This window comes from Choloepus didactylus, chromosome 5 (assembly GCF_015220235.1).
Source record: "Choloepus didactylus isolate mChoDid1 chromosome 5, mChoDid1.pri, whole genome shotgun sequence".
Lineage (NCBI taxonomy): Eukaryota > Metazoa > Chordata > Mammalia > Pilosa > Megalonychidae > Choloepus > Choloepus didactylus.
Window position 1 is genome coordinate 108723783 of NC_051311.1, and position 288358 is coordinate 109012140.

The 288358-nt window shown below is 36.1% G+C and overlaps 4 protein-coding genes, 1 long non-coding RNA gene and 1 pseudogene across 15 annotated transcripts; 3 read left to right on the forward strand and 3 right to left on the reverse strand.

Annotated features, from left to right (window-relative positions):
• The first annotated feature begins 27858 nt into the window (after positions 1 to 27858).
• AKAP9 (A-kinase anchoring protein 9) lies at positions 27859 to 196691 on the forward strand. 11 transcript variants are annotated; one of them, XM_037836629.1, is made up of 51 exons: positions 27859 to 28095; positions 55323 to 55580; positions 61238 to 61282; positions 66913 to 66966; positions 67332 to 67502; positions 68187 to 68342; positions 69169 to 69366; positions 73264 to 75651; positions 79966 to 80179; positions 82102 to 82181; positions 93636 to 93774; positions 94493 to 94578; positions 102099 to 102213; positions 102678 to 102876; positions 106406 to 106502; positions 107489 to 107581; positions 125087 to 125443; positions 126708 to 126932; positions 128016 to 128156; positions 128648 to 128751; positions 131331 to 131536; positions 137170 to 137402; positions 153408 to 153570; positions 154326 to 154538; positions 155460 to 155498; positions 156942 to 157174; positions 158103 to 158222; positions 160113 to 160289; positions 160912 to 161016; positions 165764 to 165916; positions 167141 to 167320; positions 167957 to 169033; positions 169900 to 170040; positions 170550 to 171038; positions 171442 to 171505; positions 171598 to 171719; positions 172193 to 172384; positions 172649 to 172837; positions 176064 to 176208; positions 176961 to 177180; positions 178008 to 178158; positions 179811 to 180476; positions 180707 to 180915; positions 181231 to 181336; positions 186628 to 186810; positions 187793 to 187993; positions 190525 to 190757; positions 192591 to 192676; positions 193880 to 194024; positions 194603 to 194742; positions 196142 to 196691. In XM_037836629.1, exons 1-51 carry the CDS (start codon positions 28048 to 28050, stop codon positions 196177 to 196179), a joined length of 11787 nt encoding a protein of 3928 aa, XP_037692557.1. In that variant the 5' UTR covers positions 27859 to 28047; the 3' UTR covers positions 196180 to 196691. The 11 variants fall into 11 exon arrangements, with proteins under 11 accessions (XP_037692557.1, XP_037692559.1, XP_037692560.1 ...); XM_037836631.1 differs by having other exon boundaries at positions 193901 to 194024; XM_037836632.1 differs by lacking the exon at positions 155460 to 155498.
• Positions 196692 to 197029: 338 nt separating this feature from the next.
• On the reverse strand, positions 197030 to 235385 carry LOC119534366 (lanosterol 14-alpha demethylase). Its single transcript, XM_037836643.1, has 10 exons — positions 234867 to 235385; positions 233033 to 233131; positions 225728 to 225904; positions 224407 to 224533; positions 223420 to 223594; positions 217266 to 217385; positions 216680 to 216875; positions 203552 to 203647; positions 202827 to 202995; positions 197030 to 199481 (listed from the first exon to the last, which is right to left on the reverse strand). Exons 1-10 carry the CDS (start codon positions 235038 to 235040, stop codon positions 199303 to 199305), a joined length of 1512 nt encoding a protein of 503 aa, XP_037692571.1. The 5' UTR covers positions 235041 to 235385; the 3' UTR covers positions 197030 to 199302.
• Positions 217677 to 218604, reverse strand: LOC119534368 (annotated as a pseudogene).
• Positions 228272 to 230499, forward strand: LOC119534367 (translocon-associated protein subunit gamma-like). Its single transcript, XM_037836644.1, has one exon. The coding sequence runs from the start codon at positions 228276 to 228278 to the stop codon at positions 228831 to 228833; it is 558 nt and encodes a 185-aa protein (XP_037692572.1). The 5' UTR covers positions 228272 to 228275; the 3' UTR covers positions 228834 to 230499.
• LOC119534369 lies at positions 235254 to 236838 on the forward strand. The gene is made up of 3 exons (XR_005217017.1): positions 235254 to 235455; positions 236010 to 236064; positions 236680 to 236838. It is a non-coding gene; the product is annotated as an uncharacterized LOC119534369 (long non-coding RNA).
• Positions 236839 to 239108: 2270 nt separating this feature from the next.
• Positions 239109 to 270096, reverse strand: LRRD1 (leucine rich repeats and death domain containing 1). Its single transcript, XM_037836642.1, has 5 exons — positions 268159 to 270096; positions 264444 to 264642; positions 249770 to 249931; positions 239935 to 240052; positions 239109 to 239274 (listed from the first exon to the last, which is right to left on the reverse strand). The coding sequence occupies exons 1-5, from the start codon at positions 270094 to 270096 to the stop codon at positions 239109 to 239111; spliced, it is 2583 nt and encodes an 860-aa protein (XP_037692570.1).
• Between the last annotated feature and the right edge of the window lie 18262 nt (positions 270097 to 288358).

Consider the following 288358-nt stretch of genomic DNA (forward strand, 5'->3'; position numbering starts at 1 on the left):
ATCAAGCCCCTTTTATTAGGAAAAGACTTCTCAACAATTCTCAACCATTTTTTTGTCGTCCAAAATTCACTGAGACATGCTGAACCAAAACTCAATGCCACTATGTGGATTTTTCTGATCACATTTCAGGGATTAAACCAAATAGTTCAGTGGGAAACCTCATTATTGAAATGCTCTGATTAGAAGGTAGAGAAAAAGCTGGCAAAACACTTCTTTACAGTAGCTCTTTAAAAATTAACCTAACTATTTAACTCTGACATGTTTCACAACAAAGTAAGTCAAAAAGCATGACTACAACATAGGCTATGCATCACGTGATAACGAAGTAGCACTGCTCTTTAGAAAGAACAGGCAAGAAATCTACTTAAATGATTTAATGCTTATATTTAACACTAATATTAAAACCTGTATCCTGATTCACCATCGTCATCATCATAATCACCATTTCTAGCATCATCATCATCTAATATGTGATCCTAGAGCATTAAGTAGTGTTAAGCTTAAATGTGGATTCTCTGTCCTATTGTCTTTTCAGCATTCTGATTTCATTCTGCAGCTATTTGATGCTGACCATCTTTAACATGTTCTGGAACTTTATACACCATAATTGTGTTTCCCAAGGAAAGTAACATTTCACACAATTCAAGAGTATAAAGAGAAATGATTTTATACCTCTTCAGATAAACAAGTTTCCTAGTACAAATGTAGGGTCAACCTCTGGAGTCCTGAAATAATACATCTTACATGTTCCCCAAATGCTGCTACCACAATGATGGACTAACTGGCAATATTCTGGACTGCTTTACTGCAAAGGCTGGTTCCATTATTTCTTTTTCTTAATTAAAAATTTTTTTATTAGAGAGGTTGTAGGTTTACAGAACAATCATGCATAAAATACAGGATTCCCATAACCCACCCCACCACCAACACCCTGCACCAGTGTGGAACATTTGTTAGAATTGTTGATAGCACTTTTTTATAATTGTACTATCTTTTTAACAGTAGTTACATTTGTTATAATTGGTGAAAGATTACTAAAATAGTATTATTAACTATCGTCCATAGTCCACACGAGGTTTATTTTTTCCCATATACTTTCTTCTTATTAACATCCTGCACTAGTGTTGTACATTTGTTATAATTATGAAAATACAGTCTTATACTTTATTAACTATAGTCATTTGTCTTATTTATGGGTTCACTCTGTCATACAGTCCTGTGCTCTACCCTTCAATTTTTATTCTAGTAACATATGTCCTGAAGCTTTCTCCTCCAACCACACTCACACAAATAGTTCAGTGCTGCTAACTACATTCACAATAATGCACTACCATCACCACCATCCATTTCCAAACCTTTACCATCAGCCTAAATAGAAAATGTGTACAAGTTAAGCATCAACTCCCCATTCCCTAATCCAAATCCATCTCCTGGTAACCTATATTCTAGACTCTAACTGCGTAAATTTGGCGGTTATAATTAATATGTAACAGTGAACTCATGTAATATTTGTCCTTTTGTGAATGGCTTATTTCACTCAACATAAAGTCCTCAAGGTTCATCCATGTTGTTGCATGCATCAGGATTTCATTCCTTTTTACAGCTGAATAACATTCCATCATATGTGTATACCACATTTTGTTTATCCATTCATTGGCTGATGGATGCTTGCGTTCTTTCCATCTTTTGGCAACTGTGAATAATGTTGCTATGAACATCAGTGTGCAAATATCATTGATTTTCTTCTGTTGAACCACCCTTGCATACACAGAATAAAACCCACTTTATCATGTATAATTCTTTTAATATGCTGTTGGATTCAATTTGCAAGTATTTGTTGAGGATTTTTGCATCTATATTCGTTAGAGAGATTGGTCTGTAATTTTCCTTTCGTGATATATCTTTGTCTGGCTTTGGTATTAGGCTTCTTAGAATAAGTTATGTCGCGTTTCCTCCTCTTCAATTTTTTTCAAAGAGTTTGATCAGGATTGGTATTAATTCTTCTTGGAATGATTCATAGAATTCACCTGTGAAGCCATCTAGTCCTGAACTTTTCTTTGTTGGGAGGTTTTTGATGACTGATTCAGTCTCTATTTGTGATTGGTCTGATGAGGTCTTCTATTTTTTCTAGAGTCAGTGTAGGTTGTTGGTGTGTTTCTAGGAATTTGTCTATTTCATCTGAGTTATCTAATTTGTTTTTGGGAGGAACATCACTCCAGAGAGGGCCAGGGTCCAGGACCCATGAAGGGGGTATAGACCAGTTCCATAGTGCCCTGGGAGTAGACAAAGAAGGATGCCAAGTCCCTTTGATGGTCTGTGCTTTACTGGCCTGCCCAGCAGATGGTGCTCTTCAGCAAACTATTCCCCACAGTCCTAAGGAGGTACTGTGCCTTTAAGTCTCCACCGAATAGGGACAGGGTTGAAGCAGAGGTTGCAGGCTTCTTTTGACATGGTTGGTTGAGACAATAACTGCTCTTAAAGCTGAGATCCAGCAATCCAAATTCACTAATCAAAAGCTGCAATTGGTGCTCATCTATTCCCCTCCTCCCCACCATTCTGGGGGTAGAGCCACTCTTCAGCAAACTATTCCCTGCAGCCCTAAAAGGCACTGGGGTCTTTAAGTCATTCTCATTTCCACCCGTCTGGGACAGGGTTAAAACTGAGGCTGCCAACTGCTTTTGTCTAGAGTAACCTGAGACAATAGCTGCCCTCAAGGCCAGGACCCAGCATTCTGAGTTCACTAATCAAAAACCATGATCAGTACTCATCTGTGCCCTCCCCCCATTCTTAGGGAAGATGACTTTTATGTACCTTTCTGACTGCAGCAGCCAGTCAGGGACTGGGTCCAGAGGCATCCTGCCATGAGAGTGGGACATGGGCACCAGTCATTGCTGCCATGGAGAGTGCTACTCAAGTTCTTCACCGCAGTTTATCAGTCTCTTCTTTCTGCTCTTCTCTGGATGCTATACAGTGTTCTTCTGGCCTATGGAGCCCCAGAACTGCTGTTTCAGACAGTTCCTGGCTGTTTACTAGCTGCCCTGGAGGACAGTCTGAATCCCAGAACTCCCTACTCTGCCATCTTTCCCGGGAGTCTCACCTCCATGATTTCTTAAAGCAGAAAAATGGTTTTAAAAAATGAAGGGCTAGAATGAATGACCAAAATGAAATGTTTCCAAATCATTTCCCCCTTTTTCTGTGTCTCTATGATGCTGTCTCAGCTAAGCACAAGATCTAGACTAGATTAGTATCCCCCTGACATTACTCACCTGCAGTTTCTATGGTTTTCTTCATCCTTATTTTAGTCTCAAAAAAGTAATTGAACTCATCATAAACAGGTCATTTACGACCCAACAACCAATATCTGCACAATAAATCATTCATGTAGTTTAATTGAACTCAGTTAAAATATACAGAAAAAAACTGGGTGAAATGTTTTTCAGACTGTATTTAAGTATTTTTGAAGCAAACGTTAACCAAAGGAAGAAATTACCCAGACATCTAATTATGTTTCCTTCACTTTGTTTCATTTGTCTTACAATAACCCCAGAAATTAGGAATTAGTATCCTTGCTTTACAGATGAGGAAATTGTGACTCAGAAGAGTTAAATAACTTGTCTGCAGTTATACAGATTGTGGCAGAGCTGGGCTTGCACCCAGATCTATCAATTCCAAATCCTGTGCTTGCTTACTTGTCAGTGAAAACAGAGACACTTCACAGATACTCGCTTCACAGATACTCGCTTCACAGATACTCGTCTCCAGAGAATAAAGCCAGAGTACATTAATTTGAATCATAATATGGAGAGTATTGAAGTTAGGGATAGAGAATGCTATTTTATCAATGAGGATGGGATGCGGAAAGGAGCATGCAGGGTGTTGCAATGGTATTGGTAATATTCAAATTCTTAAGTGGTGGGCTCACTGGTGCTTATTATATCAACATACCCTATCCCTTATGTATATATTACATTTTTTCATTATGTATTAGAATATTATGTAATTTAAATATTTAAAGAGAAAAAGAAAATTTTAAAGAAATGAGTTGTTGTAGGAGGTTGTGAAATCTTTGTCTAAGTGTCTGAAAAAATAACCAATATTCTTCTCCCCTGGGTACCTCAAAATAGTCTATGAGTGGGCTCCATGCTGCCATAGTACACACAGAAGCCCTGACCCTCCACTTAACTATTGTCACTGTTTTCTTTGCTATTTCTGTGTCAGAGCTCAAATGGCTCCAGTGAGGATTAGAGAAAATCTACCCCTAAAATAAGATTAGAACAAAATCCCAAGAGGATTAGTTCTTCCAGGAAGGTCACTTCAATTTAAGTGGACAGTTTCAAATTTGGATTTCAGCATTTGGGTAACTCATTTAAGCCAACAGTTACCTTTCCTTGAGAGTAAGATGCTAGGTTGGATTTTTGAAAGATGAACCATTATAATACAGTTATATTATAGTGCAAAAATGTCCAGTTTCTCATAGTTTCTCTGTTGGTATGTGTTCTATCAAAGTTACCCTAATGAGGGCAGGCTAATCAACAATTATTTTTCGGTCCTCTCCCTTTCTCACAGACGTCTGATGGGCTGCCTCTGTTGGAGTTTGGTTTTATTTATTTACTTTTATTATAAAAAAAACAACACTGTGTCATAAAAAAACAACATCCAGTTTCACTTTTCAGACATACCTGTTGTCTTTTACCATTTCTGTGTAGTTCCTTTTTTTTTTACCTCCACAATGCTAAATAATAGTTCTACATTACTATTCTTATGTTACATTAATTTCTTAATTTTTAATTTTTACTTTTATCAAAAATGTACTTACATAAAGTAAAACAGTACTACAAAGCTTATAACGAAGCATAGCAGCCATTGAGAGTCCTGTCCCTCTCAAGCTCTCATGCCCACTCCCTAGAGACTCCTTTTCATCTCTTTTATCTTTTTCTTTGGCTATTTACATTCATATTTCTAAATAGGATGCTTATACTGCTATTTTTATTCCATTTTAAAAGTTTATGTATCAACTTCTTCCTATTAAAAATTTGGATTTGGCTCCTATATACTACTTCTTCACATTTCTTTTCTACTCAACCTCACAATTTTTGATCAGAACAATATTCATTTTTAAACTATTACTTTATAAATATCATTCATACCTGTGCAATGGTTATGTTTTCCTTCTTACGACTTTTTTGTTTTAATTATTATATTGTTTGTTTGGTGGTCTATTTGCCTATTACTAATTTTTTCACAAACTTTCCAACAGGACTACGGAAATTCTCTCATTCTGAACAAATATATGCGGTGGGGTAGCAGTTTTGTTTTTTTCTTGGAGACATCCCTCCTGGAGTTTGGATCTTCCTGCTGCAGTCTGGACTAATTGCTCTCTGGTCCTGCTGCAGACGACAGCCTAGAATTCTCCCTATTTACCATCCTGGGTATTCCCTGTGACTCTCCCCTCTCTTCTGTCCCTTGTTTCCTGGAACCCGGCTTCCTTTTTCTTGGGTTCTTCCTCATGTTAGTGGAGTCTATTGCCTAATAGCTTCCTAAGAAAGAGTTCATGGGAGCAATATTTTTCAAATATTACAAAACTGCAGTGTCTTTAATTTACCATTTGGCTGGATATAGACTCCAGGAAGGCTGGAAATAATTTTCCTTAGATGACATTGGTCTCTTGTTATCCAGCTTCCATGCCCATATCTAGGGGATGACCATTCCAGGTAGAGAGAACACTATGTGCACAGGCCCAGGGACAACAGTGCATCTGGCTTGTTTGAGGAACAGTTAGGAAGCCACCATGGATGGACTAAAGTGAACAAGATGAAAGGTGGAAGGCAATGAGGTCAGAGTGGTAAGAAGGAGCCAGATCATGTAAGGACTCGGCTTTTACTCTACAAGTGATATGAAGCTATTTGAGTAGAAATGTGATGCAATTGGACTAAGATTCTTAGTAAAGAATCTCCTGATGAAGGGAGGAAGAGCACTTGGGAGGGTATTGCAATAATCCAGGTGAGAGATAATGATGGCTTGGACCAGAATGGTGACAGGAGAGATATGAGAAATGGTCAAATTCTGAACATATTTAAAAGGTAGATCTGATAGTATTTGCTGACTTTCTGGATGTGAAATGTGAGAGAAAGAGGAGTCAAGGATGACTCCAAGGTTTTTGGCCTGCAAAAATAGAAGGAAGGGAGAACCCAAGATGGTGGCTAGGTAAGACAGGGCAAAAAACACCTCCATGACAAATACTAGATAAAAACCAGAAAGTGACCCAGAACACCAGTTCCAGTGATGCGCAGCTGGACAAGGTCTGCTAAATCCACAGGGACCGTGCATTTGGTGAAACTGGGAGTCTGCTTTCTGAAATGAGTGAGTGAGCTGGCTGAAAGTCCGGCGGCCACACCAGGGTGTGGGGAAGCCATAGGTTGGCATTTGGAGATGGACTAGTTCTTTTCAACAACAACAACAAAAAAAAACCTGAGACCAACTGCGGATACAATGGTGAGAACTGCACAGTGAAGCACGGCAGGAGCGGGCTGTCCCAACACCTTGGTGTCTGGCGTGGAGGACAGCCCCTCCCACACCTGCTGCTGATTGTCTCGGGGCCAGGGGGGGCAGAGGGGAGCCAAAAGGAGAAAGAAACCACGCCCCTTGCAATCATCTCCCTGGTGGGCTGGGGACGCTCCTGCCTAGGGCCGGACCCATAGCCCAGAGCCGCACCAAGAATCCCAGTGTGACAGGGACTGTTTCCTGCAGCACAGCGCACACGCCACAATATCAGCCATGGACAGTGACCTTTAGGGCACCCACAGCTAACTGTCCTGGAGCTGGGAAGGCAGAGCTGTGCGGAGAGGGGGAAATTAACGTGCCCCATTCAACCATCTTTACAGTAGTCTGGGAATGCCCCTGCATGACGTGGCAGCCCAGGGATTCCCTGGAGGGCCGGTGTGCACTTGTGATGTGGCACAGCCTTCCCTCGGCAGGGGTCCTGGAAGAGCACGGCTGAAGAAGGGGGACCTGCTGGGAAATCCCAGGGACCCTACGCCAGTGCCAGGGACTTGTGGGTCAGCAGCAGAGATGATCTGTGGCAGGACTGAGGTGAAGGCTTGGACTCTTGCAAATACCTTAAATCTCCAGGAACACCTAGGAAGTTTGATTATTAAAGCTGCCCTGCCTCCCTAACCTCTCAGACACACACCCCACATTCAGGGCAGACAGCACCAACAGCACACCCAAACTTGGTGCACCAATTGAACCCCCACAAGAATCAGATCCCCACACACCACAAAGACAAAGTTGGGGAGAACTGACTTGAGGGGAATAGGTAACTCACGGACGCCATCTGCTGGTTCATTAGAGAAAGTATATGCCACCAAGCTGTAGATCTGACAAATTAGAGATTAGTATTTTATACACCCAGAAAGAACCCTATCAAGTAAAGCAAATGCCAAGAGCCCCAAAACAATAGAAAATCTTAAAGCATATGATAAAACCAGATGATATGGAGAACCCAAACCCAAACACCCAAACCAAAAGATCAGAAAAGACACAGTACTTGGTGCAATTAATCAAAGAACTAAAGTCAAACAATGAGAGCATGGCACAGGATATAAAGGACATGAAGAAGAGCATGGCACAGGATACAAAGGATATAAAGAAGACCCTAGAAGAGCATAAAGAAGAAATTGCAAGAGTAAATTAAAAAATAGAAGATCTTATGGAAATAAAAGAAACTGTTGACCAAATTAAAAAGACACTGGATACTCATAATACAAGATTAGAAGAAGTTGAACAATGACTTGGCATCCTTGAGGACCACAGAATGGAAAATGAAAGAACAAAAGAAAGAATGGGGAAAAAAATCAAAAAAATCAAAATGGATCTCAGGGATATAATAGATAAAATAAAATGTCCAAATTTAAGACTCATTGGTGTCTCAGAAGGGGAAGAAAAGGGTAAAGGTCTAGAAAGAGTATTCAAAGAAATTGTAGGGGAAAACTTCCCAAACCTTCTACACAATATAAATACACAAAGCATAAATGCCCAGCGAACTCCAAATAGAATAAATCCAAGTCAACCCACTCCAAGGCATATTCTGATCAGACGTCAAATACTGAAGAGGAGGAGCAAGTTCTGAAAGCAAGAGAAAAGCAATCCACCACATACAAAGGAAACAACATAAGACTAAGTTGTGACTACTCAGTGGCCACCATGGAGGCTAGAAGGCAGTGGCATGACATATTTAAAATTCTGAGAGAGAAAAATTTCCAATCAAGAATACTTTATCCAGCAAAACTCTCCTTCAAATTTGAGGAAGAGCTTAAATTTTTCACAGACAAACAAATGCTGAGAGATTTTGCTAATAAAAGACCTGCCCTACTTCAGATACTAAAGGGAGCCCTACCAACAGAGAAACAAAGAAATGAGAGAGAGATATAGAGAAATTTAACAGACATGTATAGAACATTACATTCCGAATCACTAGGACACACATTCTTCTCTAGTGATCATGGATCTTTCTCCAGAATAGACCATAGTCTGGGACATAAAACAAGCCTCAATAAATTAAAAAAAATTGAATTTATTCAAAGCACATTCTCTGATCACAATGGAATACAAATAGAAGTCAATAACCATCAGAGACTTAGAAAATTCACAAACACCTGGAGGTTAAAAATGAGGGGGAGATGAAAACATTCCCGGATAATCAAAAGCTGAGGGACTTCATCACCAGTAGATCAATCCTATAAGAAATGCTAAAGGGAATTGAGCAGGCTGAAAGGAAGGGACACTGAACAATTGACTGAAACCACATGAAGAAATAAAGATGTCCAGTAAAGACCACATGACAAATACAATACCAATACTACTGTCTTTTGATTTGTAACTCCACTATTTATTTCCTACAGGATCTGAAATACATAAACTGTAATGATAAATCAGTGGTTTTGGACTCAATGTAAAATATGTAATTTTTGACAAGAACTACATAAAGGTGGGGAAATGGAGGACTAAAGGAACATAGTTTATGTGTCCTATTGTAGTTAAGTTTGTGTCAAAGAAAAACAAGATTGTTACAGACTTAAAAGGTTAAATTTAAGCCCCATGGTAAACACAAAGAACGTATCAGAGAATATGACCACAGAGATGAAAAGTGGAGTATGGGTTACAAGAAGTGGGGGAAGGGGCAATGGGGAGTGAAGAAATGAGTGTAGGGTTTCTGTCTGGGGTGAAGGGAAATTTCTAGTAATGGATGGTGGGACAGTGATAACATTGCAACATTCTAAATGTGATTAATCCCACCAATGGAATGCTAGGGAGGGGTTGGAATGGGAAGATTTAGGCTGTATATATGTTGCCAGAAGTGGGAAAAAAAAAAAAAGTCTAAATAGATAATGACAATTAAATGCCAAGGATGATCCTGGATGGGATCTAAGGATGGAGGAGAGGAGTCTCAAAGGGACACAGTTGGGACATAAAAAAAAAAAAAGGAAATATAGAATGTAAGCTTTGTATCAATGTTGAATTTCTTGAACTTCTTAGCTGCGCTTAATGGAAATGCATAAAAGAATGTTCCTGTTCATGGGAAATGTACATGTAAATTATGCTGTTTGTTCAAGGATGTGTGCAGCCTGCTCTCATATGTTCAGAAGACAGAGCAATAGATGATGGATGATAGATAGGGAGGGAGGGAGGGAGGGAAAGAAAGAAATGGTGGTGTGACAGGATGTTAAAGTCGGTGGATCGGGTTATCGGGGGAGGGGGGTCAGGGTATGCTGGAGTTCTGTGTATAGGGTTTGTATTGTTTTTGCAACTGTTCCTGTAAGTGTGAATTTATTTCAAAATAAAATTTAAAAAAAAATGGAATAAAGGAGTTGCCCTTAACTGAAGTGGGGAAGCCTGTGGGAGGAAAAGGTTTTGGGGGAAGTAAATATCAATAGCTCAATTTTGTTCAAATTGAATTTGAGACACAAAGTAGAGATATCAAATAAACAGGCTGGAGAGAAGTCCAAGCTAAGAAATAAATTCTAGAATTTTCAGTATAGCAAAGATCTTTAAAGTCATGCAACTAGATGAGATAACCTAGAGAGTGGAAGTAAATAGAAAAGAGAAGTCCCAAGGACTGAGCACCAACAGTTAGAGACTGAAGAGATGAAAAGGTATCCATAAAAAAAGATGGAGAAGGGGGCTGAGCTGGAGGGAAGCTTAGATTCGTAGCCTTTCAAATACATCTTGACACCTTTAAACACCGGCTGGCAACAGAGTTCTAGCAAAATATATGTCTTTGTTGCTCTCTTGCTTCTCTTTCTGAAATATTCTCCTGCCTATGTCTTCTCTTTCCTGACCTTCAACTCTCATCTGGTGGATGTCCAGAGACTATCCTTCACAACCCCAACCGTCTCCTCTAAGCTCACAATTTCAATCTTTCTCACCCTCCTCTTCTTCAATAATAATAATACTGCCTTGCGGGTAGCTGTTCTTATAAAGAGTGATCTGATTTAAAATGAATCTCTGATTGATGGAATTGAAGGAGAGATATTTTTTGGGCTTCAGCGTCTTTTCCTATTACTTTTTTTTTCTAGAATAGTTGTAGTTAAGTGCTAAAGTCACTCAGACCTTGATTTGAGTCCCAACTCTGTCACTCAGTGTCCCTGTGATAATGGAAAAATTGCTTTGACTTTCTAAGCTTTCATTTGTTTACTTGTACAATGGAGTTAATAATATTTATTTCACATGGTTGTGGTGAGGATTAAATGAAATAATATAAAAATATAAATGAATGCTATCTCCCATCCTTTCTCCCTTCTCCTTATCCAGTTTGAGCTGAAGGAAGCAGTATGAAATTAACCTTGCTACAGTACACTATACCCCCACCATCCATCTCTAGTTTCCATATCTCTACAAGAGGACTTCTGCAAGGAGTTGTAGCTTAGAGAAAGATCATGAGTTGGCCCAGCGCATTGTGGATATTCCTAAACTCCAATTGGAAAACATCCTTTAGGAACAATACTCTATCTTTGATGAATGAGGATCTTCATTATGATCACTTAGTTTCCTGGGTGTAGATGAAGATGGTACGAGACCTCTTGTTTACATCATGTTTCCCCATGATGTTTTGCAACACTTAATCTCTTGAATGAATGTTAAACTTGACTTCTTTTCCTTTACCTCTTTCTCATAAAGATGAAGAATATATATTTAGTTACATGACTTGCTTAATATGCTGAGCAACAGGCATATTAAGATTTCAAAATCAAATGAAGTAGTTTTCTCTTACTTTAGTTCCTTTTCAATAAATCGTTGATATATTTAATCCCTATATATTTTCTTTCTTTTTCAAACCATTCAAAACATTCTAATTAGTTCAATGTCTGTGGCTACTGCAACTTTCTAGTTACTTCAACCCATTATCTAGCTTATTTTCTCATGGGGAGTCATTACCATCTTCTACACCTCGGGAATAATTGAAAACATAAAACTTTTTCAATATCAAGAAATTTAAATACATTTTATGCTTTCTGTTGATCATTATTGCATCATTTTGCTGCATTCTTGAATGTTTAAGTAAGCTAGATAATTAAGGCTAGACCACTAAATACATCTTTATTTAAGATGTGTAAGATTTATATAAGAAATTTTTTAAAATTCAGTAAAGGAATAGTTCTTTATACCTGTCTTTTCCATTTCCCTACCCTGCAGAAAATGAGTAGCAAATCGTGAATGCTATTTCTATTTTCTGAGAATGAAGGAGCATAGGATAATAGCAAAGCTTCAAGATATGACCAAGAGTTAAATATTCAGTGAAAATATTTTTATGGGCATTTCTTAAATGCTTTAGGCAACTGGGGATGGGGGTATTGAGGTAGACTCTTATTTCCATGACTTTAAATTTTTCTCAAAAAGTGCCTGAATCTTACCTTATTTGGAAGAAAGTTTAATGTTTTGAAACCACTTTACCACCAACTAATTTTAATCAATGTTTTTGCAATTGTGCTATACTATCTTTTACAGAGATGAAATTGCAAAACTGAAAATACTCTAGTTATTTTTACAAAGTTTCCCTATCGATATTGTGCATCATCTTTTTAATTCTTTGAAGCTCTGTAATTATCTTCTTAACAAATTATAACTGATCATTGTTCTAGTATCTTAGGCAATGCTTTATCACCATTTAAATATTAGATAAGAACAGATTATGGAATATGTCAAGGCACAGAATTGCTGTGTGTCTACACATACTATAATTACTAACCATAGTGTCTTCCTTCAGTTCTAAGTAAAACTGAGTCTCAATTTTTATAAGTAAATCCAGCATGTGAATTTACAGTTATAAGTATGCCCCAAATAAGGGTCAGAAATTGTCAATATCCTTTTCATGTATTTGTTAGCAGAAAAAAGTCCTACTTTAAATCCAGTAACATTGTGATGCACTATCCAGTGGTGGCAGAGTATACATAGCAATGGCTAAGGGCACTGAACTCTGCAGTCTGACACATTTGGAATCAAACCCTGGCTCTGCCTTTTATCAGTCCCTCAACCTTGGGAAAGTTACTTGTACGCTCCGCAGCTCAGTCTCCTCATACTAAAGTGGAGATATACATTCCTCAGAGTCGTTAGAATTACATTGAGTTAAAGTGCACAAAGCATTAGTACATGACTAATAGATCTTAGGAAGCACTCATCAAATATTATATTTATGGTGGGCAATTTGAACTTTTTCAGCCTGTATAATTTTAGCAACTCCAGTTTTTGTTCTCTTTTAGTGATCAAATTTCTAAAACAAAAGTTATATAACATCTCATTCTTTATTCGTATTTGTTCTCTTGTTTATTTTATAAACCAATACTTAAGTTTTATAAGCCTATATTCTAGCTTATTGTTACTAATATTTAATAAATAACAAGGTAAATTTTCTTGATATACCTGTTTTCTCTAAGGGCCAATGAGAGAGAAAACATTTTGGACCTCCATAGAATCCCATTTGATTGAGATGTGGAATTTCACATAATGTGAAATCATTACATCATTAATCTCATCCAAAACTCCAGATAAAGTGTATTCTTCATTTCCTTGATTAACACAACTATGGTAGCTGAAACAAATAGGGATTTATTTTTGACAAAAAAAAAAAAACTGGAGGTGGGCAATTACTGCAGTGGTTCAATGGCTTTAAAATATTAAGCAAATATCTGTGCAATTCTTTTGGTCTTTCTGCCTAAACACAGATGACTGTGATAGCTCCAGGAACCATGTCTGGAAAGAAGTGGGGGGTGACTGAAGGGAAACGCAAGCTATCGCTGTTCCTTATGTTCTCTTTTTTAAAAAATTATGATATATTTTTCATATAGTAAAATGAACAGATCTTAAATATACTGATCAATGAGTGTTTACAAATGTACACACTAATGAAATTATCACATAAATTAACATTTAGAATATTTCCAACACCTAGTTCACTTGTACTTCTTTCCAGCAAATTCCCTCCCCCACCTGAGGCAACCATAGTTCTAATTTCTATCACCATATTTTAGTTTTGAATTTCAGAAAATTTTGAATTTCATACAAAATGAAATCACGCAATATGTACTCTTGTCTGGATTTTTCTCACACAACATAATATTTTCAAGATTCCCCTGTGTTACATATGTTATTAGATCAGACAATTTTATTGCTAATTTGGATTCCAGTGTCCATTCCCTTTTTACCAGAATGCCAAAAGTTTTCCCAGAAGCTTCACTAGTAAATGTCTATTTGCTTCTTGTGGGTCATAGCTAGTCACATAACCACTTTTTTTTTATTCTGCACTTCAAACGTGCAAGGAAGACTAGGAAAGTGTTTGTCTCTCTAGCTTCTATAATGGAAGGCTACAAAGGAGAATCAGGTTGGAATGGTTTTTGAGTAGCCAAATGACAGCACCCCCCAAAATGAATTTCAAGGTTTTAATTTTTATGACAAAACTTAGGTTCTATTCTTTTTATTTTAAAATGCTGTATATTCCATTTATATATTACTATTTGAACTGCACACCTACACATTTCAAGGTAAATGTAAGTTTAATTGGAAAGAAGTCAGTGAAGATTTTAAAGGGGGGAAATTATGAAGGAATAATTTAAGAAAATAATATTAAATTACAACAGAGAAATTGAAAAAAAGAAGAGCATAAATATAAAATGATAAAGTATGACATTGGAATATTAAAATATATTCTCTGAAATTGCCCTATCTAATATGGTAGCAACTAGCCACATGTGGCTGTTTCAATAAAATTAATTAAAATGAAATAAAATAAAAAATTCAGTCCTTCAATTGCACTGGCTACATTTGAAGTATGCAATACTTACATGTGTCTCCCGTTCTATGTTAAACAGCACAGATACAGAACATTTCTTCCATCATCATAGAAAGTTCTATCAGACAGCTCTAGAAGGGGAAAAAGAACAAATAAAGATAATTTTCCATAATTAGAATACAGCTTTAATTGATTTGGGGAACCATCAGAGAGTGGTGTTAGTTTTACTACAGAAAGATTTAGCAAATATTTAAGCGAATATTAAAGCAAGAGTGGAAGAGAGAAAAAGATAAGTAAAATATTCACTCATTCTTTCAATAAATGTGTATTGACTGCCTACCATGTGCCAGACATTTGGGATTTCACAATGAACAAAATGAGCAAAGTCATTGTTTTCAGGGAGCTTCTGGCATGGGATGGGGAGATATAAATTAAACAAATGATGTCAGGTTGTGACCAGTGCTATGAATAAAATAAAGCCAGGCAAGGAACGGGGAAGAACATTTTTATAGGGTCTTCAGGAAAGGCCTTCTCTGAAAAGATGGTAATTTTGAAGACTCCTTAGGGGATTATAAAGGGACTAATTTGCTACCTGTGGCAAGAACATTCCAAGCAGTGGGAATAGCATGTGCAGACACCTGAGGCAGGCATATGCTTGGCTATTTTTGAGGATGACCATAGTAAGTGAGGGAGAAAGGGTTTATGAGGTCAGTTACCAGATCTAGTAGGCCCATACAGATTTTGGGTTTTACTCTAAATGATACAGAATGCAATTAAAGGCTTTTGAGCAGAGGATAACATGATGTGACTTATATTTTACAAGGATCAGTCTGACTGCTGTGTTAGAATATACTATGGAGAAGCAAGGGTAGAAGCAGAGAAGCCAGCTAAGACTTTAGCAAAAGTCAGCATAGGAGATGATAGTGGCTTGGACCACAGTGGTAGTTGGAACAAGTGGGAGAGTTATAGATATATTTGATCACAGTTTGCCATTGGATGAACTGTGGGTTATGAAAAAAAGAGAATAGACAAGAGTGACACCAAGATTATTGGCCTGGGGAACTCATAAAGTAGAATTATCATTTATTAGAATAGGAAAGACTATTGGAAGAACAGGTTTTGGGGAAAAAACACAAAAGTCTGGTTTGGGACATATTTTAATATTTATTACACATTCAGTTAGAGTTGTCTAATAAGCAATTGGTTATGTGAATTTGGAATTCAAGAGAGAGGTCCAAGCTGGAAATATAAGTAGACAGCATATAGGTAGTATTTTAAGCAGTGGTACCAGATGACATCATTTAAGTGGTTAACAGAGATAGAGAATAGATTTGTGAGCTGATCTTGGGTACTGCAACATTTAGAGGTCAGGAAAATCAGAAGGAACCAGTGCTGGATTTGGCAACATGTTGGCCACTGGTGACCTTGATAAGAGCATTTTGGGTAGAGTGGAGAAGATGAAAGCCTTCTTTGAGTAAGTTGGACAGAGAATAGAGGAAATGGAGACAGTGAGTATAGGCAACTATTTTGAGAAGTTTTACTGCACAAGGGAGCACAGAAATGGTTTGGTATCTAGACCGCCACATGGAATAAGAGAGGGTTTTTGTTTTGTTTTAAGATAAGAGGCATTAGTTCACTCACATCCTGATGGGAATAATCCAGCAAAGGGGAAAGTGTAGGTGAGAGAGAGAAAAATTGTTGAAACAGTGTACTACAGAAGAAAGAAGGGATGGGATCCAATGGAGAGTTGGCCTTAAATAGGAGCAGTGTGATCATCTTTTGTTACAGCAGAGGAAGACCTCCTAGAGTAAGTAGAATGTGCATAATACATACAAGTAGACATGGTGGTGGGATCAGATGGAGATTTTTTTTCTGATTCTGTCGATTTTCCAAGTAGATAAGTATGAAGGTCATCATCTAAGAATGAGAAGAGATTAAAAGGTATTGGAAATTTGGAACTGACTCATTAGTAAGATTTCCAGGTAGCTCTCAGAGCAAACTTGAGGTTGGTGCTTATGAATTTTAAGTGGGACTGGCTGCCATAGTTGAGTGTTTTGTTTTCAGCCATGTTCATCCACTGGGGTGAGTTTTATTCAAGTGACGGAAAGGAGAGAGGCAAGAGCAATGAAGTAAGGATTTATGCAAGAGAGAATATAATGATGGTCCATAAATCTAAGCTGTGTAAAGAATGAAGTGAGGACATGGTGGGGGCAAGAAGATAATGGGTTAACTGTCATCCTGTAAAGAATTATTGGGAGTTGGGGTCCCCAGGAAAATCATCTTGAAAAAATAGGAAGGGACATCAGAGACTGAGATACTGTAATTTAGGATTATCAAGGGGGTGCAGATATTAGTAACATTGAGGTCTACAATGCAACAATAGGAAAGGAAAGCTGAAGTAGGATGGAGGACAATATTTTTGAAAGATAGGAGGTCTAGTAATGGGAAGTCAGAGTAATAGAAGGATTATCTATAAGGGTACTGAGATTACCTAGAATTAAGACAGGAAGTTTAGTAGAGAGAGTCCAAAATCTTCAATGAATGAGGGACCAGTACGGAGGGATGGCAGGAGCTTCAAAACGTTCTTAGTCTTAAACATGGTAAAGAGCAAGAGTACTCTTACCCCACCTCTGGGCCCAGTAGTACAAAGGGTTTGGGGGAGAAACAGCCTCCACTTAAGAGGACTGCAGGGAAAGTAGTGTGCTAGAGTAGAGATGAGTTTCAGCAAATCAAGAAGGTGAAGGTAAAGCTCAGAGAAAAGTTTGCAGATATGGGATTTTGAGACTATGATTCTAAAGTGCACATTAGAAAGGTTTTACTTGAGATATGAAAGAGAAATAAGGAAAAAAGCAAAAGATAGAGGTTTTATTACAGAAAATATAAAAGATTCTCTTAAGTTTTAGTTTTGTTAAAAAAAAATGAAAGTGGATACTTGAAAGGTATTAGAGAATTCAGTTGTTTGTTCTGCTCGAGTCTTCTAGATTGCTGCATTAAATCTCCTGCATAGCTTGTATTGTGCAGATATAATTTACATAAATCATCAAACACGAAACATTTGAGATTAAAGAGAATAGATCAAAATTGTATACAGCCTCTGTGGATTTATAGTTTTCTCTACTTTCTCATCTCTAGTTCTTAGTGACTTCAGTGATTGCTTCAATAATTTAGATTTAAATACATGGGACAAAAATTATCACAAGAAATTTAATAAAATCCAATTCATATTTTTCATTAACTGAACAAGTAATAGGGAGAAAAGCAATCATGAAAAGTACAGCAATAGTGATAATAGAGAGCATGTTCAAGTTTCCAATTTTATGTCTTCATACTTAAGCTGTTTTTTTAAAAAAAAAATGAGCCCTTGGTCACTCTATGCAAGATTGAATTTCATTGATATGCAAATCCATATTCCTTAGTGTATAAGTATGCAAAGCTAATCAGATGTGCATATCAGAGACAAGGACAAATTTTGTAATTGTTACTTATATATATATATAAATCAATATATAAAGTGCAACATGTTTTTAAAAATACATGCATACACATGAGTTGTATATTTATGTGCCTAGTTTTCTGAAAGTTGTTCAAACCATGAATATTCTTATAAATAAAAGGAAAATAAAATATTGGCTGGCAACACAATCAACCAAAAACTTTACAGCTAATGAATATCATACTAGAGAAAATACTATTGTATGTAAGGGCAGGGAATTGGAAATTTTGAGCTCTTCTAACAGAATAAATGCCTTTTGAACTATAAAATTTATTCTATAAACACTACCTTTATTATTATTATTTTATGTTGGTATGTTTTACATATCCATCTTGCCATTAAAATTAACATTACTTCCAGTACCTAGACCATGTTCAAATATCCTGGATTGTCTCCAAAATGTAGATTTTCAGTTGTTTGTTTGAAACAATCCAAATGATGTTCATAAACCTCAATTGATCAGATATCCTATGTCTCTTTTATTCTAGGATTGTTCCCTTTACCCCTTCATTTAGAGAAATCAGTCATATAGAATTAGTCAAATAGAATATCTCACATTCTGGTATTTGAATGATTCCTTTCTTCTGGTGTCTCTTAACTTATTCTTCTACCTTTTGGATTTTCTATAAACTAGTGTTAGATTTAGAGGCTTAATTAGATTCAGGTTCATATTTTAAGGCAAGAATACTACACTGGTGGTGGTACTGTAATTCTTATTGTATCACATCATGAGGCACATAATGTCTGGTTGTCCCACTTTCAGTGGTGATAAGTTGGATCAGTGGGTTCAGATGGTGTAGCCTGATCCTTTCATTATAAAGTTCCCCATTGGTCTTTCAACTGATGGTTTTAGCATCCATTGATAAATGTTGTCCAGATCCATTATGTATTTGTAGTTTGCAAATGGTTATTTTCTAATTCTATCATTCCTTCTACATTTATGTTTCCTTAGTGCAGTTATGTAATCCACCTTGGTACACAGTAGGGATCATTTCAAGTTTTTTTGGGGGGGAGGGAGGGTTGGGAATTGTTTTTTTCCCCATTTTGATTTAATTTTGTTTTTAATTTATGTAAGACATTGCATATAGGTACATTCAGAGAAGTCGTTTTACATCTCTGTCCCTTCTATCCCTCCCTTTACAAGTAACTACTTTTTTAAAGTGTTTGATTTATGTTTCCATTGTTTCTGAAAATATAAGCAAATGCATACATATATACACATGCATATACTCATACTTGTTACATGAAAGCGGGCCCACTACAAGCATTGTTCTATGCCTTGTTTATTTTATTTAATAATACATTCTGGAGAGTTTGCCATATCAGGATATAGAGATTGTTTCCATTCTTTTTCACAGTTGTAAAGTGCTCCATGTGTAGATCTACCATAGTTTATTCAACCAGTCCTCTATTGATGGACATCTGGTTTGTTTGCAGTCTTTTGCCAGTATACAGCTCTGCAATGAATAGCCTTGTTTGTATAACACTTTGTATTTTTGCTAGTATATCTTTGGGGTGGATTTCTAGAAATGGGATTACTGGATCAAAGAGCAAAGACAAACATAATCTTGCTAGTTTTTGCCAATTTCCCTTGACAGGATTGTGCAATTTTGCATTCCTACCAGCAATATCTAAGAGTAGCTGTTTCCCCCACAGCCTTGCCAATAGAGTGTGTTGTAAAATTTTTGGATTTTTGCCAATCTGATATGCATAAAATGATTTCTGAGTGTAGTTTAAATTTGAATTTGTCTTATTATGAGCTAGGTCTAGTATTTTTTCGTATGTTAAAGTACTATTTACAGTTCTCCCTCTGTGAATATCTTTTGCTTGTTTTTCGAAACTTAATTATTATTTAAAGATGTGCTTCCCTTATTAAGAATTAGCTTAAATATACATTTTCCCTAATAAAAATTCTATAACAAAACTATAACTAAAATGGTGAAAAGGAAATTATAATTTTATGTCTGGGTTGGTACGTATTTGGTAGATGATTGCTCATAGAATAGAAGCCTTGTTACCTAGGCTGCTTGTTCAATGTGCAGAATTCTCGGTCTCCTCAGAGACCTGCTCATCTGGGAATTTACATTTCTAATAAGCACTCCAGGGAATTCATATATTTACATTACAGTTTTTTTTCATATATTTGCATTACAGTTTGCAAACCACTGCAGAAGGCATGAAATCAAGAAATCAACAAATATAATCCAGATATTAACAAAATGTCTAGATTTTTGTTGTTTGTGTTTTGCTACTATAGAAATGTTTAAAGATAAACGCTAGACTCATTCTTGTAAAGAATTATCAACAAACTTTACAACTCTGAATCATAAATCTGTCTTTAGGCTTTGAGATTCTGTATTCTAAACAAGGAATTTAGAGATATTTTCTTTCAAAAAGTCATAGTATATCATAGCTCAGTTTATTTGTCAGCATAGTGTCAGATTTAATTCCTTCTAACACATTAGCCCTTTCAGCCTTCAGGGTAGCTTTTAGTAAATCATTGCTGCAGAGTTCTACATGGTACTCTAATCATTAGATTAGAAAGAGATGTTTGTGATGATGATTGTTGACTGATAAAATTTCGTTAATGAAGTTTTATAGACTACTATTACTACTACTACTACACACACACAGGCATATATAAACACATTTAGAATGACCTTACATATCTTCACAGTGGCGAGTTTTATTCCTAGATTCTTGGGTGAAGGATGGAAGAATAGAAAACAATATCAAAATACATATTAATCCTGAGGATATAGAAAGAGTTCAAATGTTTTGTATTATTTTCCTCATTTTTAACAGCATATAGTTTACTTAAGATTGATTTGTTAGGCTCCTTAAAGATGCAAAGAAAAGTCATGCCAATGTCGTTTTTGGCAACAGAGGTTTTTTGCAAGAACATAGTGTGGGATGTAAGGTGGCCTAGGACCTTATCTTCGGAGTCATAGTGTTATTCCAGGCAGTTCCAAGACCGGGAAGGATAGCCGGTCCCATGGAAAACTGGAACCATGCCTGAGCTCTAGTGAACTGAGATGTCATAATTCACAAGGCATCTTAGTTCCCGAGGATAATGTGTTTAAGTACATATATCACCATTAAAAAATGGAGTGCCACAATTGGTTAGAATTTTATGGCACACTAAGTCACAGGAAGTCACATTCTATAAAATGTGGTACATATACCACTGTTTCCTCCTATTTTCCAGCTTTATCAGTGGTCCAAACATTTGTAGCCCAGGAAAAATGATTAGTTTCACTCAAAATCAGCCGAAGTCATAGCACTCTGGGCAGTTTCCTTAAGAAATAACTTGTAAGTAGAGTGTATACTTAGTTTTACAGACTCTTGTTTGAAACATAAGAGACAATGAAATATTAATTACTTGAAATTTCCTTTCATATTTAAACTGAATGCACCTTGATAAAAACCTTTTGGAACTTCATTTAGTTCATATTCAGTAACTGCTTAGCAGTATGAAAAACCTTGGATATCTAGAATTAGTATATATCCTATTATGCAGTAATCAGTTGCAGGCTTATAATTTCATTCTATGATAATATTAACACCTTAAGTTTCTTTAACCCTTCATTAAATTATAAGCTACTTCAAACGAGTACTAGTTTCATAAGTTATGAATTCTCTTTTGGAATCTTGACGCTAACAAATTTGTCATAAGTTTTATTTAACACATTCTATAAGTGTATATTTATTCTTTTAAAACTCTAGGACTGATTTTTTTTTTTTTTTTTTTTTTGAGAATCAGTTTAGCAAAATGGAGTAAGACTTGAATTAGGAGGTCTGGGTTCTAGTCTATCTAGGACTTTTCTAGCCAACCATGGAAACTTGGGCAAATCATGTAACCTTTCAGTCCTCCAGTTTCTTTGTCTACAAAAAGGAGGAAGTACTATGTTTCCTCCTATTTTCTTCATTTATATACCTTTCACCTATATTAATTAGTAAAAATAATCATTTTTGGTTTTGGCACTTAATGTCTTCTTTTTTCTTCAGCTTAACCCTAATTACCACAGGCACCAGCCACATTTGCAAAATAAGCTCAATTGTGTATCCCATAAATATTTGTCTCATAAAGACTATGACATTGTGTATGGATTTCTGACATTGTATAAAATGTGACTGAGCAATGGGTGCATAGGAAGCCCAGCAAGCCCCATCTGACTAAAGTGGGGATTTGGTGAGGCGGGAGGTGGAGTTAGGGCTACATAAATGGGACAAATTATGGTCTGCCTTGAATGAAGCTATAAGAATTTGAAGTTCATCTTATGGGTAGTAGGAAGTCATTTTACAACGGAATGATTTAGTGAAAGTTGTGTCTTAGAAAGCTAATCTGACAGTTATGAGGACAGAAATGCCATGGGAAGGAGTAAAGCAGACATACCATCTTGGAGTCTTGAAATTTTCCAAATATGAGATAATGAGGATCTGGTCTACCATGGTGGTAATGGGAAAGGAAAAGCTGGGAAGGGATCAAGAGACTCTGGGAAAGAAAACAGTAAATGACTTAGTTGCTGATAAGATATGGAGAGTAAGGTAGAGAGACATCAAAACTGACTCCAAGATTTCAAGTTTAGGAGACTAGAAGATGGTCATGATCCGAAATAGAGAAATTTGGAAGTGGTGTCACTTGAAGGGAAGTCCTTGAACACAGTTTTGGGCAGATTGTGTTGCAAGTGATGGTGGGAAATGTTCAGTGGAAATGGTAGCTGGCTATGTCTTGTACAAGGAAAGCCCTGAAGGTAGACAAGATGGTGAAACAACTAAGTAGAATATTATTCTATTTGAGTTTGCAGAAAAATCATAGATGAAAGCTTTCTCTGGGTGATTTTGGTCTCTGAATCATTTTATTAACATGGGACCATTTAATGGGATCCTCCATGCTATTAATCAAGACTTAGAAAAATTGAAGGAGGTAATAAGCAAAATCCTTGGAATTTCAGTTCACAATAAATACTTTTGAAAACTAAGGAAAATGGATGCCTGTTTGTAAGAAGTCATTGATGAGACATTTGAAGGAACTTAACTCTGTACGAGGTAACATTTTAAATGATTTTGTAACAAGATTCAGCATTCACCAGTGGGTGGAATGCCTTAAAGAACTGGATTAAAATTCAGAAAGCCTATGTACAGTTCAGAGATTCATAACAAGAACATGACTGAGTTTCATATTGATAATTTACTCAGATGAAAACAACTCCAGCAAGTCAAAACCTAAAGAAGAGGGAAAACTGGTATTGTAAGGGGAAGATATTTCTGTATTTAAATGAAGCATGAGGTTTATAAGTCAATTGTGTAGAAGTGCCATTAAAATAAGTGAGACACATAAAGCATGTAGGAAACAAGATATTTGTGTTATGGTGATACAAGTAGTCAAGATATTTAATGACAACCACTTGGTTTGAGTTATATAGAATTTGGCAAAGATCTAGAGTATGGCAACAAAAATGATCATATATATTTTAAATAGACCATATAAGTAAGGGTCAAAGAAAAATTATTTAATCCAAAGAGAAAAGCTAAAGACAAACTGTAATGTCTCTCCTCCTGAATTTAGGATGTATATATTGTCCCAGAGAATTTGGAACAGAAGAACCATCTTCTGTCTCTATTAAAGAGTCTAAGGAATTTCCTCAATTGCTGCAGCAGCTTTAGTGAGGTCAAGGTCTAGTGATAAATATTGGCAACTAAAACGAATGACTGACAGTCTGTACCAGACCAGTTTGTGAAAATTGGGAAAAGCTTCTCAAATGTGATTTAACAATAGTATTGGCACTAACTGTTGTTTTCTGATCGTAATAGGTACTCTGCATACACTAGTTTGCTTCCTTGCAAATAAGGAACTAGCATTATTTAAATGGAAAATATAAAAAGTACCTTTAGAATCTTGAATTTAATTCCTCTGGGAAAATAAGTGTAATGCAGTGTTCTCACTATTGAGAAGGCAAGTCAATACTAAAGGAAGTGTAGTTTAATTAAATTATGATTTTTACAGATATTATAATCGGAGCATCCCTAAAATGTAACTCCAGTCGGGGATGGCAAATAGATTCCATTTCCTGTTTCATTTCAGGTCCACTGGAAGTGATTGCCAGAGGGCCTTTTATTGAAAAGAATACTGAGGCAGTGTCTGCACTCAATAGGAAACAGTGTAATGATTGATTTGCGATGACTTCCATGGAGGTCTCCAATGGCTCTCACCTTTATTTCTCAGGCCTCGCTTTGCTATTGGTTTTCCTCTTATCTAGCTATCCAGTGTTCTTGGTCTCCTTTGCTGATTTCTCTCACCTTCCCTCCCTCTTGGAGTTGGAGTGCTCCAAGACTCATTGTATCACTTCTCTATCTAAACTTGCTCCCCAGAGCAAGACTGTCCAATACAAAAATAATGTAAGCCACAAATGTGCCATATATGTGATTTAAAATTTTCTACTTGTCACATTAAAAAAGTAAAAATAAACTGTGAAATTAATATGTATTTTATTTAACCCAGTATACCCAAAGTGTTATCATTTCAACATGTAATCAATTTAAACACATTAATGATACATTTTAAGCTCTTGTTAAAAAAATACTAAGCCTTTGAATTCCAGTGTGTATTAAATTCACAGCATATCTCAATTCAGACTAGCCGCATCTCCTGTGCTCAATATTCACGTGTGGATAATGGCTGCTGTATTGGTTAGTGTGGCCCTAGATGATCTCATCCAATACCTTAACTTCATCATCTATATGCTGACTACTTTCAAATTCTAACTTGGACCTCTTTCCTAAACTCCTGACTCAGATATTTAAGTGTCAATTTGACATCACTTCTAAGATGCCTAACATATATCTCTAATTTATCATCTCTAAAACTGAACTCTTCATCTCCTGCAAATATGCTCTTCCCCATTTGTTACTGGCAACTCTATCACTTCAGTTGCCGAGGCCAAAAATGTTGGAGTCAATTTTGATTCCTCCCTTTGTCTTAAACTTCACATTCAATATTTAACTCCTGTGGTGCAATTAGTTCTATGTTCAAAAGATATCCAGAATCTGATCACATCTTATCACCTCCATCATCACTACCATAGTCTAAATTTCCATCAACTCTTGTATGGATTGATACAACAGCATCCAAACTGATCCCTCCCCCCCAGTCTATCCTCCTCACAGCAACCAGATGGCCTTTAGTAACATAAGCCAGATTATGTCACTCCTTTATTGAAAATTGTCTAATGGCCCCCATTCTGATACAGAGTAAAAGCCAAAGTCCTTACAATGATCTTCAGAACCAAATAGGACCTGACCCCTGTTACTTCTCTGACCTGATCTCCTTACTCACTCCACTCTAGCCACCTTCACCTCCTGCTGTTCCTTTAACACACCAGACCTGCTATAGAGTCAAGGCCTTTGGACTTGCTATACCGTCACTTATCCAGTGGCTCACTCTCTTATCTCTCTCAAGTCTTTGCTTAAATATCATCTTCTCAGATGAATGACATGAATGAATGAATGAATGACAACAATGAATGAGTACCATAGGAGGAGTCAGAGCACTAGTGCCATGTATTTACCCTTCTAATGGAGGTCAACATGAATGACAGTCAACATTTATTGAGCACCCAATATATATAAAACAGATTTGTGTTTGACTTGTCTGCTATTAGTGAAGGGAAACATTTAAATAATCTTGTTGCTTTAGATGCTCTTCAATACTTTCAGCACATACAGGCACAAATAGCTGACTTCCTTAGTCACTGAGAAAACACTATCCATTAATGAACAGGAATATCTTGTCAGATAGCCTGGAACTTCCTTCTCTTAGGCAATCAGAATCTATAACCATAATCCGTCAAGCCAAGCAGTATTTAATTCACTGCACTATTAGAACACTTGGTTCTAGTCCTAGCTCTACTCTTAGCTTGATGGATGACTGTTCCAGTTTGCTAATGTTGCAGAATGCAAAACACCAGAGATGGACAGGCTTTTATAAAACGGGGGTTTATTTCGCTACAGTTACAGTCTTAAGGCCACAAAACGTTCAAGATACCACATCAGCAATTGGGTACCTTCACTGGAGGATGGCCAATGGCGTCCAGAAAACCTCTGCTAGCTGGGAAGACAGCCAGCGTCTGCTCCAAAGCTCCGGCCTCAAAACGGCTTTCTCCCAGGACGTTCCTCTCTAGCAAGCTTGCTCCTCTTCAAAACATCACTCCCAGCTGCACTCAGTTCCCTCTCGAGTCAGCTCATTTATATGGCTCCACCGATCAAGGCCCACCCGAATGGGCGGGGCCATGCCTCCATGGGAACATCTCATCAGAATCATCACCCACAGCTGGGTAGGGCACACTCCAAGCAAATCTAACCAACACCAAAATGCCTGCCCCACAAGACCACAAAGATAATGGCATTTGGGGGACACAATACATTCAAACGGGCACAATGACTGAGCAAGTCCCTTCTCCTTTTATTATCTCAATTCTTTTATTCTTACAATAAAATGTCTAATCTCACTCAGTTCCCAATTCAGATTAAGATAACAGAACAATATGTAATTGGGTGTTACAAACTAGAACAAATATGTACACATTGTGGATCTTGAAATAAAACTTTTTAAAAAATCTAAGCATTTCTAAATCAAGTCTATTTAAATCTAGTCTTCAGTTAGTGGCAGACTTAAGGTCTTTAGTCTCTCCCTTTTTCTTTTTTTTACCCCCCAATTTTCACTTAAAACCACTTCTACAATTGAATTCTTGGCCTATTTTAGTTCACACCTACCAATTTTTCAGTCCAACCTAGCTCATAACAATGAAGAAACATGATCAACAAAGTAATCAACTTGAGACCTTAAAATGTGTAGTTCACCCTAGGAATAGATTTGAAGATAAGAGACTGGAGAGAAAAAAGGAAGCATTGAGGGAACAGATGTGGGGAGAAAAAGAAAGAGTGTAATGCTCAGTTTATAAACGCGGCACAATTCAATCCAACAGGTGTTTATTGGGTGCAAAGCACTGTCATTTTTGTAGTGCAAAGACAAGGAAGACAGTCTCTGTCTCCAAGGAGCCAAAAGTATGAGATTTACTAAGAAGTACACAAAGTATTCAAATATCATCAGAATACATAAAAGAAATACAATGAGAAATAAAACTGACATTAATTGTGCTCATTTTAATGTGCCAGGGGAAGTCACATAAATTAATTCATTTAATCCTAGTAATCCTTCCAAAAATTCCAGATGCACAAACTGGAGCTCTGGGAGGATGGGTAACTTGTTGCAGGTCATTGAAACTAGAAAGTTAGTGCAGACTGGCTTTGTCCCCACCCCAGGCTTCTGAAGCTCATGCCCGTTTCAGAACACCATGGCTAAGGGGAAACTCTAAGGGGAGAGTAGGGTTGGGGGGCATAGAAGAATAAGCTATGACTGGAAACATCCCCATTGCGGTGGAGGGAATAACAGAAATAAGAAAAGCTATTTAGAGGTGGCATCTCAGGTAGGCCTTGAAGGATGATTAGGAGACTGGGAGGGTACCAGTGTGGGAAGAGGGAGGGGCTTTCAGGCTAAGGAAGTACCGTAATTAATGAGAGCAACTGACTGCTCTTCCAACCCCTTGAGTCGAGGAGTCAATGCAGGTTGAAAAAGTGACGGCCCCCGACCCCCCACCTTTTCCCTTTGGACTTTTCAGTGTTCTCTAAGTTCACCATCGGGCATCTATTATTTTTGTAATTTGAAAAACTCAATATTTTAAAAGCGACCACAGAGTCCCTAGAACGGTGAGTGGGGAATCAGGCCGGATGCCCCCTGCCCATCCGCTCTCTCCTCCCCCAGGCCGGCCGCCACCTGGGAGCTGTTCGTCCTCAAGGAAGGACAAGAACGGGTCAGGGCTGGAGGGGCGCTCTCTCCCTCTGGTTCCTGGACTCGGGTGGGGGTCGCCCCCGCGGTCCCGCGCGGGGTGGGGCGGGGCTACGGGCGCACCTGCCTGGCCCGGCGGGACTCGCGGCGACTGCGCGGACAGACGTCCGCACCGCCCCCCGCCCCAACCCGCGTCCCGCCGTGTGTTTACGTGGAGACGAAGATGGCGGCGGCGGTGACGGCGCTACCCGTGCGGCCGAGGGCAACCCGCCTGTGAGCGCGGAGACTTGTTCGACTGCGGACGTGGGGAGTGCCGGGCTCAGCCCTGCTCCTTGGGCCCCGGAGCTTGCTTATCCCTCCTTCTGAACCGACCTCTCCCTTCTATCCCCGATCCCTCCCTGTCTTCCCCCACCCTTCCCCGCAGAGACCATGGAGGACGAGGAGAGACAGAAGAAGCTGGAGGCCGGCAAAGCGAAGGTAGGAAAGCCGGCGGCAGCCGGGCCCGCGGTGGGAGGCGGCGGCTGGGAAGGGTAGGAGGGGGCCTGGGAAACGGAGATCGCAGCAGCCCGAGTGCGCTGCCTGGGAGAGAGGTGCTGCAGGGGCTTTATTTCCCTTTCGCCACCCTCTTCAATAGTAAGAAAGCTTCGTGGTACTACCTAACAAATGATACTTCCGTGATGATTGGATCTGATGGCTCCTTTCTCGTGATTGTCCAAATGAAACCCTTCTTTTACTCTATTGCTGTTATAAGCTGGTATTTACTGCTCCTAAATCTCCAACCTTTCACTTTTCTTTCTTTCTTTTTTTTTAAGGGAGTTCTCTGGGTGGTGCAGGCATTGTGTTTTCCACGTTGGGGATTTGGAGCTTTTCTTTATTCGGTAGGGGATTTGTGCCCTAATCATCAGCTTGACTTCCTTAGGTGGCACGCTGGCACTCTTGGGTGTGGGTGATTGGCCTGTGACAGCTGCCACAGCAGTGAATTGAGTGTGCCACAAGTGCCAGCTGTGAAGTTCGCTTTAGGGACGTTTTTTAAGCGTGCTTTGTATATTTGTGTTTGGAGGTCTTTGTCATGGCATGCGCTTTTGTATTGTGTGGAATGTTGATGCAGTCGGTGATTGGAATTCTGGGGACGACAGGTTCCCTATTCTAAGCGACATCTATAGAATTCCTGCTGAAAATACTTCAACGGTTTATTGTATATGTGCGTATATGTGTGTGTATCTGGTGAATCCTGATTTTATGCGTGTGTGTGTATGAGAAAGCTTGTAAAGTGCACAATACAAAATTATACACAGGTATCCCTCATTTGAGGGCTTTATGAAAAATTTGACAGACAAAATATAAATTAAGTAGCATGTTTCTTTTAAAAAGTTAATATTTGAGCATATTTCTTGGCCTCAGAGGCTTTCTACAGTGAAGTTACCTTTTATAGGTTATATTCTAATTTCCTTATCCGAGGTAATTGTTAACAATCCTACTTGAATCACAATTAAATTATAGCTGTTTTTCCTTTCTCCCTGCTCTCCTCCGGTATAAACAGACAAAGGAAACTGGGTCAATAATTTGGTAATCAACAAAAGGCCGTATTGCAGAGATGCAGTAGTAGATGCTCAGCGCAAGACTGTTAAATGAATAATATGTTAATTAGCTTCATAATCCATAAGATCCCACTATCAAAAGTCAAGGCTAAAGTGTGTATATGTACCCAGGTAAATTATTACTTTAGAATATATAAATGGGGGGAAGGGAAATGAGAGTATCTGCAGAATCCCTAAGTTATTTACATTTTGTGCAACCCTGAGGGTCTGAAGCAAGCTCTGTGCAGCCAAGGAAATAGACGTAAAGTGTGCAGTCCCTTCCAAAAGCATTGAAATTCTAATTAGACTGATTATGTCTTGTTTGTCTATTACCTCAGATTTTTAACTGCCTGCCCCAGAAGTATCGTTCCTAAATGTATGTGAAGCAGTCCTGCAGAGTATAGTTTGGACGTAACATCTCATAGTAGCTAGGGGATTTATTTAAATTGCTTGCCACAGTAATTGAAATGGCAGAATAGAATTCTAGTTTCTTTGTGTGAATGTGGGTTGTTGTTGGTTTTTGTTTTGTTTTGTTTTTGTCTTTTAAAATTCTATCTATTGGCATAAAAAAAATCTTTTTCTTTTAATTTTTTTATTGTAGAAGATTATCTTCTAGAGTTGAGTCCAGTATTTCCATTGAGAAATAGATATGTGAGGTTTATAAGGCAAGGTATATCTGCTGCAGAATTAGCTATGTAATATGAAAACACTGGAAACAACCTTCAAAGACAACATTAGGAGAATCATCTTCTCAGATATTTAAAGGGAATGGCATATTATGCAGCCATTAAAATGTTGGAGACTGATAGGAACATGGAAAATAGAGTGAAAACAGCATCATAAAAATAGTGCATATATTATTATCTGTGCTTGCAAGTTAGGACTGAAATACTTTGTATTATAAATGTGAAGTCATTCAGCAAGCCTATGTTGAATTCCTATTTTTTTATACCAAGAGCTGGAAATATAGAGGTGTTGACCTAGTCCCTGCTTTCAGTTTAATGGGAGAGACAGATACTGGATAATAAGAACAATGAGAGAAGAGGTGTAGTAGGATTTTGGGTGATCTTTTTACATTTGTTAAAATGTGTTAAATGCTGCTGCATCATCTTTAAGAATATTTTACAAAGAAAGCTGTTAATATTACACTACTAACGCAGCCCAGCATAATACCTATCAAATAGTAGGTACTCAATAAATAAATATTTGCTTTATGAATGAATGAGCAGAATGACTAATGAGTCGTACATGTTAGCATGGTTGTAATTTAATGACAGTATTCCAAAGTTCTCTTAATCAGAAGTCAGTTTTCTAACAGCTCTCACTTTATGTAGTCTTGGAACTGTAACTTGTGCTGCTTGTATTATATAAAGTTAGATATTTAAAGATCTCTTTTTTGTTTTTTGTTGTTCTTTTCCCTCCTTCCTTGCTATCATTTATCATTGCTAAGGACATGCTCGCCTTGCCTTGCTTCCCTTCTTCTGTCTCTTTCCCTAATTTGTTGTTTTAGATTTGCTGTAATTAGAGAGCACAGATAACTGAGTTTGATGGGATGGTTTGTAAAAAGTCAAGGGCTGTTAGAGCCTGATGCGTGAGCTTTATTTTTTTTTATTTATTTTTTCACTATTTGGAGGTTTGTTGGTTTACTATTCTCACCTATGTCCTGGGTTCTCAGCTATGTCCTGAGTATTGATGTTGCAAGAAGCCTGACCCATGGAGAACTGAGACATTACTGCATTATTAAGTAAATATTTTCAGAGCTTGGCTGACCCATTTACAACGTGCTGACCAGGACAGCAGTGCGTAGACTGTCCTTGTATTGAACCAAACTGTTCCAGCTCCACTTTAAATGACTTAATTTTTCCAAGTAAAATTATTTACAACACTATTTAAAGAAAGTATTGTAACATTAGTGAACAAAATTAGAGGATAGTTGTGTATTTAGCATAAAACTTTTACTCCTGTAGATTTATATCAGACATACTTTTTTTTAGAGGATAGTTGTGTATTTAGTATAAAACTTTTACTCCTATAAATATATATTAGACATACTTTTTTTTTAAGTTCTATTTAATCTGTAGCAGAATCCAGTAAAACCAAAACTTGAGACGAAGTGTTTAGCATTTTATAAATTGGCATTATTTGTCAAATAATTATTAAGAGTAATAAAAAAATTTTGCCTGTTGTATTCAGAAGCTTGATAATTATATAATTTTTGTTTGTTTAATGAGTGTTTTCAGTTTGAAGAGAATTGACTGTTGTGAACAAAAAAGGACATTGCTACATGAAAGCTGTATATTAGGTTAGTTATTCAGTTACTGGTTCCATTTGATAGAAAGTTAGTAATGATGTAAAATTGTTCTTTGCGTATTTCAGACACACTGCTCCACCATTAAGAAAGTTGCTCACCCTTCCTGTTTCTTTTAAACTTTCTGTTTTTTTTTAAAATACTCTTATATGTGATGTAAATTAAACTTAGTTTTCAGAGTGGATGCAGCAGTTTGATACCTTGATCAACATTTATTACATTGGTTCGTTGCCTGTGGTTTTAAAACTGTAATCCATGACCTTCAGGCTTTGCTGGAAAAAACATGGTTCTTAGAATGTGGGCGTTAAGAGAGAGAATATGGAGAAAAGAATGAGCAGGACAGGCTTCTTGAAGTGTATATTAAACAAAGGTCTCTGAGGAGAATCTAGGAAATTCCAGAGACAGGGGCAGAGAAATGAATGGGATAAAAGGCCCTATGATTCAATGAAGGGAGACTTAGCAAGGAGGTTTCTGGTGTCCTGTAAGAGAAACTGAATGTTGAATGATAGCACGTGGAAAAGAGAATATGAGAAAGATAGGATACATCTAAATATTCTGAGTATGACCAAGATAGGGGCAGAAAATTTGTTTTCAAGCAAAACAAGCACGTATTTTTATAAAAAGTTTTGTAGTAAGAATTAAACTGTGACTGGAAAATTTTTATCTTTCTTGAGCTACTGATTGTTGAAATTAAGTAAATTTCAATAGAAAGGTGTAATCACATTTCTAATGTAGAAGTTAGAAAAAGTAATCATGTAATAGCAATACTAATATTTATTTCCCAACAAGGTTCCACTAAAATTAAAAATCGAGCATCTTATTCAGTTGGTTAGAACCCCTTAAAAATTTAAATTTGGAAACACTACAGCATTTTTGAAATTTTACTTATTTAGGTTGTTTTGCATCTGATTTTTGGGTGACTTTATAATACTGCATTAGCTTCAGACTTTGGAGAAATTTATTTGCTTATTTGTTCAACCAGCATTTTTGAATGCCTACAGATATGCAGCTATGGACTTTTACTTAGCAAGCTTTTTTTTTTTTTCCCCATTTTTTAAATTGAGATGTATTTACATACCATACAATCATCCAAAGTGTACAATCAGTTGTTTACGGTACCATCATATAGTCGTGCATTCATTACCACAATCAGTGTTTGAACATTTTTATTACTCCAAAACAATAAAAATAAGAATAAAAATTTAAGTGAAATAGAGCACCCAAAACATCCTATTCCCCCATCCCCCCCATTAGTCATTTAATTTTTGTACCCATTTTCTATTCATCTGTCCATCCACTGGATAGAGGGAATGTGAGCCTCAAGGTTTTCACAATCACGTGGTCACACTGTGTAAGCTATATAGATATGCACTCATCTCAAGATTTAAGGCTACTGGGTTGCAGTTCAACAGTTTCAGCTATTTCCTTCTAGCTATTCCAATACAGTAAAAACTAAAAAGAGATGTCTATATACCGCATAATAGTTACCTCCAGAATAACCTCTCGACTCCATTTGAAGTCTCTCAGCCACTGAAACTTTGTTTCATTTCTCTTCCCCCTTTTGGTCAAGAAGTGTTTCTCAATCCCTCGATGCCAGATCCATGCTCATCCCTGGGAATTGTATCCCACATTGCCAGGGAAATTTACACCCCTGGGAGTCATGTTGCATGTAGTGGGGAAGGCAGTGAGTTTACCTGCTGAGTTGGCTTAGAGAGAGATGCCACATCTGAGCAGCAAAAGAGGTTCTCTTGGGGAGACTCTTAGGCACAATTATAAGTAGGCTTAGCCTCTCCTTTGCAATAACAGGCTTCATAAGGGCAAGCCTAAAGATCAAGGACTCAGACATCTAAATTGGTAGTCCTCAATGGCAAGCATTTATTTAAATTTTCATAAATTCTATGCTTTATTCTTGAATAATCCTGTCACAGTATGTGGATCTCACAGGTGTTTTGAAGGATAAATGAAGTAATGATTGAGAACCTTTCTTAATTCTTTTGGTGCTAGATATAAAGAAGCTATGATTATTTTTTGAGTACTAGAAGAGATTTTTCCCCCTTTAGTTAACTTTCAGCAAAGTCAGTTAGTTGATTTCAACTTCTGCTGTTGATGTGATACATTGTTAACCTCTTCATGATTTAGTAGTCTTCTGACTCTCAAAAGATGACCATGAAAAATTTTGCTTTTTAATTAACGTCCTAATACTCAGTCTAGGGCTGTATTTCTCAAGGTGTGGTTTGTGAAACCCTGGGGAGGGGGTTGCTTATTAAAAATACACATTTCTGGGTCCCACTCACTTCTGAGTCAGACTTTTCTTAATGAGCCCCCTAGGTGATTCTTCCCTAAAGTTTAAGAATTACTGCTATATGGTGGTGAGAGGACTTAATGTTTAATACTTCTTTTTAGCAACTATTTCCAATTTATTATTGCTAAGTGCTTAGAAAATTATTTCTGTCATTAATCCACTGTGGCCTTGTTTTGTTTTTGTTTTGTTTTTTAGGTAGGTCCCCTTTTTACAGCCTCGTATATATGTCTAAATGTATATATACATATATGCACATACGCGCACACACACACAGAAAGAGATCTCCAGTGGGATTATATTCCACCTTGATTTTATGAAGCCCTGTAGGTTCTGCCAAAATTTAAACTCTTGCTTCCTTTGAGTAATAGGTTCTTGGTAAGTTGATTAGAGCATGATGCTAAAGTTTGATTTTGTGTGGGCCAGTGAGTCATTCCATTCCATGGCCAGCTGTTTTACAAGTGCATGTTGTTGGTCAGAAGGGGCACCTGTTGAGTTTTTGGCTTGGTCATTGCCAATCCATTTCCAGTGTGGGAAGAAATAGCTCAGTACTGAAGAATCCTGTAATTTTATATATAAACACAGTAGATCTATACAGATACTTAACCAGTGTAAGATATTTTTGGTGTGGTCATACTGATTCCCCTTTTACTTTTAACATTTTGGTGATAGTAGTCCCCAGTATAAAACTTAGGATCCTTAATGCCAGTATAGTATAGGTATGCTGCAAGGTTTATAAAGCTTTGGTTAATTTACACATGGATTTAGCACTGTTCAAAATTTAGCATTATTACAGAAGTAGCTTTGCCTAAGTTATTTATTTAAATTTATAGATTCTTTCATGCTGTGTCAAATTCCTTTGTCCCCTTTATTTGTGAACTGTGTAGTGTTTGTTCTCAGTTGCCATCAGGGTTCTGATTCCTATTGTGGTCTTCTGTTCACTGAGATTTTTGTGTGGTATAGAAGTTTCTTTGAAAGTCTTAGGTTTTTGGTTTTTTTTTTTCCTTTTAAGAGATCATTTCTTTAAGCCCCAAAACTATTATTTTGACTATTCAGAACTACACTAAACTTCACTATACAAAATCCTAGTCTCTGAAGATTTGAATTTCCAAATTGTATTGATTGAATTAGTTCTCTGATTAACAGATCTCTGAAAAACTAAAGGAGTATAAAATCTAGGATCTCTGCCTTCTATTCTATTTCCAAACACACTATAAAATTCCTTCTTTACTAAGGATCACTCATTGTGGGCTCTATAATTAGGGCATATTTATTCCTCAGGGGTCTTGCTTTTACTCAAGATGATATTACCTTAGTCACTGTTTACTGAGGGAAGATAGAGACAGGGACCAATTACAAGTAAAATTTTAGTTCTCTATATTTATCAAGAATGAAATTTAATCTGTGGAAGTGTGTGTGGGGAGATTGGCTGGGGGTAGGGAGGGGCATGGGGCAGTGATCTAAGTTTCATCCCATCAATTATATTCTATTGACTGTATATGTGTATGTTGATTTCTGTAGTCAAATAAATTAGTAGATGTGTAGAGAATGTGTAAAGACTGCTTTAGCAAATATCTCCTGAAAGTTTATATATAAAATAATGATTTTTGGCTGAAAGTTAAAGGAACCCTACTTCTATTCATAGATAACTTGAAATATTTAGAAAATACTTTTGATGTAAATATTTTATATTTAATTTGCACGAATTCTTTTCATAATGAATACACAAGTATGAACATTTCTACCCTTGAACAGTAGGACTCTCACTTTTCCATTTGAAACACCCAATAGCAATTTTTATGTAGAGTTTGAGAAAAAGAGACGATAACTTGGGATTTTTTTAGTTGAGAAAATATGTATTTAAAAATAATCCTAAGGATGAAATAAGATATAATTTTAATAGTTCTGGGGGTTTACACCTTATGACAAGAGTCCATGTAGTTATTTTTCTCTTTTCTATCTCATGTACCATCATATTTTCTAGGCATGACAGTTTGTACCTATTCAGAAAGCATCTTGGTTGAAAACAAAAATTTTAACTTCTTTGATATTTATTTTCCTTCATTCATATACATAAACAAATGCCATTCATTTTTTAAATTCAAAATTTGTCTCATCCTTAGCCTTTATCTTGCTAGTCAAGTACCCAACAAAATCAAGCCTAGGTCACCTCACCTTCTATCTGGTTTCCCTGCCTTTAATTTTTTTCCAGTTCATCCTATACATTGTTACCAGTTTGATCTTAAAATGTCCCTTTCATTTTGTTACTTCTTTACTCAATATTTACTTTTCAGTCTTTCATATCAAATCCTAGATTTATTCATTCATTTAGCATTTATTTGAGTCTTTACTATACTCGAGTCAGTGGGAATTCAGAGATAAAGTCACAGACCTGCCCTGATGCTTTCACATTCTAATAGGATAGAAAGTCAACTACAATATTCTGAAGTTCAGGAAACCATTTATTTACTCATTTGGTAAATATAATTTAAAATTTGTTAAATTCTGGTAGGCCGACACATAAACAGATAATTATAAATACAGGATGGGTAATGTAATTCTGGATCTGTGAAAAGCGCAGAGTTGGAATATCTGATTTGGTCTTGGCTCTCAGGAAAGGCTTCTTGGATGGATAAACACTGAGTAAAGCCTTAAAGGACAGGGAGGAACTGGCTAGGTGAGAAGGGAGTGAGAGGTGAATGGAAGCATCTGGGAGAATGAGACAAGATGAACAGAGAACAGAGGTGTGAAGAAGTTTGACTTGTTTGGGGGCAAGGAGTAGAAGAGCTTGGTTTTATTGGAGTATAAAGCTGTTAGTAAGGTATCACAAGAGATTAGGCTGGAGAAGTAGGCCTGGACTGGATCTTTAAGACCCTTGAATCTGATATTAATGACGTTTTTATCCTATATGCTGTGGGGATTTATTGATGAGTTTTTAAGATGGGGAGTAATATGGTTATATAGATTTGCCTTTTAATTTTAGATAGGTCGTTTTGGCAGTGGTGTGGAGGATAGGTTGAGGAGATAAAACCATCTAGGAGTCTGTTGAAGTAATTTAAGTGAGAGACAGTGGAAGTAAGAACAGAAGTGGAGATAAATATTTTGAAGGCAATATTAGCAGAACTTGGCAATTGGTTGGAGCTGGAGGGTAAAGGAGAAAGACCATAGAAGGTTGGTATTGCTGCTAACCAAGATAAGAAAAATACAGGAAAAGGAACAGTTTTAGTTCTTGACCTTAGATGAGATTATGAAATCAGTTGTGGATATATTATATTAAAAGTTCTTTATGAGACATCTAAGTGGAATGTCCAATGGATAGTAGGAAATTTGTGTGTAAAGCTTGGAGGGGAGGTTTAAATGGAGATCATTTTTGAAGTCTTTGGTAAAACCTCCATTTAGAGGGCAGCAGCAGCTTATGAAAATGATACCTATTCTGAATTGGGAGGTTGTTTCGGAAGTGGTATCAGAGGATATAAATCTTAGTGAATTTTGAAGCATTAATAGGATTTAGGAATTACATATTAAGAAGTCTGATGGAAGAAAATATTATGTGACACAGAGGAGTCAGCATTTCAAAGGTGTGGAGGCATGAGAGAGCAAGACACATTAGGGGAACTATGGTAGATTAATATGGCTAGAGGATAGGAATGATGAGAAATGTGGTCTGGGTAAGGGAGGTTGCCAGTGGAAGAAAGAAGATGGATTTGATAATAGTAGTTAAGATTTTTTGAGCACTTGCTAGTGCTAGGCATTATGCTAAGGGTTTTACATTCATTAGCTCATTTAATCTTTATAACTCTTCTAAGAGCATAGATACTGTTGGTATCCCTATTTTATAAGTGGGAAGCCAGAGAGGTTAAATAATTTGCACAGTTACATAGTGGCAGAGCAGAGATTCAAACCCAATTTGTCTGACACAAGAGCTTGTGTTCTTAACTTCAACCTACACTGGCTCTTATCTCTGTGATCAATGTTTAGTAGGTAGGATTGAGAGGCCTTGGTAATTGGTTGTAAAGGGTAATAAGAAAGATGACTCCCAGTTTTCTCACTTGAGTAACTAAGGTGAAGCAGGTTTTAGTCTCTGAGATAGAGTACATGGACAGATATGGATTATAGGAGGATTTGAGGGATATGGATCTCTGAGATAGGAAGTATGGGCAGATGGGAGGGTATTTGAGTAAGATCAAAATGAATTTTGTTTTGGATATGTGGAGTTAGGGGTACATACAGGATATCCAAGAGGAATGATCCAGTGTAAAATTGAATGAATCTGGAGCTTAATGCAGAAGCCCATACTAGAGATAAGTGTTTGGGAGTTAGGAGCATTAAGATGATAACTGATATGCTAGGATGGGGAGCTCACTCAGGAAGAAGGCTGAGAGGAGATGCAGACTGAGAATTGAATGGAAGCACCCATCCTTAAAGAGTAGGTATAGGAAAAGCATTTGCAAAGGAGACTCAGACACAGACACAGACTATTTAGAAAGTCTGTGAAACTCAGGGAAGACAGAGTTTCAAGAATGGAGGAGTGGCCAGTTGTCAAATGTTGAGATGTTAAGTGTGATACTACTTGAAAAGTGACCATCAGCTTTAGCACCAGTTGGTCAGAGTAGGTATAATGGAAAGGGAAGTGTGGAATCCACATTGCTCTGGGATGAGGAATGAATGGGAGTCAGGAGAAAGAGGGGTAAATGCCAACTCCTTTTTCAAGGAGTATAATTTTAGTAGTTATGAACTTAAATTAGACCAGGCTGCCTGAATCAAATCTTGATGCTACCATTTATTAGCTTCTGTGATGTTAGGTGAGGTAGTTAACCTCTCTGTGCCTCCATTCTCCTCCTATAAAATGAGAATAATAACATTCCCTGTGTTCAGATTGTTATGAGGATTCATTAGAACATCATCAGGCTATGAAAAGTGTTCCAGAAGGGTTAGCCATCATCATCATTGTTGTCATTCTGGATCATGAAAGATAAAAATTTAATCAACAGAGGATTAATTAAGCAGAAAATTAGATTTGAAAAGTTATCTGGGACCAGATGATGAGGAGCCCATATATATCACTTAAAGTAATATGGATTTTATCCCAAAAGTAGCAGGAAACCGTTAAACAATGTGTGTTTGGCATGTTTAACCTTCAAGAGGTTATGCATCTCTCAAAAAATATATCCCATATTGAGGTTGGTATACTGCCACCAGGTGGTGTTATATGCTATTGATCTTCAGATGAAGCATTAAAACCACCATGTTTCTTTTTTTTTTTTTTGAATGTAAAATATTGACTGGATTAAAATCGCTCTTGTTACAAAAAAAGTGAAGGAGAGAAAAGAGAGGGTTGTTGTAAAGATACAGAGACTTAAAAAAAAGTCACAGAAGTGTGGTTGGTCCTCATAAGAAACTGAAAAGCCATTAGGAACCAGTGCCATTCTCTCCATCAGCTCTTCTCATGTTCATAATATCTGATTCTTCTTTCTTGCAGACCATTTTCCTCTATCCACATATCTATTTGCATCTGACCCAGATTGATGGGATTAGTCCCCAAATATTTTCTGTCCGATGGCGTTGCTTCCCATTATATATATATATTTTTAAAAAAAAGAAAGGGTAAAGAAAAATTATTTAAATAGTGGGAACAAATTCATTCATGAACTAAGTATCTGTCCCAGTGGATCCTACACTTTGTTCTACATTAGAAGCATCTTGAAAACTTGAAAAATTTTCAGTCTGTCATATCACATATCAAAATCAGAATATCTGAGGGATGGAGTCAGCCATCAGTATTTTTTGAAGATCTTCAATGTGCAGCAAAGTTTGGGAAACACTGACATAGCCACTTTGCTTGGCTCTGCAACATAGAGTAATTATAACATACCTCTTAAAAGCCAGATAATTTATTTGGTTTGCAACTGAAGAAGTACTAACACTTTAATGCCAGGAGGAAAACTGGTTGTATTGAACACAGAGAAAAGTATTTCAGCTTGCATCATAACTGGTCAGATGATCATGTAAAGTGTATTGTAGAGGTAATTTTAGGGGTATTTCAAGAGTAGTATAGATATATGTGATTTTTGCATCATGTACTGATTTTAGAATCTGTCCTCTATAGATGATACATTTCCTCTTTTATCTTTGGGAACAACTTTCTTACCTCTTTGCTCCCTAATTACAAGAGAAGAATCTAATCTTCTTACCTTTTCTTTCTTACCAAACTAGGATGGGAAGAGAGACATGGATGTCACATGAATGATGGTTAGTAGCTGGGAGTACTGGCCAGTTCCCTCAAAAAAGAAGCTCTATAAACCCTGGCAATCCTTACATTAAATATGTTTTACCTACAAAATAATATCTACAAAATGTTTATTAAAATTAATAATAAAAAGAACATATCTATACCCATCAACCAGCTTAAGAAACAGACAAGTATGAATATATTTGAAACCTTTACCCATCTCATCCCACCACTTCACCACCCAAAGTAATTGTAATTCTGAATTTTGTTTATCATTACCTTGCTTTTCTATATCATAGATATAGGTATAAATAAACAATGTTTCCCTGTTTTTTGAACTTTGTGGAATGGAATCATACTGTATGTAGTCTTCAGTGATTTGGTTTTTGCTCAATATTATGTAGAGCATGTTCATTCCTGCATAGTATTCAATTATATGAGTATTCAGTATCCATTTTCACAGCTATGAGTATTTGGTTTGTTTCCAGTTTTTTTTTTTGTAATTACAAATACTGCTGCTGTGTTCATTTTTGTCCATCTTCTGGTGCACATGTGCAAGGATTTCTGCATGTACAGCATGTGCCAAGGCCTGAGAGGTGTCCAGAGACCATGATCACTTGTTCCCTTAATGACTGACTGTGTTGGGGAATGGGTTAGGAAGAGGCAGGGAAGCCAAAAGCAAACTGATAATTTGTGTGCTTATTATATGCCTGTTTTCCTCGCATACATGGTCTCTGGCTGTTATCTCTTGGAGCTTATATTAGTCATGGTTCTCTAGGGAAACAGAATCAACAGGAGATAATCTGTAAATATGAGATTATAAAAATGTCTTACACAGTTGTGGGGATGCACAAATCCAAATTCTGTAGGGCAGGCTGTGAGCTGGCACTCCAATGAGGGTGTTCAGTGAACTCCCCAGGAGAGGCTGGCTGGCTAAAGAAGAAGTGAAAGTTCTCTCTCTTCTACCTTAAAGTCTTAAGCTGATTGGATTATATCCAACTGATTGAATTCTCTCATTGTGGAAGATATCCCTTTCATTGATGTAATCAGCCACAGATGCAATCAATTGACTTATGATTTAATAAGCCAGCCTTCTGGTTTGTTAACCAGCCATGAAATATCCTTGCAGTAATGGTTAGGCCAGTGCTTGCTTGACCAGACACCTGGGCGCCATCACCTGGCCAAGTTGACACATGAACGCAACCATCACAGTACACCCCTTGTCAACTTGGCAGTATACACATCACCTTAAACCATACTTAATCTCTAAATAGAACACAGTAACAGACACATGTTTTACCTGACAAAACTCAGCTGTCCTGCATACAACTGGAAATGCACTAAATCTCTCCAGAATAGGGTGCAAGCCCTTGAGTAACATTCACTCTAAAGTTGATATCCTGTAACTTGAATACTATGAAATGAACACTACAGCTAGTGTCATATGATAAGAGAATAAGATAGAGAAGAAAACGGTATTTGCTTTATGTACAAATACAAACATATTCATAACAAAATGAACTATTCATGCCATCGCAGTCCTCTTTTCTATAACTGGTCATGTGGTTGTAGTTCATATTTATCACTACCTTCTTCCATTATTCATTCAGTGTTCCCTTAACTCTTCAGCTGGCCATGGTTCCTTGCTTGGTGAGGTGACACAAACCTTCATTCCTGAAGTTTCTTGGCCATTGGTAGCCCTGCCTGGATTGAGTTGTTGCAGTTTTCCATTGACTTTAATCACAGGGCATGGTAGTACTAAGGGACACCCTAGGGAATCTCCTGTATTCCGGGAAAACTCTTCTTTACTTCCATTGTGTAGTTGTAGTCCTATTTCCCCTTGATAGTCAGGATCAGTCACCCCAGCCAGTACAGTAATCCCCTTCCTTGCCTGTTGATTCAGAGGCATGAGAAACCCAATATGGCCAGGTGGGCAGTCTTAACTTACAGTTCAGTGGAATTATTCTTGTGTCTCCTGGTGGGAGCACTCCTCCTTTTGGAACTAAGACTTGTAGACCAGCAGAGCTTAGGGTTGCAGGGACAGGAAGCAAAAATTTTCCTAGTGATAATCACTAGGGGTGATAATGAATGGTGCCACTCCCATTTCCACCCCTTGATTCCTGAACCTGGGAATTCTGGCTGTGGGAAAAACAGCACCATGGAATAGATGCTGATTCAGAGCATACACAGCCTCCTGGAGAACACTGCCCCAGCCCTGCAAGGTATTGCCACCTAGTTGGTGCCATAACTGAGTCTTCAAAAGGCCATTGCACCATTTTATCAACTCAGCTGCCTCTTGATGATGGGGAACATGGTAAGACCAGAGAATTCCATGGGCATGTGTCCATTCCCGCTCTACATTTGCTGTGAAATGGGTTCCTTGATCAGAAGCAATGCTGTGTGAAATACCATAACGGTGGATGAAGCATTCCGTAAGTCCATGGATGGTAGTTTTGGCAGGAGCACTGCGTGCAGGGAAGGCAAACCCGTATCTGGAGTATGTGGCTCTTCTAGTTAGAACAAATCACTGCTCCTTCCATGATGGAAGTGGTCCGATGTAACCAACCTGCCACCAGCTAACAGTCTGATCACCTCAGGGAATGGTGCCATATCGGGACTGAGCATGGGTCTATGCTGCTGACAGATTGGACACTCAGCAGTGGCTGTGGCGACATCAGCCTTGGTGAGTGGAAGTCCATGTTGCTGTGCCTATGCATAACCTCCGTCCTTACCACCGTGGCCACTTTGTTCATGAGCCCATTGGGCAATGACAGGAGTGACTGGGGAAAGAGGCTGACTGGTATCCACAGAACGGGTCATCTTATCCATTTGATAATTAAAATCTTTCTCTGCTGAAGTCACGCTCTGGTGAGCATTCATATGGGACACAAATATCTTCATGCTTTTTTGCCCACTCAGAAGGTCTATCCTCATACCTCTTCCCCAGACTTTTTTTGTCACCAATTTTCCAATCATGTTCCTTCCAAGTCACTGACCATCCAGCCAAACCATTAGCAACGGCCTGTGAATCAGTATACAATTGCACCTCTGGCCAGTTCTCCTTCCAAGCAAAATGAACAACCAGGTGCCCTGCTTGAAGTTCTGCCCACTGGGAGTATTTCCCCTCACCACTGTCCTTCAGGGACATCCCAGAAAGGGGCTGCAGTGTTAACAGCTGTCCACTTTTGGGTGGTACCTCCATATCATGCAGAATCATCTGTAAACCAGGCTCGAGTTTTTTCTTCCTCAGTCAGCTGATTGTAAGGAACTATCCAAGATGCCATAGCTCTGAGCTGGGAAAGAAAAGGTAATGGGGCAGTAGTGGGGGCTGTGGGCCTTTGTGCCACTTGCTCATGTAACTTGCTTGTGCCTTCAGGACCCACTCAAGCCCTATCTCGTATATACCATTTCCATTTTATGATGGAGTGCTAGTGTGCATGCCCAACTTTATTGCTTCATAGGTTGGACAACACCCAATTTATGATAGGTAACTCAGGTCTCATGGTAACTTGGTGGCCCATGGTTAAGTGTTCTGTCTGTACTTAGGAGAGTAGTTATCTGCAGAGGACAGTAAAGTTTTACTCCAAAATCCTAAGGGCCTGCATTGTGATTCTCCTGTAAGAGCCTGCTAAAGCCTCCAAACAGCATCTCTATTTGCCACTGACACTTCCAGCACCATTGGATCAGCTGGATCATATGGTCCAAGTGCCAGAGCAGCTTGCACGGCAGCCTGGACCTTATCTTGTTCTAGTACCCACTCAAAACTAGAAGCTTTTCTGGTCACTTGGTAAATGGGCCAGAGTAGCACACCCAAATGAGGAATATGTTGTCTCCAAAATTCAAAGAAGCCAACTAGCTGTTGTGCCTCTTTTTTTGGTCACAGGAGAGGCCAGATGCAACAGCTTATTTGTGCCGGTTGAATGTATAATGTCCCCCAAATGCCATTATCTTTGATGCAGTCTTGTGTGGGCAGACATATTAGTGTTGATTAGATTGTAATTCTTTGAGTGTTTCTGTGGAGATGTGCCCCACCCAGCTGTGAGTGATGACTCTGGGTGGTTTTTGTCACCAATTTTCCAATTGGTGTTGGAGGTGTTACCCACCCTTTCAGGGTGGGTCTAAATTGAATCACTGGAGCCATATCAATGAGCTGACAAACAGAGGGAACTCAGTGCAGCTGAGAGTGACATTATGAAGAGGAGCTACAGCCAAGAGGGACACTTTGAAGAAAGCACAGGAGCTGCAGATGAGAGACAGTTTGAAGATGGCCGTTGAAAGCAGACTCTTGCTCTGGAGAAGATAAGAGAGGACAAATGCCCCAAGTGCAACTAAGAGTGACATTTTTGGGGAACTGCAGCCTAGAGAGGAACGTCCTGGGAGAAAGCCGTTTTGAACCCAGAACTTTGGAGCAGACGTCAGCCACATGCTTTCCCAGCTAACAGAGGTTTTCTGGACACCATTGGCCATCCTCCAGTGAAGGTAGCTGATTGCTGATGTGTTACCTTGGACACTTTATGGCCTTAAGACTGTAACTATGTAACCAAATAAACTCCCTTTTATAAAAGCCAATCCGTCTCTGCTGTTTTGCATTCCGGCAGCATTAGCAAACTAGAACATTATCCTTCAGCTTAGAAGGGATATCTTGACATTCCCCACACCACTGGACATCCAGAAATTATACTTAGGTGGTAGGTCCTTGTATTTTTGTTGGATTTATCTCCCATCCTCTGACATGCAAATGCCTTACCAATAAGTCTAGAGTTGTTGCTACTTCTTTCTCACTAGGTCTAATCAACATGATGTCTTGTGGGAGGGAGAAATGATCAGTGTCCGTGTGGACAAGATTATGACATAGGGCTGGAGAGTTGATATACCCCTGAGGTAGGACAGTGAAAAAAGCATTTGCCAACTCAGTAGCTGCAAACCATAGTATGTGTTGATTTGCTCAAGCAATGATACCACATCTGGGACAGCAACTGCAACCTGAGTCACTACCTGGTTAAGTTTACAATAATCCTCCCCTGTCTGGAGAGATTAATCCTCTTTCACCAGATGGAACATAATGTCCTGAGGTAATTGGCTTGAAGGATACTTCTAATTCTTTTCATGATCCACCCCCACCACCACTCTTTTCTTCCAGGCCTGTGGCTAGACTAAAGTCCCAACAGACCCCAACAGGTACATAGTGTGACCCATGAGGAAGTATGCTATACTCCAAAAGAACTGCATGAATTTTTCAATTTATGTAGACAGAAATCAGGGGAATGTATGTGGGAATGGATATTGAGCATGTGGGATAATGTTGGAAGGAAAATAAAGTTGGATCAGCCTGAATTTATTGATGTCGGCCCACTAAGCAGAGATTGTGCATTCAGTGTTGTAGCTTTAGGGGTTAGAAAAGGCTTTAACAGTTTGGGTGGTTGGCTGAAACATGGATCAAAAGGTGGACAACATTACCTGCAGTTGAAATGCTAGAACTGCCCTGGTATAATGTAGAGGAAGGGATCCAAAGGCTTAGAGAGATTGGAATGTTAGAGTGGATTTTTCATGGAAGGCCTGCTCATATACCCCACTCCTGGTACCAAGCTGTATTAGTCAGGATTCTCTAGGGAAACAGAATCAACAGGAGATATCCGTAAATATGAGATTTTGTAAATGTGTCTCACCCAACTTTGGGGATGCATGAATCCAAATTCCATAGGGCAGGCAGCAAGCTGGCAGCACCGAGGAAGAGCTTCGATGAAATCCCCAAGAAAGACTGGCTAACTGAAGAAGAAAATTTCCGTAGGGTAGACTGCAAGCTGGCTCTCCGATGAGGGTCTTCAGTGAATTCCCCAGGAGAGGCTGGCTGGCTGAAGAAGTGAAAGTTCTCTCTCTTCTCCCTTGAAAGTCTTCAACTGATTGGATTAAATCCCACTGATTGGATTCTCTTACTGCAGAAGATACTCCTTTGTTAATGTAATCAGCCACACATGCAGTCAGTTGACTGATGATTTAATAAACCAATCTTATGTACATTTAAGGCGTTAGTATGGGAACTCCTCTTGTCCTGATTTCTTTAAAGAAGACTCTCTAAAAGAGGTATGGTTGAAGAGTTTTCTAGCTATGAAGGAAATAACTTGGCATATGTCAGAGTCAGAATTCATAAATTCAACAAATATTTATTGACCTCTTATAAGATGTGCAGCCCTATGCTAAAGACAGGGCAAGTAGTGATAAATAAAACAGATACAAGGCCTACTCCCATGAATTGTAATCCAGAAAGGAAAAACAAATTAAAGAAATACAGATAAACACAGGAAGATATTATTTCAAGTGATAGAATGTGCTTTGAAGAAAAAGTACAGGTACTTGGAGAGTCTATAACAGAAAGACTTAATTTTGATGGGGATGGGGGAAGAAGTTAGGAAATGCCTTATGTAGAAAAGTACGTGGAAACTGGGATCTGAAAACAGATAAGAGTTAACTAGACTGAGAGACCAGAATGTGAAAATGCACTGAGGCAGCAAAGAGCTTGAGCAATGTGTGAGGGAAAGTGTACTATAAGATAAAGAGGGAGAGACAGCATGATCAGGAAGGTCTTATAGATTGTGATATGACATTTTGTTTTATCCTTTGTGTGGTGGGTAGCCATTGAAGGTTTAAAAATAGATGATGTATGTTCCATGTATGAAGAGAAATTACAAGGGGATGCAAAATTTGTGATTTAGGAATATAGGAGCAGTTTTGGACAGAAAGTTAGAATAAAATATTTGAGTTTGATTTCTACAGAAGTTTACAAAAGGTGAACTTCTGAGAAATTGGGACTCTGACTATTTGATAAGAAATGAACTATACATATTTTGTGTTGTGGCTGTACTTGGTGGAAAAACCTAAATTAGAAAGTTATGGGAGAACCTAAGATGGCGGCTAGGTGAGACAGGGCAAAAAAACACCTCTGTGAAAAATACTAGATAAAAGCCAGAAAGTGACTCAGAACACCAGTTCCCAGCAATGCACCAGCCGGACAAGGTCTGCTAAATCCACAGGGACTGTGCACTTGGTGAAACCAGGAGTCTGCATTCTGAAACGAGTGAGTGAGCTGGCTGAAAGTCTGGCAGCTGCGCTATGGTGTGGGGAAACCGTGGTTGGCATTTGGAGATGGACTAGTTCCTTTAGAAAAAAGCAAACAAACCGGGGAGCGGCTGCAGTTAATACGGTGAGAACCGCACAGTGAAGCAAAGCAGGAGTGGACTGTGCCAACGTCTCGGCATCTGGCATGGAGGATAGCCTGCTGCTGATTGTCTCAGGGCCAGGGGGACAGAGGGGAGCCAAAAGGAGAAAGATACCGTGCCCCTTGCAGCCATCTCCCCAGCGGGCTGGGGATGCTCCTGCCTGGGCCCGACCCACAGCCCAGAGCTGCGCCGAGAAACCCAATGTGACGGGGAGTTTTTCCCGCAGTACCACGCACATGCCACAGTATCGGCCCAGCCGTGGACAGTGAGTGGCCTTTGGTGCACCCGCAGCTGGTTGTCCCGGAGCTGGGAAGGCGGAGCTGTGTGAGGAGGCGAAGATTAACACACCCCATTCAGCTATCTTTGCAGCAGGCTGGGAGCTCCCCTGCACGACCTGGCAGCCCAGGGCTTCCCTGGAGGGCCGGCGTGCACTTGTGGCGTGGCATGGCCTTCCCTCGGCAGAGGTCCTGGAAGAGCATGGCTGAGAGGGGAGACCAGCTCAGAAATCCCAGGGACCCTACGCAAATGCCGGGGACTGTGGCAAGACTGAAATGAAGGCTTAGACTCTTGCAACAGCTGGGAACACCTGGGAGGTTTGATTATTAAAGCTCCCCTGCCTCCCTAACCACCCCACATACAGGGTGGATAGCACCAACAACACACCCAAACTTAGTGCGCCAACTGAATCCCACAAGAATCAGACCCCCACACACCACAAAGACAAAGTTGGGGAGAACTGACTTGAGGGGAATAGGAGACTCGTGGATGCCATCTGCTGGTTAGTTAGAGAACGTGTACGCCACCAAGCTGTAGATCTGACAAATTAGAGATTGGTATTTTTTATGTCCGGAAAGAACCCTATCAAGTAAAGCAAATGCCAAGAGGCCAAAAACGACAGAAAGTTATGAGGTTAAGTAGCCCCAACCAAACCATCTGGAGTTACTTTTGCTCAAGGTATCTTTTCCATATCTTGTTTTCTGTTAAATGCTGTAGGAAATACAAATTTAAAAAGTTGATTTACCTAAGCAGAGACGAAGTAAAACCAAAAATAAGGGAAAATGAAAAGTTAGTCTCTTCAAAAAGAATTAAAATCCTTGAATCCTTAGAAAGGATTATTTTATCATTTTTCCAAAAATCTATTAGCATTAAATGGCCACTTAAAACCTCTAGTTGTACTTTTGCTTTAAAATTATTTTTAAAAATTAGGGTTGGAATCCACCACATTGCCTTTTATTCATTCATCCTATTTTTACTACCTGTGTGCCAAACACTGTGCTGGGTGGTTGCTATCCAGTGGTGGGCAATGTGTTCACAGCCCTTGCCCTTATCAGGCAATACTAAATCGCGCGTACCTATCTGGTGAGGGAAGTCTAAACTTTTCATATACTTTGTAGCAGGAGGGGGCAAACTTTTTCCCTCAAGGGCCAGAGAGTTGATATTTTAGGTTTTGCCAGCCATATAGTCTCCATTGTTACATGAAAGCAGCCATTGGCAATACATAAAAGAAAGGGCATAGCAGCATTCTAATAAAACTTTATTTATGGACTCTGAAATTTTAATTTCATATAATTTTCACATGTAACAAAACATTAAATTTTTTTTAACCATTTAAAAATATAAAAATCAGTTTCAGTTGGTGGCCATACAAAACATGTGACAGGCCAGATTTGGCCTATGGGCCATAGTTTGTTGTCTACTGCTTTATAGCGATGAAGTGTGATGAAGTACTTACTATGTAAGAGAAAAGCAGAATGCTATAAGAACACAGCAGAAGTTCCTTTGAGGTAATGAAAAAGTTGGGGTAATGTATTTTGGAGATGGTAGAACAATATTGTAAAGTAATTAATACAACTGAATTGAACACTTGAAAGTTGTTTAAATGGGAAATGTTGAGTTGTATACACCTAAATAAAATTAAAAGTAAAAAAAAAAAATCCTTTTTATTGGAGTAGGAAGGCTGTGGGCTGGGGGTCCGCAGATGGTTCCAAGATCAGTGCTTCACAAATTTTAATGTGTGCATGAATTACGTGGGGATCCTTCTAAAATGCTGACTTTTGATTCTCTGTGCCTGAGGCTGGGGCCTGAAATTCTGCATTTCTCTCAAGCTGCCACGTGATGTAGTTCTGCTTGTCTAAGGATGACACTTGGAATACCAAGGTCCTAGGGGAAATGAGTGAGAGCTCTCCTCTTCCCCCCTCATCCTTGCTAGCTCCAACTCATCCTTAGTTCCTGGCTTAAATGTCATTTCCTTAGAGAAGCCTTTCCTGATTCCCCCGTCTAGGTGAGACACCTTTTTGTTGTGGCAGTTGGCAATTTTCCTCTAATGACAAAGCACTGGTAGTTGTAAGAGATGGGAAGCTTTAATGAATCTGAGAGGACCTTTTTCCCTCCCTTTTTTTTTTTTGAAGATAGCCAGTGACTCCTAATGCAGTTATTTTAGGCCTAACCTTTTCTTATGAAACTAAACAGATTCCAACTAATAGTTGATTTTGAAGTGACATTGTGAGAGCTTGGCATTTTTTAGTATAGCTCTTAAGGTCATTTTATTGAGAATGATTATTAATAAAGTTAGAAATCTTGAGTTTAACCAATACATTTTCAGTCATTTATTTTTAGCCATTCATTCATATTCTGGTCAGGTTAAGACATTTGCTTGAGATCTGAATTCTGAAAGACAAATGTATATGGACAGAATATCTTTGCAGTAAGTCCTGCAACTATTTCTGTGCCTACATATCTTAACATTTTATAATTGGCTTCCAAATGACAAACACAGATGGCTGTAGTCTGAATTTTCAGCATGTTTTTGAATAAATGTTTTCCCAGTGCATCAGTTCAATATCACATGATTAGCTAATTGAGTAGAGTTTCTGATTTTTTCTTATCTGCTTAGCTTGCCATTTTTCAGATTTGGAATAAAAATACCTTAGATGGGAATAAGAAATTGGATTTGTGATATGATCTTGTTCCCTTTCTCACATTTTTACAAAACAGAACTCTTAACTAAAAAGCTGTTATGGATGGGAATTATTTTTCTGCTAAGTAAATTAAAAATTTTTTTCTTCTGTAGACAAGGGAGATTATGGTGGGAGGGATTATTTTGTGTTGTAATTCATTTAAAAAGCAACTATAAAAGTGTCCATTTTAATTCTGAAACTGTGGAACCTTTTTTGAGTAGAATTAGATATGCTTATTTTATCATCATAGTTTTCAGGTTCTGAGAACAGTGCTTAAAATTATTGCTTAGTGGTGACTCTTTTCTACAAAAGACAAATTATCTTTTTTCTCTCAACAATATTTATTGAACACTATTCTTGTCTTTGAATATATAGCAGTAACCAAAACAAAAATCCTTACCCTCACAGAACTTATCTTTGGTTAATTGCTCTGGAAAAAAAAAAAAATCTGACTTCTTATAATCATTAACGTAGGCCCAAAACAAGTTTTGATAATTTTATGTCTTTAGAAGTATGTTTTCTTCTAGACACTATAATAGAATCATTCCACTTTTTTTTTCATTTCTGTTATCCTTTTCATGTGGGTTTGTTTTAATAATGGATACTTTTGGCTCAGACAAAGTTTTTTTTTTTAATCAGACTTTTCATAATGCAAAGTATTATTTTTCTCCTTTATTATGTATTTGCATACATGAATAAATGTTATGTATAAATTATATATATATAAAATCTAACAGAGTTGGTATTTTAAACAAAATCATCATCTTTTTCCTCATATCCTCTGCTGTCTGAATAGTTCTGACACAGACAACATGGAATTTCAAGCAGTTTCAGAAATTCAGTATAAATATCAGGAATGTCATTAAATTTTTTTTTTTACGGCTTTGCATTATTTTTTCTGGGGGTTCTTTTTAAATGATGTGGACTTTTGATTCTTTTTACAGATAATATTTTTAATACTGTTCCAGTTCGGTTTTTTTGAAGGATGAATTTGGTATCTGCCAAGTAGTTTAAATGCATTCCAGCAGCTTAATAATGTACAAATAGAGACAACTGGTCTCGCACCTGTTCCTTAAGCAGACATGAGGTGGACTAACTGACTAGTTGCTAAATAACTGGGGAAAAATGTAAATGTGGTATATTTTTGCATTCTGCAAGGTCATATGATTAGAAATTTCTGATTTATAAACTAAGCATGTCTAATTAAGTAAATAGTGCTTAGCTAGAAATTTTTCTTTGTCTACTTCAACAGACAAAATAATGCTTTATGTTACCAATCATGCTTTATGTTATTCTATAAATTCTGGTATTTGTCACATATTTTGTAGTCAATAACATTAACACCATTAACAAGATTGCTTTAATACTTTGTTTAAAAAGAAGGTTACAGTCCATCTTTATAATTGGTCTAATAAATAGGTGCAGTAATAATAGGTAGTGTATTTCCCCTTTATAAAACACAACAGAGTTTACACCTGTTTTTATTTATTTGTTTCTCTCCTTTCAAAATGATTAAAAAGCTCAATTTAAATTTAGGAAATTAGTGGTTAGTAGCTGCTTCATGTAACAATTAGAACATTTGTTATATAAGGGGAAAATTTCGAATGAGCGCAAAGAAAAACCCCTGTAATCTCAAGTCGAGAGATATACCAGAGTTTTGGTTTTACTCTTCCAGGGTTTATCTATGCCTTTATGTACAATGTTATTATAATTCAAGCTAGATATGATTGCTGAAAGCTATGAGCCTGAGGCCTGCCTTCTCTTTGTTAAAAAGACTTGCGTGTAATGTTCCTTTCATTGAAAGTAGACTGTACTTCAACGCTATTTTATACTGTCTACTATGTCATGAACATCTTTATTATCAACCATAGTTTGTGTTTTAGTTTCCTAGCTGCTAAAACAAGTACCATGCAGTGGGTTGGCTTAACAACAAGAATTTATTGGGTCATGGTTTCAGAAGCTAGAAAGCTTGCTTCCTCCCAGGGTCAATATCTTCTGGCTGGCCGTCAGTCTTTGGGGCTCCTTGGCTTTTCTGTCATGTGACAGTGTCATCTTCTCCTTTCTCTTTTGGGCTCCATTGTCTTCCAGCTTCTTGCTTCTCCACTGGCTTCTGTCTCCATCTGACTTTCACTCTGCTTATAAAGGACAACAGTAATCCAGATTAAAGCCCACCCTGATTCAGTTGGGCCACACTTTAACTGAAGTAATGTCTTGAAGAGACCTTATTTACAGTAGGTCCACACCCACAGAATATGGACTAAAAGCAAGAACGTGTCCAGACAAGGGTACACAGTTCAGTCCACCACAGTTTGTATCAGTATTCTTTATGTCGATTTACCATGGCTAACCCAGTGTTACTCAAAGTGTGTTAAATCTCTAATTTTAGGTGGTGATGAGATATTTTAGGTGGTATATTGACCCAGTGTTAATAACATTGGACAATATGTAAGAAAGTTATTACTTTTTCAGTTTTCTTTTAGTTCATCTGTTTATGACAGGCCAAACGTCTGTTTGATGCTGCTGTATACTTAACATCCCCTTAGCATGTGCCCATTTTTCTCATAGCCTTAAGAAATGATATCTAATTAAAATTTAATAAGAACATTTTATTTTCATTGTATTTATTTTTGTTTACCTTTTAAAAAAGGAACTGCAAGTGATACTGGCTTTTAATTTATACCAGAGATAGAAAGCTTCCTTTAAAAACAAATTTAAATAACGAAAGTACACGGGTTAAAACATGTTAAGTAAATGACAAATTATGGGTGGTGCTAGGTTGTGCAGAAATCTTGATGACAATATGCAAAAGATCAAGGATTTCGAAGCATTGTTCTTTGAGATTTTAATTGTTTCCATTTTTTTCCCATTGTAAACAGGGCTGCAGTGAATGTTTGAATAGCTAGATCTTTTTACTTAGCTTAAATATGTTTACTACAAATTAGTAGAAGTCCCAGAAATTCCATAAAGCCAATGCTTTTAGAGCTTTTTGTTATATATATTTTCACATAATCTCGAATCCAGAGATTACATTCTTTACCAAATAGAATTAGAGTGCCAGTTTTTCCTTTTCTATCCAACTCTGGGCTAATTTTATATTCTTCAGAAATGACATTTTCAGTTCTTACCTTTCAATATTTGAATAGCACTCACTGAGAAATACTTAGTTTCTTTGTAATTCAATATTATATTAAAGACTGCAACAGTTGTCTTTTATTTTGTAGTCATTTTTAAAAATGTTTACCTTTTTATTGTGAAATACTTTCAAATTCACAGGACAGTTGCAAAAATAATACAAACCCCGTACAGAAAATTCCAACATACCCCATCTCTCCAGATACCCAGATCCACCAATTATAATATTTTGCTGTATCCTTCTGTCTATCCATCAGTCTGTCTGTCTCTCTGTATTTATCAATCCATTTTCAGAACACTTGAGTATAGGTTATATTCATCATGCTCCTTGAACACTTAATACTGTGTTGTACATTTCCTAAGAACAAGGATATTCACTTATGTTTCCACCTTAAGTGCAGTTATCATGTTCAAGAAATTTAGCATTGGCATGAAGCTTACAGTCTATATTTCATTATTTTATATGTACCAATAAAGCCCTTTTGAGCCTTCTGTCCTCCCCTGTTAGATCCTGTCCAGGCAGTTGCCTTTAATTGCCATTGACTCTTTAGTTGTTCTTCGTCCCCTTACCTCCTCTCCCTTCCAGCTCTGGTCATTTTTCTTCATTCTTTCTACCTTCTGCCTTTCAGACAGGATGATTTCAATTGTCTCATCTTCAAGATCACTGATTCATTCTTCTGCCAGCTCCAGTCTGCTCTTGAACCACTCCAGGGAATTTTAAATTTCTGTTACTCTGGTCTTCATGTCTGGTTCCTTTTCTTAATTTCCATCTCTCTTTTGATATTCCCTTTATGTTTATCATTTTCTTGATTTTCTTTAGTTCTTTGTGTTTTCTTTTAGCTCTTTGGGCATATTTAGGACCATTTTTAAAAAACTTTTGTCTGGTGTGTCCCACATCTGGTCCTCCTCACCTATGATTTCTACTGCTATAATTTTCTACTTTGCCTGGCTGCTTACTTCCTGTTTCTTTGTATGTTTTGTAATGTTTTGTTGAAACCTAGATATTTTGATATTTTATTATTTTGATATTTATTTATTCCGGTGTTACCGCTGGAATTTAGACTCTGAGGCATCTGTTCCTTAACCCTGTATTCAGCTAGTGTTAAGATGGAGCTTTCTGTGAATGTCAGGAGCTAACAAACAAACAAACAAACAAACAAACAAAAAACACACCTCCCCCAGTCTTTGTAGATTGACATGTTTAAGTGCTTTCCTTCAGAGCTTAGCCGTACAATGAGTTTAGAGAATAGCTTCAGACCAGAGTATAGGGGCCTCCCTGATAACTTCAATGCATGCGTCTTTTCTTGGGCATGCACGTGTAACCCCAGGAATATCCCCATTTACACAGATACAAGTGTCCCTTCTTCCCTAGGAAAGTTTTCCTAATGGACTTGGTTATTGCACTGTATATCCTACAGCTGGCAGTCCTTTGCCCCAGGCAGCACAGCATGCCTGCCCTCCCATAGCATTCTGTAGAAATGCTCAGGTTAACTGCCTTCTACACAAAAGGCAAGTTCTAAGATGGCGTGTCTCTTAGGTCACCACCAGACAGATTGGGCCAGACATACATGCTCCCAGTATGCGCATGGTGGTTACTCTGTTTCCTTTGGAACTGGGACACAGATCCTTGTTGAAAGTGTGGGCTGGCTCTGCAGCAAGCTGATGAGGGGTGAGAAAAGGGCCACCCAGGGCACTGAAATATCTGCCACTTTTAAGTAACCTTTTTCTTCATTTGGCACTCACTCTAGAGCGTTACTGCAGTCTTTCTACTGTTTTCAAGAGCTTTGAGGAAAATGTTTCTGTCAATTCTTGCCATTGTTCAACAGTCTTCTTTGGGGGGACCAAGCCGTGAAAGCATCTTACTCCACCATCTTGATCTGAGAAAATGTCATTTTAATAAAGTGATAGCTTGATTCCAAAATTGCTCTTTTCTTAGTAGCAATAAAGAAAAATCTTTGATGATAATGACAATTTCTTTTTTTTGGTAGCTTGCCCAGTTTCGACAAAGGAAAGCTCAATCTGATGGGCAGAATCCTTCCAAGAAGCAGAAAAAAAAGAGAAAAACCTCAGGCAGTAAACAGGATGTGTCAGCATATCATGCTTTGAATATGGATCAATCAAAGAGTGATGAGATGTACATAAATAGTTCTCAGGGGGAAGGATCAGCTATGACTCCTGAATCCACAGTAACAAGAACTTTACACAGTGGAGAAATAATCAAACATGACCATGTCTTCTCTGTTGAAGTGAGTATTCATCCAGATTTGTTAAATATCATTGTTCTAAAGGGAAAGTTATAATGACAACACTCGGTACCCTCTACAATTTGATCGTTGTTTTTTTTCCTTGTACTTTTATTTTGAAATAACTTCAAACATACAAGGCAATTACAAAACCTAATATAAAACCCATAAAGAGAACTTCAACATACTTCCCACCCAGATACCCAACTTTTAACATTTTGCCACGTTTGCCATATCATTGTCTATCTACTTACTTACCTATGCATCATTCCAGCTAGCCAGCCATTTCTCTGTTTATCTATTTCTAAACATTTGAGAGTAGATTGTATACATTAGGCTCCTTGAATACTTAGTAATTCCATGTGTATTTCCTGAGAACAAGGATATTCACTTATCTAACAACCTTAAGTACAGCTATCAAGTTCCATAATTTTAACATTGATGTGAAAGTTACAGACTATATTCCATTTTTTTCATATGTCCTGATGATGTCGTTTTGTGCATTTTGCTCCTCCATTATTTGATCCATTCTAGGATCACGTATTGCATGTAATTATCATTCTCTCTTTAGTTGCTCTTTTTTAAAAAAATTGTGGAAACATATATAAAACATAAACTTTCCCATCTCAGCCACTCCTGAGCACACCGTTCAGTGAGATTAATCACATTCACAATGTTGTGCTACCCTCACTTCCATTACCAGAACTTTCTCTTCACCTCAAACAAAAACCCTGCACCCTTTATGCATTAACTCCTCATTTCCTCTCCCCACTGCCCCTGGTAATCTCAGCTCTACCTTCTGTCTTTATGAATTTGCATATTCTGTGTACTTCACATATGTGGAATCATATAATATCTATGCCTTCATGCCTGGCGTATTTCACTCAACATAACTCAAGATTCTTCCATGTTGTAGCATGTATCAGAACTTCATTCCTCTTTATGGCTGAATAATATTACATTTTATGAATATTCCACATTTTGTTTATCCATTTGTCTGTTGATGGACATTTGGGTTGCTGCCTTCTCTTGGCTGTTGTGAATAATGCTGCTATGAATATCTGTCTATAATGCTGCTATGATGTCCCTGATTTCAGTTATTTTAGTTATATACCAAGAAATGGAATTGCTAGGTCATGTAGTAATTCTATGTTCAACTTTCTGAGGAACCACCAAACTGTTTTCCACAGTGGCTGCTCCATTTTTCAATGCTGCCAACAATGTATAAGAGTTTCGATTTCTCTACATCCTCACCAGTACTTATTTTTCTGTTTTGTTTTTTGTTTTTTGTTTTTGATAATAGCTGTCCTAGTGGGTATGAAGTGGTATCTCATTGTGGTTTTGATTTACATTTCCCTAATGACCAGTGTTGTTGGACATCTTTTCATGTGCAAGTTGGCCATTTTTGTATCTTCTTTGGAGAAATGTCTTTTCAGTTTCTTTTCCTAGTTTTTAACTGGGTCATTCATCTTTTTTTGTTGCATTGTAGAAGTTCTTTTTATATTTTGGATATTAAACCCTTATGAGATATTTGGTTAGCAATTATTTTCTCCCATGTTGTGGGTTGTCTTTTTAGTATCTTGATAGTGTCCTTTGATAGACAAAAGTTTAAGATTTTGATGAAGTCCATTTCATCTGTTTTTTCTTTTGTGTTTGTGTTTTTGGTGTCTTATCTAAGAAATCACTACCAAATTCAAAGTGACGGAAGTTTCCTCCTATGTTTTTTTTCCTGAGAGGTTTATGATTTTAGTTATTATGTTTAGGTCCTTGATCCATTTAGAGTTAATTTTTGTATATGGTGTGAGGTAGGGTCTAACTTTGTTCTTTTCTTCTACATCTATGGCCAGTTGATTTTTAACAAGGTACATTATGGAGGAAAATGGCCTCTTTAACAAATGGTGCTGGGAAAACTGGATATCCACTTGCAGAAATATTATTTCATTTATGATATATTCTCTCTGAATTAGTGATATTCAGTAAATATAAATATCAAAATTGAACAACCATGCTCTTATTCTGGGACATGTATGACCAAACTAAATTCACTTATCTTTTAAAATGTACACCATTGTTCATATTTAGTATTTTCGATACCTAATCCCTTCGAATAGATGCCTCACCCTTCTATTTTTAAGTGAGCCATATTAGTGACTTTATCTTCTTGGATGTTGTTACATTTAAATTCTTTGAGGTCTTTTATCATGGATTATACAGCCAGCAACAATCTCTGAATTTTAAGGACTAGAGAATCAGAGTAATATAATGAAAATTAGTAGGCACATGATATTTGCTGGTTTTATTATGAAGTAATAATAGTCACTTCACATTTGGGAGCTGTTAAATACCTTGCTAAAAGTGCTAATTGATTCAGGCTAATTATTTGGCCATAGTTTTAGTTCCATCTTTCTGATGTAGGCATAGCCATGGAGCAGTTAAGTTGGATCTTTAGCTAAGTTTACCTAATATTCTAAAAGGGAATAATAATGATAACTGTGAGAGAAAAATGTTGACTTTTTGATATAAAAATTCTGCAGTTGCTCTTGTTTTTCATTGCATAGGCTAAGTTGTTTTTTACCAGGCCTCCCTCTGAGCCCTATTGTTTCTTTTATTTTCCTTCTCTGATGCCTTTTCTCATACTTTTATCATAATTACTCTGCTTGTTTGCCTACCTTCTATTTTTTTCCCCATTTTTATGCCATTTTAAAGTCAACTGTCAAATATTTGTCAACATCGTCTGTTTAAAAGTTCTTTTTCAAGCTGCATCACCATGGTCCAGACATGATCTTCTATCCTTTTCCAGTCTTAGGGCTTAGCTACTACTCTTTCTGGAAGACTTTTAGTGAAGCAGGTGTAAATATCCCAATCTAAGCTCTCTCTCTTTTTTTAACTACTCATTTTGGTAACATAAACAAGTCAAAATTTCCTGTTTTAACTACTTTCAAGTGTATAATTCAGTGATATTAATTAAAGTTGTGCTACCACCACTACCATCCATTATCAAAACTTTTTAAACACGTAATTAGTTATCTCTTTCAAGGTTCTTAGAGTCAAAAGAATAGTTTAGAGGTAGTTGGAGCCTCATAGTATGGCAGTACAGAACCTTATGCTAATTATTATTTTGGAGATAACTAAAGAGTTTACATCATTCTAATGCCAGATTTCTCAGCCTCAGCACTGTCGACATTTTGGACAGGATAATTCTTTACTGTGGGAGACTTTTCTATGAATTATAGGCTGTTTAGTTGCATCCCTGACTTCTACTCTTAAGATGCCAGTAGCACCAACTCCCTTCACCCCCAACTTGAGCAATCAAAAATTTCTCAAGGCATTGCCAAATGTCCCCTGAAGCTCAAAATCGCCCCTGGTTGGGAAATACTTGTCTAATATTAAAAAGCATTCTTTACCGTAAGAATCTGATTAATTTCTAAGCTAAACTAACTCACATTTATCAGAGACCTTTAGGTATATTCAGATATGTTTTGCGTTTTTGTTTTTCCCCCAAATAGGAATAGGAGTTGAGGAGAGAGGGATCCCAGTGTTCTTGGCTACACCAGTCTTGAGTGGAGTTTCTCCCTCCGTGATCCAAGACAGGGAGGGGGGGAGTGGTCTTGGTTCAAAAAACTGAATCTTCATAGATATTCTTGAAAATATGTTTCTTCATTTGCCATATGACCTTAGGACCATTCTCAGAGGCTTTCAGTGGTTGTTATTTTCACCAGTTTCACTGGAGAGCAGGTCTGCAGAGCATCTCACACAGTCATGCCAGAAATTGATTTCTTTGGATTATATTTTCCTGCTTCTTTCCATTTGGTGATTTTTGTTTAGATAACAGATGGTATTGAGTGCTGGAGTTTATTTTATTCCTTTAAAGAGTGTTGAATTTTGTTCTGTCTGTTAGTTAAGTTACCAAAGGATCAATTTGATTCTTTTGAGGCTGGGTTTTAAGCTTCATTAGGGTGGGTACAGAGCAGCATTTATTCTGGGGCTAATTTAGCCCCACTACTAAGGTTTGAGACTCTACCCAATACCCTGTGTGTTTTGAAGCTTTTGCACTTTGTGTTATGGTAAAACAGACTATTCACAGTTAGCTTGGTAGGAGCCTGGGAACTGGTCTTCTGCTCTCCATTGGTTCTTCTTTTGGCCTCAGAGAATCTCACCCCATGAGTAGGCAGATCAGTGCCCAGCCAGAGACTTAGAGGACCACTTTGCTGATGTATGGTAACCTCTCTGGTCAAGCTCTGTTCTCTATAGTACTCTTTCCTATACATTCTAGCTTCCTTGGCCTTCTGAACTCAAATCTCTGTTCCTTCAGTCTAACAATTCTGCCAAATGTTAATTCAGTTTCTCCTCCCTGGGCTTTAGCCTAGCAAACGCCTCTGGGCTGTAAGCTGGGGTAATTGTAGAAGTCATCTCATTTGTTCCCGCTCTTTTAGGGTTCACAGTTTTGTGCTGCCTGTTGAATAGTGTCTGAAAACCATTGTTGTATACTTTGTTATGTTTTCCATTTCTTTATTGTAGTTGAACAATTTTAACAGTTAATCCAACATGAATGGAAGTAGAAGTTGCCAGGACTGTGGCTTTTTAATTTTTTAAGACTTTTCAGTATTTTGGCTTGCTTTGTTTAGTTTGAAGATATATTCATTATCTTTTTCTTCATCACAAATAAATATTTGGGTTCTTCACTAAGTTACAGCTTTTTAAGGTAAGGACTGTCTTGTTCACTGTTGTATCCTCAGTATCACAGTTTCTAGTAGGCACTTAATCAGTAGTTGTTTAAATGGAATGAATTAATGTACACGGACGGGGCGTGTCATGAATATATTTTAGTTTTACGAGGGCTTCATAAGTTAGGAACCATTGTTATAGATTTTTAGTGTGGAGCAACCTTATTTCTGTTCCTGGCATCAGTTAATCCTTTATGGAAGAGGTGGATTTAGAACTTGGTCTTGAATGATGGATAAGATTTCCATTTCCAAAGGTGTAGAAGAAAGAAGGCAATGACAGGAAATATTTGTTGAACGAAAGGGTGAACCTCTCTGGGTCTCACTTTCTTCCTCTGTAAATTGAGATTGTTAGACAGAGTGAAAGGTGAAAAGAGCACTTTTGGAGTCAAAACGTCTGCATTTGGTCCTTGACTTATTCCTTATTGCCGAGGCAAGCTTGGAAAAGCTACTCATTTCATACCTAACTCCCAGGGATTTGAGGGTGAAATGAGACTGTCTTTGAAAGTGCTTTGTCAAGTGCAAAGGTGGTATTATTTTTTTCTTCAAGTTATTACTTTTCCAGCATTAAGATTTGATGATTTTCCCTTTTGAAGGAGGTGAGCCGTTCCGACAGTAACATTTTAGAACTTCCTTTTATTAAAAAGAGGAACAAGGATTCGAAGAATGGTGTCTTAATTGGTGCTTCAGGCTTACAAATGCTAAGTTTAGTGTATATAAGACCCTGTGTGAAAATACCTCTTGATACTTTTATATTTAGAAAAATGTCTATTGATAAATTTTAGATGTGCAGTTTAGCTGTTGATATTATAACTAAGTGAAATTGTTAAAGACTTGAATTATTTTTATTAGTTTTTTAGTGATAATTTAAGGGAGTTTTCCTATATGTTGGAGGGGGGAAAAAGTCATAATTATAATTGGATTTCACTTTTGTTTTAGCCGGAAAGTGAAATTTCAACCACAGCAGATGATTATAGTTCAGAGGTAAGAATAAACGATATTATACTTTTAAATTTAATAGATTAATTCAATAATTTATACTATTATTGAAATTGTTATTGATAATTGGTACTTTGTTTCTTGTAACTCACGTGCTTCTGCATTTTTGTAAATAATTTTAAAAACATACTACATGATTCAATGTAATAAAATATAATTTAAATGACTGTAAAATCTGAAGATTGTGCTTTACTGATGTATTTTTTTCAAATTGTTAGCTAAGGTATTAAATGTGTTAGAATAGGTTAGTCCTTAATTAGAGACCTTTGAGAAAGTCTTTGATACTGGGTTTCCAGGATTCATGACTGTTACAAGAATCTATATTTAATAAAGTAAAAATTACATAATTAACAGTTTTTATTTTGAGTAATGCTTTAACAATGGCTTGAATTCTAGTTAGTCATATTAATTTTGTTGTTGAAGTTAATGCTTCAATATGATTTTATTTTAGGTGATAAAAGCTAGCATAGGCATTGGCCACTTTTAGGAAATACCTTCTTTATGTGTTGTTAATAAATATATGTCATTTTGTTAGGTTTGTGTTATTCTTTTCGATGTGATTGTCATTTCTTTGGTCCAGAATTTGAGACCATGAAAAACTATTCCTTGCTCTGAATGGTTCAGCAACTCAGGGTAGTCCATAAGTCTCAATTTATTGTAGATTTCCAATAGCAAAAAAAAAAAAAAGTCAACTTCATGTTCTTAAAGAACATATTGCTGTTATGGATTGCTAGTGAGAGTAAAAAACTTTGGACACTTCAAAAATTTAATGTGTTTAAAAGCGGAAAATATACTCATTAGTCAGTCTGGTTGGGACAATTATTAACCAACATTAAACAAATAAATCAGTGCTGGATTTAGACTACATAACGTTGCCTTAACAGAAAGTAGCTTGATTAAAAATCACTGTTTGCAGTTCAGAGGATTGCCCCTGTGACTTTAAATTTAGAACTCACATCTGAAAGCATTGTGTTTTTCTTTCTGTTATGCTGTAATTCTTATAACTTGTCTTTCTTAATTGACAGATTCAGATGCTTTGGTACGTGAATTACCTATTTTGAATTACTTTTGGAGCCCCTTCAAGCCCCACAAAGTTTATTTTTTTCTTTTTTTCACACCAAAATGAATTTTCTTATATGCCAGGTGGCTAAAGGTCAGAACATCCCATACATGACCGTGAAATTTAGCTAAAATTTATATAGCTATTTTCTCACATCGGGATAACAGACCAAAATTTAATTTTATTTATGCAGCTTTAAAAAGCTGAAAACATCTAAAAGTGATGATACTCAGATTCTCTTTATGAAAATGTAAATTAATAGTATTGGGAATTATTGTTATATTAAGACATTCATTGCTTAAATTTTTTAAGATTAAAAAATTGTTGGAATCTGGAAGGTACAGAAAAATGTATTGAAACTATGGTAATACCCAGTAAGTATTACATGTTTCAAAATAAGTTACAAATGTATTTAAATATAAGTTTAAATAACTAAACACAAGTATATATATTTATATTATATATAAATAAAAATTATGTATAAATAGTACTTAAATATAAGTATTATTTAAATATAAAGCTTTGAACAATGTTTATCATACTTGTTGACCATGGCCCACAGTAAGGAATACATTTACATATTTATGTGCATGTAATTATACACACACAAATACATATGGTTACATATATATGTATAATTATGTATATATATCTGTGTGTGTGTGTGTGTGTGTGTGTGTGTGTGTGTATATATATATATATATATATATATATATATATCTGTGTGTGGATCAGATAAAAATCTCAGGAAACACATCTTTTAGGACATATATTCTGATACTGTTTTTTGCTTTTGTAATATTTATGTTGGACCAGGATCCACTATGTCTATGGGAAACATAGTGGAATACTGATAGGCTGTGAAATACTTGATGATGCCTCATCAAGATTGTTGAAATGAATATTGGTTGGATTCCTGATGTTCTGGGCTAGCTTTAGGGCTTTAGCCAGTCCGTTTAATGATGTTAGACTGGCTTGACCAAACCAGAATTACTGAGGACTTCTAGGCCATATATATCCTTTCAGGAAGCAGAAGAATCATCAGCAGACCCAATTTATAGTCTAAAAAGTAAATCTCATACTATAATACTTTTTCATATTTGAATTTTAAGGAATTGATTATTTTTCAGTGGCACCAAAAAACACATGCAAAAACCAACATGAGACTCTTTTCTGGGCAACACATACATTATAACTTCACTCCAAATGCCAGATTTACAAAGGATAAAAATCTTGGCTGCCTTAGTTTTTATTTGAGTATCCTAAAATTTCAACATCATGTTTCAAAATCATGTAATTATAATCATAGAGCAAATAATTGTCTCATATTTTACCAAAACATCACTCTCATTTTCCTGGTATGTAGAAGGAATAAGGAGATGAAGTAAAAAGAACAGGGGCTTTGGAACCAGAAAGTCCTATGTTCAAATTTCAACTTAATTGCCTCTGAACTATATGAACTTGGACACATCACTTAAACTCTGAAACAGTTTCCTTACCTGTAAATGGGGATGATAATATTTACCTCACACGGCAGTCGTGAGAATTACTTGAGAATATTTAATATAGTCTTTGGCATGTAATAGACATTCAGCAAAGATTGATTCCTATACTGCTCTTCAATAGAAATATTCTTTTTTCCACATGATGTTTATATAAAACTAAGTGGGTGACAAGAATTCTTTTGACAGATTAAGATTCTGAATAAATGCTTAAGTAGAGCTTAGTTTGGATGTTATATGTATGTAATTATGGTGTGCGTGTAATGTTCATGACTGCTGTGGCTAGTACAGTCATTTGGCTGGAGCATGAATTCAGTCCTAGAATGAATTAGTCAAATAATTTTTTCCATAATCCACCTCAGATCTTTTCTATGTAAATATATATCCAAGTATATACACTAGAGAAATAAGACTAAATAAAATACACCCTTCTTAAGAATTAGTATAAATTATACACAGTCTTTTCTGAGCTTGGTGAAGGAATACAACATTTCATGTCCAGAATGCCACATTTACATGAATTATTTTTCTTGACACCTTTTGATCAGGGGTATTTGGAGAAAGTTGGGAATGCAACATGCAGTGTTGAGACTTAGGACAGGTAAATAAATATGTTTTGCTAAGTATAGAAAGATGAAATGATTGTAGGGCATGTACTTTTCTTTATACTGATTATGGATTTCATCTGATTGTTCAGTACTTACCCAAGTACCTTGTATTTTACTTTTTTACTGAAGCATACATTACTATTTCTGAATGTATGTACTTCCAAAATAAGTGTAATAAGAATAAATAAATTAAAGGGTGAGTTATTTTTTTGTGATTTTAAACTGATGTCTACTGAAGGAAAGAGACTTGTGTGAAGTCCGTTTTTTATACTTATGCAGTGAAAATTATTTTTCATCTGATTCTTGCTGAATAGCAGTGTTGTTATGATATACTTACCTCTACAGCACTATTTAAATGTACTTTTTTTCTACTTTCCCAGATCTTTCCTTATCTATACAGATTGAGTCAATCTGTGAATTCAGAAAGAATATATTAACACAGCCTAAAGATTAAATAATTTTGACAAATGCCCTAGTAAATTAGGACAAAAGGACAATAAATAAGGGAAGTTGAACTCTTTTCAGTTGAAAGTTTCTATTAATCTAAACTTCCTATTTCAAACTATTTACTTTCATATTAAAGTTCACTAATTACATGTTAGAAGGCTAGTGTTAGAAGAAGAGAGAAGTTCTGTACCCTTTTACTGCTAATACACTAATTGCCTACTTTAAAATATTAAATAATTTGTTGCTAACTATTAATGATCCTAATATTCTGTTGAGTGTTCCTATTATAAGTTTGGACTATAGTTGGTTTTAGTTTAGTTCAGTCTGGTGAATACTCTTTTATTACATATATATATGATATAAATTCTTAAAATTTATTAATATTGACAGTTTTCACATTTTTTGTAACATATAACTAAGTTTTGAAAAATGATTACATAGTATTTTTTTCCCCATGGTTTAACTTATGGTTCAGTTTGTTCTATAGGTCACATAGTATTTTAAGAAACAAATACATATGAGTTGTTCAAGTATAATTTTTCTTATGAAATCTCTTAATTGAATTAGAAAAAATTTAAGCTGAATTTTGGTTTCACAGTGTATTAAATATAAATAATTATTATAAGCAGGGAATTAATTTACATAATACTGACACCATCACTTTGAAGGAGTGTCGGTTGGTATTTGAGTGTATTCACAGAGATTTTTGAAGATAAATGAATATATTCATAAAGATATTTATAATCCATTTTATTATATTCATCTGAAGTAAAAGTTTTTGTAGAAACTTATCAAATTGCTTCATTTCAGAACCAAGAAAAGCTATTTGAAATTGAGATGTTTTTAATTTGAAGCTATTGCATATGATTTGATATATATAACCTTAATAGACTTAGTACTGCTACTTTCTGAAACTTTTCATAAATTGCAATGTTGTATTACCATAAAGAAGGTATTTTATTTTTAATTTTAGTTTTGTTTTCAGAAATTATCTTTAGGATAAAGACAAAGGAATCAAACTGATGTAAAAATTCTTGATTAGGACCTGCACTTTTTTTTCTTTTTCTTTTGCCTTTTTTTTAATTGAAATGCAATTTCCAACATAAAATTAACCATTGTAAAGTGAACAATTCAGTGGCATGTCGGACATTCACAAGGACCATCACTTTTCAAAGTTTATGGCCCATATCAATCTGATCCTAGTTCTGAGATAGATTATCTGTGTAATACAACAGTAAAAACTTCATTATCTTGGATTCTTTTAACATGTAATTGTGAACAACTAATATGTAGGCAGGCAAGAAGTTCATTTTTGCAGTTTTAAGGGGGATCTGGGAGTTGTTCAATGGGTTAATTCATCTCCCACTAGGTCAACCCTGGAGATGCATTCTGTCCTCCTCCTTCCTCCCACCAGAATGGCTATGATAGAGACAGGCAGTAATATATTATGGAAAACCTTCACATCACTCAGGGTTAGCATGACTATCTTAGTTCTACCCCCAGAGCAGTATTCTTGGAGTAGCATCCCTCACATCTTCATCCTCTCCTATCTCATGACCTGCTTACCAACCTTAAAGGAATTTGTACCAATATACTGTTTTACTTGGAAATGAATAGAGCTTAACCAAACAACAATTATTTAAATGATTTTAAGGAAGCTTTCGTAGAAGAAGATCTAGTAATTTGCAGTTTACAGTTATCCTTCTGAAGACAAAAAAAGCCAAGCTTAGTTTGAACTTGAATCCACTTAAATGAAAAACGTTGTATGGTATCTTTTGCATTAATATGCATTCACATGTTTGAGGAATGACTGGCATTATAAATTATCATAATGTTTTCTAGATGCTTCAATTAAATTTAATCACCTCTCTGTTTTTGTCAATGAACTCTTTTCCCTAAACATAAAAGATACATAAATACAGTTAGTAGAAATATAATGTTACTTTAAATAAAATTCTATCCAAAATCATAATATATCAGAAAATTGTTTTTGTACAGGTAAATGGTTGCAGTTTTGTGGTGAGAACAGAAAAGCCTACAAATTTGTTAAGGGTACAGTATTTAAAACTACTCATAATACTAATGTTTTATACTGTTTAAAACCATGTGGCTTACTAACAAAGCTTTTTCCTGCATGTACTTCTTTCTATGTGTGATTTCTAAATGCTTTTAGTATTTAACAAAACAAAGTTGCTCACTTTTTGTTGTAAGACTCAATTATAACAGAATGTGCAGCTATCCTGTTTATGCTTTTGGGGTAAATTCACATTAACAACAAAATGGGTTGCCATAACATTAAACTCCCAGGTGACGAATGATGTTTTAAAGTGGATCTTGATATGGAAAGCAATATTCAAATCCCTTTCCCTGAGGAATGTTGCTAGTATTGAATTATTAAAAATCTTGGATTGATTTAGGAAGAAGAATTTGGTGTTGATAGTTCTTATTCTGGGCATGGAGCACCGTATACTCCAACCCACCTAGAGTTAATGGAAAATGAATTGGCTGGGAAACAGCACGAGATTGAGGAGCTAAGCAGAGAACTAGAGGAAATGAGGGCCACCTATGGGACCGAAGGACTGCAGCAGGTATGCTTACAAAACCCAACTTTAAAAAAAAACGAAACAAAAATCAGAAATTTGAACAACCCGTTTAAAGCTAGGATTTCATTAACAAGGCTAATATAATATGGATTCCTTATTTAACTGAATGAGATACCTCAGCTAAAGTCACTTCAGTAGTATAGATGTTTTTGTGATTAGCCTGAGAGAAAATTACAGAGCAAATCATATCAAAATATTATGACTTAAACCCGTTTGGAATGTCAGTTAGTCCTTGTAAGTAACCTCTTGTGGTTAGGTGACATCTGTTGTCCTTGGCAGTCAGATTTGAAAACAAGGCGAAATAGGATATTGATGAGAATAACAGAATACATTTCAGTTCCATCTTCTTCAGAAACAATGTCTACAATGGATTTTCTTAGAAACAGATAGGGTCTAATATAAAGGCATGTGTTCTGCTGGAAGTAGATATGCTAGACCTAATGTAGTTTTTTTCTTAGTTCAGATAATTTTTCCAAAGTTGATTTGAAAGTAAAATTAATTCCTGTGAGTTCATAGCTTTCTCATGTAGAAAAAACTGCTTACAGATTGTAAGATTTCTGCCAACAAGTTTTGAATCTCCTGTTTTAAAGAACAATTTACCTATATTAATAATCACTTTTGTTTAAGGAGAAAAGTCTAGTGCTTAAGTTTTTCACTGTGTTCTTTTAGTTACAAGAATTTGAAGCTGCCATTAAACAAAGAGATGACATCATAACCCAGCTCACTGCTAATTTACAGCAAGCAAGAAGAGAGAAGGATGAGACAATGAGAGAATTTTTAGAGTTGACAGAACAAAGTCAAAAATTACAGATTCAATTCCAGCATGTAAGTATTGCTAACAGAATAAAATTTATCAGATTTTAAATAGTGAATTTTTTTTTTAATTTTCATACTTTCCAGAACAAATCTAAATTTTGTTAAAAAGCCATTTGTTTACTATACTTCATGTTGGAAAAATTGATGAATGCCTGTTGTTAACCAAGAATTGAATTCATATTTCTTGAATGATTTCTTGCTATTCATTTTCTTTTCTTCCTTCCCTGTCTTTATTAACCTGTGGTCACATCCTACCTTTACCATCCCTGGTATGGTTTTATTTTCATTAGGTTCTGCAATAGTAACTAGACTGACTACATTCTAGTTACCTTATAATTGGAGCCACAGGAATCTAATAGGTTTCTGATAGCAAGTAACAGAAAACATGATGAGATAGTTTAAGCAAATGAAAGGAATTTAATATAAGGATACAGGGATATTTTATAGAACTCAACGGCAGAGGTACAAGACCTCTGAAAAAGATTGGAACCAGAAACTAAGAAGACGTCAGGAATCCAGAAAATAATAACTTTCAGGCCCTACTTCACTCTGTATGCCTGCCACAGTCTTCTCTCTCTTACTAGACCTACTTTCTCTGCTTTACCACGGGAATGATAATCTTACTGATTCTCTTTGAGTAATATGCCTATTATTAACCCATCAGCCATGGTAGAATGTTTCCTGGGGTCTCACACCTGTACACCAGCCTTTGTGAGCTAAGTAGTACTCCAAGAAAGGTATCTACTTCACTCATTGTGCCATTGTTGGTTGAGTCCATTTCCTGATGTAGTCACTTCAGAATTTTAATAATTTGGGGTTTCTTTTTATTTTTTAGTTACAAGCCAGTGAAACTCTGAGAAACAGCACTCATAGTAGCACAGCTGCAGATTTGCTACAAGCCAAACAACAGATCCTCACGCATCAGCAACAGTTGGAAGAACAAGACCATCTATTAGAAGACTATCAAAAAAAGAAAGAAGACTTCAAATTGCAAATTAATTTCTTACAAGAGAAAATTAAAGCATATGAAATGGTATGTTTATTTTAAGAAAGTCAACCAACTTGCAGTAGCTTTGCAATTATCTTTAAGGTTCTTCATGCAGGTATTTATCTTTTTGTTATGCACGTGAATCACAAAATTTCAAAACTGAGAAAAGCTCATTAAGTATGTAAAATAATTAATTTATTTCAAAAGCAATTGAGAGTCTCACAATAATAAGGTAATACTCATTACTGTGTGCCTTGAAAGTGATTAGCCTATGTTAAATCCAGTTCTCAGAAGAATCTGTTTATAACCAGAATTTTTATCCTTTACTTTTTTTCATCTAAAGGTATTTCCAGTTATTGTAGTCATTGTTATGAAAGTATGAAAATATTTTCAGAACAAAATGAAATTTCATAGATTTCAGTTAGAAAAAAGTATTTGAGATACAGTACTTTTCATAAACTTAGGCGGTTCTTCTGCAAGTAGTTGAGATCAATTGGCATAATACTGGAGAATGAAGAATAATTGGTTGAATAATAATAAAAGTATTAGCTAGCACTTATTAAGTGCTTACTCGGTATTCAAAACATCTTACACATAACAACTCATTGAATCATCTCAGCAACAACATCATTCCCATTTCATAGATGAGAACACTTAGGCAAAGATAGATGAAGTAACTTGCCCAGTGTCAAACAAGTAATAAGTTGGCACAGCCAGATTTCAAACCTGGGTTATCTGACTTCAGAGACAGTGCTTTTAACTTGCTCTCCGTGCTGCCGCTAACAAAATAGCAAATGTGCAAAGTGAAGACATTGAGATAATGAAATGGACATGATTTAAAAGCAAGGTAATTTAAAACTAATTATGTAGATATTTGCAAGAGCACCTGTTTTGTGGCAGGTCCCTGGGAGTGAAACTGTACTGTTTGAAGTGTGCCATTTTCTTACAAGAATCATGGTTTAGTATGGGAGATATGGCATGTATACAAAGCACCACATAACAGGGATGAGTAGGTAAAAGTGTTTTGAAAGTTCTGAGTAGCTAAATTCTGACTTCACAGGGGAAGTGATTCAGCATAAGCCTCAGTGGGGAGATGGTACTTGAGGTGGGACTGTCAAAGCAATTCATTTTAATGGTATTTTGTTTCCTCAGCAACTGGCATAATATGTGGAACAGAGTAGCTACTCAGTACTTACTTGGTAAACAATTGAATATGTTACGGCACTGTACTGACAGAGATGGGGAGAAGGACATTACATTTTAGACAGAGGATAGAGTACTAATAAAGACCCGGGCTGAAATATGTTGAAAATCTGCAGGGAGCAAAGAGTAATTCCACTAGAAAACGGTAGTCTTCTAGGCCTAGGTTAGGAAAGCCTAGAAATTGAATTTTATTCAATAGGCAGTAAAATTTGAGATGATTTCAAATCAAGTAATTATTTAAGGGGAATAACCTTTGTTTATTTACTTAGCAAGAATAGTTTTATTACAAGTATCTCCTTGTATGTGTATTTTAACTTCTTATTTTTTTTCTTTGAATTAATCCCCTTAAGTAGTATTTCATTCAGAGTAGCTGACTAGGGCATTAGGGTGAGAGTTGAAACCGCCTTGGTTCCCTAGAACCCTGCGTTGACAATCACAGGCTCATTCTCATTGTCCTAATTCCCTGAATTTCCCAGGGAGCAGTAGCCACAGGCAGAAGTATATTTATATTATTCCCCATTCAGGTCTATGTCCAAAAAGTGGAGATTGCATTCTTAATCACAGGGCTGTCTTTTTCTGCAACACAAAGTAAATGGTTTAAAACATGTACAAGCAGGAGAAACAGTACTATGACAAATAAAGCATGATATTTGAATGAAAATTTATGGCTGGTGATTTGTAATTATACTTATATAATTATATATATATAATATATATAAATAATTATATTTATATTTGTATTATATCAATTTTGGATTGGTACTGGTTTATAAGCCCCCCTAATAGAAAATCAGGGAATAGAAAAGTTACAGATTTTACAACATTTTTCAAGATTATAACTTAACAATTTAACTGAAAATGACAACTATGAACTGATTTTACGTTCTTATAGGTTCCAAATGCCTTATAGATTGTTTCCAGTATATAAATAAATTACATTTACATATATAGCTCAGAAGAAATAAGGTACCTTAATATTTTATATTTCCTTTAAGTCTTTAGAGTGTATTCTGTGAGAGAGAGGAAATAATAATATCTCTATTGTACAGATGAGAATACCAGGATTAAAGAGATTAAAAATGACTTACTAATGTAATATTGTGGTGAGGAAACTGAAGTAAGGCAGCTCAACACTTGGTAATAATATATGATGACATAAGACGGGATTTGTGACACCAAGAAAACCTGGCAGGATTTCTCTCAAGAGACTGCATAGACTAGCCTTTATTAATTTATATAGCACAGAATCTGGTCTTCAACCTGTAGGCTCAGAAATCTAATTTTTTTTCCCCTATCAGCTGAGAACTGAACTGTCTCAGAGAAGAACTCAAGAGGCTAATGTTTAAAGCCAGAATATAAGATTATTAATTTATAATGAAGCATGGTTGTCATAGGGACTTCTATATTCAAAACTCATTGGATTTCACATTCTTTCCATGGGCAAATGGGTATGAAAAGCTAAATAATAATTAGAAAGTTGCTTGGTGAGCATAAGACCAAGGGGTGTTAGAGGAATAAAATGTTCAGTGACATAAGGCTGAGATAACCTGATGTACACATCTCACAGTCAGAATGGTTATGCCTATGGCCTGGAATTCTTAAATTCTGTTTGCTACCAACCTCTCCTTTCCTTTCTACATCAGGTATGGTTTTCCCAGAGGGACCAGAATTCTTAAAGTCTGATGGTACATTGGTCTTCTTCCCTGGACTGTACTTGAATACTAACATTTCCCTCTGAGGCTTTCCTTTTTCTAAGTTCCCACAGTCTTTGTTTAGATGTGTTAATATATTCATTCAGGGTTCCTTTAAGTCCTGTTTGCCTGGAACTCTTTCTGTCTCTTAAGGTGATCTAACAAACCTTGCTGTATTCTGATCCATTCTTTGGATTTTATTTCTTTCTTTGTCCTTGGGGGCCTTAACTACTACAATAGTACGTAACAGAGGCAAAAATTTGGCCCCAGGATTTCTGCATGACTATTATGCTGTAATAATCCTGTAAACAATTGTGACAACAAATATGCCCTGGCCTATGTTCTGGGTTTAGCCATATCTGTAATTCTGAAATAGAGTCCCAAAATGGAACCGGATAGAAGTGTCTGCCCTGCCTTCAAATTTCTATTTAAACCAAAAGTCAAGGACCAAGGTGATATGCCATAAATGCTATAGTTGTCTTTGATGTTCCTACATTTCTGAGTCACATAAGGCCTCAGGAGTGAAAGGGAGACCCAAAGGAATCTGTTTTTGTTGTTTTTTTTTTCTTTTCATAGCACCTACACATGAAAGACCTTCAAGTTACTAGAATACTTGGGAGGAGTCCTGATTTATTTTTTATGACCTTTTTCTGGAAGTGACTAGAGAGTATGTAGAAAATACTAAATAATAAGAATGTTGATCAGTTAATAAGAAAGATCAGAATGCAATGGCTTAGATACATTTTACTCAAACTGGATTTTTGCATTTTAATTTTTAATTGTTTAGCCCTGAGATAGCAATGTAAGTGACATTTCTTACTCTGAAGAAGACCAAGACTACTGTAGTATCTGCTCATTTCCAGAGCTGGGTACATAAGTCCTGAATTTCATTGTTTTGTGAGAAATTGAAGGCAGGCCCAACAATTACTTTGTATAGAATTATGTAAAAAGCAGACTTCTAATTGGTCTTTCAGTAATGGAGGTAAGTGATAAAAGTTGCCAGAAGCTACAAATGTCATTCTTACATTTTCATTTTTCCTTTCTAAAGGAACAAGATAAAAAAGTAGAAAACTCAAATAAAAAAGAAATACAGGAAAGGGAGGCAATCATTGAAGAATTAAATACAAAAATAATAGGAGAAGAAAAAAAAGCTCTTGAGTTAAAGAATAAAGTAACAGCTGCTGATAAATTACTAGAAGAATTACAAGACCAGGTTGCACAAAAGAACCAAGAGATAAAAAACATGAAAATAGAGCTGACTAATTCTAAGCAAAAAGAAAGACAGTGTTCTGAGGAAATAAAACAGTTAATGGGCACTGTTGAAGAACTTCAAAAGAAAAATCATAAAGATAGCCAATTTGAAACTGATACGGTACAGAGAATGGAACAAGAAACACAAAGAAAGTTAGAACAACTCCGGGCAGAACTGGATGAGATGTATGGGCAGCAGATAGTGCAGATGAAACAAGAGTTAATAAAACAACACATGTCGCAGCTAGAGGAGCTTCAAACACGACATAAGGGAGAAATGGAGACTGCTTTAAGATCATATCCAAATGTTACAGTTAATGAGGATCAAATAAAGTTAATGAATGTGGCAATAAATGAACTGAATATTAAATTGCAAGATACTAACTCTCAAAAAGAAAAACTCAAGGAAGAACTAGGAGTAATTTCAGGAGAAAAGTCTCTTCTACAGAGAAAGCTCGAAGATCTTTTTGAAGAATTGAGCTTTTCAAGGGACCAAATTCAGAGAGCTAGACAGACAATAGCTGAACAAGAAAGTAAACTAAATGAAGCACATAAGTCTCTTAGTACTGTGGAAGATTTGAAAGCTGAAATTGTTTCTGCATCAGAATCCAGGAAGGAACTAGAACTAAAACATGAAGCAGAAGTTACAAATTATAAGATAAAACTTGAAATGTTGGAAAGAGAAAAGAATGCTGTGTTAGACAGAATGGCTGAATCACAAGAAGCCGAATTAGAGAGGCTGAGAACACAGCTTCTATTTAGTCATGAAGAAGAACTTTCCAAACTGAAGGAAGATTTAGAAATTGAACATCGAATAAATATTGAGAAACTTAAAGATAACTTAGGCATTCATTATAGGCAGCAGATAGATGGCTTAAAGAATGAAATGAGTCAAAAGATAGAAACCATGCAGTTTGAAAAAGACAATTTGATAACTAAACAGAATCAATTAATTTTGGAAATTTCAAAGCTAAAAGATTTACAACAGTCTCTTGTGAATTCACAGTCAGAAGAAATGACTCTTCAAATCAATGAACTTCAAAAAGAAATTGAAATACTCAGACAAGAAGAAAAGGAAAAGGGTACACTTGAACAAGAAGTTCAAGAATTACAACTTAAAACAGAATTATTGGAGAAGCAAATGAAGGAAAAAGAGAATGACCTTCAAGAAAAATTTACAAAACTAGAAGCAGAGAATAATAGTCTTAAAGATGAAAAGAAAGCTCTTGAAGAAATGTTGAAAATATGTACTCCTGTTAACCAAGAAGAAAAACTAATTTTCATAGACTCTGTTAAATCCAATTCCAGAGACTATAGCTGGCAAAAAGAAATAGAAATACTCACCAAAGAAAACGAGGATCTCAAAAAGCAATGTTTTCAGCTACATGAAGAGATTGAAAAGCAAAGGAACACTTTTTCATTTGCTGAAAAAAACTTTGAAGTTAACTATCAAGAGTTACAGGAGGAGTATTCCTGCCTTCTCAGGATAAAAGCTGATTTGGAAGACAGTAAAAACAGACAAGAAGTGGAGTATGAAAGTAAGCTTAAAGCACTTAATGAAGAGCTTCATTTGCAAAAGATAAATCCAACTGCATTGAAAACAAAAAGTTCAGTCTTTGATGACCACAAAACTTGTACAGCAGAAACTTTGGAAATTGGAGAGGTTGTTGAGAAAGATACAACTGAACTAATGGAAAAGCTTGAAGTAACCAAGCGAGAAAAATTAGAACTGTCAGAGAGACTGTCTGATCTTTCTGAACAATTAAAACAGAAACATGGTGAAATTAGTTTCCTTAGTGAAGAAGTTAAATCTTTAAGGCAAGAGAAAGAACAAGTTTTATTGAGATGTAGAGAGCTAGAAATCATAATTAACCATAATACGACAGAAAATGTAAGTGTGTTTGATGTTCATTCAAGCTCTTTAAAAGATGGAGTTCTGACTATGACAAGCAGGAATTTTAAAGGGCCAGTTTCTAAAGTACCTAAAGGTTTTGGTGAAGAATCAGAAGTAATGGAGGAAGATAAAATTCCTTTTGAAAATATGACTACTAGAAAAGCAAGCAAGCAAGAACAATTAATTTTGGATCACTTGCCATCAGTGATGAATGAATCGATGCTTGGGGCAACTGAAACAAGTGAAAATGAAAAACTTCAGCAGGAACTTCGTGTGCTTAAATCAGAACAGGTATGTTTATTTGCTTCTATATGGTAAAGCAGAGTGAAATGTACATTTCATACTAGAAAAAGTTTTCATCTTTATAAAACATAAATTAACATCCTTATAAGAGAATGAAAATGAATCCACGGAAGTAATTCTTGTTTTAGTCTCATTTATCTATCATTCATTTTATCTGTTTTTTCTTATTTGCCAGGCAGTAATATTGGAAATAATGGGGAAAATCCTCTAGGTACCCACTTGATAATAATGCTAGCTATAGCTGTATGCATTTCTTCATTTATTCAACAAATATTTATTGAATCTATTGTCAAGCATGGGAATATAGTGACAAACAAGTGAAAGAACGTTTCTGCTCTCAAAAAGCTTGTATTCTAGTGAGGGCTTCAGGCAATAAACAAGGAAACAAGTAGGGTATTTACAAATGGTGATAAATTCTATGAAGAAAATTGAAAAACAGGATGATAAAATAGTCAGGAAATAGGGTGGTCAGGAAAGGTCTCTTAGAGGAAGTGACATTTGGAATGAGGCCTGAATGACGGGGAGACGCCTGCCACCCAGAAATTGGAACAATTGGTAAGATGTGGAAATGAGCTTGGTGAGTTGCGGAAAAGAATGAAGGCCTGTATACTTGAATTTGAGAGCTGGGGGGAGAGAGAAAAGTTTGAAGAAGAATCTTGGAAAGCTTTGCAGACTTTGTAAAAAGTTTAGATTTTATTCTAAGTACAGTAGGAAGCCATTGGAAAGTTTTCTCTTTTTATTTCTAATGAATTTATTTACATTTTGATCATATCAAATGTAGAGATACTGTCCATTCTTAGTTACCTCTGTAGGTCAAGAAATTCAAACTGGTTACTATTAATGTTTGCTAAATATCTGGAATTGTTATGAAAACAATACCTTATAGTAATTACTCCTAAACACGTGACAAAGGTCATTTCAGTTTTATTAAAAAGCAGTATTGGGAGAGGAGCTGAATTTGAAGCGCAGCTGTCAAATGGTCAAATTCAGTAAGAATTTTATTTTCTCCACCAAAGATATTTTTAGTGGCATCTATATATTCTCTCTTTGACATTAACTACATAAAATACTTTAGATATGACAATTTCAAGTGAACAAAAGTCTAAAATATCCTGTTGACCTGTTTTAATTTGTTTGCACAGTACTTTTTTCCTTTAGAGTTCCCTGTTTAATACTCAGCTACACAGGCAGCAGAGCAGATCATCAAACCTTTTAAATAGTTGTTAACAGTGGTTATTTCTGCATTTCTTTCCAATTGCTGTCCATCAAGTCCATAGCCTTATTAGACTTCATGAAGTTAGAATTCATGGAAATGAGATGTGGATTATTTGCTTTTTTTTGTACAATGTCTTAGTCAGTTTTCACTTCCGTTAGTATATACTTCTACCACAGAATACTATGCCCTTCATGAAATTTATCTACTAACATGGTAACAAGTCAACTTAGAAAGTTTTGCTTTCATTAAACTTATGCTGATTTCCAAAGAGAATAGATTTTCTTTAGAAAGAGAAGCAAAACCTTGAATAAACCAGAAACTTAAAGAGTTTGAATTACTAGTAGAAGTATTCTCTTTCTTCCCTCCCTCCACCAAAAATACTAGACTGAGAGAATTTTGCAAGTAAGTTTTATTAATTCTTCAAGGAACAAATACATAATTGCTTACTAAAATAGTATAAAAGAAAGAAGGAGAGAAAGGCCATCCAGTTGATTTTATAAGGCAGGCATAATATTGATAACCAAGAACTGACAAGAACAGTACAAGAAAATAAAATGATAGACAAATCTCACTTACAAATGATTTCAGAAGTCTTAAATAAAATATTAGCAACTTATCCCAAGGAATCGAAGAATAATTTAATATATGAAGAAAATCTATTAATAAAATCTCAACATACCTATATAACAGGAGAAAGCCCATATAATCATTTTGATAGGTGTTGAAAAAGAATTCATAAAAAGTTCACTAACTTATTTATAATTAAAAAAGAAAAAAACTTGAAATCAGAAGTAGAAGGGAAATTCCTTGTTTACTATCAAAACATTTAGAGGATAACATTCCTGTAAGTGAAGTTTAGAAGCATTCCCATTAAAATCAGGAATAGTGCTAGGATATCCTTATCAACTTTACTATTTCAACATTGTCTTGCAGTGACTAGCCAGTGCAAGAAAGCAAAAAAAAATCAAAGATTAAAGGATATGAACAGAAGAGACAAAGCTTTGCTAATTGCAAATGGTATGATTTGCATTCCGAAACGCATAATCTACCAACTACCAAGGTAATCGACAAACTATTAAAATGAATAGGGAGAGAAAGCTGAGTTGTCCTGTATCAGGATTGAGCAAGTAGGGGAAAAAATACAATAATAAATCTAAAAATAAGCCCTACAAAATATGAATTACAAAGAAAATTATAAAATATTGGAAGACATAAAGACCTGAATATATAGCAAGATATACCATATTCATGGTCAAAAGTTATTAAGAAAGATGTCAGTTCTCTCCAAGTTCATTCATTCATTACTTACATACTTACATACAGGTATATGCATACATACATAAAATTACCATTCATTTACTAATATTTAGCATCTCCTACATTCCAGGCAGTGTTCTGGGCACTGAGGATTTAATAGTGAATAAAATTAGTCAATAAAGAATAAAGTTTGTATTTTAGAAGGGTTAGACAGACATAAAGTAAGACAGTCAATACATAAATGAATAATGAGTCAGATACTGTGAAGAAAACTAAAAATTAAAATATGGTAAGAGGACAGAGATCCAACAGGGGTGGGATGTGGGTGCTTTTTCTATTAGTCAAAGTCAGGGAAGAGCCCGCTGGTGAGGTGGTATTTGAGCAGACTTCAGTGAAGTGAAAGAACAAGCCACATCAGCAGGAAAAGTTTATATTGTTCAGTAAATGCATTTTTGGACAATTGCCTTTTGATACTGGAGGTAGGAGGGTAAGATAGAAAATTAGAGTCTATTTCATACCCTATAGAAAAAGAAATCTCCAGGTTGATTAAAGACTCAAACATAGAAAGAAAATAGGACCTTGAGATAGGGAAGAATTTTTAACAAGGAAAAAAAATCAGGAGAATAGTAAATTTGATTGTCTGTTTTATAAAAGATACTGTAAAACAGGTTTAAGGGCTAGGACAAATATTAAAAACAAAGGATGACTATCGAGAACATGTAAAGAATATTTATGTAAGAAAAGGTCCAAAAAAATATAAATGGGCAAAGGGTATGAATAGACAAGTGTCTTAAATAGGAAACCAAAGCAGCCTATAAACATGAAAAGATACTTTCAGTCTTACAACTTTACATGCTATTATACAACGGTATAATAGCATTTTCTACTCATTAGATTGGCAAAAATAAGTCTGACAATAAAAATATTGGTGAGGGTGTGGGGAGATGGGTACTCGCCCTGCTGATAGAGCAATGTAAATTGGTACAATTGAATAAAAAATAATTTGGTAAAATCTAATTGAGTTAAAAATATGCGTTATGTATGACCCAGCAGTTTCTCTTCTAGGTGATTCTCAAAGTGTGATCCCTTACCAGCAGAGTCAGCTGCACTTGAGAATGGTTTAGAATGCAAATTCTCAGGCCTCTTCCAGACCTCCTGAAGCAGAAACTTTGGGGGTGGGACCCAGCAATCTGTTTCAATAAGCATTTCTGGTGATTCTGATACATATGTTTGAGAACCACTACCCTACAAAAACAATATGACATGTATAAGAATTTTATTGCAGCATTATTTGAAATATCAAAGAATTAGAAATAATCCAGTTGATATCCAGAAAGAAAATGGGTAGATTGTGGTAGTCATATGTATCTACATGGATAGATCTCAGACGCATATTGAATTAGAAAAGCAATTTGCAAATTAAATATAGAATACCATTTATGAAAATTCTTTAAAACATAAAATTTAAACCACTATTTACAGATACATAGAGAAGTGATAGTGTAAGGAATGAAATGGACATGATGTTAGCATTTGTTAATTTTACATTGTTCTCTGCATTTCTCTGCATTTAAAAGTATTTTATTTTAAAACAAAAATTACTGTAAAGTCGAGGTAATGAAAACATTGGGTTGCTTTCCTAGAAAATAACAAGTAGATCAATGCAACATGCAAACAAATAAATCTAGCCCTCACCTCTCTTATATAAATTTTTAAAACTTTGATTTTGTGTGTTTTCCCCTTGCAATCAGCATATGCAGAGAAATGGAAGTTATTTGATTTTTCATTTAAAGTTTTTCTAATGTGTGTATATATATATTCACTTTAAGAATGATTTAAGGCTACAGATGGAAGCTCAACGCATATGTCTCTCTCTGGTTTATTCAACTCATGTGGATCAGATTCGTGAATATATGGAAAATGAAAAACATAAAGCTCTTTGTAATCTTAAAGAGGAGCTTATTTCTGCTCAAGAGGAAAAGATCAAGGAACTGCAGAAAATACACCAGTTAGAGCTACAGAAAATAAACACGCAAGAAACAGGTAAATGATTTCTGACCAGACCATATATGTGCTATAAGTATCACTTAGAGTTAACCCACAATTTTTGGTTCTGTCCTTGTCTTAGAATCTGTAGAGGAAGGTGGTTATATAGGCCAGGTTCATTATGTTAGTGTTCATATAATCATTGGCCATTCATTTAAGTTCCTGAGAAAGCCAAAATCCTTGATGGAAGTCGCAATCCATGATGGAAGTCACAATCCAGTGTGAACACATATATAAAGAAAAGTAAACTATTGAAAAACAATAGGACAATTTCCATAATAGAAGAATGAATAGAATAGATGGAAGGAAAGAGGAGAAGTATCTAGTGCTTTCTGGGAAGATGAGTAGGGTGAGGCAGCAGGTGGGGTTAGGGAGGTTGGAATCTTAAGGAAGCCCCTGGAATTTTAAGCATAGAGTTATAAGCTTCTCTTACCATTTTGAAAAATTGAGAGTTCAGGGTGTGTGAGAAAGTAGTGGGGGGTTAAACCAGCAGGAGGAACTTGATTGGAAAAAGCTTTGTATATCCTGAATGAATCATATTTAAGCTTTATTCTATTGGTGATAAGACCTATGACAGGATTTTAAGCAGGGAGAGTGACATAGATTTTAATTTAAGGTAACAACATTGGAGTAAATTGTGGGAGGTGAGATTAGTGTTTGGAAGACCAGTTATGCAACTTTGGCAGTAATTCCAATAACCAATAAGATATTGAACTAAGGCAGTGTCATTGAGGATGGAATGGAAAGAAAAACTGAAGAGTAAATGAAGTAGTCTGTAGTCTGTAGTTAATATTAACAGCAAAAGGGGAAGGAATTGAGGGTGATTCCTAAGTTTCTGGTTTGGGAAACTTGAATGAGGGTGGTTCTAGTCACCAAGAGAGAATTATAGGATAAGGAGCAGATTTGTGGAAAAAATAATAATAAATTCAGTTTGGAACATAGTATGTTTACAATATCTATCCACTTAGAAAAAAAGATGCCCAGTAGATGATTGAAAATACAAGTCTGAAACTGAGAAGGGAGGTTTAGGCTCAAGATAAAGATTTGGAAGCCAACATGGAGGTTATTTGAGGCCAGGGACAAGAATGAGATCCTCCTGGGAGATTGTAGACTGAGCCAGGAGACTTAAGATGGCACTATGGGACGCAGTAACCTTTATGAAACCTAAAATTGAATTAGGGGAACCTGTTTATAGACTAGCTGCAGTTAACTTTTATCTTTAATAATTATTTAATCATTCAGTTAACTAGGCTTTCTCTAGGCCTCCACTATTGCCAGATCTGTGTTTGGAAATGAGATGGTTCATAAGTTTGTCCCATAGAATTGCTCTGTTGAACTTAGTAAAATTTAAAGTGGTTTACATAAGATACCATACTTTTTACTTTAGTAATTAATTCTTTGGGTTTGAACATAATAAGATTTTCTGCATGTATTTTTTTATTGGTATCCTCTTCATATAGAGTTTGTCCAGAGATTTTCAAACTAAGGTTGTGACTCATTAGCGGGTGATGAAGTCAATTTAATGAGTAACAACCAGATTTTTTTTTTTTTTTTTTAATGAAAGCATAGAGAAGAGGAGTGGGTAGCATGTAGAAAGGGTAAATTTGTGAAATTCTTGTTTCAGTTTTACAGGGAAGTGTGTGATAGGTTATAACATGCAATGATCTTTTTCTCATATTGAGTTGTAAAATAAAAGTTTGAAAGTCACTGCTTTACACCATTTTGTAGGATAGAAATTGAAAATCTGACAAGTTATCTGAAGTAGTTAACACTGAACCATGGAAAATAACTTTGAAAGAAATTAAGTATTTAAAACTAATCTTATTGCAGGGAACTTTCCAGTTGAAACATAGATTAAATATGATAATAGTACTTCAGTATGTAAAGTGAATGTCTTAATGCAGTGTCTGTCCTATTAGGTGATGATGTGAAGCCTTTACAGATACTCATTGAAAAACTTCACAAGGCAGTGTCTGAGGAATGTTCTTATTTTTCACAGGTAAGATACTAGTTAAAAAGTACTTTCAGACAAGAAAGGCTCAATTTTAAATTGTTACTAATTTGATGAGCAGAATCTCCAACCCAGTTTTCCACACTATCTTACTTTAGAACTGCACTTAGAAAGTATTCATAAGTTTTTGGCTTTTTTTATTCCTGAGTTTTTAAGTTTAAAATGAGCATTTGCAATTCATTCTTTTTTTTTTTTTGTAATAAATTCAGACTTACAGTAACAGTTGCAAAAATAATACAAACCCCATACACAGAACTCCAGCATACCCAACCCCCCTCCACCGATACCCCAATCTACCAACTTTAATACTTTGTCACTTTACTATTTCTTTCTTTCCTTCCCTCCCTCCCTGTCTATTATCCATCATCTATTGCTCTGTCTTCTAAATGTATATATCAGAGCAAGTTGCACACATCCTTGAACAAATAATATAATTCACATATACATTTCCTATGAACAAGAATATTCATTTAAGTAATCACATTAAGTGTAGTTAAGAAGTTCAAGAAATTTAACATTGATATAAAGCTTCAATTCTATATTTCATTTTTTTCTTATGTCCCAATTGTGTCCTTTTGAGCCTTTTGTCCTCTATTCTTAGATCTCATCCAGGATCATCTATGGCATTTAATTGTCATTATCTATTTAGACTTTTTTTTTCAATTGTGGAAACATATATACAGCATAAATCTTCCCATTCCAACCCCTCCCAAGCATTCCATTTAGTGGAATTAATCACATTCACAATGTTGCAATGCCATCACCTTCCCACGATCCATTGCTAGAAATTTCCCTTCACCCCAAACAGAAACCCTATACTCGTTTCTTATTAACTCTCCATTGCCCCTTCCCGCACTTCTCGTAACCCATACTCTACTTTTCATCTCTATGATCATATTCTCTGATACTTTCTTTGTGTTTACCGTGGGGCTTAAATTTAACATCTTTAGTCTATAACAATCTTGTTTTCTTTGATACCAACTTAACTTCAACAGGACACGTAAACTATGTTCCTATACTGCGTCATTCCCCCACCTTTATGTAGTTCTTGTCAAAAATTACATATTTTACATTGAGTCCAAAACCACTGATTTATCATTACACTTTATGTATTTTAGATCCTGTAGGAAGTAAATAGTGGAGTTACAAATCAAAAATACAGTAGTATTGGTATTTATATTTGCCATGTGATCTTTACTGGAAATCTTTATTTCTTCATGTGGTTTCAGTCAATTGTTGTAGTGTCCCTTCCTTTCAGCCTGCACAGTTCCCTTTAGCATTTCTTATAGGACTGATCTACTGGTGCTGAAGTCCCTCAGCTTTTGATTATCTGTGAATGTTTCTATCTCCCCCTCATTTTTAACCTCCAGGTGTTCGTGAGTTTTTTAAGTTTCTGATGGTTATTGACTTCTATTTGTATTTCATTGTGATCAGAGAACATGCTTTGAATAATTTCAGTTTTTTTAAACTTGCTGAGGCTTGTTTTATGTCCCAGCCTATGGTGTATTCTGGAGAAAGTTCCATGATCACTAGAGAATAATGTGTGTCCTAGTGGTTTGGGATGTAATGTTCTATATGTCTGTTAAATTTCTCTATATCTACTCTCTCCTTTCTTTGTTTCTCTGTTGGTAGGGCTCCCTTTAGTAACTGAAGTAGGGCAGGTCTTTTATTAGCAAAATCTCCCAGCATTTGTTTGTCTGTGAAAATATAAGCTCTCCCTCAAATTTGAAGGAGAGTTTTGCTGGATAAAGTACTCTTGGTTGGAAATTTTTCTCTCTCAGAATTTTAAATATGTCATGCCACTGCCTTCTCGCCTTCATAGTGGCCACTGAGTAGTCACTACTTAGTCTTATGTTGTTTCCTTTGTATGTGGTGAATTGCTTTTCTCTTGCTGCTTTCAGAACTTGCTCCTTCTCTTCAGTATTTGAGAGTCTGATCAGAATATGTCTTGGAGTGGGTTTATTTGGATTTATTCTGTTTGGAGTTCGCTGGGCATTTATGTTTTGTGTATTTATATTGTGTAGAAGGTTTGGGAAGTTTTCCCCAACAATTTGTTTGAATACTCTTTCTAGACCTTTGCCCTTCTCTTCCCCCTTCTGGGACACCAATGATTATACTTGGACGTTTTATTTTATCTATCATATCCCTGAAATCCATTTTGATTTTTTCAGTTTTTTCCCCATTCTTTCTTTTGTTCTTTCATTTTCCGTTCTGTGGTTCTCGAGGTCACTGTGTCGTTTTTCAGCTTCCTCTAGTCTTGTACTATGAGTATCCAGAATCTTTTTAATTTCGTCAGCAGTTTCTTTTATTTCCATAAGATCATCTATTTTTTAATTTACTCTTGCAATTTCTTCTTTATGCCCTTCTAGGGTCTTCTTCATGTCCTTTATATCTTGTGCCATGTTCTTCTTCATGTCCTTTATATCCTGTGCCATGCTCTCATTGTTTGTCTTTAGTTCTTTGATTAATTGCTCCAAGTACTGTGTCTCCTCTGATCTTTGGATTTGGGTGTTTGGGTTTGGGTTATCCATATTGTCTGGTTTTTTCATATGCTTTAAAATTTTCTGTTGTTTTTGTTCTCTTGGCATTTACTTTACTTGATAGGGTTATTTTAGTATATGAAGGATTATTCAGGCACCAATCTCTAATTTAGCAGATCTACAGCTTGGTGGCATACACTTTCTGTAACTAACCAGCAGATGGTGTCCGCAAGTCACCTATTCCCCTCAAGTCAGCTCTCCCCAACTTAGTCTCTGTGGTATGTGGGGGTCTGGTTCTTGAGGGGTTCAATTGGTGCACCAAGTTTGGGTGTGTTGTCGGTGCTGTCCGCTCTGAATGTGGGGCATGTGTCTGGGTGGTTAGGGAGGCAGGGCAGCTTTAATATTCAAACCTCCCACGTGTTCCTGGAGATTTAAGGCTGTTTCAAGAGTCTAAACCTTCATTTCGGTCTCACCAGAGATTGTCTGCTGCTGACCCAGAAGTCCTTGGTATTGGCATAGGGTTTCTGGAATTTCCGGGTGGGTTCTCCTTCCCAGCCGTGCCCTTCTAGGGCCTCTTCTGCGGGAAGGCTGTGCAACGTCACCAGTGTGCGCATCCCTCAAGGGAAACCCTGGGCCGCCGGGCCGTTAGGGGGCATTCCCAGCCTACTGTAAAGATGGTTGGATGGGGCATCTTAATTTCCCCCTTTTCGCACAGCTCTGCCTTCCCAGCTTCCCACAGTTAGCTGTGGGTGCGTGAAAGGCTATTGTCCGTGCCCGATATTGTGGTGTGTGTGTGGTGTTGCCAGAAACACTTCCCGTCACACTGGATCCCTTGGTGCGGCTCTGGGCTGTGGCTCCGGCCCTGGGCAGGACCGTTTCCAGCCCACCGGGAAGGTGGCTGCAAGGGGCGTGGCTTTTTTCCCCTTTTGGCTCCTCTCTGCCCTCCTCGCTCTGAGACAACTAGCAGTGGGTGACGAAAGGCTGTCTTCCACACCAGATATTGAGGCATTCGCACAGCCCTTTCCTGCTGCACTTCACTGTGTGGTTCTCACTGCCGTATCTGCAGCCACTTTGGGGTTTTTTTAAAAAAGAACTAGTCCACCTCTAAATGCCCACCCACGGTTTCCCCACACCGCAGCATGGCTGCCAGACATTCGGCAGGCTCACTCACTTGTTTCAGAACACAGGCTCCCGGTTTCACTAAGTGCATGGTCCCTGTGGATTTAGCAGACCTTGTACAGCTGGTGCATTGCTGGAACTGGTGTTCTGGGTCACTTTCTGGCCTCCATCTAGTATTTTTCACAGAAATGTTTTTTTGCCCTGTCTCCTCCTAACCGCCATCTTTGGTTCTCTCTGCAATTCATTCTTATAATCAGTTTGAAACAAAAGAAATTCAGTGAGTTATTCTCACTAGTAGAACAGTCAAATGGTATAGCTATTACAAAATAATGGACCAGTAGAGCCTCAAGCAGTCCGGTTTCCTATCTCCCTCTCCTCCTACCCCACGCACTTTGGTGTTGAGTGAATTTGATGAGTCATGTGGAGTTTGCACAAGAATACTAAGTAGGATTCTGCACTGTTTAGATTACTGAAAACTAAAAATTCTAATTAGACCAAATGAAAATGGTGTGAAATTGGAGCTCTTATACAAGCTTTAAGAAGCATTTTGGCAAGGTATAGTATAGTTGAAGATACATACATTCCAAAACCAAGTTATCCCCTTTTAGATAGTAACGTGCATGACCAGATGTGTTTGTTGCATGAGTGTCTATTATAAGTTAAAAATTAGAAGGAACTCAGATTTCCATCAACAGGCAAATGGATAAACAAACTGTGGAATATCTATATAACAGAACACCACACAGAAAGGTTTAATATGTGTATCAATATGAATAAATCTCAAAAGAAAAGAGTATAAAAACATGCATGATGAAGTGATCACCAAATAGCATTGAAATTACCTTTGGGCAGAGAGGGATGTAAATAAGATGGGTAAGCAGTACTTAACACAGAGAGTTTCAGTTCTATATGTAATGTTAAATTTATTTTTAAGTTATGGAGATAATATGACAAAATATTAGGAATTTTTAAAGCTAGGCGGTAGATAAAATGTTTTTTCTGCAATTTGAAATAGTTTAGCATTTAAAATTTATGCTTAGGCTTGTCACTGATCTCCATCCCAGCCTGTGTATTTGCAAATTTAAGAGGGGTTTCTGGGAGGAATAGGTAAAGCTGCCTTACTGATTGTGGTTGCTTATAAAATAGACAGTTCCCCAAACAGTACTGGGGGAAAAATTGCAGTCAGAAATAACCACATAGAAGGCTTGTATTCATCCTCCACTTGCACCTCCAACCCCACCCCTGCCATAGGTTCAGGCACTCTATCCTTTGTTAATAGTAAATATGCAAAGAGGGCCCAGGTCACAATACTTAATTTATAAGTTGATATTATATTTTCTTTTCTTCCATTAATGTGTTTACGTTACCTGAAATCTCAAAGTATGAAGCACCTTGGTATAATGACGGGGTCCTCTGGAGTTGTCAAGAAGCCTGGTTTTGTCACTAATCACTGAAGTTGTCATGGATGAGTTAACCTTTCTGGGTCCTAGCTTCTTAATATATAAATTGAATGACCATAAAGGTTTCTAACAACTACCGAAGTTGTCATGGATAAGTTAACCTTTCTGGGTCCTAGTTTCTTAATCTATAAATTGGGTGATCATTAAGGTTTCTAAGAACTCTAAAATGATACAATTCCATTTTAGGGGCTTAATTATGAATTGAGTCAGTTATAAACTCAATTATTAATTGACAGTATAGTTGAAATTTTTCTTAACATCTTTTATTGTGAAATATGACATAAATGCAAAAAAGTGATAAATTTCAAAATACAATATAACAAGTAGTTATAGAGCAAATTTCAAAGTATAGTATGGGTTACAGCTCCACAATTTCAGGTATTTCCTTCTAGTTCTTCTAATACATTACAGACTAAAAAGAAATATCTATTTAATGATCATAATCATTTGTTAAATCTTGTCTTCTGTGTTACAAATCCTCTGTCTCATTTGCTCATTCTCTCAGTCTTCAGGGATATTTGGGCAATGACCATTCTAACTTCATGTTGAAAACGGGTGTTGACATTATGGGGTAAAGGGATGCAATGGGTTGGTGTTCCTGGAGAGACTGAAAACCTCTGGGTTTCAGAGCTTATCTGGCATAGGAAAAATCTGGAGTTTCTGAAAAGATAAAACTTTCTGGGTAAAACATTTATGGAGTCTAGGGTATTCTTTATGGTTTTCAGGAGTACTGTTGGTTGGGGCTTGGCATACTGTGGCAATTTGCAATATCTAGCTGAAGCTTGCGTAAGAGTAACCTCCAGAATAGCCTCTCGACTCTGTTTGAAATCTTTTAGCCACTGAAACCTCATTTTGTTACATTTCTTTCCCCCTTTTGGTCAAGAAGGCGTTCTTAGTCCCATGATGCCACAGGCAGGCTCATCCCTAGGAATCCTGTCCCACCTTACCAGGGAAACTTACACCCCTGGAAGTCATGTCCCACGTAGAGGGGAGGGTGATGAGTTTATTTGCAGAGTTGGGCTGCAAGAGAGAGAGGGGCCACATCTGAGCAGCAAAAGAAGTTCTCTGGTATTGACTCTTAGACATAATTATAGGTAGGCTTAGCTTCCCCATTACAGAGATAAGTTTCATAAGAGCAAATCTCAAGATTGAGGGCTTGGTTTATTAAATTAGGAGTCCCTAATAATTGAGAGGGTATTAGGAATTTCCAGATGGGGAAGTTTAATAGTTCCATATTTTTTTTCCAGTCCCTCAAGGGACTTTGCAAATTTTTTTTTCATTATCTGTACAACATACTCTGGGATGTATCAGGGTATTGCATTAAGCTATACAGAATTATAAGATCACATTCCCTATTCTAGGCTCCATGTGTTTAGGTTGTTTAAATGAACTGACCAGAGAAGTTAATTTACATAGCGTGCTACAGAAAATTTAAATTTTGTACAAAATAAACAGCTCTTCCTTTGTTCTCACACAGAAGGTGAAGTTTTAAAATACAGACAATATCATCCTTTACCCTGTGTTCCCGTTTGTTAAAGCTGCCATTATGCAAAATACCAGAAATGGATTGGCTTTTATGAAGGGGATTTATTAGGTTACAAATTTACAGTTCTAAGGCCATAAAAGTGTCCAGACTGAGACTTCAACAAGAGGATATCTTCACTGAAGAAAGGCTGATGGCTTCCGGAATACCTGTGTCAGCTGGGAAGACACGTGGCTGGCTTCTGCTGGTCCTTTGCTCCTGGGTTCTGGTTTCAAAATGGCTTTCTCCAAAATCTTTCTGGGCTTCTGTCTCTGTTAGCATCTCTCATCATCCTTGTTTGTTTTCCCAGGGCGTTTTTCTCTTCTGGGGGTCCTCTCTTAGCTTCTCCAGGGCAAATCTGAGTTTCGTTTCTTAGCATTTCCAAATGTCTTTCTATCTGTATCTTCAAGTGTCTGGGTCTGTGTCAGCCCCTGAGTTCTCTTAAGGACTCCAGTAAACCAATCAAGACCCACCTTTATTAGGTGGGGTCACACCTCCATGGAAATAATCTAATTAAAAGGTCTCACCCACAGTTGAGTGGATCACATCTCCATGGAAACACCCTAATCAAAAGGTCCTACCCATCATAAGTCTGCACCTACAAGGTTGGATTAAGGAACATGGCTTTTGTGGGGGACAAAATAGATTCAAACCAGCATACCCTGTATTCTGATTTACCTTGCTTGTGCTTTGGATATAAGGTCTAAGAAACTACCTCCTATTACTAGGTCTTGAAGATGTTTCCCTATATTTTCTTCTAGGAATTTTATGGTACTGGCTCTTAGATTTAGGTCTTTGATCCACTTTGAGTTAATTTTTGCTTAACAGTACATTGGTAGATGAATGGAGGGGTGAACTGTGGAGTATACGTACAGCAGAATATTGAGCTGCAAGAAAGAGTGAAGTTGTGAGGCAGGGAACTAGGTGAATGAATCGTGAGGACATTATGTTGAATGAAATAAGCCAAAACTGAAGAGACCAATATTGTAAGCCCTCACTAATATAAACTAACTATAGTGAGCAAAAACTGAGAATCTCATAGGTTTTGATATGTTGTATTCTCATTTTCATTTGTTTCAAAATATTTATCAGTTTTTCTTGCAATTTCTTCTTTGACCCACTTACTGTTTAAGAGTGTATTGTATAACCTCCGTATAGTCGTGAAATTTCTGGTTCTTTGGTGGTTATTGATTCCAGCTTCATTCTTTTATTGTCAGAGAATGTGCTTTGAATAATTTCAGTCCTTTTAAATTTTTTGAGACCTGTTTTGTGCCCCAGCGTATGTTCTATCCTGGAGAACATTCCATGAGCACTAGAGAAGAATGTAAATTCTGGTGTTTTGGATTGCAATGTCTGTTAGGTTTAACTCATTTATCACATTGTTTAAATTCTCTGTTTCTTTATTGATCCTCTGTTTGGTTGTTCTGTCTGTGGAAGAGAGTAGTGTATTGAAGTCTTCCAGTATTATTGTAGAAACATCTATTGCTCCTGTCAGTTTTACCAGTGTTTGTTTCATGTACTTTGCAGCTTCTTGATTGGGTGCATAAACATTTATGATTGTTATTTCTCCTTGGCAAATTACACCTTTTATTAACATATAATGTTCTTCCTTGTCTCTTATGACGTCTTTGCATATAAAGTCTATTTTGTCTGATATTTATCTGCTTTCTTTTGATTGCAGCTTTGCATGGAATATTTTTTTCCATGCTTTCACTTTCAGTTTTTTTGTGTTCCTGGGTCTAAGATGAGTCTCTTGTAAACAGCATATAGGTGGATCATACTTTCAAATCCACTCTGCCAATCTGTATCTTTTAATTGGAGAGTTTAGTATGTTCACATTCAATGTTATTACTGTAAAGGCAGTACTTGAACCAGTCATCCTTTGGTTTTTATTTGTCAAATCTTTTTCTCTCTCTGTCTCTCTTTTATCATTCAAGTTATCCTTACTGATACTTTTAAATTCTCTGCCATTCTCCAGACCTCTCTATCCTGTTTTTTTCAGCCAACAGAACTCCCTTTAGTATTTTTTGCAGAGCAGGTCTCTTGTTAAGAAATTTTCTCAGCATTTGTTTGTGAAAATTTTAAACTCTCCCTCCCTTTTGCAGGACAGCTTTGCTGGATAAAGAATTCTTGGCTGGCAATTTTTCTCTTTCAGAATATTAAATATGTCATACCGCTGTCTTCTCGCCTCTCTGGTGCCCATTTAGTAGTCAGTACTTAGTCTTATGTGGCTTCCCTTGTATGTGGTTAATCACTTTTCTCTTGCTGCTTTCAGGAGTTTCTCTTTCTCTTCAGCATTTAACAATGTGATTAATATGTGTCTTGGAGTGGGTCTATTTGGAGTTCGTTGACCTTTGATTTGCATACTTATGTCTTTTATAAATGTTGTGAAATTTTCCCCAATTAGCTCCTCAGAGATTCTTCCCAGCCCTTTACTCTTCTGTTCTCCCTCTGGGACACCGGTGATTCTTATATTTGTGCTTTTTATGTTGTCCCTCATTTCCCTGAGCTCCAATTCCTATTTTTCCATCTTTGTCACCATTTGTTTGTTTGTGTATTTGCATTCAATTGCTTGTCCTCTAGTTCACTTATTCTTCTGCCCCTTCAAATCTGCTGTTGTGTGTCTCTAGCATATTTTAAATTTGATCTACAGTATCTTTCATTTCCATAAGATCTGCGATTTACTCTTTCAAATTCTTTATGCTTTTCTTGTGTCTTCTTGATCTCCTTTAAGTCTTTAGCCAACCCATTGAAGTTATTTTGGATATTTGTATGCACTTTTTTGATTAGTTGTTCCAAATTCTGTGTCTCTTCTGGGATTTTAGTTTGGTCATTTGGCTTGGACGTATCTTCATGCATCTTTATGTGATTTGTGATTTTTTTTTTCTGCTTTCTCAGCATTTGATTATCTTAATAAGGTTATTTTGAAAGTTGATTTCTCTCACTCGCCTAAGATTTTATTGTTGCTTGGGTTTGCTTTTGAAGATCTCCTTTGGTCCTTGGTTTATCAGTAATTTCCCACCAGACCAACTCCAAGACCTCTTGTCAAAGATGTAAGTTTATTTGGACATCTGTAGAAGATTTGGCAGAACAGCACAGTTTGCCAGAGTTCACTTTCCCTGTCTTCCCAGCAGATGGCACTCTCTGGACACCTCTTCCCCTCAAGCCTGCTTTTCCCTGACTGTGGCAGCCTGTTGGGCAGGTCCAAACCAGGGGAAAATCCAGTCAATGCAGCAGGTCTCCATGCATGCTGGAGACCACCAGCCCCAGGGGTGGGGTGTCAGCACTGTGCACCTCGATGAAGAATCCACTTGATGGCACAGTGGGTCTGGTGATTTTCAGGCTTGCAAGTGGAATAACCTCAGGCTGTCGGGCTGAAAGTTTCATCTTTCCCAGCCCTCAGCCAGCTCGGTAGTGCCCTGCTATTCATCAGCCCATAAGATTCATGCCCACTGTGCACCCACGATCTTCTGGGGTTGGGGAAGATGTCTTGGTGCTTCTGTGTGGCTCTCTCCCTTGTCCCTGCCTCTCGACCCTTGCACTCCGTGAATGCCACAGCCCTCCATGGAGAAGGGATACAGTCAGCAAAACACAAAGTGTCTGTCTTGCCTAATAATTGTTGGATCAGCTCTGTACTGCTCTACGTCCCTCCTCCTCCTGAGGAGAGGGCTCCCCACTCTTCCCGAAACCAGGCACCCGTAATGGCCTGCCTCATTGGGGTTAGGCACTGCGCATCGCAGTAAGGTCTTTTTTGTGTGGCTAACACAAATCTGTTGGTTCCTGAGTTCTGTCACAGGAGCTCTCGCCTGCAGGACTGAGAAGGGTGATCTCTCCAGCTGGTTATGGAGATGGGAGTGTGGGAGTGCACAGCTCCTCCCTCACCTGCTCCTGCCGGCGCATAGCAGCTAGCCCTAGAGGCGGGCACAGTTAAACAAACTCACCCCGTCCTCTCAGTTGTAATTTCTCTACCTTTTCATCCAGGTCCTTCCTATATATTGTAGAAGTTCCTCTCTGGCTGCTCGTATCTTGTATCCGCTGTCCTGGTTATTTTCTGCCTTTTGTCTAGTTATTCCATGGTGAAGTTAGCTCTGCCTCTCCTGTTTCGCCATCTTCTAGTTTAACTTTTAAGCAGATCTCAAGAAATAGCAGCAATAAATTGGTTTTTAAGTGAAGAGTTTGATTGTTATTTTCAGTTGTGGGAGGGACAAAAGTGAAGTTTATTGAGAGTTTATGAAATGATTATGAGGCATTTGTTGTTTTAAAATAATGATAGAATTATCTTTGCTCGGGAAAAAAACAGAATAACGTGTCAAACATTTTAATTTTGAGTGTGTGTAACCGCAAAAAACTTCTGCTACAAAAAAGCATATGAATGCAGTCTTCTGCTTTATGTATTACAATTTCTATGCAATTTATAAACTTTCCTCTATTAATCATTTCTGAATTTCCATTCCTTTGGTGCTTTTTCAAGAGTAATTGATATTGTGTGCTAACTTGAGACTAAGATAAAAAACTAAGAAGTGGCAGATTAAGGTACAAGATACATTTCATTATTGGAAGGAAGTAGAAAAAATTGTAGTTTTGTACAATGATGATTGTCAATATTTTCCTGATGTAAGAAGACTCCTGTTATATATATACATGCATACATATATGTAAACAGGGTGGGAAAGGGAAAGAGAAAGATTTAGACTTGGTTATTTCTTGTGCAGATTGATTTGGTATATGGAGGAGTGCTTTCTTAGTGATTGTGCCATTTTGACTATTTGATGCATCTAGGACAATAAAGTTTAGTGATCTTTATTGGCAGAAATCACATTTTTTAATTCCTTAAAATGCCATCCAATTTTGTTGTTAACAGACTTTATGCAGTTTCCTTGGTGAACATTATACTACTGCCTTAAAATGTGAAGTAAATGTAGAAGAGAAAGAAAGTTCTGGTGTTCACACTTCTGAAAATCAAGAACCAGAATTAGAAGATTATAGATATGAAGTTCAAGGTAATAAAAGCTTAGCACACTATTGAACAGAGTAATTTTCTTAATCAAATGATGATAAACTTTTCCCTTTAATAATTATTTAATCATTCAGCCAATTTGATTTTGTCATTTTACTCTCATCTTTTCAGATTCATGAAATCTTATATGTAGTATACATTTTAAAGTTTATAATGCAATAATTGTGATATAAACCAAATTGAAGCTGTCCACAAGTTTCCTTGTCTCTTTATCCTCTATTCTTCTAGTCCCATATTTTTCCTCATTCCAGTTCTTTCCTTTAACTGTATGTACCATAGATCGAAACTTATAAAAGTTATTGTATTTACTGAATAAGTTTAAATCAGTAGTTCATTGTTTTAAAAATAAGAAGAAAGTTTTATATCTTAATACAGATCCTCTATTTGTTTAACAAATTACACCCTCAATTATTAATATTTTGGTATTCCTTCATAGATAAAATGTTTCTTACCCCGGTCCATTTGTATGGAAAAGGAACAAAATGTGTACAGATTAATAAATACCAATATTAATATATTTTAATATGAAATTGTCAAGTTATATTTGTAGCAGGAGTATAGCATTAATATTAGTTTTTGTTACTAAATATATGAGATTTACTTTTATTTAGGCAATTTTCTGATATGGATTTATGAATAATAGTTACTAAAAATAGCAGACTATGGAGTGAAATTTTTATAATTGTTCATTTATTATCTAGACTTTCAAGAAAACATGCATACTCTTCTCAGCAAAATAACAGAAGAATACAACAAACTCTTGGTACTTCACACACGATTAAGCAAGGTCTGTGCAATGGAAGTGGATTATAATATTTGCATTTATTGTATACCTGCTGCTTTGTAAGCTGCTTAACAACCAGGAATTACAATTTCTAAAATAAGTGAACAGATTAAAGGAGATTAGGAAAAAATAACATGTATTTGTAGTAGAGAATTTGTGTCAATAAACTAAAGAAAGTTCTGAAAGTTGAATAACATTTATCCCTTTCTAATGGGTCTTAAGAGAGCATGATAAAATGTCAAACTGTAAACTCTATAATAAATAGCTGCATTTAATTCTGCATATAACATTTTTAAAGCAGTATCCTATTGTAAGAGAAAAATGGTGATTAGTTTAGTTGTTTAGAACATAAGCTAATTACTTTGCGTGGTGCTGTATATATCAAATTTTTCAAGCAGTTTTTAAAATTGTGCACAGAAAAGGTAAGAGTATCAGTGGCATAGTATCATTTATAAACTGTATCAGAAAAATAGCTTACAGCTTATATTGGCAGGGTGAAGTGTTAGTTATCTTCATATTGTAGAAAAAAAATCCGGGAAGATCTCTGTGTCAGTTTATTTGGGAAACTTTGTGATATTCAGTTATATTAAAGTGTTTGGACAGATTTAAAAGATTTACCTGATAGTCAGTGAAGGTTACGTTGCTAATGAGGAATCCTTTGGCCAAAATTCTTGTTCCTGTTGTTCTTTCTCTTCCCTTCCCTCTTTCTCTTCTTTCTCTCTTTCCCACTCTCTCAATTTCTCTCTCTCTGTCTCTTTTCTTCCTCCCTCACTTCCCCATCTTCTGTACAATTACACATGACCATATATAGCCTTTTCTAAAACTTGTAAACCTACACCAGTACCTTATAGATAATTAAGTAGGAGGACAAGTGATTTGGTTAAAAAAAAAAAAAAAAGCAAAACCTTTCTTTAGCTCTGCATTTTCTCACGATTATTACCTTTCTTTCTACATCCCTTCATAGCAAAATGTTGAATCCTATTCAGAATCATTGCCTGTATTCTTGCCAATACCCTTAAGAGTCCAAACCTCTTCTGCTGCGCTTATCTAGCTTCCAAGGGTAAGGATATTTGTACCTGGTTTTCTGAGGGCTGCTAAGAAAAGTAGACGATGATGTGGTTTGGTAATACTAAGTAATCACAGTTTCTGACCTTGGCAGGATCCTCTGAGTCACTTGACAATTCTCTTGTATGGTCATGTGTCCTTTCATACTCCCCCCTGAATAGATATTTTCCAACAGTGACAGCTTTCCTCAAATCACATATTCCACTTCTGCTATTTTTTCTTTGCAGATGGCCTTGTTTCCTAGTTTTTTGCAAGTATCAGAGTTGTCAATTATAAATAATCTCAACTTGCTACCTCTAGACCATATGTATTTCTCTCAATCTGCGTATACCTCATTTTTTCTCAGTAGAAATTATCCCTTTCCATAACCAGGGTTATTTTATTTCCTGTGTTGTTGTTTATATCCCCTTCCACCTCTTCTACAACTGATGTCCTATCTTTTCCCTCCCATCTGTTTTCAGTCTCTCTGTCTCTCTCTCTTTTTCCCTCTCTTTCTGTCTGTCTTTCCCCCTACACATTCCGTATATCTCTCCTATTTTGAATGTAACCAATCCTCCCTCAATCTAGTTTTTCCCTTTGTCTCTAGTTCTTTCTCTCTTTCTTTGAAAGAATGATTATAGCCAGAATTTCCCATCTCCTCATCTACTTCTCTCTCTTCTATCCACTGTAAACAAACATCCAATTTATACTCCACTGAATTTACTTAGGCAAAAGTCACCAGTGAATTCTTAATTAAATTCCCTTTCTGCTTTCTTAACTTCCATCAACCCGCCCCCCCCCACCCTCTTTTTCTGATGTGTTGCTCTTCCTTACAGTAATACATAGTCAAAACTATTGAATAACATAGGAGGGCTTATAATAAAAAGCATGTAATCCACAGTGGTGTTTTGTCATTTTGTCTGCTTCTCTATAGGATAATGACTGGGAACAGGTTACTTTAATGAAAGACCCACTTCCCTTCCCTAGTGCCGGAATGTAGGAGGCTTTACTCTGGACACAGACACCCCACTACCCTGTTTACATCTCCAGAAAGTTCTTTCAATTTTATTTGAGAAGAGGATTTACTGACCACAAAACTTTTGGCTACTGGGTCAGGAGAAAGGGCTGTGCTGTGATAAAAGATCAAAATACTTATTTTCCGATTCCCTTCTCCCTCCTTCCTGTTTCTGAACCTTTTCTCTCTGAGTCTGGGTCCTCTCTGAGGTTCTGCTAGCAAGTCAACTGTCTACGGTAACTGTCTACAGCTTTAGGATGCTGCTACCTCCCCCTTCCTTAATCAATACCCTTCCACCCCTTTTCTGTCCTCCTAAATATTGCTTGAAATCTCTCTTGGTCTCTTCTCTTATTTTCTTGTTTTGTTTTTTCTTTTAATAGATTTATACCTTTTAAAGAGTCTTCACTATCATTTTAATTGAGTCATGTGGTCACAGACTGTATGTCAAGGGCCATAAGTGTAAACGCCCACAGGAGTTTAGCTCATAAATAAATATGGAAAGCTAAGGGAAACCTGGAAAAGTGAAACCTGGAGAAAACATGCCTCATCTAAAGGGAGCAGAGGCTGCTCAGCTTCAAACTATTTTTGCCGATGTAAGAATGAGGGCCCAGTAATGCTAGTTCTTTCAATTTACCAATTTTATGGGAAATATTTTGCTTTTAAAAATGTTGAGATGTATTCTGAAATAAAAGTTTTATTTTTTAAAAAGTTGGGCTTTCTCGGTCTTAGTGCCTTCTTGTTAGAAATCTCTGCACCTTGAGAGCCAAATGGAGGAAGAAATTAATGCACAGGCTGTAGCACAGAAGAAGAAAGATGAGGCAGAGGTCCAAGTAGACCGCTAGCGTATGCACCCATGAAGGCCACAGGAGCAGGAATGCGGAATACCAGAGGTCAGGGACACTGGTACAAGTTATTGACATTATGCTTCTGTCTAGAACTTCTCTCTCAGTGGATCTAGAACTTCCAGCGCCATCCAATCTCCATGACCCCCTCTGAGAAACCCACCTTGCTCATACCAAGCAGTCCCTTTTGGTCCTTTTTCCTGGAACTGTGACATTCTGGACTAATTCCATTCTCATTTGTGGCTGAGCATAACACATGTATAACACATCATGTCTTCTGTTGTCTTAGCTGAAGGGGGGAAAAAAAAGAAAGTTGGGAAACAAAAAAGCAAAGAACAACAAAAACCAAATGATTGTCTAGCCTCGAAAGAATCCCTCTTCTGCAGCGTGGATTTAAAATTCAAACCTCTCCTTTGCAGCATGAGGTATAAACACATGTCCCATGCAGTATCTTGAACTAGTTTTCTTTTTAATTCTCTTATTTCTTGACTTTGTGGTATTTGCTGCTTTCTTAGAACATTTTCTTCCCCTATTTTCTATGACCTCAATTCTGTTGCTTTTTAAGATTCCATTGTGGGCTTTTTCCACTCTGCTTAAAGTCACCAAGTGTCTGTACTTGACCCTCTTCTTGCTGTCATCCACTTTCATGGTTTCCAGATCTCTGTGTCTAGGTCAGCCCATACTCCGAAGCTGCAGAGTCATGTATCTTATGGGATATCTCTATACAAATGTTCTTAGGTATGTCTAACTCAGCATTTTGAAATTTGGATTTATTAATAACTGCTTCCCCTTAAACCAGTTTCTCCTCTATAGTCTCAGTTTCAAAGAATGATATCCAACCAGAAACTTGGAGATCATCCTAGACAGCCCTCTCCCCTGACCCCTGATCTTCCACCATCCTGAAATATACTCTGAAGGGAGTGCAAAAGAGATGAAAGATATATACCTTGTTCTCATTCATGTATCCAGCCAGTAATTATTCTTTGCTAACTGTATGTTCAGTACTGTTCTATGTATGGGGATAAAACATTGAACAATGTAAATGAATTCACTGTGCTCAAGGAATTTCTAAATTGATAAAATTTATAAACCAATTCCAGGAGTCTGATGTATGCATATAAAATAGTTATCCAAGGCAACATGTAAGTAAGTATTTAAAAGGGAAGTATAGCCTCAGAAAGTTGAAACTAGAATTACCATATGACTTGGAACTCTCACTTCTTGGTATTTGTCCAAAAGAGTTGAAAACAGGGACTCGAACAGATATTGTGTATCAACATTTATAGCAGCAGTATTGACAATAGACAAAAGGTAGAATAAAACCAAGTGTTCAGATGAATGCTTAAACCAAATATGGTGTATACACTCAATGGAATATTATTCAGTTGTAAAAAGGAATGAATGCCTGAATGATACATGCTACAACATAGATGAACCTTTAAGACATCTTGTTGAGTGAAATAAGCCATGTACAAGAAGACGAATACTGTATGATATCACTGTCTGAAATACCTAGAAGAAGCAAATTTCATAGAGACAGACAGTAGATTATACATTACCAGGGACTGGGAAATAGGGTGGGGTGAGGGAATTAATGCTTATAATGGGCACAGAGTTTCTGTTTGAGGTGATGAAAAAGTTGGGGTAATGGATATTGGTGATAGTAGCACAATACTATGAATGTTACTAATACTATGGAATTGTATATTTAAAAGTGGTTAAAATGGGAAATTTTAAATTAAAATTTTTTTAAAAAGTTTAAAAAAAGAGAGACAAGTATGGATAATAAGTGCTTTGGGGATTAAGGAAACAGGTAGGTCAGTGTAGGCTGAAATAATTAATGAAGACTTGTTGGAGGAAGTGGGACTTGAATTGGACCATGAAAGATGCATAGTTTTGGATGAGGAATCAAGAGGGAGAATAGAACAGCATTCCAGGTAGTAGGAGAGGTGATATGATCAAAGTCTTGGGGAGATGTGAGATACATTTGGGATGTATTGCTGAGAGAGTAATGGGCCCTAAGATTAGAAAAGATAGACTATACTGAGCTTTGGATGTTTTTTGTAAGCATTAACAAGCTGTTAGAAATTTGTGATCATAGGCTGTACATCATGAAGCTGAAATCTTAGAGAGATTTATCCGGTGGCAATGAGAGGTGGAAAAGAAGAAAGGACAGTTCATTAGATATTTTAAGGAAGAATGTAAATAATTTGACAGTTGTTGGGGGGAGTGGAGAGAAAGAAGGCCGAAATGACTGATTTTTTTCTTCATTGTATCAACAAAACTCGGGCCGTAGGTGTCTGTATTACAGGGTACAGAGTTGGGTATTTCAGGGGTCTCCAAGACCACCCATAAGTTCGATGATTTGCCAGGACACATAAAACTCAGGATATAGTTGTAATCGTTGCTAGGAGTTTTTTACAGTGAAAGAGTACAAAGCAAAATCAACAAAGGTTTCAAAAGGCACATGAGGTGAAGTCTGGTGGAAACCAGGCACAAAATTCCAAGAGTTCTCTCCTGTAGAGTCACACAGGACACACTTAATTCCTCCAGTAATGTGTTCTGGCAGCATATGTGAACTGTTGTCTACCAGGGAAGCTCACCTGAGCATAGGAGTGCATGCTAGGTTTTGCCTGGCACGTACCAAAACCCAGATTCCCAGAAGGAAGGCAAGTGTTTTAGCTTGCACATATGAATCTAGGCATAGTCAACCACTCTTAATCATTTAAGGAAAATTTTGTATCTGTGTAAATAACAATGTAGAGCTAATTTCCCAGATGCCAGACAAGGCACAAACTTACAAGCAGGCCTTTCTAAGGATAGGCAGTCTTAATACTGCTATGGTAACTCTTTTCTGTACAGTGAATTTCACATTTTAACACAATAATTTAACTATAACTACATAGGCACTCCAGAGGTTGATTGGGATGAGAGTCAGGACTGCGGTACATTCCTGCCTAACCTGTTAGCTTCACCTTCTAATCCTCCTCCTCCTCCCCATTTCAGCCATCCTAAAATACTTAGCTTCCCAAATGTACCCTGTTTTTTCACACCTCTAGACTTTTTCTCACACTATTCTTTCTGCCTAATACTTCCTGTCACCCCTCCCTTAGTCTGCCTGTTATGTTTCTACTGTTCTTCCTGTGTCCTCTTGTTTTACTCTTTCTAGACTTAGACATTTCTTCCTCTGTTCCCATAGTATAAGCTCATATTTATTGCACTTTCTCTGTTTTTAAAAATATTTGATTTCCTTTCTGTCTTTCTTCCATGTTCCCTTAGCTCCTTATACAAACTGTATTTCTATCACATTACTTCTTATGTTATTATAATTATTTGTTTACTTTTCTGTCCCTTACACTAGATTGTAAACCCCTCAGAATCAGGGAAGGGAGTCTTCTGTTTATTTTCATTTCTTCTTAGCACAGTGCTTGCTTAACACATGGTAAGGGCTTAATGAATGTTTGCTGAGTGAATTAGGTGAAGATGAGTTAAGATAAGGAAAGGTTGTGCCAGAAACTGATGACCAGAGGAGAAGGTCCTCTGTTGAAATGTATGCAGGGAGTGGGAGGAAGGTAGATGAATTGATAAAAGTAGTAATCAACTGAAATAGCCTTCATGGGAAATAGCTTTATCACATTGCTCAACTGTTTCTATAGTATCTTTTGTTCATCTAGTCCAGCAAATCCAAACTCTTTCCCCTTGCCTTTGAGGTCCTCTGTATTCTGGATCTACCTTATTTATCTAGCTTTATTTCCCCATCTTATCTCACAAGATCATTGTCTTCACTACTTACTGCGTAGTCATTCTTTGCGAAATGCTCTTGTTCTTTCCTCCTTATAGCCTTTTTAAATTATTGCCCAAGGCGCAAATCAGATTTGACTTCCTCCATAATTACCCAGCTCTACATCTATCTTTCTTCTCTGTCATTGCCCTTAAGTCAAACTTTATAGTTTACCACTTCTCTAAATGTTTAATTTTATTTCCCCCAACTAGTTGAGAAGTCTGAGAAGAGATATGCCATATTTTTACTGATTTTATATTCTTACTAGCCTTTATCACAATGCTGGCCACATAGTAGATGTTTGTTAAATATTTTGAAAAATGATACATTAACACACAAAGGTGTTTTTGAATATCTGACATACTACTGTCTGGTTTTAATAATTAAGGAATTAAGCTGCAATTTCCCTCTTTTCGTTATTTGCCTGCTTTGTATGTAACGAACAGCATACTAATTACCCTAATTGTACATAGGGCATAATCAAGAGATGAATAATAGTTACATGAATTGTATGGATTGAAATTTCAGAGACCAAGGCATATTGTAAATACTGTTATAAGCTTTCTACCAAAATTCTTTATAGTGGCTGTTTTTTGTACTAAAATGAACTTCCTTCTGAATGTCTAGGCACATTATACTTACTAATACAATTTCAGTGTTGTAAAGGGAATGGGATGTGAATTATCTTGAAATTAGAGAATATGGAATAACTCAGAAAGGAAAATATTTGTATTACAGTATTATAATTTTAGTTAATTTTGAAAAAAATCTTAAATGTGAAGTTGACATACAGTTTTTAAAATACTGGATCATATATTTAGTCACTGCTTTTCTTTAATAGATTCAGGGACAGCAGACTGGTGGCGTAAAACTTGAATTTGCAGAAGAAAATACAGTGAAGGAAGAAATGGAGTTTTTGTCAACCCATTCTCAGAAGACCAGTTCACAAGATATCAGTAAATTTTTACTTTATACTACAATGTGGTGTTTTTATACCAAATATTTAATAATTTTATTGTTTACTTTAAAATTTGAGACAACCAATGGCCTTGGGCATTTCACTGTAACCTCTCTGTTCTCAGTGTTCTGATCATTAAAAATCAAAGGATGTCCTACTCATCTCTTTCATCATTTCCCAATTTTTATATTCTATGATTCTATATTGTTTTAAATTTAAAGATATAAAATTGGTAGATGTATTGGTACGACAGCCATGAGGATTGAAGAAGTGTTCTTGAGTTGTCTTATTCGTATTTTCTTGCTTTCATCAGTTAGAATAGTTTAAATTGAAACTTGAGTTATAATTATCACTAAAACATTTTTTCAAAGAAGAATGAATATTCTCTGCAAAAAGGTGATTGTGTTATTTCAGTAAGAAATTTTTATGAAATGTGTACTTTCTTCTATTCATATAACTTAGATGTCAATTATAAAAACAAGTTACCTTCTCTGCAAGATACTGAAAAAATTAAACAACTCAAAGAACAAGTTCAAGAATTAGAAAACCTCACATCATCTTTACAGCAGCAATTGAAAGAAACTGAAGAAAACTATAGGGCAGAGATTCATTGTTTGCAGGAAAAGCTTCAGACTGTTAGTGAGTCTGCTCTTCAGCCAAGGTATCTGTCTACTTATAACAGTGTATATAGCTTAATAACTATTATAATACCATCTCACAATGGTTGCTTTCAGAAGAAATGTAATTTAAGCAAAATTGTGTGAAAGAAATGGGATATAGCAATATCAAGATAATTCTACGTCTTAGAAATATGTGAAATAATGTTGGTGTAAACCAAAGACATTTTATTACAGGACTTTTACTTACGTCTTTATATTATAAAGATGCTCATTGTTATTAATCTGTTAGAGTAAATCAAGTGGTTTGCATGTTTTTTTTATTATTGTGTGCCTCGAGTATAAGATTTGATCATTGCAGTCCAATGGCTGGGCTTCCTCCACTTTGTTATCTGATGTTCACATTCCCATGCCCAAAATAGAACTCCTGACTCTCCCCTCAAAATATGCTCTCCCCCACAGCCATCTCCATCCACATTGATGACTCTCTCTCATAGCACATTTCCGATTTATGAAGAAATCCTGTTATCTTTACCTTCAAAATAAACCAGGAGTGGATCACTTCTCACTACCCCACTGCTGTCACCCTGGTCCAAGCCATCATCATGTCTTACCTGAATTACTGCAACAGCTAATCCCACTTCTTCTACCCTGGCTCCTCCTTAAAGTCTGTTGCCAACACAGTCAATACAGCTGCCAGAACCTTGCTTTCTAAATTTAAGACAGATCATTTGACTCCTTTGCCCCCTGCTCTTCTGTCCTTACAGTTCCTTACTGGGTCCTACATGATGGGTCCTCATTACCTCTCTGACTGCATCTCCTGCAGACTTGCCTGTCACTTACTATTCTAAAGCCATATAGCCTCTTGGGTTCCTCAAACACAGTGGTATGCATCTGTCTTAGGGACTTTTCATTGACTGTTTTTTTTATCTGGAATGATCTTTCTCCAGCTGTTTGTGTGTTTAGCATCCTCAACTTAAGATCCTTTGGGTTTTTACTCAAATGTCATGTTCTCTTGAGGTCATTCCTGATCACTGTATTTAAATTAAAAACCTCCCCCAGCACTCTAGATCCTACTTTCCTGCTTCATTTTTTTTCTATATTACTTAAAATTTCCACTTACCTATTGTAATGTATTTATGTAGTATATATATTTCAAGGGGAATTTGTTTTTGTTTATTTTGTTTATTAAGTGTCTTCTGTGATGGACTTTAAGCTTTTTAAAGGTGCAGGTCTTTGTTTAGGTCACAGATATATCACAAGCACTTATAATAATTCCCTGTACGTAGTAGGTGTTCAATAAATGTTTGTTAAGGAAGTGAACAGTTTAAAATTTAGTTGGGAAGTGTGCCAAATATATGTGTGTGTGTGTGTGTGTGTGTGTGTATATATATATATATATATATATAATTAGCTTTACAAAACCCTGAGAGAGTTAGTCTAACTTCGGCTGACTCTGCTGTTCTAGGTATGCTAGGCACTTGTTAAGGAAACCTCAGAGACAACCTTTAAAAAAAAAAAAGAAAAAAAATTTAGTGCCCCTGCTTCTTTGGAGGCAGCCTGTTTCTCTCTCTTTTATTCAAGATCTGTGTGTAGGCTTAGGAATTGTTCATCTAATATTGACAGAGCCTTACAAAGCTCGTGCTTTCGTTGAGATCAGTTATAACCTGGCCTTGCATCACTGATGCCAGGAATTTTTGAAATTTAATATTATTTTATTTTGAATACTTGAAATTACAGATTACTGGGTTTTATATTGGAGAGTCAGACTCAGTAGTTCTGAGATGGAACCAGGAAATTTGTATTTTAGTAAGATAATTCTGGTACAGGCAGTTCATGGATTGACATTTCAGAACTACTTTAGAACCTATTTAGACTTCCTGGTATAATGAAAGAAAATAGGTAGATGGCAAAAACTCTCTAATATCCAGCCACTGTATTTCAAATAATCTTCCTTTAATTTGTGATGCTTTCTCTCCAGAGCATGAATAAAAGGGTGGTTTCACGGAAATGTGGACTTGCTTTGTTTGAGCTTCTGCCAACTCAGCACCCTCACTTAGTTTCTATAATACTTAATGGAAATGTGTTGATAACACTTTTCAGTTAAAGCCGTTAGTCCCTCCCCCCAAAAAAAAAGGTTTCCTGACTGCCATGCAGGCTTCTACTAACTGTAAGAAATCAAAATTATTTTGTGTGAATACCACACATTTTAGACATAACTAACACATTTTGAATAAAGAACATGCTGTTCTCCATATGTAGACATTGAAATAGTTTAAGAAAACTAATTGAGTCATCTGTTTAACAAATATTTGGTAACTTCATACTGTAAGCTGCTTGTTTAGGAAATATCATGTGGTTGGAAAGACCATGGACTTTAGAGTCAGACAGACCTGCATTTGACCCCTCATTTGACCTTTTACTGGCTATATAATCTTGGACAGTTATTTAAACATCTGTAAAATAATAGTAAGGACAATTGTAACTGCCCTTAAGGCTGTGAGGATTAAATGAAATAGTGAGTGGGAATAACCTTGGCCAGATGCCTTGGAGGAGGATTTAGATACATATCAAATGACCCTTTCCTACAAGGGACTTCAATCTAATAATGGCAATAATAATAATAATTATCCACAAAATAATAATTTGAAAAGGTAATAGTTGGAGAATATAACAAAGTGAAAATTGGAAACACCTGTGGTCCAACAGAGGGGAGTTAGTTATGTAAGTTATGAAATGGGATGATGACATAACTTGTATCTAGCCAATTTGGCACGGAATGAGAAGTAGAAGAGAACAGGAGAAAGAAGAGAAAGATGGGAAAGGGAAGTTGAAATGAAGAAGGCAGCATGGATGCATGTGAAAATGGGAGTGAGAAATTATATTAGCCAAAAATGAAAATTATAATTTGCCCCTTTTATCTTTTTTCCATGGTTTCTAAATACCAATCTCACCTTATTTTTACTTGGCGAGTTAAGCAGTTTTAAAATACTTTTTTTTCAAAATAATGAGTGCTTGTAAAACAATATGTAATACAGACATATGAATACTGAAAGGTATATGAATAGCTTAAATACAAAAAAAATCAGAAGTGAATATGTATAAAGTTAAAATCTTCCCTTTACTGCCACTACCCCCCAGTTCCACTGAGGAAACCATTGTTAATTTTGATGTGTATTCTTCCAGACTTTTCTATGCATATATCTGTTAAAACAATTTTTAAATAAAAGTAAGGTTATACCAACTTTTTTTACTCAGTAATATGTCGTAGATAGCTTTTTAAAGATGTTCCTGTACATAACTCCATGTCATACATTTAAAAATAAACTTCATAAAGTACTATAAAATTCAATGGTGAGCTGTTCAATTACTCTGTCATTCAATTGTGTTACTTTGCTTTTAAGTGGAAAGATTAGGCAAAAATACTATTTAATTTACAGTACCTGTAACCCTTGACTATCATTTTTGCTTCCCCTGCTCCAATACACATTTTAGGCAGGCTATAAATTTGGACTAATAGTAAAACACACATGTACAACTCTAATCCTTTCACCCTCTTTTATTTATATTTAGCTTCTCCATTGATTCAATGGGAGTTACTGAATCTGATGTACAGAAAACAATGTACCCTGAAAGTTGTCTTCAACAGAATATTGATGGGACAGTGGAGGTATTTTATCTTTAAACTATTAGGCACTGATTTTACTTTTTCTTACTATCATTTTTATATCTGTTTGCTGAAAAGAGAATAATGAGAATAGTGGCTATAATACCTTATATAAAAGACCCAGAAGAATAAGTAAAGAATTTAATGTATTTTCATAGCATGGAAAAAAAATACAGAAAAAGTTAAATTTGAGTTGTTTTATGTTCTAGTCTAAAATTTGTCTTGTTTTATATAGCATGTATATACCATGTAACAAATCATTTCAGTGTCCTGACCAGTACAAATATTCTTCTCATCTTGGGAAGTTGGTCTAGGTTATCTCTAGAATAGTGTTTAGGAATCCCCAAATCTCAGATGATTTTAGGGCAGGGACAGTGGATGAGGCCTCCTCCAGCAGAAGCCATCTGATATATAAAAGCCTCTCATCTTTTGAGGTATATGCCATCTAGCTAAACCACCCTGTGCCTCTCCTCACCTTTGCATGTATTCCCAATTTATGGCCATTCTTCTCAAACCCCAGCTGCAAAACCCTGGTCTGCACTAAGTAGATTTTAGCTCCCAAGTCCAAGAGAAAATGAAGATCATTGCCCTCTTTTATTCTGGATACAGTGGAGAGATGTTGGCCACATTCTTGATTTTTCCACACTCATCCTGTATGGAGTATCTGGATGAAATATTTCCTTGCTGAGTATATTTTTACATTAAAAAATGTTTATGGTTTTTCTCCCTTTGCATCTTTAATCATTAAGTTCACAGCAGTGAAAACAATTACTTAGTAGAGTTAGTCACTGGAATTATTGAGTAGAATTATTGTTTTTAATTAAAAGAGAAGATGTAGAATTTATTTTTTGCAGAGAGTATCTGCAAACTACTCTCTTAGAAATTTTCTAAGGCATAGTGGTATTTGGAGGACATTTGCAAGTAAAAGCTTAAAAATAAGTGGGGAATAATTAGTGTAAATTAATGTCATGTTTTGCTTTTTAATTTAGATTTCTGGTGAATTTGGCATGAGACAGGAAACAGATATGGTTAAGTTGCTGGAAAAACAGTACCAAGAACGATTAGAAGAAGAAGTAGCCAAGGTAAGTTTATAGTTTTTGCTGAAGATTGACTGACTTCATATTCCCCTTGAGGGTTTTAAAAAAACATAGATTTTATTGATGGTAATACACTTTAGTTTTTGTTATCAACTTCATATATACTTCATCTTTAAATTGTCAGATAGTAAAATACTTTTAAATGGAACACTCTGAATTATTCTCATGTTGAATAGTAATTAGAAACTTTACAGAATGCCTAAACAGATCTTCATATATCTGTTACTTTGTGAGTAGGATTGAAGGTGAGGAAAAGGTGTAGGATATGAGGAAATGGTGATTGGCACTCCATATATTACCTTTGCCTTGCTCCACCCAGAGAATTTAATGTAATGTTAAGTAATGAATGCATATGCTAAGGGAGGATTGCTGCTCAGCATTAGCACCTGACTAAGCTAAAGAGTTTATCAGTGTGAATTTTGTTCATTTCTACAACCTTAGCTGTTGTGCCCAGAGTAATTTTTTATACTTTTAAATATCAAACATATCACCTAGCCTACTATTAGGGATTCATTTCTTTTGTCTTTGTATTCCCTTTTAAAACACATACCCTCACTGGTTTAGTTATATTGTAACAGTTGAATTATGAGCTTGTCTGTTTACTTACTTTTTATTGTATTTCACCTCTTCCAATATAACAATCCCAGTGGGGTATATGCATTTTAAAAGGAGGAAGATTGATGAGCTACACAGGAAATATATAAAGAATTGGGGAAAACATAAATGAGATGAGGAGGTCAAGACCCAAGGAAATATGAGGGTCATAAGGATTATTCATTTACTAAGGCTGAACTGAGTATTTAGTTCTGTTCTTCCTGGAGATCAAAGTGAAAAGCAAAGCACCATCAGTTTTATATCACTCTCATTGTTTAGTTCTTCATGGGAATCAGTTTTCTCTTGCACTTAGCTCTTAAATAAACTTCTCAAATGCAATAATAGGGAATCACTATAGTGAGTAAGAGGTGAGGTTTGGTATAAGATATACCATGCTTTAAATCCTCATTCTTCCGGTTTACTGGATTTGTGAGCTTAGGAAAGTTACTTACCTTCTGAGTCTCAGTTCTCTCTATGTTAAAAGAGAAAAATAATAGGAATTGTTGTGAGGATGCAATGAGTTAATGAGTACAAAGCACCTAGCAGATCCATTAATACATAGTAAAGGCTCATAAATGACATTGTAAAGTAGTCTTATTATTAACAGTGATAATGCAAAGCTGTTTTGTAAATCATCTCACATCCAAGCTGATAGCAGAGCTTCAAAGTGCAGGCCAGTGAAAACTATTCCAAAGGCAGCCAACAATGGTCCAAAAGATATCATTTAATAACCTAGCAGGGACCTAGAATAATACAGGTTGATAATATTATTCACCAGGACTGCTAGCATTGTGCTGTACCCCTTATATAGATGTTGGAAAAAAGACTGAGAACCACTGTTCTGTAAACACAGGTTATGCTAATGTAGTACAAGACATTAACAGAACAAAGGGAAAAAAACCACATGGTAATCTCAACTGATACAGAAAAGGCATTTGACAAATCCAGCATCCTCTCCTAATAAAATTTCTTAGAACATTAGGAATAGAAAGAAACTTTCTCAACATGATAAAGGGCATATATGAAAAGCCTACATTTGGATGGTTGTATGGTATGGGAATATAGCTCAATAAAATTGCACTAAATACATAAAAAAAAAAAGAAAAAAGCCTACAACTAACATCCTACTTAATGATGAAAGACTATAAAAGCGTTCCCTCTAAGATCAAGAACAAGACAAGGATGCCCACTGTCACAACTGTTATTCAACATTGTACTGGAAGTTTAGCCAGAGTGATTAGGCAAGAAAAAGAAATAAAAGATATTCAGGTTGAAAAGGAAGAAGTAAAACTTTCCCTATTTGCAGATGACATGATCCTATATATAGAAAGTCCCCAAAAAATCTACAGCAAAGCTACTAGAGCTAATAAAAGAATTCAGCAAAATGGCAGGATACAAGCTCAACATGCAAAACTTAGTAGTGTTTCTATATACTATTAATAACCAATCTGAGGATGAAAGCAAGAAAAAAATTCCATTCACAATAGTAACTAAAAGATTCACATATGAAGGAATCAATCTAACCAAGGATGTGAAGGACTTGTACACATAGCACTACAAAACATTGCTAAAAAAAAAAATCAAAAAAGACTTAAATAAATGGAAGGATATTCCATGTTCCTGGATTAGAAGACTAAATATCATTAAGATGTCAATTCTGTCTTAATCAAATACTGAAAGCAATTTGTAGAGTCAATACAACCCCAATCAAAATACCAACAAATATCTTTGCAGAAATGGAAAAGGCAATCATCAGTTTTTTTAAGAAGGGTAATGGGTCCTGAATAGCTAAAGCCATCTTGAAAAAGAAGGCTAAAGTTGGAGGACTCCCACTTCCTGATCTTAAAACTTATTAAAAAGCATCAGTAATCAAAATACCATGGTACTGGCACAAGGGTAGACATATAGACCAATGGGATCTAATTGAGAATTGAGAAATTAACCTTCACATGTATGGTAACTTATTTTCAACAAAGTGGAAAAGACCACTCAATTGGGAATGAACAGTCTTCAACAAATGGTGCTGGGAAGACTGATCTCCATTTGTAACCAAAAAAAAAAATGAGGACCCCTACCTCACACCATATACAAAAATCAACCCAAAATGGATCAAAGAAGAAAATGTAGGGAAGTGTCTTCAGGACTTTGTGTTAGGCAATGGTTTCTTAGATTTTACACCCAAAGCACAAAAGAAAAAACAGAGTAAGGGGACCTCTTCAAAGTTTAAAACTTTAAAACTTTTCTACTTCAAAGGACTTTATCATGAAAGTAAAACAATAGTCTGCACAATGGGGGAAATATTTGGAAACCACATATCTGCTAAAGATTTAATATCTAGAATATATGAAGAAATCCTTCAACTTAACAACAAAAAGTCAAAGAAGCCAATTAAAAAATGGGCAAAAGACTTGAATTGACATCTCTCCAAAGAAGATACACAATTGGAGAGAAAGCATATGAAAAGGTGCTCAACATCATTAGCCCTCAGGGAAATGCAAATCAAAACTATAATGGGACACTATTTCATACCCAGGAGAATGGCTGCTATTAAAAAAATAGAAAATAGCAAGTGTTGGAGAGAATGCACAGAAATAGTAACACTCATTCATTGCTGGTGGAAATGTGAAATGGTGGAGCCACCATGGAAGGCAGTTTGGCAGTTCCTCAGAAAGCTAGGTATAGGACTACCATATGGCCCAGCAATCCCACCATTAGGTATACACCCCAAAGTATTGGAAGCAGGGACTCGAAGAGATACTTATTTGCACACCGATGTTCAGAGCACCATTATTCACAATTGCCAAAAGATGGAAGCAACCCAAGTCCACCAACTGATGAATGGATAACTAACATGTTATGTTATGTATAACATGTATGTATATACATACACACACACAGTGGAATATTATTCAGCTGTTAAAGCAGTGAAGTTCTGACACATGTAACAACATTGTAATGGATATTGGTCATAATATCACAACATTGTGAATGCAGTTAACAGCACTGAAATATATATCTGAATATGATTAAAGGGGGAAATGTTAAATTGTATATATGGGAACGGAATAAAAATTAAAAAATAAAATCATGGAACTGCACGCAGTGCACCCTAAGTTAAGCCATAGAATTTAATTAATAGTACAGTTATAAAAATGTGCTGTCATCAGTTGTAACAGACATTCCACACCAATGCAAGGTGTTGGTGGTGGGGTGGTTTATGGGAATCCTGTATTTTATGCTTGATTGTTCTGTAAATCCACAACTTCTCTATAAAGAAAAAAAAAAAAGATTAAGGAAATGGGCAAAAGACTTGAATAGACATTTCTCCAAAGAGGGTATACAAATGTCTAAAAAGCACATGAAAAGATGCTTAACATCATTAGCTATGAGGGAAACGTAAATCGAAACCACGGTAAGATTCCATGTCACTCCAACTAGAATGTCTAATATTTAAAAGACAGAAAATTACAAGTGTGGGAGAGGATATGGAGAAATAGGAACACTCATTCATTGCTGGTGGGAATGTAAAATGGTGCAGCAGCTCTAGAAGACAGTTTGGCAGTTCCTCAGAAAGCTAAGTGTAGAATTACCATTTGACCCAGCAATCCCTCTACTGGGTGTATATCCAAAGGAATTGAAAGCAGGGAATCCAACAGATATTTGCACAACAATGTTCATAGCGACATTATTCACAATTGCTGAAAGATGGAAGCATCCCAAGTGTCCATCAGCCAGTAAGTGGATCAATAACATGTAGTATATACAGACAGTGGGATATTATTCAGCTGTAAGAAGGAATGAAGTCCTGATGCATGCGACAGCATGGATGAACATTGAGGACGTATGCTGAGTGAAATAAGTGAGGCACACAACGCCAAATGTTCTGATTATCACTAATATGAACTGACTTTTATAAGCAAAGTCAAAAAGTTGGAAGCTAAATATAGGTTACCTTGGGGTAGTTTGAGGTAGAGAATGGGGAGTCAGTGCTTAAGTTTTACAAAATTTCTATTTAGGTTGATTGCAAAGGTTTAGAAAGGGATGATGGTGATGATAGCACAATATTGTGAGTGTAGTTAGTAGCACTGAATTGTATGGGTGAATTTGGTTGGAGGGGAAAGCTTTAGCATGTATGTGTTACTAAAATTAAAATTGAAGGATAGAGCGTGGGAGTGTACAACACAGTGAACCCTATTATAGATGAAGGACTATAGTTAATAGTACAAGAATGTTATTTCATGAATTAAAACAAATGTGTGGTACTTATAAGGCGTTAATAACAGGGTGGTATATGAGAAAAATACTCCTGATATAAAACATGGCCGATAGTTAATTGTACTATTTTAATATTCTTTCATCAGTTGTAACAAAGGTACCACACTAATGCCAAGTGTCAACAATAGGGGGTATATGGGAACATTGTATTTTTTACAAGACTTTTTGTAAACCTGCAACTTCCCTAATTAAAAAAAAACAATGTATTTTTTAAAAACCGTTGTGCTAAGTGGAAGAAACCAGAGAACAAAATACAGTATATTGTCCAATTCCATTTATGTAAAATGTAAATATAAAGAAATCCATAAAGACAAAATTAGTTGTGTAGGGATGGGGAAGGATAGAGGGATATAGAGGTAACTGTTAAAGGGTGTAGGGTTTTTCTTTTTGGAATAATTAAAATGTTCTAAAATTGTGGTGATGAGTATACAATTTTATGAATATACTAAAAGCCATTGTACACTTTGGATGGATTGCATAGTATGTGAATATATCTTGATAAAACTGCTTTAAAAAAAAAAAGTATGAAGTTCTGATTGATGTGACAACATGGATGAACCTTGAATACATTATGTTGAGTGAAATTAGCCAGACGCAAAAGGACAAATATTGGATGATCTCATTGGTATGAAATAATTAGAATAAGCAAACTCATAGAGTCAGAATCTAGCATATAGATTTTCAGGGTTTGGGTTGGGATAGGGAATGGGGAATTAATGCCTAATTTGTACAGAATTTCTGTTTGGGTTGATTATAAAGTTTTAGAAATGGATTGTGGTGATGGTAGCACAACATTGTGAGTATATTTAACAGCACTGAATTATATATGTGAATGTGGTTAAAAGGAAAAATTTTATGTAACATATATGTTACTAGAATAAAAATTAAAAGATAAAGCATAGGACTGTACAACACAGTGAACCCTATTGTAGATGATGGACCATAGTTAATAGTACAATTATAAAAATGTTCTTTCATGGATTATAACAAATAAGCCACACTAATGCAAGGTATTACTAGGGTGGTATGTGGGAGAAAAATGCACCCTAAAGTAAACTGTGGACTATAGTTAATAGTATAATTATAATATTCTTTCATCAGTTGTAACAAAGGTACCATGCTAATGCAAATTGTTAATAATGGGAGGAAGAGGGTAAATATCAGAACACTACATTTTTATATGATCTTTTAAACCTACAACTTCTCTAATTAAAAAAAAATGTTTAAAAAACCACAGGTTATACAGAAGAAACCTAATGGGAATGTGGTTTTCATATATTCAGAGTGTGATTTGGGTAGGTCTGTCTGAAAATAGACATTCATTTACATTTCAGTGCCAGGCTGTGCTTTAGGTGCTGGAGTATAGCAAAGAACATAAGAGATAGAATCCTTGCTCCCATAGACCCCACATTGTGGTTGGCAGATAGGCAATATACAGATGGTGGTAAGTGCTGTGAAGGAAAAAAAAAAAAAAAAGCCAAGGCAATAGAACTAGGAAATTGCATGGAGAGTTAAATTGTGGTATTTTATATAGGGTGGTCCAGAAAGGCCTCACTTTTAAAGTAACACTAGAGGAGAGTCCTAAAGAAGTGAGGGGGTGAATTATGAAGATACCAGGTTGAGTACCTTTCAGGGAAGTGGGATAAAAGAAAGAGAAGAGTCAAAAATTATTCTATGGGAGGTTTCCAACAGGTAGCCAACGAAATTTAGCTAGAGTTTGTGATGACCACTTGCTCAGCTGCCAGCTCTGTCCAGTTTGATTCAGTTCTCCTATCCCCACATTAGTGGGTCTCGTTTGGGGAAATATTACAAAATCCTGGCACAGATACGTTTCCTCAACAAATGTGACTGGATACAGGAAGAAGAAATAGAGGGAAATGAGGCAAGGGCTGACCCTCCAGAGGAAAAATTTCTCCAGATTATTTGAACTGTGTAACTGGAAACATGGAGTTGCTGTTTACTGAGATGGATTTAGTAAGATGGAGAAGGCCACAAAGGAGTAGTCATTTTTGAAGAGGAGCAGAAGACTTAAGAATCCGGCTTTTGACCCATTAAATGCAAAACATTTACTAGATGTCCAAATATAAATGTTGAGGTAGTGGTTGAATATATAATTCTAAGGTTTAGGAAATAAGATGAAACTATAGACATGTAAATGTGGATGTTTGCATATAAGGGCAAAGTTTTCCATACTGTGAATTGTAACCCATTGTTAGGTCATGAAATCAATTTACTGGGCCAGGAACTGTATTTTAATATTAATGGAATGGTTCAATTATATCAGCACACACATACTCAGATACATATGTGTGCTCTGGGTTAATGTAAATGCTTTTTACTAGAGGGGTCGTTGTTTGTTTACTATGGGATGCAATGAAAAAAAAAAATTGTAAAACACTAATTTAGGGAGTGAGCATAGGCAGAGAAGAGGTCTAGAGCTGAACCTGAAGCATAGCAATGTCCAGAGGTCAGAGAGATGAGGATGAACAATGGGTATGGAGAAGAAGGAACAGCAAATTAGCAAGGAGAAGAACCAAAAAAAAAGTTGCATCACAGAAACCAAGTTAATAACAATGTATAAATAGGAGAGCATATTAAGACTGCGTTAAATGTTTACAATAGGTCAAGAAAGATTAGAACTGCAAATTAATCATTGGATATGACAATGTGGGGTCATTGGTGCCTTTCACAGGAACACCCTTGATGGAATGGTGGAGACAAAGTGATTAGATTGAGTTTCAGAGAGAATAGAGGAAAGGAACTCGAGGAATTTTACTTCAAAGGGGAGGCGAGAATTGTAGTAGTAGCTAAAGGGTGATGTGGAGATTCAAGTGGTAGGATTTTCTTTTTGCACTCTTGTTTTTGTTTAGGATGAGAGATAATTACATCATATTTATGTGCTGATAGAACTGATTTAGGAGAGAAGAGAGGAGCAGTTGCTGGAGCAGTGTCCTTGAGTAGATGAGAGGGGCTGAGATCCAATGGAAGGGTTGCCATTAGATAGGAGCTAGGCAGTTTAACCCATAATAAAACAAGAAGGAAGGCAAAGAATATTTTTTTCATGATTCACTTATGTTTTCAGATGTGATAATTGGAGCCTATGGCAGTTTCTCTTATGATTGCTTCCATTTTCTCACTGAAATAAGAAAGCAAGGTCAACACTTGGGATAGAGAAAAAAAGTGAACTTTAAGGAGAGAGGAAAGAGCTACTAAAGAGGACTGTGAAATGGATTGGACTAGGGAGGTTTAGTAGGATTGTCCAGTACTAACCTAAGAGGCCATTTTAAGGTCCCTTATAAATATAAATATTATAAATATAATTTATAAATATAAAGTGAAACTAATCATTTTAGTTTTGAATTTAATTGATTTAGCTTGATTTTAATTTTTTTCTTCTTCCCCAGTTAAGTTCAGCTACACAGGTGGAGCCTCAGAATAGAGAGTTCATTTTAAACAACGGTGTTTTTTGAATACCTATAGCAAAGGGAGAGAAGAGATTAACAAGGCAGTTGAGTGGGTGTTTTTTTTTTTTAATTTCCTGGTTAGGTTCAGACCACAAATTCTATTTCACCTTCCCCATACAAATTGCTTCTTCAAGTTTCAAGTCCCTCTGCCATCTCTGCTTTTGTTTACTTTTCAGAGTTCTCAGCTAGCTGCTTTTTATATTTTGTTCAGAGCTTTTAGTTGTAATCAGTAAGAGAGAAAGGCTATAGTGGGCTTACCTTATGCTGCCCGTAAGTCTTTGTCTTGCATTTTCTTATCCCACAATTTCAATGCAATTATGATTGTTTTATATCATCAGTGTTTAGATTTATCCACATATTTACCAAAAATAAAATTTATGATCTAGGATTTTTACTTGTCAGGCCTTCCTTCTAGGGTCATGTTTCTGCTTTTTGAAGGACATCCTTTAGAATTTCTTTTATTGATGATCTCTTGGAAGTAAAGTCTGTTTTTATTTGTCTTTATTTTGCTTTAGTTTGTGAAAGATAGTTTGCTGACCACTTAAAAATGGGTTGGCAAAATAAATTAAAAAATACCAAAAAAAATGGGTTGGCAGTTACTTTGTTAGAAATTTGAAGATAACATTCCACTATTTTCTGGCTGCTTTTGTTTCTGCTGAGAAAATACTTGTCTATTTAGTTGTTCCCTAACAGGTAATACATCTTTTTTCTCTGGAACATTTAAAATCTTTTTATTTTTGGTGTTTTCTTTATTTCTTTTTACAGTTCGTTGGGCTTCTTGATTTAAAGAAGTGGTGCCTTTTATAAACTTCTTAGCCTTTGTCTCATGAAATATTTCCCATCCACTGTTCTCTATTATTTGCTCCTGTTACTCTGATTAGATGTTGGTTATTCACTTTCACTCTATCCTTCATATCTCTTCACTTCTCTTTCATATTTTTAATCATTTGTCATTCCATGTTGCAGTCTTAGTATGGAGAGACAGAGAGACACAGAGCAGATTAAGACAAGAAATTAAAGCAAAAGTCCAGACTTAAGGTCTTGACCACTAGTTAGAGAAGGTTAAAGATATGTTTTGTGCTAAATTGGCAAGTTCACTAATTTGGACATATATTCCAAATGACGGTGTCTAGAGCATTATTATCAATCCTTGGTTCAGTCTTGACTAGCATGGGTATCCAAGAGGTCCAGTTTGGTAAGTGAGCTGTAATAGCAGTATTTTCCCAAGCAGAGCAGTTTAGCATGTAGTATTTAAGTTCTTGAGCTCTTTAAACACGCTCTGAAAATCTGCTGTACCACTTATTAGATATGTGACCTTTGACGTTAATTCCTAACTTCACTGCAGTTCAATTTTCTCAGTATTGCCAATTGATATTATAATTACTCCTCAAAGTCAGTTGTAGCATTATGCATCTAGGCAGATTTGTTCAGATGTGGAAGTAATAATATGATGTTACATTTTAGAGGGTGACTTACTAATAAGACTACAGGATTTTAAACCCCAGTTTCCACTAATTATTTGCTTTGTGTTTGGGGCTCAAATTACTTAATCTCTTAGCTTCTCAGTTTCTTAATTTATTAAATGGGTAATAGTAATATCTATAGACTTAATAAATGATTGCTGCTGCTTTTATTGTTATTGTTCTTATCGTTAATATTTTTTTAATTAGAGAAGTTGTGAGTTTATGAAACAATCATGCCTAAGATATAGGATTGCCATATACCACACCACCACCAACACCTTGCACTGGTGTGGAAATTTGTTTATTGTCAATGATAGCATTTGTTAAAATAAAGTTTACTTTTTAGTTAATAGTAGTAATTTTTGTTACAGTTGATGAAAGATGATTGAAATAGTTCTGTCATCCATCATTTACATTAGATGTTTCTCCCCCATTTACCACCCCATTGTTACCAAGTTACGTCAGTATCGTACATTTGTTATACTTCATGAAAGAAAATTCTTATAATTGTACTATTAACTATAGTCTGTCATCTACAGTGGGGTTCACTGTGTGGCACAGTACTATGTTTTATCTTTTAATGTGTATTCTAATAATATATATATCCTAAAGTTTCCTCTTTTAAACACATTCACCTATACAATTCAGTGCTGTTGATTACACTCACAATAATGTGCTACAGTCACCCCATCCATTTTCAACCTTTACAATCAGCCTAAGTAGAAATTATTTACAACTTGAACATCAATTCCCCATTCTCTAAACCCAATATCTCCTGGTAACCTATATTCTAGATTCTAACTCAGTGAGTTTGCTTACTATAATTAATTCATAATAGTAAGATCATACAATATCTGTCCTTTTCTGTCCAGCTTATTTCACTCAATATAATATCCTAAAAGTTCATCTATGTTGTTGCATGCATCAGGACTTCATTCCTTCTTACAGTTGAATAATATTCCATCATATGTATATACCACATTTTGTTTACCCATTCATCAGTTACAGGACACTTGGATTGCTTCAGTCTTTTGGCAATTGTGAATAATGCCACTGTGAACATAGGTGTGCAGATATGTTTGAGCCCCACTTTCAGTTATTTTGGGTATTTATCTATTAGCAGGATTGTCAGATCATATTGTAATTCTATACTTAGCTTCCTGAGGAATTGTCAGACTGTCTTCTACAGCAATTTTAAATTCCCATCAGCAATGAATGAGTATTCCTATTACTCCACATCCTCTCCAATGCTTGTAGTTTTCTGTTTTTTTCAGTAGTAGCCATTCTAGAAGGTGTGAAATGATATCTCATTGTGGTTTTGATATGCATTTCCCTAATAACTAGTGATGTTGAGCATGTTTTCATGTGCTTTTTAGCCATTTGTGTTTTCTCTTTGGAGAAATGTCTATTCAACTCTTTTGCCCATTTTTAAATTGGGTTGTTAGTCCTTTTGTTATGGAGTTTTAGGGTTTCTCTATATATTCTAGATATTAAACCCTTATCGGATATGTGGATTTTGAGTATTTTCTCCTATTGAGTGGGTTGTCACTTTGCTTTTATGATAAAGTCCTTTGATACTCAAATTTTTAATTTTGAGGCGATCCTGTTTACCTATTTTTTTCTTTCATTCCTTGTGCTTTAGATGTAAAGTCTAAGAAACCATTGCTTACCACAATATCTTGAAGATGCTTCTCTATGTTTCTGCCAAGAGTTTTATAGTCCTGGATGTTATGTTTAGGTCGTTGATCCATTTTGAGTAAATTTTTGTATATGGTGTGAGATAGGGGTCCTCTTCCATTCTTTTGCATGTGGAAATTCATTTCTCCCAGCACTATTTGTTGAAGAGACTATTCATTCCCAATTGAGTGGACTTGGCAGCCTTTTGAAAAAATCAATTAACCATAGATGTGAGGGTCTGTTTCTGAACTCTGTTAGATTCTTTTGATCAATATATCTATCCTTATTCCAGCACCATGCTTTTTTGACCACTATAGCTTTATAATATGCTTTAAAGTCAAGAAATGTGAGACCTCCAATCTTGTTCTGTTTTGAGATATCTTTGGCTATTTGGGGCCCCTTAATCTTCTACATAAGTTTAATAATTGGCTTTTCCATTTCTGCGAAGTAGGCTTTTGGAATTTTGATTGGGATCGTGTTGAATCTGTAAATCAATTTGGGTGGAATTAACATCTTAACTATATTTAGTCTTCCAGTCCATGAACACGGAATATCCTTTCATTTATTTAGGTCTTCTTTGATTTCTTTTAGCAAAGTTTTATAGTTTTCTGTGTATAAGCCCTTTACATCCTTGGTTAAATTTATTCCTTCATATTTGATTCTTTTAGTTGCTATTGTGATTTTTGCATGTTGATCTTGTATCCCACCACTTTGCTGAATGCATTTATTAGCTTTAGTAGTTTCGTTGTAGATTTTTTCAGATCTTTCTAAAATTGGATCATGTCATCTGCAAATAGTGAAAGTTTTGTTTCTTCCTTTCCAATTTCAATGCCATTTATTTCTTTTTCTTGCCTACTGCTCTGGCTAGAATTTCTAGCACAATGTTGAATAATATTAGCAACTGTGGGCATCGTAGTCTTGTTCCATACCTTAAAGGGAAAGCTTTCAATCTTTCACCATTGAATACATTGTTAGCTTTTTATCATGTTGAGGAAGTTTCTTTCTATTCCTATTTTTCTAAGTGTTTTACCAAGAAAGGCTGCTAGAGTTTGTCAAATGCCTTTTCTGTGTGTATCAAGATGATCAGGTGTTTTTTCCCCTTTGTATTGTTCATATGGTTTATTACATTAATTGACTTTCTTGTGTTGAATAACCCTTCATACCTGGGATAAAACCGACTTGATCATGGTGTATAATTCTTTTAATGTGCTGTTGGATTATTTTACAAGTATTTTGTTGAGGATTTTTGCATCTACATTCATAAGAGAAATTAGTCTATAATTTTATTTTCTTGTAGTATCTTTATCTGACTTTGATATTAGGGTGATGATGGCCTCATAGAATTAGTTAGGTAGTGTTCCCTTGTCTTTAATTTTTTTGAAGAGTTTCAGCCGAATTGGAATTAATTCTTCTTGGAGTTATTGGTAGAATTCACCTGTGAAGCCATCTGGTCCTGGGCTTTTCCTTGTTGGGAAGTTTTTGATGACTGATTCCATTTCTTTACTTGTAATTGATCTGTTGAAGTCTTCTATTTTTTCTAGAGTGTAGGTTGTTTGTGCGTTTCTAGGAATTTGTCTATTTCATCTAACTTGTCTAGTTTGTTTGCATACAGTTCTTCGTAGTATCCTCTGAATGTCCTTTCTGTTTTTGTGGGGTCAGTAGTAATGTCCCCCCTCCATTTCTGATTATATTTATTTGCATATTCTCTTTTTTTCTTTGTCAGTCTAGCTAATGGTATGCCAATTGTATTGATCTTTTCAGAGAACCAATTTTTGGTTTTGTTAATTCTCTATTTTTTTTGTTGTTAATTTCATTTATTTCTGCTCTGATCTTTTTTATTTATTTCCTTCTGCTTGCTAGGATTACTTTGCTGTTCTTTTTCTAGTTTCTCCAGGTGTGCAATTAGGTCTTTGATTTTAGCTCTGTCTTCTTTTTCTATGTAAGCATTTTGGTCTATAAATTTCCCTCTCAGCACTGCCTTGATTGCATCCCATAAGTTTTGATATGTTGTGTTCTCATTTTCATTCGTCTCCAGAGATATTTACTGACTTCTCTTGCACTTTCTTCTTTGACCTACTGATTGTTTAAGAGTGTGTTAACTTCTGTATATGTGTGAATTTTCCAGTTCTCCACCCGTTACTGATTTCCATCTTTGTTTTATTGGTTTCTGAGGAAGTGCTCTGTATAATTTCAATCTTTTGAAATTTATTTTGACTGTTTTGTGACCCAAAATGTGGTCTGTCCTAGAGAATGATCCATAAGCACCTGAGGAAAATGTGTATCTTGCTGTTTTGGGAGCAGTGTTATGTATGTATCTGTCAAGTCTAGTTCATTTATTATAGTATTCAAGTTCTTTATTTCCTTATTGATCCTCTGTCTAGCTGTTCTATCTGTTGATGAGAGTGATGTTTTGAACTCTCCAACTATTATTATAGAGAAGTCTATTTCTCCCTTCAGTTTTGCTAGGGTTTGCGTCATGTATTTTGGGGCACCATAGTTAGGTGCATATATAATTATGATTGTTATTTCTTTTAGAGGGATTGCCCCTTTTATTAATGTATAGTGTCCTTCTTTGTTTCTTGTAACAGTTTGGCATTTAAAGTCTATTTTGGCCAATATTAGTATATGTACCCAAAAGGTAGATAAACCTTTTTGGTTACTGTTTGCATGGAACATCCTTTTCTAAGCTTTTACTTGCAACCTGTTTGTGTCTTTAGGTCTAATGTGAATCCCGTGTAAACAGCATATAGATGGGCTATGCTTTTTTATCCATTCTGCCAATCTGTGTCTTTTGATTGGGGAGTTTAATCCATTAATAGTGATATTACTGTAAAGTCAGTACTTAACTTCCATTTTATCCTTTGGTTTGTGTATGTCATATCTTTTTTTTTTTTTCCTTGTCTCTTTTTCCTCTTTTGATTACTCTTATAGTCTTCATATCTTCACTCTACTGCAAGCCTCTCTCCTGTGTTTTCCTTTCAGTCTACAGAACTCTCTTTAGTATTTCTTGTATGACAGGTCTCTTGTGGATGAACTTTCTCAGTTTCTGATTATCTGTGAATATTTTAAACTATCCATTATATTTGAAGGACAGTTTTGCTTGATAAAGAATTCTTGGCTGGCAGTTTTTCTCTTTCAGTACTTTAAATATTCTTGCCTCCATGGTTTCTAATGAGAATTTGGCACTTAGTCCTTTTGTGGATCCCTTGGATGTTATGAATTGCTTTTCTCTTGCTGCTTTCAGAATTCTCTCTTTATCTTTGGCATTTGGCATTCTGATTTGTATGTGCATCAGAGTAGGTCCATTCAGATTAATTCTGTGTGGAGTACAGTGCACTTCTTGGACATGTATTTTTATGTCTTTTATAAGAGTTGGCAAACTCTTGGCCATTATTTCCTCAAATAGTCCTTCCTCCCCTTTTTCCTTATCTTCTCCTTCTGGAACACCCATGATACATATGTTTGCTTCATGCTGTCATTCAGATCCCTGAGACCCTGTTTAATTTTTTCCATTCTGTTCTTCATCCATTCTTCTGTGTATAAGAGAATGGGCAGATCCAATTGTCCTCTCTTCTAGTTTGCTGATTCTTTCTTCTGTCTGTTCAAATCAGCTATTCTTTGCCTCTAGAGTATTTTTAATCTCTTCTATTGTACCCTTTATTCCCATAATTCCTTTTATGTTTCTTTTTATACTTTCAGATTCTTCTTTATGCTCACGCAGTTTCGTCTTAATATTCTCTGTCTCTTCAGCCATATTTTCCTTCATCTCCTTGAATTGTTTTAGGAGATTTGTTTGAACAACTTTATTTGTTCCAAATTTTCTGCCTCCTCTGAAGTTTTGATTTGTTCCCTTGACTGGGCCATATTTTCCTGTTTCTTATTATTGCTTGTAATTTTTTGCTGATGTCTAGGCATCTGAATATCTTGATGAATTTACTCTGAATTTCAGTTTCTCTCTCTTGCCTAGGGTTTTATTTTTGATTAGCTATGTATTAAGGTTCTTCTTTGATTCTTAGTTCAACTTATTCTAGACATTTAGAATAGTCCATGTTTGAATGATCAGATTTTTTAGCGCGTCTTAATCTGCTACTTGCCCTCTATATGCTGCACTATTTTTAAGATTGCAGTCTTTGTGCAATTTTTTCACCTCTAGGAAAGAATTGTTCCTTTTCCAAGAATCTTGATCTGTTCTGTTCAATTTTGTTTTGCCTCTGTTGTTTTTACACTCCTTTCATAATCTCTAGCTGCTTTAGCCTGGACAGCAAATTCTGGGAGGAGGGTCACCCTGAAGAGGACCCTACCAAGTCAGTGTCTCCCAGCCAAAACAGAGCCAGGGACCCATGACGGGGGCACAGACCGGCTGCAGAGTGCCCTGGGGAGGGGATCAGGAAGACACCAAAAGCCTTTTTGGCGACTCCCCAAAGCTGCTTTTCTCGCCTGCCCAGCAGATGCCACTCTTTAGCAAACTGTTCCCCCACTACCCTAAGGAGGCACTGTGTCTTTAAATCTCCACCACCTCTGCCCCTGTCAGGGATCAGGTTGAAACAGTGGCTGCCACTGCCTTTATTAGGGGCAAGGTGAAAAAGTGCTTCAGAACTGGGACCCAGTGATCCGAATTCGCTAATCAGAAGCTGTGATCAGTGCTCAGCCATGACCAGCCCTTTTCTTGGGGAAGAGGATTTTTATGGCCTCTTTTGACAGCACAGCCAGCCTGGGACTGGATCTCAAGGCAGCCCACTGCACAAGTGAAAGATGGGTGCTAACAGCCACTGTGCTGAGAGAGCTACTCACTCTTCTTTACCTTATCTCATTACCCAATTCCTTCTCCTCCTCCCTGGATGCTGTGCAGCATTCTTCCCATCAATAGTATTTTTATTGAAGCAGGATTCCGTATAGCAAGTAGAAAACATAGCATCTTGGAAGAAGGAGGCGGGCAGAAACCTGGTGGGAATCAGAACCGTAAATACGGTCATCGGGTTCTAGACAGGAAATTAAAGCAAAAGCCCGTTTATACAGCCTGGACCAACAGGAAAACTGATGGATGAAGGCTGAAGGTCAGTAGGCTTAAAGGTTTCTAACCCTAGGTGTGCTTTATCCTGGCTAATGGCAGCCAGGCTTTCCCCATTGCAAATTATCTGTGGAGAGGGAACTTGAAATAAAGTTATTGGTATGGTTGGTTCTCAAAGGCTTAGGAACTTCTCAGAGCCAAGGCTGCTGGTCACAGTTTCTAAGTAACTGTGCTTAGGTAGGACTTAAATAAGCAGGAATTCAGGATGATGACTGTAGTGGAAAGTCAAATTGGATTAGATTAAATTGTATAATCATACTTACCAGTCATACAAACCAAGTGTTCCACTTCTGGGGATTTATCTTAGGGAAATAAAATATACATGCAATGATATAGTTACAAAAATTTCATCGCAGTGTTGTTTAATTAAAATGGAGTAAGTCTAAATGTCTAACAAAAAATGATTGAATAAATATATACTGCATCTGTATGTGTAATATGAAACTTTAAACCCATTGAAAATTGAAAACCCATATAGAAATGTTTTTGAAAAATATTTTCTATAGTTAAGCTGTACAAGCGAATTACAATGTTATTCTCTCACTTTTGTAAGAAAAAGTATATATCTGTGTCTATTTGTATGTGAAAAAGAGGAAGAAGATGTGGAAAAGTATATACTGAAGTGTTAATCGTAAGATTTTTTGGAAGAGGAAAAGATAAGAGCATTTCTTTTTTTTCTTTCTAATTTCTATACTGAATATTTATAGCTCTTATAGTAAAAAAAGTTCTTTTTTATTTAAAAAGGCAAGAAGTAAAATAAATAGTTTTACATTGGATTCATTGTAAATAAAGAATATTTATCTGTGTCACTTTTTCATAGCATTTCTTTTTGTTTAAAACTCTGAGGACATGCCTTTTTCTAATTCATGACAGTGAGTGGTAACTTGCTTTTTCAATTCTTGATGGTATTTGTAAATGTGATCCTTTTCTGTTTGTTTTATTTCCTTAGGTTATTGTGTCAATGAGTATAACATTTGCTCAACAAACTGAAGTATCTAGAGTATATGGGGGAAAAGTAGATACCACATCACTGAAACAAGCACATGCTCTGTGTCATGAAGAAGAACAACATATTTTAAATAAAATGAAAGTATCACAGGGTCAAGTTGTTATTCAGACATTTGAGGCAATGGACATGAAATTTAAAGAATTTAAACCACTTAGTAAAGAGTTAGGAGAAGATGGAAAGGAAGTTCTATTATCGAATAATGATAATCTTGATGATATACTAGAATCAAAGAACCATGAACTGAATATTTTAGAAGAAATGTTTTCCAAAGATAAAACATGTGTAACTGGAGAATCTGTAAGTAAGCCTCTTTGAATATAAAATGCTTATAAAAAAATTGTAGCTTCCTTCACTATAAAATTACTAGCAGATATGTTTCTTAATGAAGGAAGAAAGTATCAGATTCAATCTTGACTTTAATCACATTATTAATGTGTTTTCTAAATTGTAAGGTATATGAATATGTGACTTAATATTCATATTAAATAAAAAGCAAGTCTTGTTCATAATATTCTTTGTTGTCTTGTACCCAGTTTACATGGTAAAATCCCATTTTAAGTTTTACCTACATTAACTTTGTTTTAATCAATTCAACTTTGTTTTAACCTTTGAATTAAAGTTTTGCCAAATTAAATATGACATTAACATCAAAAGGAAATTGTTACCTATGTAATAAGACAATTTAAAGCATTTTACTATCTATATACTACTTCTCTTATTCTTTACTTATCCATTAATGGAGGATATATTCTGTCTGTACTTCAACTATATTGCTGCCTTTAACAGAACTTAAATCCTACCTCTTTTAAAATTATTTAAATTCAAACTTTTGATTAATGATCAGGATAGTTTGTGTCTTGTTCAGAAGCATTTTCAAATAAAATGTTAACTTCTTTTTATCAAATGCAAAACTTATGAAGTGTTAATAAAAAGCCTATTTAATTTACTAGCAACTATTCAAGGCAGAATGATTCATTTGTGTAGGTTATCTTCAGGAATTGAAGTACGTGTAAAAACCCATTAAGGAGGTAACTTCTTGTTAGTACAAGAAATTGAAATATAAAGCTTTTATTTCCAAGTAGAATGTATTGAAAATTATTTCTTATCAGGCAGTTATAATAGTACTGTGATTACAATAACATAATATAAATGTTTTAAACATTTAATTTTAAAACATAAATATTCCATTCATATTATTTCCCCATCAAAAAATGTCAAGAGGAATAATGGAATTATAGCTTCATTAAGTGTAGGACTCTTGAGTATCTTTTATTCTTCTCTTTCCTTAGAATTAAATTACATCTAAACTAACTGATAAATAGCTATTTTGCTTTTGCGAATACATGTATAATGATAAACTATGAAATTTTCATGTTGATTTGTAATAGTAATTAAAACAAATACTTTTTTATAGTTATTTTTGTTTTAGTTTAATAATGGAAATTTAAAACTGAGGTAGTTTTGGGGTTAATAGAATTACTTTTATGTTTATTTAAAAATATTGATGCTGACAGATTTCCATAAAATGCATATGGTTGAATTTTTTTTTTTACTATTATAGGTTACTGATGACACTTTGATATCAAGCATGGATGCTTCTAGACAGTTAATGTTAAATGAAGAGCAGTTGGAAGATATGAGGCAGGAACTTGTACGGCAATACCAAGAGCATCAACAGGCAACAGAGCTGTTAAGGCAGGCACACATGCGCCAGATGGAAAGACAGCGAGAAGACCAGGAACAGCTACAAGAAGAGATTACGAGGCTTAATAGGCAATTAGCCCAGGTAATTAGTCCCCTTTTCTCCCAAATAAAATAGGAATGTTCTTTATTTAGGCTTTTTTTTTTAAGTCAAAATTATTTTGCCAGATCTGAATAAACTACAAATATTTAACATCAAGAACAGACTCCAGCAGTACAAAAGCCGTAGATCTGGTTAGGGACACTTATCTCAACCTTGGAGTGCATTGTCTGCCTACTCTTTTATTTAATTGCCTTTTCAGGAAAAGTGCCTAAAAGGTTGGTTGTGTTTTTTTCCCAATCATTCCATCCACCATTAATGGAAAAAGGACTTTGGCAATTTTGAAATATTTGTGTCAAGGTACTCCTTTATGCAGTCAATATCATTCCATTTTCCCCTATTCATTTATAGTTTTGTGAGTCCACCAATTAGCATCACCAAGGTTTAACTTTCTCTGTCTTTAATCTACTTTTTAATCATCAATGGAAATCTGAAGTAGTATGTTTCTGGAACTTTGTCCAATGAAACATCTCTTCTTGATTTTAGAAATGTAATTTTACATAACATTCTTATTCCTTTTCTTGACTAAATTTGGAAACTTCCTTGGTATTTGGGAGCGGTATTCTTGTCAATTGTGGTATATTATATACTTACAAAATCATTGCAGAAAGGCAAGAAATATTTATGTTAAAGTTCTTTAAAAAATTATTGAATTTAATTTTGAAAACTAAAGCTAAAAGATAAGAAAGAGCAAACTCTTAAAATATATTCTTTAAAAAATAAAATAGAAAATTGAGAGTTGAGAATAAAATATCATTGGGAAAATTAATTTTGCTTTTCTTCATTGCATTTTGTGAATTCAAACTTCTGGATTTTCAATGCAAAATTGGCAGTAAAAATAATATTAATTGACTACCCAAACTTCTGAATATTTACACTTTAAGTTTTTTTAAGTTTCAAATTTTGCATTGAACTTTATATATGCTTTTAAGCCCTTGTAATGGAATATGGATCATTGGTAGAAACAGGACCCATTGGTTGCAAGGGGTTAAAAGAAATCTGCTTGATATTTCTGCCTTTTTCCTCTATTGCAAACAGTATTCTCTCATGACCTTTTTTCTTATTTAGAGATCCTCAATAGATAATGAAAACCTGATTTCAGAGAGAGAGAGGGTGCTTTTAGAGGAACTGGAAGCACTAAAGCAGCTGTCTTTAGCTGGAAGAGAGAAGCTGTGTTGTGAGCTGCGCAACAGCAGTACGCAAACACAGGTAGTATGGACTTTGGCTCACCTAGGAGCAGTGGATCAGCAATGCAGTAGGATTTGTTTGTCTTTGTTGTTGGTGTGATATGTATTTTTATAGGTATTGCACTTAACCCATTTGTGATTGCTTACATGTAAGGTAGGTGGAGTCCAAATTCCTTACTTTACATTTAAGGTAACTCGAACTTGATATTGCTGTAGCAGCAACTATTGTTCCATCAAGGAACAAGCTAACAGACTTTATTGTAGCCCTTTGGCATGTATTAGTTTGAACCCCTATTAAAATTTTTTTCATCTGTGAACTACAGTGTTTTATCTTTTTTTGATAATGCTAATCTTGTGCTAAAATATAGTTAAATATTACTTCAGGCAGTATCTATTTTGTGCACAGAGGTTTCTGTTTCGCCCTATAATAATATAGAATAATGGCGTGCTGTTTCCAAAATGACAGGTTTTCTTTTTGTCTTATCCTCTTTACCTTTACAAAAACTTAAACAGAATGGAAATGAAAGCCAAGGGGAAGTTGAGGAACAAACCTTAAAACAAAAGGAATTGGATAGAAAACCTGAAGATGTGCCTCCTGAGATTCTGTCCAATGAAAGGTATACAGAATGTGTACTTTTTCAGTTCAAAGTGAATTAAAATGTTGTTCTGATATATTAAGCTTATTTGTCCTTGTTTTTATCTTGTACATTTATACTGTCTTAAAAATCGTATACCCACTGTATATAAAACACATCCTTATATGTATATTATGTAAAGGATTATCAATTTTGGATCATGAAAATAGACAAATTTTAACAACTTTTGTATATAAAGTAATTTGGTGTTGGAAGTATTGATCTTATATCAGTAAACGTTATTTGGATAGTGAACCTTGGTTAATTTTGTTGTTCTCATGTGCCATTTTGTATACTAAAAAACATAGTTGCAGTTGTGAGTTTATTCTTTCACTGTATGAATATGCCTTCAGTGTAAGGTACTCCCTGGTTTATTTATGCTGAGAAAAAAATTGCTATAAATATAAATGTTCCGTATTTATCTTCTTTCTTGCATTTACTGCATAATAAATGAGAACTTTTAATCCAAATCCCATTTTCTTAGAGAAATAAATTTCTGATGTTAACAAAACTTTTCCTTACTTTGATTTTGTAAAGGTTAGTAATATAAAAATACAAAATATTAAATGAGAATCATTACTCCACAGTACTATTAAGGATTTTAAGCACAGTATTTAAAAATTTGTTTTGTTCAGATGAAAATAATTTAATTTTTAGTCAAAACTAGTATCTACTAACTTAATTTCATCCTTTTCCAATTTCTGTGACTGTCACCCTCTTGTGTCCTCCTAACCTCCTTCCTCAGCTTGCATGGAGGAATTTGGCCCCTAAGATTTTGGCTTCCCCATTGGATCATCAGTATGGAACACAGTCAGTATGGAATTCAAACAAGAAAGACAGTGTATGAAGATTAGTTACCATGGCAATATAAAATAAACGATGTGTTTATTTTATATTATTTATCTCTAATTGGTATATTTTTAAAATTATGTAGTGTTTAATTTTTAGGAACTTTTCTAGTGAGTGCTGATAAAGTAGACATCATATATATTTGTTTTTATGAGCATATTAATTTTAATTTTTCTTAAGTAGAAATATTTTTCAAATTTTCCTCGTCCTGGGGTTTTGGGTTGAACTAACTTCAGAAAAAAGTTAAAGGAATAAAACCCTTGGCTTACTCTACGTTATTTAGAGTTTTATTTTTAATATCCCTGCTTATGTAAGCAGAGAACTTAATCTAGGTGTATAAATAGAACTCTTTCACTTGGCAAATACTAAAGAAAAACCTTTCCATTTGTTACTTTGTCTTAAAATAGGGATGTCATGTGCCTGTGAAAATAGATATCCTTTAAGCTAATTGTTGGTGATCTACAGGATAAAGTTGAGACAGGAAAAAAGCTCAAGGCAGAGGACATTTACCGTGAAAACCATGAAAGTCTCTTATTTTGTCTACATGTGTTAAATATAAATTTTACCACTGTAGTATCTTTGTTGCATTAAACTATAAGGAAGGGAGAGAGTTTAGTTATTCAGAAGAATAATCAGTTAATCTTCCAAATCACCATTTATAGAAATATATTTCATGACATGGAATGATGTTCATGTTAAGTTAAAAAGAAGCTTATAAAACAGTGTCCATGTTTATCCCATTTTCGTTTTAAAATGTACATATTTATGAAAGAGATGGAAGTATAGAAGAATAGGCATTAAAATATTAATAGTGATTATCTCTAGATGCTGAGATTTTAGATAGAGGGCAGGGGTGGTTAGTGGTTTCAAATTTTTAAAATTTAAGAATGAATTATGTCTCAAAAAGAGACACATCCCATTAATTCTATTTAGATGAAAATAGGAGGGTCTTTCTCCTGCCTTAGATGAACCTGGTGTGTGTAACTTGAGAAATTTCTGTCTTTGGAATGCATGTAATAGAAAATGGCCCATGATATTCTCCCTAGTGTTGACATATGGTGAAATTGCACTGCAAACATTTTTAAAAACAGGTATCTAACAAATCTAGCTAACACTTTTTGAAATTTAGACATCTAGAACTTCACTATTAAGTTGTAGAAATACTGCCAATTCTTTGTTTTCTTTTCTAGTGAAATTTTAAAAATATATTGTTTGACCAAAAAAAAAAAAATTGAATGTTGCCATGTGTGTGTGTGTGTGTGTTTCGTATGTGGTAAAGCACAATGATATAATGAATAACCATGAAGTATTACAGTTTGATTAGTTGCATCTTGCATCTGCTTGTATGCTACCACAAATTTTGCGTTTCCTTAAAATTTTTCTTCTAATCTAGAAACTCTACTAAAATGTAGCTGTTTGGCTTCTTTCAGATCAATAAAATCCTACACATTTTTTAAATATATCAATGTATCAATCACCGATTGATCAGAATTTTTCAGAAGAAAACATATCAGTTTATACTGTTCTGTAAAAAAATATAAAAACCAAAAGCACTTCATTGTAGGTGGTAGTGCATATTATTTTAATAGAGAGGATCATATGATACTTCTATTTGTCAAATCAAATATTTTATAGTACATGTTTTTGTGGGACAGAAGCAAAATGTTTGCTTTAAAAAGGTAAAACATTTTAATAAATGTTTCTTTATACAGGTATGCACTACAGAAAGCTAATAACAGACTTCTGAAGATCCTCTTAGAAGTTGTAAAGACAACAGCAGCTGTAGAAGAAACAATTGATCGCCATGTCCTTGGAATTCTTGATAGAACTAATAAAGTCCAGTCACCTGCCTGCCTAATTTGGAGGTCAGAGGCAGAAGCACCTATAAAGTCATGTGTCCATGAGGAACACACAGGAGGTACTAATTTTATATGCTGTTGAAATTAACATCATCTTCAACAAATTTTGCTGGGTTCAAGGTACTTTGCTGTGCATTGAAAATTAGAAGAGCAAATGTTAAAGTATTTGTTAGCAAAATTACCTCCAAACCCAATACATTAGAGGCACTCTTCCAAAAACACTATTTGCAAGTGGGTATCTTGGAGTTGTCATCATCCATATCTGGGGTTGTTGTTGTGCCTACACAAACCCTAAGGTTGTTTTATTCTCCACCAATAAAAAAAAATTCCACATCATCATTCACAACTGTTATCAATATACATTGGATATTGGCAACATCCTGAAACCACCCTATAGGTTAAGAGTCAGGAATAAAGAGTTTTTAAAAATCAAACACCAGTTTCATCTACCTGTTGAGATGGTTAGAAGTAGGTTTTCCTAATTACAGGTTGGCCAGTAGCATATTTCTAAGTGCAGAGAAATGCTTGATTTGAAATTTTAAGTAAAACTGATTTAAAACACCTCAGTTGAGTTCAAAGACAGTTTTAGAAACTGATTTTTAATAAAATATGGGCTGAAATATTACTGTATTTTAAAACATCCTTTGAAATTTTTTCAAACTTGATGGAAGTATTTTCAAATCAACAACTCTTGGTTAAGCTCTCAATCAAGGACTATTTCATTTTTGCATATGAATCTTGATGTATTGACAAGAATAAGGTTCTTAATGTAAAAGATGCTTATCAAAGTATACTTTTTTTTAGAACAGTTATCTCATTAATTTGTTTCTCTAACCATGTAGGGAAACATTTTGCTGTTCCTCTAGTAAGACAGACTAGGGTGACTCCCATATTCAGTAGACATTCTCAGTAATGTTCTGTATATTACAAACATATTTTATGTTTAGCAGTTCTCATAGACTTTCTCAAAGTGGTTGCTTAAGTGTATGGCAAACACCCTATCTTAAAAGGCAGTAAACTAGCTTTCACAGCAGTGTTCCCATAGCTATAAAAAGACAGAGTTTAGTAATTTAACTCAAACACAGGATTATGTTTATGTTGATTTTCTAAGGTAAAGCTGACCTAAAATTATATCTGATCCATTAGCTTACTTTCTTGCAGTTACATCTAAAGCTTCCAATATTTATGAAAGGTTTCTGTGTCCTATTTTAAGCTATCCAGTAATTAAGTAGTTTTTCAATTGTAAGCAGTTTTCTCAGTTCAATTCTACCAACATATATTGAACGATTTCTCTGTGCTGTCTGCTTTACAGCAAAAGGAGGCACTGAGATTCCAATTCAAGGCAAGATAAAGTCATAGTACTTAATATTAAAATAGTACTTTCAAAAATTTCATTATTTAACTGTTGACTGGTTCTGAAAGATACGAGGAAAAATTAATTTCATTGTTAAGAAATATAGTGTATAAAGAACATTGTAACAGAAGTAGAATTTTGTTGGTATTAGCATCTTTGGTTATAATGTACACTTTCCATTTAAGAACTCAATCTTTATGGTTTTGTATTTAGCAATGATGTGCTGGTCTTACGAATAAAATAAGGTTTACCACTAATCTCATTGGGGATCTATTTTGCATTTTGAAAGATATGTTGAATTATTAGAATTTATAATTTAAAGCTCGATTTTCTCATAAACCTTGAAGAAAAAATATTTGGCTTAATAAATATATTGGCAATGTGTTCTATATGTAAGAATATCTTCTGATGTTCCTTCATAATTTAATGGGATCATTATTTTAAAATCTAAAACGTACTTTTAAAATAGCTCTTTTATATCTCCTAATAGAAAAAATTAAGTTAATCTAATTAAGAAGCACTTTTTACTTTTCAGTTTTTATGTATGGATTTGTGTTGTAAGTAACATGATCTATTTTCAGCCTTCAAGACTGAACTTGTTTAGATTTTAAACATGTCTGGACTTGTCACCACTCTAAAAAATAAATAATTGATTTGCTGATGTTTACTCCCTCATAACAATAACTCAGTTTATGAAATAAAAGGGAGATTTTGAGCCAGTATGTAATTACTTGAACCCGAGTGAATATTAGACCAGTTCACGAAAAATGAGTTCCTCCATGATCTGTTGAAAGATTTTCTTTAGTCACTGCATTTGATTCAGTTGTAGAATTTTTACCTCTCCCATACAAGAGAAGGGGACTGAATCACATTTACATTTTATTTGGAGCTGTGTGATACGATAGAAAGAATGCTGCGTTGGTAATCAGAAAGCTTTGGTTCTGTTCTATCTCACTGTAACCTTCGTCAAATTTCTTAATTTCCTAGGGCTTGTGTTCAGTTTTCTTATCTGCCAGGTCAGACTGCATCCAGTTTGTAACCTGGGAATCTTCAAGGGGGCCCTTGGGGCGGAGGAAGGAAGGCTCTTTCATATTACCCATCCTGCTTTAACCTAAGGATCTTATCTATCCTTTCCTTTCCTGGAATGAACATGGTATATAATCCATGAAGTAAATGACTAAAACACTTTTGTATAACTATCGTTTGCTATGTTTAAGACCCAGATCTGAGGGCTTCAACAGTCTGAAACTATGTTTCTATTCACCAAACTGGCCATTCTGCGATGTTATCAGACATTTTTGTGTAATTGCCCTGCAGATTTATATTATTCTCTGAATTTTTTTTCTCCAAAGACTAGATATTATAAATAAAATATAAGTTTAATGCCTTTCTCATTCTTACATTTCATAGGGGATAAACAAAAATGTTCTTTTTTTATTGGATAATACTCAGATTATTTTTGTTTATGTTTTCAAAATAGTATTAATAAAATTTATTAAGCTGGTTGATATTCATCTTTTCTAGGTACTGTGATGTCTATTGTTTTTTATTATTTCGTAAAAGTTAACATTTACTGGCCTTTTAATAGGCTGCTTGGTTTCATATTTCCTCTGTATTTTGTGCTAGGGATTTGCTCCCATCTAACATACAGTATCTTCTGTCTTTTCCTCATCAGTGATTCCTTCTCTGTACTCAAAAGATGCTGGTTGTCTTCATAATGAAAAAAAAAGGCGGGGTGGTGGTGGTTAATGTTCTCAACTTTTCTTTCCCCTCCAAGTAAACTTCAGCAAACTTGTTGAGAGAGTAGACCACCTCCTACCCCCACTGCCTTACCTTTTCTGTCCTGGAATCAACCTCATTTGATTTTGGGTCCTACAGTACCAAAGCTGCTTTCTCAAAGGACACCAGTGACTCCAGTTGTCAAATCCAATAGCATCTTCTCAGTCCTTGTCCTATTTGACTTTCTAAACAAATAACATTATTGAAGCCTCTACCTTTTGAAACATTATCTTCTTATCTCAGGGAATACCTCTCTTCTTGCTTTCTCACAATTTTGTCACACAGATTCTTTTGTTAACCTGTTGTATAGAGAAGCTCCAATTTTGTTTGTCCTCCTCTCAGTCTGCATTGCTTCTACGCAAATTTATCCACTTACATTTCAACTGTCACCTTTCTTTAAATGACTCCTATGTCTGTCCAGACCCTGATTTCCAACAGTTGGCTTGACTCCTCCACATTACCCATTAACACTTCAGGCTAATCATTTTTCACACCTATATATACATTTTCTCCTTATTTTTTAGTATTTCTCTAAGTGACTTCTCCATCATCTAAGAATCATCTATGTTAGAAACTTAGTCTTCTTCTTCCCTTGATAACATTCATTCTTTTAAGACGTGTGCCTTTTCTCAACCCCTGATTTCCTTCCACTCTATGCCATCATCTTCTGTCATCATCTTATTTCATGTCCTCTTCATCTCTCATCTGAACAATTGAAATAGCCTTGTAACCGGTTGCTCCTCCCTCTCCAAACCTTCCTCTGTGTTACTACAGTTTGCTTCCTAGTTCAGATTTGACATTATCATCCTGATGAAAAAATGATTTATCTCCCCATTGTTTATAGTGAAAATTCCAAGGTTCTTATATAATTTAAGACCATTCACAGCTATGATCTAGGCTACTTTCCAGCTGCCTTCCTTTTTCTCTTTTCCCGACCTCATTTCTGCTTTTCCACATGCTTTCACCCTGTAAAGCCTAGGGTTCCCTTATCAGAGTGTTTTCTTTTCCTTAGATTCATCATATTCTCTGTACCCATGCAAAAGAAAATGTCTTTACAAAACATTTAATACCTTGGATAAAAATGCTATATAATGTAAATAGTTTTAGGGTTTTAAACACCAACTTAAAAGCTATTACTATTTCTTATTTCCATAGCTTTTCCAAAAAAATATAATTTGCTTTCAAAACTATTAATTTGATTTATTAACTTCATAATATACGTAGTACTCTACTTTCTGTGTCCAAATTCATTTTGAATTCCAAGTCATTTAAACTCATGAATATTTACAAATCATTAATCTATTTTCAGAGCATTTGAATACTTGAAATAAGTGTTAATCTGTTTTCTAACTTTGGGAATGAAAATTCAAAGTGAAAACTTTATTAGCTGTTATGCTAAGAATTAGATAAACCTATGTAATAGCAAACATTTAAAATCATTTCCTAGAATGCATTTTTAGTCTTCAGCCAATGAATTATACAGTGGAGGTCTAAGTGAATATTGAATTGTGCTGAATTCAATTCTTGAATATGAAGCAGCAACAGATATCATTCCTGCATGAAATTGAGATTACTCCATGTGGCACCAGCTATTTTAGCAAGACAAGTTTTAATAAATAGTTCTTATTCTCTTGGGTGAATGTGTCAAACAGAGTGCTTATTCCAAATACTTTGGAAATTATAACGTTTCTTCAGCTTTTAATTTAACTTTGGGCAGTTACTGACAAGAAATTTGTATTACATATAATAAAAGAATAGACAGTTCCTCATCAGGAAATGTCGTTGTTGCATTGTTGCATACTGCCGTGGATGAGTATTGTATTCCATGACAGTGAAGAATAACCTATGCTTTATTTCATTTTAGAGAAAACAGTTCCAAAGCTTATCTTCTGTCCATGTAAACTCAATTTTCTTTGCATAAGAAATAAGAATAGTGTGGATGGATAAATCCATAGGTAAATTAGAACTGTTCACCAGTCTAACATCTTCCCAGCATACCCCTTACTAAAGTACCAAGCTGTAAAATGATCTAAGTCTCTTTTGCTATCTAGTCAGAGCAAGTGCTGCTGCCCAATGTAGGACTCAAAAATCAAAGCATCTGCTCCAGACAAATGCAAGCACTTCCATCGTCCTCTACACCTTGCACATCCAACTGCACAGTATTTTTCTCTTTATGTAGTTATTTAGGTATATATTTTTTCATTACTCATAGAGTCTTTGAGGATAGGAGCCATATCTTATCATCTGTGTGTCCGTATTACTTAGCACTTAGTAAATACCTGTTGAAAGTTTTTATAAAAGCTAGCAAAGAAAAAATATTTCTGCAAAGCTCTATTAGCATAGCATTATCTTTCTTATTCTCACCTACTTGGTTATTGAATAATAATACATTATGCGTTTTTATATTTTATTTTGAATCATAATCTTCAGTTTGTTGCAATGCTGTTATTAAAAGATCTTATAGTTTCAATGATTTCATGTTTTAATTTTATTTTGCAACTTTTTTTACTGTAATATTAATTATTATTAGCATATACTTTTAAAATATTGTTATTTTAGTTACAGATGAATCCATACCCTCCTATTCTGGAAGTGATATGCCAAGAAATGACAGTAGCCTGTGGTCAAAAGTAACTGAGGAAGAAACAGAATTGTCAAAACGGCTTGTGAGGAGTGGCTTTGCTGGAACTGAAATTGACCCTGAAAATGAAGAACTTATGCTGAACATTAGTTCTCGGCTACAAGCAGCAGTTGAAAAACTTCTAGAAGCCATAAGTGAAACTAGTGGTCAGGTAACCTCCTTATATTTCTAATATGTAGTGAGTTTGAAGTAGGTTTTCTTTCAAGCATGGAATGACTAAGTCTTTTTTCTCTGTTGTCTCACAGAAATTTAGTCTCCCCTTTAATAATTGGTTGTCTTTGGGACAACCAATACTGATAGCAATGTTATTCTTTTTTGGTGGTAAAGGTTAATATAGTGAATTGATGCACCCTTCCAGTTCTGAAATTCAGTTTTTTAAATTAGATTTATTTGGTAGCTTTACAGAAAAATCATGCTTTAAATAAATGTACCACCCTATTATGAACACCTTCCTTAGTGTGGTACATTTGTTACAATTGATGAAAGAGCATTTTTGTAATTTCATTTTTAATTACAGTCCTTAGTTTACATTAGGCTTTACTGTTTGTGGTGTACAGTCCTGTGGTTTGTTTTTTTTTCTAATTTTTATTTTAGTAACATGTACAACATAAAATTTCTTCTTTTAACTACATTCAAATATATAACTCAGTGGTGTTAATTATGTTCACAATGTTGTGCTACCATCATCCTTACCAAAACTTTACCATCATCCCAAATAAAAACTCTGTACAATTTAACCATTAGCTCCCATTCCCTATATCCACGTGGCCCCTGGTAACCTGTATTTTAGTTTCTGACTGTGAATTTGCTTATCTAATTGTTTCACAGCAGTGTGATCATACTGTATTTATCTTTTTTGTGTCTGGTTTATTTCACCCAACATGATGTCTTCAAGGTTCATCCATGTTGTTGCATGTGAGAACTCATTGCTTTTTACAGCTGAATAGTAGTCTATCATATGTATATACCACATTTTATTTATTCATTCATTGGTTGATGAGCACTTGGGTTGCTTCCATCTTTTGGCAGTTGTGAATAATGCCACTGTGAACATCGCTGTGCAAATATCTGTTTGAGTCCTTGCTTTCTATTCTTTTGCATAATACCTAGAAGTGGGATTGCTGGGTCATATGGTAATACTATACTTAACTTTCTGGGGAATTGCCAAACTGTCTTCCATGGCGGCTGCACCATTTTACATTCCCACCAACGAGTGGGAGTCCTCTCCATATCCTCTCCAACATTGTAATTTTCCATTTTTTTAATGGAAACCATTCTAGTGAGTGTGAAATGGAATCTCACTGTGGTTTTTATTTGCATTTCCTTAATGGCTAATGATGTTGAGCGTCTTTTCATGTGCATTTTGGCCATTTGTATAGCTTCTTTGGAGAAATGTCTGTTCAAGTCTTTTGTTCATTTTTAATTGGGATATTTGTCTTTTTGTTGTGAAATTGTATGGCTTCTGGATAGTAAACCCTTATTGGTTATGTAGTCTCCAAATATTTTCTCCCATTGTGTAAGTTGTCGTTTTACTTTCATGATACAGCCTTTTAAGGCACAAAAGTTTATAATTTTGATGAGTTCCCATTTATCTATCTTTTCTTTTGCTGTTTGTGCTTTGGGTATAAAGTCTGAGAAACCATTGTCTGACACAAGGTCCTGAAGGTACTTCCCTATCTAGAAATGTTATAGTTCTGTTTCTTACATTAGGTCTTTGATCCATTTTGAGTTGATTTTTGTATTTGGTGTAAGGTAGGGTTCACATTCATTCTTTTGCATAAGGATACCCAGTTTTCCTTAATTTTGTTTTAATTTTCAGTTTTCTAGACTTTCATACATTACTTTTTAGATACCCCAAAATATCTTAATTTCTCCATTATATGAAATGTTCCATTCAAATATATTATTTGTTTTAAGAAATAATAATATAAGTAATCTCTAAAACAAACCATATGCTTTAGCTTGTCATAACATACCACTATTGCAATATGATAACAAATGAAGCTTGCAGTTACCTTTACCTTCAGGTGATTTTTTACATTCTTTTCACAAAATGAATAGATTACTTAACTTTGCAAACTATCTCTTGATGGTGTAGGATGGTTTCTACATTAAAATACTATTTTTATTGGAACTTTAAGAATATATAACTATTGTAGTTATAAATTACATTGCAATTTTCTCTGTCGGTAAAATTTTATATCTTGTATGAAAATTATCTCTTAAATTACTGAGTTCAGAATTTTAAAAATTAATTGCTGCATTAAAGTGAAGAAAATTCATTTATATAAAACATGTTTAACAACTGTGGAATCATAGCTAGCCTGTTAATCGAATGAATGCTTCATTGACATCAGCCACAGGGCCAATATCATTAACATTATTTTCACTGATAAGTTTATTCAGAGTATTCTAGATCCAAGTGTATTTCAAGGTATAGGAGAAACAGAAGTTGAAAAAGTTGAAAGAGTGTCTTTGATCTCCATTTATTTTGGATGTCTTGCTGTCATTGATGCTACTTTTTTTCTCTAAGAAATTATTCACCATGGTATGTTTTTGCTGTTGCAATGCCTGTTGGACTTTGCAAATTTGACAAATATGTTGTATATTTGGTGATTTAATCTCAGATTCATTTACTTTTAGGTCAGATTAATGTTTATAGGACATTTCTTGAGTCGTGTCTTGGATAGTGACACTTGAAATAATTTAACTACTTACTGCTTGGTTAACTCATCATAATTAGCCATGATACCTTTTTTTCCTTTTAGTTACTTGCTGTTGAGATTCAGTGAGGAAGGCATTACCAAAACAGCATATATTTCCAGTGAAATATTTGTCCTGTCAAGAATAATCTTCAAATATGACTCTTACCAGGGTTTTTTCCCAGGCTCATTCTTTTTTGTTTTGAGACGATCTAAACCTTCTTCCATGATACAGATTGAACTGTATCTTCAAGAAAAAAGGCGTCTTGAAATTATCATACACTGCAGTGAATTCTCTAATTAGCTGGGGAACTATGCCCTCTATGTACTGTTAAGCTTCTGAATTGCACCTTGATCTACTGGCCAAACTAAAATATTCATATGCAGTAAAGTAGGTCTCAAAGATGTTTTCATAGATAAATTCTGAAGATGTAATGTGATATATAGTTATTTAGCAGAAGAAATTGCTGTCCTTGGGCAATTCTTGTTTTTCTGAAACTTATTTTCATAGCAGGTACAAAATGATCGAAACACTAGCTTAATAACTCAAAAGTTTCCCCAAACATTATAGAGAACCAGAAGTGGTATGGTAGTATTCCTGAAAACTCAAATCTCTGTGTTTGCCAAAAGCGAAAAGGATTAGTTTGAGCACAAACAGCAGTGATCTCATCTTTAACAAAAACCACAGTGTGTTACTTTTCATTGCCAGCAGCCCAAGTGCTGGTATGGAAATGGCACCAAGAAAAACAGGTTTCATTTGTGTTATTAATTTAACAAGATATAAATTATACTCTTAGATCAAAGAATTTTAAAATTCACTATTTCTCTTTAGCCTCAGTTTCAGTAGACTAGTTGACTTTAAACCCAAACATTGACATGAATTTTATGTCATAGTGTGAAACTCCACAGCTACTATAAGAAAATGCATATTTTCCAGAAAGATTTACTGTGTTTTAAATTCTTTGCTTTGTATTGGTTTTCATTTAGAATGCCCTTACACATGAGCCATTTTAAAACATGCTGCCCCACTGAGTCAGCTGAGCCAATTTAGACATGTTTAATTGTTGCTTTTTGGCACTTTTAAAGCCTGAATGCATGTATTGTAATACATATAAGTCTCTGGAAATTATGCAGTATAGGTGATTCTGTATTGATTTCCTATATGATCCTGCTTTTTTTTGCCTATTTCAGCCATATTAATATGTTAATTTCTGTGATTTGTACTTTCTTTCATACCATGAAAACAATTGATAATACTTACTCTCTTAACCACTGTTATATACTTTTGACCTGGATCTCAACCACTGTTAAAACTGTTGGTTTACTTGATGTCTTTTTAAATTTTTGATGAACTAATTAATATAGTACAGCATTAGTCTTCCGACATGCACCATGGAATATGGTGAATAAATTATAAGTGATCAGTGGTTGGATTCATTCTTACAGGCTACTAAAGAGAAACTTCCCCAATCCATTAATACTGACAGCAGGGAAGTGTGTGCGATCCACCTGACACACTTAGTTCTCCAGGCAAGACCACAGCGCTTCACAACTGTGAGCCCGTGAGTAGGTCGTGAGGGGTTCAGTGGGACCCTGACCATGGCGTTTTACAGGTTATTTTCAGTTTGTTAAATGCTAAAGTAGCACTATGTGGTTGAGCTTTTACTGTATTGGTTTTGTTTTAAATATCAAGAACAGATCCCAAAAGTTTTGGTTTAGAGCAGTAATTCTCAAAATGCAGTACCTGAACCAGCAAGTCCTTGAGAATTTGTTAGAAATGTAAATTCTTAGGCTCACCCCAGACCTACAGAATGGATAACTCTGGGAAAGGGGCCTAGCAAACTATGTTTTTGAAAGTTTGAGAACCATTTATCTCGAGACTATTAGTGTAATGTTTACATAATTCTGACTTAATTTTTGAAATATTCTAATACCTATTATATAACAGGTTGAACTAATTGTTGAGATTAGGTATAAGAAGTTATAAAAATGAGATATATCCTAGGTGAGTTATATACTAAGGCGGTGGGAATAGGAGCTTTCTAAAACTCATTTAAACTAAATTTAGTTCAGTTACTAATCTTTCACAGATATATGTTTTAAGTCATTGATTTACTCAGAATTTTTTTATTAATACTTAAAATTATTCTGAACCTAATGAATTTAACAGTTAGATTGGCACAAAACAATGTCATCTTTGTGAATCATCTTGGAAAGGACTAGTGTTCCACTTTTCTCTTCATTTGTCAGTATTTGGTTCTTCTTCATAATGGAATATTTCACTTTAACCTTGATTTTTTTTTACTTGTTATAAAAAATGTAGAACACAACTGGTAGGCACTGTTATAAATTTCTTTGTGCTTGGTGTGAAAGAAAAATTCAAGTAAATAGTTCTGCATGGGATACCTTGAGACTAGGAAAGAGAGCAACATCTGACAGTTTGGGATAAACTGAAGATAAAGTAAGCTTACCCAAGGGCTCTATGCTTGAGATGAATCCTTCCTTCATTAGCAGATTAATTGAGCATGTACCATCTAGCAGTCGCTATCCTAGATACTAGACATACATCAGTGAACAAAAAAAGACAAATTTCTACTCTCATGGAGCTTACATTTTAATGATGGAGACCACAATAAATAAATGTGTATGTCAGATGGCGATAACTGCTAAGAAGAAGAAAAATAGGGTGAAATAGAGTGTGATTGGAAAAGAGAACATTTATATAGAAACATTAGGGAAGACCTCTCACCTCTGATAAAGGGATATTTGAGCAGATTCCTTAAGACAGTATGAGAGAGAGCCAGGCAGGTAAATGGAGGAAGAATGTTCCAGGCAGAAAAAGAGCAACTCCTAAGTCCCTGAGGTGGTAGTGTACTTGATCTTTGTGTCTGACAAAGAAGAGGTTGTGGCTGGAGCAAGGAGAGAGGGGAGGGTGTAGGAGATGAGGTGAGAGCGGTACCCAGGAACCAAATTACATGGACACAATTTTTTTTTTTAACTTTTCATTTTGGAATAATTTTATACTTATAGAAGAGTTGTAAAAGTAGTACAGATAGTTCCCATGTACCAGTCACTCAGCTTCCATTAATGTTAACATTTTGCTTAGTCAAAACTAAAAATTAAAACAGTCACAGTACTATTATCCATATTACAAACCATTTGGATTTCACTGGTTTTTCCACCAATGTCGTTTTTCTGTTCCAGGATCCAATCAGGATCTCACATTGTGTTTAGTTGTTGTGTCTCTTCCAGTCTGCGACAGTTCCTGAGCCTTTCTTTTGTCTTTCACGATCTTGACACGTTTGAAAAGTACTGGTGACTTATTTTGTTGAATGTCCCTCAGTTTGGGTTGGTCGTATATTTTCTCTTGATTAAATAATGGCTGTGCATTTTTGACAAGAGTAGCACAGAAGCAATGTGGCCTTCTCATGTGTCATATCCGGAGCACATGACATTAATATGTCTTAGTATGGATGATGTTAATATGTATTGTTTGTGGTATCTGCTGGGTTTCTCCACCGTAAAGTTACTATGTTTCCCTTTATAATTAGTATCTTGGGGGAGAGACTTAAGACTATACAAATATCCTTTGTCTCCTCAAACTTTCTCCCACTAATTTTAGCATCCATTGGCAGATTTTGCCTGCAGCAGTTATTGTGGTGTTCTGACAGTGATTTTGTTTTTTTCATTCCTTCATTTATTATTTGGAATTCTTCTGTAAGAAAGGGCTGTCTCTTCATGCACTCTTATTTAATCAGTCTGTTTCATTTATTATTTATTTATTATTTATTATGTAGTTAATAAAAATAAATAACTGTGGGCTCATAGTTATTTGTTTTTATTTTGTGGGTTATAATCCAATACTATAGTTATGCATTTTGTTCTGGCTTTGGCCGTTGGGAACTCTTTCAGGATGGCTCTTGCGCCCTTTTGAAGTGCTTACATTTTTGAGTATTTCCTTTCTTTTTAGCAGTACAAGATGCTCCAGGCCCATCTTGTATTTTCCCTGTCCCAGCCCTAGAATCAACCACTCCTCCGAGGAACCCAAGTTCCTTTTATTGGAAAATAATGTTTAGAAACCAAGATCTGGGTGTTGGGTGTGTTCATTGTTATTAGAGTATCATTACTTTTAGGCCCTCTGAGCAGACAGTTTGAAAATAAAGGTATTTATACTAATTCTTGCATGTAAATTTGTTTCTGTGTCTATCTATATATTAATAAAAACCATAAGTTCATACTGATATCTGATTCCAGTCCAATACCACTGGGTTCATTCTACCCTTTCTCCTTTCCTTTGTAACTTTGTTCTCCAACAGTGAGAAGCCAGACTCAATATCTACAGTATTTTTACCTATTTGTTCAACCCTATTATACACAAAGAGTGATTTCAGAACTTTTGTTCTATACACCTATGAGAAACAAATTTATTCACTAAATTTTAGTGCAGTATTTATATATGATACTTTTTATCTTTTGCCTTAAAGTATCCAGTCAAAATACTATTTTACAAACTCACTTAGTTTAGTTATTTTCTCCCTGACCCCCTTCAATGTGGTTTTTTTATTCATTTCTAATATAGTTAGATTCATTTATCATTTGTCACTGTAGTTTATATTCTGTTTTCAGTTCCCCCTCACATTCTGGTTAGTACTTCTAAATTTACATGTGGTAAAATTCACTCTGTGTGTGGACAGTTCTACAGGTTGTGACACATGCATGAAGTCACACATCCATCACCACAGTCATGATGCAAGACCGCTCCATCACCCGAAAACATACTTCATTTACCTTTTTGTAGTCACCCCCTCCCCCACCCCTGCTCTTAGTGACCGCTGATTGATTTTCCATTCCTATAGTTTTGCCTTTTCCAGAGTATCATAAATGGGATTATTTATTATGTAGATTTTTGGGTCTAGCTTCATTCCCTTAGTACAATGCATTTATGATTCATCTATGTTGTTGCATGTATTAATAGTTTTTTCCTTTTTATAGCTGTTGATTATTCCATTGTGTGCCTACACCACAATTTGTTTACCATTCACTGTTTAAAGTACATGTAGGTTGTTTTCAGTTTTGGGTCATTAGATATTTTTGAATAATCTAACTTATGTCTTTCAAAAGTATTACTTTGGCTGCCTTGGTAAAAATTAGACTAAAGATGAGGCCTGGGCAGAAGCATAGAAACCAGTTACAGAAGTCACTTGCCCCGGCTTTCGAGTTATAGAGGGTAGTGTTACAATTTGAGCCCAGTCAGTCTGGCTTCTGAGTCCGTGCTCTTCCCCACTACTTTTCCTGCCCTTTAGCTAGAAAGGAGTGAACCACTGTGTGAATCACCACTGATAGGTCATGTAAGATACAGACTGAGGAGTGGAGGTTATTGGTGACCTTAAAGAAGGAAGCTTGATTTAAGAAAGAATGAGAGAAGGGGAAGCAAAGACAGGTAAAAACTGGATCATTAAACAACTTGTGGCAAAAGGCATAGGATGTTGGTGTAAATCGGCATGATGTGTTTGAAGAACAAAAAGTGGTTTGTTTCCTAAGCACCAAGGTTAGAATGTGGTGGAAGCTGAGAGTAGAGGGATAGGCAGTGGTCACAATCAAAGTCCTTTGTGGGATAAAAGTTAAGGAGTTTTTCCAACCCAGTAGTCTGGACTCCTGAAGACGATTATATAATAATGTAGATTACAAGGGTTGACAGTGTGATTGTGAAAACCTTGTGGATAACACTCCCTTTATCTAGTTTATGGATGGATGAGTAGAAAAATGGGGATAAATACTGATGACAAATAGGGTGGGATGGGGGGATGGTTTGGGTGTTCTTTTTTCACTTTTGTTTTTTATTCTGATTCTTTCTGATGTAAGGAAAATGTTCAGAAATAGATTGTGGTGATGAATGCTTAACTGTATGTTCGTACTGTGAACAGTTGATTGTATACCATGGATGATTGTATGGTATGTGAATATATTTCAATAAAACTGAATTTTGAAAAAAAGTACTTAAAAAAGTTAAGGAGTTTTAACTTTATGCTGAAAAGTGTGGGGAGACATTGAAATATTTTAGTGGGAAAATAATATCAAATGTGTGCTGTAAAGAGATTGGTCAGGCAGCAGCATGATGAGTACACGGACAAGAAGGTAGTGTGGAGAGCTGCTCAGTGTAGAGAGACAGGAAACTTACAACTTTGCAACTGAGAGGTGAAAGAGATCAAGCTAAGGCAGGAGAGAAGAGATTTGAAAACTATTTAGGAAGTTGAATTTGATAGAACTGGGTATAATCAGTTAGATGTGGGAGATAAGGAAGAGGGGGACATATTGGGGATGAATTTTGACAGGCCGTGTTTCATTTACTGAGGTAGGGATACAAAAGAAGTGGATGATGAGCTCACTTTTAGGTAAACTGGGTTTGAAAGTCATGGAGGGGGCAGGGCATTCAAGTAAAGATATTCACTAGGGTCTGGAGTTTGAGAAGGACTAGATGGGAAGTCATCAACATTTAAAGGCTTTTGAAGCTATAGTTTTAGAGAATTTACAGTGAGCTAACTTTTTGTGCCCATAGAATGCTGACATTTAAAAGAGAGTAAAGGTATGTAAGTCTACAAACTAGGTTGAGAATGAGAGATAGGAGGAAAATCAGGAGAATCATGTCATAAAAATCAAGTAAGGAGAGAGTTTCCAAAAATGTCAGATACCGTGGTGAGGTTAGAGACGCTAAGGACTTAGCGTTTATTGGATTTTCAATGTGGATGTCATCGGAGACCTTGAAAGCAGCTTCATGGAGTGGTACAGAAGGAATCCAAAATGCAGGGAGTTGAAATAGAGACAGCGATTTCATGATGCCTAGCTGTGAAGAAAATAGGAGAGTACTAGTTTGAGAAGGGGAGTGTGCTTTCTTAAAGGTTGAATAGTTTATACTGAGTAGCAGTGAAGTTGAAGATATAGTACAGAGGGGATGGGCTCTATGGAGCCAAGTCCTTAGGGTAGATGAGGATGGAATCCAGAGCACATGAGGAGGGTGTAGCCTTTGGATCAGAGGGACCTTGCCTCTATTAAAATTTGAGAGAGGGTAGGATTGTGGGTTTGTGGTTTTGGGTGGGGTTAAGTTTCAATTGAAAAGACCCATAATCTAAGTAAATACTGTCACATTTTCAAGGTTCTTGGTTTTGTTTTTTTGTTTCCTAAGGTGTGGTTTTGTATGTTGTGTTATTAGTGGAAGATACATGATTAAGCTTTGTATTTAGTTTTATCAGGGCTGCTATAGGTTTCTTAGGTACAGCCTACTTTAATAAAAGAATGACGAAGCATTTTTGTTACTACATGTCATGGCATTGGACAAATATCTGCCTTGTAGACTGTTTTCATAAAATATATCAAAGAAGTTTTTTACTTTATGTATTTGATTTGAGAAGTCATTTGCCCAATGGAATGTCCAAGTCCTGACATTTATTATGGTACAGTTTACCTCTTTATTGCCTGATAGGCTTATATTCAACCTGTTTGTGGGTGGGATAGCTTTCATTTCAGTATGAAGAAAATTGCTTGGAGATTACCCTCAGGTCCTTAGAAGGGTAACCTCTTTAAAACAGTTTTTATTCAGCAGTTTCTTTTTGGTTGCCTTTGAGAGTATGGTTTCACGGCTTGTTGGCTCTCAGATCAGATAGAAAAAGAAATTACTCTGTTCTGTGGGAATAGTCCTTCAGCAATTATAGCTTTCCAGAATCTAGAGTACTATTAAGAGCCATAGATTATTCACCAAGCGATTCTTTTAGGCCCTGAAGAAATTAATGAATAAAGAATTTATTTCTACAGAATAATTTTCATTAAGTCTCTTGAGTCTCATAATTTTTATTTTTGAGAATAATGGAACTTGAGCTTTGTATATTTACTCTAAAAAGGAGACTTTTCCTGAGGATAAAATACTTAGAGAAATAAGTAAACAAATCAAAATCCAGAAAAGCGTAGAAGTGTTTTACAATTTGAGGGAAATTATTTATGAGGGAAAAGCTTAAATGGCTTGATGTATGTTTAAATTAAAGCTGTTAGTTTTGGAAACATAACTCTATATAGCAAATTAATAGCCTTCAAATATACATTAAAATCTTGACTATCTAAAACCTGGAGGTATGAACTAGGTTGAAAAATTATAAGTGTATCTTCTAAAACTTGAAGTTGTTTAATTTTAACAGATTTTGATTGCAAAAAAAAGTTTTACATGCTTTCTAAAAGTGGGGAAAAAGTAGAATATAACTTGAATTATTTTAATTCAGGCTCAGTTTTCTGAACATCAATTGATATAATATACGCTAATATACTGTCGGTTAATATACTGTTGCTATGAGGGCTATTTGCTCCACCCTAAATCATCTTGATCATTGCTTTTTTAAGTCTTTTTATCCCTAGTTTTTTTTTCTTTTCTTTATTGTTAGCTCTGACCTTGACCTAAATGTTATTATTTATACGGGAATACTTCTTACAAGTTTTTGCTTTTGCTTTAAATAAAAATAATAGACATCAGATTACAAAATAAACTGTAATTCATAGAGGAAGCAAAGAAAGAATATTTGGGGGAGGTATTTGTTAGACTAAGCATGGGTTCCACCAGTTCATAAAGCTGAGCAGCCTGGGATATCGATAATTTTATATCTGCTGAATCCCCAGTAAAGTCAAATGTAGCTGCAGTAGTACTAAGGTTAGGCCTCCATTTTGTACAGATGTTAAGATTTTTCACAGGCTAACTGGAGGACTCACATAATAAGTAGAAATTTGTCATTGCCAAGTTCCAGAATTTAAGAGGCTGCAGTCTTTCTCCTCCCTCATTTTCTCTGCCCCACGTATTAATCCACTGTGAAGGGTTTGGATATTGGCTCCTCTAAACAACTTTATGAAGTGAAAGTGGCTATAAAATGGATTTTTGTTGATGTTACCTGCTCGTTTTACTATGGGTTTTTCCATATTAGATAAAGGCTTTGTGAGGTTAGGATATTTAGTTACTGGCCAGAGAAAAGGCACTAAAATGAAAGCTTATTGCTTTATTTAAAACAGCTTTTATTATTGAGAATCTTTTAATATTAAAAAGTAAGAGATTTATCTTTTAAAAATTCTGAGTGGCTCATTTATTCGCTATTGCCCAGGTTTCTGGAGTTTCAGAAGGCTTACTCACTACTATTGTGTACAACTTGGGCTTTTCAATTTTAGTCAGGGGCCATAGGATACTTTAGGTGGTATAATTACCAGCTATTATATGCAATGTAGCTTAAAAAGGAAGTTTTTTCCCCTTAACTTTCATTCTATAAACAATACAATGTGTAAACAGGTCACAACTGAATTTTCTGTATTTAGTTTTAGTGGCTGCTCAAAAGAATATTTTTTCTAAGGAAGTATCAGAAGGAAATGCTAATTTAGTTTTCCAGTAATAATTATGATTAATATACTTTGACAACTGAAGTGGTAATGTGTACTCAAACATACTGATTTCATATTTTTTAATTAAAGCAATTTTTTTAATGGGGTGGAAAAACACCAGCTTATCCTACAAGCATTATAAACTTGCCTAATTGCCCTTTTCAGAGCTCTGACGTGGAACTTGGATCCTGTTAGGCAGGCTTTTTTGTGGGCGTATTAATTCACATTCCACCTGTCAGTGTACCTATAGGTAAATACATTAAACCACACCCTCTGTTCTGACCTTTTCCTCAGGGGACACTTACTAGAATCCTTTGGCACAGCATGAGAGATGATTTGAATAGCTCAGTTCAGAAGAGCTTTTCCTTTTAAATTGAGTGAAGCAGCAACAAGGAAAATAATGTCGCAACTACATTGACTGCTACCATGGAGATTTAAAACTTGACCTTCCCTGCCAGTTTCTGCTTGGAAAACTTATTACCGCAGGCATATTTGATATTGAAAGCTCTTGATCGCTCAGCTAATGAGATTTTTTTATTTTCATAGTAATATTTGTCAAGGATTTAATTATTCCAATTGAAAAGATTCTTTTTTGTTTGGTTTGGGTTTGGGTTTTTTTGTTTGTTTGACTTTTTGGTTTTGCTTTGTTTTTAGATGAAGACTGATGGGAGTTCTCTTTTTTTAGATTTACGGGAGGTTTTTTCCTGGACTTCTTTCTCTATTTTATTGTTCAGTTGTTGAATTAATTTTATAATATTTATTTGATACTTATAAAAAGAATTTTTCATACTGCTATGATATAAACTAAAAAAGGCTTTTGAATGTAGTGGGAAACTGATAATGCAAACGAGGAAGATTAGCAGCTACACCTTCTAGAATGGACTCTTACAGGACTTATTTGGCAACTGTCAAACTCAGTGGCTCACAGTTGGAAGAACAAGATGAAGATGTTTATGAGGTTGAATCTCGTGTACCTTTACCAAATCCTTTTCCTCTATGTGAGCATTTGGATGAAAATAATTCAATAATCGTTAATACTTCTATTTTTCATTTTATTCACAAAAGAAATGGGCACATATTAAAGCTTATTTCTAAAATTTCACTGCCTACCCCTCCTTATTCAGTAAGTATGAAAAAATATTCAGTTAAAAACCTATGTATAATGAGAATTGAAATGTTTCATGTCTTTAGTAAGGTTAAGTGGAATAAAGCCTTGTTTTGTTGTTTGTCATGCTACTACTCATTCATTCTGGAAGTATTAAAGGGCTAAATTTGGTCTAGGAGTCCTAACTTGGTTCATTTCTAATTCAAGAAAGCTTAATGAGATAAGATTACAGTTCTCAAGTTCCAGCCAGGCTATTTTAAAAGAATCTGCTTGTGTTTAGGAATCTTGCTTTTCTGTGTTCATTATGCCAATCCTAAGTAAAAATGAAATGATTGTTTTTGAGGGAATAGGCATTGTGGTACCTAAAAGTTAAGTGACTTGTTGTTGAGCCAATTAGGAAATGTTTACAGTCAGATGGCATGTTGATGGTAGCACCAGACAAGGAAAAAGGAAAATTGTATTCTAATTTTATTGCTAACTCTCTTGAGGAAATCACATTCTGTGGTTTTAATGTGCGTACTTATCCTTTGAGGAAATACTTTTTTCAGTTTTTTTTATGTGAATTATTTTGTATAAGCCTTGTTAAGGGGGACTAGTTAGCATAGAGAGGCCTGCGTATTAGGTATTTCAGGTTAATTTGACACTTATGTATGTTGTGAATGATTCACTACAAGTTATTCAGTGTAACTACAAGTTATTCAGTAGTCTTTATGACATTCACGATTTTAACCATGCTCCACTGGCTAATATTTAACAAGCCAGATGGTTTTGAGAAGTTAGTTGTATTACCTCTCTTGCAACTTTTAAGTGACAGAATACTTACTGATGCTGTACATATACTTTTAATATGGTAATTAATCTCCTTTAATATTTTGAAAATACTGAATATGAAATATTTATATGGTTCATATTATAATACATGTTAGTACATATTACTAATAAATCATACCTTCACTGGGTGGAAGAGATTTTTAAAGTGTGAAGTATTTAGATGAACATTTAAAGGGGTCACTTATCCCAATAAAGTGTGGAGCCCAGCTCTTATATTAAATGAAATTAGCATGGTAGATTTACTGTATGTGATTGTTGAAACTTATTTTTTGTTTGTTTTGTAAAACCACTTATTTCTTGTGGTTTTATGAAAAGTATCACTTAAATTCACTTTAAGGCTGGTCAAGAAGTAGACTATAGAAGCAAAGACTACATTTTCATATCTAAAGCAAATATCTATTTTGTTGGTCTGCAAAGTAAATTTGGAAAAGGAAAGAAAAATCATACTCTTCTTGGCTAAAACTTTGAATGCTTAAAGAGGTTTCATGTATTTACCAGCCAATCATTATATAATTTACAGAAAAACAATTCCATATGTATAGATAGAAGCAATTGATAAGTTCTTTACAATATAGTCTGTGACTGTAGAATCAGGAGAGTAGTTCTATACAAATTTGTTCATTAACATATGTTTATGTTTCTTTATAATAAAAGCAAATGTGCATTAGTTATCCACATTTACAGGAAAAATACTACTTTGCCAATCAAAAGTAAAAATATTGGTAAATTATGTCCTTTCTCTAGGGTAACATATCAGAGCTGTTTTATGATTTATATTTCATATTTTATGATTTAATATTTACATTTAATTTTCCATTATGAGTCTCAAATGTGTACTCATATTATTTTCAAACAATGTGGATGCTATTTAAAATGTTCACTTAAAACAAGAATAGTTGAATACTAAATACTTTGGAAGTCGATTTAGAATTACAATAAAAAGCGTTAGTAACTGTAAACTCCATTTGCTACAGTAAATACACTCAGATGTGAAGAACAGAAGTCTTTAGTTTAAAAATAAAATTTCTTATATATCTTCATAATTTTGTAGTACATTACTTAACCTGACTATAAATGAGAAACCACACAAACTTGACCTATATTTTAAGTTTAAAACATAGTAATAATATCTTTCTAAAATACAAAATACTTTATAAATTTACAAATTCTTATGACATTGTTGTGAGCCAGTTATTAATATATGAATGAATGTAGGGGATAGTGATAATGATATAGAACTAGAAACATTTGCATTCAATTTTCAGTAAAAACAAATAAGCAGGTACTGGCAGTCAGAAGCCCAGAAAACTAAGGCAGAGTCAGTGCTTTTCTGCAATTTCACACAGTGGATTCAGCAATAGTGATCCAGCTAATCTTCTAATTCAGAGCTTTGGACCCGAGTCTGTACTTTACTGTCATCTGAAAATTCTTTAAGAATGTAGTCACTAGGTATGAATGACAGCATTTTCAGAAGGATTTGTTTATGGTTAATACCTCTGTATTCTAAGGAATTGAAAACAAACTGAATATTCGTATAGAGTCTTGTAGATGGTTCACAAATAGACAGAAATTTAAAGCTTTTAGTTAAAACAGGTGGATCATAAGTGTAATTTCTTTTTCTTGTTCACTCTGATTTTTTTATCGATGCCATTGAATTGATCATATATTATTTTCCACAGTGTACAGCAGATCCTATGGAAGTCATAATCAATAAATGTTAAATACAATGGTAATAAAGTTTATCATAGAACAGTTATATAAAATGCTTTAACAAGTATAAGTGAGTCTGTGCTTCATTAACTTTATTTCTCCTTTTATGTAATAGAGTACACATCTAGTGATTTGAAGTGGTTTATCTCCAAAAGAAGCATATTCTTTTGTCCAATAAACTAGAATATATCTTTTAATGGAAAGTTGTACATAGCTAATCTATTTGTCGTCTATGATTTATTCTGCCTACTAATGTTAGCATGCACTAGAAATGTTTAAATGACTGCACTTCAATAGTATAACTATTTTTATTCAGAATTCTTTTTATTTAGCTTTAATGGGGGCATGGTACTAGTATTCCCAACAATTTTAATTATCTCCCTTTGTATATACTTTCCTCCTTGTTTAGCTTGAACATGCGAAAGTTACACAGACAGAGTTGATGCGTGAATCGTTTAGACAGAAACAGGAAGTGACAGAGTCTCTCAGATGCCAAGAAGAGTTGCAAGAGCGCCTTCACGAGGAGTCTAGGGCCAGAGAACAGCTGGCTGTGGAGCTCAGTAAGGCTGACGGTGAGCACCTTGTTACTGACAAATGAGATTTAGAAACCACCAATCTATTCTAATTAGAGTGGCCACTGAAGAGTAGTTGTAGTTTGCCTTCAGAGTTCCTCCAAGCAATTTTAAAACTATAAATATATTTTTTTATCATAAAAAGAATTGAATAGAATGGCAGAAAGTATTAGCAATTTAAGAAAATATAGAAATAGGATAGTGGTGTGTTGTTACTATAATCCTACCATCCTAAGACACCTCTTGTAATTTAGAGATGAGAAAACTGAAGCTAAGAGATATTACCACCATTACATGGTGAAGTCAGTATTTAAACCTCTAAAGCTCCTGTGCTCTTTGTATTCCACCATGTTGTTGTGGGGTGGATCTTCTAGAATTACTCAAAATATCAACCTTCTTTAGTATATTTAAAATTATGATTTCATTCATAAACATCTGATTTATATTCACCCTTCCAGGAATCTATTTAGATCTGTTAATAAAATAAGTTACACTTACATGATGTGATATTTCAGCATAACAAAGTAATACAAAGTTCAAAGAATTTCCATTTTTAAGTTAAGAAGAGAAAGACTGCATGGAACATACTATGTTAAAGGTTAATAGTTGTTATCATTAGCAGCAAATTCAGTCAAGACTTTTAATGGGTTGCAATGATTTAAAGTTTTGCTAACAATATACCTTTTATTGTTTATATTTATATCTAATGGTAAATTTTGACGTGAGTAATAATCTGATTCCTCATTATCTTACAGGTGTCATTGATGGCTATGCAGATGAAAAGACTCTTTTTGTAAGACAAATTCAGGAAAAAACTGATATAATAGATCGTCTTGAGCAGGAGTTGTTATGTGCAGGTAATAGATTACAAGAATTGGAAGCAGAGCAACAGCAGATCCAAGAAGAAAGAGAATTATTGACCAGACAGAAGGAAGCTATGAAAGCAGAGGCAGGCCCAGTTGAACAACGTATGTATTTTTCAGACTTTATATGAAATATTCTTCTAATTTTACTTACATACTTTTTTTTTAACTTTTTCACTGCCATTATCATGTATTGTAAAAAAAGGACTTGAAAATTTATAATTTACATGTTAGATAAATGTCGTTAGCAACCATGTGGAATTGGGTTGGTTTTTCTGTTTCTTTTCCCTTGATTATCATTAATCCTCGAGTCTCTGCCTCAAGAGGAAGCTGCAAATAATGTGTTATCTTTAAAATTGTGTAAGATTTGATTCTTTTAATAGCAGAGAGGCAGCAAAAAGTATACTTGGATTAAATAACTAAGAGAACTGTGATGGGTGAGCAGGTAGGGGTAGACTTTGCCCTGCAAGTAGAGTAGATTGAAAGGTCAGTGGCTGCTAATAGTAGGCCAATAGCTAGTTTAATCCATGTAAGAATGTTTAAATTTATAAATGGACTTTGCTGTTTCTTGAAATGAAAAATTAGGTAATATTTTGAAGTTAAAGTTCATTTAGAGGTAAAAAAATATAAATAAATTTCGGTCTTTGTAATGGAACTTTACTTTTTTTCATATCCTCTCAGGTTTATATTACATAATCAGTTGGAATTATAAATGTGTAGTTTCACTAATTTCATGTTATCAATTTAGAAATACAATATACATTTTGAAACAGTGGTGTTCTATCTGGTTGTTCAAATTAGTTTAACACAGGTTTAGGCCTGTCATTTTAAATATGGAAAGTATACTTGTCATACACATAAAATATTCAAGAAATAATTGCAACTTCTCATAATGTTACCAATGAAAATAATCAACAGTTTCGACTTACGCTTGCAGTTCTTTTTTGTGTGTGTTATCCTATTTTAGGAAATAGAAGGCATGTAAATTACCGTATTTTGTTGTGCTTTTTTTTTCCATTCTCATAGGAAGAGTAGATGCTGCAGTTGATGCAGCAGCTGGAGCAGGTGTGTTTATGAAATTGCATGGCCAATCTTTCGGTGGTAGACTTACAACTCCAAAAATTGGTTGACCCTTGGATTTTCAACCCACTAACATATTCTAACTTTGCAATTTTGCTATTGTGCTTCACACTTACACTTTTTCTCTTTAACAGAAACTTTTCTTAGAGTAAGTACTTATTTTTTATTTGAAATTAACAACAGGTTCATAATGACCATCATCTTATATGTATTTTTGCACAGAACTTAGGGCTACGTCAGTATTTTTAAGAATATATATGTTTATCAAAACACTTTTTTCTTTAGCAAACATACTAAACTCTTGCCCCCTATGACTTTTCAAAATGCTTTTTTGAAATCAGGAAGGATATAAGATGATGGTGTCAGAAGGATCAACAGAATTTAGTAGATAAAGAGACATTCTGGTTGGTTTATTTTTTATATTAACTTCTAATATCTGTATTATTTTAAAAGGAAAGCTGTTTTCTATAGATTCCTAGTCCTGAGCACATTGTTGACAGACCAGTTAGTATAAAGACTCTAGGGACTTGTGCCTTCTATCTTCTTCATTAGAGAATTTTTTACTTTTGCTCTATATACTTAATCATTATATTATTAATAACAATAATAGATATAGTACTTACCATATTCTAGGAACTATTGTTTACATATATTAACTCATTTGATCCTCACAATAACTCTGAAGAGACAGGTACTATTATTATCTCATTCTGTATGTAAGGAAACTAAAAGACCAGCCTATTGTGTGTCACATACAAGATTAGTGGCAGAGCTAGGATTTGAACTCACAGTCTCTGCTCTTAAGACTACACCACACTGCTTCTCATACTTGACAGTTTCCCTTGATACACATACATGTGTATCATGTAACAGCAACTCAGGAATATGGATCTAATAAGGAATAAGACTAACAGGAAATTCTGATTGCAACTGTGTTACTTTTTCTATACTCTAAATGGCTTTAGTTAAAGATTGATAGTATTTGGTCTTTGTGTGTATTGTGTATGCATATAAAAGTGACTTTATAGGTTTGGAATTAATTGACTTTTGCCTGAGGTGAAGAAAAATGGTGAGTTTTTCTTATTCTCTAATTTAATTAGACTTTGTTCTTTTCCTTACATTGAAAACAGATTTATTTATGACTTGCTTTGCTGTTTTCATAAAAATATTCTTTTTAGTGACAGGATATACCCTTTTTTGTTAATTCTTTATAATTTTATTTATACTAGCTTGCTTATTTATAAAGGAATATGTTAAGATAGTTGGATGATTTAAGAGAAAATTCACCTTTTTTTATGTGTGTTTGAATTAAAACCCAAGTCTTCTATTTCATGAAGTTAAAACTTAAACACAGTTATGGGGTGATTTCACTATCAGAACATCATTAATTGTGATTTATCTTAGTATATTTTTTGCATTTGTAAACAGAATTATTACAGGAGACAGAGAAACTGATGAAGGAAAAGCTAGAAGTACAGTGCCAAGCTGAAAAAGTATGTGATGACCTTCAAAAACAAGTGAAAGCTCTTGAAATAGATGTTGAAGAACAGGTCGGTAGGTTTATAGAGCTGGAACAAGAAAAAAATGCTGAACTAATGGATTTAAGACAGCAAAACCAAGCACTGGAAAAGCAGTTAGAAAAAATGAGAAAATTTTTGGATGTAAGTATTCTCAATTTGAAGATTGATTATCTCAATGGAATGTTACTTGCTACTGTTTTACATTTGTGAATTTTTTAAATTATGAAGAGGCTCTTGAGTACAGATATTTTTGTGTTCTACTAATTGATTGAAAAGTACCATTCCAATGAAAACTTGCAGTAATTTTTGTTCAGATATTAGAATTGAAAGGAGTACCACCAGATTATGAATAAATCCTTCCAATTAGCCTTTCCAAATTCATAATTAAGAAGCATGTCATATTCTTTGCTTTAAACAATAACCTAAACAAATGTGGATTCTTAGAGTTAATGGCCATCTCTGCTTCACCCTCGGAAGATGTGCACAAAGGGTAGCAGTTGTACCCTTTGAAATGGGACTGGAACCCAAGTTGTCGTGCTCTCATTAGTGTCTTCCCTAAAAAGCCTAAACATTTTTTGACACAGGTTTGCCTCTTAGGATTTTCATTTACACCCAGTATCTCAGATCAGAGAATCATATTCTTACACATGTTGCAATTTTAGGTGTAAACCTAGATTAGGATGAAAGAAATTGATTTACCAAGTAATTGGTTTATTTTATTTTGTTTAATGGTTAAGTTAGCAGTAGAACTCCCCCTTTGTTCCAAAAGAGTAAATACATTTTTAAGGAGAATACTTTTTTTATTCCATATTTTACATTACTTATATTAGAAAGAACTGTTTTTTGCTTTAAATAATATTTAAATGCTTCCACATTTGCGGAAGAGCCAAAATAGGCTATATATCATGCAGCAATGTTATCTTTCTAAATATTCATGGTTTGGGGTATTCTGTGGTTACCAGTCCTTTGCTTTCAAACAAAACTGTACCTGTAACAAAAGGGAAGTAAAGGAAAAATAACTTTGAAAAATATTTTTTCTTCAGTTACTATTATTATTTCTAAACTTTAGGAGCAAGCGATTGATCGAGAACATGAGAGAGATGTATTCCAACAGGAAATACAGAAACTAGAACATCAGCTTAAGGTTGTACCTCGATTCCAGCCCATCAATGAACATCAAACTAGAGAGGTAAAAACTTCATTGACATTGCCTAACTTGTAGAAATTTTTCTCTTGAGTGTAAAACAAGTGCATATAATGAAAAGTCTTTAAGTACATTCTTTCTATTGTATATGAATCTTTAGAATCAGAAAATTAAATATTACTTTAGCATGAGAAGGTCCTTGAAACCCCCAAAATTAATTTATGTGTTGAAATTTGGAATGTGCTTTATTAAATCACTCCCATCTGCAGACATATTCTAGTATTATCCAAGTAAATAAATGTCCCTGCTCATTTCTCTATTCCCATTCCCAAACAAAATGGATCAAAAGAGTTGCCTATATTTGCTGTCTTAACTTCCCCATCTTCCATTCTTTTCTCAGTCCACTTCAGTGAAGTTTCCTACTCTTCTAGATTAGTGGGGTTTTTTACCTTCTAGTTTTTTAAACTGTCATTTAATGATCACCCACAATCTCATGACTGTGTCAGATAATCACATCTCTTTCTTCACCTTACATGACCATTCAGAAGCCTTCGTGGCAGCCTTCTTTTTTTTTTTTTAATTTTTTTCTTTAATTTTTTTTCTTTTAACTTTTTTTTATATATTTTAATTTTTTTATTGGAGAAGTTGTGGGTTTACAGAACAATCATGCATAAAATACAGGATTCCCAAATACCGCCCCACCACCAACACTCGCATTGGTGAGGAAAATTTGTTACAATTGATGATAGCGCTTTTTTTGTAATTCTGTTGTTTTTTTAACAGTAGTTGCATTGTTACAATTGATGAAAGATTATTAAAGTAGTACTATCAACTATTATGCATAGTTGATGTAGGAGTATTTTCTCCATATTCCCAACCTATTATTATTATTTTCATGCATGTCTTTCTTTTATTACTTATTTACCCATATACTGGATAAAGAGGATGTCAGTCCCAAGGCTTTTACAATCACATGGTCACAAGATAAAAGCTGTATAGTTATATAGTCACTATCAAAGATCAAGGCTACGGGATTACAGTTCAGCAATTTCAGGTATTTCCTTCTGGCTATTCTAATACACTAGAAACTAAAAAGAAGTATCTGTATAGTGAGTCAAGTAGTCATAATCATTTGTTAAATCCTAGCTTCTCAGTTATAACACCTCCTTCTTGTTTGATCATTCTCTCAATCTTCAGGGATATCTGGACAATGACCATTCTAACTTCTCCATGCTGAAAAGGAGTATCGACATTATGGGATAGGGGTATGCAGCTGGTTGATGTTCTGGGAGAGACTGGTACTGGGTTTCAGGGCTTCTCTGGCATAGGAGGCATCTGGAGACTTTAAGTTTCTGAAAAAATAAACTTAAGTACAATTTTTATAAAGTCAGATAGAGCCCAAGGTATTCTTTAGGGTTTTCCGGAACACTGTTGGTTGGGGCTTGGCTTACTGTGGCAATTTGCAGTATCTGGCTGAAGCATGCATAAGAGTAACCTCCAGAATGATCTCTTAAATCTATTTGAAATCTCTAAGCCACTGAAACTTTATTTTGTTTCATTTCTCTTCCCCTTTTTGGTCAAGAAGGCATTGTCAATCCCACATTGCCAGGGCTAGGCTCATCCCTGGGAGTCATGTCCCACTTTGCCAGGGAGACTTACACCCTAGGAGTCAAGTTCCACATAGCAGGGAGAGTAGTGAGTTTATTTGCAGATTTTTCAGCCTTCTTCTTAAAATTCTTTCTTCTCTTGGTTTCTGTGATACAACTACTTTGCTGGCTCCTCTCTCTAGTCTTAGCTTTTCCTCTCTCCAAAATCTAAATGATAGGGTGTCCCAACACAGGTTCCCTTTTCCTCTCTATTTATTTTTCCCAGGCAATCAGTTATAAATGATTTGCTGAAATATTTTAAAATATTTTTTGCTTATTATGTTTCCAGGTTGAACAGCTAACAAATCATTTGAAAGAAAAAACAGACAAGTGCAGTGAGCTTTTGCTATCCAAAGAGCAGCTTCAGAGGGATATACAAGAACGGAATGAAGAAATAGAGAAACTGGAATTCAGAGTAAGAGAGCTGGAGCAAGCCTTACTCATTAGTGCAGACACTTTTCAAAAGGTGTGACATTTTCTTTTGGTTAACTTTACAGAGTGTTTTACGGCAGGTTGCTCTTTAAAATTGCTGTTCACTTTTTGTTTATATTACATAATATATGTATATTTATGTTTATTGTTGCTTATCAGAACCATTTCTGTTTACTCTTATTTCTAAATGTTGTTTGCATACCTTAATCCTGACAAAGGAAAGTTAAACCAGAAGGAATTATCCTTGTAATCATCAATAAAGTTGTGACTCAAAAATAATAACCAAGTGAAAAAGATATGACCACCAGTTTAGGTTGATGCTTTACCCCAGACTAAAAACTGATGATATCCATTGCCATGATACAGCAGAAAGCAAAAATGATTCAAAGAAAGAGAACAGGATAAGGAATCTGGGAGGGTGGTTAATGGGGGAGTAACTTCATTTTCTCTGAGGAATGAATTTTGAGAATGTTAGACATTACTGTTCAAATTTATATCAAATGCATTCAAGACTGAAAATCTGTAACTTCTTGATTATGCCCTAATTATAGATTATCTATTTTTAATTGGAGATGTAGAATTTCTGTATCTCCAATTAAAATGGATAATAAGAATTTAATGTGTAAAAATTTGAGAAAATTCTTATATATTCAAAGGTAGAGGACCGAAAAGAGTTTGGAGCTGTAGAAACGAGAGGAGAATTGTCCCTGGAAGTACAATTGCAGGCCGAGAGAGATGCCATAGACAGAAAGGAAAAAGAGGTAAAGAGTTTATTTTTAAATGACAAAATGTGATTTGAATTATTTTGTATCAGTTACTTTGAAAATATTTTTTGAACAGAATAGAATTTGTGGTCTAAAAGCAAAGTTTAGCCTGTTTCTTTGCCCATCTCCCTAAGTTAACTTTGAAGACAGTAAACAGGTGAACAAATAACTATGCTGATATGAGTGTTTGAGATAGAGGGATAACCATGTATGGCCTTGAAGCAGGCAGAAGTTTAGAGGGACAAAAAGAAGGCTAATCTGGCAGGTATGAATTGAGTGAAGAAGGAAGTGGAAAGATACAGTGATGTTAGGACAAAAGGCAGTATCTCTCTTTTCTCCTGATGATACCATGGGCATTGAGTTATTGCTGCTTTGCTGTGGGGTGTATTTTGTTGTTGTTTTATGCTCTACTCTCTTGGGAGATTGTAGTGCTGTTTTGCAATATTCTATACATGACTTAAAGTAAAAGATTAATCATAGTATTATTCAGTAAAGTTATCCTATGTTTTTTACTCCTTCCCTTCCAAAAAAAGAAAATCCACTTATAAGCAGTAGTAATTTTAACTTCCCAATGAAATTATAACTTATTTAAATCTTTGTCTTATAGATTTAAAAAAAAAATCATACTCAACATTTTCTAGCTATATCATATCATTTAAAATGTTCAAATTTTCTAATTCCATTTTTGTCTCTTTCCATATTGTTTTCTAAGCACATTTAATATATTTTAACAAATATTTAATGAGCTTAATCAATATAGAAGTATTAATAAAGTGCTTTGGAAAATATGAGAATTATTTAGACCTCAGCTAAAACTGCAGCTCAGAGAACTTACAGTTTAGAGGAGAAAAAAGCCATTTATGTAAATAACTGTATAGAAATAAATGATAATTTCTATAAGAAGGATCATTTTCTCACTATCACATGTTAATGTTTGTCTGAGAGGCTGTTATGGGTTGTTTCATGTGTGTATTTTTTCTGGTTCTTCTGTTTTTTATGTAACCGCTTCTTGTGTTTTGAAAAGAATTACCATTTAAAGGTTTAACCTTAAACTAGGTAATCAGAGATTATCTGTTCCCTATAAAAGATGGACTTTCAACATTGACCCAAAATTGATGATAGTTGATTATAGGTACTTGATTTAGCTTACTAATTTTATATGTTTTATCCTTTGAATTTGCAGATTAACACCACTAACATCTTAATTTCTTGAATTAAATATTTAATAACTACATTCTTTTACTTGGAATCATAGTCATTTGGTACTACAAAAGACCTTACAGAGTATCCACTAACCAGTTCCTAGTTTTTACAGATAAGGAGATGGGAGTCAGAAATGTTGAATGAGTAAGTGGTTAAACTCACAGCTGACTCACATCTAGTTTTTTAATTAAAGTGACAAGTACTCTCTCAGAACCCACTCACGTACCTGTAACTCAGTCCATGAAGACTGAGAGGCAGGAAAGTAAACATTCTCTCCTGCACTAGGAAGATGTTTTCAGATATCTGAAAGAGTCTAAAAATAAGATATCCATATGTGTCATTATATTGGAGATTTTCCACCATTCCTATAGCTTAAACTTGTATAAAATGTGTTTATAGAGTTTGTTAGAACTTTAGAAATGCAGGCTGAATAGGAAGAGAAGAAAATGTTTTAAAAGATAGGAGCTTCAGGCTACTAAGAGAAGGGAAATAATGTGGAGTGAAATAGAAGTAAAGAAAAATTTCTTTTTTAAAACAAATGCCTTCAATAGGTTTTAGTTCTTTATAGAGCTAATGAGATCTAGCTTATGGATAGGAATAATAAATAATTATGGTTTACCTTAGTGAGGGGTGTGTGCTAGAAATTGCTAACTATTTTACATGCCTTGTTTCATTTAATCTTTATACTGGCCTTGGGGATAGGCTCTATTGTTACCCATTTTGCAGATGAGTAAAGAGTCTTAAAAGGGGTTAAGTAACTTGCTTATGATCACACAGTAAGTGACTGAGCAAGAATTCCATCCACATTCTCTGACTCAGGAGCCCACATGATGCTATACTGCCAAAGGTAAGCATCCAAGCATGTTCTGCCTTATTGGTAAGAATCATCAAAAACTGTCATTCTACCTTAACTGAGCTCTTGGTGTGTATGTAGAGCACTGCTGTCCAGTTGTAAAACCAGCACCCAACTTCAACAACTCTACTAATTAAGACATATATACATAGGAAAGTGAAAAAAAACATTAAAAAAGAAAGAAAGAAAATGACAAATAAGTGCAAATTAATGTAATCCAAGCAGTCTGCATATCAACTGGAAGAAATTAAACAAGATTAAAACAAATAGCTAGTAGTCTCTATTTTTAAATCTTGACTTTAATGTTCTTCTGGTGTTTGGTTATTAGGTAAAGTATTAATAAGCCTGGGACTGAAATTGGAGTCTGAATAAGAGGAAAGATGCCCGGTAATGACGTTTTTGGGGATTGAAGTCCTTGACATGATGCCTCAAGTTCAGCTACTTACAATAGGAATGTTAGTGCTTTAGACCAGTGCATCTGGAACTTTAATGTGCATATGAATTTCTTGGGCACCTGGTTAAAATACAGATTCTGATTCAGTGAGTCTGGGATGGGGCTTGAGATTCTGCTTGTCTAACATGCTCTATAGACTACACTTTGAGTAACAAGATTTTAGACCACAGAGGTAAGAATTTGACCATAAACTGTTAAAATCAAAAAAGAAAGTAAATGTCAGGTGAGGTAGGGCAGCAATTTTGAACAGAAAATTCTGTGTCTATGTTGATGTTAAAATAATACCTGTTTTCCTAGTTTGCTAATGCTGCAGAATGCAAAACACCAGGGATGGATAGGCTTTTATAAAATGGGGGTTTATTTCACTACACAGTTACAGTCTTAAGGCCACAAAGCGTCCAAGGCAACACATCAGCAACCGGGCACCTTCACCGGAGGATGGCCAATGTCATCCAGAAAACCCCTGCTAGCTAGGAAGGCAGCCGGCGTCCGCTCCAAAGCTCTGGCCTCAAAATGGCCTTCTCCCAGGGCGCTCCTCTGCAGCAAGCTTGCTCCTCCTCAAAACATCACTCACAGCTGCACACACTGAGTTCCCTCTCTCTGAGTCAGCTCATTTATATAGCTCCACTGATCAAGGCCCACCCCGAATGGGTGGGGCCACGCCTCCATGGGAACATCTCATCAGAATCATCTCCCACAGCTGGGTGGGGCACCTTCCAAGCAAATCTAACCAGCACCGAAACTTCTGCCCCACAAAACTACAAAGATAATGGCATTTGGGGGACACAATACATTCAAACCGGCACACCTGTCATCAAAAGTAGTTGTAGAAAATAGGGATAGGCGTAAATACTATTATATGAGATAACTTTGAAGATCTAATCACCATAGTTTTCAACAGACTAACCTGATAATTGTATATACACAACCACTAAATATATTTAAAATGTCTGTACTGAGTTTAATACCAGTGTTACAGAGAAATTTTTAAATATAAGTCTTTAACATTAGTTATTAGAAGCAGGATGAATGCTAGTTAAGAATGTAACATTCTAGAGATAAACTCTAGCTTCAGAAGCTGGTTTCATCATGTACTAGCTGTGTGACCTTAAGGCAAGTTACTTTATCTCTCAGCGACTCCCATCCTCATCTCTAAAACAGGATTAATCATAGTACTGACCTCATAACGTTGTTACAGGGTTTAAAAAAAATAATAAATTTAAACACTATTATAGTACCTAGCAGAAAATTGTCTATAAATGATGTCTGGTTTTGCAAATACTGATACTATTTCTGTAGTCTAAGCTAAGTGGTTTCTAACATCTTTGCCTTGCCAGTGCTAAAATATGATATAATTACATGTCAGCATGTAATCAGCATATGTCCCTTTCAACTTACAAGACAGTAAATGGTTTATAGACTGCTCTCTGAGCCAGTTGCCACAAAATGGTGCTCCTGCATCTTAGGTTGCTTTTAATGGAGCAATTTGATCATTAGGTAAATACACATTTGGAAATCCGTTCAAATATTAAGTAGCTACCAAAGCAGTGAGCTAAATGTTGTGGAGGTAATTGAGACTGTTCCTGCCCTTAATCAAACCCACTTTTTATAAATGTATTGAGAAGTAGCTCTTAATATTTGTCATTAGTTTCATTCTCTGTATAACCATCATTCAGAGAAATTGCTTTACAAATAATGGTAGTCCATGCTTACCTAGATTTCTATTGTCCTACTTATAGGAGCTCTCCAATTTTCTCCTGAATTGTTTTAATAACTTACTCTAAGCGGTTTCTGTAACTCAGACCTAGGGATCTTAGGTCTTAGTGTCTACCAAATCTTTCATTGGTCTAGTTAGGAACTTGTGGTCTTACTCTGAGTGGTTTCACTTGATGGCTGAAAAAAACTGACTTAATTGTATAGATTTTTTAGTATTTTGATAGTAACTAAGATTAACATAAACCAAGATTTAAAATGTAGACTTTTTCCTTTCTTCCCATGACTCTTTTATGCCTCATCAGGCGACAGTTTAGGTAGGAAAAGGCTCTTCAGAAGCTCTCCTCTGCTTTCGGCCAGGATCGTTTAAAGGTGTTCAATTTCCTTTTTGTGTATGACACATATGTTTTAAGCATATCTACTTTGGAGAGTTAATACAGCACTCTTCATTCTCTCTTGAGAAATAAACAAACATTTGTATAAACTTTTTCTTCCCCTTTTTGATAATTTTGGTATTAAAGATCACAAACTTAGAAGAACAATTAGAGCAATTTAGGGAAGAATTGGAAAATAAGAATGAAGAAGTTCAGCAGCTGCATATGCAATTAGAAATACAGAAAAAGGAATCTACTACCCGCCTACAAGAACTTGAACAAGAAAACAAATTATTTAAGGTAATTAGTTAAGAAAAACTTTTGTCTATAAATAATTTGTAGTGTTGGTCCTATTAGCCTTATTAAACATTTCAGAGCCAGCTGCTGAATAATATTTAACAGAGAGACATTGGCAGACAAATGGGTTTGCATTGAACTTATTTTTAGCTCAACCTAAACATTTAAATTCATCTTAAATGAATAATTTTGAGACATTTTCTTAAATATGTTAGGGATTGTTGGTTTGTAATAGCGAAATGATATCTCAGATTTTTTCATTTGTGCGTTTTCGGCATGCCTCTTTTGTAAGAGTAACGGGTAGCACAATATTGTAAATGTAATTAACAGCACTGAATTATATTTGAATGTGGTTAAAAGGGAAATTATGGACTGTAGTCAGTACATAATTTGTCAGTTTTAACAAATGTACCACACTAATGCAGGTGTTAATAATGGGGAGGTAGGGAGTCTGTGGGAACTCTATATTTTCTCCACAAATGATTTTTCTGTAAACCTACAGCTTTTCTTAAAAAAAAAAAAAAAAAAAAAGTTCTAAGATTCCTCAAGTAGTTAAATATTGTATTACTATATAGTCCAGCAGTTTCACTCATAAGTTTATACCCCACATACTTGAAAACAGGTACTCAAACAAATAATTGTACATGAATATTCATAGCTACTTTATTCACAATTGCCAAAAGGTGGAAACAACTCAAATGTCCACCAATAAATGAATGGATAAGCAAATTGCAGTATATACTTACAATGGGATATTATTCAGCCATAAAAAGGAGTGAACTACAGATACACATACAATATGGATGAACTTCAGAAACATGTTAAGTGAAAGCAGCCAGGCACAAAAGGTCACATATTGTATGATTCCATTTATATGAGCTATCAAGAATAGGTAAAACTGTAGAAGCAGAAAGCAGATTGGTGGTTGCCAGGGGCTGAGGGAGGGGGTACAGGAAGTGGGGGGGAATAGGGAAGAAACTGCTTAATGGGTATAGGTTTCATTCTGGAGTGATGAAAGTATTTTGGAACATTAGAGGTAGTGGTTATACAACCTTGTGAATGTACTAAATGCCACAGAATTTTTCACTTTAAAATGGTTAATTTTATTTTAGTGAATTTCACCTCAATAAAAATAAATTAATTTTAAAAAGAGGTATTGGATCAGAAGCACACATACACACACAAAAGAATATTCTGAAAATGACATGTACTTATTTTTTGTCCTAGGATGAAATGGAGAAACAGGGATTTGCCATAAAGGACTCTGATACTATCTCTACTCAGGACCAAAATCCACTCTTTGGGAAATTTGCAAAAATAATACAAGAAAAAGAGATGGAAATTGAGCAATTAAATGAGCAAGTTACACAACTTCAGCAGCAACTTAAAATTACAACAGATAACAGGGTACACTTAACTCAAAATTGGTTATTTCCTGAAATTAATTTGAGCTAGAAAATTAAAGAGCAAAATAGTTATAATCTTCAGTTGACCATTGAATTTTTAAAACAGAACTTCAATTCTCCTTTATCCATTAATTTTAATTTATTCAAACAAATTTTCTTAACAAGCTATGTGTAATTTTGTCCCCTCCTACCTAATATCATCAATGAGTTTTAATGTTTTCCAAGAAGTTCTCTGGTGACCCAGATTATATCATGTCATTCAACCAAATCTATTAAATTATGAGTTAGATATGATAATTACCTTTGGGTACCATCTGCTGTAGATTTTATTTCAGTACTTCATCCTTTTCAATTAGAATGTACTAGATAATGACTGTTTCTTATAGGAAATCACCTAAAAATGTAAATCACTTTACATTTGCAGAACTTTCTGAACAAAGTTCTACATGAGGTCCTTTTTTGATAAGATAGAGAACATATTAGTCTATATTGAAATTTAAGTAACACAGTATATCTGAAAAGTTTATTATTTTATAGTGTGATTATCCCATTGAGGTGCAGCCCTAAAATGAAATGAAATCCCCAAAATCTAAATACTGATTTATTACATGCGTTACCTGTTTTCATTAACTAATAGGTTATTGAAGAAAAAAATGAACTGATAAGGGATCTTGAAACCCAAATAGAATGTTTGATGAGTGATCAAGAACGTGTGAAGAAAAATAAGGAAGAAGAAATAGAGCAGCTCAATGAAGTGATTGAAAAACTTCAACAGGAATTGGCAAATATTGAACAGAAGACATTAGTAGATGCTGGTTTCGCCCCAGAAGTGGCAGATAGTTTAAAACATCAGCTGGATATGGTAATAGCAGAAAAACTGGCTTTAGAACAGCAAGTAGAAACCACTAATGAAGAAATGGCCTTCACAAAAAATGTACTTGAAAAAACTAATTTTAAAATGAATCTGCTAACACAAGAATTATGTAACTTAAAGAAAGAACATGAAAAGATAGAAAAAATCCCTAGTGCACCAGAAGAAAGTGTTAACGCGACTGTAGATAATCTGAGCAAAGATAAACCTGAACTGAAAATAGTCCTTTCTAAAGATACTCTTGAACCCCTGGAAAATCAGATTTACCTCATACCTTTTGAAGAAAACAGCAAAATTTGCATAAGTAGTTTGGAAACAAAGTTGCTACAACTTGAGAGCACTGTTAGTGCAAAGGAATTAGAGCTTATCCAGTGTTATAAACAAATAAAAGACATGCAAGAGCAAGGCCAATCTGAAACAGAAATGCTTAAAAAGAAGATTGTAAACCTACAGAAAATACTTGAAGAAAAAGTTGCTGCTGCTCTTGTGAGTCAGGTGCAACTTGAGGCAGTTCAGGAATATGCTAAATTCTGCCCCAAAAAACAAACAGTTTCCTCAAAACCTGAAAGAACAGATGTGCAGAATTTAAGTCAACTAACAGAAAAGGAGATGGAGTCAAATGTAGCAGCACTAACCTTGAGAATATCAGAATTAGAAAGCCAGGTAGTTGAAATGCATACTAGTTTAATTTTAGAAAAAGAACAAGTAGAAATTGCAGAGAAAAATGCTCTGGAAAAAGAGAAGATGCTGCTAGAACTACAAAAGTTATTACAAGACAATGAGAAAAAACAGGGAGGAAAAGAAAGGAAAAGAAGCCCTCAAGGAGATTTTGAAGTCCTCAAGGTTAGTTTGTATTTGACTTTTCACTTAAATACTAAGCAACTCTTTTCCTTTGTTCTTTAAGCTGATTGCTAATTTTACTAAATTAAATATGGTGTTCTTTACATCTAGCAAGTCACATGTAAAGAATTTTTAGAAAAATATCAATATTATACTGTACAGTCATATTATCATCACTATAATAATAGATACAAATTATTTTGTGGTGTTTAAATCACCATATTTAATTCATTAGCATAGTCATTAAATAGAACAATCAGAAGAAGCTTTGAAACATTAAATTTATTCAAATGTCTTATAGGACTTAAATGGGTTTTTTCCCCCCTTACTTTCCCTGTAATATGCATGTTACATGGTCACTTAATAAATGTGTAATTTTGAGTAGTAGAAATGTGGTCTTATCCGAACTCAAGGATTCTATAATTATTTAATTTTGCAAAGGGTAATAATTCTCTCCATTTACTGGGTGTTTTCCTCCTCGCTCATTGGAGCAGTCAATTACTACCAGTAACCTTAAAATAGTAATATGACTTTCTATGTATATAACTTCTAGGAAGTATCTTAGTTTATCTGGTGTCTTTTGAGGAAAGTGATATAAATGTGAAACACTTTTGAATTGGAACAGAGTTATTTTCAGTAGTAATTTAAAAAATTTTTAGGATATAATACTAATGATGCCATTCTCTTCTTATTGTCTCAAGAATATAAAATGATAGTTCTGAAAAGTGTCCTTTCAAGGGAGCATTGATCATTTCAGCCCCTTTTAGACCGTCATTCCTGGAAAAGCTTTATTAGAATTTTTAAGTGCCTTGAAATTGGCTATACTTTTTTGAAATGATGTGTTTCTTATGTTTTCCACTGCCATTCAGACAACTACTAAACTATTTCATACCAATGAAGAAAATGTATTTATTGGTGAATTTGAGGCTCTTAGAACTGAATTAGGAGCTACCAAAGAACAACTTGCTGGTTACAAAGAAAAGGCAGAAAAACTTCAAGAAGAGCTTTTGGTAAGATAAGTAACAGAGTTCCTAATTCACTTATTTCTGCTTCTCTTAATTTAATTTCAAAGTTTATTCTCTTCTTTAAGAACAAACCCAGATCCACAATTTAACAGGTAGGAAAAAAAAAAAAAGTCATTTGTGGATTTGATGAAAAGTTCCATGTGTTATAAAATCTTTATCAGCATCTTCTTGCTTGGTTTTTCTGGGAGTCTTTATTAAAAAGATACTATCAATATGTAGTCCGCTAATGAAGGAAGAGAAAGGCAGGGGGAAAAGAGGATACTATATCCCATGAGAACCAAAAGTAGAGGCTGGGAAAATGACTTCACTTTTAAAACTGATTTGTGACCATACATATATATGAAAATGTGTGTGTGTGCGCGCAGATATGTGGAAACTGTTTTTCCTATTTCTCTGAGGTAAATTAGAACCAATTATACTCCCCTTCCCTCAAATTCTGCAGTTAATGTGGAAGATGTTTAACTGAATAATCTATTCTATTTATTATGTTTTAGGTAAAAGAAACAAATATGGCATTTCTTCAGAAAGACTTAAGCCAAGTTAGGGATCAACTCACAGAAGCAAAAGAGAAATTATCCTTCTTCATAAAAAAAGAAGATAAGACTGAGGTACAAGAAAACAGAAAGGTCTGCAGCTTAGAGCCACTTCCTACTGAAGCGGGTAAAAGCTCTGCGTCCAAGACAGATGCGTCTCTGAAGATCAATAGCAGCAATCAGACTCCACAAATTCTTGTTAGAAATGCAGGAATCCAAATTGATTTACAGAGTGAATGTTCATCAGAAGAAGTCACTGAAATAATCAGTCAGTTTACTGAAAAAATTGAGCAGATGCAAGAACTACATGCTGCTGAAATTTTAGACATGGAATCCAGACATATCTCAGAAACCGAAAACTTAAAGAGAGAACATTATGTTGCTGTTCAGTTACTGACAGAGGAATGTAGTACCTTGAAGGCAGTAATACAGTGTCTGAGAACTAAAGAGGTAATTGGTTTTTGTCATATGCATTTTCTTCAACATTCAATGGTTTTATTTTTCAACATTCTTTGTTTTCAAGAGAAAAAGGAATTTGAGAACAGTCTCTTATTTATGAGAAAATTATAATTTTAAATTTAAATCTTTGATTGTAGACAGCTCTACAATAATTGCACAAAGTTCCTGTGCAGATTTGGAACCTGATGTTCCCATTTCTTAACTCTTGAATGTTTCTTCTTCTTATAGTAAAATCCATGAAGAAAAATGAGACTTGTTGTAAACCATGGATAGTTTCATTTATTGTGAAAGATGTGATAGATTTGATTGATTAGTATTAGAAAGGAACAAAACTATTCATTGGACCATATTTTTTTTAAGGCAAAAATGTTATTTTGTTTTCTCTAATTATTAGGGATCCTCAGTTCCTGAATTAATGCATTCTGACTCTTACCAAACTAGAGAAATATGTTCCAGTGGTAAGTTATATAAATTTATGGAATTTTTTTAGTGTTTGTTTCAAAATAATTTTGTTCTTTTTTTTTTCTAAATGGTTTTTTCTTTATTCTAGATTCTGGATCAGATTGGGGTCAGGGGATTTATCTTACACAAAGTCAGGGATTTGATATGGCATCAGACGGCCGAGGAGAAGAAGGTGAAAGTTCAACAGATTCATTTCCAAAGAAAATAAAGGTACTGAAAAACGGACATCTTTTAGTAAACTTAGCCAGTGTCATTTCTGTATTGAACACAGCAGATTATTAGAAGTTATGTAATAGGATTCTTTCTGAAGAGAGAATTTTATAGCCAGAAGAAACCTTGGGGATCTATTTAATCCCATTTCCATATTTTACAGATAATAAATTACACTATGTTTGATTATTTCTATGAAAATTTTTTTTAAATAATTTTTATTCCTGATAGTTTTGTTTGCCAGAATTACATAAGCATTCTCAAGGAGTATAAGGTATTTCCCAAGAATTTGTTTTGGTCAAATCAGTGACAAATCATTAAATCTAGGAAGAATGCATTAGGTAAATAGAAGGAACTTAGAGATGAAAACTAAACAATACAGATATCTTGTTTAAAATTTATTTTTCTTTGTATGTCTAATTTTGCAGTCCTTGAAGAAGTCATAATCCTGGCTTTTGGGTTTTGGTTTCTAGGGATTATTAAGAGCTGTCCATAATGAGGGCATGCAGGTGCTCTCTCTCACCGAGTCTCCATACAGGGACAGAGAGGACAATTCTGTTCAGCAAGTTTCAGAATCTTGGCTAGAGGAGAGAAGAGCTTATCTCAATACAATCTCATCTCTTAAGGATTTAATTACTAAAATGCAAGTGCAAAGAGGAGCTGAGGTACTCAAAGAATTTTATCCATTTAAATAGTTTTATATTTTTTTTATCAAAGATAAGGTACCTTACAAATCATTAGCTTTTGTGACATGATTTCACCTGATTACTATATATTGTTTAAATGCCCCAAATCACACACATGAAAATAAATTCATATGCTCCTAGCCTTTTAATATTTATTTTGGTAGAGTAGCATAGTATCATTTTAGAACACTAGACAAACATGCTTATTTGTGAACTAACTTTTGTTTTTTTATACTTTGCTAGATTTATGATAGCTCTCAATCTCATGAGAGCTTCCCAGACTGGCGCGGTGAACTTCTGCTTGCCCTTCAGCAAGTTTTCTTAAAGGAGCACAGTGTTTTACTAGCTGCTTTTCAGACCGAGCTTACAGCTCTAGGTGCTAGAGATGCAGATAGATTATTAAACTCTTTGGAGCAGAGAATACAAGAACAGGTATCAAAATGAAACTTCATTTTAAAGAATACTTTGTAATATCAATGGGAAAATTAATTATTGGTTAATTTTAGAGTTTTAAGTATGAAAGTTAAGATTTTAACAGAAACCACTAAGTATTTAGGAGAAAAGTTATTACCTTGAAATGGTGATGAAATAGACCCAGAACCTGATTCTGGTGGTGGTTATATGAACCTGTACATGTGATAAAATTTCATAGTCTACACACTAAGAACAAGAAATAATTGCATATAAAAATTGATGAAATCCAAATCACTCCTGTTGTTTAAATAGCAGTCTACCCAATTTTTTGACAATGTACTATGATTATGTAAGATGTTATCATTGGAGAAAGCTGGGTAAAGGGTACATGGGAATTTTGTACAATTTTTGCAACTCCTTGGGTCTTAAATTATTTCAAAATAATAGTGTCTCCAATTATTTCAGAATAATAGTTTAAAAAATTGAGGGACATACTACAAAATAACTGGCATATACTCTTCAAACAGTAAGTCACGAAAGACAAAGAAACACTTCCAAATATCACTTTTTTTCCCTTTTGCTATAAAGGACATTTGGCAAAATTTGAATAAGGTCTATAAATTAGATAAAATAATATTGTAGTAATGTTAATTTCCACATTTGATAATTGTACTGCGGTTCTATAAAAGAATGTTCTTGTTTTAAGGAAGTACACAGTGCAGTATTAGGGAGAAAGGGCATCTTTCTGCAACTTATCTTCACGCATTTCAGAAAACAGAAATGATAGGTGGGTGTGTATATTTATATGTGTGTGTATATGAAGAGAGAGATAAAGCAAATATGGTTAACATACAGGGAATACTTTGCACTATTTTTTTTGTAGCTTTTCTATAAGTCTGAAATTATGTGGAAATATGAAATTAAAAATCATTTTTAAAAAATCAACCCACAAGAATTATAATAGGCCCAAAGGTTTCTGGTAAATTCTACCAAATATTCAAGAAACAGCTAAGTCAAGTTTTATACAAACACTCTCAGTTGTTGGGGGGTAGAGGCCGTTTGGGGTCATGCCCTGTCTTTTTGTTAGGAAGCTGATGTGACCCTGTGTCTTAGTTTCCTAGGGCTGCTGAAACAAGTTCCCACAAACTCAGTGGCTTAAAACAACAGAAATTTGTTGCCTTACAGTTCTGGAGGTGAGAGGTCTGAAATCTAGGTGTCTCAACAGAACCATGTTCCACCTGAAACCTCTAAGGAAGAATCTGCCCCATGCCTCTCCGCTGGCTTCTGGTGGTGGCCAGTAATCCTTGGGGCTCCCTGGCTTGTGGATGCATCACTCCAATCTCTGCCTCCTCCATCTTCACATGACCTCCCTGGTGTCTGCCTGTGTCTGTGTCCAAATTCCTCTTTTAAGGAAACCAGTCGTATTAGATTAGGGCTCACTCTATACCAGTTTGGCCTTTTCTTTACTAATCACATCTTCAGAGACCCCATTTCCAAATAAGGTCACATTCATGGTCCTGGGGGCTAGGACTTGAACATATCTTTCGGTGGGATACAGTTCAACCCACAGCAACCTGTTCCCAAAATCAGACAGACATTACAAGAAAGAAAAATTATGGGCCTACTATTCATGAAAATAGATGGAATAATCCTAAACAAAATTAACAAACCATATCCACCAATGTGTACTTTTTAAAGACACAATCACATTAGACTTATCTCAAGGATGTAGGAGCATAACATTAAAATTATTCATGTAATTTGCTATTTTAACTAAGGAGTTTAAAGAAAAAGATCATCTAAAGAGATTCAGCAAAGGTAGCTAACAAAATTTCATATTTTCATTGGAATTTCATATTTTATAATACCTGAAAATAAATAAATAAATAGTTCTTAGCAAACTAGAAATAAAAGGGGAATATCTTGAGCTAAATAAAGTGTACATCTAGCAAAAACCTATAGCAAACATCATATCTAAGAGTTAAATGTTAAAAACATTCCTTTATGAAGGGCTCGGTGACTCTTCAGCCTTGTTCTGGAGATGTCAGCTAGCAGAGCAGTGCAAGAAAAAGAAAACATAAAGATTGGAAATGATCAGTAGAGTGGGGAAGACTTCTTCACTTACAAAGAAAATCCAGGAGAATCTATACACATAGGTTTTTAGAATTAATAAGAAAATTTGGCAAGGTTACTGGATATGAGATCAATATATCAAAGTCTATTTTCTCAATAAACAAATGTAATTTTTAAAATTATTAATTACAATAGCATTAAAGGGACAAGCTCCTAGAAACACACAAAGTACCAAAACTGACTCAAGAAGAAATAAAAAATTTGTATAACCTATAAGAAATAAATTAGTCACTTTTAAATTTCCCACAAAGAAAAGCCCAGTGAGTAACAGATGGCTTCACTGATGAATTCTGCTGAACGTTTAAAGAAGAATTAATACCAGTCCTTCACAAACCCTTCAAATAAATAAAGAAGAGGGAGTACTTCACAATCCATTCTGTGAGGCGGGTATTGCCCAGATTCCAAAACCAGATTAAGATATTGCAGGAAAGGAAAATTACAGATTACTATCCAGTGAGAACAAAACAACCAATGGAAAATGGGCAAATGATACAAATACATGCTCATGGAAGAAAATAGAAAGTACGCAATAATGTATGAAAAGATGCTCAGGTAAAATATACAACATTATTCATATAGTGGAATACTATATAGCAGTGAAAATGAATGAACTATAGCTTCATGGATTAACCTGGATGATTCATCAATATGTTAAGTGAAAAAAGAAAATTGCACAAGGCTAAATATAATGTCATTATTTAAGGTTTTAAACATGAAAAACAATATTGTTTATTGCTTAGGGATATGCATGAGGATATAATATGAGTATAAGAGTACATGAAAGTAACTAACATCAAAGTTAGAATTTTACTATCTCTTGGGCAGAGGGTGCAGAAGATTGTGTTCAGGGAGGTGTACTCGGGACTTGAGCTGCACAGGTGCCATTTATTTAGGTTAAGTATATGGGTTTTATTGTATTATTCTTCACGAAATAGATGTAAAAATTAATAACTAAAAAGTATAAGATTTCCTAATGAGCAGAAAGAGAAAACTAATAATGTGATTCCAAACTTGAATGTGTGTGTTCCATTCATTCTTCTTCAGGCTTCTTGGTTGTTGATTTTATGTTTACTATTCCCTTTACTTGATGTTATGCTTTGCTTTGTTACAGGGTATTGAATATCGAGCAGCTATGGAATGCCTCCAGAAAGCAGATAGAAGGAGTTTGCTATCTGAAATTCAAGCATTGTATGCACAGATGAATGATAGGAAAATGACTCTGAAAAGAGAACAAGAGAGTGATCCACCAAGCCAAGGTATGTTGAATAACAGGCTCATTTTGGTTACACAAATAGGTGAAAATATTTCCATTTTGTTTCCCTTAATATTATTACTACTCAAAACACATTTCCTTAGACACATTTTCCTCTCATTTTCCTAACATTAATGAGATAATCTATATTAATTACTACAGGAGTTAAAGGATTGTCTAATTGGTTATAAAGCTATATTTGTTTTTAAATGACAATCAGTTGCCTTCATGCATTTGTTAAACCTATTAAGTGCATTAGCTTTCTTTGTTTTGAACTTTGTTGTGAACTGTAACACATACAGAAAGGTACAAAGCACAAATATATAGTATGACAAATTATTAAATATCTGTGAAAACATCACCCATGTAAAGAAGTAGAATATTGTCAGTATCCTGGAAGCCCCTTTCCCAAACACATTTTTCTCTGGGATAACCTAGAGGTAACCATTATCCTGAATAATCCTTAGATAACTAGTTAAGTTTAAATTTTGCCTGTTTTGAACTTTATCAAACTGTATATATTTTGTGCCTTGCTTCTTTCACCTTTCTTTATTATATTTATTATATTCATTCAAGTGAGGAAAATACATAGAAGACATTTAGATAATATTAGCAACTTTTGGGGCTGTAATCTTTTCACATTTGCTTTGTGGCAATCTCATGCTTAACTACAAATCAGTTCTTATCAATGAAGTATTTATAAACTAAGTATGAATTGCTAGATCACATTTTAAATAGTAATAATATTCCATTTAGAAGTCCTAGAATATAATATTCAGCAGAAGCAGACACAAATGCTGGAGATGCAAATGGAGCTCAGCAGTATGAAAGACAGACTAACAGAACTGCAGGAACAGCTGAGTTCTGAGAAAACAGTAGTTGCTGAACTGAAGAATGAACTTGCACAAACCAAATTGGAACTTGAAACAACACTCAAGGCACAGCATAAGCACCTGAAGGAATTAGAGGCATTCAGGTATGCCATGCTTTCTTATTATAAACCTGTATTAGTGGAGGAATTGTAGTATTTTGTGATAAATGTTGCAAATATTACAAAAATATAACATTATATGTGATGTTTAAACAGCATGAAACTATGTTATTTATAGGGAAAACTACAGTGGAGATGAAACACTACTTAATGTACTATCAGAAGAAAAAGAGACTCAGTATGTTTCCAAGAGATTGGTCTGTATCATGCCCTAATATTTTTTCCAAATTCTTAACTCATGATTTGGAATTCTTGGCTTCAATTCTACTTGACACTTGTATAAAGTTAATATAAAGTTGACCTTTATTTTAACCACCTAGTAATTTGAAGTGATTCTTATGATTTCAACAGAATTTATGGTTCAGTTAGCTAAAATACGCAAAGTGCTTAAAGAGATAATGCTTTTCATAAGCATTTTGATGGCATAAATACTGAAATCTGCTCTGCTTTCCTAAAACACATTCAGTCATTCTTTATTTTGAACAGTGGTTACATTCACACAAACACACGATGGTGATTCCTGTGTTCAGTAAAAGGCAAGGGCAAATTTTTATTGTTATTGTGTAACAATAAATTATTTGTATAATTGTTTGCATTAGTAAATGATAACTAATGGTTTTCCTACTAGATATAGTTTGAAATGAACCACAGTCAAAAATCTTTCATCTTTACATGGTTTATATTTTCGCTTTTAGCTGACTCATAATATACCTCAGTCTAGTGGACGGGTTTTCAGTGGAAACTGTTTTTTCCTCTCAGTATATACTTGGTCAAAATAGTTTCATGAAAGTTCATTTGTTTCTTTGATTTAGGTTGGAAGTTAAAGAAAAAACGGATGAAGTACATTTGCTTAATGATACATTAGCAAGTGAGCAGAAAAAATCAAGAGAGCTTCAATGGGCTTTAGAGAAAGAGAAAGCCAAATTGGGACGCAGTGAAGGACGGGATAAAGAAGAACTTGAGGTATTTGTTTTCATTGTCTTTGAATGTCACTGGTAAATCCAAATCAGACAGAAGGAGTCTGTTGGCTATGTGTTGAGTTCAAGTACAAACTTATCTAAGCTGTTTTATGAGGAAATGCTAATGGTGATGATTTTGTTTGTTTTGCTATATCCAAGGATGCATAAAGACTGTTCTGCTACAACATGTATTTTGGGAATGGAAATTAGTGCACATATGATACGGTGAATAGGGACATCATATCTGTTTAACACAGAAGTAGTGTTGGTCCTTGTTATTGTTTTCTCCTAGGCAAAGGGAGAAGGCATAGTGGGAGCAGAATTATCCAGCTCCTTTTCTGGTAGCAAGAGCCATTGCTATTATATTTTTAAAATATTTAAAATGAGTCCCTTCACTCCATGCTCTCTTAGAAACACTCCTAGCCTTTCATGGCTCTCAGCTCAAGGCAGGTTGCTTTGTGTACAATTCTCACTTTAATGGGAACCCCACTGGCTCAGAGCTCTACTTCTGTCCTCATCATCCCAGTATCTACTAGTTCGGGGCTAAAAAAAATTTGTGCTGCCAGCATTTCTGCCCTATTACTTTGATTTTTTTTTTTTCCTCCTCTGTAACTAATTGTTTTTTTCATTAGAGAAGTTGTGGGTTTACAAAACAATCATGCAAAAAAATACAGGATTCCTATATACCACTCTATTATTAACACCTTGTATTGGTGTAGTATATTGGTTACAACAGAAAAAAAGCTCATTTTGATAACTGTACTATTAACTGTTGTCCATGGTTTAACTTAGGTTCACTGTGTTCTGCCATTCCGTGGATTTTTTTTTTAATTTTTATTCTAGTTCATTATATACACCTAAAATTTCCCCCTTTTAACCAAATTCAGAAAAAATATTTCAGTGCTATTAGCTGCATTCAAAATGTTATACTACCATCACCACCATCCACTACCAAAACATTTCCGTCATTCCAAATAGGAACTCTGTACATTTCAAGTCTTAACTCCCTATTCCCTATCCCTACCCTGTCCCCTGGTAAACTATATTCTAGATTCTGACTCTGTGAATTTGCTTATTCTAATTATTTCATATCAGTGAAATTGTACAGTATTTGTCCTTTTATGTCTGGACATAAAAGGTTCATCCTTCAAGGTTCATCCTTGAGTTATCTACCTGGCAAGGGCACGTTTTCTCCCCAGGTACAAATGTTGGTTTTGATTATTAAAAGTTTGCATAGGTTTTAAGTCATTTGTACCTAACCCTGCTTTCCCTATAAGCTCTATTTTTTTAGCATGTGATATTGCAAAATAAGATTTTTCAGGAACTTGTGCATATTGTATCAGAGACATTTGCATTTTTGAAGGTTGCTGATCTTAGGGGAAATATATTCTGCTTCATATTCCTTACCCAGAGAAAATTAATGTTTGGGGAGAAGGTATTATTTAGCTTACCTAACTTTTGTATATATTCTTTGATGAAAGTCAGTAGTTTGGCTACCCATTTTTTCAGTGCTATAACCACTAAAAATTTAGGTTAATAAACTGGATAATCAGTTCTGTCTACCAAATATTACAAACTTAACAAAGCCATGGTTCTTTATTTATAAAATATGTTTAATAATAGTAACAAATTCTAAATTTGATTTTCTCCTACAAGGATCTAAAATTTTCACTTGAGGGTCAGAAACAAAGGAACATACAGCTGAATCTACTTTTGGAGCAACAGAAACAACTACTAAACGATTCACAGCAGAAAATAGAATCACAGAGAGTGCTATATGATGCCCAGTTATCAGAAGAACGAGATCGAAACTTAGAACTTCAAGTACTTCTTGAGTCTGAGAAAGTTCGAATTCAGGAATTGAGAAGTACCTTGGATAGGGAGCGGGAATTGCATGCCCAGCTGCAGAGCAGTGATGACAGTGGGCAGCCTCGGCCATCTTTACCCTCTGAGGACCTACTTAAAGAGCTACAGAAGGAGCTAGAGGAAAAACATGGTCGCATAGTAGAATTGTTAAATGAGACTGAGAAATATAAACTGGATTCTTTGCAAACAAGGCAGCAAATGGAAAAGGATAGACAGTTTCATAGGAAGACTTTACAGACGGAACAAGAGGCCAACACTGAGGGACAGAAAAAAATGCATGAGCTCCAGTCCAAAGTGGAAGATCTTCAGCACCAGTTGGAAGAGAAAAGACAACAAGTTTATAAGTTGGACCTTGAAGGAAAACGACTGCAAGGAATTATGCAGGAATTCCAGAAGCAAGAACTAGAACGAGAAGAAAAACGAGAAAGTAGAATTCTGTATCAGAATCTTAATGAGGTACATTGATACTTTGTTTCTTTTTATATTTTGTGAAAGAGAATTGTAGCCCTTTGATCATAAAATTTTGAAATTGGATTCAAAGAATCAGAAAGCTATGATCAAACCCTTTAAAAATGAAGTCTATAGAAGTTTATTTGGAACATAAATAATGTGTTTTTAAGAATGAATGTGTGATAAGCTGTTCATTTATAATTTTTGCCTTTTCTTTTTCTGCTCAAAATTGCCAGCCAACCACATGGAGTTTAACCAATGATAGAACTAGAAATTGGGTTCTTCAGCAGAAAATAGAAGGAGAGACAAAGGAATCAAGCTATCCTAAACTGATTGAAATGAATGGAGAAAGAACTGGCTGTAAACATGAATTAGAAATGATCAGACAAAGGCTTCAATGCATGGCTTCAAAACTACAGCATCTAGCTCAGAAAGCTTCTAACAGGTTGGACATTTCTGCCTGACCTTTGGAAATGGCATTTTTAGGCTGGACAGAAGCCATTACTATCCCTTGCTAATAGCTAGCCAAGTGAAGACTTGAAAATTTAAAGTTTACATTGGGAGGTAATATTCGTTAGCAAAAGTCATACACTTGAAACCGAATATCTTAATACCTTGACCCAGGGAGAGAGAACCTTACATAAGGGAAAAATGATAGGTGAAGTAAAGGGTGGCCTTATCTGTAGTGTTTGTAATGTTTGTGCTAGTAAACATCCCAAATTGAGAAGATGTAGTTTGACTTTGTGTCTTTTTCTTTAAGACTACAGTTTGAAACAGCAGATGATGAAGATTTCATTTGGGCTCAGAAAAACATTGATGGAATTGTTGTACAGCTGCAAAAATTAACTTGCCAGCCAGGTGAAGAGGTAAGACTTTTTTTCCTTAAGCTTTTTATTTTGAAATAATTTCAAACTTACAGGAGAGTTGCAAAAATAATACAAAACCATACACAGAACTCCAAAATACCCTGCCCCCAGATACACAGATCCACCAGTTTTAACACTTTGCCACATTTGCCATACCTTCCTTCCTTCCTTTCTTTTTTCTCTATCCCTCTGTCTCCCTCCCTCTCTCTCTCTCTTTCTCTCTCTCTCTCTCTCTCCCATTTGCTAAACATTGAGAGAACGTTGTATACATCATCCTTCTTGAACACTTAAAATTTCCATATACATTCTCTAAGAACAAGGCTATTCATTTATGTAACCACGTTAAGTACAAAGTTCAAGAAATTTAACATTAATATAAAGCTTACAGTCTATATCTCAATTTTTTTTTATGTCCCAATAAAGGGCAAGACCTTTTTAAGCTCTTTGCACAGCATTGAGAAGATTTAACAGAAACTCTATGGATCATTTAAAACTGGCAGCATTTTTTTTACCTTTTTATTTATTTTAAATATTAATATTTTCCTTTCCCCAATAGAAGATAGTGAAAGTTTAGGGAGAAATCAGCTTTAATTATCATTATTAAATAATTACATTCACTTTTTATTGTTTTACGGCATCTTGAAAGAGTAGTTTGTGCCCACTGCTGCGATGCCCTTATCTCCCATCCACTCCCCCTGCAGTCTGGTTGCTCCGCTCACTGCTGCACAAAACCACCCTCAGAAATGCTGACAATGTCTTCACAATTGACTAATCTGGAGAATCTTTTCAGTCCCTGTCTTTCTTGACTTTTCTGAGGCATTTGACACTTTTCACCTCTTCCATCTTCTTAAAGCTCTCTCCTTCCTTGCCTTTTGTGTCAGTATTCTCTCATTCTTCCCACTTCTTTCTTCAGTCACCTTCATGGGTTTCTCTTTCCCTTCCATTGTTCATCTTTTCCTCTAACACTCACCATAAAAGCTCATCCATCCCCAGTAGCCTGAGCTCCCACTAAACTTATTTCTTGAACAAGTAAATATATTGAGGACCTACTATGTGGTAGGTACTATACTAGGTTCTAGAGATACAGTGGACAGAATTGACAAAAATCTCATCCCTGTGGCAGTTACCTTCTGAAGTGCTGTGGTTCTAGTCTAGACCTTTCTCCTGAGGTCCAGGCTTATGTTTTCAGTTAGTTACTCGACATCTTGCCCTGGGAAAGTGTACCACATAGAGACCCCTTAGGGACCTCACAGGCATGTTCCAAACTGCCCATCTTCCTGTTCTTCTTCGTGCCCCACACCCACATTTCTACCCTTAGCCCTGATCATGGTCATGGTGTCTCCCAGTTCAGAAGGCTGGAAGTTGTCATAGACCACCCTCCTCACCCTTACTTGAATGTCCAGCTATCCACTAAGTCTTATGCCTTAATATCTATTGCATCTACCCTTTATTCTCTATCCAGTAGGCATTGCCGTCATTCAGGCTTTTGACATTTCTCACCCGGTCTGTTGCAACAACTACCTGAAGCATATCTCTGACACCAGAAATACGTCAGTTTTTCGTAATTTACTCTGCTTTGCACACTACTACAAAAGTAATCTATATAATATAAAAATTTCATCTTGGACATGCTCCTGCCTAAAGCACTGCATAGTCTTTGCATATATTTAGGTCTATTATCCTTAGAATAAACACAGCCTTTACTCTAGTCTTCACCAAGCAACTTGTACAGGGATACCTCAAAGATACTGTGGGGCTCCATTCCAGACCATTGCAATAAAGTGAACACTGGAATAAAGCAATTCACACAAATATTTTGGTTTCCTAGTACATATTAATGTGATGTTTATATTATACCATAATCTGTTAAGTGTGCAATAGCATTATGTCTAAAAAAGCAATGTACATACCTTAATTTAAAAATACTTTACTGCTAAAAAATGCGAACCATAATCTGAGCCTTCAGCAAGTTGTCATCTTTTGGCTGGTGGAGGGTCTTGCCTCATGTTCATGGCTGCTGACTGATCAAGGTGGTGGTTTCGGAAGGTTGGGATGGCTGTGGTAGTTTCTTAAAATAAGATAGCAATGAAGTTTGCCACATCAATTGACTCTTCCTTTCACAAAAGATATCTCTGTGGCACGTGGTGCTATTTTTATCATTTTTTTAATATAGAATATAATTTATATACATAGAAGTAATAACTTTCCAAGTTATTACAAGTAGTTACAGAGCAAATTTCAAAGAATATTATAGATTACAGTTCCACAGTTTCAGTTATTTCCTTATTAGGAAATATATATACAAAAAGGTAATATCTCTCAAAGTATGATTTAACAAGTAGATATATAGGAAATTTCCAAAGTTATTATGACTTATAGTACCATAGTTTCAGTTATTTCCTTATTGTGAAATATTTATACAAAAAGGTATAGCTTTCAAATTATAATTCAAGAAGTAGCTATAGAACAAATTTCAAAAGATGCTGTAGGTTACAGTTCCACCATTTCAATTCTTTCCTTCTAGCTATTCTAATACCCTAGCAACTAAGAAAAAGAAAATTATTTAAAGATTCAGTATTCATAATACTTTGTTAAATTCCATCTTGTCTGTTGCTACTCCTTCCTCTAGTTTAATCACTTTCCCGATCTTCAGGGATGTCTAGGCAGTGACCACCCTAACCTGCTCATGTTGCAAAGGGGTATCAACTTTATGAGCAAAGGGGACACATTTAGTTGATGTTCTTGAAGAGGCTATTGTCTCTGGGTTTGGGGAATTAGTTGGCGTAGGAGCACTCTGAAGGATTTAAATTTCTGAAGACTAAACTTAGTAAGTGAAACTTTTATAGAATCTCAGATAGGGATCCAGGTATTCTTTAAGGTTTGGGGGACTACTGTTGACCTGGGCTTATCATTTTGTGGTCATTTGGCATATTTAGCTGAAGCTTGCATAGGAGTAACCTCCAGGACAGCCTTTGACTCTATTTGAACTCTCTTAGCCACTAAAACCTTATTTTGTTGCCTTTCTTTTTCCCCTTTTGGCCAAAAAGACATTCTCAATCCCTCAATGCCATGGTCATGCTCATTCCCAGAATCCATGTTCCAAGCACGTGATGCTATTTTATAGCATTTTACCCACAATAGGACTACTTTCAAAATTGGAGTCAGTCCTCTCAAACCTTGCCCCTGCTTTATCGACTAAGTTGATACAGTATACTGAATACTTTGTTGTTGTTACAACAGTGTTCACAGCATCTTCACAGGAGTAGATGCCATCTCAAAAAACTACTTTCTTTGTTTATCCATAGGAAGCAACTCCTCATCCATTCAAGTTTTATCATGAGATTGTAACAATTCAGTCACATCTGCAAGCTCCACTTGTAATTCCAGTTCTCTTGCTCTTTCTACCATATCTGCAGTTACTTCCTGCATTGAAGTTTTGAGCTCCTCAAAGTCATCCATGAGAGTCAGAATCAGCTTCTTCCAAACTCTTGTTTATGTTGCTATTTTGACCTCCTTCCATGAATCACAAATGTTCTTAAATGGCATTTAGAATGCTGAATCCTTTCCAGAAGGTTTTCAATTGATTTTGCCCAGATCCTTCATAAGAATCACTGTCTGTGGTAGTTATAATCTTATAAAACATGTTTCTTAAATAGTAAGACTTGAAAGTCAAAATGACTCCTGCAGAATGGATGTTGTGTTAGCAGGCATGAAAACAATAATCTTGTACTTCTCCATTAGAGCTGTTGGGTGACCTTGTACATTGTCATGGAGCAGTAATATTTTGAAATAAACCTTTTTATTTCTGAGCAGTAGGCCTCAACATTGGGCTTCAAATAATCGGTAAACCATGATGTAAACAGAGGAGCTGTCATCCAGGCTTTGTTGTTCCATTTATAGAGCACGGGCAGAATAGATTTAGCATAATTCTTAGGAGCCCTAGCATTTTTAGAATGGTAAATGAGCATGGTCTTCAATGTAAAATCACCAAGCTGCATTAGCCCCTAACAAAGAGAATCAGTCAGTGTTTTAAAGTCAAGCATTGACTTCTCTCCTCTAGCTCTGAAAGTCCTAGATGGTATCTTCTTCCAATAGAAGGCTGTTTTGTCTACATTGAAAATCTGTTGTTTAGTGTGGCCGCTTTCATTAATGATCTTAGCTAGACCTTCTGGTTTACTTGCTGAAGCTTCTACTTCTACATGAGCACTTGCTGCTTCACCTTGCACTTTTGTGTTATGGAGATGGCTCCTGTCCTTAAACCTCATAGACTGACTACCTCTTTTAGCTTCAGACTTTTCTTCTGCAGCTTCCTCACCTCTCTCAGCCTTCACAGAACTGAAGAGAGTTGGGGCCTTGCTCTAAATTAGGCTTTGGCTTAAGGGAATGTTGTGGCTGGTTTGATCTTCTATCCAGACCACTAAAACTTTCCCCAAATCAGCAGTAAGACAGGTTGTCATTCTTACCATTCGTGTGTTCACTGGAGGAGCACTTTTCATTTCCTCCAAGAAATTTCCCTTTTCATTCACAACTTGGCTAACTGTTTGGCACCAGGGGCCTAGCTTTTGGCCTATCTTAGTTTCAGCATGCTTTCCTCACTAAGCTTAATCATTTTTTGCTTTTGATTTAAAGTGAGAGACACTGATTTAAAGTGCTACTCTTCCTTTCACTTGAACACTTAGAGGCCATGGTAGGGTTACTGATTGACCTAATTTCAATATTATTGAGTCAGGAGACAGGGAGACTTGAAGGTGAGGGAGAGAGACAGGAATACCCAGGGGTGGAGCAGTCAGGACACACAAAGCATTTATCAGTTAAGTTTGCTGTCTCCTGTGGGTGTGGTTGGTGGTGCCCCAAAACAATTACTATGTTAACATCAAAGATCACAGATCACCATAACAGATACAACAGTGAAAAAGTTTGAAATATTGTGAAAAGTACCAAAATGTGACACAGAGACACAAAGTGAGCACATGCTGTTGGTAGAATGGTGCCAATAGACTTTCTCCATGCAGGTTTGCCACAAACGTTCAATTTGTAAAAAACACAGTATCTGCAAAGCACAATAAAACAAGATATGCCTATAGTTCCCCAAAAGCAACACACTCTTACTAAAGCCTCTGTACCCTTATTGCTGTTCCTTCAGTTTAATATGCCCTTCCCTATCTTCTTTCCTGCCAATTTAAGACTTGGCTCAAATATCACTTCTTTGTGAAATCATTGGTGCCTGTCCACATTTTATATACATTATTCACATTTCTTATCTGACCTTATGCCATTTTTTCTCTTTCTAGCCCAGCTTAGTGTCTCCAAATACTTCCTATGGCTTGTTGACTGAAAGACTACTGAGACAAAATGTGGAGCTGACAGGGCATATCAGCCAGCTGACCGAAGAAAAGAATGATTTAAGGAACACAGTCATGAAACTGGAAGAGCAGATCAGGTGGTACCGACAGACAGGAGCTGGTAGAGACTACGTATGTCTGTTTTTAGCTTGTCACATATTTGAAGTAGTGCAAAATTAAAATTTCTCCTATCTCGTTATTTTTTAACCCTGATATTCATGTGAAAACCATCAAGTATGTGATTCTTAGAAAGGCCTGTGAAACTTTTCAGGGATGAAAATAACAGCTATTGTTTATTGACAGCCTTCTCTGTAAAAGACACTGGGTTACATACATACAGAATCTCTAATACACACCCACCCTTGTACAATGAGAAAGCTGAACTGAAATCAGTAATCAGTAGTCAAACCAAGTTCTACTTTTCTCTAAAGTCAGATACTTTGCTTTACATAGACCAACCACAGACACACGTTACAAAAAGTTTAGTGTGAAGCATTTATAAAAAGCCTAAGAAATGTTCAAGTATAAATCCTGACTTTTCTTTTCAGTTATTTATCAGTGTTCATTACTCATAGTGAAAGACACAAATTCTGTATTTCACTATACTAAACTACTCTTGAAATTTATTTTTTAAAAACTATTTTAAAAATTGCTAGCTTCCATAAGCACCCAAACAAAGACAGGAAGGACCTGCTAGACAACACTCCAGCCACCTCCATCCATACAACTTCTGTTGTAATCCACCTACATGTATACATGCCATGGTTGTTTTTTCCCCACTTTTCCAGTGCACTATTTCAGGCACAAGCTCAACTTTTGGACTCAGAAGGTTTACCTGTTTTTTAGTTCAAAGCTCTGCTAAGTCTGAACACCTTCTCTGAGGACACACTTGCACAAGGATTTTTGGTTGTAAAGCTAGCCTACTCAGTAAAAAGACCATATACTTAAAAGTTATTCTTTAATGTCAGTTGATAACTGGCTTTGACTTTCTCTGAGGTTGGAAAGCTGACATTTCTATATCCACCATGAGGATACCTTAAACATGTTTAATTCAGACTTTTATGCAAAGAATTGTCCTTAAAAATCATGTTTAAGTAGGCTCTGGTCTCTGAAGTCTTCTAGGTTTCCATTCAGTGGTGGCACCAACATTGAAGCCATAATTGCTTCCGAAAAAGAAGTGTGGAACAGAGAGAAAATGACTCTTCAAAAATCCTTGAAAAGGGCAGAAGCAGAAGTACACAAACTGAAAGCTGAACTAAGAAATGAAGCTTTACTTCAAAATCTGAGTCCTGATTCTGAACATGCTACTTTAAAGGTGGGAGACCTCTAAACATACATCACGGTTGTCCTCTGTTTTTGTCTTGTTCAGCTCTCATTGACATTAATTGAGTAGACTAAAGAAATGTAGATGGTGCTCAGGTTCTGTCTCTGGGTCTCTTTATTCAGTCTGTGTCATAAGTGCAGGACTCGAGCTGGTCACGAAAGATTTGTTGAGAGGCATGCTCAGGACTGGGACCAGATCAAGCTCAATTAATGGTCACAGTGACAACACCCTGGCATCTTGCTCCTGTTCCCCAGTCTCATCTCTAATAGACCAATGTTATCTTTTCATTTCCCAATCAAAGCTATACCACTGTCAAGGTGAGAGCACTATGTTCTGTAAGATCATAAACATTCTGAATAATCTCTCTTGAAGGAATAATAATGAATATTATGGTAAAAGTACCTTAACAATTTACAGAAAATCCAAAAAAAGCTTAAAAAAAATGGTTGGAATATTTATTCCAGCTATAGAATGAACATAAATTTGCAACTCTTAAAGAGACTGTACACATTGACATTACAAAAGTTAAGTAGATTACTGATCAGAATAATAAAAGTTGTCTGTAATTAAAGAACTTGAGAAAATAATGGATTGACAGAAATCTTATAATACTTATGATGAATAGGGGCTAAAATCCAGAATAAACAAAAAGCATAACCAGAACTGTAAGCTTAGTATTCAGACTCCGAAAGTGAAAAAGTTAAATCATCTTTACTTTCAACTTTACTGATAAAGCAGAAAATGATAGGTTACCTGCCATTCTACTACCTTTTCTTCTTCTCCTTTTTTTTTTTTTTTTTAATAAAATCTAAATTATCTTCCCCTTTATGGAACTATTTGAAGTATTCTGTCTCTGCTAAAGTCACTCCTCTGCCCGGCCTCTTGATGATGGCATTCATTAGGGCTCCATCCATTGGTCCTGGATTATATTCTCTTCTTATTTTTGCCCTGAGCAATTTGATCCTTTCCCAATTTTTAACTTTAGCCTAGAACTCTCTTGGGAGCTCCGGGCATGGTATTCAACTATGTACTTGCTAACACCATTTGACCATCCCACTGTATCCTCCACTTAGCATGTTCAAAACTGAACTAATCTTACCTCAGAACACATTCCTCCCCCATGTTCCTGATCCATCCAGTTGTCCAATTCGAAAACAGAGAAGTCAACCTTCATTACCTCTCTTTCTCCCTATGTCTAGTATGTCACCAGAGAACACCCACTCACCCTCCAAAAGGGAAATTGAAGCACAGATTACGTAATTTAGTCAAGTCACACAGCTGACAAGAAGTGGGGCCAGGATGTGAACACAGGTAGTTTGACTCCAGAGTCCATGCTCTTAATTGTGCTGTGTTCTACCCATGACTTGTGAAAAGGAAACCGTGCCTTATTTAGTCAAATTCCTTACTAGAAAAGGGAATGCTTCTGTTGTAGTGGGCTTTACTTGATGTGGAGACCAGGATGTTTCAAGAGCATGATATATTCAAATCTGTATTTTAAAGTCATATTATATGGGTATTATACTGAGAACAGAGAACATTGGCACCTATCACAGAGCTTGGGCATTGTGGTTGCTCAGTAAATACTTTAACAAATGAATTAATATTCTCATGGGAATTGATAGGCTCCTTTCTGAATCAGAGGGCAAGTCTTGAAAAATGACTCATTGCCTTGGAAGCTTCTGGTTAGAAAGTCCAGAAAGACTTTGTGGAGTAACTGGGTTTCTGAGATCATTTTCATCCTCAAATCCTCAGGATGGTTCTAGGGACTCAGCACCCACCCTCTAAGAGTTTGTAAGGGTCTATAACAGGTAGTTCGTAGCTCAAATCCTGTCTACCAATATGTGTGCTTGTTTTTAATTTGGATCAAATGGACACAGTGCTCGTCCATTTCCTATTTTATTCTCCACTCATCCAAATATTGTGACCATTTGTGTTATTTATGTGGCTAAAACCACATGAATTTGCAGCCTCTAATTTAGGGTTTGGGCCTGGGCTTCTCTGGCAGTGCCCAACACTGACCTGCAGAAGCAGCTATACTGTCTACTGTTTTGGTCAATGGCTGAGTACCAGGCATTTTGCCTAGTGGTAGTTTGAGGTTACGTTTATTATCTTAGTCCCATATTATATCTCCAAGGCCTCACCACAGACCACTTAAACAGAAAAACCTTCAAAAGTAGTTACTTGAACTCTTTAAAAAACAATTTTCAAATTAATAAAAGAATTCGTAAATTATATTTTGGCACTAGCCATTACACTAAAAATCAGCTACAGAAAGAGCAAGACTGTATGTCTAAGCTTCCAGCAAACGACCCTCCAGAATATCTCTTTTTGCTCCACTTCCTTTCTCTCCTAGTAGTAAAAGCAGTCTACCTGTCATGCAGTGGGGACCCATTGGGTGAATTTATGTGACACTGTTTATGTTGCCAGGGCTACAAATGCACACTACTCCTACTCTGGATTCTGAAAGAACAGTTTGAATGACTTCTTAATTGTCTTTATGTTCTTCCCTTTTTTAAATGTAGAGAATTTACGGTAAATACCTGAGAGCAGAAAGCTTTCGGAAAGCTCTCATTTATCAGAAAAAATACCTTCTGTTGTTATTGGGTGGGTTCCAAGAATGTGAGGCTGCCACCTTGGCCCTTCTTGCCCGGATGGGGGGGCAGCCGGCCTTCACGGATCTGGAAGTGATCACCAACCGCCCAAAGGGCTTCACCAGGTTCCGGTCTGCCGTCCGAGTGTCCATTGCAATTTCAAGGTAAAATACTTGGGGAAAAAATGCATTTCAATAGACTCTGAAAGGATTATTTTTAATCCTTCCTCTTTTCCTTGCCTGTCATATTCTGTATTAATAACACAAGACATTTGCCATCACTGAAAACATGACTGCTTATTTCTTTCTTTGATGTCACTCTTTTGGCAGGGACACTTTATGTTGTACTGTATAGACCCTGTGAAAAGGGCCTTCCCAGATGCAAGCAGCTGGTGCCTCAGAGATGGCACGTCCAGTCTGGCTCTCCTTTAAAAAAAAAATCTAAGTCCATAACTAGTTCAGACATATGAATAAAAGAGATAATAAAAGAAAAAATGTTTTTGAAAATTACTGCTTAGACTGTAATACACTCATTTTCTTCTTTACTAAAATATCCTGCTCTTAGGGCCCAGCCAAGGAAAACCCCTGGCCTAACTCTGCATTCAGATCAGAGATTAGCCGTTAAGGACATTGGATTTTGCTGGTGGTTTTGTCACTTTCTCTAGCAGATCCAAGCAAGAATTTAGTCCAAGTAGGAACTTCAATACTCATTTTGTAGGCTGTTGAAATGAAGCCAAGACACAGACCACTTTGAGGACCTGCCCACTGCAGTCCTCTGACCTGGTCTGTGTCTGACACTCAGGCTTCTCCAAAAGCCAGAGACCCACAGAGATTTTGCCTTTTAAAATTCTCCTGTCAGGCCACATCTGACACTTCTTTAAGGAGTTTTATCCTTTTTTCTTTGAAAAATATGACACAGAATTTTTTAACTGGAAGCCGTTTGAGATCACCTAGTGCAGAATCTCATTTTACAGATGAGGAAACTGAGTTAGGGAGAGGTGACAAAACCATTAGTGATAGGGCTGGGACAATAAGCCGGGTCTCCTGAGTTGCATCCATACTGGCTTTATATTAGGAAATCTGATGTTATTTTATGGAGGTTGTAGACCCTCCCTGCCTGTACTACTCCAAATTGTAGTCTCATGGTTCCAGATCCTCATTCCTCACCTTTCATTACCTTGTACTGGGTGAACAGGTTAAGTGTTGTGAAATGCATTGATGAAAAAGATACGATCCCTGTCCTAAAGGCAGCCCACTTTCTAGTGGGGAAGATCAATGTGCCCTGACTTAGAAGATGCTAAATGGGGAGGTCACAGGTATTAGCCATTAATTTTGATTAGGGGAATTTGGAAAGGCTTTATGAGGGCAGTGTAGAAGTGACTGTTCAAGACTTTGTTCTTTTTCTTGTTCTCATGTATGTACATTGTATTTTGACCCTCCTAAAGCTGGGCCTTGAAACTGATTGGTAGTAAGAAATCAAAACTGGCACTCCACAAAGCTCCTTGGGCCAGGATGGGGCAGGCAGTGGCTTTCTACAGCTGGGTCGTGACTCTCCCACTCCCACTCCTTTTGAAGGCTACATTTCATCCCTGATCACATGGCCTCACCCCTTTTCCAGCTTTCCCAGCATTAACTCACCCTTATCACTAGTTCAAGGGTCTTTTCCTTCTCTTTCCATCTCCTCTGCCCTTTATTCTCCATTCTTTTCTCCTCTTTTCAGTCTCTCCCTTTCCTTGCCCATCCACTTTTCTCCTCTCTACCTTTGCCTTCCTTCTCCTTGCATCTGTCCCATTCACTCCTGAAACCCTATTCCTTTTTTGCAGTGATTTTGCCACAAAATGGGGGGCATTTGCCCAGTTTTAGATTAGGCAGTCATGTGATTATATTGAAATGTGTTGTATTCATATTTAAATGTATGACTTGATTTTTGTGGGAAGCATATATTTATATTGTTTACATTATAGATGTTCTGAAATTTTATCTCGGGATCTGTTTTAGAATGAAATTTTTGGTTCGACGGTGGCATCGAGTCACAGGTTCTTGTTCTGTCAATATTAACAGGGATGGCTTTGGACTGAATCCAGGTGAAGTTAAAATAGCATCTTTTTCTTGTTTGTGATTCTCTAAAATTACTGCATGTGTATACCCATCCAGATAACATATTCTGGTACCAGTAGTGTCCAGTGACAGACCCTTTATAACTAACAAAGCTGGGGGCCTCTTAGTTTTAAGATGCAAAGTAACACTGATCTTTATGGAGCACCTATTCTGCCCTATACCCTGCTCTTTTCATGTTTTCTCATGTATTCTCCCAAACTTATGATGTAAGTACAATTTCAGTTATTGCTGCTTTACCTATGAGAAAACTGAGGCATGGAAAGCATACTTATTTGCCGAGATTACCCAGCAGGGAAGTGGAGTCAGGATCAAATCCTGGCATTCTGGCTCCAGAGCCCTCCCTCCTTACAGCTGCATTTATAGGCCTCTGGTTCAAGATTGGATGGAAGTTATATGGAGGAGTTATGGTTTGAAATAGTTTTTAGCAATATTTAACAGGTTTCTAAGATTAACCCATAGGTGTGTAATGATGGTAACAGTTAAAATTCCTTCTCCCCACACCTATCTTGATTAAAAGTGGAAGCAAAAGAATTAGGGCTTGAACATTTTAGGCATAAGGAAGAGGTCAGAAGCCAGGGAGCACGCGAGTTAAAGCCGCAGCATAACTGGGCTGTATGTCGGTATTAAACCACCTCACATATGCTCCCAGGAGCTGAGCAGCAGGGAAGGGAGAAATACGGTTGGTGCCAGAAGCAAAATATTTTGAAATATGCATCCTTACACTGAAACAGCTGAAATTTATACCATGAGTTACATGTTATATTAAGAGCACATCTTGATTTCACGTTTTTTTTCTGATGAAAGCAGAGTGGAGTGATAACATTAGTTACATTCATCTTAATATTTTTTATCCACACCATTTTTCCCCCAAACCACACACACTCAGACACCCTCACCTCATCTAGTTAAAACTAAGAAGAGGTCTTTTAAAAAGAAAATACTCCAATTAGTTTTTTTGAAGTATAGTTTCAGATGATCAGAAATACCCATATTTGAAGGCAACCAAATTAACATTTGAAAGCCGAGTTCTGGGTTGTACTGTTTCCCTCCTTTAGAAGGAAAGTTCAAAGTGACTTTTATAAAAGGAAATAGTGCAGTACAGTGTAGTTAGTAAATGTAACTTTTCTAGAAATTTTTCAAGGGCATGGTATTTTTTTTTTCTTTACAAGGTGCATTTTGGATTACCTTAGGTACTGAAAAGACTGATCCTTGTTATCATGGTGGGCTGGAGCTCTATGGAGAACCAAGACATACTGCCTATCGCTCAAGGTCAGATCTGGACTATCCTAGGTCTCCTTTACCATTTCAAAATAGGTAAGAATTTAATAAAATTTGCCTGCAGTAGTTATATTAATATTTAAGAGAGAAAGTTGGATCTTATTAGGACTCTGACTTCTTTTAATTTTTTATTGAAATATACATATATTTATATGTAATTTACATAATCTAAGGCTCAGAGTCAAAACCAGTTTTTCAATTTGTAACTGGATTCCAAGGGTATAGGAAACAGAGCTGACCAATTAGTGTATATACTATACAAGTGTAGTATATGCAATGGGTAGACAATCAGAAAAGAATTAACTAAAACAGTCTCTGGTCATTATAAAATCTGAAGTCTGTGAGACAAGACACATTTATACATATCCAACATTTATTGGGGATCTTGGCCTCAGACATTGTACTGGGTACTCTTAAATGATGACTTCGTAGCATCTTTGAATTTATTGGAGTTTTTTCTTTTCAACATCGCATACTCAACAGAAAAGGGGATACAGATTAGTCAGTATCTAAGATTCCTACCTTTTGGGGGTATGGGCTGGAGACAAGTTGGTAACTTACTCTCATTCTTACTGGCTAATTTGGGTGCATGTACATATTTTCTAATCTTGTAGGTACCCAGGCCCTCCAGCTGATTTCAATCCTGGTTCCTTGGCATGTTCTCAGCTTCAGAATTATGACCCTGACAGAGCTCTGACAGACTATATCACTCGACTAGAGGCACTGCAAAGGCGACTTGGAACTGTGCAGTCAGGTACTCTTGATTTAACTATGTTTATTGGCAGCACTATAGTGCTAGATCCAGAGCTCTCCTTTCTCTTTTTGAAACACCTTGATATTCATTAGGATAATCACATCTTCCAGTTCAGTGCATGAGTTGCCAAGATAACCAAAGCTTAAACTCTGTAATCAGCAGGGAAACAGACTTAGGAATTTAAGTCAAGGCATTATTTATCACCTCTAAACCCCGACCCCTACCCCTCACTCCACCAAAAAAAGATTCCCTACTGTGTTCATTTAGATTAGGCAAAATGCACAATGAGTACCAATATGCAGAGTACTATGGTCTAGTGGAAAATGTGTGTTGCTAAGTGATACCTGGTAAAAAGCAAGAGGCATGCAAACAAGAGCAGGGTGATGAGAGGAGGAAGCAGTTACCTTGAGCACTTAATGCAGTCGTTTTATGTATGATCCTAAAACCCATCCCATTCAAGACTGTAAGAATGATGACCTTTTATTTTTTCTTTGCTCAAACACATACACACATAATAGAGGCATATTCCCTGTTCATTGTGGGAAAACCTCTCTAACTCCCTTCTGTTCACTAATTCAGACTTTGAATCAGTTTATGATTGTACTGACAACTTTTATATTTTGTTATTTAAGATCCTTTCTTTCCTGTAGTTTATGTTATCTGTTTTATATTAAATAGGTTAGTAGTTTATGTCTTCATTCAAGAAAGCACTTGTTTAATCCAAGCAACTCGCAGTCATAGTCAACTTGTATTATGGTTGGGCTTTATGTGTGTTTGGTTTGGATGGGTTTGTATGTGTTTTGAGCATCCAAATTTCACAAGACTCAGATTTTGAAGACCAAAAGATTTATCAACAGGAAGGAAGTATGGAGCATTCAACCTGCAGGGCACATTAAAGAAAATCTTAGCATTAGTTTTACTTACTTTGCTAGAGAGCCAGCCACTGTCACTTTTAATTATATACTTTAAGTCTCTTTTAAAAATTAGTTCAAGGAACCTTGTGAATCGCACTCCCTTTATCCAGTGTATGGATGGATGAGTAGAAAAATGGGGACAAAAACTAAATGAAAAATAGGGTGGCGTGGGGGGATGATTTGGATCTTCTTTTTTACTTTTATTTTTTGTTCTTATTCCGATTCTTTCTGGTGTAAGGAAAGAATAGATTGGTGTTCAAAAATAGATTGGGATGATGAATGCTAACTATATGATGGTACTGTGAACAGTTGATTGTACACCATGGATGACTGTATGGTATGTGAATATATCTCAATAAAACTGAATTTAATTAAAAAAAAATTAGTTCAAGGAAAAGTAAAACTTAGGTAAAAAAAAAAAATTTTTTTTTTAAATGGAGGGTATGGGGAGCAATATAATTTGAAATCCTGTTTTACTCTCATAGGTTCAGCTACTCAGTTTCATGCTGGCATGAGAAGATAATCCCTTGAAACATCATCAATTGAAGTGATTTTAAACAAATTCCCTTTTGTAAATCATTGTTTCTTTTGTGCTTTTGTATTGTGACTATTCAGTGGGACCAATATGAACACAGCTTATGATTGTATACAAATCCCTTGCCAGCACATAAAAACCAACTGGAATTTGTATATATATAATCATTGTGTATGTATTCATGCACAAAATCATTAAATTACATGTATATTTGTGGAATGCTAATTTAAATGATTAAATTATAAAACTGTGTATTTATCAAATAGGTGAAAAGATTAAACTTTTGAGCATTATGATACTGCTGAATGTGTAGCTTGGGGTGTCCTGCACTTTTCTTATGAGGCTACTGAAGTTACATGTTTCTGCCTAATATATTTGCTACTGGTGATGCAGACAGAAAATATCACTTGTAGAGACCTATTTTTGTATAATGGCAGAAGTTTTGCATTTTATGGGGTATTTTGTCAAGTACTGAAATAAAAATGACTTCACCATTTTAACCACACTGTATTTGACCCTTCATTTTTAACGAAGCCATAATTCTTGGTGCACATCCCTTCATTACTTGTCTCAAATAACAGACATACAGATTCAGAGAGTTCTCCTACTCTTAGGCTTAGATACTATTGGCATTTTTCTCCTCCCTCCATTGGGGAGGAAGTTTTCCATGTGCCTTGGTTATCAACCTTACATCTGTTATCAACTTTACATCTGCCTGTAGCTTTTTTTTTTAAACTACAGTGGTATTCATGATTAATCCCTATTTTCTCTATTATATTTAATGTTACTTATGTCAAAAGATGTGTCCTCAAAAAGCCATAAGAAAATGTAGAAGTCATTTAACTCAAAAACTAAAATTTTATTAACCACAATGCAGCAGAGTTAGACAGTATTCCTGCCTTACAAGCCCTATTGAGATCGGGAAGCCCTCACAGAGATACTAAAAATCCCAATAAGATGGTAACTCACTCAAATAGCAAGAGTAGTCGTTTTTGATGCTTATACCTAGAGGATTTTGCCTTGTCATTTGATGTTCTAGAATTTAGATCACCAGAAGCAGGCCATGCTAACCAAATTCTACATTCTTGGAAATTTCAGATTACCTAAATTTTTTATTTTAGCATCTGGTTTCCAATTAGAGGAGTTCTAGAAATAGCAAAAGTATTCTAAAGAGTTAGTTGAAGGGAGAGGGTTGTTATAGGTAATTAGCATTGCTTGCCATTCAAAGCTATTCTGCTTTAGGAGAGCTTGGAAAAAGGAGCAGCTGGACCATCTGAATTCATTGCCACTGACCATCAGCCCTCCTCATGATATTAGGACTCCTCTACAGTCTTAAGCTTGTTAATGTTTCAGTATTCCGTGATTAAAAACTAAATCCTTAAAAGTCTAAAACAAACTACTCACTAAATGTAGTGTAGCCTTACCTTGAATTTTTTACTTTTTTTTTGTGCCATGAACCTCTTTAGCAGTCTGGTGAAACTTTGAGTCCCTTCTCATGGAGAATGCTTTTAAATACATAAAATTTATAGGACTGCAAAGAAAATCAATTAAATTAGAAATAGTTATCAAACTTTTCTAAAAAGTATGTGACATAATACAAATGATTAAAGCATTAAAATAAGATCTAGCAGCAGTTTTAATAACTATCATAATTTCAAAGTAGTGATGTGAGTAAAAGATATTTTAAGAGCTCTGCAACATCTATTATGTAATATGAAAATATCTATGGTTTCTATTGGCAAAATCGTTAAGTATTGCTATCACTATTGTGGTTTATTGCCTAAATTCATAATTGAAGTTTGAAATACTAAATCCAGTTAGAAATTAGAGAAAATAAAGATATCATTTTTTTCCCATTCAAGTTCCTGGATTTTGTGAATTCTCACTGAAGCAACACTTTAAAATTTGTGAATACGCACTATTTTTTCCACAGGATTTTCATGTGAAAAGCTAACAGCAGAGATTTTTCCTTTACAAATAAAGCTTTACATGGCTCCTCCAACCTCTTTGACTTACATAAACAGAACTTAAGAGAAAATATTTTGGTCTCATCTAGTAAAAAATCGAAAACAGACAGGCTTTACAGAATATGACCAACACTTCTCCCAAGGACCCTGCTTCCTATCACCCTATGTTGTTAAAGCCAGATTTCCCTGATCTCAGACTTCATTTTAAAAAAAAAAAAAAAGAAAGAAAGAAAGCTGGTTAACCTAAACTAAGCTTTAAACAGAACTAGTAATAGAACTATTACTAATCGGATTCTGGGGAGGAAGCAAGGAACAACCTTGTGCCAAAGAAGAAAAACTAAATTATCCCCTAAAGACTTTATTTTGGACTTTCACACAGATATGGTGTATGAAACCAGATAAATTATCCATCAGATGGATAAATACGTACTATTTAGCAATTAGACCAAGTAAGATGAACTGTCTTTGGTAGTAATTTTTTTATGAAATATGATTAAGTCTTCATCACAGAGCCATCTCTCAATTTCAATAGACAGGACTTACAGTTATAATTTCAAATGACATTGTTTTCTCTAACACAGCGCCATCATTGATGAGTATCATCAAACCATCCAAAAACATAAATTAATAGTATTCTTTTAGCAAAGTCTTTAAATGTAACAGTTTATTCCCTATCCTCCCACCCAACACACAAAAATTAAAAAAAAAAATTTTAATTATCTAGGAAAATGAATAACCTATGGATTCCTGGTATCTCACTGGGCTTTCTATACCTTGCAGAACTGTCCAAGATTTGTACACCTTATAGTTACTTGCCAAGAACTACGTATGCTCTTAAAATTAGTACCTGGAAATTGAGTTACTTAGAATTTGCTAAGTACCTGGATCCCCCCCAAAACAATTTAAATCATTTTACTAATGAGTTTGACTTCCTTAAAGCACAACACTATTAGAAAATGTTGCAATGCCATCAGAATTGATATAACCACTCAGTTAATAAAATGTCACAAATTAAACTGGCTGTCTTTTTAAATTACACACTGAATAAAACAGGACACCAAGAGTTGTTTAGTAAACTCCATTCTCTTCAAATGCTTTTGCAGTTTACAGTGATGTTTCACACATTAGTATTTTGTTGCTTTTTTCATTTTGATCTTTGCTTGTATCGGATAACTGGGTTTTCAGGGGTGTGAATCATGGTTGTATAATTCACAGTGGGAAAATATCCATCAATAAGATCAAATTCATATAATCGAAGCATAGTGGACCAAATTGTCTTGATTTGAACATAGGCAAAATTTTCACCAATACAACGATGACGTCCTACAAAAAAAATTAAGTATTTTAGACTGGAGTGATTAAATTTATCTATGGTTTACATGAATAGCAGATACAAAAAAAAAAAAAATGACATTCTTTCCACATAAAAGAATTTAAACAGTCAATCCTAAAATCTGTTTTACAATGTCTGTTTTCAGGAAAAAGGGACTTGACTATTTGCAATGACTTCTCCAGTTACTTTTTTGAAACAATATATATATAAGATTTGAATCATAAGATTGTAATCCAGTTTAGGAACATACAAGAAGTACTCTTAGCCTCCATTCCAAGAAAGCCCTAGTTAAAAGGCAATATGAACCTTCCAATGGAAACTTCAAATGCCATAACAAATGATGTCTATGATGAAGAAAAGGCTCTACACACCCAAAATAGCAATACATATACTGAGATCAAAATTTAAAAGGTCATACATACAGATTTTGACAAGCTGATTGTAAAATGTATATGTAAATGCAAGGGACCTTCAATATCCAAAGCAATCTTGGAAAAGAACTAAGCTGAGGGACTTAAGCTGTCTGATTTCAAGAATTACTATAAAGCTACAGCAACTGACAGTGGGATCCTGGCATAAGGATCAACAAACAAGTGGAACAGAGCCCCGAACCCAGAAATCCTTAAAATTTTTTGGTCAACAAAGTTACTAAAGCAAGGCAATGGAGAAAAGGTTTTTTCTCAACACATGGTGCTGGAATAACTGGGTTATCTACATCTTTAAAAATGAACAATTCCTACCTCACACCATACTCAAAAGTTAATTTGAAATGGATGATAGACATTAATGATAAAACCATCAAATTGTAATAGAGAAGAACAGGAGAATGTTTTCATAAACGGTTTTTAGACAGGACCAGAAAGCAATAACCATTAAAAATTGATAAATTAGACTTGGTTGAGGTTATACAAGTGTATTTGTCAAAGTTCAAAGAATGCTGAATTAGGATTTGGACACCACCGTATGTAAAATTTTACTTCAAAAGAAAAAAACTAAAAAAACATTGAATTCTGGTTAATATGCATGCTGATATACTCGGGGAAGTGCACTGATGTGTGCAATTTACTTTTAAATGCATCTAGAAAGTAAAATGGATTGGTGGATGAATAGATATGTGAGAAAACAAGTCTAGTAAAATGTTAATGGCAGAATCTAGGTACTGGATATACAGATGTTTGCTGTAAAACCCAACTTTGCTGTGTTAGAAAATTTTCTTATTACAATGTTGGGAAAAATTTAATAAAGAATATAATTTCTATTTTTAAAAAAAGCTAAAAAGTAAGATACTTTATAAAATATGGTATTAGGAATACGTAAAGCCAGAAATAACTGTCACCTGCCAATCCTCTCCTACCTACCAAAACTCCACAAAGGAGTAAGCTCAACAACAAAAGACCTTAGTTTCCTTTTCTGAAAAATGGGTTTCCTTTCTCTCATAGTGTGGTTGCAAAGATTAAATGGGGGGGGCGGGGGCAGGAATTAACATAAGATGCTAAGCACAGTGTCCAGTCCACAAGTGCATGGAATTTTGGGAGCCTCATATAAGAGGGGCATTTGCAAACTGGCTGATACTCAAATATAACAACTAAGAAGAGACTTACAGGAAGAATGGTTAAAGGATTATTTTTAATAGCAACACACTAGAAATATTCTAACTGAATCCACTGAAGAATGAATAAATTCAGATAATTAACAAAATGTAATATTATGAAAATACAAGACCTTTATGCTATTTGCACCAACATATATAAAAAGCACAATTACAAAGTAAAAGAATAGCTGAAGTTTACAGCATTCAGGGCTAAGTTTCTGATAATGTGGATACCTTCCTTTGATCTTGAACCACTCATGGATCGAGGCACTTCGCTTAGTGAGACATTCGTGTTCATAAAGTATCATTTGATTTGATTGAATGTATATCAAAAGTGCTATAAATTCTCTGTAACTGAGTCAAGGGGGGGCTCTCTGATCTCGTGTCCACCTGCGCCTAGAGGAGCAGGGGCTCCCAGGCTTGGTAATCTATCAATTAATTTTTACATTGTAAACTTGTTCCTTTTACCTTAAGTGCTCCTTTAGTAAAAATGTGTTAAAGGTGAAAAAAAAAAAGAATAGCTGAAGAAATCTGAGATATTTAACATGATCATTAAAGAAAGATCAGAGGCAACATTATAGCTGCATTCAAATATCTCAAAAGAGATACTATATAGCTTCAGAGACCACAATTAAGAACTGTAAATAGGATGCTAAAAGGAAACAGACTTCAGCTTTAATATAAGATTCCAAAAATGAGTACTATCATTACCTGAAAAGTTCAAGTGGAAGCCAGATAATCACCAGTGTAGAAATGATTCCTCCTTTTGGACAGAATTTGGTTATAGAACTAATGCCCCTTCCAGCTATTAATAATATATGATTCTGTTATATGCTATTATAAGATTCTGTTATAATTAATCACCATATTTGTTATGTAATTATTTTATATAACACTATGATTATTGTAATTGTTCTAACAATTATAGTAATTAATATAATAATTATACTATTAACTTTATTAAATGGAGTTATTAAAATCTGAAATTCCCAAAGGACTTTATACACTTTTTGTGGAAAAAGTGTGACCAATGACAAAACATCACTAAAGTAATCTCTTTGGAAAGACTAAACAAGAAGCGACAGGATATAGTTTAATCTGTGCAGAGTACCTATGGATAGAGAAATTACTGGGGGATCAAGGTCTTGCCTCCTATATTTTAGGATCTTACTGGAAATGTAGAGGTTTGCAAACCTAAGCATTGCTTGCCCAAATTTAAAGAGCAGTTTATCAAAACGATAGTCACAGAGAGTCAAAAAGTTGACTAACAATCCAGAAAACTTCAATTTTAAAAAGGCCACCTTTGCTCTTTTACGAAATGCTGGTAATCTGTTTTTATATACAGCCTGAAATAATTGCCTAAATAGTGCAGTAACTCCAATGGTTCTTTAGAACAGAATTCAAAATGAGCTTTAAATACAATTAAAGGAAAAACAAGGGTAGGCTCAGTTACTTTATATGGCAGCTTATTCCACTTTGAACAGTTTTCATTTTTGGAATCTTATATTAAAGCTGATACAACCAGAAAGGTTACAAGGTATTGAAGCACTATAGAAAGTCACAGAACAACTCTCTTTAGTACAAATGAAATATTTTTTACAAATTACAAAGATTCTACTTCTATCAAATGTTCCTAAAAGGAAACAGAAAGATAATTTGCACATAAATTTTACATGGTTTGTTTCGGCAGGGGCAAAGATGTTGTCAGAACAAATATTTCAAATCTAAAATGTAATCATCTTACCAGCTCCAAAGGGCACATAGGCAAACTTCTCTCCCGATGCTGGGTTTTCCTGTAAATAGCGATCAGGATTGAAATCCAGACGTTCTACCCACGAGTCTTTAAGTCTTTGATTGACAGTGGGAGACACACACACCTGATGTCCTGGAGGAATGGTGTAGCCTGCCACAGTCTACAAATGAAAACAACACGTTTCTTTAGATAATGAAAAATATTCCACCAAACAGTCAAAGCATTAATCGCATGAGACATGCATATATTTAAAAACTAGCTAGATGATAGGCCATGTAAAATTACTTAAAATTAATTAAACTCAAAATTATTTCCAAATGACCCAATGTTTGGTTGTACATACATGAATCTAAAAACTGGAATGCCTTGGAGGTAAGGGTGACATTTTAGGGAGCCATTCTCTATCTGGTTTATATATTTCCATACTGTTAAGATTTTTCACAACAAAACATGTATTACTTTTAAAACCAAGGATAAAAAGATATTTCCATTTTTAAAAGCCTAAATGTTAAATGAAAATGCAGGGAACAGATTAGCATGTACACTACAAGTATGTAAAAACATGTATACATTTAGAATATGTAAAATTGAAAATGTATGAGTGATGATTTTGCATTTTTAATTAAAAAAGTATTTAATACTATTACATTTCATCTTTTCAACAAATAAAAAACTTTTATGTGGGGTAGATGAGGGGATCTAGCCAAGTTACTCACCTGGGGAGTTTTGGCCATTCTCATCATGGTCATTATAGGAGGTCTAAGTCTTAATGTTTCTTTTATACAACGATCAAGTAAACTTAGGTCCTTGAGCTAAAAAGAGAAATTTTTTTCCTGATTTTTAAAAATATTTAACATTTTTCAACAGTACACAAATTATCTTTTACTTTATGGTTAGTACAAGGCAGCTTGCATTCTGGATGGAAGTACAGTGATAATCAGTTGACCATGATTGGGATTATCTTGTTCTGTCACTGTCTCATAGTAAGCAAAAGAAAAATAGGAGGCCAAGACAATAAGAAGAAGAGAGGAAATCAACCCTGCAGAATGACACAGTTGGACCTAAAAAAATCCACACCTCCAAAATAGAGCACCAGCAGAAACTGTGAGAGACAACTGTTTCAAAACTCTGGAAATGAGTAAAGGCTTGCAACAATCCAAAGAGTGTATTGAAGAAAAACGGCTAAATCTCAATGAGAACAGCATGCTCCATGGTATTTTAACTTACCCTATTATCATCCCCCCCTCCCCAACTCCACCATAAGTAGCCTATCAAACCAACAGCCTGGCAACTACAGCAGCTATGAAAACCAGCAACCTGGCAATTGGTAGAGAAGGCAGAATGGGTTTGGAACTCCCCAGACATCCCATTCTCAGAGAATTGCCAGTATTTGACCTGTCTGGCAGCTCCTTGAAAAGTTTCATTCTTGGGACTTGTCTTTATTTGACCTAATTCAGAGATATTTGTGTGCAAAGAGCCCTATCCCTAGGATGTTTATCAAAAACAACACACAGAAATTCTTTAATATCACAGCTACCTGAGGCCATCATAACAGTTGAGAATAATAAGAGTTGGAAAAAATATACATAAATGGAAGAATTGGAGAATGAGGTGTCCACAGAGGGCGTTGGAAAGCTCTAATATTTTAGGGATTTAGAAGGACCCATGCATGTGCAGCACTGTGTGCATGTCCAGAAAAGACATGAGGCAGCCCTAATTTCTCAGCCCTGGCTGACCTTAAGTTTCTGTACATTCAGGAAATGAAGGCAAAGGCAGATTTGTAAATAGCCTGCTACAATGTAGAAAACATGCCCCAACATATATATACACAAAGTCTCTGGACAAAAGCTAGGAGACTTAAAATTCAAGGCATTTTAGAAAATCTCTGTGCAAACAATAACTGTTCACAAAACTAAATGAATGTTCTAGGCAAAAGCTGGAGACTTTAGTGGCTGCTCACAAGAAATAATTCAGACTTTCTATGAGTTCAGGAAACTCAGTAAACAAACAAACAGCAACAATAACAACAACAAACAAGAGCAACAACAAACCCTGGGGAGGGAGTACTGGTTTCTGGAGTTGCCACATCATACTACTTAATATGTCCAGTTTTAAACAATTGTAAGACACACCAAGAAATAATATAGCCAATACACAGAAAAAATGCAGTCAACAGAAACTGTCCCTGATGAACCCCAGACACTGAACTTGACAAGGACTTTAAATCAGGTATTATAAATATGTCCAAAGAACTAAAAGAAACCACGTTCAAAGTAAATTAAAGTACGAAAACAATTATCTCACCAAATAGAGAATATCAATATAGAGAAAAATTATAAAAAAGAACCCAACAAATTCTGGAGTTGAAAAGAATAATAAATGGAATGGAAAATTCAATACAAAGGCTCAACAGCAGATTTGAACTGGCAGAAAAATGAATCAGTGAACGTGAAGGTAAATCAGCTAAGATTATCTAGTCTGAGGAACAGAAAGAAAAAATAAAGAAAAATGAACAGAATCTCAGACAACCATGGGTCATTATCAAATATATCAATGTATGCATAATAGGAGTCCCAGAAAGAGAGGAGAAAAATAGATCATTTGAAGAAATAATAGCCAAAAACTTTCCAAATTTTATGAAAAGCATTAATCTCCACACAAAGGAAGCTCAAGGAACCCCAAGTCAGATAAACTCAAAGAGATCCATAGCTAGACACACAAACTGTTGAAAGCCAAATAGAGAATTTTTAGAGCAGCAAAAGGCTCTAGTAAATATTACCACATAATTACAAACATAAATATAAGAGAATATAAATGCACTTTTGTTTTTAACTCTTTTCTTCTCCTATCTGATTTAAAAGACAACTGCATACAGCAATATTTATAAACTGTGCTCACATCACTCTGGTGGACATTTATATGCACTATAAAGGTAACACCTCTTAGGTTTTAATGTAATGGAATAGCTAGAAGTAAATACCTGAAACTACCAAACTCCAACCCAGTAGTCTGGACTCCAGAAGACGACTGTGTAATAATGTAGATTACAAGGGGTGACAGTGTGATTGTGAAGGCCTTGTGGATCACATTCCCTTTGTCTAATGTGTGGATGGATGGGTAGAAAAGTGGGGACAAAAACTAAATGACAAATAGGGTGGGATGGGGGGGATGGTTTGGGTGTTCTTTTTTTACTTTTATTTTTTATTCTTATTCTGATTCTTTCTGATATAAGGAAAATGTTCAGAAATAGATTGTGGTGATGAATGCATAACTATATGATCATACTGTGAACAGTTGATTGTATACCATGGATGACTGTATGGTATGTAAATATATTTCAATATAACTGAATTAAAAAAAAAAAAAACTGTGCTCACAGGTTCATAATATATGAAGATGTAATTTGGATGCCAATAACAGCATAAAATTCAGGGAAGGAAACATAACTATACTGGAGCAAAGATTTTGTATGTAATTTAAATTAAGTTGGTAAGATGTTAATTGCAATCCCTCGAGCATCCTTTAAGAAAATAACTAATATATGTAGTAAAAAAGAAAAATAAAGGGATTAAATGGTAAACTAGAAAATATCTATCTACCAACAAAGAAGAGAGTAATGAAAAAATAAAGGAACAAAAGAAGACATAAGGCAAATAGAAAACAAAGAGCAAAATGTGGCAGTTTAAAATCCAACACTGTTGGTAATTATATTAAATATCAATGAACTATATAAAAGGAAGGCAGAATGGAACAGAAGCATGGTTTATCTATGTGCTGTCTATAAGAGACATCATTTGGACTCAAAGGCACAAACAGGTTGAAAGTAAAAGGACGGAAACAGATACAGCAGGAAAATAACCAAAAGAGCTGAAGTGGCTATACTAATATCACACAAAATAGACTTTAATACAAGAATTGTTACTAGAGATAAAGCAGGAGGTTTTATAAAGATATCAGAACTTACTACACCAATTTGGAAAGGAAGAGGTGAAACTTACCCTATTTGCAGATAACATGATCCTATATACAGAAAATCCTGAAAAAAATCCACAACAAAGATCCTAAAACTAATAAATAAATCCAGCAAAGTGGCAGAGTACAAGAGCAACACCAAAAAATCAATAGTATTTCTATGCACTAGCAGCATACAATCAGAAAGAGAAATCAAGAAAAAAAATCCATTTACAATAACAACTAAAAGAATCAAATATCTGGCAATAAATCTAACCAAGGACCTAAAATGCTTGTACAAAGAAAGCATTGCCAAAAGAAATCAAGCAAGACCTAAACAAATGAGAGGACAATCCATCTTCATGGATTGGAAGACTAACTATTGTTAAGATGTCAATTCTACCCAAAGCAATTTAGAGATTCAATACAATCCCAATAAAAATTCCAACAACCTTCTAGCAGAAATGAAAAAGCCACTCATTAAATTTATATGGAAGGGTAAGTAAGGGGCCCCAAATAACCAAAGCCATCTTGCAAAAGCAGATCAAAGTTGGAGGATTCATACTTTCTTAAAACTTAACAAAGCCACAGTAATCAAAACAACATGGAACTGGCACAAAGACAGACATACAGACCAACAGAATCAAACTGAGGGCTCAGAAATCAACCCTCACATCTATGGCCAACATTTTTTTTTTTGACCAGGGTAACAAGTTCACTCAATTGGGAAAGAATAGTCTCTTCAACAAATGGTACCGGAAAGACTGGATCTCCGTTTGCAAAAGAATGAACCATATACAAAAATCAACTCAAAATGGTTAAAAAAAAAACTAAATATAAGTGCCAGAACTATCAAACTCTTAGAAGAAAACATAGAGGTGCATCTTCAGGACTTTGTATTAAGCAATGATTTCTTAGACTTTACACCAAAAGCACAAGCAACAAAAGAAGGAATAGATAAGTAAGACCTCATCAAAATAAAAAACTTTCGCATTTCAATGACAACCTATAGAATGGGAGAAAATATTGGAAACTGCCATCCACTAAGGGTTTAATATCCAGAATATATAAACAAATCCTTCACCTCAACAACAAAAAGACAAACAATCTAATTTAAAAATGTGCAAAAGATTTGAACAAATATTTCTCCAAAGAAACTATAAAAGTGGCCAAAAAGCACATGAAAAGATGATCAATATCATTAGCCAATGCAAATCAAAACCACAATGAGAAGCCATTTCACACCCACTATAATGGTTACTATTTAAAAATGGAAAATTACAAGTGTTGAGGAGGATGTAGAGAAACAGGAACACTCATCCATTGCTGGTGGGAATGTGAAATGGTATAGCTGCTGTGGAAGATGGTTTTGCATTTTTTCATAAAGTTAAGGACAGAATTACCATGTGACCCAACAATCCCACTTCTAGGTATATACCCAAAAGAATTGAATGCAGGGGCTTAAGATATTTGCACACCAATGTTCACAGCAGCATTATTCACAACTGCCAAATGATGGAAGCAACCCAAATATCCATCAATTGATTAACGTATAAACAAAATGTGGTATATATACACACAAGAGATTATTAATCAGCCGTAAAAAGCAATGAAGTTCTGATACATGCAACAATATGGATGAACATTGAAGACATTATGTTGAGTGAAATAAGCTGGAGACAAAAGTATAATATTTCATGATCTCACTGATATGAAATAATTAGAATAAGCAAACCATAGAGTCAGAATCTAGAATACAGGTTACCAGTGGATGGGTGAGGATAGGGAATAGGGAGTTAAGGCTTAAAATGTACAGAGTTCCTATTTGGAATGATGGCAATGTTCGGTAATGGATGGTGATGATGGTAACACCATTTAAACGTAATTAACAGCACCAAATTATATATTTGAATGTAGTTAAAAATAGGGAAATGTTAGGTTGTATATAAGGTACATTTTATAAAATTTGTTAAAAAAAAAAAATCCATGGAATGGCAAAACACAAACTGAATCCTAGGTTAAACCATGGACTTTCATCAATTTTAACAAATGTTATCATACTAATGTACATTGTTAATAATAGGGTAGTATATGGGAATCCTGTATTTTATGCATGATTGTTCTATAAACTCTAAAATTCTGTAATTTAAAAAAAAAAAACCTTAGTTCAAAGCAATGGTAATTAGGACACTGGTACCGGAACAAGGATAGACATATAGATCAATGGAATAGATTGAGTCCAGAAATAAACTTACACACATTTATGGTCAATTGTTGCTGTTTTGTTTTTGTTTTTTTTTTTCCTTTTTTTGCCAGATCATGACATTTCTCCCCCCCTCCCCAATTCTTTTTTTCTCTTAGTTTTTAAATTAAAAAAAAAATTTTTTTTTACAAACAATTGTCCCTTCCCTCCTCTCCCTATCCTTCTTGTTAACCTCTACTCTGCTTTCTAACTATATAAATTTGCTATTTCTGGTCATCTTTTATAAATTATATCATAGAATTTTTATCCCTAAGTGTCTTGCTTATTTCACTGAGCATGTTTTCAAGGTTCTTCCATGTTGCAACATGTCTCATAACTTCATTCTCTCTAATAGCTGAATAATATTCTATTGTGTATACATACCACATTTCATTTATCCATTCATTTGTGGATGAACATTTGGGTTGTTTTCACTCTTTGGCTACTGTGAATAATGCTGCTATAAACATTGGCGCCTATGTATCAGTTTGAGATCCTGTTTTTACTGTCTTTGAGAATATACCGAGAAGTGGAATTACTGGTCATGTGGTAATTCTTTTTGAAGAACTGCCATATTGCTTTCGACGGTGGCCGTACCATTTCACATTCCCACCAATAATGCACTAGAGTTCCAATTTCTTTGCATCCTCTCTGTGTTATTTTCAATTTTTTAAATAACAGCCAATCTTGTGTGTATGAAATGATATTTCATTGGGGTTTTAATTTGCATTTTCCAATGGCTAATGATGTTGAGTATCTTTTGATGTGTTGATTGGCCATTTGCATATCTTTTTTGGAGAAATATCTATTCAAGTCATTTGCCCATGTTTTAATTAGGTTATTTATCTTTTTATTGTTGCATTGTAAGAGTTCTTCATATATTCTGGATATTAAAAACTTATCTGATATATGGTTTGAAACTATTTTCTCCCATTCTGTACATTGTCTTCTCACTTTCCTGATAATTTCCTTTAATGCACAAAAGTTTTTAATTTTGATGAAATCAAATTTATCTATTGTTTCTTTTGTTGCTTGTGCTTCTATCTAAGAACCCAATGCCGAATCCCAGGTTATGAAAATTTGCCCCTATGTTATCTCCTAAGAGTTTTATAGCTTTAGTGCTTATTTTAGGTCCTTGATCCATTTTTTTAGTTGATTTGTACTTGATGTGAGTGGTCAACTTATTTTTGACATGGATACCAAGATCATTTAATGGGGGAAAGAATAGTCTTTTCAACAAATGGTGCTGGGACAACTGGATAGCCACATACAAAAGAATGAAGTTAGAACCTTCGCTCACACCATATACAAAAACTAAACAGAATGGATGATAGACCTAAATGTAAGAACAAAAACTATAAAAATTCTGAGAAGAAAACAGAGAAATCTTCATGACCTTGGTTGGATTGGCCAAGGATTCTTAGATATGACACCAAAAGCACAAGCAAAAGAAAAAAATAGATAAATTATACTTGATCACAATAAAAAATTTCTTTGCTTCAAAGGAACCATCAAGAAAGTGAAAATATTACCCACATAATGGGAGAAAATATTTACACATCTGATAAATGACTTGTATCTAAAATATGTAAAGAACTCTTTCAACTCAATAATAAACAGACAAATAACCCAATTTAAAAATAGGCAAAGAATCTGATAGACATTTCTCCAAAGAGATAAAAAAATAGGCAACAGGTACATGAAAAGATTAACATCTTTGATCATCACAGAAATGCAAATCAAAACCACAAAGAGATACAACTTCTTACTCAACAGGATGGCTTTAATCAAAAAGTAAGATAAAATCAGGTGTTGACAAAGATTTGGAGACCCCTCATACACTGGTGGTGGAATTGTCAAATGGCGCAACCATTTTGGAAAACAGTCTGGCAGTTCCTCAAAACCTTAAACAGAGTTACAAGGTGACCCAGCAATTCTACTCCAAAGTATACACCCAAGAGAACATGAAAAGAACCACCATGAAAACATATGCCTACACAAAAAACAAGTACATGAATGTTCAAAGCAGCATTTTTCATAATATCCCAAAGGTGGAAATAACTCTAGTATCAACGAATGAATAGATAAACAAAGTGTGGTATATCCATATAATGCAATATTATTCAGCAATGAAAAAGGCTGAAGTAGTATGGAAGTAGAATGGAAGAACCATGAAAACATTTTGCTATGTGAAAGAAGCCAGTCATAAAAGACCCATAGTATATGATTCCACTTATACAAAATGTCAAGAATAGGCAAAGCCATAGAGACATAAAGTTGATTACAGTGACTGCCAAAGGCAAATGAGGAATGGCTGCTAATGGGTATGTTGTTACTTTTTGGGATGGTGAAAATGTTCTAGAATTAGATGTGGTGATTATTGTACAACTTTGTGAATATATTAATAATCAATGAATTTTATGCTTAAATAGGTGAATTGTATGGTATGTGAATTATTTCTCAAAAAAGCTTTTACCAAAATAAAAAAAAATAAACTATTAGAACTAGTAACGTGTTTAGCAAGATTGCAGGATACAAGATCAATATACAAAAATCAACTGTACTTCTATATGCTTGCAATGAACAATCTGAAAACATAATTAAGAAAATTTCACATACAATAGCATCAAATACTTAGGAATACACTTAAAACAAGTGGAAGACTTCTACACTGGAAACTACAAAACATCATTGAAAGAAATTAAAGAAGACCCAACTAAATTAAAGATCTTCCATGTTCATGGATAGGAAGAATACAGCATTAAGACAGCAATACTCCCCAAACCAATCTACAGATTCAACACAAACCCTATCAAAATCTCAGTTGGTATCTTTGCAGAAATTGACAAGCTGATTCTAACATTCATGTCAAAAATCAAGGGACCCAGAATAGCCAAAACAATCATGAAAAAAGAAAAAGCTAATTGCAAAACTATTACAAAACCACAAAACATACTACAAAAGTTGATTGCAAATGTACAAGACACTGTAAAATGGTGTAAGATTAGACATACAGATCAGTGGAACAGAATTAAGAGTCCAGGAATAAACCCTAGCATTTATGTTAAATTGGTTTTGACAACACCACTGAAGGGGAAAGAATAGCTTTCAGCAAATAGTGATGACAGAACTGGATACCCACATACAAAAGAATGAAAAGAAAGAAAAGTTGGAACCGTACGTCATACCTGATACAAAAATGACCTCAAATAAGTCAAAGACCTAAATGAATAAGATAAAACTATAAATCTCTAAATTTATAAAGGCATAAATCTCTGTAATCTTGGATTAGGTAATACTTTCCTAGACACCAAAAGCAAAGCAACAAAAGAAGAAATAGGTGAACTCTTACAGCTCAACAATAAAAAGACAACCCAATTTTAAAAAGGGCAAAGGACTTGAATAGACATTTTTCCTAAGATATATTAAATGACAATAAGCATGTAAAAAGATGACATAATTAGTCATTGTGGAAATGAAAACCAAAACCCACAATGAGACACCACTTCACACCCCCAAAAAGGGCTAAAATCCAAAAGACAAACAATAACAAGTGTTGGCATGGATGTGAGGAAATTGAAACCTACATTGTTAATAGGAATATGAAGAGGTTCAGCTACTTTGGAAACGAGTCTGGCAGTTCCTCAAATGTGAAACAGAGTTACCATTATGACTCAGCAATTCTACTCCTAGGTATATACTGAAAACATATGTCCACACAAAATAAATACACAATTGTTTACAGCAGAATTACTCATAATAGTCAAGAAATGGAAAATGGAAACAACTTAAATTTTCATCAACTGATGAATGGATAAATAAAATGTAGTATATCTATACAAGTGAGTGAAGTACTAATACACACTACCACATAGATAAATCTTGATACAAAGTGGTAGACGCCAGTCACGAAAGGCCACATATTAAATAATTCCATTTATATGAAATGTCCAGGGAGAACCTAAGATGGCGGCTAGAAGAGACGGGGCAAAAAAAACACCTCCGTGAAAAATACTAGCTAGAGGCCAGAAAGTGACCCAGAACACCAGTAAGTATGCTAAATCCACAGGGACTGTGCACTTGGTGAAACCGGGAGTCTGCGTTCTGAAACGAGTGAGTGAGCCTGCTGACTGTCTGGCAGCCACACTGTGGTGTGGGGAAACCGGGGGTTGGTGTTTGGAGGCAGTCTAGTTCTTTTTTAAAAAAAAACCCAAAAGTGGCTGCAGATACAGCAGCGAGAACCACACAGTGAAGTGCAGCAGGAAAGGGCTGTGCAAATGCCTCAATATCTGGCGTGGAAGACAGCCTTTCATCACCCACTGCTAGTTGTCTCAGAGCAAGGAGGGCAGCGGGGAGCCAAAAGGGGAAGAAAACCATGCCCCTTGCAGCCATCTTCCCGGTGGGCTAGGAACACTCCTGCCCAGGGCCGGAGCTACAGCCCAGAGCCACGCCAAGGGACCCAGCGTGACGGGAAGTGTTTCCGGCAACACCGCGCACACACCACAATATTGGGCATGGACAATAACCTTTTCTGCACCCACAGCTAATTGTCCTGGAGCTGGGAAGGCCGAGCTGTGTGAAAAGGGGGAAATTAACATGCCCCATTCAGCCATCTTTACAGCAGTCTGGGAATGCCCCTGCACAACCCGGCGGCCCAGGGCTTCCTTTGAGGGATGGCGCATACTTGTGATAAAGCACAGCCTTCCCTCAGCAAAGGCCCTACAAGAGTACGGCTGGGAAGAAGAATCCACCCAGAAATCCCAGGGACCCTACACCAATACCAAGGACTTCTGGGTCAGCGGCAGAGACAATCTGTGGCGAGACCGAAATGAAGGTTTAGACTCTTGCAACAGCCTTAAATCTCCAGAACACCTGGGAAGTTTGATTATTAAAGCTGCCCTGCCTCCCTAACTGCTCAGGCACATGCCCCACATTCAGGACGGACAGCATAAACAACACACCCAAACTTGGTGCACTAATTGGACCCCACAAGAACCAGATCCCCACACACCACAAAAAGTTGGGGAGAACTGACTTGAGGGGAATAGGTGACTCACGGATGCCATCTGCTGGTAAGTTAGAGAAACTGTATGCCACCAAGCTGTAGATCTGACAAATTAGAGATTGGTGTCTGAATAATCCTTCATATCCTAAAAGAATCCTATCAAGTAAAGCAAATGCCAAGAGCCCAAAAACAACAGAAAATTTTAAAGCATATGAAAAAAACAGACGATATGGATAACCCAAACCCAAATACCCAAATCAAAAGATCAGAAAAGACACAGTACTTGAAGCAATTAATCAAAGAACTAAAGACAAATGAGAGCATGGCACAGGATATAAAGGACATGAAGAAGAGCATGGCACAAGGATATAAAGGACATGAAGAAGACCCTAGAAGAGCATAAAGAAGAAACTGCAAGAGTAAATAAAAAAATAGATGATCTTATGGAAATAAAAGAAACTGCTGACCAAATTATACGAAACGTAATGTCCAGAATAGGCAAAGCCATAGAGATATTAATTTGATTATACAGTGGTTTCCAAGGGATAAGAAGGGGAGAGACGAATTGAGAGATCCTGCCAATGAGTGTAGGGTTCATTTTGGGCTGATGTAAATACTCTAAAATTAAATTGTGATGGTGGTTGCACAACTCTGAATATACTAGAAACTACTGAACTACATACTTTAAAAAGGTGAATTTTATGGTATGCAAATCACAATAAATCTGTTAGTAAAGAAAATTTACTAAAATCAGGAATCTGAGAAGGAACATCACTATTAAACTTCAGAAACATAAAGGATTATAAGGAAATACTATGAATAATTGTATGCCAACAAATTAGGTAGCCTAGATGAACAAATTTCTAAAGACAGATACTACCAAAACTGACCCAAGAAAAAATCAAACATCTGTATAGATCTATAACATATAGACACTGAATTATTAATCAAAAAACTTCTCACAAAGAAAAAATGCAAGCTAGATGCCTTCAGTGAAGAATCCTACCAAACATTTAAAGAATTAACACCAATCCTTCATAAACTTTTTCAAAAATTAGGAGAGAACCGTTCCTCACTTAATCTATGAAGTCAGCATTACCCTGTTAACTAAAAGCAGACAGACATCACAAGAATGAAAACCACATTGACTAATGAAGGTGTCAGGGATTGATTTAGGTGATGAATGTACAACTATGTAATGGTACTGTGAACAATTGAATGTACGATTTGTTTTGTATGACTGCGTGGTATGTGAATATATCTCAATAAAATGAAGATTTAAAAAAAAAAAAAACACATTGACTGATACCCCTTCATGAATTTAGATGCAAAAATCCTCAATACCAGCAAACCGAATCCAGCAACATATAAAAAGGAGTACACACCATGACTAAATAGGATTAATGCCAGCAATGTAAGATTTAACATCAGAAAATCAATGTAATATAAACATTAATATTCTATATTAATAGCATAAAGAATAAAACAAAAAGACAACAGGAAGAGATTATGACTAGGATGTACTTCAAAGACAGAATCCAGGTTTTACAGGGGATTCTCTCTTCCTTTTCAGCTCAGCAACTGTGCGCGGTGTGTGTAAATTCCTAGTTCCCATTACTGCCACTACCACTTTTGAAAGCCTCCACCCAGGCACAAGCCATGCTGGGCTTGCAGGATTCTGAAGAATTCTGAGTAACTGCATACTTCATAAGACATACAAAACACACTTGTATCCTCTATACCCAGTTTGAAAGTGTTATGTACCCCAGAAAAACCATGCTCTTTTAATCCAATCTTGTGGGTGCAGACTTACTGCGGGTGGGATCTTTTGATTAGGTTGTTTCCATGAAGAAGTGACCCACCCAGTTGTGGGTGGGACCTTTTGATTAGATTATTTCCATGGAGATGTAACCCCATTCATTCAAGGTGGAGGTCTTAATCCTTTACTGGAGCCCTTTAAGAGAGCTCAGCGAATCTGAGAGAGACATTTTGGAGAGAAGCTAAGAGATGTAATCCAGAGTTTGCCCCCAGGAGAAACAAGGAGGACTCACAGGAGCTGAGAGAGCCCAGAGATGCTGAGACAGAAACGCTCCGGGAAACAAGCAGACAGCAGAGAAAAGCTAAGAGAGACGGAAGCTCACAGACATCTAGGAGAAAGCCATTTTGAGGCCAGAACCCAGGAGAAGGACTAGGTGACATTGCCATGTGCCTTCCCATGTGACAGAGGAACCCCGGAAGCCACTGGCCTTTCCTAAGAGAGGGTATGTATCTCTTAACGCTTTAATTTGGACATTTTCGTGACCTTGGAACTATAAATTTGCTACCTAATAAATCCCCATTGTTAAATGCCAGTCCATTTCTGGTATATTGCATTTTGGTAGCTTTAGCAAACCAGAACACCCAGGATCCAGACTTTGAAGCAGAGGAAATAAGTACAAAGGAAGCAATCCAAAGATCTCTGGGAACAAACCCAAACACATCTGATAAAGTATTGGCAAGAAGCAATAACACCGGAATATTTCAGGGAGGGTTGTGGGGAATCCTCAAAATAAAAACTAAGAAATTCATTCTATAGTATAAAGAAAACCTCCAATTGCCCCATATAAAAAATAAGCACAAGATACTCAAAGTCATAAGGCAGCAAACCTGATCATAAGTTAAAGGAGGAAGATCATTTCCGCAGACTGTTTTCTGTTCGAAATAACATTTTTCTTGAAGCATTTTGTCTTTGGCCAAAAAGAAACCCATCCAAGCACTAGTAGTAGAAGACGTATGCTGCCCTGCCAAGAGTAGTCCAATAAGCATTCCTGCTACTTCATCATCTGTCAAAGGACGCCCATCCCTATGAATGAACCACACACACAATTTTAACATTTAGCAAACACATTTCATGCCTCTCAATAAAGAATCATAATGAATGAACTTTTCAGGTAACAGTCTGTCCCATTTGCCTATCATAGTCAGAATTATTTTTTCCATAGGAAAAAGAGACAGACCAACAGAATATATGATTTTGATTATAAAATACTTCATTGGCAGATTTCCAGCAAACTTTTCCTTACCCAGTAAGGCATGGGAACCCAGTTAATTTATGTGTCATCAATTTAAAAAGTCTAAAAGTCACTGTTACCAACACGTTTTGTCAGCATATTTTTTTAATTGAAAATATTTAAGTATATTTTAATATGCCATTTCCTGTTTCAGCTTAATATGTTATCTGAACAGCTCTTACCTGTATGTAGAATCTAGTAAAGTTTGGAGAATGTCATCAATTTTTTCCTCTGATTGTCTGCGATTCTGGATTGTATTATAGAAAATATTCTTGATCTCTTGATGAGCTCTGTCCCTGCGCCTGTAATTCAAAGATGAAAATGATTTTTTAAAAATAAGTAACACTTTCTAGATCGAATTCATTCTGAAAATAATCTGAACCTATCTAGAAGTACCTTATTTAATGAATTTTAATGACTCTACAATAATTGACAAAACCTCAGAACCAAAAGTAAAGCTTATTTTATATTAAGACTGTTTATATACCCCTTCCATATGTGTGTGTATATATATATACATATATATATATATATGTATATATATATACATATATATATATATATACAATCCTTACATTATATATACCTACTCTTTTCTATGTAAAGGCCTAAAACAAATAAGTCTCAAATGATTATTCCGTTAGAAGCATTTGAACCAAATCAATTCTTGAAGAAAGGCAGTCATTCTGGTTCTCCTATGGGATTTTATTCTACTTTTCATATTCTAAGACAATACAGTTTTGCAGGGGGGCAAAATATTACTAGTGTGATAAAACAAGCTCCAGGTCCCAAAACTTTCCCCTAAAAGTAGAGTGCTTACTATTTATTTTTATTATTTTTTTTAATGGTCAAAAAACTTATATTTAGAATTTGCAAGCTGGACTCAGTTTAGATGATCCCAATTTTGTTGGCAACATCCAAAGCATCATAGTTAGGAGCCAGTCGAACATATGCCTTCTTCTCTCCATCAGGCCTGATCAGGGTGTTGACCTTGGCCACATCAATGTCACAGAGCTTCTTCACAGCCTGTTTGATCTGCTATTTGTTGGCCTTGACATCCACAATGGACACAATTGTGTTGCTGTCTTCAGTCTTCTTCATGGCTGACTCAGTGGTCAGGAGGAACTTGATGATGACATAGTGGTCAAGCTTGTTTCTCCTGGGGGCGCTCTTCCGAGGATATTTGGGCTGTCTTCTGAGACGCAGCGTCTTGGGCTGCAAGAATGTAGGTGAAGTACAGATCTTCTTTTTTTTGTGGCTGTGGATGCCTTTCAGTACTGCCTTCTTGGCTTTCAAAGCCTTTGCTTTGGCTTCAGTTTTGGGAAGGGCAGGGGCTTCCTTCCTCGCTTTCAGCACCATCTTCATGAAAAGAGAGTGCTTACTATTTAGCAGTAAGGAATTTAAAATCAGGCACCCTGAATCCCAAGCTTCACTCCCAAGCCTGCTAATAAAAATTCCTGCCCTACTTCATTTTTAAGACTATTACTAGGAGAACCTTAGAAGGCAGCTAGGAGAGACAGGGCAAAAACACCTCCGTGAAAAATACTAGATAAAAGCCAGAAAATGACCTAGAACACCAGTTCCAGCGATACACCATCTGGACAAGGTCTGCTAAATCGACAGGGACCGTACACTTGGTGAAACTGGGAGTCTGCATTCTGAAACAAGTGAGTAAGCCGCTGATGATCTGGCAGCCACACTGTGGTGTGGGGAGACCGAGGGTTGGTGTTTGGGGGTGGACTAGTTCCTTTTTAAAAAAAAACAAAAGCATCTGCAGATATAGCAGCGAGAATCGCATAGTGAAGCATGGCAGGAATGGGCTGTGTGAGCACCCCAGTATCTGGAATGGAAGATAGCCTTTTGTGCGCCCGCTGCTAATTGTCTCAGAGTGAGGAAGGCATAGGTGAGCCAAAAGGGGAAAAAAAACACACCCCTTGCAGCCATCTTCCCAGCGGGCTAAGAACACTCCTGCCCAGCACCAGGGTCACAGCCCAGAGCCACACCAAGAAACCCAGTGTGATGGGGGGTGTTTCCAGTGGCACGTGCACACACCACAGTATCACGCGTGGACAACAGCCTTTTGCGCACCCACAACTAATTGGCCCGGAGGTGGGAAGGTGGAGCTGTGCGAAAAGGGGGAAATTGGCACACCCCATATAGCCATCCTTACAGCAGGCTGGGAATGCACCTACAGGACCCTGCAGCCCAGAACTTCCCTTGAGGGATGGTGCACACTTGTGATGTAGCATAACCTTCCCTCAGCAGAGGCCCAAGAAGGGCACAGCTTGGAAGAGGGACCCACTCAGAAATCCCAGGGACCATACGCCAATACCAAAGACTTGTGTTGTGGGTCAGCGGCAGAGACAATCTTTGGCAAGACTGAAATGAAGGTTTAGACTCTTGCAACAGCCTTAAATCTCCAGAACACCTGGGAGGTTTGATTATTAAAGCTGCCCTCCCTCCCTAACTGCTCAGACACCTGCCCCACATTCTGGGCGGACAGCACCAACAACACACCCAAACTTGGTGCACCAATTGGACCCCACAAGAATCAGACCCCCACACACCACAAAGACAAAGTTGGGGAGAACTCACTTGAGGGGAATAGGTGACTTGCGGATGCAATCTGCTGGTTAGTTAGAGAAAATGTATGCCACCACTCTGTAGATCTGACAAATGGAGATTCGTCTTTGAATAATCCTACATATCCTAAAAGAACCCTATCAAGTAAAGCAAATGCCGAGGCCAAAAACAACAGAAAATTTTAAAGCATATGAAAAAAACAGACGATATGGATAACCCAAACCCAAACACCCAAATCAAAAGATCAGAAAAGACACAGTACTTGGCTCGATTCATCAAAGAACTAAAGACAAACAACGACAGTATGGCACAGGATATAAAGGACATGAAGAAGAGCATGGCACAGGATATAAAGGACATGAAGAAGACCCTAGAAGAGCATAAAGAAGAAATTGCAAGAGTAAATAAAAAAATAGATGATCTTATGGAAATAAAAGAAACTGTTGACCAAATTAAAAAGATTCTAGATACTCATAGTACAAAACTAGTGGAAGCTGAACAAAGAATCAGTGACCTCAAGGACCACAGAACGGAAAACGAAAGAACAAAAGAAAGAATGGGGAAAAAATTGAAATGGACCTCAGGGATATGATAGATAAAATAAAATGTCCAAATATAAGACTCACTGGTGTCCCAAAAGGGGAAGAGAAGGGTAAAGGTCTAGAAAGTGTATTCGAAGAAATTGTTGGGGAAAACTTCCCAAACCTTCTACACAATATAAGTACACAAAGCATAAATGCCCAGTGAACTCCAAATAGAATAAACCCAAATAAACCCACTCCAAGACATATTCTGATCAGATTGTCAAATACTGAGAGAAGGAGCAAGTTCTGAAAGCAGCAAGAGAAAGCAATTCACCAAATACAAAGGAAACAACATAAGACTAAGTAGTGACTACTCAGCGACCACCATGAAGGCGAGAAAGCAGTGGCATGACATATTTAAAATTCTGAGAGAGAAAAATTTCCAAACAAGAATACTTTATCCAGCAAAGCTCTCCTTCAAATTTGAGGGAAAGCTTAAATTTTTCACAGACAAACAAATGCTAAGAGATTTTGCTAATAAAAGTCCTACCCTACTTCAGATACTAAAGGGAGCCCTACAGACAGAGAAACAAAGAAAGGAGAGAGAGACATGGAGAAAGGTTCAGTACTAAAGAGATTCAAAATTGGTTCAACAAAGGACATTAAGAAAGAGAAGGGAAAAATATATCTGACAAACATAAACCAAAGGACAGGATGGCCAATTCAAGAAATGCCTTCACAGTAATAACATTGAATGTAAATGGATTAAACTCCCCAATTAAAAGATACAGACTGGCAGAATGAATCAAAAAATATGAACCACCAATATGTTGCATACAAGAGACTCACCTTAGACACAGGGACACAAAGAAACTGAAAGTGAAAGGATGGAAAAATTATTTCATGCAAGCTACAGCCAAAAGAAAGCAGGAGTAGCAATATTAATCTCAGATAAAATAAACTTTAAATGCAAGGATGTTAGGAGAGACAAAGAAGGCCACTACATACTAATAAAAAGAGAAATTCAACAAGAAATAACAATCATAAATGTTTATGCACCCAATCATGGTGCCACAAAATACAGGAGACAAACACTGGCAAAACTAAAGGATGTAATGGATGTTTCCACAATAATTGTGGGAGACTTCAATACATCACTCTCTCCTATAAATAGATCAACCAGACCTCAATAAATTTAAAAAACTGAAATTATTCAAAGCACATTCTCTGACCACAATGGAATACAATTAGAAGTCAATAACCATCAGAGACTTAGAAAATTCACAAACACCTGGAGGCTAAACAACACACTCCTAAAATAAATGGTTTATAATGTAGAATATAGGGGAACTAGCAATAGAGAGCAATTAATGAAGGGGGAATGATAACCCAATAAGAACAGATAAGCTATCGTGGGTAAATTTAACATTCTGAGAATGCCCAGGAATGACTATGGTTTGTTAATTTCTTATGGGTATGGTAGGAACAAGTTCACAGAAATGTTGCTATATTAGGTTATTTTCTTGGGGTAGAGTAGGAACATGTTGGAAGTAAAGTAGTTATTTTAGGTTAGCTGTCTTTTTCTTACTCCCTTGTTATGGTTTGTTTGAAATGTTTTTTTATTGCATATCTTTTTTTAAAAAAAAATTTTTTTATATAGTTAATTTAAAAAAAAAGAATTAAGAGTTAATGACAATCAATGCAATATATGATACTGAAGTGGATCTAAGAATGGAGGAGAAAAGCTCAAAGGGGCATAAGGAAAAACTGAAACACAGAATTTAAGCTTTATATCCATATTAATTTTCTTGAATTAACTGCAGTTAATGACATAAGTGAATATCCCTGTTCATAGGAAATGTACCTGGAAGTGTTACGAGTTCAAGGAGTATGATATATGCAAACTGCTCTCAAATGTTCAGATGACAAGTGGGTAGATAATTGATAGATAATAGATACAGTTGAAAGTAAAGGGGGGGGGAAGGAGGGAGAGAGAAAGGAAGGAAGGAAGGAAAGAGAAAGAAAGGTACTGCAAAGGTAGCAAAATGTAAAATTGGTAGATACAGATATCTGGGGGTGGGTGGGTGTTGGAGTTCTCTGTATGGGGTTTGTATTGTATTTGCAACTGTCCTATATGTTTGAAATTATTTCAAAATAAAAATTGAAAAAAAAAAAAAAAAAGACTATTACTGAGAATCAACCAAGATAATATGGATAGAAGGGAAAAAGACACAGAAGCTTAACAGTATAAACAAACATAACAGCCAGGAAACACACAAGACCTGTTGTAAGAAAGTGAGTGGAATAATTTCATTAAATCAGTTGGTTCATGTTGGACAAAGAAAGATTGGGCCAGTATGGGAAGAGCCTATTACACTAAGTCAGAAATTCTAACTTCATCCAGGAGATAGGGCAGGGCAGGTAGAAATAGGCTCAACGCACATTTAGAAGAACTCACGATGGGCCAAGTACCAGGCTGGGTGTTCTAACAAAATATGAAAGCATTTTGAAAACTGCAAAGCGCCTGATAAATAAGAGAGAGCTCCAGGAACCCCTGCTGGCTCCCTCTTTTACTCCCACCTCTTTTATTCTGTAACTAGATTGAGACAGCAGAAAAAGGATAAGGGAATACCAATTCAACTCCTCTCCATTCCTCACCGGAACAGAAATGAATCCACAAAGATACAGAAAGCCTATTAATATGCAAGGCACAAAGCTATGCCAACTCCTATAAGCAATATTTCTTTGTAACAGAGACAGTCCCTGCCCTTAAGGAAATAAAAGTACATTTGGCAAGGAAACAAATAGAAAGTTAAATACAGGCCCTAATACTTCAAAACAAAGAAATTCACAATATAGTACAAAATGGTTCAAGCATTTCAAACAAGTGCTTAGAGGAAGGATGTATCACTTTTAGGTAGAGTTCAGAGGTTTTACTTAGTGCAAGATATATATGAGATAAGTAGGTTTTAAAATATTATAACGGATGGACAACAAATCACCTTTTTAATAAACTGAAACTTACCTCAAATGAGCTATTTATTAAAAAAAAAACCTATACTGAATTCTTCTACAATGAAGATTCATAATCCCCTCACACTTTGTTTTATGACTTTAATTTTTGTTTTATCATTTAATTTTTACCTTTGTTAAAGCAAAGCATATTAACACTACTGTAACTATACAAAGTTAGTTAGATAATCAAGTGTAATACCTTCTTTATCCATACCTGAAACTAGGCAAAGGAAGCCAACCTGGCAAGAGCCAAGCTGCGTGGCTAAATCCTCCATCTAAATCTGCATACAGCTGTGCCACCTTCTCATTGAGTTGACTTCTGATTTCCTTTCCATGTAAACAATGGCTAGCTGTTAAAATTATAAGCTCAGAAAGAGCTTCAAACAAATCTAAGGAGAAAAAAGATCGTTCCTATTAGTATTACATCAACTTTAGGTGTACTTAAAATAAAATTGAGTTTCTGGACTTTTTGAAAAAGCTGAAGACCAGACCCAGTATGTGGCAACCTACACAGAGGTCCTGCCCTGGACTTTCTACTCGCCTCCAAAGGCAACACTTACTTCAGTCCAATAAAAAGACTGTCCCCAATGGACAAGCAACATCCAAAGGTCAAGTTACATGCAGTATACTCTCTATAACACAAGAGAGTATATAACACATTTTAAAAGATTTCTATTGGAATTGGCTAAAATTAAACTTTTGGCAGAAGAGCAAGTTTGCGTTTTTAAAAGTTTTCTTTGTGTGTGCCTGTGTGTAATAACATCACACCCATACAAAACTAGGGAAATAAAGTATGAAATATATAATTAAACTGTTTGGAATTTTCTTGTCTGTTGGGGGTAAAAAAAAATTATTTTACTTATTATCTTAAAAATGACCTTCCAACAATTTTTACTTTCAGTTTATTTCAAAATTTAATTATGAATTGTTTTTATATTATCTGAACAAACTAGTTGAAAAGTATACTTCTTAATTAATTTATTGCTAAGTGAGCAGAAATAATCACTTCTCAGATCTTTTTAACTCCATGGGAATCCTAACATGCTCCTTACGTTAAGTCCAGGAGGTTTTATCTAAATTTGTTTTATACACACACACAAACACAAACACATACACACACAAACTCACATACTTTATCTCTCTCTTAGTTCTAGTCAAAGAAAGGCAGAAATATTACGACAAACGAAAATGTTTTGCTTACTTTTTTCTCCACTTTCTCCCCAACTTGCAAAGTATTCCTTTGTTTCTTTTTCAATTATAGACACATGCTGTCTAAAGTGGGCTATGTTAAGACCACTTTTTAACATTTTCTTCTGCTCCAAGAAAACCTTCAAAAAGTCAAGTATACAACATTACAGTACATTTGTTTTATCACAAGATCCATTTGAGTTATTGTAACTACGTAACTCTCAAAGAAAACAACCTTTTGAAAAATTGAAAACGCAAAACCTTTTTTAAAACTACACCAGATATAGGAAACTTATAGCACTACTGCCTGTATCTGAAGTAACACAGACAAGACACTTGCTACCAGGGTCTTAGACAAATGATAAATTAGAAATCCCACCTCCCACCTTACTTTCTATATACCCTTTTCCCACTCCAGACAATAGGATCTACTTTTCCTATTTTGGTTATCCAGTCTTCCTAAACAATCCTGATACTAACTCATTCTTCCAAAGGTCCATTATGCCTCAACATTATTTTTATCTTCCTTTACATATTCTCCCACTCTATTCCCAAATATCCTTCCTTGCTGACACTATCCTACAGAAGTCCAATTAGAACACAGTCTTATTAACATAAATTCACACAAAGACAACTAATGGTTTTAACCCTATAGGACATTTTAAGAATCTGTTAAGCTGTGTGAATAAATGAATACATATCTCAGCAGAGAGACTTTCCAGGGCCTTTGCTTTTGGCCTTGAGGAGAGTCATTCCCCTGACCTTCTCTGTCCCAGAAGCAACACTTACTGTCAACTATTAATTGCTCCACCAGGGTGCTGGATTATGTATGATACATTTACATCCAGAGCTTACACCAAGCAATGGGGGCAATTATTTGATTTGTGTTCTAGATCAATCTGTATCACTTTAATATTTGGCATTAGAGGGAGAAAAAAAATCAAACAAACTTAGCCCACACCTGAAGGAGCTGCAATTTGAAAGAGGACTTCCAGCAACCTCTAACTCAAAACACCTCTTACACTAGGAGGGGGTAGGTAGGAAACCCTTTTGCTGGAACAATGGAATTTTCTTGTTACCCATGCAAATCAAATCCCAATATGCTGAGTTACCACTGACCCTATTTATTTTGACAGGAAGCTGTTTAAAATTGCCTAGACTTCCATGCCAGCAAATATAAAACAAATGCCCCTTCCTCGTCAGTTACCCATGGCTTTTCTTTAGACTTTTAAACCGAGGAAGTTAACTATTTCTACATTTTAAATATATAATATTTACACCACTAGCTATAACTGTTCCGGTATAGATTTGTCTTTCTCAACAGTGTCACCTACTGGATTAGGCACATCATATGCAACTCCTTTCCCAAACACAGGTGTTGTCAGACGACTGTAGACATCTTCTGCATTCAGATCTTCATTTTTACTATTAAAAAGTAGTGCAGCAGCATCACTCCCCAGAAGGTAAGTAAACGTCTTGCCCACCATGGTAAAACTAAAGATAGGTCCATACTAAAGAGAGAATAGTATCTATAGTGACGTTACAAAAAAATACACAACATCAAGACACTAATTTTTTAAGTCACAAGACAATACATTTTTGAAAAAATAAAACATTTATAAACATTAATGCAATTCCTTTCATTTTGCCACATGCCCCTCCTCTAGTCTTTGTCTAAGTTTATAATTATGGTTCACCCAGGTATAATTGTAATATAACCTTTTATTCTGCTTTTTTCACAGTTTATATTGAAAATATGATAAATCTTTTACACAGATATCATAATGTTAATTTACTTAGCTTCTCTAGTGGACATATAAATGACATCTCAGTTTTTTATGTATTAAAGATAATTCTTTAATACATCTCTGAAAATAAAGATTTTTTTTCCCTTTGGCTAAAAATAAAATTTACAGATGTGGCAAAAAGATATATAACTTGTTTCTATAGTACTTGCTATCTGAGGACACCAAAAGTTTATTTAGTTATCAGTTTTACCACAATCACACCAAGAATGAAGAATTTGTTTATTTTTTGTTCATCTGTTTAGTTTTAAATTGTTTATCGTCAAGTTTCCTGATTACAGTTTAAAGACTGGGATTCAATAGTGAACAAAAACACTGTCCCTAACTCATGAAGCTTAGTCTATTGAAAATGACACAAATTAATTAAATAATTAAAATAGTATGAAATTGCAAATATGACAATTATTACACAAAGGAAGGAACTCTGTGACAAGAGAACCTATAAAAAGGAAACCTGATATTTGCTGTCCTTACTAGTATATTGTATTGTATGACATGTTATTTTTCTTTTTATCATTTTTTTCTTATTGCTAAAAAAAAAACAATTTTTCTTGTAGTAATCAGTATGTTCAAGTGCTGATTGTGGTGATAAATGTACAACTTTATGATGATACCATGAACAACTGATTGTACACTGTGGATAAATGTATGGTATGTGAATATAATGCTATAAAATTGTAGGAAAATATATATATAGGAGTAAAAGTGTTGGAGAAAACATGGTGAGAGGGATGATGCCTCGCCAGTGTGGACTAACTACAATGTGTGGACTCAGACTTGAGTCTTGGAACATAGCCTAGCGTGGACACGATGATTGTAATAGTCCCTAGATTGTAAGCTCTTACAGCAGTTAACTCTATCCCTGAATTGTAAGGCCTATCTCTAAACTTTGAGATGCTGATCCCCTAGCGTATAACCTGATTGGTCTCTGGAACAATGCATATCTCTGAGACACCTGAAACTCAGAGCTAGAGCTCGGCAGATATGAATGTCAGTATTAGTGCATACAGCCACTGTCAAAAGAAAAAAAAAAAAGCTGAAAAAGAGCCCAGACTTCGATTAGTGATATGAATGAAGCAGGTCTGGTTAAGACCAGGGCAAGCCAGGCCAAAGGGTAAAGGTTGAAACTGATTGTGTTTTAAAACTTCAACTTCCATACGAGACCAAGGGAATAGATATCTATTTGGTACAGGATCTAAATTTTCTAAACGCTACAACTCTACAATCGATTTGTTCAAACACCACAATTGCATGGAACTTTGAATAGGAAGTGAGATACGGTAGGTTAGTATAGGCTGGAGTGAAATAGTGACACATCCTAGAGTAATTTGGGCAGATGATAAAAAATATATTTGCAGCCTCCCCCTCCCCAGCCCCAAGGATCTGGGGGAAGGTGCAGATGTGTTGGACATCCTCATCTGGACTGGTGTTGATGTTGTCACAAACATTGGGGCTGGCGGTTTGATGTGTTGAGCCCTCAAGCATGGGACTTGCCCTTATGAAGCTCATTACTGCAAAGGAGAGTCTAAACTTGCATGTAATGGTGCCTAAGAGTCTCCCCCTGAGTACCTCTTTGTTGCTCAGATGTGGCCCTCTCTCTCTCTAACTGAGCCATCTCGACAGGTGAACTCACTGCCCTCCCCACTACGTGGGACCTGACTCCCAGGGGTGTAAATCTCCCTGGCAATGCAGAGTATGACTCCCAGGGATGAATGTGGACCCAGCATCGTGGGACTGAGAGTATCTTCTTGACCAAAAGGGGGAGGCAAAATGAGACGAAATAGTTTCAGTGGCTGAGAGATTTCAAATGGAGTCAAGAGGTCACTCTGGTGGACATTCTTATGCACTATATAGATAACATCTCTTAGGCTTTAACATATTGGAATAGCTAGAAGTAAATACCTGAAAATACCAAACTCCAACCCAGCAGTCTGGACTCCTGAAGACAATTATATAATAACGTAGATTACAAGGGGTGACAGTGTGATTGTGAGGACCTTGTGGATCACGCCCCCTTTATCTAGTGTATGGATGAGTGGAGGAATGGGGATAAAAACTAAAGGACAGCTTCCTCGCCATGGCTCCTAAGGGTGGCTCCAAGCAGCAGTCCGAGGAGGACCTGCTCTTGCAGGATTTCAGCCGCAACCTCTCGGCCAAGTCCTCCGCGCTTTTCTTCGGGAATGCCTTCATCGTGTCTGCCATCCCCATTTGGTTATATTGGCGAATATGGCATATGGATCTTATTCAGTCGGCTGTTCTGTATAGTGTGATGACCCTAGTAAGCACCTATTTGGTAGCCTTTGCATACAAGAATGTAAAATTTGTTCTCAAACACAAAGTAGCACAGAAGAGGGAGGATGCTGTTTCCAAAGAAGTAACTCGAAAACTTTCTGAAGCTGACAATCGAAAGATGTCTCGAAAGGAGAAAGATGAAAGAATCTTATGGAAGAAGAATGAAGTCGCTGATTATGAAGCTACAACATTTTCCATCTTTTATAACAACACTCTATTCCTGGTCTTGGTCGTTGTTGCTTCCTTCTTTATATTGAAGAACTTCAACCCTACAGTGAACTATATTTTGTCCACAAGTGCTTCATCAGGACTCATCGCCCTCCTGTCTACTGGCTCCAAGTAGACCATGTCAGCTTTCCCCCTGACTTTGTATTTATGGGTGGCCTGTGGTATATGGAAAAGTAGCAGGGTGGTCAGGGTGGGAGACACACCAGATGTTTTTGTGGCCTGGAATTCAAGGATTTAAAAAAAACCAACAAAATGTAATTCAGTATTTGTTTATTGGCTCTTTTTGACAGATTGTTGAAATTAAATGAACTGAAAGAGAAACGCAGAGTACTAGGACATTTATTAAAAGGCAAAAAGTGTCTTCAAATGTGTTATAGTCATAAAAAGAGAAAATAACTTGTTTCTTTGATCTTTCAGAGGTCACAGTAACCTTGGCTGAGCTGTTATTATTTATAATAGTAGCAAGAAGTTAATAACTGGTCCTCTGTGTTCCAAGCACAATATTATAACTTTTTTTGAACCAGTATCAGAATGAGTCTTCTCCCCTGGGGTGTTGAACAGAAGCCTCATGTTTACAAGTTTCTGAATTTGTGATTTGAAATAACTCAATTAAATTTAAAAACATGGTTTCTCCAACTCAGGGATGAGAAATTTTAGAAAAGTTTTTTTGTTTTGTTTTGTTTTTTTTAAAAAAAGCAGCCAATGTAATACCTAAAAATAGTGCCCAAGCATATGGAAGTTGTCCTGTGGTCTTAAAGCACACACTGTTCGGCTATATGCCTTGGGCCCTGGGTGGCCAGGGAGGTCACCTTGACCCTGCCATGTTGGTTTGACCTGTAAGAGACCAGAATCATTGTTTTCTTTGACTATGGTCTCACACCACTGGAGGAATGTTAAGTAAGAGAGAGAACTTCTTTCCTAAATATTGATACGTAAAAAACCAAAGTAATTTTTGTAACCTTATTTCCAGAATTCTGAGAACTCTTGAAAGGAAGGAATAGTGGTTTTAGTGCTTGTCTGCATGTTTCCATTAGTACTTTCATAAATTTAACCATTTATCCCATAGGTTCCCATCAGTTATGAACCAAATATTGGTTTCAGTCCAGCTGAGAGCAGGCTGTTGCATTTTTACCAGTGTGTGTACAGATATTTTCTGCATGTGGCCTGACTTGAAAAAGCTCACGAAGGTTTACTTTAACCTATATCACTTAAAAGGCTATGGAATCACAGGTGATAACGGTTTCCTATTAGCTTGTGACCATATCCAGTAATTTCTGCAAGGCAATACCTCACAAAGAATAGCTTATTCCTAATCTTTAGTTTCCACTTCTAAATTTAAGATGAATGTTATAAATTACATTGGTTTTCTTATTTATATCTTTATAAAAAAGGTATTCATTAGGAGTTCATCTTCTAGTTCCATGACATTGGCTGTTTTGGTGGGCCATGTCAAAGGAGTTGGAAGTAAGACAGGTCAGGAGCCCATTTTCATAGGTGACCCAGATCATTGCAGTTGAAGATTATGTTTTATCATTGCTTCCAGAAGTTTGCAATTCTTTGCTTTTCTTTGATGCATGATTATCTGAGTGCCATCTCCAGATATCATGGAATGAATGGGGAAGTCAGAAGAGATTAACTGTTAAGTACAGTTAGAGAAACTCCCAAGAGATTTATATAATTTTTTAACTTTTCTTTTGATAAATAACTGGCCAGTAGTTCAACTGGTGGTATGGAGTTTGTGTATAAAATACATTTGCTTCCTTGACAGAATTATTATTTGACAGACCATCAGCGCCTACTATTTGTTACCAAATCTGGGCCATGTATCTTTTTGAAATTGCAGGGAAAAAATTGCCACTAGATGGCAGTACCTGTACAGTTGGGGGGGGGGTCTCTCTGGTTCTTAGTATATAATACAGTGTAGCTGAGATGGGGTGGTTAAATGGGGATCTCACCCTAATATTCTTAATAGAATTTCTCTGGACTCAGTAAACTGAATAAATTTGTAGGAGAACAAATAAGCAAAATTTGTTTTCACTCCTGAATTTTTCTTTCAGTTCTTTTTGGTTTTAATCCTGATAATGGTTTCTGTCTTTCTCTTTGTTAAATAAATTTCTGTGCATAAGATTATAAGGCATAAATATACTCATGGTTCCACAGTTTTTATTAAGGATTTACTCTTCTAGTACTTTACTCTTGTGAACTACAGAACCTTTTGTCCAGTATTTGTCCCATCATCTAAAAGGGCTGTGTGGCACATAGAATTATACTGTGCTGAATGTGATTTAATTAGTAAAATTCTGCTGCAGAATTTTTTATCTTAAAAAGAAAAGGGGTTCTGTAATTGGGATCAAAGTGATTAAATTTTTTTTCCAAACTCCTTGTGATAAAGTAGAAGCTTAAGTTGTTGGAACATTTTTACATTTCCCTATGTTTAGTTTCCTCATTTACAACTTAATAAAATTCTTGGATTGAAATTATTTTTCATAAGTCAAAAGTTACTGGTTGCTCTCTTTGGTATATTATTGCCACTTGAAAAGGATAATTTGAAACAAGGTTTGAAGTTAACTGAAATTTGGAAGTTGGAGTCACACCAAAATTTTTTGTGAAAGGTCATGTTTATGTCATTAAACTTTGATTCATAAAATTTCTGTTTTCCTTAGGCTTTAAAAAAAAAAAAAAAAAAAAAACTAAAGGACAAATGGGGTGGGATAGGGGGATGATTTGGATGTTCTTTTTTCATTTTTATTTTTTATTCTTGTTCTGGTTCTTTCTGATGTAAGGAAGATGTTCGGAGATGGATTGTGGTGATGAACGCATAACTATGTTATCATATTGTGGACAGTGGATTGTATACCATGGATGATTGTATGGTGTGTGAATGTATTTCAATAAAACTGAATTTAATAAAAAAAAAAAAAAAAAAAAAGGAAACGTGAGAGAGAAAGCAACACCTGAGCTGAGATCTGAAGCAAGAGTAGAAGTTAAGTGAGAGCCAACCATGCACATACACACACAAAAAACAAATGAGAGAAAGGGGAAAAATGAGATGAGATTTGGGTTGAGAAGCAGGCAGAGCTAGACCATGCAGAGCCTCACAGGCCTATTAAGGAAGTTTTTTCCTTGCACATAATGGGAAGCCACTGAAGAGGTTTAAACTGCCTGGGGGAGACACTTCACTGTTTGAGCATTTTAAAAGAAAGCCCCTCTGTCTTCAGTGTGAAGAGGATGGCAGGATAGGGGGCAGAAGGAATGTCAAAGGACCAGTTAGATCCTATGGCAGAAACCTGATAATGAGCACTTGGTAGAAGGTAATGGTGGTGGTGGTGGTGGAGTTAGAAGCAGAAAGATTCTAAATTATTTTGGAGATAGAATCTGAAGACCTGGTGATGGGTTAATAATAAAGGAAAGGGAAGTACCAAGAATGAATCCTAGATTCCTGGGGCTTTACAAAACTGGGTGAACGATGGTAGAAATTACTGAGAGAGAGGGAGAGTAGAACAGAATCTTCTAGGTTTGGGGTTTTACTAGGTGAGAACAACTACAAGATGCAGGGGCAAGGAAATTTAAGGTATTAGCAAGTGTAACTTAAATAATGGACCATGGACCCAAAGTGGATAAAAGAGGAAAGTGAAAAATTAAAACCCATAGATCAGGAGAAAGTAAATGGGACAACGGACTGAGAGACTCTAATGCGGTCAAAGAATGCTTATAATGGTAGGAATCAAATAAGCAATCCAGGAGAAAGAATTGTGGTCTAAGAACAGGATGTCTAAACTAATATTTGGAGGTAAAGCAATTAAGAGTGACAGCAAGTAAAAGTATGACTGTGGGATTGATGGCTAAATTGGTATGAGGAAGGTCACCAGCGAGGAGAACAAAGCTCTGTGTGACTATGGTGTCCAAATAGGTCATCCAAGTGGACAGTGAAGTTACAGAAGATGTGTAGAACAGATTAGAAAAATCCACAGATGCACGGTTAAGAAAAACAAGGGTTGGTTAACATCAATTTTATCTATGATTTGTTAGTACAAAATTTAGACTAATGGTATTTAAACCACAGTTGCCAGAACTACAGCTTTCCTCAGAAGTGTCTCAGGAAATATCCCAGGAGAACCTTAGAGAACCTAACATGGTAGATCTCCAGGGCTCCCCCATCTCTTTAACTGGAGCAGATTCAATTTTATCTGTTTCCTTTACTGGGAATAGGCATAAAGTCAATTATTTTTTAAAATGTTATGCTATGTAAAAGAAAAGTTTGAAAAGCACTTATCTAAACTAGTTTCTTTTGCTCTAACCATTTGAAAGACTTACCTTCTCATATGCATTTTCAAGGAATTCAATTGGACTTTTCCCAAAAGCTACTGCATGTCCAAAGAATGGAATTGGAGAGAAAATGTATGGTGGATTTTTCTGCAAGAGAAAACAAAACAAATTTCAGTTCTCATTTCATTTCAAGAAACTCAGTTTAGTTTCATGACCAAAGAATTAAATGAAATTTGCCATTAATAAAGTTACTGAAAAACAAAGCATCAAAAGTAACCTAATAGCCAAATTGCAAACAACCACAGTAAAAAAAAGAGAAATTAAAAAAGGCATATGATAAATGACTAAACACAAAGGCAATGCAATTTTAGATACTGGTCACTGTCCAGAATATGTCCAATATTATTAATGCCTCCAGGCAACTAGTCTAACCATTAGCGGCAAAAAAAAGTCCAATTATAGTTTCTTCACCCAGATTTCTACTACTCACAATTTTACTCCCAAAATCTTACCTAAAGAAGGTAGAGAAAAAGAGAAACAGACACTTAAAGTGTAAAATAAGGGAAAATGTTTAAAAAGTTACATTTAACAGTAAACAGAACATATCTCATGATTCTCTCCCTGTTACTGAACAAGATAGATCTGCTAATTTTAAAGAGAAAATGAGAGCACATTAGCTCTAGCAGGAACTCTCTAGCACTCACTACAAAAGATGCTTTAGCTGTCCCAAAATGAGACTTGCAGATTGCAACATTAAGACTTCTGGAAATCAACTTGCAATGATGAAAAAGAACACTTTTACTCAGATTTTCCTCAAATAATAACAACAATCATAAAACACTAAAGCATACCTTTATCTTTCCAAACACAAAATAACACTTCTTCAAAAATCCCGTTTGTAGGAATAATAATTTTGCCTCATGCCTGTTATGGTTCACACAAATATTATTTAAAAAGCTATTTATCTGGTCATAAATCGGGCACAAAAGGACATGTATTATTCCATTAACATGAAATAACCGGAATGTGCAACTTCACAGAGTAGAAAGTAGACTACAGTTGATGGAGTGGGGGATAGAGGAACAGTTCATTCATAACAGTGCAGGATTTCTGTTAGGTGTATGGGAAAATTTTGGTAATGGACAGCAGTGAGGGTAGCACAACACTGTGAGTGTGATTAATTCCACTGAATCGTATGCTTGGGAGTGGCTGAGATGTGAAATTTTATGATGTCCATGTTTTTTATCAAAAATTTCAAAGGCTATTCAGTCAATAGTTTGTAGATTCCATTGTCAGAAAAAGAGTATTTTTAGGGCCCATGCTACAGCCGCAGGACACTGAACCACACACCTGAAGACGGCCACCAGGGTGACAGTCACAGTCAGGGCCGCAGCTGCCAACGGCATGAATAACTGAGCCCCTCCAAGGCCCCCATCTCCAAAGCGGCGGCCAACACGGCCACCAGGACGCTCAGCGCCACAGCCAGGACCACGGCCGCGAGTCTGGCCAACGGTCACTAGAATGAGGACCAGCACAGCCATCACCCCGACCACAAACACCGCAAGCACAACCCCGGCCAGGACCAGGCACACGAGCAGCGCGGCCGCGACCGCAGTCACCGGCACCGCCCGGATCGCCGCCGCCAACACGGTCCGCAGCACCAAGGCCAGGAAGGCCACCAGCAGTAGGGCCGCCGTCGCAGGACCGCCGCGCCCACCACCCCGGCCCCCAGCGCGCCAGTTATCACGACACCGCCCAGCATGGCCCCGGTCGCCGCTGCCAGCGCCATCTCCAGGGCCACGAGTGCGGCCGCCACGCCCGCCACTCTCTTGGCCTCCTTGGACCCAGCGCCACCCGCCCAAATCCAGGTGGGTGCACGTACCTTCCCCAATGGCAGCGGGGCCAGGTAGCCAACGGCGAGACGGAGCAGGTAGACCAGGCTGAGAGTGAAGGTGCAGGCGATCAGCAGCACGGACAGGCGGCTACCGTCTGTTACCTGTTCCATCACCTGCCCCAGCACCGATCCGCCCGCCTGCAATAAGCCCAGCAACGCCATCCCAGGCGCCACCGCCGCTTCAGTCCGCCGGAGACTCTGGAGGCCGAGGTCGCCGCCGCTACTCCGATTCCACGGAGCGAGTGAAGTCGGCAGCTGGGCGTGGGAAGGCGGCCCCGGCCCCCAGGTCTCCTTCGAAAGCCACTCCCAGCCACCCAACTCCTCGCGCACCACCCTGCGCGTCACACAACGGGGCGGGGCCTCCGCTGGCCGAGCTCCGGTTCCATCACGCCTCAACGCTGAGGTCTCCTTGCGCCGGGAACGTGAGGGAGCGGGCTGTGCATATGGCACAGGCGTCACAGTGACAGGAGAGAACGTGGGCTCGAGGGGACATCACCCTATGAGAAGCGCGGGCTGCGTGAGCCTAAGGGCCTTGAGTGCGGGGCGCCAGCACACAGGACCGAGCGGAGGGATCTCGGTACGAGGGTTGGGTGAGATGGCCGGAGACGGCGGAGCGCTCTGTGATTGCACCGCGGACTAGTGAGGTGATGTCGGCCTATGTCGCGTCAGCGGGGCTTGTGACATGAGCGCCGCCCCCTGTCTTGTGGTGCGGACTGAGGTACCCCGCTTTGGAGAGAGATCCAAATAAGCCCTCGGGGCATGGGATTGCGAAAAGAAGAGTCGCAAAAAAAACTACAAACCGAAGAGTGGGATCAGCGAAGTCCCACGCCAGTCAAAACCAGTTTAACAGGTTTTAATAGATGGCCATAAAATTAATATAGTTAATATTGGTTGTTAGGTATGCTGGATTATATGGAAACAGTTTTTCCAAAATAAATTAGGATTTTATAGAACACTGTGAGCTATTTAAGGCAACATTCCCCAAGAATCCCAGTAATTCTGGGGACTAAGCGGCCAGAAAATTTTTGAAGCAAGGGTTCAATCTTGCATCCACAGTCAGTCTCATGGACTCCTATAGTTTGAAGTAAACGTCTTCTATGAGGTGACTATCAAATTTAATCTTCCTTTCAGATGACTATGACGATCTCCTGACCAGTTTATTTATTCAACCAACTCTGAAAACCAGGTACTGTGCCTGGCACAGGGGATACAACAGTGAATGAGACAAACTGTAATGCCCTTAAGAAATGAGCAGGAATATCCAATCACCTGTACGCCTTTACCTGGAGATCTAACGTGCATCACAGAGTCAGCAAATCCATAACTAATCTCATTTTCTCCTCTCCACCCTTCTGCCACCTATCCTGCCCATCCTGAAATGCCTATGGCTGTTCTCCTTCATGCCTCCCATCTAATCAATCTCCAAATCCTATTAATTCCACCCCCTTAAAAATTTCTCCATTGCTGTCACCACTACCTTAGGTAATGCCCTCATTTCTTGCCTGCATTGTTTCAGCACTATCCTAATTGATTTCCCTAATCCAGGCTTTCCTTATACACTGCTGCCATTTCTTGAATCACTGAAGCTATGTTGTAATTGTTTCCATAGTTTTCTCCTATTAGAAGAATTCCTTAAGAGAAGGAATGATGTCTTAAATGTTTGTATGTTCTTAAAGTTTATTCTGATATCACAATGGTTCTCAAGTTTAGCCACCACTCCCAGGGGATCCCTGGGACCTTTTCAGGGGATTCACAAAGTAAAGTTATTTGTAGAATAATATATTATTTGCTTTTTTTACAGCTGGAATTTGCATTGATGGTGGAAAATCAGTATGGTAATGCAACTTTTTCGTACATTGTCCATATTTATCACGAGATCACTCTTTGAACATTATTAAAATTAAACTTAATTCCATATTGTGAACTAAGAATGTACTGAAGAGTTGAGAGACTGCTAAGCAAATCGTCTGTAATTAAAGGCAAAGTTTCTTTATTTCAATATGTTTAATGTTTATTTAAAGTAGTAAGATGCTGGACTTGAAGAAAAATTAGCTAAGATAATTACTTTAGAATAATTTTTATTTTCTGAAATCTTCTTCTGATACATTTGAGAGGGAGTTATTTTATTAGGTTAACCCCCTTATTCAGTCCAAATTGAAGACATTTCTCCCAATCACATGCTTTTCCTCTCTCAGCCTCTGCCCACTTTCCCGTAACTCCAGGGCCATGGACCTCTTCAAAGAGATGCTGCTCTATGAAAGGAAGGGTGACTCCCTTAAATCCCCCAAAGTACACCATCTACATACAGCCTTACCTTTACAACAAACTTTACAGAAGGGTGATGAATAACAAAAGGAAAATTTAGGACCCAAGAGAAAAACTAAAACAGATGTTAAATATATTAATTTATAAAGTTAAAGGGAAAAAAACAGAAGTTAAAGATTTCATGTGGTTGGGAGTTCCCTTTGTGTACATAGACCAGTTGCTATTTCATTGCCCTGCCTAAAGTTTACCTCTCTACTGCTTCTCAGTGAAAGAGCATTCCTCTTTTAGAAAACTCTAATCTCTATCCACAGGATCCACCACCCACTTCCAATCCCACCCATCTCCATTAGGGGCAATTCATAGGACAGTTATGCAAAATATTTCGCAAAGTCTGAGCTTTTTCAGTAGGAGGTAGTTCAACAAAACCATCCCATATGGCATCTCAGTTCAGGCCCCTCAAATCTTTACACCAGCATGAAATGAAAATGTACATTTTCATTCCCTCTGTAGTTTTCTGATGTGTAACTATTGGACCAAGAGCATGCACACACCAAGGACAAATGGTTCTTAATGCTGGGACCATGCAAATCCAAATAAAGGGAGAGAAACATTGCCCTAAATGCAGCAAAATCCACATAGATTTCCCTCTTCTTAATATAGATGGCACTGTACATGATTGTGATGGTTTGGAGGCTTTATGGACTCCAAAAAACTATGTTCTTAAAATTAATCCATTCTTGTGGGTGTGAACCCATTATAAGTAGGATCAGATGGAAATCTGGATCTACACAAAGAAATGAAAAGCATGAAAAATAGCATAAATAAGGACAAATGAAAATACACTTTTTCTTATTTTTTAAATCACTCTGACATTGCAAAGTAATCTATCTTTCAGATAGAAAATTATTTTATGAAGTAACAAAAACTGCATTGTCTCTAATATGCTTAACTACTTGTATTAGTTCCATTCAAAATTATGGAAATCCAGGTCACACTAGCTTAGATTAAAAAAAGGGACTTTATTGTTCATCTAAACAAAAAGCCTGGAGGTATAGTTAGCTTCAAGCATGGCCAGAGTCAGAGGCTCAAACAACATAATCAGAGTTCTGTCTGTCTCTCTCCTTCCAGCTCTCATATATCTGTGCATGATAGACCAAGACTCCAAGACTCATCCTACCAGCAGAAAGAGGGCATCTTCCCTGATAGCTCTAGCAGAAAGATCAAAAGGAGACTGGACCTAGAGTCTAATAGCCTGGCTTAAGTCAAATGGCCTTCCCTGAATCAATTACATACTATGGCTAAATTGGTAGAAGACCTTGGTGTTAGTTGCTGGGGGGGGTGGGGAGTGGTTACATATGACAAGGTCAGCTACACCTAAAATACATGAAATGGATTTCCCACATGAAGGAGAATTTCTGATAGCAGAAAATGAGGAGAGGCATGTATGACAGCCAAGACAACAGGTGGCCGGTCCACCGTTCCTTTCTGGACATGGAACTAGAGCATTGGTTGCCCTGACCCTAGTTTATATTTAACAAAGCTATCCCAAATCTAATGGATAAAAAGTAGGGATGGGTACATTCATTTCAGTTTTTAAATCAGTATTTAAAAAGAAGCTGCTCTACTTTCTAACGCCAACAAAAGTCACTGACTGACCTTATTACCTATAAATCTTGGGTTATATATAAGTATTCTTTAGCAATGAAATTTTAATGCAGTTATTTCTTTTTCAATGTCAAGGTCATCATTTCAAGGCAACAGAACAATTACACAAAATAGTTTCTATAATAATATTTTATTATGATCACAATTATGGTGTTAACCATAAATTGTCATTATTTCTTAGCAAGAGAAAAATGACCTGCAATTGTCTTATAGGATAAAGCGAAGTAAGATGTTTCCAACACCCAGTTCCAATTATATAAGTACACCATAAGTTTTCAGTTTTTATTATGGAACTACTGTTCAGAATTTAATTGTACATGTAAAAAGTTTTAAAGCTGTTATTTTGTCCATAATTTCATGTGCTCCTATCATAGTTAGTGCCCGAATCAGTTGGTCTCTTAAGGCAGCAGCAGTTAGCGACAAGTTGTTACTTTCTGTTTTCCATGTATCAAGTGTTTGGTGGACTCTCACTCAATGAAATTTTGCTGAAAATTGTAAAAATAATATTTTCATTACTAATTAACATTATTTTATATCATTTAAATATTTAATAACTAGATTTTCAATCCAATTTATTAGATTGTGGTGAGAATTTAATTGGTGAAGAGAGTCTATATAAAAGTTCAGCACTGAACTTGGCACATAAAAAGTTCTCAGTGAATGTTAGCTCTACCCCATTCTTTCTTTCCTTACAGAAAATCAACAGTTCAATTTATAGTCAATTATAATGGATTATTTACTATAAATAAGTACATTACTGCTACTGTACTATGTGCTTTACTTATAACTAGATCTCATTTAATTCTCATGACAAGTCTCTTAGGTAAGCATTATCAGTTTTACCAGTGAAGAAACTGAGGCACAGAGAAATTAAGGGACTTGCCCATGGTCACAAAGCTAGTAAATGATAGAAGCTGGAATTTAAAGCTAAGCAGTCTGTCTTCAGAGCTCTTGCTGTTAACTGCTACACTATATGGAGTCCCAACATGGGACTCCAAGATGTAATCAATGAAACTCAGACTTCTATAGGAAATTAGCATCCACGTTGTATGAATGTTTCACAAACTATGTAATGGAATATAAATCGGAATATGAGGATAAGCTTATATTACATCTTCACACATACCTCTGGGTAGGCATATCAGTTTCTGAATTTGTAAGGTTTAGTTTTTGACACAAAATTATGAAATTTGTTTCAGTGATGTTGTTGGCAACTATCTTGAAGATCTTCTCTAAAATTTTCTCTACATATGAACATTAAAGAAAATTTACTTCATCTTTTTTGAAAAAGATACTCTATTTTAGTTAATATTATATCTCATTCTCTTATTCAACAGATTTTACTTTTGTGCTTCTATCAAATGTATCAAGTAAAATTGAAAGCTAAAATGCAGATCTAATATGTGAACTGAAATTTGAACCACTTATTCCATTTCTTATAAAATCTGAATAATCCTACAACATAAAATAGCTATGTGTGTTAAAGAATATTATAAGAAACTTCAAGATGATTTTTTTTTTTAAATCATCATTTTATTGAGATATATTCACATACCACGCAGTCATACAAAACAAATTGTACTTTCGATTGTTTACAGTACCATTACATAGTTGTACATTCATCACCTAAATCAATCCCTGACACCTTCATTAGCACACACACAAAAATAACAAGAATAATAATTAGAGTGAAAAAGAGCAATTGAAGTAAAAAAGAACACTGGGTACCTTTGTCTGTCTGTTTCCCTCCCCTACTTTTCTACACATCCATCCATAAACTAGACAAAGTGGTGTTTGGTCCTTATGGCTTTCCCAATCCCATTGTCACCCCTCATAAGCTACATTTTTATACAACTGTCTTCGAGATTCATGGGTTCTGGGTTGTAGTTTGATAGTTTCAGGTATCCACCACCAGCTACCCCAATTCTTTAGAACCTAAAAAGGGTTGTCTAAAGTGTGCATAAGAGTGCCCACCAGAGTGACCTCTCGGCTCCTTTTGGAATCTCTCTGCCACTGAAGCTTATTTCATTTCCTTTCACATCCCCCTTTTGGTCAAGAAGATGTTCTCCGTCCCACGGTGCCAGGTCTACATTCCTCCCTGGGAGTCATATTCCACGTTGCCAGGGAGATTCACTTCCCTGGGTGTCTGATCCCACGTAGGGGGGAGGGCAGTGATTTCACCTTTCAAGTTGGCTTAGCCAGAGAGAGAGGGCCACATCTGAGCAACAAAGAGGCATTCAGGAGGAGACTCTTAGGCACAAATACAGGGAGGCCTAGCCTCTCCTTTGCAGCAACCGTCTTCCCAAGGGTAAAACTTATGGTAGAGGGCTCAACCCATCAAACCACCAGTCCCCTATGTCTGTGGTCATGTTAGCAACCATGGAGGTGGGGTAGGCGAATACCCCTGCATTCTCCACAGGCTCCTCAAGGGGGCACTACATCTTTTTTTTTTCTTTTTCCCCTTGTTTGTCTTTTTTTTTTTTTTTTTTTTTTTTTTTTTTTAACTTTCCCTTCTTTTTTCAAATCACCTGTATGAAAAAAAAAGTTAAAAAGAAAACAAACATACAATAAAAGAGCATTTCAAAGAGACCATAGCAAGGGAGTAAGAAAAAGACAACTAACCTAAGATAACTGCTTAACTTCCAACATGTTCCTACTTTACCCCAAGAAAGTTACATAATATAGCAACATTTCAGTGAACTTGTTCCTACTACAACCATCAGAAATTAACAGACCATAGTCATTTCTGGGCATCCCCAGAACGTTAAATAGCTTATCTGTTCTTCCTGGATTATTGTTCCCCCTTCCTTAATTGCTCTCTACTGCTAGTTCCCCTACATTCTACATTATAAACCATTTGTTTTACATTTTTAAAAGTTCACATTAGTGGTAGCATATAATATTTCTCTTTTTGTGCCTGGCTTATTTCGCTCAGCATTATGTCCTCAAGGTTCATCCATGTTGTCATATGTTTCACCAGATCGTTCCTTCTTACTGCCGCGTAGTATTCCATCGTGTGTATATACCACATTTTATTTATCCACTCATCTGTTGAAGGACATTTGGGTTGTTTCCATCTCTTGGCAATTGTGAATAATGCTGCTATGAACATTGGCGTGCAGATATCTGTTCGTGTCACTGCTTTCCGATCTTCCGGGTATATACCGAGGAGTGCAATCGCTGGATCGAATGGTAGCTCTATATCTAGTTTTCTAAGGAACTGCCAGACTGACTTCCAGAGTGGCTGAACCATTATACAGTCCCACCAACAATGAATAAGAGTTCCAATTTCTCCACATCCCCTCCAGCATTTGTAGTTTCCTGTTTGTTTAATGGCAGCCATTCTAACCGGTGTTAGATGGTATCTCATTGTGGTCTTAATTTGCATCTCTCTAATAGCTAGTGAAGCTGAACATTTTTTCATGTGTTTCTTGGTCATTTGTATTTCCTCTTCAGAGAACTGTCTTTTCATATCTTTTGCCCATTTTATAATTGGGCTGGCTGTACTATTGTCATTGAGTTGTAGGATTTCTTTGTATATGCAAGATATCAGTCTTTTGTCAGATACATGGTTTCCAAAAATTTTTTCCCATTGAGTTGGCTGCCTCTTTACCTTTTTGAGAAATTCCTTTGAGGTGCAGAAACTTCTAAGCTTGAGGAGTTCCCATTTATCTATTTTGTCTTTTGTTGCTTGTGCTTTGGGTGTAAAGTCTAGGAAGTGGCCTCCTAATACAAGGTCTTGAAGATGTTTTCCTACATTATCTTCTAGGAGTTTTATGGTACTTTCTTTTATATTGAGATCTTTGGTCCATTTTGAGTTAATTTTTGTGTAGGGGGTGAGGTAGGGGTCCTCTTTCATTCTTTTGGATATGGATATCCAACTCTCCCAGCCCCATTTGTTGAAAAGACCATTATGGCTCAGTTCGGTGCCTTTGGGTGCCTTATCAAAGATCAGTCGGCCATAGATCTGAGGGTCTATCTCTGAATTCTCAATTCGATTCCATTGATCTATATGTCTATCTTTGTGCCAGTACCATGCTGTCTTGGCAACTGTGGCTTTATAATAAGCTTCAAAGTCAGGGAGTGTAAGTCCTCCCACTTCGTTTTTCTTTTTTAGAGTGTCTTTAGCAATTCGAGGCATCTTCCCTTTCCAAATAAATTTGATAACTAGCTTTTCCAAGTCTGCAAAGTAGGTTGTTGGAATTTTGATTGGGATTGCATTGAATCTGTAGATGAGTTTGGGTAGAATTGACATCTTAATGACATTTAGCCTTCCTATCCATGAACATGGAATATTTTTCCATCTTTTAAGGTCCCCTTCTATTTCTTTTAGTAGAGTTATGTAGTTTTCTTTGTATAGGTCTTTTACATCTTTGGTTAAGTTGATTCCTAGGTACTTGATTTTTTTAGTTGCTATTGAAAATGGTATCTTTTTCTTGAGTGTCTCTTCAGTTTGTTCATTTCTAGCATATAGAAACATTACTGACTTATGTGCATTAATCTTGTATCCCGCTACTTTGCTAAATTTGTTTATTAGCTCTAGTAGGTGTATCGTTGATTTCTCAGGGTTTTCTAGATATAAGATCATATCATCTGCAAACAATGACAGTTTTACTTCTTCTTTTCCAATTTGGATGCCTTTTATTTCTTTGTCTTGCCGGATTGCCCTGGCTAGCACTTCCAGCACAATGTTGAATAACAGTGGTGACAGCGGGCATCCTTGTCTTGTTCCTGATCTTAGAGGGAAGGCTTTCAGTCTCTCACCATTGAGTACTATGCTGGCTGTGGGTTTTTCATATATGCTCTTTATCATGTTGAGGAAGTTTCCTTCAATTCCTACCTTTTGAAGTGTTTTTATCAAAAAGGGATGTTGGATTTTGTCAAATGCTTTTTCAGCATCTATTGAGATGATCAATTGATTTTTCCCTTTCGAGTTTTTAATGTGTTGTAATACATTGATTGTTTTTCTGATGTTGAACCATCCTTGCATGCCTGGAATGAACCCCACTTGGTCATGGTGTATGATTTTTTTAATGTGTCTTTGGATTCGATTTGCAAGTATTTTGTTGAGGATTTTTGCATCTATATTCATTAGGGAGATTGGCCGGTAGTTTTCCTTTTTTGTAGCATCTTTGCCTGGTTTTGGTATTAGATTGATGTTAGCTTCATAAAATGAGTTAGGTAGTGTTCCATTTTTTTCAATGTTTTGAAAGAGTTTGAGTAAGATTGGTGTCAGTTCTTTCTGGAAAGTTTGGTAGAATTCCCCTGTGAAGCCATCTGGCCCTGGGCATTTATTTGTGGGAAGATTTTTGATGACTGATTGGATCTCTTTGCTTGTGATGGGTTGGTTGAGGTCTTCTATTTCTTCTCTGGTCAGTCTAGGTTGTTCATATGTTTCCAGGAAATTGTCCATTTCTTCTACATTATCCAGTTTGTTGCCATACAGTTGTTCATAATATCCTCTTATAATTTTTTTAATTTCTTCAGGATCTGCAGTTATGTCACCTTTTTCATTCATTATTTTGTTTATATGGGTCTTCTCTCTTTTTGATTTTGTCAGTCTAGCTAGGGGCTTGTCAATCTTGTTGATCTTCTCAAAGAACCAACTTTTGGTGATATTTATCCTTTCTATTGTTTTTTTGTTCTCTATGTCATTTATTTCTGCTTTAATCCTTGTTATTTCTTTTCTTGTACTTGGTTTAGGATTGGTTTGCTGTTCATTTTCTAGCTTCTTCAGTTGATCCATTAGTTCTTTGATTTTGGCTCTTTCTTCCTTTTTAATATATGCGTTTAGTGCTATAAATTTCCCCCTTAGCACTGCTTTTGCTGCATCCCATAGGTTTTGGTATGTTGTGTTCTCATTTTCATTCGTCTCTATATATTTAGCAATTTCTCTTTCTATTTCTTCTTTAACCCACTGATTGTTTAGGAGTGTGTTGTTTAACCTCCAGGTATTTGTGAATTTTCTAAGTCTCTGATGGTTATTGACTTCTAATTGTATTCCATTGTGGTCAGAGAATGTGCTTTGAATGATTTCAATCTTTTTAAATTTATTGAGGCTTGTTTTATGTCCCAGCATATGATCTATTCTGGAGAAAGTTCCGTGAGCACTAGAAAAGTATGTGTATCCTGGTGATTTGGGATGTAATGTCCTGTAGATGTCTGTTAAATCTAATTCATTTATCAGATTGTTTAGGTTTTCAATTTCCTTATTGGTCTTCTGTCTGGTTGATCTATCTATAGGAGAGAGTGATGTGTTGAAGTCTCCCACAATTATTGTGGAAACATCAATTGCTTCCTTTAGTTTTGCCAATGTTTCTCTCATGTATTTTGTGGCACCTTGATTGGGTGCATAGACATTTACGATTGTTATTTCTTCTTGCTGAATTGCCCCTTTTATTAGTATGTAGTGGCCTTCTTTGTCTCTCAAAACATCCCTGCATTTGAAGTCTATTTTATCTGAGATTAATATTGCTACACCTGCTTTCTTTTGGCTGTAGCTTGCATGAAATATTTTTTTCCATCCTTTCACTTTCAATTTCTTTGTGTCCCTGTGTCTAAGATGAGTCTCTTGTATGCAACATATTGATGGTTCATTTTTTTTGATCCATTCTGCGAATCTATATCTTTTAATTGGGGAGTTTAATCCATTTACATTCAACGTTAAAACCGTGAAGGCATTTCTTGAATCGGCCATCTTATCCTTTGGATTATGTTTGCCATATTTTTCCCTCTCTCTATTAATATCCTTTATTGTACCCATACCGAATCTCTTTAGTACTGAACCTTTCTCCAAGTCTCTCTGTCCTGTCTTTGTTTCTCTGTCTGTAGGGCTCCCTTTAGTATCTCCAGTAGGGCAGGTCTCTTGTTAGCAAATTCTCTCAGCATTTCTTTGTCTGTGAAAAATTTAAGCTCTCCCTCAAATTTGAAGGAGAGCTTTGCTGGATAAAGTATTCTTGGCTGGAAATTCCTCTCTCTCAGAATTTTAAATATATCGTGCCATTGCCTTCTCGCCTCCATGGTGGCTGCTGAGTAGTCACTACTTAGTCTTATGCTGTTTCCTTTGTATGTGGTGAATTGCTTTTCTCTTGCTGCTTTCAGAACTTGCTCCTTCTCTTCTATGTTTGACAGTGTGATCAGTATATGTCTCGGAGTGGGTTTTTTTTGGATTTATTCTATTTGGAGTTCGCTGAGCATTTATGATTTGTGTATTTATGTTGTTTAGAAGATTTGGGAAGTTTCCCCCAACAATTTCTTTGAATACTCTTCCTAGACCTTTACCCTTTTCTTCCCCTTCTGGGACACCAATGAGTCTTATATTCGGACGCTTCATATTATCTATCATATCCCTGAGGTCCATTTCGAGTTTTTCAATTTTTTTCCCCATTCTTTCTTTTATGCTTTCATTTTCCATTCTGTCATCTTCCAGGTCACTGATTCGTTGTTCAACTTCCTCTAGTCTTGTACTATGAGTGTCCAGAATCTTTTTAATTTGGTCAACAGTTTCTTTAATTTCCATAAGATCATCCATTTTTTTATTTAGTCTTGCAATGTCTTCTTTATGCTCTTCTAGGGTCTTCTTGATTTCCTTCATGTCCCGTACTAGGGTCTCATTGTTCATCTTTAGTTCTTTGAGTAGCTGCTCTAGGTGTGTCTCTTCTGGTCTTTTGATTTGGGTGCTTGGGCTTGGGTTATCCATATCGTCTGGTTTTTTCATATGCTTTATAATTTTCTGTTGTTTTTGGCCTCGTGGCATTTGCTGTCCTTGATAGGGTTCTTTTAGGGTTTGTAGACCAGTTGAAGTCCTTATCTCTAATTTATCAGATCTACAGCTTCGTGGAGTACACTTTCTCTAACTAACCAGCAGGTGGCGTCCACGAGCCACCTGTTCTCCACAAGCCAGATCTCCCCTGCTTAGCCTTTTTGGTGAGTGGGGGAGTGAGTCTTGTGGGGCCCAATTGGTGTCCCAAGCTTGCGTGTGTAGTTGGTGTTGCCTGCCCTGTATGTGGGGCGTGTTTCTGGGCAGTCGGGGAGGGGGGGGTGGCCCTAACAATCAAATCTCCCTGATGATCCTAGAGTTTTAAAGCTACTGCAATAGTCTAATCCTTCAGTTCAGTCCTGCCACAGTTTGTCTCTGCCACTGACCCACAAGTCTTTGGTATTGGCGTATGGCTCCTGAGACTTGCAAGTGGGCCCCTCTTCCAGGCTGTGCACCCCGGGTCCTCTGTTGAGGGATGACTGTGCTATGTCACAGGTGAGTGCCGTCCCCCCAGGGCAGTTCTGGGCTGCTGGGCTGTGTTGGGAGGCTCCCAGTCTGCTCAAATGATGGCTGAATGGGGCTCTGTTAATTCACACTGCTCCCCCTTCCCAGCTCTGGGACATTCAGCTGAGGTTGCAGGGAAGGCTAATGTCCACGCCCAGTTTTGTGGTGTGTGCCTGTTATTTGAAGCACTTCCGTCACACTGGGTTGTCTGGGGCAGCTCTGGGCTATGGGGCTGGCGATGGGCAGGAGTGTTTCCTGTCCACCAGGATGGTGGCTGTGAGCGGACACCCCCCTTTTCTTGGGAAGTTGTGTTGTTTAGTGAATTTTCTCAGCCACTGGATTATTGCCTTTTGTCTCCGAGCTCTCTTAGTTCTGCTCTTGACTTGACGTGCCCAAATTTCAATTCTTTGAAGCTTTCTGTATTGAGCTTCTTAGAGTAATTGTTTTAGAAAAAGCAAAAAGGATTTAAAAAAAAAAAAAAAAAAAAAAAAACAAAAACGGCCCTCCTCAGAGATCTAATGGGTTATTGAAATGCTAATAGACAAAGCAACCAGGGCCATTAAGGAAAGGTGCCCTGGGCAGAGAGATCAGCCTTGCTTCGGGATTTGCATATGCGCCTCAAGGCCTGATCTCCGCCCTTCCCCTTTCTGTGTTCACCAGAACTCCAAAAATCCTCTGCTTTTACTTTGGAGCTTCTCGTGTTGTTTTCCTTCTATGCCCGTCTCCTCTCTGCTGGGCTGGCTGCTCTCAGAGTCTCTGGTGTCTGGCCTCAGTCTATCTATGGTTGGAGTTTGAATCAGTAGAATGAGTTTCCGATGAGAGCAGCCACTGCAATTCTCCCTTCTCCTTCCTGGAGCTGACAGCCCCTCCTCCCCCGGGACTGAGCCTGGCAGGGAGGGGCGCGGGTCCCCTGGCCGCAAAAACTTACAGATTTCGCTGATCTCAGCAGTTCCACGTTTTCATGAGTGTTGTATGAAGTATGCCCAAAGACAGATTGCTCTGTGGTGTCCAGTCCACGCAGTTCCTGGCTTTTTACCTACTTTCCTGGAGGAGTAACTAAAACATACAGCTCACCAGTCTGCCATCTTGCCCCGCCTCCCCCAAGATGATTTTTTAACTCTTTCTTTAACTCTTCCAGAATCTATTTGAAATGAATTTGGCTGCTTCCTTCAGTTCTCACCTTTTTTATGTGCTTGTTTATGTACCAACTTGAGAAACCAAAATCACATATACTGTAAATATGGCATTATGCATACTTTATATTCAAATCACTTATCTAACGAATGTTGGCTTAGATATAAGTATAGTGTTTTAGTTAAAAAAAAAAAAAAAAAAAAGACTTCCAGCTAATTTGAACTAGGTGCATTTTTTTAATTGACCAAAGTAGCTTGGAATTTTCAAGAATTAGCAATCTTCCACATCCCCTGTAACCATCTCAAATATGTTCTATGCTTTCTAATATTTTTTTAACATACATTTAATCCCTCAGGCTAGATTGTATGCTAATGATATAAGTAAAAATTCCAGTCACTTAACTGAAATTTTAAGAAATGGACTTCACATTCTGTATTAATTGCAGAATAAACATATCTCTCATGCTGACTTCCTCCCCACCTTCCCTGGGTTCCCTCTTCATTTTCAGGACTCCCTGCAGTATAAAGGTTCCTTGGGCATAGATAAAGGACATAAATGGCAGGGGTTCTCTTATTCGTGCTTTTACCTGTTTCCATTGCCTATTGCACTTTCCCCATACAAGTCAGAGCCCCATGGATCCTTCTTCAGGAACTTGAGAAATAGAATTTTAGCAAGTAGGAATGGGTACAATCCCTTTTGTAACTTTACAGACCTTCTCTAAAGTACTGTACCAGAAAGGAATACTTTGCGGATCCTTGGAAACCTGTAAAGCCTTGTATAGAAATTAGCAGAACTAGCCTGCATAGCAAGTTATAGAAGACAGCTACTAAGACTTAATTTTATCTCTTCAGTTCATTCCATCAATGAGGCCCAAATCTTACAAAAGTATCTAAGCAGTAGCCATAGATATGGGTGTATATTGTGGCTTAGAGAGGACTGTACATTTCTAGTGAAAAGCCAACTGTTGGGACCCCAGCCCCAGAGAGAAAATTGGACATTGAAATTTCCCTACCAGAGGCTTGGAGAAACCAGTGGAAAGACATCCAAGCAAATGACCCTGCTGTTAAAAATAATCAAAGACACACAAAGGAGAGCTCAAGGACAGAAGGAATGGGGACTGTCCGAGGATTGCAGATAGGTAGTCACAGTGGGCCAAAAACTAACTGGCCCAATGGAAATGATCTGTGTGGACTTCTTTCAAGGCCAAATTTGTCTTTTAGAACAACTACGTATGGTGAGGCAGATGAGAACTGATGAAGAAACCAGTGTGGATTCTCCGAGTCTGGCTGCAACCATAATGATAAACCTACTGAAGGGATAGAGGCCAGTGGATGGGAAACAGCCCACTCCTCCACTTGGATTTGCCTGTTTTCAATGACCCAGTTGGTGTGGACCTAGATTAAATAATTTGATCCATCAAAATTAACTCCTAACCTTCAGAAAAGGGGAAATGATAAATATTTTAAAGTGTTTGCCTGGTTGAAAGTCTTTAATTAAAGCAAACTTTTATTTACAGATGATACTAGAAAATTATTTGTAAGTTAGTCAACCACTTGTCACCTACCGTCTCTTTCATCTGCCCTCTGTAGATAGCGTGCAATAGTATATAACTGTTTTCCATTGCAGATTTCCATTGGAGGCCTCAGCAAAGGATTGTCATCAAAATTTATCTCCTTCAGTGAAAAAAGATTGTAGATACCACTAGGCAGAGCTGTCAAATTATTTTCTAGTAGAAAAAAAAAAGATAATCGAGTCATGCCTTTCTATAAAAGAAAACTGTGGAGACAAGAAATAACTATATGTCAAGCATCTACTATGTCTTGTTGGCAAAGTACCAGAGGACCCTCAAGATGCTAGCAAATCATAAGTTTACTGTTGTCCACTTGCTAGGAGTGAAAAGGAGGATGTATAGAAACAGGGCTGTGATTCCTTTCTCTCCTAGAGGGTGGCAACATGAGAAAGAAAACTTTCCTCTTATACATATAGCAAGGACTTTACAGAATAGATGTGAAGGAATTTTTTTATTCTGAACAATTTTAGATTTACAGAAATGTTACAGAGATTGTAGAGAGTAACTGTATGTTTTAGTTTCCCCTAATGATATTCTCTCACATTTCCACGTTACATTTGTCAAATCTTAGAAACCAACACTGGTATGTTACTATTAATGAAACTCCAGAGTATTTTGGACTTGATTAGTTTTTCCATTGGTGTCCTTTTTCTGTTCCACTAGAATACCACATTGCATTTACTTATGTATTTCTAATCTCCTCTAATGTAATCTAATTGACAGTTTCTTAGTCTTTCTTGTTTTTCATGACCTTGACAGTTTTGAGAAGTTCTCGTTAGATATTCTGTAGAACAATCTTCAATCTGGGTGTGTCTGATATATTTTCTCATGATTAGATGGGAATTGTGGGTTTGGGGAGAGAATACCATAGAGGAGAAGTGCCCTCATCACGTCATCTTGAGGGAACTTGATATCCACACAACATCACATAGTAATGTTCATCTTGAGCCCTTGACTAGGAGGGTGTTTGCCAGGTTTCTCCAATGTAATGCCACAATTTTCCCCTTCCATGTTCTATTCTATTCTTTGGCAGCAAATCACTAAGTCCAGTTGACCTTCGAGGTCAGGGGCAGGGAGCGGGTAGGTCCACTTCCCTGAAAAAAGGTTTTCAATACCACTTTAATCCAATATAAGCTTAACATAAAAAGTAAAACTGGGAACTAAGAATTTGTAATCATTTCGACAGGAACTGGCCTAAAGTTTGTATTTATAATATGCATGATTATATTATTAATATACTTAATAATTATGTTATTTATACTTAATATGAATACTAATGAAGGAGCTACGGTTCCTTTCAGTGAAGAATAGTTATTAACAAACCAAGATCTTGGTACTAGTTTTGCTCATTCCTTCTGTGTGCGTATGTATGGGTGTGTGTGTTTGTGTGAATGTATATCTATTTATATTTATTTTATATGTTTATACTATATTTATATTGTATTATAAGCAAAGAGCAAAACTAGTGTGCAGATCTTGGTTTCCAACACCATTCTTCAATAAAAGTTACCAGAATACATATACATATATACTGTAAATACTGCTAACCTTCAACAATCTACACCACAGGGGTTGTTCTAGCCTTCTCTCTTTCCTTATTTTATTTGTAATTCCCGCCTCTGGCAGGGAGAAACCTAGCACCACTATCAACAATCCTAGAATACACAGATTAGTTTCAGAATTGATAACCCATAATACCATGAACAACAAATCAACTAATAGGAGTCTAGCATTTGTTTACAGTTCTTTTTGTCTTTGATGCCGAGAGTATGTACTCCAAATACCATTTTCAAAACTTACTTGGATTATTTTTTCTCCTTTGGATTGGTTATGTTTCATTTAACAGTCTGTTAGCTTCATTTGTTTCTGTTTATAGTCCATTTTTGGTTTTTCCCCATTGTTGCTGAGTTTTTCTTTGTAAGTATGTGAAACATTAACATAACTCCACAAATCATAATTCTACACAAAGGTATGTTCAGAGAAATGTCACTGTCCCGCAACCGTTTCACCCTATTACCACACTCCATCCTTTCCGCTCCAGTCCACCTTCTGTTGATGATGATCTCATTGTTTTCTGGTTTATTTTCTTGGTGTTTCTTTTGTACAAATGATCAGATATACACATATTTTTGTGGAGACATGAAAGGTTCCCTGGCTTGATAAATTGTTCAGGGAGGCCTCCTCATAAAAGGTTATGAGAAGGCCAAGATGTGTGCCTGAAGGCAGGCAATTAAGATAAGGATGCTGGGCTCCTTCCCAGCCCCGAAGAGATTGTCCCTTAAGATTAAGAACATGTTTACCATCAGGTCCTTGTACACACATACCTTCACGTCCTCGCGACTTTAGAAAAAATGTACCTTCCCTGAGACACCTGAAAACAGTCATGTAGGGGACTACCTTGTATGCTATAAAAACCTGTAGGAATGAGTAGAATAAGGTTTCTTTTGCATGAACACAGAGATGGAGTTGGCTCCCTTCTTTCACAGTTGGTGCCCCATGTGAGGCATTCCAGTCCTGACTGTGATGTTTGGAAGCTGCACAGTAAATGCAAGTGAGTTGTTTCACAGTGGTTCAGTAGTTTCAGCCACTCAACGATATGGGTCAGTCTCTTACTGTTCCCCAGTGCCAGTATGTTTTAACTTGCAACAGCTGCTGCAGGCTAGTGGAGCTTCTGTTTCAGAAAATAATTTGTACTCTTTATTGCATGATGTTGTTCAACACAACCCTTGGATTCCTGAGGAAGGCACATTAGACTTAGATGTGTGGGAGCACATTAGACAAAATTTAAAGCGCCACTTTGAGCAAAGACAGAAAGTTTCCTCTAAAACATTCACTACATGGGCTCTTGTTCGCACTGCCCTGGCCCCTCTTCATATTGCCGAGGCTGAGGTTTCAGAAACTAAGGTACCTAAGAGAGAGACCACCGCTCTCTCCAATGAATGCCTTCCCCCTCCTGAGCCCTCGGCTCCCATACCGCCAGCTGATAAAGGCAGCGGGGAAATGACTATAGCCTGGCCCTCTGCTCCTCCTCCTCCTTTATCGCCACTGCTGCCACCTCCCCTTCCCAGAAGTGCCGCGCCCGTTTTACAACGCTGTCTGCGCGAAGCAGTATTAGCTGGCAATCTTGTTTGCCCCATTATGCTTAACCAGCAAAACCAAAGAATGTTTGAGCCATTACCCTATCCAACTTATAAACAGCTCAGAAAAAGTGTCCAAGAAAACAGTGCCACAAGCCCATTTACTAAAGGGCTACTGCAATCTTTGTCTGAAAACTATGCCTTGACCCCCTGGGATTGGAATTCCTTAGCTCATACCATTCTTGAGTCTAGTGCTTATCTGCTGTGGTGCACAGAGTATGATGAATGTTGCGTGCAACAGGCCGGTTGTAATCATTTAGCAGGTGTCAACATTGCCATGGAGCGGCTCCAAGGGCGCGGCCAATATGAAGATATTAACCAACAGTTAAATTGGCCAGATAATGCATATCAACAGGCAGCACTTTGCACCATGCAAGCATGGGAGCAACTGCCAGATTCAGGGACAGATGCACAAGGCTCTTTCGTTAATATCCACCAAGGCCCACAAGAGCCTTTTGTAGATTTTGTTGACCAGCTGACAAAGGCCATAGGATGACAGGTTGGCCATCATGGTGTAGCCAATATCATTCTTTTACAGTTAGCCTTTGAAAATGCTAATGCAGATTGTCAACAAGCCATGCACCCTATCCGCACTAAGGCACAGGCTTTCGGTGATCTTATCAAAGCATGCCAATTGGTGGGCACTGAAACTCACGAAGCACAAGTTTTTGCCGCTGCTATGCATGCCCCCTCTAAAACTATGTCCAATGTGTGTTTTCGTTGTGGCCAGCCAGGACATTTCCAAAAACAATGCCCTCAAAAGAACATGCCTCCGACAGGCTCCCAAAATAGGGGGCCCTCCAATAATATCTCCAGACCCCCTAAGCCCTGTCCCCACTGTAAAAAGGGGTTCCATTGGCTAATCAATGCAATTCAAATGGGATCGCGAGGGAGCCCTGTTAGAATCAGGAAACTCCCGAGGGGGCCGGCTCCAGGGCCCCTTCAACACTGGAACTTCAATGACGAACTGCCACAAACAGAGACCAACAGTATATCAAGTTACCAACCCAAACCACCTGTAGTTGATGCCCTTGCGGCTGCCACCTCCAGTAGTGCAGGATTGAACCTACCCTGTCTCCATGAATTACTCATAAAAGAATCTGATGGAATTAGGAAACTTTGTACTGGTGTTTATGGGCCACTCCCTCATGGTTTAGTTGGATTGGTCTTGGAAAAACCAAGTCTAACTTCTAAAGGTCTTTTTGTTCATACGGGTGTTATTGATGCCAATTATTGTCATGAAATTCAAGTTCTCCTTTCCTGCACAGGTATCCATCTTTTACCCACTCAATCCACTATTGCACAATTGCTCTTATTGCCTTTTTAGGTCCCACAGGCTAAAAATGCCACGTGTGGCACTAAAGGGTTCGGTAGTACCGGACCAAGAGTGTGTTGGGTCAAGAAAATTCAGTGCGGCCATCCTACATTAACCATTTACATACAGGGATGAGCCTTTCAGGGTTTAATCAACACTGGCACTGATATTTCAATCATTAGCTTACAATCCTGGCCACCTACCTGGCCAAAAGTCTTACAAGATACCCCTGTTACAGGAATTGGGGAAGTGAACTCCAGCCCTCAAAGTGCAGTTCCCCTTGAATGTCATGATGCAGAAGGTCATTCTGCCACAATTCAGCCTCTGATATTACCAATCCCTGTTAATTTGTGGGGATGTGACTTATTATCTCAATGGAATATGACAATTCAGACAAATTTATCCTAAGGGCCACTGCTCCAGAAATAAACATTGAGCCTTTACCCTTAATGTGGCAACTGAATGAGCCCATGTGGGTGGAGCAGTGGCCCCTTACCTCAGAAAAACCATCCCAAGCCTACCAACTTGTACACGAACAATTAACCCTTCAACTTATGGAACCATGTACTAGCCCGTGGAATTCTCCTATCTTTGTCATAAAACAGAAATCTGAAAAATGACATCTATTACATGACCTGCGAGCAATTAATGCTTGCCTTGAACCTATTGGACCCTTACAACCTGGGGTCCCCTCACCTGCATGTATACTGCAAAATTGGCCAATCGTTGTCATTGATTTAAAAGACTGTTTCTATTCTATTCCCTTACACCCTAAAGACAGAAAGCGTTTTGCATTTACCTTACCAGCCATTAACAAGGGGGCTCCCTACTCAGCATTTTCATTGGAAATTCAGTGCATAATAAATTCCCTGAGCATGAACTCATCCACTATATGGATGACATTTTGCTTAGTGCGCCAACCGATTATCCCTTAGCTCATTTATTATCATTTACAAAAGACCTCCTCACAGCAGTGGGCTTGTTTATTACCCCTGAAAAAATTCAACAAACAGAACCTTGGAAGTATCTTGGCTACTTAGCATCCCGTGCTAACATAGCGCCCCAACATATTTGTCTTAAAATCTCTGATTAATCTACTCTTAATGAATTGCAAAAACTCTTGGGTAATATTAACTGGCTCTGTCCCTCACTTGGCATCCCAACTTATCAATTACAGCATCTCTTGTCCTTGTTAAAGGGAGATTCCAACCTCCACAGCATCTGCACCCTTACCGCCAACTGCCAACAAGAATTGCTTCTCATTGAATAGGCCATCCAACGTTGCTCTCTTAATCGCATTGATCCACAACTTCCTGTAACATATTTTACTTTACAGACAGATCACTCCCCCACTGGATTAATTGGACAACTTTCTCCCGCACTTCGTATTCTTGAATGGCTTTTCCTTGGGCACTCCCCAACGAAATCTCTTTCCCCATATATTGACTTACTTATTCAGCTTACCATCAAAGGTCGCAAACATGTTATTCATCTTACTGGTAACAAACCTAATTGTATTTACTTGCCTATTACCAAAGATCAGTTTTCTCATGTGCTTTCTTTTTCCACCTCCTTACAAGCAGCCATTTATGATTATCCCAGACAGTTCAATTTTCAATTTCCCACAGATCCTTTATTAACCCTTTTTTGCCTTATGCCTTTTGTCTTTCCTCGCATTACTTCTACTTGTTTCATTCCTCATGCTATCACAGTTTTTACCAATGGATCAGGAAAAACCGGTAAGGTGGCCATCTGGACCTCTACTCTTTCTCATGTCAAACATGACTATCCTACTACCCAACAAGCTGAACTCAGTGCTCTCATTTTAGCATTTCAAACTTTTCCAAACAACCCCATCAATATCATCTCTGATTCTGCCTATGCAGTTTATTCTGTACAACACCTAGAAACTGCTCATTAGTGCTAGCTGCTTGGTGCCTATTCTTCTTTTATTTCTTCAATTGCAGACTTTAATCCATGCTCATTGTCATCCATTTTTTATCATGCATATTCGCTCTCATACTTCTTTACCAGATTGCTTAACACACGGCAATCAGCAAGCCGACCTCCTTGTGTCATCTCTCTTACATCCTGCTATTGAATCCCATCAATTTTTCCATCAAAACTGGTGCAGTTTACAAAAACAGTTTGGTTTAACAGCTCAACAAGCCAAAGATATCATCCGTAATTGCCCTTCCTGCCAACTACATAATTTAGCACCACCTATCTATGGCACCAACCCTCGCGGCCTTCAGCCCAAGGCCATTTGGCAGATGGATGTCGCCTACTTCGCCCCATTTGGTCACCTCCATTTTCTTCACGTTGTCATCAATACATAACCTCGATTTCTCTTTGTGCTTCCTCTCTCAGGCGAAACTGTGGCTCATGTTGTCGCTTTCTATTACAGGCTTTTGCTGTCCTTGGATGCCCGCATCAACTCAAAACTGACAATGGCCCTGCCTACATTTCTTCTCGCTTTCATACTTTTTGTTCTCAATGGGCTATACAACACATAACTGGTATTCCATTTAATCCTACAGGACAGGCTATCATTGAATGCACTCATCGCACACTAAAAACGTGTCTTTTAAAACAAAAAGGGGGGAATATGGATCCCTCTGCAAGAAGAGCTAAAGCCCTATTTGTCCTCAATTTTTTAAATCTCACAAATGATGGACTGATAGCAGCACAGCGCCATTTCCACGTGCTGTGTGAAACAAAAGATACAGGGGGATGTAAGGGATGGCTGTGGGATTCTTGGAGTTGGTGTTGTTGTCTGACCTTCTTACTGTATTTTATTTTATTTAGACATTTTTTTCTCTTTTTTTCTTTTTTCTTCTCTTCTTCTTTCTTTGTGGAAGAAATGGAAATGTCCTCATACAGATTTTGGCAGTGAATGCATAACTATGTGATTATACTGGGAACCTTTGATTGTTTTCCCAGGAGGGAATTTATGGTGTGTGAATAAAACTGTTTAAAAACTAAACACATAATAATAATAATAATAACTAAACAGAGGGATACAAGTGCTGGAGAAAATGTGAAGACTGGGATGTACCTAATCACTGTTGGTAGGGAAGTAGAATGGTGCTGCCCATCTTGGAGGGCAGTGTGGTGGTTCCACAGGAAGCTAAGTATGGGGCTGCCATATGGTCCTACAACCCTATTCTTGGGTATATACTTGGAAGAACTGAGAACAGGGACACGAATGGACATTTGCACAGTGGGATTTATGGTGCTATTCACGATCTGCAATGGATGGAGGTGGTCTAAGGGTACACCAACTAATAAATGGAGTGGCAAAGTGTGGTGTATACATACAATGTAATATTGAGCAGCTACAAGAAGGAATGAAGTTGTGAGGTGTGCAACTAGGTGACTGGACCTTGAGGACAGTATGTTGAGTGAAATAAACCAGAAATGAAAAAGACAAACATTATAATGCCTCACTAATATGGACTAACTGTAATGTGCAAACTCTGAGAACTGAATCTGAGAGCATAGGTTACTGGGACGGCTTATGGTAAAGGTTCCTAGATTGTAAGCTCTTACAGCAATTACATCTATACTGGAGTTGTAAAGGCTCTTTCTAAATTCTAAGATGCTGAAAAAAAAGTCCTTATACATTTAAAAAAAATCATAATCAATGGTGAAAGACTGGAAAATTTCCCCCCTAAAATCAGAAACGATATAAGGATGCCTACTTTCACCACTACTTTTCAGCATTGTACTGGAAATTCTAGTGGAAGCATTTAGGCAAGACAAATAAATAAAATGCATCCAGACAGAAAAGGAAGAAATAAAACTATCTGTATTTGCAAATGACATGAATCTATATATAGAAAACCCCAAAGAATCCACAAGAACACTATTGAAACTAATAACAAAATCAGCAAAGTTTCACAGTAGAAGATCAAAATGCAAAGATCGGTTGAGTTTCTATACACCAATGATGAATATTTCAAAAAGGAAATTAAGACAATAATTCAGGACCATTAAGAGCAAACCCAGAGGCTGTGCCATGTTGTATCTTTGGATCTAGGCCTGATAAAGCAATCAAGTTTGCTCTGCATGGAAATGAGAAGCCCTCAGTCCTGGGTGCTCCTGCCTTCACCCTGCAGGCTATGGGTACAAGAGCACTTCTCAGCTCAGCCCAGAGCCAAGACCATAGCACAGCATAGACCCATCATCTTACACAATGAATTTGAAGCAAGTCCTAGGCATCATCTGATTTCATCTGGAAATATTTTGTCCACAGCAATGATATAGTGACTTGGAATTTTGCTTCTGCCCTGACCACAGGGATTCCATAGCTGAGCTTCAATTTGGTTGGGCCACTGAATACCAGAGGAGAACCTGACAGGAAGATCAGTAATTGGCTATGGACTTTTACTCCTTTTCCAAGTTTCTCTGGAATTGGAGGGCAGGAGGCAGAAGGACTCTTGGAGCAGTAGCTTTCTCAGTACTGACTTCCAGGGAGGAGAGTGGAGGATTGAGGTCATCAGCTTCTCACTGTTTGTCTTTCCTGGAAACAAGGCCTTCCTCAAGGGAATTCCCACAGATACAAATCCTCAGTGCACAATGGCCTTTACAGCCTCCCCTACTGACCTCCAGTGACCACTGACTGTGGCCAAAACTTCTGTTGCTCCTGCATCACCCAGTGCTGGGAAGATCTGCAGGACATCCTCCCCTGACCTGTCTGCCTCCACTACAGCCTTTACAGGGACTTCAAGAGGAACACCAAATTACCTCACATGACTGAAATTGTGACACAACTTCCCACCAGGAGGAGCAAGAGGAAACAACAGGAAAAGAAACCCCTGTGTGAGAAGCACAATTGGGTTATGACCCTGTTCCGCGAGAAGGACCTGGAGCTGCTCTGTGCCCAGTGCAGGGTCTCCTCTGACCATCGGGATCACCACCTTATGTCCATTGAGCAAGCTGCAACTAGTCACAGGAAGAAGTTCAAAAGCTCCATTAAGCCCCTGAAGAAGGAAGTCGAAGATGCTGAAAAAAGTTTGGAAACACAAGTCTCAGAATCATTTAAATTGAAGATGAAGGTCAAAAATCAGAGGCTTGAATTATCCTCTGAATTGGAACAACTTATGCAGTTACTGGGAAAAGAGCAGGATGCCATTCTTTTGGGTTTAATGATGGAAGAGAAGGATCTTCAAGAAAAACTCATTGAAAACAATATGCAAATTTCAGAGCATATTTCCACACTAAAAAATATGCTCAATGAAATAACAGAAATGTGTGTGCGGTCTAAACTGAAGTTACTGACAGATACTGACAGTGTCTACAGAAGCTACGAAAACCTAAAAACCCCAGCTGTGTTTTCATATGAATTAAAGAAAGAGAGTTGCTTTCTTCCTCCACAACATTTTGGCCTGCAGAAAATGTTTAAGGTAGATTGACACTTGATCCTGAAACTGCAAATCCCAATCTTATCATATCAGATAACAGAAAAAGTGTGACATATGGAAAGGAGAAACCAAACTTTTTGTACAAACCTAAGAGATGTACTTTCCACCCAGCTGTACAAACTTCTGAAGGATTCAATTGTGCCAGGTACTTCTGGCAGGTAGAAGTAAGATGCACAGGTGAATGGTCCTTTGGGGTGTATAAAGACTCTTTCCCTCAAAATGTTATTCCATCAGCATTGCCAAAGGATGGATGTTGGCAAATCCATCAATGGAGAAACACTTGTGGTACCGTGGATATATGGAACTTATAAGGATTGGCATTCTTCTGGATTATGATTTGGGGGAGGTTTCATTTTATAATATGCATAACCAATCTCATATTTATACCCTCACTTATACTTTTACAGAAAAACTTAGACCTTATTTTTCTACTGGACTGACTTCAACCTCTCTGACCCTATGTATAATCACAGATGAATGGTAAACAACCTGGAAGACTACTTGATCTATTTTCTTACTGTGTAGATGTGAGATTTTTAGGATATTGTATAATGCCAGTTAGTTTAATTTGGGGGATATTCTGTTTTGTATAGTTTCACATTATTTAAACCAGAAGAAAGTCATTTTTGTATATCATTTTAATAGTTAACTAATATGTTTAATTATATAACTTCAATATTTTGTTTGTAATGCCTATTTCACAAAAATGATATGGAAATAAATGGCAGAATAGGTGGGCAATTCCAAAAGGGAGGACTTCAGAATTACCACTTTTTTCTTACCAATCTTGCTTTCTCCATGCTGATAAATATATTGCATTACACACAAAAAAAGAAAGAAAATAATTCAATTTACAAAGAATCCAAAAGAATAAAATACTTAGGAATAAATTTAACCAGGTACAAGACAAATACATTGAAAACTACAAAACACTGCTCAAAGAAAATTTAAAACACCTAAATAAATGGAAAGATAGCCTGTGTTAATGGAATGAAAGATTTAATATTGTTAAGATGGCAGTACTACAAACAATCTATAGATTCAATAATGCAAACTCTATCATAATTTCAGTGGCCTTTTGTGAATAATGGAAAAGCTGATCCTTACATTCATAGAGAATTTCAAGGGACCCTGAATAGTGAAAACAAATTTGAAAGAGAAAACAAACTTGGGGGATTCACACTTCTCAATTTTAAAACTTATTACAAATCTATAGTAATCAAAACAATGTGCTACTGGCACAAGGAAAGACATATAGACCAATTGAGTAGAATTCAGAGTTCAGTAATACAACCCACATATCTATTGCCAATGATTTTCAACAAGGGTGCCAAGACTATTCCATGGGGGAAAGAACAGTCTCTTCAACAAGTGGTGCCGGGACAACATGCAAAAGGATGAAATTGGAACCTGACTTCACAACATATGCAAAAATTAACACAAAATGGATCAATGACCTAACTGCAAGAGCTAAAACTATAAAACTCATAGAAGAAAACACAGGAGTAAACAGTCATGATTTTGGATTTGGCATAGATTCTTGGATATGATACCGAAAGTACAAGCAACAAAAGAAAAAAAATAGATAAAGTGGGCTTCATCAAAATTAAAAACTTTTTTGCACCAAAGGACCTTATTAATAAAATGAACAGACAACCTTCAGAATCAGAGAAAATAGTCAAACATCATATATCTAAGGGTCTAGTATCCAGACTATATAAGAACTCTTATAACCAACAACAAAAAGACAAACAACCAAGTTTAAAAATGGGCAAAGGACTTAAATAGACTTTTCTCCAAAGAAGATCTAGTAATACCCAATAAGCACATGTAAAGATGCTCAATATCATTAGTCCTTAGAGAAATGCAAAGCAAAACTATGATGAGATTCCACTCCACAATCACTAGAATTCCTATAATTAAAAAAAGAAAAGGAAAATAAAGTGGTGTCAAGCATGTGGAGAAACCAAAACCCTCGTACATTGTTGGAAATGTTCCACCCACTGTGGAAAATGGTTTGGCAGTTCCTCAAAAAGTTAAACATAAAATTACCATAAGACCAGTAATTCCACTTCTAGGTATATATCCCAAAGAATTTTAAACAAATTAGCAAGCAAATACCATGTACAACAATGTTTCTAGCAGCACTAGTCATTATAACCAAAAGATGAAAACAGCCCAAATGTCCATCAACAGATAAATTAATTTAAAAAACTGTAGTATAAACATACAATGGGATATCATTGAGCCATAAAAAGGAATGAAGTACTGACACATGTTACAATATGGGAAGACATTATACTATGTGAAAGAAGCCAGAAACAAAGGTCCCCTATTATATTATTCCATTTATATGAAATATCCAGAATGAGTAAATCCATAGAGACAGAATACAAATTGGTGGTTACCAAAGACTGGGGAAGGGACAAAAAGGGAATAGATGCTTAGTGGATATGGGCTTCTTCTGTGTTGAAGAAAATATTTTGGAACTACATAGAAGTGGTATTTTCACAACATTTTAAATGCACTAAATGCCACTGAATTTCACTTTAAAATGGTTAATTTTATGTTATGTGAATTTTACCTCAGTAATAGAAAAAAAAAATCAACCACACCTAGGCATAGTATAATCAAACTGCTGAAAACCAAAGATAGAAGAAAATCTTGAAAGCAACCAGAGAGAAACAATGCAACAAGACAAGAAGGGAATAGCACACTCATGGAACGATCAATCATAATTTAAAGTTTTCTTCTCAGTGTTCCCTTGAAATCATGTCATTTTTAAATCCCACCTGTATCCCTATATTCTTCTATTACCTTAAAAAATGCACCCACCCACCCCTCCATTTTCACAGGTATCATCATAGCAGTGATCTATCTCACCTTATACCCCCACTTCATGCATCAAGCTTTCAAGGTAAACATTGCACTTACAACCCCTCCACTTTCCCTTTCCTTCTAAGCAAAGAAATAGTTGTAATGTTGAGACTTCCAAGGCCTTTCTCCATACACTTTGAGCCTGCTCCTCATTTCTCCCTGAGAATAATTGCAAAGTATGAGTGAGATGGCCCACATGTCAACTGGCATCTTTTCTGTTTCATCACCTGCTTCTTTCTTCTCTAAACCAGAAAAACAAATACATGCTTACCCATTGCATGGACCAGCATTTTCCCCCTTCTGAGCATGTAGGTCTTCTCAGGCATGATCCTGACCTGTCTATATCCTCCCATTCCTCCAATTACTTTCCCAACACTTCTAGCCACTGTTCTCTAGCATTTGTATTCCCTTAGTCCTCTATGCATCTGGTGCTTAATAACCATCTGCAAGGGAAATTTGGTGAGCATCCGGTGTTGCTCTTTGGTGTACAGTGACACTTCCTTAATTTACGTATATTTAAATTGTATGTAATTCATAATTAAAATCATAATACAAATTTGTGGTATATAAGCATGACTTTGTGAATGGATAAGGGAAGTCTACCAAAATGACTTCCTTGTGGATAATTTTCATGATAATATGTTAAAATCAATTTGTTTTTTATGAGTTATTACTGACATTTAAATCTCAATTCTATTGCTAGTAATCAGGAAATTATAAATTGTTCTGGTCCTTGGGTTTTGCTTCTATCAGAAAGATAAATATGACTGTTAATACCAGGAGTTGTCAAGGCCATAGGAATGGGAACTCTCACATACTCCTAGTGAGTGTGTAAGCTGTTACAACCACAATGAATATCAATTTGTCAAAACTCGATGAAGATGAAGATCCAGCAATTCTACATAGCAATATGCCCTAAAGCAACTCAAGAATATTTATCCAGGGGACATGTACAAGGATATTTACAATAGCAAACAAATAGGAAATGACCTAATTGTCCATAACAGGGAAGCAGATTGTTGTTTAACCATATTATTGAATATTATACAGCATTTGAAAAAATGAATTAGGTTTATGTATACTATTAACATGGATTAATCTTGTAAATATGATGAGTAAAAAAAGCAAGTTACAGAATGATCTATATAGTGTGATATTTAATAAAATTTAAAACCTCAATATAATACACTTTTATGCATATACACACATAAAATATAAAAACGTGGATTGAAAATATATACACCAGTTTCAGCAGTTTCAGTAGAGTGGATACTTCTAGTTTGGAGAGAAGTACAAAAACAGTTTCAACTCAATAATTCTATTATTTTATTTCTTAATCAAAAATATGTCAAGAACATATCACAAAGGGTTAACATCCTTTTTATCTGGGAATAGGTACATAGGTATTTATTATTTTCTGTGCTTTCTGTAAGTTTGAAATATTTCATAATAAAATATTAAGAAAAATACCAGTTTAGTGTTTGTACTTTGAGAAATCTTTTCTGATATCTTCAGAGTGAGTGATTTGCTCTTTTTAATTACTGTGTGTAAGGTATTGCAGTTTTGAAGGGTATAGGAGTGGGATTAGGGGAGCCAGCCAAGAAGAGAATACACTGACCTGAGGTTGCCTAGATACGTGAAGTTGGGTTCAAAAAGGAAGAAATACTGAATGACTGGGTATAGGCTGAGAAGAAAGAAAATAAATGAAAATATGTTCAGCTTTCCCAGCTGAATAATGACCTCTTTCTGGGCAGAAGTAAGACTTTATGCTTTGTTTTTTTTGTGTACCTAGGGCAGTCATCTCCTTCCAATGGGCACCTAATACATCGTGTTGACCGTTTGCCATTCTGTGTCTTGTCGGCAAAATTTGCAACCTGGACACTAGGAATCTACTTATTGATTATGACACTCACCACTCAAGTTTAGTTGCTGGAGATCATTTAAAGATAGAAAAGATGGTGGTAGATAACTTATTTGATTGTTGCTTGCATTTAAACTAACCAAACTTCTCAATTCCCCTATATTTCTTGGAAGCTCTCTGATTTCATTATTTGAGATATCAAGTTCTTTAAGTTGAGTCATAGTAGACATTTCTTCTGGAAGTCCTGTTAACTGTAACAAATATAAAACAATTGTACTTTTATAAGTATTTGTATGACAAAAACTTTTTCTAAAATAAAACAAGAGAGATTTATTTTATCTTAGAAAGGAGATATTTTCATCATGTCACAAATTCTTAGTAACTCTCCTCCTGTCTAAAACCCAAAAGATATTTTGTGGTATCCAAGAATATCCTCGATATGGACATTCAACCCTATGCCTCACTGATCTGCTTTCTCCTCTCCCAACACTTGTTTATTGCCACCTTATCCCATTCTTCCTACCTCCCTCTTCCTCTTTGCCTAAATCTGACACTGTTGTGGTTTGTTTTCCTTCCTGAAGTCTTTCCCAACTGCTTTATCCCACATTTGATCTCTTTATTCCTGGACTCATCAACTAGGGAAGCATTGTTATTTATTTAGTTTCTTGTCTGTTTTCCTTGTATTTGTAAATGACGATATGCATGTTTCACACTTTTTGCATATGTATTCCCAAGCAGTATACATTTTGAGTAAATTTTCAATAAACCCCTTTAGAATGGAATCACACAGTTCGGCAATGTGGCCTCGAGTAAAAATTCCTAGTACAAAAAGTGTTGTAAAATAACAGATATAAAATGCTCAGCTACAGTGAAGAAGAAATATGCATACTCAAGAAAACAAGGGCATTACAAGGACTTTTGAAATAAAGAAAGCTCTACAAATGAACTAGAAGAATTTTGAATATACGAGCCCCTCTCAGAAAGCAACCAAGCAACAAGGTACAGACTGGATATTGTGCTCAATGAATTTTAGGACAAAAAAGAGGCATAAGAGATGGTCCTTGATTTCAAAGAGATTAAAATTTAATTCAGGGAACAAAATACACTCATATGAAACAACCAGAAAACGGCATGAAGCAATGAGTAATCAAATGCCGAAATAAAGAGTACAAGTAAGAACAGATACATGGAAGTTTAGAGAAAGTAGATCAATACAAATTAGAGAACTAAAGGAAAGCATAGTGTAGAAAGTGGAACTTGAATGGGCCTCTTAAGAATGAAGAGGATTGGGTGGAAGTTACAGGACACTGAAGGCAAGACAAACAGAATACATAAAAATGGCTAGTGAAAATATGACCAGTAAAAAGAAAGATGATAAGAAGCAGAAGGAAAAATGTTTGTATAAAGGATCAAGCAATGGCACCTTTGAGAGCCAGGCCTTTGAGGTGGGAGTCAGATCAAGACAGTTGAGAATGTCCATAATTTGACATTCCTTCAAACAAATATTTTTTAACTACTTGCTCAACATGGAGGCACTGCCTGAGAGTTGTAGGAGGATAGAACTCCTGTAGAATGAAGGTTTCTGTTGGGCATCCTTCACATAGCAAAACAGAAACCTGTGATTAACTAGACATTTCTTCTTCAGATGACTATTTAGTGACCATCTTCTGTTATATCAACTAATACTTTGAACCTCTCACCCCAACCCCAAAGTGTTTATCAAAGTGACCTTCCCAACCATATAGGCTATTCTCCTAGAGAAGTGCTCTTGTAAATTGTTTTTTTTTTTTTCCTAAGTGGTGACCTTTGAAACAAGGTTGTAAAGTTGTGCATTGAGGCCCTTGGCAACCACCTACCTTGCATATGCAATAGAAATGCAATCTACATTCCTGACAGGTAGATGTGATACTATAAGAACAGTCCTCAGGAATGAATTTTGATAGCTTTGGCAAGGGAGTCAGAGAGAATGGCCAGGAAAACCCTAGAGTAATTTAGGCATGAAGTGATGACCAGGCAACAGGATGAAGACACTGAGATTGGAAAATGAGGGAGATAATCCAAGAGCTATTTCAAAGGAAAACTAAACAGTTTTGGTATAAGCTTGGGTAAAACGATGATGGAAATGGAAGAAAGATGATTCAATACTTTCTAGCATAGTATATTTGAAGTTGGCATCACAAACAAATGGAAGAATTTTGAATGGACTTAGAATTGAAAGATGAGTTTGACTTTGAACTTATATTGAGTTTGAGACAAGAGAAGAGTAGAACAGTTATTTCCAGTGAAAACTGGGAACTACGGGACCAGAGTACTTGTTTTATAGATTTAGGGGTCATGTGCATCTAAGTGACAACAAGTGTAATAAAGTCAAGGAAACTGTTAACAGAGAGGAAACATAGTCAATTATACAAACTTGGAGACACCCAGGTACAGAAGAAAGTGAGAAGATTACAAATCGGCCAAGGAAGTAGCTGATTATATTAAGGAATTGAATTAAAAACTGTGTTTCAGCACAAAAGCAACTTTTAAAACACAACATGTACCATTATTCCATCTCCACCAGTATTCCCTGGAGTACCCTTTCTGGAAATGTATTATATGGTAGGTGTTAGGTTAAAGAAGGTCAAATAAGTTTGGGAAATATGGGTTAAACCAGAGATAAATTGGTTTCTTTAGTGTAGAAGTTTTCCAATTCTTTAATACATTAATATCCTTTGCAACTTTCTAAGAGAAGACCCAGTGTTTTCTGGCTTTCCAAAGCTATTTGATCAGTCTCCTCTCTGCCCAATCCCCACTCCTCTTTTTTTTTTTTTTTTTTTTTTTTTTTTTTCCATTTCTTTTTTTGAGGAGTAGCTGCTCATGGGAGTGTTTTTAGGAATAGACTTTGGGAAATATTGCTCTAGATAATAGCCCAGCTTCCAGCAAATGACTATATCTAAACTGTGCTGATCAAATTAAAGAGAGCCAGATGTAGCTGTGTTCTTTTCATTATTTTCATGAGACCTTAATATTATTCAATGATTTAATTTAAAAACCTATTTCCAAAAAATTTAAACTCTTAGAGTTTAAGTAAAATAAAATGGTATATGAATGTTTATTCCCATTGATCCAGCAATTCTTTAGGGAAAATCTAAGGAAATAGTCTAAAATAGGAAAAGGCTATATTTATGAGGAAGTTCATCATGGCATCATTTATGAAGATGAAAAATTACAACATTCCTAAATGCTTAACAACATAATAATATAAATTATATATTATTACAATGTTTTTTTGGAAAATTACATCATGGGGAAGTGGTTATGATATGCTAAGTGAAAACAGAATTTAACATTGAGTGTACAGTCTTTTAATAATTGTTTGAAAACTACACACATAGGGAAAAATGACTAGAAAGAAGTTATACCAACATACAACGAATAGTTGTATTTAAATGGTGTGTTTGTGGAATAATTTATTTACTTCTCTATATTCAGAATTTTCTGTAATGTGTTTATATTACATTCATAACTTAAAAATTTTTATAATTAAACTGAAATAAACAGTCTACAAAATTGGTAGCTTTAATTATTTGGAATTTCATTTTAACAAAATAACTTACTTACTGTAAAGTTTTTGTATTGAGCCATGTTTATTAGAAAATAAAGGCCTATCTTTTAAAAAATACAATATTCCAGCTAAGTATAACACACACACATACATGTACACAACAGCTTTGGTCCCCTCCAGTCCCTCCTTCCCCTAAAAACCCAATATATCAGGCTCTTACCTTTCTCCCATTTATCTGACTTATATTCAGCTCTTCCAATGATTGAAGTTGGCACAGTTCAATAGGAAAATATATAAATTGATTGCTTGAGACATTTAATTTATTGATTCCTTTTAAGTTACAGATCTCTAAAGGGATTTTCTGTATTTGGTTTTCTGAAATATCAAGTACATGCAAATTTTCTAAAGTACATAATTCTCTAGGGAATGTTCCAAATTTATTACAGCATAAAATGAGTACCTGGAGTGAGACCATATTGGAAATAGATGGTGGAATTTTTTCTATTTGGTTTTTACCAAGATCCAGGTACTTAAGATTAATAAGGGAACATAAGTACTCAGAAAATACATGGAGTTTGTTTTCACTAAATTCTAAATGAAGCAGTTGTTTACTGAAAGATATATCCACAGGTATTTCTGAAATATAATTGCCATTAAAACTCAAATAATAAAGAGAATCCAAAGCACACAGTCCCACTGGAAAATATATTATTTTGTTATAGCTCAATTTAAAATTAGTTATTTTTTTGCAATTTTTTATTTCAATGGGAACATCTGTGATTAGATTTCCTGAAAATTCTAGGCTGTGTAAATTATTAAGATGTGAGATCTCTTCCGTTATTCTCAACATATAATTTCCATTTACGTGAAGTTTCTTTAAATTTTTAAGTTTCTGGATATTCTTAGGAAGTTCTGTTAATTTATTATCATTAAGACTAAGCCATTCCAACATTACACAGTGGGAAATATTCTCTGAAATACTTTTCAATAAATTTTTATCAAGCGTAAGAATCCTAAGTTCCCTGAAATTCTCAATTTTGTGTGAAATAACTTCCAATTTATTGTCTGATAATCGCAGTTCTTTCATTTTCAGCAATCGAAAAATTTCCACAGCCAAAAAAGTAAGTTTATTGTGATCCATTAAAAAGTTTTCTAAATTCCTAAGCTCCCTAATTTCCTTTGGCAAACTGCTTATCAGATTTCCAGTAAGGTTTAGTGAAATTAACATTGGAAGCAGGCATAGAGCTTTAGGAAATATTGTTAACTGATTATAGTCTAGATTGAGAACTCTCAGGTTTTTCAAACTAGCCAAAGTTTCTGGTATATGCCTTAACTTATTTCTAGCCGAATTTAAAATTTCCAAGTTTCCAAGACTTTCTAAGTCAGAAGGAAAATTTTCAATGTAATTGTTATTTAAAAAGAGTTGCCTGATATTCACAAGTTGTGATATTTCTTTAGGTATATGTGATATTTGGTTGTGACTGACATTTAATATCTTCAAATTATGCAGTAACCGAATTTCAGGTGGAAGTGATGATAACCCATTTTCTTTCAAAGATAGAATTTCAAGTCCTAACAGATCACCTGAGTCTGTCACTTGAAAAGTTTTGATTTGGTTCTTGTCTAAATATAGATATTTTACATATTTGATTTTTAAAATGTCCTTAGGGAATTCTTGTAAACCCTTGGCCTCAAGGTTAACTGTGAAGTTATCTGATCCTAAGTCAAGTCCTTGCTGATTTTCTTCAGGGAGTCGTGTACTAATTTTTCTTGTTTTATGAGATAGAAATTTAATAAAGGTCTGATATTCTTGAATCATGTCAGTCATTGATTCTGATGTACTTGGTGAAATTTCTGTTTTTGATTGTGAGCTGAGATTCCTAGTGCTTGTTTCAGAAAATTGAAGCTTTTGCCTTTGTTCTTCATTTCTCTTAGATTTAATTCCAGAGGAAGATGTTGACTCTAATGTATCCTTTTGAGGATAAGTTTCACAAACCAGAGTTGAGGGTTTTTCTTCTGGGTAATCAAAGGCTTCATTTAATGAATTTGCTATTTCTTTAATAAATCCAGGTTCCCCTACTAATTGTGCTCTTGAATTGGTTCCAAATTGACTGGTGATATCATCTTGCTCTTCTGAAGTACTCTCCTTTTCAGACATCTTATTTGCCGATATGTTTTATACCAACACAAGATTGTAAGCTGATTTTAATTTTCATGTTTAATTTTTTCTTTGAACCTACAAATGTTGATATTAAAAGAAGAGATGTAATAAAGATGTCAAAATTACAATTGAATTTTTACTACAACTATTTTACTCTGTAAGGAATAATTTAAAATAAAAACCAATATATATACAATTAATAAACTAAATATATATATCATTATATGATTCCTGTTTAAAAATTTATTGATTTAATGTGTTTATCAACTGTTACTCTTGAGATCACATTAAAATGATATAAAGGCCCCCTCCCCATCCAGTGCTTACCACCTGAGTCCTCCTTCTGCCAACTTTGCATTTCCAGCTCTAGAAGGGCTGGGAAGCTAACAACTTAGGGTTACACCTGGAAGCTCTTTCTATGAATGAACCCAGCTTAAGTCCCTAGAGGAAGCTGTGATAGCCTCACCCTTAAAGGTTGGAGAAGTTTAGGAGGAGGAGAAAGGGCTTCTGTGAAGCTTCTAAACTACCAAAAGGATCCCTCTCCCAACAGTAACCGATGCCAATCCCACCATTTTTTGTAGTGAGTTGACATCACCAAGCAACCTCCTAGTCATTAGTACAGTTCCTACAGTTGATTGGGGGAACAGTTGATTGGGTAATCAAAGGCTTCATTTAACGAATTTGCTATTTCTTTAATAAATCCATGTTCCCCTACTAATTGTGCTCTTGAATTGTTTCCAAATTGACTGGTGATATATATTAAAGGAGGATTGGGTGGGGTGGTAAGCACGCCTAGAAGTTAACATATTGAGAACTTTGCTTGATTCTGTTTCTTCCCAGTTCCAAAAGTAGAAGTAAAGAACGGAAGGTGGCTTTGGGGGGCCTTTAGCAGAGTGCCTCTCTCAGGGCTTCCCTCACCATTTAAGGGAGTCAAGGCACTAGCCATTCTTGCCAGTCTCATTTCAATTCTTCCTAAAGAGGCTATTTTGAGTGTTTAGAAGATGAAAAAAAATTGCAATTATGCCAAACAGTATTGAGTAGTATAATTTATTTTTTTCTCTTTTTTGTTTTGTTTAAAACCATTAATAAATACCCATTTTAGAAGTAGGTCCCAGCATCCAGCCAAGATCATCTTTTCCACAATAGTTATTTAAACAAATTTTTTTTCTTTCTTTCCTTTCTGAATTAAAAAGAACAACAACAACAAAAATGATATAAAGGGACTTCCAGTTGACCAAGCTGGCAGTGTAGGACACTCCATGTCCTGCTCCCCCACTGAATCTTTGAACAACTAGCAAAAACTGACAGAGCCATCTTCCTCAGAACTCTAGAAAATAGCTGGAGGACTGCAGTATCAGGAAAAGCACAGAATCAAGAAAATGCTGCTTTAAATTGGTAAGAGAAGGTCAGGGTGCCCTTGCTGGTCCCTCCCCACACTCTGTGCCTAGCATGTGGGAGAGTTGGCCTATGTTCCCATTGTGAGATGCTGATTCTGTACTGAAGGGAGCAGAGTAACCCCTATGCTTATATTGGGGTGCCTGTATGTCAGTGCCAATCTATGAAGTTGCATTCTGTAAGAGTGAACCAGGACACTCCTCTGGCTTGCTTTCCCAGAACTTGCCCTGCAAGCAGAAGCAGCTTGCAGGTAGGTAAAGCAGTATAAGAAACAATCAAATTGAAGTGGCCTAGAACAAAGGATTACTAGCTTCAAGACATACAATATAGCATCTTGGAATGGAGGACCAAGTCTATTTCAAAGGGAGTAGAGGGGGGCATTTGTGTCCTTAGAAATGGGGAATTCTTAGGGTCATGAGTACATGCTTAGGACAGGACACATGCTCAGAAAAGATGGAGAGCCCCATGCCTTCACCTTAGGCTGATCATCTTGTTGGAAGGCTAAATTCTGAAGGAGAGAGCCAGCCAGCACAGAACCAATTTGCAATGACTGTGAAAGGTATTTTGTGTGTGTGTGTGTGTGTGTGTGTGTGTGTGTGTGTGTGTGTGTATTGGATTGTTTGTTTTTCTTAGTTCCTGGCACTCAAGGAAATCTCTCTCATATCACTAGTTGGATACAAATTTAAGGAACAGACAGCTCAGGGACAAAATTCTAGAGTTAGCACATTAAAAATTTTAAATCTATAGTGTTCAACAAAAGATTACAAGACAAAGAAACAGGAAATTGTGGCCTTGGCAAAGGAACAGGTGAAAACTTCAGAAACCATCAACAAAGAAGACTAGACTTTAAACATAACAGATAAAGCCTTTAAAAAATGATCTTCTATATGCTTAAAAAAAAAAGGGAAAACACAGAAAAATAATGAAATGGTATCAGGAAAATGATAATTGAACCAAATGACAATCTCAATAAAGAGATAGAAATTATAAAAAGGTACCAAATATTAATATTGGAGTTGAAGACCACAAAGACTGCAATGAAAGTTCCTTAGCGATTTCAACCACAGATTGAAGCTGACGAAGAAAGAATCAATGAACACCAAGACAAGATTATTCAGGCTGAGGAACAGAAAGAAAAAAGAATGAAGTAAAGTGGACAGAGACTGAGAAATCATCCAGCATACACATTATGGGAGACCCAGATGGAGAAGAGAGATAGGCAGAAGAAATAGTCAAAGAAATAATGGCAGAAAACTTCCCACATTTAACAAAAGACATGAGTATACACATTCAAGAATCCCAATGAATCCCAAACAGGATAAAATTAAGAGAATCAGGTTCAGACACATAATAATCAAACTGTCAAATGCCAAGGACAAGAAGAGAGTTCTGAAACCTGCAACTGAAAAGCAATGTGTCATGTACAATAAGATTAAGTGCCAATTTTTCATCAGAAACCATGGAGGCAAGAAGTTAGTGGGAGGAAGTATTTAAAAGTACTGAAAGAAAGCAATTGTCAATCAAGAATTTCATATGTGGTAAGAATGTCTTTCAAAACTGAGGGAGAGATTAAGACATAACTAGATTAACAAAAGCTGAGGGAGGTTGCCACCACTAGAACTGCCCTAAAAGCAATGCTAAAGGGAGTTCTTCAAATTAAAAGGAAAGGACACTAGACAGTAGATAGAAGCAGCATAAAGTAATAAAAATCTCTGGTAAAGGTAACCATATGGATTAATTATAAATGTCAGTACTGTTGTATTTTGTATTGTATTTTTGGTATGTAACTCCACCTTTCACTTCTTTTAGGTTCTAAAATGCAAATGCGTAAAAAGTAATGATAAATCTATGGCTTTGGGCATACATTGTTTAAAAATACAATTTGTAACAAGTACTACAGAAACGTGGCAATGAGGATGTATGGTAACATAGCTCACGTATGCTATGGAAAGTTAAGTTAGTACCAAATCAAACAGATTTTTATAGATTTAGGATGTTAAATTTAAACCTGATGGTAACCACAAAGAAAATATCTGAAAAATGTACACAGAAGGAAATGACAAGGGACTCAAAATGGTGTACTACAAAACATCAAATATGAAATTAGGCAATAAAAAAAGAATTGAGAGACAAAGAAGGTATAAACATACAAAGGCCAAAAAAGTCCTGTATTATCAGTAGTTACTTTAAATATAAATGGATTAAATTCTCCAGTTAAATGGCAGAGATTGGCAGAATTGATTAAAAAAAAAAAAAAAAAAAAAAAAAGCATGACCCAACTCTATGCTGTTTACAAGAGACTCTCCTTCAATTCAAAGACAGAAGTAGGTTGAAAGTGAAAGGATGAAAAAAAAAATACACTGTGAAAATAGTAACCAAAAGAGAGCTGGCTAGGTGTACTAACATCAGATAGAATAGACTTTAAATCAAAAACTGTTATAAGGGAAAAAAGAAGGTAACTATATATTGATAAAAGAGCCAACTCAACAAGACATAACAATTATAAATATACATGCATCTAATAACAGAGTCTCAAAATATATGAAACAAATATGGACAGATTTAAAGGGAGAAATAGACAGTTCTACATTAATAGTAGGAGAATTCAAGATACTACTTTCAATAATAGAACATCAGCACAGAATATCAATAAGAAAATAGAAGACTTGAACAATACTGTAAGCCAACTAGACCTAACAGTCATATATAGAATTCCTCACCAAATAGCTACAGAATACACATTCTTCTCTAGTGCACATGAGTCATCCTCCAAGACGGACCATATGTCAGATAGTGAAGCGATATCTGCACACAAATATTCACAGTGGCATTGTTCACAACTGCAATAAGATGGAGGCAACCCCAGTGTTCATCAACTAAGGAATGGATAAACAACATGTAGTACGGAACAGAATGGAATATTATTCAGCCATAAAAAAGAATGAAGTTCTGATATATGCAACAACATGGATAGACCCTGAAGATATCACACTGAGTGAAATAAGGCAGACACAAAAGGGCAAATATTGTGTGATCTCACTGATATGAAATAATTAGAATAAGCAAATTCATAGAGTCAAAAACTAGAATACAGGTTAACAGAGGCTGAGTGCATGTGAGAAACTGGAAGTTAAGCTTAATTTGTATAGAGTTTTTGGGATGATGTAAAAGTTTTGGTTATTGATGGTGATCACAGTGACACAAAACTCTGAGGGTGATTAACACCACTGAATTGTATAATTGAAATGGATAAAGTGGGAAAATTTTAGGATATATATATATATATTATATATAATATATTTAGGATGGATATATATATAATCAGAATAAAATTTTTTAAGCCATATAACTGTGAAATAAATAAATAAATAAATATTATTACATTAAATAACCCATGCAAAATACAGCATAGTACCTAAGCATAGGCAGACCTTTGTAAAAAAAAAAAAATGATGTAAAGGAATAATTTAAAAAAAAAGACAAAAGGAAATGGGGGAGGACACATCAGTGAATGAAAGACTTCAACAAATTTTTGGAAGACAGGAAGGAGATAGGCAGTGACACAACCATGCCACATCTAAAGAGCTAAAGAGTATCATTCACATTATCAACATTGTTGATTTGCATATGGTACTAAGGTATCTTAGTTCTAATAAGTTCAGTACATTATGGCAATCTTAAGTAAAATATCTTAAAGAATGGGATGCTTTCTGTAAGAGTAAACTAGAAGTAAAACAGCCCTTGTATGGACTGCAGCTTCACAGCAGCTTGTTGCTCATTGTTTCTAATAAGCCAACTTCTTCCCTTTGTCCCCTCAGGCCTAGGGGTGGTAGCTCCTTCCTATATTGACTATAACTGTGTTACTGTAGTTCTTCTTGTGTCGTTTCAGTCCTCCAATACTTGTCTAAACAACTCCATATATTAAACACTTTCTATTAAATTGGCAGGACTTCTTTTTCCTGATTAAATTCTGACTACTATATCTTGAAATTGAATTAAGATGATATCAGATTGTTAGTACCCCTCGACACTAGGCAGAAGCAAATTAAAATCTTCTCTGAAAGAAGATAACACCATCATAGTCTTTGAATTGTTTCTTCTAGCACTTCTTCCAAATGCAGTGACCAACAAACAATTTTAAAAAAATCAGGCATAGTAGAAGACAAGAAAACATGAATGAGAACAAGCACAAATAACAGACATAAGCAGAACAAAAGGTATTCCAGATAGTGGATTTATCAGAAAAAGAGACTAAAATAATTATATTTACTGTGGAGATATATGGCCAAACTGAAAACCTCAGCATGACAGGAAAGCATAAAAATTGAAACTACAATTTAAAAAACAAAATAAAACACAAGTAGGAAATCTAGGGCTGAAAATTCAATAATCAAAATGAAATGCTCAGTGGACATGCTTAACATAAGATTAGACTGGCTGAAGAGAAAAGTGAATTAGAATAAAGGTCAGAAGAAACCATCCATAATGAAGCACAAAGAACCAAAATGATGGAAAATGGAAAGGAAAGATAATAGACATAAAAGATACAGTAATGAAGTCTTACATTCATATAACTGGAGTTTCAGAAGCAGAGGCAAGAATGAATACAACAAAAGGAATATTTGAAGAGACAATGGATGAGAATTTTCTCAATAAATCAACCTACGGATTTAAGAATCCCAACAAACCAAAGAAGTCTAAACAAAATGAAACTCACACCCAGATACATATGAGTGAAATTCTGGAATACCAAAGACAAAAAGAAAATCATAAAAGCAGCCAGAGGTGGGAAAACAGTTTACCTTGAAAGAAGCAAAGTTAGATTAAGAGATGAGTTCTCAGTAACAACAATCAAAACCATAAAATAGTTGAATGTTCTCTTTAAAGTATTGAAAGAAAATAACTGCCAATTCATAAAATATTCATAAAATATTCTTCACAAAAGAAGATGAATTAAAGAACATTTCAGACAAACAAAAGCTGGGAGAATGCCAATAGTTCTGTACTAATGGAAATACTAAAGAATGTTGTTCAGATAAATGGAAAGTGATCCAATCTTTCTCCTAGGTATTTACTCCAGGGCAGTGATTCTCAACCGGGATATCTGCAATTATAGACATTTTTTGGCATCACAACTTGGGAGGGGGGAGGGAGTGTTACTGGCATGTAGTTGATTGTTGCTAAACATCTACATTGTACAGGACAGCTGCCAACAACAAAAAAGTGTGCAAGCACTCTACAGAAGAATACTACCTAACATTATCACAAAATGTAATGAGAGAAATTGGAGAAGACCTTAATAAATGGAGCAATACACCACTTTCATATATTTGGAAGGCTCAATATTTAAAAAGTCAATTCTTTCCAAATTGATCTATAAATTCAATACAAAATAACTTTATGTTCTTGATATCAAGTAGGGAATGTTCTCTCACCTTATCCTTTTTCTTCAAAACCATTGTGGTTATTATGGACCCTTTACACAGCCATATGAATTTCAGGCAGTGTGTAAAGTACCACAAAATATCTTGTTTGAATTTCCATTAGAATTGAGTTTGTAGGTTAACTTTGTGAAGAAATGATATAGTTATGATATCAAACCTTCCTATTTAATAACATGAATATTTCTGTTGAAAATGCTATATTTCTGTCATTGTTTTGGTTTTTGAAATATCAGTGTATAGGAACACAACTAATTATTCTATTTGATCTGGAAGGTAGTGCTCTGGCCAGGCTCTCTTATTAGTTCTAAAAGTTTAAACATTCTAGATTTTCTATAAAGACAATATTATAAATTGAGTTTTGTTTTCTTCTTCTACAATTCTATGATTCTTGTTTATTTTTTTCTGTTAATTACAGTCTCTAGTTTACATTGATTGCATTTTCCCCCAGTACCTCCCTATTTTTAACACCTTGCAAGGCTGACATTCATTTGTTCTCCCTCATGAAAAAACATGTTTGTACATTTTATCACAATTGTTGAATACTCTAGGTTTCATTGAGTTATACAGTCCCAGTCTGTATCTCTCCTCTTTTCTTCCAGTGTCCCACATGCTCCTAACCTTCCTCTTTCAACCACATTCACAGTCATCTTTGTTCAGTGTACTAACATTGCTGTGCTACCATCACCCAAAATTGTTTTCCAAACATCTCATTCTTGGCTTTTGCTATCTGTCTGTAGTGCTCCCTTTAGTATTTCCTGTAGAGCAGGTATCTTGTTCATAAACTCTGCCATTGTCTGTTTGCCAGAGAATATTTTAAACTCTCCCTCATATTTGAAGAACAGTTTTGCCAGATATAGGATTCTTGGTTGGCGGTTTTTCTCTTTCAGTATCTTAAATATATCACACCACTTCCTTCTTGTCTCCATGGTTTCTGCTGAGAAATCCACACATAGTCTTATTAAGCTTTCTTTGTATGCGATGGATCATTTTTCTCTTGCTGCTTTCAGGATTCTCCCTTTGTCTTTGACATTTGATAATCTGATTATTAAGTGTCTTGGCATAGGCCTATTAAGATCTATTCTGCTTGGGATATGCTGTGCTTCTTGGATTCATAATTTTATGTCTTCATTAGAGATCGGAAATTTTCATTGATTATTTCCTCTATCATTGCTTTCACTCTGTTTTCCCTTCTCTTCTCCTTCTGGGACACCCATGACATGTACATTCTTGGTTTTTCATTTTGTCCTTAAGTTTCTGGAGCTGTTGCTCCTATTTTTCCATTCTTTTCTCTATCTGTTCTTTTGTGTGTAGGCTTTCAGGTGTCTTGTTCTCCAGTTTCTGAGTGTTTTCTTCTGCCTCTTGAGATCTGCTGTTGTATGTTTCCATTGTGTTTTTCATCTCTTGTGTTGTACCTTTCATTTCCATAGATTCTGTCAGTTTTTTTTTTTTTGCACTTTCTATTTCTGCCTTATGTAAGCCCAATGTTTTCTTTATAGCCTATATCCCTTTTGCCGTATCTTCCCTAAACTTTTTGAATTGATTTAGCATTAGTTGTTTAAATTCTTGTATCTCAGTTGAAGCATAAGTTTGTTTCTTTGACTGGGCCATAACTTCATTTTTCTTAGTGTACGTTGTAGTTCTCTGATATCTAGGCATCTGGTTTCCTTGGTTACCCCAATCAGGTTTTCCCAGACCAGAACAGGCTCAGGTTCCAGAAGGAAGAAATATTCAGTATCTGGTTTCCCTGATGGTGTGTCTTTGAGGATTGACACACCCTGTGCTTTTCTGCCCAGCAGGGGGTGCCCATCAGCCTGTCACTCCAGACTGGTGTAAGGAGGTGTGGACCATGGTGGTTTTACCCCAGGCTCTGGGGTCTGGTTCTGAATGGAAGGTGGGTAGTAGAGCTTGGTACCACCTTCTTCCTCTTCGGAAAGATATGCCCCTAGAAAGAGGTCATTTGCATATAAATAGATTCTTTGATTCTCTGACTCTGCTATCTCCACCCTTGTTTCGGTCAGAGTGCTGCAAGTTTAAAATGGCTCAGGCTTTCTCTACTGCAGAGCACTGTGAGTTGAAAACAGCTGAGGCTTTCTTCCATGAGCTGCCCAGGTTGAGAGAGAGAGAAAGGGATAGAAAGCCCCATTTCAGGGTCAGTCTACAGCCCCCAGATTCACCCATTGGTCAGAGATAGCACCCGAGCCTTTGGGCTCCCATCCCAAGAGAGATATGTCCCCTGGCTCTCCAACATCAGTTGTCACCAAAAGCCTCTGTCTGCTTGTTGGGGATTCATAGTTTGTATTGAGCAGTTAACATTAAAACCCCAGTAGGAGCTGGGCTGAGATATATTCGCTTGTTCAGAGAGTGCTGCTTTCTATCACACTGAGGCTTTGCAGTTCAGGCTGCTGTGAGAGAGGGGCTCTTGGCTTGGGTCCACAGTTTTTACTTACAGATTTTATGCTGTGATCTTGGGCATTTCTCCCAATCCAGATTGTTGCATGATGTGTGGACAGTCACGGTCATCTCCCAGCAGTTATTACAGATCTTTTACCAGTTGTTCCTGGTTGTTTATAGTTGCTCTTGGGGGACTAACTAACTTCCACTCCTCTCTATGCCACCATCTTCTCTCCCTCTGAGATGTGGTTTTAAGAGTGATTGGCGATCGGATCTAAGACGGTGGCATAGAGAGGAATGGAAGCCAAGTAGTCTCCCTGGAACAACTAAAAAAAACAGAAACAACTAGTAAATAAGCCAGAATAACTGCAGGGGGACAAATGTGACCGTCCACTCATCATACACCAACCTCAATTGGGAGGAATGCCCGAGATCACAGCATAAAATCTGTAAGTAAAAACTGTGGATCCAGACCTCCGGAAGATGGCGGTTAGGAGAGACAGGGAAAAAGAACATCTCCATGAAAAATACTAGAGAAAGGCCAGAGGGTCACCCAGAACACTGGTTCCAGCAATGCACCAGCTGGACAGGGTCTGCTGGATCCACAGGGACCGTGTACTTGGTGAGGCCAGGAGTCTGCATTCTGAGGTGAGTGAGCAAGCCTGCTGAATGTCCGGCAGCCATGATGTGGTGTGGGGAAGCGTGGGTTGGCATTTGGAGTCAAACTAGTTCTTTTTAAAAGCCCAAAAGCAGCTGCGGATACGGCAGTGGGGACTGCACAGGGAAGCGCAGCAGGAACGGCGTCTTCACAACCTGTGGGTATGCTTCAGTATCTGGCGTGGACAACAGCCTTTTGCACATCCACTGCTAACTGTCTCAGAGCGAGGCAGGTAGGGGTTAGCCAAAAGAGGAGATAAACCACGCCCCTTGCAGCCATCTTCCCAGCAGGCTGGGAATGCTCCTGTCCACTGCTGGTGCCACAGCCCAGAGCTGTGTCAGGAAACCCAGTGAGACAGGAAATGTTTTCAGCAACACATGCACATGCTACAGTGTCTGGCAAGGACAGTGGCCTTTTGTGCATCCGCAGCTGGTTGTCCTGGAGCTGGGGGGTGGAGCAGTGTGCAAGGAGGGAGATTGGCATGCCCCATTCATCCATCCTTTCAGCAGGCTTGGAATGCCCCTACATGGCCCGGCAGCCCAGAACATCCCTTGAGGGATGGCGCACACTTGTGACTTAGCACAATCTTCCCTCAGCAGAGGCCCTAGAAGGGCACAGCTTGGAAGAGGGACCCACTTGGAAATCCCAGGCACCACACACTGATACCAAGGACTTGTTGGTCAGTGGCAGAGACAATCGGTGGTGAGACTGAACTGAAGGTTTAGACTCCTGGAACAGCCTTAAATCTCCAGTAACACTGGGAGGTTTGATTGTTAAAGCCGCCATCGCTCTCTAGTCACTCAGACACACACCTCACATTCAGGGCAGACAACATCAACTACACATGCAAAACTGGTGCACCAATTGGACCCCATAAGAATCAGACCCCCACACACCACAAAGACAAAGTTGGGGAGAACTGGCTTGAGGGGAATAAGTGGCTTGCAGATGCCACCTGCTGATTAGTTAGAGAAAGTGTACACCACCAAGCTGTAGATCTGACAAATTAGAGAGAAGTCTCTGAATTAGCATACATATCCTAAAAGAACCCTATCAAGTTAAGCAAATGCCAATAGGCCAAACACAACAGAAAATTTTAAAGCATAAGAAAAACCAGACAATATGGATAACCCAAACCGAAACACCCCAAATCAAAAGATCATAGGAGACACAGTACTTGGAGCAATTAATCAAAAAACTAAAGACAAGCAATGAAACCATGGCACAGGATAGAAAGGACATGAAGAAGAGCATGGCACAGGATATAAAGGACATGAAGAAGAGCCTAGAAGAGCATAAAGAAGAAATTACAAGAGTAAATAAAAAAATAGATGACCTTATGGAAATAAAAGAAACTGTTGAACAAATTAAAAAGATTCTGGATACTCATAGTACAAGGCTAGAGGAAGCTGAACAATGAATCAGTGACCTGGAGTACGACAAAATGGAAAATGAAAGAACAAAAAAAATGGGGAAAAAATTTTAAAAATTGAAATGGACCTCAGGGATATGATAGATAAAATAAAACATCCAAATATAAGACTCATTGGTGTCCCAGAAGGGGAAGGGAAGGATAAAGGTCTAGAAAGAGTTTTCAAAGAAATTGTTGGGGAAAATTTCCGAAACCTTCTATGCAACATAAATACACAAAGCATAAAAGCCCAGCAAACTCCAAATAGAATAAATCCAAATGAACCCACTCCAAGACATATTCTGATCAGACTGTCAAATACTGAAGAGAAGGAGCAAGCTCTGAAAGCAGCAAGAGAAAAGCAATTTATCACATACAAAGGAAAGAACAAAAGACTAAGTAGTGACTACTCTGCAGCCACCATGGAGGCAAAAAGGCAGTGTGGCATGACATATTTCAAATTCTGAGAGAGAAAAATTTCCAACCAAGAATTCTTTATCCAGCAAAGCTCTCCTTCAAATTTGAGGGACAGCTTAAATTTTTCACAAACAAATGCTTAGAGATTTTGCTAATAAAAGACCTGCCCTACTTGAGATACTAAAGTGAGCCCTACTGACAGAGAAACAAAGAAAGGAGAGAGAGAGAGATGAAGAAAGGTTCTGTAATATTAGATGAAGATGTGTTTTTAAGCCATATAGTGACCATTAAATATAAGTTTGGCTTTATTATCATCATAGTCATCATAAGACACAACCCTATATTAAATTATTTTTAATTCTGTATTTCAGAGAGGAATAAACAGAAATTCCAGAATGGTGACATTATGAAGGAGAAAACATACTTGATATCACATCCTATTCCATGCTACTGTTTCTTTCACTCTATTTCAAATGGATAACTCAGGTTTATGGTATGGCATTCTTTCTGAAACACTAGAAGTCAGAAGATGAAGATACTTGCCTCACATTTCTGACTTGCTGATTGTAAATGTGGTCATCTCAGTTAACTTGTAAGATGACTCTTAGTTTCCTAATTGATAAAACAAGAATTAGACTAAGAATAAGTAAAAACTGTTAAACTTAAGTGTGAAAATATAGACTTCTTTTAAAAATCCAAAGGAATACCCTTACACTTTTTGAGACCATTGAAAAATGTGTATTCTCAATTATGTTTTATTCATTGGTGTAGATGAGATGTCATTGTCTGGAGATAGGCATGGAATATATAGAGCAAGAGCATATAGAGAGCAGTGTTGGTGAAAATGTCTATTTATATATGGAGAGACATCTGTTATTGTAGTCATTGAACCACTAAATTTAAGTGGCAAATATTAACTTTTATTTCATACACTGAAACAAAAAAACATTAATTGTGGACCCAAGATTTGCTATTTATTGCATAGTTAATGGAAAATACGGAACCATTTTAGCTTCTGAGTTCAGGTAGAGGGTTTGGCAAAAAAAAAAAAAAAATCTATTTACTCTCTGATCCGTAAGCTTGTATAATTTACAGTGAGAATTCCTGTAAACAAAGTAAACTTATCTCAATGCATTTAGTTCTTTGGTTCAGATAAAAATAATTTGAATAGCAAGGGTTATGTGTAGGCATGTTTGTAAATATACAAAGGAGGAAGAAGGGGAAGTATTGATCTATATTCAGATTTATTCTGCAACCTATGTATGGGGAGAATAGTGCAACAATATCCTCATCTGTAAAATTTATAACACGGCCACTACTTTGTGATATCAAATAAGATGATTATAAATATCTGAAAATTAAATACTATTCTGAAACTTAAAAAAAAATAATAGAGGGGCATATAGGGAAAAATATACCTATTGCAAACTAATTACAGTTAGTAGTATTTTAGCATTCTTCCATCAACAGTAACAAATGTACTATACCAATACTATGAGTCAACAATGGAGGAGGGGTAGTTATGGGTATGGGAGGATTTGAGTTTCCTTTTATTTTGTCTGTATTTCTTTTCTGGAGTAATGAAAATGTTCTAAAAACTGTAAAAAAAAAATTAACTGTGGTGATGGATGCACAGCTGTATGATGGTACCGGGGGCAACTGATTGTTTGTTTGTACACTTTGGATCTTTGGACGATTGTATGGTATGTGAACAATCTCAATAAATAAAAAAATAAAAATAAAGAGTGATTGTCTTCCACATTCCATAAGCAAATCTGCCTTGTTGATTCTTGTTTATTTTTATTTTTAAAATTATTCTAATTGTACTACTAACTATAGTCCATAGTTTACATTAGGGTTTGGTATTTGTGTTGTACAGTCCTATGGTTTGTTAAAAAATTTTTTTACACTAATAACATAAATAACCTAAAATTTCCCCTTTTACCCACATTGAAATGTATAATTCACTGGTGTTAATTACATTCAAAATGTTGTGCCACCATCACACCAACCATTACCAAAATATTTCCATCACCCTAAACAGAAATTATCCATATGGTTACCTTTACCAGAGATCTTTCTTTATGATGCTTCTATCTACTGTCTAGTGTCCTTTCCTTTTAATCTGAAGAACTCCTTTTTGACTCCTATGTGTCTGGGCATGTTCTCTTTGATGTTATCCTGTTTAGAGTTGACTGGCTTCTTGAAAGTGCATATTCATGTCTTTTGTTAAATTTGGGAAGTGTTCTGCCATTAATTCCTTGAATATTCTTTCTGCCCTTTCTTTCCTTTTCTCCTTCGGTGATTCCCATAATGCATATATTGGTAAGCTTGATGGTGTTTCACAGGTCTCTTAGGTTCTGTTCACTTTTTGAAATTCTTTTTTTTTCCTGCTGTATCATGAGTATGAATGATTTCTATTGTATTAACTTTGAGTTCACTGATTCTTCCTTCTGCCAGCTCTAATCTGCTGTCAAAACAAGTAAAAATTTTTACTTGTTAAAAATTTCTCTTTCTCTACTGAGACTCTCATAGTCTTCCTTCATTGCTTTCCTGATATTCTGCTAGTTCTTTCTCTGTGTTTTCCATTATCTCCTTAAGCATGTCCAGGATCATCTTTTAAAAAAAAATCTTTGATACTTCCAATGTCTGGTCTTCTTTGTAGATGGTTTCTGATATTTTCTTGTTCTTTAGGGTGGGCCATTGTTTCCTGTCCTTTTGTTTGTCTTCTAATCTTTTGTTGCATGATATACATTTTAATATTTTAAAAGTGTTCTAGCTTGCTAATGCTGCCGGAATGCAAAACACCAGGAATGGATTGGCTTTTATAAAGGGGGTTTATTTGGTTACACAGTTACAGTCTCGAGGCCATAAAGTGTCCAAGGTAACACATCAGCAATTGGGTACCTGCACTAGAGGATGGCCAATGGTGTCCTGAAAACCTCTGTTAGCTGGGAAAGCATGTGGCTGGCATCTGCTCCAAAATTCTGGTTTCAAAATGGCTTTCTCCCAGGATGTTCCTCTGTAGGCTGCAGTCCTCAAAAATGTCACTCTTAGTTGCACTTGGGATATCTGTCCTCTCTCAGCTTCTCCAGAGCAAGAGTCTACTTTCAACGGCCATCTTCAAAATGTCTCTCATCTGCAGCTCCTGTGCTTCCTTTAAAGTGTCCCTCTTGGCTGTAGCTCCTCTTCAAAAGTTCACTCTCTGCTGCACTGAGTTCCTTCTGTTTGTCAGCACATTTATATTGGCTCCACTAATCAACTTAGACCCAAATGGGCAGAGCAACACCTCCATGGAAATTATCCAATCAGAGTCATCACCCACAGCTGGGTGGGGCGCATCTCCACAGAAACACTCAAAGAATTACAATCTAGCCAACACTGATAATGTCTGCCCACACAAGATTACATCAAAGTTAATGGGGTTTGGGGGACATAATACATTCAAACTGGCACGTTCCACCCCCTGGACCCCAAAATGACATGATCTTTCCATATACAAAATACATTCATCCCACAATATCACAGAAACTTGAATCATTTCAGTAACAATAGTTAAGTACAAAATTCCATTAAATCAGTTATAAGTGTGGTCTGTCCCAAAGCAAAATTCCCCTCTGACTGTGGACCTGTAAACTTAGAACAAGTTATGTGCTTCCAATATACAAAGGAGGGACATTCATAGGATAAATATTCCCATTGCCATTAGGAGAAACAGTAAGGAAAACAGGGTTAACAGGACCAAAACAGTTCCTAAAACTGGCAGGATAAACTCCATTAGATTTCAAAGTCTGAGAGTCAATTACTAAATGAGGTTGCATCCTTGGGGCTTTAGAGAGTAGGAGTCTAACCCTTCCTAAGGGCCTTTTCAGCAGCTCTTTCCTCTCCAAACACTGGGGTGAGTACTCCAACATATCCACACATTGGGAGACCACCTTCTCGGCCCCACCCTCCTCAAACATCAGGGCAGCTCCAGGATTCCCTTACATCTCCAGGGCACATGCTCAACCCCTTCAGAACAGTGTGGTGGCAGCCAGGCTCTCCCCAATTCCCTGGGAATGTGCTCTACCCTCTTTGGGGCTTGGGGTAGCAAAACTCTTCCTGAGCATCAAGGTGGAGGGCCCACCCTCAACCTCTGGGGCAAACTCACACTTTCCATGCATGTGGGCCACTCCACTCTCCCAGCCCAAGGCCTGTTGACTCCAGACCTCAACCACCATGGCTCTGTCTTTGAAGAAATTTTTCCTTCAATTTGTTCCTTGTCTGTCCCTTCCAGTCCAGACCAGCAGTGGCTCCATCTATAAAGATCTTGCAAAAATTCTGTTGGCTCTGCATGAAGCACATAGGGGTCAAAACCATTAGACAACAGGACTTTCCACAAATCCTTTCTGGATAATTCCATCTCCAATCTTGGCTTGTACTGAAATGGCAGCTGGGTTCCATGTTTGGTAACATCCTCACGTTGGGCTGTAGCTTCTGGGATTCCACCCTCTGGAAGCCTGTAATTTTCCAAGCCATCAGCTTCTGGTTTCTTTGAACCCAAGAGTTCAGTTCTAAGTTTATCTCTCTCCGCTTGCATTTTACTATAAGCTGCAAGGAGAAGCCAGGGTACATCCTCCACACGTAGTCTGGAGATCTCCTCAGCTAAGTATTCCAGGTTGTCACTTTCAAATTCTTCCTTCCATCTGACACCAGGACTCAATTATGCCAAATTCTCTGCCACTTTAAAATAAGGGTCACCTTTCTTCCAGTCCGCAACAACACATTCATCATTTCTGTTCAAGGCCTCATCAGAAGTATCTTTAGAGTCCATGTTTACACAGTCTCTTCAAAGTAGTTTAGGCCTTTTCTATCAAGCTCCTCACAATTCTTCCAGAATCTTCCCCTTATCCATTTAAAAAGCCACTCCAACATGTTTGGTATTTGCAAACTCAGCAGCAAAAGCACCCCACTCTCGGTACCAATTTGTTCCAGTTTGCTAATGCTGCTGGAATGCAAAACACCAGGAATGGATTGGCTTTTATAAAGGGGGACATAATACATTCAAACTGGCCACAAAAATTTAACTCTGGGATTTAGTCCCTAAACTGTTTTCTCCTTAAGTTTCCAAGCCAGTGATATGACAGAGATTTCCTTTAGTGCCAGGAGCTAAGAAAAGAAAAACAAACAGTCCAATGCAATAAACAACTTTCATAGTCTTTGTAAATCGGCTGTGTATTGGCTGGTGCTCTCCTTTGTCTTTTCTGAGCATGTGTCTTGTCCTGAGCTAGCACACATAACCTTAAGAATTATCTGTTTACAGGTTTTATTGTTTCTTGTATTTTTTGCATTTTTAATAGACTGTAGGTTTACAGAAAAATTATGCATAAAATAACATGGTCTCATATGGCATCTGTGCTGGTTTGAAGCTGTTATGTACTCCAGAAAAGGCCGTGTTCTTTTAATCCATTCCTGTAGGGGCAGACCTATTGAGGGTGGGACCTTTTGATTAGGTTGTTTCAATTGAGATGTGTCCCACCCAATTCAAGGTAGGTATTAATCCTTTTTACTGGAGTTCTTTATGAGAAAATAAAGGACAGACAGAGCCCAGAGAGTTCAGAGAGAAAAACACCCAGAGAGCTTGGAGATAAAAGAGGACCCACAGAAGCTCAGAGAGGAGTCCACTAGAACCAGAAGCTGAAAGCAATAAGACCCAGGAGCAAAGGACCAGCAGATGCCAGCCATGTGCATTGCTATCTGACAGAGAACCCCAGACACCAGCAGCCTGTCTTCAGAGTCCAGGTATCATATTGTTGATGTCTTAACTGGGACATTTTCATGGTCTTAGAACTGTAAATTTGTAAACTAATAAATCTCCATTGTAAAAGCCTACCCATTTCTGGTATATTGCATTCCAGAAACTTTAGCAAATGAAAACACCACTCTATTATAAACACCTTACCACATTATTGTGATACATTGTGGTACATTTGTTATTAAATCATGAAAGAACATTTTTATAATTGTAATATTAACTATAGTCCTTTGTTTACAATAGGGTTCCCTATTTGTGCTGTATGGTTGTACAGTCCTTATATTTTGGGTTACTTTTAAATTTTTATTCTTGTAACATATATACAACCTAAATTTTCCACTTTTAGCCACATTAATATACATAATTCAGTGCTGTTAATTACATTCATAATGTTGTACTAACATCACCACTTTTAATTACCAAAACTTTACAATCAACCCAAATAGAAACCCTGTACAATTTAAGCATTAGCTCCACATTCCCTACCCTCACCCCATCCCAGGGTAACCTGTATTCTGGATTCTGACTCTATGGGTTTACATATTCTAATTATTTCACATCAGTGAGATCATACAATTATTGTCCTTTTGTGTCTGGTTTATTTCACCCAACATGATGTCTTCAAGGTTCATCCATGTTGTTTCCTGTATCAGAACATGTTATGGCTGAATAATATTCCGTTATATGTATATATCACATTTTATTTGTCCATTCATTGGTTGATGGGCACTAGGGTTGCTTACATCTTT

What these genes read in the sequence shown, in the direction of transcription:
- LOC119534367 (XM_037836644.1), top strand. Translation starts at nt 228,276, where the DNA reads ATGGCTCCTAAGGGTGGCTCCAAGCAGCAGTCCGAGGAGGACCTGCTC.
- AKAP9 (XM_037836629.1), top strand. Translation starts at nt 28,048, where the DNA reads ATGGAGGACGAGGAGAGACAGAAGAAGCTGGAGGCCGGCAAAGCGAAG. An exon ending in CATGTGTAACTGGAGAATCT is followed by an intron (nt 125,444 to 126,707) that starts GTAAGTAAGCCT and finishes TTACTATTATAG; the next exon opens with GTTACTGATGACACTTTGAT. An exon ending in CTTGCCAGCCAGGTGAAGAG is followed by an intron (nt 181,337 to 186,627) that starts GTAAGACTTTTT and finishes TTCTCTTTCTAG; the next exon opens with CCCAGCTTAGTGTCTCCAAA.
- LOC119534366 (XM_037836643.1), bottom strand. Translation starts at nt 235,040, where the DNA reads ATGGCGTTGCTGGGCTTATTGCAGGCGGGCGGATCGGTGCTGGGGCAG. An exon ending in CCCCGCTGCCATTGGGGAAG is followed by an intron (nt 233,132 to 234,866) that starts GTACGTGCACCC and finishes TTTCTCTTGCAG; the next exon opens with AAAAATCCACCATACATTTT. An exon ending in CTTCCTTTGCCTAGTTTCAG is followed by an intron (nt 217,386 to 223,419) that starts GTATGGATAAAG and finishes TTTGAATTACAG; the next exon opens with GCGCAGGGACAGAGCTCATC.
- LRRD1 (XM_037836642.1), bottom strand. Translation starts at nt 270,096, where the DNA reads ATGTCTGAAAAGGAGAGTACTTCAGAAGAGCAAGATGATATCACCAGT. An exon ending in GAGGGCAGATGAAAGAGACG is followed by an intron (nt 240,053 to 249,769) that starts GTAGGTGACAAG and finishes GTTCATATGTAG; the next exon opens with AGAAAATTTTAGAGAAGATC. An exon ending in ACTGATATGCCTACCCAGAG is followed by an intron (nt 239,275 to 239,934) that starts GTATGTGTGAAG and finishes TCATTGAGTGAG; the next exon opens with AGTCCACCAAACACTTGATA.